Source organism: Chiroxiphia lanceolata, chromosome 17, assembly GCF_009829145.1.
Source record: "Chiroxiphia lanceolata isolate bChiLan1 chromosome 17, bChiLan1.pri, whole genome shotgun sequence".
Lineage (NCBI taxonomy): Eukaryota > Metazoa > Chordata > Aves > Passeriformes > Pipridae > Chiroxiphia > Chiroxiphia lanceolata.
The window spans coordinates 4,231,901-4,519,207 of record NC_045653.1 but is presented as its reverse complement, the minus strand read 5'-3'; the positions used below and the strand labels follow the sequence as shown (position 1 = coordinate 4,519,207).

The following is a 287,307-nucleotide window of genomic DNA, read 5'->3' as shown; positions in this document are numbered from 1 at the left end:
CGGGGCCGGTCCCGCCTCATCCGCGATCCTGCCCGCCCCGCTCCGCTTCCCGCCGAGGGGCCGCGCGAGGCCGGACCGTGTGTGGCCCTCCTGTGGCTGCTGCGGTCCCCGAGCCGGTGCAGGGGGCGAGAGGCGCGGCCGGCGGCGGTGGGGCCGCCATTTCGCGGTGCCGGGCAGGGCGGGCGCGGCGCCTCATGGCGGGGGAGCGCGGCCGGGGCCGAGGTGCGGCCGGTGTGCTTCGCCGGGATGGGCGAGCGTGGCTTTGGAAAATTAATTTTCCCTTCTTAATGGAAAAAAAACCCAACACCACCGGTTCAGAGGTGTTCAGTGACTCACCCAAAGGCACGTGCAGGTGCGGTGCCAACATCCATCACGCCTCTGATCGCGCCCGGAGCAGGAGCCCCACGGGCGGTTCGGGGGCCGCCCGCTGACCCCCTGTTTTCCCCCGGGACGGGGCTCGGCAAATCACGTTGCGTTAGTTTGCCACTGAGTAACGTCAGGAATGGAATAAAGAACAAAGGATGTCTTGAATGAAAACAGCCCAGCGTGTAATTCAAGCACTGCCGTGACTGATGCTTTTATAGCTATAAATGCACCTTGGAAACGGGCTGTGAATCCAGCCATCCAGATCTAGTGGAGACGTGCCACATGACATCCTTGAGCACACGTGGAAGGTATTCCCAGAGTCCTGCACTCCAGCAGTGCGAGCACCTCTCCGTGCTCAGCAAGGCCAGCCCAGCACAGTCCGCCGTTGTTCTGCAGCCATGGCCCTCCCTCCCGGGGAAGGCGGGAACTTCTGTCCCTGGAATAACACCAGCTAAAAGATGGGGGTTGAAATGGAATCACGCAGGGGCACAGGCAGGGAGAGGCACAAAGCCAGAAGCCAGTTTCCATCAGCAGGGGGGTTCCTGGGGGATAAACACAGGCGCTGAACAGCTCTGAGTGCTGCAGGAAGCTGCTTTGGTCTAGACTAGCTCAGAATCATGTAATTGCTCCATGCTTTGGGTTTTTCTGTTTGTAAAACACACTTAGATTCTGCCAAGGCTCGAGAAGGTGTGAGAAGGGTGACTTGTCCTGTGGTGCTTCACAAACCAGCACCTTGGCACCAGGTCCTACCATCTCATCAGGGATTCGGTGACCTGACTGAGCTGGCTGGGAGGTGAGAGCATCTCGCAGGACCTGCAGAAGGGGCAGGTCAGGGATGGTACTTGAAACATGATGAAAGCAGGAAAAGGCACCTGATCAGTTTGTTGGCTGGTTTGCAAAATACAGCCAAGGCTCTGCAAATCTGCCTGGGGCAGCCACGGGAGGTGTTTTAGATGCTCTGAAAGATAAGCCTGCCTTGTTTTACTTGTCCAGTAGTATCTACAGGCGCATCCTGCAGGGACATAAATGGGCCTTACAGGATGTTTGGCAGAAACTGCTTAATTCAGGTACAGTTAAAATGCTTTTTCCAGATTAAGTGTGTTTGTAGGCAACTAAATCTTGAGAGCAGCCTATCAAACAGGACTTGTGGAATAAATCTCAATGCCATTAATCCAAGTTCCAGAACACCAAAAGATGAAAAGACAATCACAGGAAGGACATTTTAAAGAAGATTACAGGGAAAACTAATCTTGTTACACTGCAAACCCATGTCACATGCACAGCGCAGAAAGGAACTGTAAACATGATTTGTGTTGCCTAGCTTGGCAAGGAAGGGAAAGTGAGAAGGTCTGGGGTACTCAACAGCTGCAGCAGTGCTTAGTATTGTATTTATTTGATTTCACTGGGTTTTATTCTCCATGGCAAAACCAAGTGGAAAATGTCTTTAGCAAGATGAGTTCTTGAGCTCAGTCAGGGCTTGCTGAACTCAGGAAGTTCCTCAAGAGGCAGCAAAAGTCTCTCCAGTCTCAGTTCTCCCCATTGTTTCCTTGCAGTGGGAACTCTGGTGTGGGCACCTCAGGGCAGAGCAGCAGCCTGTGCCCTGCAGCCCCTCCCCGGGGCATCAGCCCAGCCTGGGCACAGGGAGGGCACTCCTGGCACCTCCCGCCCCGTGTCCCTGTGCCTGCTCTGTGTAAGTCCCATGGCAGCAGAGCCCCTGCCCAGCCTCATGAGCATGCCCAGGGGGAGGGTAAAAGGCTAAAAGTCCCATGAGTGTTTTTGAAAGTACCACAGCTTCGGAAAAACGTGTTTGTATTCCCTGCCAGCCCTCACAGGGGCTGTGGCAGCATCTCCTGAACCCCAACACGAGTGTGAGCACATGGGCTGTACCAGCAGGGTGTTGACAGTGACCACCAGGATTGCTTGCTTTGGGAGCAGTGATCTCTCTTCTGGACTGACAAAGGCATTTAAACATAAGAGATTGTCTTTTGTTTGGAAGTAATAAACACAAGTGGAAGAACAGGGTGAAAGCATTAAAATCTCTGTGGAGAACAGTTCCTGCATCATTAACATGGGACTTTTAAAATCTAAACCATCTCTATTAGCAGGCTGCTAAAAATACTGTGAAAGTGGAAGTGGGAGAATGAGTAAAGTTTAAAAGCACTATAATATGTCATTTTTAATCAAAGACAATTTTGTTTCCTTAGGATCCTGCTAGTGCTATACAAAATAATTTATTTCATCAAATAATAAAATGCACTCTTGTATAAGTATTATAAGCAGCAAACAACTATGGGGTTGCTTCACAAAAGACTAGTGAAGTGGTATCCACACATCCCATCCCTGCCTGCAGTTAGGCACTTGTGGAACCTCCACCATTTGTCTTTATAGAGTAGGAGGGAAATAAAACTATTTCTGACTTTGATCAGTGGGTTGAAACAGAATTTTGGTTTGATCCTTGGGTAACAAAATAGCTGCCAAGTACAGCTCCATTTAATGCTGTTGCATATGTTACTAAACTCTGACCAGGGAATTAAGAATAACAACCCAGCTGACTCCAGACTGAGTCCTTTCAGGTGCAATTTGTCCAAAAGAAGGGTCAGTTGTCTATATCCTAAACCAAAACAACAGCAACAACAAGTTCTGGGAATGTATTTTAATATTCTGTAACAAGTGTTTCTGTGGATCCAGGGACAATAACAGGCTCTAGTCCCATCCAAGGAGAAAACTCCTCAGCAGCAGCAGGTGCAGGTGGGGAGAGCATTCCCACCACTGTCACTGTGCTTGCTCCCTTTCCAATAGGAATTGTTTGGTAAGGACTTTCTCAGTTGGAAGAATTTGCAATACAAAGCCTCAGCCTAGCAAGTTTCTTTTAATTTTTAAATGTACAGCATTTTAGTTCTACAAATGTAAAAAAAAAAAAAAAATAAAAACAAAAAAACCTTTACAATGTTTGGGTTTTTTTTTTTTTTTTTTTTTGCTCATCATGATCAAACCCAACGTGATTCAATGCAATCTGGTCTGCAGTTCCTGTGGCCCGATTGCCTTGGATGATGCAAATACAACGGCCAAGACACGTAGCTCTGAGACAGCACCTGCAGGAGCTGCTCTCTGGGGTAGAGTCCCTGCGGGTGCTGGGTCCCTGCGGGTGCTGGGTCCCTGCGGGTGCTGGGTCCCCGCGGGTGCTGGGTCCCTGCGGGTGCTGGGTCCCCGCGGGTGCTGGGTCCCTGCGGGTGCTGGGTCCCTGCGGGTGCTGGGTCCCCGCGGGTGCTGGGTCCCCGCGGGTGCTGGGTCCCTGCGGGTGCTGCACAGCGCAGGAACGGCTACAGGTCCCAGGTAAGAACACACCGAAGGAGACACGGACACGTGTCAGGTCTGGTTTGCAGCACTGCCCCCCAGTCACAAGGCAAGGCAAGGCTGGGACTCGAGTTACAAGCAAACAAAGAAACTTCAAAGCAGAGACTTGAAGCAGTCCCACCCACCGGCCGTGCCAGGGTCCTCTGTCTAAGCTGACTTTTAAGTTTCACTTAAAACTCCGGTTTAAGCTCCCATTAACAAAGCTGCACTAACACACTGTGGCACAAATAACAAACCGTAGCCACATCACTTGGCATTCCCTTCCCTGCCAGGTCTGCACACCCTGCACGGCACGAGCAGGGACCTCGATGCGCTCGGGACCCACCACAAGTTACTCCACAGCTTCACACACTGCCCGGACTAGAGCACAAGCACTACAAATCTATCAAAAAAGCAGCCCCCGTGGTGGTGGCGGCATACAAGAATAAATTAACCCAAAAAAAAAAAAAAATTTAGTATTACCATTTATTTGTGACAAACACTACGTTTTTTTACTTACATTCCATGGGGAGAAAAAATTCCAGCGTAAACAATGAACGGAAGCAGTACTGAACTCGCGCGGCTATCGTGCTGTACCTGGACCAAGGCAAACCTCATCGCGCACCCTCCGTGCGCAGGAACACAACATCAAAAGCAACACAGTTATATATAAACATAGGTAATTTTTTTCAGCCCTACATGGAGATGTAATTAAACAGTATAAAGCACTCAAGGAAAATCAATCTGCGGTTTTTATATGCACTACATTGAGATCATATCCTGTACTGCAGGAGCTGTGAGCCACCAACACACAGTCCCCTAAAACACAGCTCGGAGATCACTGAAAGTCACGTTGCATTCGAGTTCCCCTACCCCACACTCAAGAAAACTAGAAATTAAACCAAAAATGATCAAACCAAGTTTAAAATTCCTAAAGTGTTTTAATTAATTCAACCATTGGATAATTAAGGTTGGTTTGCGAAAATATGGGACTTTTTAAAATGGTGGGACACAGCCTGTTTCCAGTGAAACGCTGCTATTCCAATAAAACCAAAAGAACCACATACATGGATATGATCTTCCCAAGTTAGTTCACAGGTAACATGTCAGTCTCAGAAGACAAAGTTTCTAAACTGTGCTATTGTTCTAGATACAATTAAGAAACTTTTAAATGAAAAATTTATAGTGTCATTTCAATCAAAACAACATAATGAAACTAAAAATGTATCACTGTTTGAAGAAAAAGCAACAGTTATGATTTAGACACTACAGTAGGTTGTAGAGACTGTAGCACTCTAACAGTTAGGTTACATTAAGAGGAAGCATTTGATTTTCTCTGGTGCTTTCAGGTTTGGGTTCAGTCAAGAGCCTGTTTCAGGCAGTGCTGTCCAGTGTTTGTCCCAAAGGGTTTGCGCTCGCCGGTTTGAGGAGAGGGTCACTTTCCATTTCTTGTTTCACACATCTAAAATGAGAAAACACCTGTTACTTAGGAGACACAACACTGTTTCCACAAATAAGATGCTTTAAATCAGATACAAAGAATTTGGGGTGCATATAACAATCAGTTGGTGCTTTGGGAATCCCACCACTGTTAATTTGAGAGCTCATTATCTCAGTGAGAGGCTCAACTTTCTCTCCCCTCAACCCATTCAAGGGACTAATTTACCACCCCTCTATGCTTCTGCTGGAAATGAGCTTTGACCCCTGCACATCCCTTTCCATGTGAGACACAGGACTGTGAGAGAGAGGAAGAGGGAGAGGAGCAGCTCAAACCCCAAACTCTGAGTGCCACTACACAGCCACACTCCTGACAGAGAAATGGGAAGGGGCAGCTCAGCAGAGGGAGGCCAGAACTGCTGGGGGTCAGAGCTGTCACCCTGGGCTGGGGTCACACCTGTCATGTGTCACCCACTGCTGGGGTCACAGCCACCACACTTCACACCCACTCACTCCTGTCAGCACTTTGCATCTGACACGTGAAAATGCCAATCTTGATCATCCAACCCTCCTCTGGTCCTGCTGGAGGGCCAACAGCCCCCAGCATTTTAACTTTTCTGGCCAAGAAAACCCCTCACATGTTATTTGCCTACAGACCCCCACAGGGTTAACTTGCATCAGTGCAAGGGAAGTCAATGGGTCCCACTCACACAGACATTGGTCCATTTCCTGTCCTTGGCATCTCTGTGGTTTGTTGGTCCAACTCAGACAGCAACTTTAAAATATTCAGTGCAGCCTAGAAAGAAGAGAGAACACTCAGCAATTCAGCCTCAGGCCAGTTCAGTAATTTAGTGAAAGCACTCACTTCAACCAACCAAATGTTCTAATTTTAGTGATATATTTTTTAAGATGCATAATTATGGTGGAAAATGCAATGGGGTAGAATTTCATTTTGCTTCATTAACCAGTGGGATGGTGCTGTGACTGGGGGATTCCCACAGCACTTGTTTCACACAGGACTAGGAACAGCAAGAAAAAAGGCACTAAACTAGTAACTGCTCAAACTGTGCAGAGCTTGAGAGAAAGGACAGAAAAATACACAGAACCAAAAAGTCCTTTGCCAAAAAAGAAAACAAGTTACACAAGAATCAAAAATACAGCACAGGTGGGCACACATGACTCTCTAACAGGGCCAGTGTGACACAGCTCAGGCCAAGGTCAGTCCCCTCCTTTGAGGACTGACATTTGTTTTCAACTTCATTCAGACCAATTTCAGGTGCAGTTTTCCAGCATGTCCCTGACTCTGGCAGGTGCCTCAGTGACAGATGAACCCTGACCAGAGGAAGGGGCTCATGATTTAAGCTCCAAACCAGCCGCCCTTTCCTCTTCTCCCTCCTGCCCTGACCCCTGTGCTCGGTCTGACAGGAGCTCTGCACAGCAGGACATAGAGATGGGCATGAAAATGTAAGTGACAAAGATCAAACAAATCAAATTATATAAAATAGAAAAGTACTGCAACAGTTTTTAGTATAAAAATGAGTAAACTCTGGTTTCCTAAGTGTATTCACATATTGGAAACGATTGCTTCAGGCTGCACTGGGGTCACCTCTGGAGTCCAGAAGAACAAGAATAATCTCTCCAAATGGGAGCAGACTGGGAACATCCTGTCAGCTCCACCTGAAGTCTTTTATAGCCAAAGTCCCCTGCAGCTTTCAGTCTGGCAGGCTCATTCTTTCACAAAGAAATATTGCAGCCACTGTTAACAAAAGGTCTTATTTATAAAGGGAGCTGAACAGATTTAGAGTGTCTCCTGCTATCCACTGCTGAACTGCATTTCTTCCACTTGGGATTCCACTCCAGCAGGAAGTCTGGGAGCGTGAACCCAACTATCACAGTTCCCAGTGAAACATCAGCCCATTCTGATATAATAGGAAAATAAGCTGGAGATGCTCTTATGGTTTATAAGTTCCTTTTTGTACATTTACCATCATGTGCTCATGCAAATAATATCAAGATGAAGCAAACGTGCTTTTTGTAGACCAAATGTGCTTTTTGAGCACATGTGGAGCAGATTAGATTCTGATATTATTAATCATTATTTCAGCAACCCGTGAAATACTAGACAAGAATTAGCCAGGGAGCTGTACAGCATCCAATTCCTTGCTCCCAGCAGTTATATAAACCTTGGTCTTCCCTCAGGGAAGGTCCAAGAGCAGCATTTCAGCAATGTTCATCATACCATGTCATGGCAAGACTCCACATCCTTTCCAATCCCATGGCTGATCAGTGGTGGCTGAGAGGAACAGTTTATAAGAGATACAAACTCGTTCTTGTTATTTTTTGGAAAGTCTTTATATTCAACCTGAAGAAAAGAGAAGGATTTAATTCTTTTCAGTTAACCAAGTACAGGAAGTGTATCACAATTGCTACAGATTATTTGCCCATATATGAAGCTGAGCCTTTGTCCTCATCATTCTGTCAGTCAGCAGAACCACTCTCATTGAAGTTTAACTTCACTTAAAATGTTTTTAAGTATTCACAGGAGCTCTGCAAGCCTCTTGAATGAAAGTGGCTACTTAATAATGACCTTTATTCTGAATACTGCTATCTGCATTTCAAATTTCTATATTATGCTTTTTAATCCACTGAGCACCAAATGTAAGAAAATGCACAGCCTACAGCAAATGTTAATGTATGAAAGATTAGTGAAAGAACCTGATTTCAGATCAGCCAAGTTCAAGTGCCCACTGTGCTCCTACACCGGGACAATTTTCAGAAAATGCACTTTGATTTTGTTGAGTAGCACTGAATCAGGGCTGAGGGTGGCCCAGAAACGCACATTTCAAAACTAAATAAAAAAGCTGTAAAGTTCAGTACATGTCACAGGTAAAGTAAAACTTTTACATGAATTTGAGCTGAACAAGCAGCCTCAGAACACATCAGTCACCGGCAGAACTAAAAAGCTTTAGAACAAACAGGTTGGGCCAGCCTGGAGAGCTCTGGCAGAAATCTCACAAAGCTGAACATTTACCTGGATTCCTTGAACGTTGGAGAGATAGTCCAGCTGCTCGGAGGGCCTGGTCAGGGGTCCGTGGGGGACGTGGCCTGAGGAGTTGCTGCTCTTCAATATGGTCTCGGCAGTGGGAGAGGTGCCCCCGTAGAGCAGCTCCCGGGCGATCATCGCCGTCACCGTTGCCTTGGCAGGGTTGGGAGCTGCCCGGCTGAACTCTTTGGTGTGGTGTCCTTGGTTGGCTCCTACAGCCTGGGCAACCTCAGGGACCATGGGAAGAATTCCAGCAGGAAGCTGCTGATGGCTGAGATAAGGCATCCGAAACTCATCTTCTTTATTACCTGCGAGGGGAGAGGTGCACACTGCAGAGCCGCTGGTTGGGAGCCCTCCCGCCGGCACAGGCAGCAAAAGCCACTTGGGAAAAAAATAATTTGTTTCAAGTCTCTTTCAAACTACCAACAAACTTGGTGAGCCCAATCAAAGCTTCAGCATCACTGAGACAAGAGTTACTGAGTTACTGACTCTGGGCAACACCTGCTCCTGCCAAAGGAGCCCCTTTACCTCCAGGAGCAGTTTCTCCAGATCAGTCAAGCCCACAGACACCTCTGACAGCTGCAACCACATTCTAGATCGATCTTTTGCTTTCAGAATTTTTTATTTCATCATTTAAAACTGTAGGAGCAAATAATGAAACCACAGAATGGCCAGAGCCACTGTTAAATAATGTAAAGAGAGTGGCAGATAGTCCACAAAGGTTAAACTATATATTGTGGGAACAAACAGGGAGGAAAGGTAAAATGGAACATTAGCACAGTGGGAAGAGGCAAGATTTGACTGTTTACAGCAAACATCCAGCCACAGCCAATTGATAGCAATTTACTGACATTATGGCATAAAATAGATTAAAGACGGATAAGAACAGCTTTCCAAAGGGAACTCACACAGAGCTGTGGGGGGAAATTGCAGAGGTGTGCTCAAGAAAGGTGGGGAAGACAGTGCTACTGAAATAAACTGAGGAGTCACTTATGGCAGAGCAGACAAATGAAGTTCTGCAGGACTGAGCTGTTTCAAGTCTAAGCATGAAAACCAAAAATGTGTAGATGGAAGAAAGCAGGGATAGCAAAATCTGAATAGGAAGTCAGGAAGTTTACTCAAGATCCTCTGGGTGCAGTAAAATATTACTTAAGTCCAAGTCAATCCCTGCTATTTATAATTTAAGCAGCAAAGTTAAACATATAAAGCACCTGAAACATGCTCTCCAGAACAGAAACCTGTGGTGACAGACAAACTTTCCACACTGACTCCTCCCACCAGCTGACATTCCAGAAAGCAATGCCTGGACACGGGTGGCCAGGTTTGGGGTGTTTTAGTTCCAGCCTGTCACCTGGGTGTGACCCCCACAACCAGAAACAAGTGCAGGCACAGCCCCTGCTCTGTCATCAGAGATCAGGCACAGACAGAGGTGGTTCTGGACAAGGGCATTCCTTCTCTCTCCATCTCTGCTTGAGGATGACCAGTTCCAGTTAGTGCTGACACCCTTTCTCCATCCCAGGAAAAAGGGGCCTCGGGAGGAATAAACTCTTTGGACTTTGAACAGAACCTTCCCAAGGGCTCCATTTAGTTTGCAAGGCAGCAGCTGCACAGCCCTGCTCGTCCCAGAGTGCTCAGTGGCACTGCTGGGGACACAAGGAACAAATCTGAGCCCCCCACCAGGGCCATGCTGCTTTCACCCAGGTTACTCACTGGCTGGAGTCTCTTCAGAGCCTGGCTCAAAGAAGGTGACTTTTCTTCCATCACCTGGTTTCTTCACTGGGGTCTTAAAAATAAAAGGAAAAGAACTCAAACTCACAGTATCCCTTTAAAATTCACACACACCCCCCTTCAAGTTTTAAAGTTTTCAAGATGCAGGTGATCTGACCAGCCAAAATTTTACTGAAGAAATTATTATTCAAAAATATCAATTATTACATCACTACCGAGAAAAGTTCAGTGATTCTTATTCACTGAAGGAATAAAACTATCCACAGTCCAGAGAAGTGGTATCAGGAACACACATACTCAGAACTAGATACCAGAATAAAGCCAGTTAAACTGCTGTTAGTTATTGGTACTGCTGAGGAGAGCACACTGGACATATATGAGCACATACTTGAAAGAGAGAAAACTAACCCCAGATGTGCTGTCTGAACTCCCTGGTAATATCTGCTGAATCCTCAGCAGAGCACAAGGCTCCTTCCCTGCTCAGGGACCCACCAGAGAGACCTGTAACAAACTTTCCACTGCAACTGGTGACAAGGCTGTGTAAAATTATTGCTACCAGTCCTGAAACCTTCAGGTCTCTGAAGTTTCTAACACCAACACATCAATTATCACAGGTTCTGAGCCATTCCATAAAGCAGAAATGCATTCATTTAGCCTTCTGATCAGACTTTGATTTACTTGAAAAACCAAACAATGTGTCCAAAGCACACTATTTGTTAGAGAACAGTCCCCTCAACACAACTGTTTCCTGGCTAGGGCAGAGAGCATGAATTTCCCACCCTTATCAGCCCAGCCTCTGCTGCAGCATTAAGGAGCCATTGGTTCCTCAAGACTCACCTTCTCTTCTGTCTTTAATGCTGGTTTTGGAGGTTGAGGTTGAGGGACTTTAAAACCTAAGATTTCCAACATATTTTCAGCTGCATTGCGTTTAGCAACCTTTTTGTTTGTGCCCATTCCTTCAGCTGTGTGTACACCAACTTTCACCTGGGCAGAAGAGGAAGAAAAACCAAATCAATTCTTAAGCAGTAGTGAAGGGATTCCTTTACAAGTGATCTGTGTCTCTAGCAGGCCTGGAGTCACAAAATCATTCTAGTGATCACTGCTCTAAGGAAGTTGTGATTTATTATCAATGTCATCGGCCTTCAAGCACAACATACCCAAACAGAAAGCACACAAACAACTGTATTTCATCATCTCACCTTGGGTACCCAGGTTAGTGTTAATAAATCTTATTTTACAAAAAACAAGCACCTCGGTATCTCTTAACAGAATATTAATATTCCTGTTAATTAAAACATTAGGCAGTTACAACATAGACTTCTGGTGCCCTATGCAATTTTGTTTTTAAACCTGACTCAGATTACTTTTCCTGAACCTTTATCTCCTGTGAATGTAACCCATTAGATATTCTGTTAAATCATGTCATGGAAATCTGGCTGTAATCCTGTTAAATCTCTCTGTCATCATGACAACCTGATTACCATGAGAAAAAACCAAAGAGATCCCAGCCAGGCACCAAATTTGTGCAGTGAACACACCAACCTGCATCACGAACTCCCTGCGCCGGGGCAGCCCACGTTCTGTGATCAGCATGTACTCAGGCTCCTTCTCCTTCTTGGCCTGCTGTATCTGGGCAAGTCTGCTAATGGGATTCATTCCTTGACCATATTCTGGACTTGTTTGCAGCTACGTAGAACAATGTTTAGGAAATAAGCCAAAATTCGTGAATGTTTGGTTCAATAGACAAAACGCAGTGTGCCACTGAGTTCACTCATCTCTAGAATTTAAAAATACTGAAATAAAAGCTGCTTGATGAAACACTGTCACAGCCAAAGGGAAATACTCAATTTATTTGGCTCTGCTGTCACACTTGACCACATGTAACCTACCCCTGCTAATAGCTTTACAAGTTCTAATCCTGCTATATTAGGAGGGGCAGGCTTGCAGAGAATTTGCACGAGCAAAATCAAGAAAAATCCGAAGCTGTAAAGCCTGAGCCTTGAAAGTCAGAGCTTGATTTTTATGTGCCAGTCATTCCTGTATAAGGTTTCTCTTTCGTCCTGAATTTACTGATAAATGCTATGAGAGTGGTGTCAGAACCCCGTTAGAGTGGGAGCAAAGTACCAGTTCATTTGTGCTGGCAAAGACTGAGCAGCTCAAGAGAGTTTATAATTGACTCAGAAAAGCCTCTCCCCTGATGACTATTTGCACAGTCAAATTTCCAACCTTTTGTCTCTTACCTTCACTATTGATTTTGTTTTCTTTTTGATTCGTGGCTTCATTTTCTCAACCGTAGGGAGGGGTGGCAATTTTTTCAGTTCTTCTAGGACTGCTATTGCAGCATTTTTCTTTGAGATCTTCTTGCTCTTCCCTTCACCTTCACCCATGAATTCTCCAACTGACACCTTGGTTACAAAACTCTTCATATGGGGAGGACCACTTTCCTTGGTCACCTGTTTCAGAGGGAAAAACTGAGTGAAAGCGTGATAAACACTTATTAAAAATGGTAGGGCACATTGGTTATAGCAAACTTCTCTCAAGAACTACGGATAAAGAGATTTTAGATTCTCATACAATCCAAAAAGTAAGCCATTCTCACTCTAATAACATCATCCCACCCAAATAAGCACATACTTTTAAAAGACCAGATGCAGCAAGCAGTAAACAGTATTTACGTGCAAGTCATTAACCCATTTTAGTTAATTTACTGATTTACTTTTTCAGTATTGAAATATGACTGTTCTATTTCATCAGTGTGTACTTCCCCACAGGTAACATCACCTCATTAAATATATCATGGTACAGTAATAAAACATTACAGAGAAAGCAATTCCTTAGGATCCAGCATTTTAGTTCAGAAATTCTGATCTCTGAACTCTGGAGTTCTGAAGAATTCTGGAGACATCTAAGAGACAGCTGCCCACTACAGATTTAGTCTTTTAACTCCATTCATATCACATCATACTTCAAAATATCCATATAGTCAAAAAGTAAGAATGAATTCAGAGCTTCCACCCACAGTGTATTTTTACCAGTGATGCTCAGGCTAATCTGCAATAATTGAAAGTTTCATGTAAAATTTCGTACAATGGTTTCAGAAGCAATTCAGTTACACACAACTGCATTTTCTTACAGTAATAATTCAGATAGTTGACTTAAACATTACTCTGCCAGCTCAGGAAAGCAGCACGATAAATTAATATTTTAGTGAAACAGAGATGCTCCTGTGGAAGCTCCTGATTTAAGATAACTGAAATGATCAAGGAGGGGCAAAGAGGCAGCAAGCAGCCAGGCCAAAGGGAAAGGAAAGTCAGATGCACATGAGGTCACCCCATGGCAAGAAAAGAAACCTACTTGTGAGATTCTGCACCTCGAGGGTGGTCCAGATCAGTGCTTAGTTAAGCAAATACTTCCATCCTTGCCTTTCAGAGTGAGCTCTACTCTTTTGCCTCGATTCTGCACTTCCATGTTCTAACCATTAATGTGGGGTTATGTTTTGGTTCTTCACTGTAAAACTGATTTTTCAAAAAGCTTGGAAAAAAGATTGCACAGACAACCACAGCATGGCTGTTCACTCATGTGATGATTTTAGGGCATGAATTTGTGAACAGGTGGATTTTCCTTTTTCTTCCCTTTGCCATATAAACTCTGAGACAATCAGGGTGTCTATTAAAGGTAAAAGTGTATTCACAACTAACAAGACACGTTAAAAGTCAGTTGTTTGGGTTATCTGGGAGAGACTCAACTTAATGTGTACCCTTAATACTCTAATAAAAACAAATCTAGAGCTTGTAAAATAAACATACCTCAAAATTCACAGGCAAGTTCCTTTTAAGTGCAATCTCAAAAACTTGGCTTATTTCAGATTTATTGAGATTTTCATCATCTGGTTCTTTTCCGTTAACCTAAAAGAAGCATACTCTATTTAAAATAAAGATCCTATTAAATTGAATTTTATCCATTCAACCACTTTACTGAACTCTCCAAATTTTAAGTACTCTAACCTTTACTGCCATGTTACGTGAATGTGGAGAAATGCAGCCCACATACTACAGAACTGAAACTTAAGAAGCTCATTAAGGTGTATGTGTAAAAGCTTGCAAACCTTCATATTTTCATGTGCTCATTACAGGAAAGAACAAATGGAATAAGGGCCAATAGGTTTAAAAATGTGTTTATAGAAAACCAAATTGAAGTGTTAAATGAACTGATTTCCAAATGGAAGTACCTTTATGAAATACAGTTTTCATATACTGATTGGACATTTGCAACAAAAGCACTAAGACAGTATCAGGTAAGAGAAAGGGCAGGAAAAATAAAGATCTGAGAGTGGGACCAATGTGAATGAGGGATGGGTGACCAGCCCCTGGCACAGTCCTGTCTCTTCATGTGCTCCCTTGTAAGTGCTTCACCTACAGCTTTTTTCTCATCTGAAGAACATCCTACCAGGAACTTGCCCTAAATCAAATGGTGTCCATCTCTGGGAAATCCCACCTGCCCTAGCAGTGCCAGTGAAGCTTTTACCCATGGGCACTTCTACGTATCTCCAGGTAAAACTTTGTGATTTCAAAAATATCTTCACTGATGCTGGGATCAACATGAACTAAGAGGCAACAGCAACAGAGAAATTTTAGGACTAAGTGTCCAGCAGTGCTATTGGAAAGATTATGATAAAGATGAACAGCAGCAATTTCACCAATTATATCATGCCACAATACTAGTTATGCAATCAGGTAATAAAAATGATTTCAATATGTTATTGGAGAAGCAGCAGAAGAGCTGAGCTAGAGAGCTCTCATGGATTAAAACCAGTGTGAGGGCAGCAAGCATCCCCTATGGCTGCTACTAATGAGTTGGTTTAAAACATGAAGGATTTTTTTATCCCAGCCCTTAAAACAGCCTCTTCCCATTTCAGACAAAAAACCAAAATAGTAAAATTAATCTAAGGTTTTCACTTGTCCCACTGTCCCAGCAGATTTCACACTGTTCTCATGGGCTGACCTTGTATGTCAGGCTGGAGTTGCAGGAGAGCACACAGAGCACAATGTCCTCCTACAAGAGCAGCCCCTGCCAGGTGTGATCCCAGAGCCACAGCAGTCCCAGGCTGTGTGTGGAGGTGTCACAGGGCAGGGGCAGCTCTGAACACAGAGCCCACAGGGGACAGCAGCCCCTGGAGCATCCCCCCAGCCCCTCACCCTTCCCAGCACGAGGCAGAACTGGTAAAGCCCAGACTGAATACACAAGTCAAAGCCTTGATTTCAAATGCAACTGGTAAGTTCAGCAGGAATAGCAGCAGAAGGAATATCTGAACCCCCTAAGGCCATGTTCACTCCAGCCTGGGGGTTCCAGGACAAGTCTGTCACTGCCCTCACTGACAAACATGAGCACAACCACTTCCATTACAAATATTTTTCCACTTCTTGTAGTTTTAGCTATATTCTAGTTTTTCGAATTCCAACATTTTTCTTTACTAAGATAACCCAGACTTCTCTTTACTGGACTAAATTTTGCCACTTAACACTCTTTCAAGAGAATACAAATTAATAGAACAGAATTATTTGCTCTATTATGCTGTATATTCTTGACATATTCCAAGCCTATGCACAGTGCAAAACAGAGGTTCTTTTCTTCAATACCTTTATCTAAAAAGAGTAAATTAATAGTAAAATAACAATTAACAGTCTGTAACTATTTTACTGGTTATTCTGCCTCTAGTTCAGTTCTGGATCAGTTTATTTTTTAAATCAAAACTAATCATACACACATGCTCTCTCCTTTTCCTTACACATCTCCAGGCAGGTGATGGCTCAGGTTTGCTTTTGAAGTAGTTTGCATGTGTGCATAGACTAAACTCTCCAAGGAATCTGTGCCTCTAAATCAGGGCAAGACCTCAAATACTAGCATTTACCACTCCTAGCTCTCATCACATTGTTCAAACTCACCTCTAACAAGTGAAAACCAGTCACAAAAGGAAACAAAAGCAATATTAAAAAATCCCAGGCAAGTTACACAAATACTATACTCCATTAGGAGGGATTTGACCCCTTCCAGAACTCCTTCCATGTGCCCTTCCTTAAGACTCCCTGTGAGCCAGTGCTGCACCCCTGGGAAGGTGCTGAGCAGAACTGCCCTGATCAACCACAGCCCAGCCTGAGTCTGCTCTTCCACGTTCAGGGGATAAAGAGGAGCTGACATAAGTTGGCAACAAACACAGAAGCCATTCTGGGTTTAGGATTTTGAGGCCAAAGTCAGAATTGCTGTCCCAAATTCATGCTAGGAAGCCCAGCTCTCTGTATTCCTAAGCTTTCAATCAATGTTGTATCAGGTCTGCCTTTGGCTCTGCCAAGTCACCCTGTCCTGCACCTTCACCACTGTGTCCCAATCCATGTCAAATATGACACTGGGTTCTTCAGGCAGGGCTTGGTCCAGCTGAGGGCTAATATTGCTACACTTTTTTCCTGCCACTTGCTTCTAGATTTGCAACCCAAGTAGGTGTGGGAAATGGTCATTCTTACCCTTTAAGTCTAATCATTTTATTCAATGATATCTTCTTAGAATCACAGGATCGTTTAGGTTGGAAAAGACCTTTGAGATTATTAAGCCCATTTAATATTTTGATCATTAATCATTTAATATTTTCTAATTTAAAAATACAAGAGTAAAATCGCATAAAAACAAACATTTGTGATGAAAAATAATAATAAAAAAATGTACAAAATTACAACCCCCCCCAAAACACAAGAGTTCAAACTTCAGAATATTCTGTTTACACAAACACACACACACAAACAGAACACACAGAAATAACTACATTTAAAAAGACAATTACTGGCAACATCAAATGACTGGTAGGAAGTATCAGGATTATATCTCCTTGTGAAACCCTAATTTGCCTCCCTTGTAAACAGGCATTTTAATAGCATCTCTCATGACCTCACACTCCTGTATCCTTCCAGATCCTTTTCTCACTGGATGCAGGAATGAACAAGGCTCACTTAGCACCAAAACCTTCCTTATTCTACCTTCATCTTGTCTAGTATAAAATGCTGATACAGAAACAATTCCTTCAGACATTTCTAAAACTACAATACCTGAAAGCCACAAGTACTAATGAATTTAAGTACCAAACTTTAAATGAAGACCTGATTTATCCGAGTGCTTGTTGTAAACCAGCACCCCCTGTTCCAAGGCCTGCTCTCCTCTCCCTAAGCTGCATTTCCTACTATTCCTTTTGCAGACTAAATCAAACATAAATTGAAAAACAAAATCACAAATGCAGGTTTCTCAGGGTTCAGACACCATTCAGGTCCTGTTTTATTAAGAAAACAATTCTCCCTTCTTGCAATCTCCCTTCACCCCTGGATTCACAGCCCTCACACCAAACAAGACATCCCACAGAACAGGGGATGTGGTCATGGAAAACAGTGGCAGAGCTTGTTCTGAAGACCTCACATTACCCACCTTTTAAACACAACTCTAGAAATTTTCAGAAAGTCACCTGCACAGAAGCATTTCTAAAACAGGGAACAGAAAACAATCCAGTGACATGTGAGCCCATGACTTCCTGCAGAGCTGCTCCCTGGGTCTGGCACAGACCTGGGCTCCCTGAGGGGCAAAACAGCTGATGAGAGCAGGTTGTCTTTTACAGGGTGGGTGCAAAGAGAGAATGTTCTGCACCACTGGCACAGAACAACAACAACTCTGGAATTTGGGGTTCCCTGCACTGAAGGGGCACATCCTCCTCTGCCTTGGCCTCTCCTGCACAAAGCCCAGCTGGTCCCTGCCCGCACTCTGCCTATCCCAGTTCAGATTTCAGTGCAGAGCTCACCCCCACTCTCTCAGTTCCTGCTCCCAGCACCACTCCCTTCTCCCCAACAGCATCTGTAATCCCTAATGGCCTCCATCATCCAATAAACTGCATTCCCTTACGCAAATCACCTCCCCCAGCACCTCCCAGGCCTCTTCCTGAGCCAGTGCTTTTGCCCAATTACCTGGCACTGCTCTCTCTCACACACACTCAGAGTTAACTCCAAGTCCCTTGGCTTCACATCACATGTCCTCAAGCCTCTTGCTCTGCCATTCCTGGCAGTTTCCAGCTATTTTTATTTTCTCAGTCTGAGACCCCTTATTACCTTCTTGCCCACTTCTTCATTTTCCTTCTTTCTCAGCACACAGCCAGACTCCATGTCCAGCACGTTCTCCCAAACTCCACATTGCAAGTTACTAGTTCTGTCTTTGGCCAAGGCAGCCAACACACAGGGAGCTGTGCAGGCTCTCAGCCAGCCCAGGAGCTGAGTGACTCCTGTGCCCACAGTGAGACCTGCTGCCTAAAGCCACTTAACAAAAAAACACGAAAAAAGCAATAACAGGGTATTGGAATGGAAAGTGCTGGGCAGCCATAAATATATGAAGGGATACAAATTGAGTTCCTATATTCAAATCAAAATGTGTGTATGAGTTTACTACTTCCATGAACTTCCTGCTCTTTTAGAACTCCCATGGTTCTTTCCAAAATCATGTAGGAATTTTGCCCAGGAAGTAAAATCCATGTCTGATTTTTATGTTGCCCATTTATACACATCTTCAGAAGTTTGTGTATGATCTGTACCTGGTTAGATATTAATTCCTATCTATGCTTCCAGTGCTCATATCTGACAGAGGTCTAGAGCATTGCTGTGAAAAAATATGACAGTAAAAGAATTAACAAAGCTTCATCTGGGAAAACTCTAGTTCCATAGAAATTTATGCTTTAAATCAGTGTTTCTATTGACATAAGAAGGTCCCCCACTACTGCACAGAATTAAATTTCCCAACTGTCCTCTTCCTCTCAATAAGGAAAAAATTCTACAATAATATCTCAGTTTATCTTAGCAAATTATGCTTAAAACACTAAGACTAATTCCCACCTCTGGTTTCTCAGGCAAGGGCTCATTCTGCAGAACTTTCAGTGCTTTAGCAGCTGCATCATGTTTAGCAGCTTGTCTTGTTCTTCCTTTCCCATGAAACTGCTGCCCTCCAATTGAAAGCTCCACTTGATAAAGTAAGGGCCCGACAGGAAAAGGGTAAAAGTACCTGCAAAGGGAGAGGTAAATAAGCAGAAGGTTTGGCCTAAAAAGTAAACAGACACCTAAGTTAGATGTGGGTGAATCTCTTGGATATCAGTAACCACAACTTGGCACTGAAGCATTAGGATTAAAAAGCCACATCTTGATTTGGAGTGTAAACGAATTTAGGGAGAAACCTTTGAAGCAAATATCAACATTCCTTGTTTTACAATAGGAACACATTTCTGACCAAGTACAACACAAAGACAACATAACTGCACTTTTATAGACTTGCCAGGTCAGTCAGTTTTGAATTCTACGTGCCCATATAAAATTCTTTAAAACTGAAGCTTTAATTTAAATAGTTTCAGAAAGAACATCAAATTGCTTTCTTCACTTTTGCTTTTGCACAGAAAGGGAATGCAAGAAATATTTAGGTATTTGCTTAGTGAAGCTGGCTATGCCTGAGTGCCCTCAAAAACACTTCAACATTTGGCCCAGCTCCCTTGCAATACAACAAACCACTGGAAATAAAACAAATTACGGACATTAGTGGGTGCCCTTCTCCAACCCTCTGGCCTCATAGGCTGGCTCTGCTTCAGCTGAGTGTCCCTCTGAGGGTGACACAGCCAGTCTTAGGAGGCAGCAGCAGAGCCTGGGGAGGTGAGAGCAGAGGTTCCAGGGCAGGAGAACCCCGTGCACGTACCGTGGGGGGTAGGTGCCACCCCGCATGGTGTAGTTGTAGGTGGATCTCATCCCCGTGTACGGATCGATGGGCTTGTACATGGGCTTCTTCCCCAGCTTCATGCACAGTGCATTCAGCTCCACTGTGGGGGTTACACTGTCTGAAGGAAAAGGAACAGGAAGGGTTGGCCAGCTGTCTCAAGGAACAGAGACAACCTAAGCTCTTATGCTGTCTCACAGCACGGAAAAATGAGCTTAAGTTTTGCCACATGCAATATCTGAAATGACTGAATTCCAAACAGAACTGCTAATGAACACAAAGAGAATAAGTCTATCTGATGTACACTAAATCAGCAGTTGTGACAAATCCTGTTACAAAAAAGTGCATTTGCTGGGGGTTTGTTTTGGTTTTATTTTGTTTTTGTTTTTTTTAATTTTGCTTTAAATTTCTAAAGCTGCTAATTTACTTATGTTCACAGCATATCTAACAATGTGGTCTGCAGAAAAGAAGCTCCTCTTCTACAAAAAGTCCTTTTAAATTACCAGATATGCTACATTCCTTCTGTGTTTCTTGTTTACTGAGAATCAAATATTTCTCTGTACTCAATGACCTATGAATGGTTTTTATGACTCCTCACTTTGAAATTGCAACTGGCCTTGGCAAAAGGCAGGTAAATTGCTCCTGAGAGCTAAAATATTTCTCTCAGTATCATGGGGATGAAGAACTGACTCCCTGCCCATTCTCACTGGAGAAAGGAGTCAGTAAGTGTCATTCTCTCTGTCTTTCTGGCTCAGAAATCAGTGTGTACTGCTGTACAAGGGGGTTGGTGTAAGGTGATTGCCAAAACAAAACTAAATTACGGAACAGGTGCACAGACAAAATAAGTAACTGCTAGTTTCAGTATTTTCACTGCTGTCTGTACAAAGTCTTCTAAAGAAGGAATTTAGGTGATAGCTGAACACACTGATGCTGTCCCAGGCTCTGGACTGCAGGGACTGAGTTACACTCAGCTGAGATGTGAACACAGTACATACAGAATTTGACATCTTAAACAGGTCTTAGGAGCAACCTTAGTAACATAAGAAGTTCACTAAACATAACAAATTACAACTTAAATGTTTTCATCTGAATCAATATACATTTATCTTTAAAGAAGTACAAATTACGCAAATGCCAATGTTCTGATCCAATCCCCCACATTATATTTTGGGTTTTTTTGAAATTAAACATGTCCAAAGAAATCTTTATTGTCCAGCTTTTGAATTATTCTCCAGAATTATGTAACACATTCATCTGCCCACACAAAAGATTATTCTTTGCTATGACCGAAATTCCTCATATGGGTTTTTTTTTTTTCTTCTTTTTTAATTAGTGGGGTTTTTTTAGGATTAGGATAAACATCTTTTCCAGGATTTCCCTAAGTGTTACAATACAAAACAGTAAGTCAAGCAGGAGGTTCTTCAACCCTGAATGACTTGATGGAAAAAACTACACATTTAATTTGCTTCTGTGATGATATTTACCATGTCACCTACGACAATCACAGACCAAATCAAGCTGAAGTTCTCACAAGACCTGGCAACTGCCATTGTTAAATAGGCAGAATCACAGTTTTTATTCATCCTGATGCAACTTCAATACATACCAAAAGCAGAAAGGTGTATTCTCCCTACGTACACTTTTTTTTAAAGCAGTTTGTTGTGGCATATACCTGGATTCTTGCCTTCACTACGGGAGGGACGAGCTGTAGGCTTGGGGAATTTTGTCCCTTCCAAAGCTTTGGCAGCTGCTGCGTGTTGCGCTTTTTTAATACTAGTTCCTTCAGCTTCCCAGTGCTGGTCCCCAAGAGTCAGCTGCACTGTAAACACCTCAAAACCAGAGACAGGAACTTTGTTAGGAGCTGCTTCAGAATTCACACAATTTATGAGACCCTCTCACCCAAAACAATGAGTCTTTCAGTGGATGCACAAGTTGAGAATACGGTAATTCAAGCTCTCCTTAACTCCCATGTCATCTCCAGATTTCCAACACCAACAGGATTTCCCTGATGACTGAACTAAGAATTTCACACCAACTGTAGCTGGCAACTCTCCTGCATGAGATCAGACAGGCTAGAAACCCCAAGCACCACATGTGGAGAGGTGACAGCCCCAGGAGAGCTGCTGTGCCCACACCACTGAACAGCAGCCTGGAAGCTACCATTCTGAGTGCCACGTAACTCCACTCCTGCTTTAATACTCTGAAGGGTTTTTTTAAAGACATTTTTCAGCAGTCTGAAGACAGTTAAGTTCACACTGCATCATAAAAGCTTCTACATGCTCACAGGTGAACACAAGTCTATTTGATTACAAGCAAAGTATGTGGGATTAGGAAGGATATACATCGCCCGAAATTTTGACAAATTAATCAGACAAACGGCAAGCCAAGGTCTCCCTGGTAATTTACTTAATTAATTCCAATCAGAATGAAAACACAATCGAACAGATGCTCTGACTGTTATTTTATGTACATGCCAGCTTGCCTCCTTCACACCTTGGAGCTCAAGGGACACTTTGGGAAACCAGCTGTTCAGTCCCCCAGTAACAGCTCCACACTGCCCTACTGTCGGTACTCCGGGGGCTTCCCATCCCTCTCCATGACTCTGGATTACCTTGCACCAAGAGCACACACTTGGCCTTTCCACTCATGGAAGTGAAAGAGTATGAGTGGCAGCAACAGGAAAGCCATGTGAAGATTTACCTTGGAGTGAGCTGGACCTTGCTCACTCAAAAGCTTATACTCGGGCTGAATCTTGTTGAAACGGGCTAACTCATTCACAAGACACATGGGGGTTTTCTCTTTGGGGTTTGCCATGTTTGAAGGAGCTGAAAGATTACATAAAATCAGATAAATGAACAGGTAACTGTGAACTCTACTATCTCTTTCAATTAAAAAAAAAAGAAATCTCAGTGGCTTAGCATTTAGTTGCCTCCAATACACCACTTCCCAGCAAGGACCTGCTGGAATAGCCAGCTCTGATCACTGGCCAAACTGGTAACAATCTCCTGACCTTCAGGATTTCCAAGCAATGCTGGTGCCCAAAAGGAGCATCATTAAATTCAACGTTCTAATGCAAGCCAGAAGTAAGGAGTTAGAATTCCCACATTCAGATGGTATCTTATGTGGTACATTTCAAGGAGAAAATCTTCTAAGTATCTATCAGGGTCATTTGCCTTGAATAATTTCAAAAAGTCAGTTAATTTCTTTTTCCCAATCCTATTTTGCCCTACTAGCTATTTTTTATTTATTACCTTTTATTCACTCTACTGTATTTTATCAGCATAATATATTTATCATTAAACTGGCCATAAAAGAACTAGAGATAATAGAACTAAACAAATTATTTCAAACAACACTTTTTTATATTTAAAACAAGCTATTGGTAGAAAAGATGGATAGCAATATTTCAAAAATTAAATGCCACACAATTCAAAATATTCTTTACTATTCCAAACTTATCAATTAATTATTAGAACCTTGTGGAAAAGTATGCTTCTACCTGTCTCAAACAGATTTCATTCTACAGGGAGAGAGAATAACAAGCTACTGCAGTTGGATAAATATTATTTTTAAAGTATGTGTAGGTGCAAGACATCAGGAGTATATTATGCCTATATACTATATATGTATAGTATATATATATATGCCTATATACTTTCTCTATATATATATTATATAGGCATATATATTTGTGTGTATATATATGTATGTATATATATATATACACATATACATATATAAATATATACACATATACATATATATATACACATATACATACATATATATATACATATACATATATATATGCCTACATAGAGAGACTATAAACACTAAGAATATACACAGTTATTGACACTCATTCTTACCTGCAGCTGCATTGGTGGATGTAACTGAAGCAGAGGGCAAAGCAGAGTTTTGGATAGGTCTGCCTGCATTTTCAGAGGGCAAAGAACTGGTAGTAGAAGGAATACTCAAAGGTTGTGAAAGAGCTGGGGTTTTATTCAATATTTGGCTCCCTGCAAGGGCAGCAGAAGGATTCTGAATCTGAACTTGAGACATGTTCACTTCCAACCAGAGCAGATTACTGTAGGCAAACAGCTTTGAACGCAGACAAACTCCGTGTGGGGAAGACAAATTGCTGACCTAAAACATAAAGATGAAAAAAAAGATTATGCCAAATATTTAGCATTCTCTAACAATCTACTGAAATTATTCCTCCATCAGCAAAAGGGGAAGTGTTCCACCATCCACTGTTCCCATTTTGTCTGCAGTAAGTCACTCACACATCCAATTTTAACAGCAGTTCCATCTATATGCCCTGTCATGTAAGCTTAACACCTCCTGCATTTATAAAAGAGTAGTATAGAAGCTTTATTTATGCTTGTTCATTACTGTCCATCTCTTTTCCTCACCACTGAATCCACTTACAAAGCAAATCCAGTTACCTACACGCATAGCCACAGCTTATACACTGAAGAAAGTGTATAAGTTTCCATGGACAAATGACATTTCATGCATTCTTCCATTTGAAGGTGAACTTTTCCACTTGGAGGGCAAGCAATAAATGTAGTCTTTACAAAACAGCTATTTTAGAGCATGCATCCTTTAATTGTAATCATAGAGTTTTCCCCTGGATACCAAGAATGCTGAGCCACTTCTGAGGGGAAAGAGCTGGTGTGCAGCAGGAAACACCGCAGTGGCTCTGGCTGGGAAAAGTAAAGGTGCAGGAGATCATAAACTGTGTCAGCTACATGTATTCTGAAGGTTACTTCTATTTAAGTCAGGACATGCCTCAGTCACAGTTCAAGCATCAATTTAGAGTCACTTGGCCTTGCAGCACTATAAACAAGTGTTGGAAGTGCTCAGGGGCATCTATGGCCATGTAGGAAAACCCCCCTCGGAGCGCCAGGGGCACCCCAGTCCGTGTGCAGGGCTGTGACAGACCCTTCCTCCACTGACAAATTAGTATTAGATTTCTCTTACACATGGATGCAACATTATCTTCATGCTCAGCCAGTGGAACCTAAATAGACACGAACAGGTCAGCTGCCCATATCCACTTACGAGCCGCGTATCAATTTATTTGTTAAAAATACATTTTACAGCCAAGTAAATCCATTTTACACACAAAGGCACTGGCACATGCACACACACTGGTCACCTACAGATTTGATTAGGGCAGCAAGCAGAGGTTCATTCTTTCATAATTGATAGGTGAAAAGGAGAAATCACTGCTCCAGCTACCACCAGGGAGCTATTAGTGGCAACACAACTCCACTAGTGCTCTGTGAGCTTCAAATTCTGAACCTGTGAATGGACTTCCAAATGTGAGAGGCGCAGCAATGAGTCAGAGGGAAGTTTTTAGCTAGTTACTGACAAAAAAAGCCTATGAGGGGACCCTAGATTAATACATTCATGGGTAGAAAGATTTAATTATTTATTAGATAAGAGGTAAGAAGCTACCGGGAAACAACAGATACACCAACAAATCTACCATCTGGAATATTTTTATTTTGGAAAAAAATATCATAAACATGTCAGACTTATCATATTACCACCTGGATAACTTTGTTTTTACTAGAGAGCAAAAATAGTTCAGATCTCATTAGTCCAGAAAACACATATGTAGATTATAGTCAAAACAAATCCTATATTGGACTACTAAATTTGCAGCAGTTACACACTGGGTGCATTATAACTATGAGTGTGGTATTAGGGAGTCTGCCTAAAGGAAATCTAAGAAATCCTAAGACAAAGAGGAAGAGTGTTTAGAATAAGACTCCAGGGTAATAACTTTATAATCACTAAGTTTCATTCCCACAAGCATCACTTGAAACACTGAAAATTTTCAAACATAACACAACAATAATAATTGCCTGGGAAAGACTATAACAAAGTCTGGCAGTGCAATAAAAAAAGTGAATTCTCCTTTCCTGCTGAAGTGCAACGTCCTCCCAAGTAACTGAACTTACAGTTTCTAACCCACCCGTTTTGAGAAGACGCCACTGAAAGTTGTTATTTTGAAGTCAGGAACATCGGGATGTTTCAGATCATGCTGGAAAGGAAGTCTGGCATTCCTTTCAGAAAACTGCCTCCAAGCAGTTTGCTTTTACAGCAAGGCACTACCCTTCCCATACCTGCCATCACCTGGTTTTAGGGAGGCGGGTTTCAGAACACTTAGGTGAGAGTGGTTTCCAGTCAGACGATGCAGAGAGGAACACTGTGCAATCCCCAGGAATTTTCTTTCCCAAGGAGAGAAATCCCCAACAAGGACAGTACAGTTTGCTTTCTCTGTTTAGGGCCGAGTCCCTGAGAAGCTCAGACACAGGTCAGACATTGCCCAGCTCCCAGCAGGACTCACAGCCCACGGTGCTCGGCCTGGGACAGCTCCTCTGCAAACACCTCCAGGACACAATTCAGCCCTTATCCACCAAAACCTGTGGGGACTTGAGCTCACATCCTACTGCCTCAGACAATAAGGGTTTGGAATCTGCTCCAGTTAGGAGCAGACTTGAGCTGTGCACATCTGCCCACCAGACCAGAGAACTGCAGTGTCCGTAGCCCAAACCTGCTCAGGGCAGAGCCCACGTGCCCAGCCCGGCAAAGCGGCCGCTCGGTCACACCCGCACAGGCTGCAGGGGCCTGGAGAAGGGTTGGAAGCACCTCTCACTGGGAACCACCATGAGCCCTCCCACAGACTCCCAACCAAATGGAAAATCCATTCAGCCCTCACAGACCCTCTGGGATCCAAAAGGCACCCAGGCTCTCCAGGAACCAAGCGCTGAGAGCGAAGCTCAGCTCGGTTGGGCACCTGCCCGATGTCCCAGTGCCACCCACTGTGCAGAACACACACCCCCAGTGCAGGCACAGCCAGGCTTTGAGGAGCAAAACCACCCCAGCAACACCTGGCTCTGCAGCCAGGAGCTTAGGGAGAAAGAACAGAGGTTCAACAGGATCCTTTGAGTGCTCCTTCCCAGGACTGCAAATGGTGGAAGCAGGAAAAGCTGCACTGCCTAACAAACACAAAAGTTAAGGAATCAGTCAGCTCCACCCTTACTGGGAACAAACACCTGGAAGCTGTGGCAGACACTGCTGTTAGGGGTTATCCCCAGCACATCCAGTACCTGGCCACACCAGGCTTTCACCACAGCTGAACAGAAACTTGTGATCAGGGGGGAAACAGAATTGTAATGAAAATAGAACTCTTCCAATAAATATATCATTTTTAACCTAAGAAAATGTAAGGCTTGTTTCTACACAAATTGCTACCTCATCATCATGTTTCTCACTCCTTCACCAACCTCACATTTCTACACTGAGATCAAAAGTTGCCTCTGCACCCTGTAAGTTATCACCAATTCAGAACTATTTCAGAGTTGAGTACACTGAATTCAGGCAGAACCAAGGCAAAGTAGGCATTAAAACCATCTTGTGAAACACTGATATTCCACTCTACAAATTTCTGACAATTTCAGACACTAGGAAGTAGCTTACAAGGTTATACCTTCCAAGATTATATATACAAATATATATTATGCTTTCTTTTTAAAAACACTGAGCTCACATTTTGGCAAGTAACCTCAAAGAACAGTCTGACAAAACAAACTGGAGTTTAGTTTGTATTTTTCAGCTACCTGTGAAGTTGATGCTGTAGTTGATTTGTGGGAAGTATTTAACTCAGGTAGAAGAACTCACTCTCCATCACTGCAGATTTAATTCCAGGTTATCTGGGGATTCTGAAAGGGTTTACAGTGCTTTTACACAGGAATATGCCCTTTACTCTATAGCAGGCTTATAAAAATCATAACTATCCAAGAAAAAAGCACCATACCTAGAAAGTTGAAGCTAACAACTCATAAAGACTGTTTCAGTGGTCAAAAGAACAAAGATGCCAGAATTCCAGGAGATTTTTCCCTGTAATCAGGGGTGAGCTGCTCCAAACTTTTGAAGACAAATACTGGTCTAAGTAACTGATCCCTACACAACACTTGAGGCATTGCTAGAACTCAAACCCACTCAACCATCCAAAGAGAGGGGAAAAGAACTAATGTTTCACTCACACCATCTGAGGCAGCAGCTTATCACACAACTTGCTCCCTTCCCAGCCTCGCACCATTACTTTTCCCTAACTCATCCAAGAGTATTTCAAATGTTCCCGGATCAGTGTTGCACCAGAAGGTTCTCCTGCTGGTCTGGTGGCTGCCATCAAAGGACTCGGTGACCTATGGCCACAGCTCTACCTAGATGGATTTCCAGATGACAGAGGACTGCTCTCCCCACTTGTTTTTAGATTTTTATTTTCTTTTGGTGCATCAACGCCTGGAACGTTCCCAGAAATTGTGAATACATTAAAATGCAGAGTTCAGACATCACTAAGGTAACCAAAGAAATGCACAAAGATGTGAGTGTAGCCTCAGTCCACACAGCCAAAAAGAAATAAAAATCCTCCTGTATAAAAGAAAGAAGACAGCATTTTCAGATAAAAGTTTTCTTAGGGCTTTTTTTGTGTTAGAATTCTCACAGGAATTGCAGATGGAAGCCAGAGGACCAAACAAAAAAACAAACACTTCCTGCGGATAATCATGTTTTGCCACAACTTGTGGTTTCTTCAGTGTGATGTAAACAAAAGGTAAGAAACTTCAATGTTTTAAGTAAGTTTCCAGTACCTTTAGGAGATCCAGAGAGTGAAGATTTGGACTTAGTTCTGAATAGGATATTTATGATGGAGAATGCCTAAAAGAAAAAACACAGAGTTAGAATTTTGCTTCCTAAAGCCAAAAAAAGCTCCTGTAGCAAACCTCTCACCCTGCACTGAGTTTGCCTCATCCATTTGATGATGAGAACTCGCAGGACCCTTCCCACTGACAGGCTGCTCAAGGGAGATGCTTTTCCAAACAGTTTCCAACCTGATCCAAGAATCTTCATTGCTCTTTCCCCAACCCCAAGTGATGTTTCTCACCCAAACAGTGGAATCTCACAATAGTGCTCTTGCAGAATTATAAGAGTCACTTGCCAATTTTCTTTCTGTAGTGAGGCTTCCAGTTCTATGGAAGTCAACCTTCTTCCTCACAGCCTTAGAGATCAGCTCCCAAAATTAGACCCAGACCTTAATTCACAAAGCCAAACCAAAAGCAAGCCACTAACCCAAGAAACTCTGGCAGCTATTAGCTGCAAAAATCTGATACAAATTCTACCTTTTGGCTACATTTCCCATCTAATGATTTCACTCATAAATAGGCATATAAAAAAATCAACCTAGCTAAACCATTTCAGAATAAAATTATCTCAGTACTGCATATGAAACCTGTCACTGCATGGACTGCTCTAAATGGAAATCAAAACCTATTTTATTCTGCTTACAAATATAGCACAAAGTGTTTAATCCTTCTTTTCCATGCCTAAGCCAAGTGCGTGCGGATGCCAGCAGCATCACTACAGCCACAAAATGGGGGAGATCTCACTCCTCAGTGAGGTGAGAGGAGGACAGAGCTCTTGAATTTACTTCAGACAGGCATTTCAAACTCCTCCAATGACTCCCAGAACTCTGCCCAGTTCCCCTGGAGGAGCCCTGTGGAACATGAGGATGCAGAGCCTGAAGCAGCAGCACCACAGTGGCTGTTTGTAACTGGAGAGTGAGGAAGGAAGACAAGAGGATCACAGTCCTATTGGTTCAACTTCTCCTCTAGAAGGTTTTCTGGAGATTAACTAAGCGTCTGGAAAGCAAGGAAATGGATTATACTCACAGGCAGGATCAAGACCAAGTTGCACAAAGCCAATGGAATTTTCTCCACCAGCCATCCCTGCTGGCCCTGCCAGGCTCCAGAAGGAGCAAGCAACAGGTACTGGGCAGGCACTGCCTGCTGATAACCACAGCCCAGACAGCACCATGGGCACAGCACAGTGGAGAAGAGCTACAACCAACAGCACTTCCCAACACAAGGTGATGCTCCCAGGCTGCTCTGGGGAAAGCCATCACCATCCTGAGGTGCAGCAGTGGAGACCCAGCCCGAGCAAGGTCTGTACCAGTCCTGCTCCGTACGCAGGCACTGAGCCCTCAGCTGGAGCTCTGCACCCACGTGGGGACCCCCTCAGCAAAACCAGAGTAGGAAACACCCAAAACTCAGCTTCAGAGAAGTGTAACCTGTGAGGGTCTAAGTACTAAAGGATCTGAACTTGTATATGCTGAAGAGGAGAGGGCTGGCGGGGGACTGACAACGAGCAGTTCACGTGCTTACAAGGTTTTTGGAGTGGAAAAGAATAATCTGTTCTTCATGGTTGAAGTGACAGAACCAGGGGCAAGAGGCTTAAAAGTGCATCAAGAAAACACCTTCTGATAGTAACAGTGGCAATGAATTGCCCTGCATTGGGTGATAGAGGGGATCCACTGGTGGCAAGCTTCAGGGCATTGATAGACATCCACGGAGGATGAGGCTGGCAGACCCAACACCACAGAGGGATGGAGGGATCACTTCACTCCCTGAGTCCCTCCCAGCCTGGATTCCCAGGACTGAACACACTTGTGTGCACCTGGCACGTTTCTGTCTCCTACTGGAGGGACACAACGGCCTTGTTGTTGTAAGACAACAGGTTTGGCAGCACAGGATCTCACGTGGGTCCTGCCACAGACTGGCTCTGAGCTCTGAGAAACCACTTGAAAATACAAGAGACTAAATCCTCAAAGGTTTTATTCACTGTCAGGACCAGCACAGAGAAAGGTGTCCTGTTCTTCAGGAGGCACAGACTCGGAAGGCTGCAGGTTCCAACACTCCCACTGTGCCTCTGTCAGGAGCCAGCTGTGCCCACCATTCCCACCCCGTGTGCACACACTCACTCCTGCCCCACCAGTGCCAGCCAGGGAGGGGTTGGATGGAACCAGGCAGAGCAGGCTGAGAAACAGGACAAATGCCAGATACAACCATCAAATTCAAATTACAAGGGCTTCCTGACGTCACCAACCAAAAATCACGTCACAGACAACATCCAAGAAGGATGTTTAGCTATAGGAAATGAGATGTTGAATGAAGCACTAATTCCTCTCTGAAGAGCAGATGCCCCATGACACTGCACCTGAGCAGTCACTGGCCCTTGGCAGCCAGAGCAAGGCACCTTCCTTGTTCCTCACCACCAGCAAACTGTTCTCAAGCAGGAAAGTTCATTTATCCCCATTTCAACCAGAACAAGAACCCCAAGCCTATCCCTGCCAAAGGATGTGGGTGCCCTGAGGGGGCTGGCAGGACTCAAGGGGCTGAGGGGGGTGTGGAACACACAGCACTGACCCCCTGGCCCCCCCTCACCGGTGGCTCCCAATGTGGCACTCTCCGGTCAGGCAGGACAGCCCAGAGCTGGGGACAGTGACAGCCCAGCTCCCACCACAACCCAGGGGCACCCCACACACAGACCCACCAGGGAACAGCATCTGCTCCCCTGTTTGCAGGCTGGGAACACATCAGTGTTCACTCCCAGACAAAACAGTGGTGAGAACCATTCCCTCTCTCCTCCCATTTTCTAAAGGAGTTTTAAATACTCCAGTGTGGTGGCTGAGTCTCTTTTGTCCCACACTCGACTATTTTGAGGCACGAGGAACAAATTTCCACAAATTCTAGGTTTGTTCAGATGCTTTGTTACCTGAAATACCTTTGAAAAACCCCCATCAGGGGTAGCTTTGAAAGATACAGCATAAAATTCTCAAGCTGCTGCAACAGTGTTTAAGAGCATCTATTTACAACTGGAAAGTCTAAATACTCACTACAAATCAATTAAAAAAAGAATAAATTTTACAGACTTAAGGCTATTTACACAAAATGTAAAATACTGGTTGACCAATGTTTCCTTCTTAGATAAATCATTTTCTAAAATATTTGAGCAAGACAAAAGTCCATCTCAAAGGCAACACTGACTGTAGAAAAAGATGCTGCTCTTTTTGGTGAGGGTACAAACACTAAATGTTATGCAAAGTAGTTTGGGAGCTGAGACATGGATTATTAATAGGAAAACAAAAGCCCAAAATTTGAAAGTAAAAGCTAAAGGAAAAGAGGAAACTAGCACATAAAACAGACAGTTCCAAACATCATGCAAAACCATAAACCAGGAAGTGATATCATGAATGAACAGTAAACTGATACTTTAGCTCAGTTAATGCTGTGACAAAACATGGAATGGTCTGTTTTGGTTTTTTCCCTGCAGCAGAACAGGTCACAAACCCCACTGACACTGCTGAGAGCCAACATGAGATCTCCTGTCCCAGGGCATCCTCAACACCCCAACGAAACCACTGACCCTGGCAGGGATCCTGGACAGAGCAATCAGAAAAAGGGCTTTGTGAAAGCTCCTATGTCTGCAGAATAAAGCTGCTGTTCCTCAGGAAGATCTGAAAGGCACACAGCAGTTTCCAGTTTTGCTCTGACTTTGTAAAGTCACATAATCCCAAGTTTACTTCAACCTATGTTGTGTTTTGTCACAAAACACCTCGTATTCTGACTTGTACTGATAGCATAAACATGATTCATGAGAAAAACTCTGAAGAAAGAAACAGCAGCTGCTTAAAACAACAATATAAAAAAAGAATTGTTTCTTGTATACATCCTTTAAGAAGAGTTTGGAAATAAGATTCTGATCCAACATCAGAAAATAGAAAATATAGTAAAAAACTTGGCCCATTAGGTCTTTAAATTCTCATTGAGACGTAGCAGATTTCCAGTAAATATCTCTGTAAAAGAAGTTTGAACAAATTTGTTGCACATGTGAGATAACCATCAGACAAACAGAGATCACTCTGTTACATCACAGCTGTAGCTGCATCATTAGAAAAGTTCTTAATGGCCCCTAGTATTAAAAGCCCCATATTTCTATCAGTTTCAGTGAGGGAATGATGCAGTACTTGCATATTCTAGTTAGAGGATACAAGATTTTATAAATATACTCTTCCAAAAGCAGACAACAGACTTCATTCAGATATTTTATTTCAGTGCTATATATATATATACACCTAGGCTTCATTGACATTCCAAGGGATGTTCCTCCCAGGTTTGCATTAAACCTGCCAGAAAAGCAATGACAAAAGTACCCAACAGATGAATACATCACAAAAATGGATCTGACAGTACCAAGCACAGCACGCCCTGGGATGGACAACCCAAACCCTGCCAACCTCGAGGACAGACAGAGCCAGTGGAAAGGTTTAAAAGGGACTTGTTGCTTCACACCTCCTGAAAAACTCGTGCAGCGCCCAGGAAACGGGGAGCAGCGATCCCGGGGCAGCGGGGGCTGCGAGACCCGGTGGGCACGGGGTGGGGGGTGGGAAAGCCGGTGCTGGCAGAGCTCGGGGGAGGCTGCCCCTGGGGAGTCCCTGCTCCGCCACCGCCGCCGCCCCTCCTGCCCCAGCAGCCCCGCACGGCCGGGTTGGACCCTGCGGGTTGGGCTCCGGTACCCGCGAGTGCGATGGCCGAGCCCCTCCCCGGGGGGGCCCCGACCCGGCGCTGCCGCCGCCGCCGCCGGGCGGGCAAAGCATTTCGGGCAGAGAGAAGGCAGTGAGCCCTCCCCGCTCCGGGCCCCGACCCGGCGCTGTCACCGCCCGCGGCGCGCCGCGGGCCCATCGCGGTGCGGCCGCGGCAGCGGGCACGGCCCGGGAGCGGCGGCAGGGCGAGCCCCCGCGCTGTGTGCTGGAGTGTGTGTGTGGGGGGGGGGAGGGAAATGGAGCCCCGCGGCCGCCCCCTTCTCCCCGCAGCCCCCGGCGCGGCGCTCCCCTCACCTGCGCTGGGCGCGGCCTGGGCCGGGGCGGGGGCGCTCAGTCCATGGGCCGGGCGGGACCGGCGGCACAGGGCAAACACCAAAGAGAACGGCGGGGCGGCCGGAACTGACGGCACCGCGCGAGCCCCCGCGGGCCCCGCCCCCTCCGCCGCGCCCCGCCCAATGGCCGCGCGGCACCGCCCACCCCGCACGCTCGGCGCCGACTACGACTCCCGGCGTGCCCCGCGCCAGGGGTGCCGGCGGCGGGGAGGCGGACTACAGCTCCCGGCGTGCACCGCGCGGGCGTGGAGGGGCGGGGCCGGGACGCGGCGGCGGAGGAGGGGGGGCGGCGGGAGCGGCTGTTCAGCCGCTCCCGCCGCCCCCCCTCCTCCGCCGCCGCGTCCCGGCCCCGCTTGTTCCCGGGGCGAATCCATGGCCAGGAGGAATCAAAGCCCACACGGAACTGTGTCTATTTTGCATTAAGAAGCAAAAAAAAATCCCAGCTTGACTCAAAGCGAGACGCGGTGCCGGCGCTGCAGCTCCTGGCAGAGCGCTGAGGGGGGGGGGTGGGGTGTGTGAGGGAGGGTATGCTTCAGAAATCAGCGTGTGTGCTCCCGTACGAGGGGGCTGGTGTAAGGTGACTGCCAAAACACAGTTCCATTATGGAACAGGTGGACAGACAAAATAAGTTACTGCTAGTTTTAGTGTTTTCACTGCTGCCTGTACAAAGTGTTTTCCAAAGAAGGAATTTTTAGGTGATGGCAAACACACTGATGCTGTCCCAGGCTCTGGACTGCAGGGACCGGGTTACACTCAGCTGAGATGTGAACACAGTACATACAGAATTTGACATCTTAAACAGGTCTTAGGAGCAACCTTAGTAACGTAAGAAGCTCACTAAACGTAACAAACTACAACTTAAATGCTTTCACCCGAATCAATATATATCTATCTTTAAAGAAATACAAATTAAGCAAACGCCAATGCTCTGATCCAATCTCCCACAATATAATATTTTTGTTTGGTTTTTTTTCGAAATTAAACATTTCCAAAGAAATCTTTATTGTCCAGCATTTGAATTATCCTGTCAGAATTACGTAACACATTCACCCGCCCACACAAAAGATTATTCTCTGCTATGACCAAGGAAAGTGTCCTATGGGATTAAAAAGTTAAGGATGATGAATTTAAAATGTAGTATCACTAAATGTGTTAAAGACAACCCCCTCTCCTAACCACAGGAGTTCTCACAGCCACCCTGCACACAGCCCCTGCCAGGAAAACACACCACGAGAAACCTTTAAGGTTAGAAATACTTTATCTCTCTTAATAGGTAAAAACACATTTCAAGTCACAGCGTTGCAACTCCCACAGCACCGTTCAGCTGCAGTCAGTAACTCCTGCCCTTGCTCAGCCCCCGGGGAACTGGATCCCATGGACTGCAAAAAAAAGGCTTCTGAGGTCCTGGGGAGAATCACAGCAAAACCCAAAGAGAAAGAAACCTCGGTATACCTAAAGCTCCATATCCATTTCTGCATTTAATACTGGCATGGATCCCAAAGATACCATAAAGAAAATACATCACACACTGAAAAAAAAAATTAAAAAAAAAAAATCAATGGACAACATAGCATTGAAAAGACATTCTCCAGCATGTAAGTATATAGATATATATCCCATATCACATTTAAACACTTAGTCATGTGTTCTTGTGGTCTCTTGCATAATAGCATGTGCTGTTAAGATGCTTTAATTATTCCAAGCCAGCAACAGTCACATTTCAGAAGGAAATGAAATTTCAGCTGCTGTGCAATCACCACTGCAAGGCTCAGTGTTGTCTGTAATGAAACACTCGTGGAGGATTTCTGTAGTAACTTATGTGGAGACAGGGAATTCCAAAGCGAGTTACAGTAAAAATTCAGGTTTATGTTCTCTTTTTCTAGAAAATTGTGAATGCCTGGGTATGTGTAAAATCTGCAGTCGAGACAAAAAGCATCTGCAGCCAGATCGCAAAACTGAACATAACTGAAGCAAATACACATGGAATTCAAAGGCCTGAGGAGCACTTTGGCACATGTCAAATAGCCAACACATTTGTTCTTTCACTGAAGGGCATTTACTCCTCTACCATATGAATCATTATTAATTATTCAAAAATGTTCCAAAAGACTTTTCCACTCTTCTTTGCACAGCAGCTTAAACAAGGACAGAGACTTTTTTTCTACATTACAATTTGTAAAATACTTTAAACTTTCATTTTCTTTTGTAAGGAAGCAGTACTGTAATGCCAGTATTTTCAGATGTTCATGGAGAAATCTGATATTTGTTATTCATATATTTTCTTTATTAAATACTTACTTCAAAATACCCCTTTATATCAGGCACAAACCCAAGAGTGTGAATTTCTCTTCACAGCCTTAGAAAATGAAAACTTTTTACTAGGACCTAGATGAACTAGCTGAGCTAAAACCCTGTTACTATGCTCTTCTGACACATTACTCATTAGTAATAAAATATCTTTTACTTTTTATTAAGATTTATTACTTTAATAATAAAGCAATTCTTCTGCTCTCATCTTGAATGCAATACAGCAAGTCCAGCTCGTGAATGAGAAGATTCCTATTTTGAGAGAGAACTTTTAAGCCTTCAGTCACTTTGCCTGAGCTGCCACCAGCAGCCACTGAGCCTTTCCTGTCCTGTGTGGGCCCTGCCACTGCAGCCCAGGCCCAGAACATTTCCTCTATACTACAGGAAAGGCAAGAATGACTTCATTTAAATAAGTAAGGGTAAAAGCTAAGGGTAAACAAAGCCTTTGTGCTGCTTTCTGAGAGCTGGGTGTCTTTACAGAGAGATTTCCCAGAGGAGCCGTGCCTGGAGCACCTGTGTGTCAGTGAACAACTGCACAGTTTCCAAAGCAAGAGCCTGGAATGGGAGAAATGCCTGTGGTACTTCTGCTGGGGGCTGGAAGAATGGGCACAGCTCTGCCCTCGGCTGCTGCTGGTTGATGGAATCCCCAGGTACCGAGAAACTGTCACTTCTAAGGAAGGATGAAGCTGTTTTCAGACAAAAATCAACGTCTGGCCTCATCAGAGAATTGTTGGAAGCAAATGTCTGGCTGAGAGGGTGACTCTCAGCACACAGGTACACAAAGAAATAGAGAAACAGAGCTTTGCTTTAGCATGTGCTGCCCACTGGCAGCAATGTTGGCAGTGTTGAGGCCCATTCACAGCCCAAGGAAACAAGACAACACACTGGTCTTCAGGAGGGTTTGGTTTTGGGGTTTTTGAACCAACAATAAGGTATTTCTTCTGTTACAAAAGCCTCAGAATATTATTTAGAAGCTGGCAATCCCAAACCAATCAGCAGGCTCTAAGAAAGGAGAGTAGACTAGAGTTCCACGGTGCCAAAAGATCCAAAACCAGGCACCCCTCTGCCCACTTCCCACTCAGAAAGAAGCAAGTAACATTCTCACACTTGAATTTGAATGATCTTGTACCATCATCAGCTGCAAGTAAAAGTTGGCTCCTTGTTTTCAGAAGTGTTTCAGAAGATCTCAGTGACAGGCAGGAGTTCACTACACTGAATTAGGTGCTCCCAGGTCCTCAGAAGGTCTATTGACACCAGGTGTTCCCAGCCTGTGCTTTCCAAAGAAACTGGTGTTTGCCCAACTGTCCAACACAGTCTTGCAAAAAGCTGTTACAACACGACTTGCATCAGCTTCCACCAAATGAACAGATAAACGTAGGTGGGACTTCACCTTCTGAATCCTGAGAACAGGAGGTGCCAGGAAGAGCAGGGAGGTCCCTCCTGGATGCAGAGAGGGCAGTGCTGATGGCACCCTAACTCACTGCCCTGAACACCCCTCACAAAACCTGCACAGCGTGCTGGCACTAAAGAACACGTCACCAGCGGTGCCACAGCCGTGTCTACACAGCCTGAGTTACTCAGCTCTGAGTCAACTGAAGGACTAACATGGTATTTGTTGATCTGATGTCACTTAGGCACTTATTCACACGGAATGTCTTTCCAACAATGAAGTCACACGTTGCAAGGAGTGCAAGACTGTGAACATCAAAACTCACTGATAATTTTCCATTTAGAAGAGCCAATTTTTCTTTGGCCATCTCTCTAACAGATTCTGGCTTCTTGCTGTGAATCCTGTCCAGTTCCATCCATGGTGGTAACTGTAAGACAAGAAACATCTGTTCCCTCACATCTCCCAGCAAGCTCTGAGTTTCTGAAGAAATGTGGCTTGGAGCTGCCCAAGTGAGATGGTCCAACGTGAGGCCCCGGCTGTCGCTCGGTGCCGCAGAGCCCCTCTCCAGCACAGTTACAGGGACACGGCCACCAGCACCCTTCCAGTCTGGTTCTTTGAGGATGGCAGGAAAAAAAAGGTCTGCAAGTTCTCTGTAGAATTGTTCTCCATAGAATTGTTCTCCATATTGTCCAGGGAAAAAGACAAAGCTGCACAGCCGTGCTCTGAGTATCCTTCTGGCCTGCAGGTTGAGGATCACGGCTCAGTAAACACTGACATCCGAGGCAGGCGCTCAGCTCCTTGCAGGTGTCACGTGTGTCCCTGTGGTTCCAGCCTGTCTGTGACATTCCTGCTGCCAGGAGCTCCGGACACCCGAACACAGCACAGTCTGTCTCAGCAGCACTAAGGCAGATGCTCTTCAGGATCACCCCAGCAGTGCTTCACCCTGAGCACTGCTTTCACTTCACATCTACCAACGAGGGCCTGACGCTCCCTGACAGACCAGGTAAAACAAACCTGTTGATGCTGACTCTTTTACTTTCATTTTCAGGCACTTAGTTATTATTTAAATCCATTATCTAACAGGCAACTCATTTCTTTACATACAAGAGCTATGGCCAGGATGCACTTCCAAGTACCAGGAAGAACTGAAAGACAGCTGATTCTGCCCTGTTCCTCCCTCAGCAAATTCAGCAACTTTCTTGACATAAGGCCCAGCTCCAACAGGCATTAACTAACACAAATACAAAACACCAGTCCTGATTCAAGTCACCTGCAGAATGTTTGTGGACAAACAACTAAAAAAATTCTGTCATGTACAACACTGCTTAATATCACATAAGTCTGCGACTTCACTCTTATTCAGGAGTTTTCCTGTCTCTTTAATTCAATTTATTCCTATCCCTGTAGGACCAGTGCTCTAAAAAGCACTCAAGAGTGACAACAGTTCTGGCTCTTCTCCCAAAGTTTTAGATCTGCTCTGTATGATCCTAAAATGTACTTAAACTACTACTTATAGAAAAATCCTCACAGTCCCACTATTTCATATTCTATCCTAAGCGTAAAACCTCTTTTTTTAAACCAACTACATTCTTCTAAAACAGTAAGCGCACAGTGACAGGCATTTTAAACAAGTACTTCTTATTTATTCACAATTTAGATAAAGTTTAAGGAAAGACAAAAGAAATACAAAGGACAACATTAAAATGAAAAGGAATTTTAGTGACTGAAGTGAGTTTCTACAGCCAGTGCTCTCCATACAATTCCAAGTATTATCCAAACACTGCAGATGCAGATTTCAAATAAAATCCCATTCCAAACCGCTATGACTACTCCCTTTGAAAATTAGACTGGGAGTGGAAGTTAGCCACCTTTACCTAGGAGTACACAAACCAGAAATCCTTTCAGTTTTGCCTTAAAGCCACATTTATCTTTTACAAGATGGGATCTGCAATACAATTTCAAGCAGCATTTTTCGTTTTGTCTGAGCTCTGCTATAAAAAAAGTCAGTGTCAACCTTCTGTGTAACAAACCAATCCTTTGATCTTGCTTGTGGAATATCTCAGAGCAGACTCACACTTGCAGCTTGGAGGTATCCCTGGAGATACTGCAACGCTTCTGCGTTCAGGCTGGTGCTCAGCATGGACAGAACCTTAAAGCACAGGACAGAGCAGAGGGGTCAGTGACACTCAGCCCACTGCCACACCCTGGTAATACACATGATACAAGGTCAGACACTGAGAGCAGCAGTTACCCCTGGTGAAAGCAGCTCATCTCTCAGGCAGTCTTTACTTGCTAAAATCTCGAACAAAACAAAGATACTATGGGGTAAGGGAGTTAACTGTGCACTCCACTTGTCTGATTTTATGTGAGCTGCCTGAATTTCCTGGGTACATGCAATTGAACTAGAGACAAGCATTAGTTATAAGCCATCAAGTGGGTAAACTTTCATTTTAGAAATGGCATATTTAAGCTTATTGCTAAACTAAGTGCTGTGAAAATAAGGCCTTTCTAAGGTTACTAAGGAAAAAAATCTCACAAAAGCTATGTTCCAATAAAGAATAAGACACAGCAAGATCCTGCATTCTGGTTATGACCCACTTCATTTTGCTGATTATCAAACATTAGCAAAGGGACCCATTCTCACAGGGGCACTCCTTCTCTGCTGAATGCAGCATCAGGATGCAAGTGCACGAGTCACCTACCCTGCCTGGGCACGCCGTAGACAGTTTGTGAAGAGACTGTGCCAGATGGATTCTAGGATTGTTCACCATTTGACCCACAGGATCGTGTTCTTTTTTCCCAGCAAAGGCCAGCTGGGAGAATGCAGTCTGGTAGCCTGGAGTATCCTCGATGTCAATGAAGTGCTCCTCGTCAGGGATTGTGTCATCCTCGGGCAGCTCAAAGAGGCCAATGAGGGCCTGCAGCAAAGGAATCCTGGGTGTAGAGAGGGGAGGGGAACACTGGAGCACTTAAAATATGTTAGGACAGGCTGTATTTTACAAGAATGCTCCAAATTACTTGGAACCCTTTATAATTTAGCCTTTGCAGGTACTTGCTTAGCTACTGGAAGTGTAAATGTCCAAGGTAAGCTGGACTAGAACTGTAGATCTGTGCACTTTACAGGCACAATGGAGGTGTTTATATTAATAGCATGAGCAATATATTATCAGGTCAAATATTTATCAGGTAAAGTCGTCATGAAACATATCTAAGGAAAGCAATTCTTTTCCAGATTACAACTTTCCCCTAAGTACATTAAAAAAAAAGTTTTAGTCCAGGGATCCTGGACTGGATCCAGTTATTGTCATTACATTCAGACTTCCTGATACCCTAGACTGCTGGACTGGCTTACAATCTTCCCAGATAGCTTTCCCCAAAACTGCACTCTCAAGATATTACAATCTCTCTGTCAGGCTGTGACTATTCTCAGGTCTCCTGACTGTAACAGTTACAAGTCAAAACTGGGTCTAGCTTTTCAGAAAGAACACAAGCTGAAAGAAAGTAGTGTACTTCCTACCATAGCTTGGTGTACTCGGTGTCCATCATGGGAGGACATTCTGTTAATATTTTTGTAATGCCAACAGCACAGATTTTCTTCTCAACTTGTCCAGACACTTTCTGGATTTCAGGAATTATAATTTTCTCCAAAACCATTCCAAACATCCTATTATGAAATTGAGAGAAAAAGTATTAGAAAGCCTTATCAGCCTCATGGTGACAGAAGAAAACCAGAACCAATATGAATCACTAGGAAATAGAGAACACAAGATAATTTGTTAAGATGCTGCCCTGTTGCAGTAGACATTTCAAATACAACCTTTTTGCAAAGGATAAAAGACTTTTCATGACCTGCTTAGGAAATCAGTAACTTGAACTATCAATGAGGAACTGTGGGCAGAAAATAAGAAAAACTGCTAGACAAATAAATGAACCACAAAAGGAGAAACATCTGGCCAGTCAAATTAGTGACAAACACAGTTTGCCAGTTCGGCTAAAGAGACAACTCCTTCCTACTTCAAAGATAAAAATTACACAGCAATCTTAAATACAACCCAAACAAACAAAACATACTAACTTTGGCTGTATGCTGTCAAATATCTCCTGCAGAGCTAATGCCCCATATCTTATGCAATACAAGTTAATGAAGACGAGAAAACCTGTAACAAGAAAAAGCCCAAATTAAAACTCAACATGAAAACAAAAGAATAGCTTTAGAGTCAGCAGCAAAATACATTCTAACAAGTTTTTCAAGGGGATAGAAACTGCAGCCTTTATAAATGTTCACTTCTAGTGAAGTACATAAACTTGCTGCCTTGAAGTTGGCCTAAAAACTGCTGATCTGCTCATGTATCACAACACTTAAAAAGTTAAACACTGAAAGCATTGCTTTCATTTTGTTTGTGGAAGACCATTATGAGCAACCTTGTAATTTCTTGCTCCTATCAGGGGCATTAATCAGATTTTATAGGATTAAGTAATCGACATTGTCATACTGATGAAAATATTTTAATGATATTATCTCTACACAAGTTACACAATCTTCTTGTCTATGTACTTCAGTAATTGGCCACAGCTTTGCCAGTTTAACGTAAAACCTTTATAAAATAACTTTAGTTGTTTAAGGCAAAAAATGACACAAAAGCATGGAATATTTCCCAGTAGTAACAGAAACTCCACACAACAGTGGTCAGTATTGCTATGCTGTGTGAGAGGGAAAGTTTGCTGCTATTAGCTGGAGATTAAATGGACACACTTTCAAATAATTAACACCATCACACACACTAGCAAAGGAAGAGGACTACACAAGTCTTGTCCCTTATTTTAGCTCCATTATCTCCATTTTCATGAAATAACTGTCACCTGCTGTGGCGACTGCCCCTTATGCCCCCCTTGATTATAGAAATAATTTGGAGCAAGTCCCTGGAGTCACCAGAACCCCTCCATCCGTGTACCCACAGGACACTTGATCCATGCAGCTGCACACTCTGAACTGCTGGTGTCACACTGCAGCTTTGCAGAGCCAGGAACTTACTTTTGATAAACTTTGTTGTTTTGGAATTTTGAAGTCTTTGGAATAACAAAATGAAGATCTGTTTCCTGTACTGGTCAACTGATTCACTGGAAATTTAAAAGAACAGTTATTCAATTCACACTAGGATTTTACTGACGTCACTTCACAGAAAACATGTATAAAATTGTTCAAATCTATTTGACTGATAAATGTGACATTTCTGGTTGTGAAGATTAACATTTGGCATGATTGTACACTTCATAATTAAAGTCTAAAGAAGTTAGTTTTGAATATAATTTGAACTCATACTCACGGAGGCATATGCTCAATGATACTGTTTAGAAGATAAAAGCCTTGATGATCATTAGCTTTAGAGGCAATCAACTTCTGGAACACACCTAACAACCCAGGCTGCAAGAAAAGCAAATATAAGACTTTAGACAACTGTTCTTCATGTGTGATCTACCAGAAAGTTGGCCCTTACTATCTGAGACATACACCAAGGCAAAGGCATTCATAACCTAAACCAGGATTCTGTCTCTGCAGTTGAGGACAAGGACATTTTGGCTCCTTCTCACTCACTCTTCTCAAGACTGCTCTGAACAGATCCCCTGAGAGTTCTCCTGATCCACATGTTCAACACGAAGCAAAGACAAGAAAACTGTGCAAACTTATCTACTTGTAAAAACTGAGTGCAGGAATTTTCCATCCCAGCCGACAGAAGCAGGACAGCCCAGGATTCACCTTACCCACGGAACGCAAAAGCGCCCAGAAAGCTGCACTCAGAGCGTTTGCCTTTCTAGGTAAGCACCACCAATGTAAAGCACAAGCCCAAATTGTGCAGGAGTCCAGCTGCTGAACTAAAGCACAGCTCCTCCCAGCTGCCACCCTCCCAGCCCCGTGTGAGGCAGGGGACCCACGATCTTGTCGGCGGCGGCGCTGGCGATGGTGCTGGCCCCGCGCTCCAGGTACGCCTGCAGCAGCCGCACCAGTGGGGGGATGTTCCCCGTCCTCTCCCAGAGCACTGGCTGAAGCAGGTGAGGAAACAGTGCCATGTAGGATGATGGGATTTCATTTTTATGCATTTCCAGAAGTAGGGACATCACTTGGAACACATACGGAATGAACTCTGGAAGAGAAATGATGACGTTTACCGAGTCAGACAACACGGTCACTGTCAGTTCCCAGGAACCACATAGCTACTGACTGAACCCACAATAATATGGTATTAACATGAGGATTCCAGCAAATAAAACACCAGAGAAATGTATCACTTCCCAAATTTAATTATTCAAAAAACTGGCAAACATTGTATATATTCGCTTTCTATTTCTTCTACCTATTAATGTTTCACAACACAGAAAACAAACTACTAGAAAAAAGGCAATATAATTAAGTAGAATAATAAGAGGCTTTGGAGTAGTGATTGTTAGACATTTTAAAAACACAATTTGATTAAAAAAGAAGTGAATGCTGTTGATGTACCCTATGGAACAACCCAAATGCTTTCGGACTGTGAAAGTGCTGTGTCCTCCCCTGGGCTTCCTGTGCTACAAAAAAAATCCTGCCACGAGGTAAATCCCAGCAAGCAAGTGCAGTAAGAGAGCCCAGGCACTCCCTGCTGCCATTACCTTGCACATCATTCTGCAGGATCTCAGTGAACACCAGGAACAAGGCCTCCTCAAAGCTCCCCACGGCCTCCGGGTTCGCCTTGCACGTTATCCTGATCGACAGGCAGATGGACTCAAACATGTAATGGTTAAAGTGGGGCTTGCTGGGATTCTGAAAACAAGTTATAAACACACAAATCAACCCAAACTTCCAACTAAAGTCACTTATTTGGTTAAATGTATTTTCTAGTTCAACTGAAGAGTAAAGTGACATTTGGAAATAAGGATACTTATAACTTCTTTATTAATATGCTTGTGACGTTAATTCCAGAGATAAAAGCAAATGTAAAAACCTTCAAAGCATAAAGGAGAGCTTTTTCAATCAATATTTTAAAAACATGTGTTTTTTGAAAGCTCTATATAAATTAGCAAACAGTTAAAATATCACAAAAACTGGAAAAAAATTATTTTTCAATCCTTTAAGTGTCCAGTCAATTCTGTATTGAACACTTCTTATATGCTGCAGCTGAGTTTAAACTATACAGAGAAGTCATTGTTTGGACAGTTGATGAAGGTACTCTAAGGCATTCCCTAATGTTAATGGTTAAGAATTAGCCCAGACATAACAAAAAACTAAGAGATTTTTACCCACCAAAACCAGGAGGGTAATTTATTTAATTTAATCCCACATTTCAATGCCAATATTTAATACCAGCTTCAGAAGTTTCACGGGAAAGGAATAACAGAGTTGTGAGAAAAAGAGATTATTGCAATGGTAGCCTGTGCACAAGCAAACATTTATACCACCACAGACTAGCATTACAGAGTGAGTTCATATTCTGCTTCCAAATTTCACACGAGAGCAGGGGATGATGATTCTAAAGTATGTCCTAAAAGGAAGGCAGTACCTCACTGGAAGACTGTTCCAACCTAGTTTAGTCAGAAAATACTGAACTCCTTACAGTATTCTAACAGAACACCACCACCAAGGTATACGTAAGTCTTCAGTAAGACTGCTCTAAAACACAAAAGGTGACCCTTTTGTTCTGTTTCTTTACCTTACTGACAGCCAGCAGTTTCTGTGTGAGCTGTGTGATGACAGAAGGGATGTATGGAATTATGGATTCCTGGAGCAGAGAAAAACTCCTCATGATGGCTGCAAATAAATGGAAAGTATTATCTTCTGAAGACAAAATACACTTCTGCCATCCATCATATGCCTAAATCCTTTACCTTTTACTGTAAAATAGGATCCCTAGGAATTGGGTACAGTAAGAAAGAGGAACTGCTGCAAGAACAATTAATCTATAACCATGACAAAGGATAAAACAGAGCCTCATTATTCCCATTCTACAGACTGTACTCAGAAGATTAAGCAACTTTGCCAAGACCTCCACCTATCCTGGGCGAGTCTCAGATCTCAGCATCCTGTGAGCTATGACCAGATCTCCTCCTGACACTGCCCAGGTAGCTGTCCTGACTACAGAGATTACCACTTGAGAAATAATTTACCACAATACCATTATGTTTAGTATTTCTCTTTGGTACCACAAATTTAGTCAAAGATGACTTGATACAGCCTGGTGAGTAACTGCAGGCTGCGTGGACCTGTTCAGCATGTCTGCATAAATTAGGTTTTGCAAATAAAAGTGTCAGGAGCCTATGACTATAAGCCCTTACCTCAAGTTAACAAAGTTATTCTTACACTGCAGAACTCCCAAGGCATTTACCTTTCATAATGTATTCATTTTCAGAGGAGCCAGGAAGCGTCAGCGCTTTGAAAAGGTTTGTTAGCAGCACTTCTACAAACGGAGCCATTTCTGCAGCTGTAATGCTGTGAAGGCAAACAGCTCTTTAATGATGAAATACAGCCACAAACTTCAATTTGGGATTGAATATACTGTAATATGCTGTATAATAATGTAATACTACTAAATGAAAGATCCCCTACGGATATTTTTCACCCTTAATGCACAAAACCTACGTAGCAGTGGCTGTATTTCTGCTTGAACACTTACAGGGTAGTATTATTTGTCCCCCTCATGGTAAACAGTCTTTCAAGAGCATGGGCTGCATAAGTATGCACCACAATACTTTCTGCTTGGAGATGATTGATTAGGAGAGGAATAGACACCAGCAGCTGTTCCTTCGGTACCTACAAAAACATAGCAACAAATTATACATATGTTAAAAAATACAGATGGTCCAACACTGGAGCACAACTGAGCCCATCAGTGACACACAGAGCTTGGCAGAGGCAGGAATCTTGGAAGGCTCCTCCAGTGCTACATCACACCTTGACAACCAGGAGGTGCCTGTTTCTCTCATCACGTCCCCTGAAGTGATGCACCAATGGTGCATTTCATTAACAGTAAGTGCAGGTATTCCTAAGGGATATTTCCCTTCCCATTTTACTTTGCCCTTAATGGGGAATTAAAGAATATCAAGCTTTTTAAAAAAAAAAAAACAAACATGGGTATTTCAAAAGGAATTAATAAAGGTAATCTAAAATTTAGAAATAATAGTCAATATATTTTCTTATTGCACCTCACAAATCAGAAAAGGTAAAGGACAAAGTTGCTGTGCTCTTTACCATCCACTGCAATGATAGGAGCAATTGAGCATATTTAGACTAACACTGACTTAAAAAAGTCTGAGTGTGGCAGAACTAAGCAGATGAGATGTTCAGTGTTCCCACAGCATATGGAGAGCATACAGACTACATGTTAATTGGATATTTATAACAATATCATTTACTTTCTAAACTAAAAATTCAGCATGAAGTGCTATATATGACTATCAAACACCTGTTGAATTAACATATGGCCAAGTGTGATAAATTAGGCTTGGCAAGTATAAAGTAACAAGCTACAGTATGTTTTCACCATAAGAGTAGAAGAAAAACTTACTTGGTTTCTAAATATCATGATATATTTGATACCATCTGCTTTTAGCACAGGGAATTCATTCACTGAAATAGAAAAACATGCAAACTTTGTTGATACTTTTCATACAAATGTGATTACTGAACATATATATATAGAGGTGGCATTAAGTCATCATTTTCCCCTTCAAAAATAATACAGACAGTGTTTTTCTATGTTGTTTAGTTCCTGCATTTCTGTATGGGCACTGTTAGAATATCAGTTTTGGTACAAATCACACCCCAGGACCATTAAGAGTAGGGTCCAACTTTTTCAGATGAAATTTCCCCTCCTGGCCCCAAGTTTAAAAGCCTCCAACTACACATTTTGAGACAACCCACTAGGTTTTGAATATAGTAAGATAATTGTTGAAGCATAAAATAAACTATTTGCTTTAAATCTAGACATGTATAACCTCACATAACCCTGAGCCAAGTGTTAACAGCCTCTGCCTTTGAGATCAGGCTGATACAGGAGTGCTTGAAACTTCAGGAACAGTGGTCACTGTCAAGGTTCTGATATATCACAAAAATACCATAGCAAAATTAACATTAACTCACCAGTAGCAGACTTTAAATCAGGCTGAATGTGATTCACAAAGAATTCTGTCAGATTAACAAGTTCATTGGCTTGGGTTATTCCATGCTGGAAAAATGAAAAACAAACCAACTCTATTTTTTAGATGCTGATATCCAACTAATTTTCTTACTCATTTTTCTGTGCTTTTAATAAAAGGAATCTAAAGCATGCATGCACATGAGGAGACTGTTGAAACTGCATCTTTTGAGAGAGTCATCCAGTTTCTTTTGCTTAATGTTTTTAGTGTCTTGATTTCAGCTGCAGCACTTCTGAGGTTCAAAGTTACCAGTTCTGAGTCGAGGAATAATACCACATAACAATAATAAACAGCCAAAATTTTGGATCAACAATATCAGCATCTTAGCACTTTTTTTTTGGTGATAGGCTTTTTAAAAAGGGGAAGCTTAGGACTCAAAGTCCAATTGAGAATTAGAGCAGCAAAATAATGACAACTTAGTTTTATCTTAGGAAAAATGCAATGTATTTTTAAACCAGGATTTTCAGGTGGCTATTTTCCAATGAAGTGTTCTAGGTGATGTTATCCCATATTTACCACTAAACAGCACAGAAAAGGATGCACAACTTTGCAGTTTCTCAGTTGCTAGCAGGCTGATTCCCATTACACATCACTGTTAATAACTACTGCTGGGCAGCAGAATACACCTGGCTTCAGGAAAAGACTGAGAACCTTCAGCACAACTGCATAAAACACTGCACAGTGTGTTTTACTATGTTTGTCTCAAATCTGTCTTACAAAGCCACTGAGCTCTGAACTGTAACAGCCTTCAAAATATGTATATCAAAATCTGTTCTGCAGGACATTTGATACAATGCTCCTGTTTCCAAATACAGGTGTGGCTTTTCAGTGTCTCCAGATGATTAGTTGCTTTCTCCCCAGAAAAGTAATGAGATTCATTTCCAGCCATCATTACCACTCACATGCCATCTCCAAATAATAAAGTATTATTCCTCAAGTAACAGGAAACATTGGGAAATATCACGACAAGAACTCAAGAGCACTTAAATTCCTTCTAATCTGTTGAACTCTTATGATCATCTTCTGGAAAGCTCTATTTGCCTTCCATGGCTTTCAGACTCTGGCTTGGGACCACTCAGAGCTCAGAGGTTCCAGACCCAAGCCAGTTTTGTTTTTCTCTCTCTGGCTGATCCCACGTGCTTGTCAGGCCCTGCCCACAGTCACACCAGGGGCTGACTGTGCCCTGCCTTCCCCAAGGTCAGATACCACCAAATTGGCACAGGATTATGTGATGGACAGCTTTTAATTCATCAACATCACCCACTGCACGGGCAGTTACTCTCATTCTGCAGCAGCTTAAAATGAACTGCAGGCTTCATCTACACCATGATACCTGAATGTACACAGATCACAATGAAGAGAATGTAAAAGTACCTTCTGTGTTTGAGCTTTGGATGCCAAAGACGTAACAAGGTAAATAGCTGCATCTTTGTGCTTCCAGTTAACAGATGGATTCTTTGCATATTCTTGCAGCATAGAATTAACATAGCCAGAAAAGATCCCTGTCACGGGTCCTTCAAAAAATTTGCACAAGCCTCTGACCAGATCACAAGCTGCTCTGCGCCTGGTGTCAATATCTGCATGAGAACCAAAGATTCTTTGGACAGGGGAAAGCACACAGCTTTTCATGTTAATGAACACAGTAATCAAAACATTAACAGACAGCTTCTCAAATTACAGTCACAGCCCATGTTAATTATTGCAGCCCTCCCCACTGATGTGTACACGCACACTGAAGTCTCTACTCCCTGTCCCAAGAGGACTGTTTGCACACCCAGAACAGACACCCACCCATGTGTTCACAGCTCCCCTGCCCTGAGCAGGGCACCCAGGCTCGGGGGATGCTGCTGCCCTGGCACCCTGCACCCAAGTGTAGGAGGGAGTTAATTTTCTCCCAAGCAGTCCATATGGTGCTGTGTTTTGTACCAGTGACTAAAGCTGCTGGTAACACCCAGTGTTTTGGCTGCTGCTGAATTGCTCTGTCACAGTGTCAAGGCTTCCTCTTCCTCCTGCCCTGCCTTCCCAGCTCATAGGCTGGGGCAGGCAAGCAGGTGGCAGGGGACACAACCTGGGTAGCTGATCCAAGCTGACCAAAGGGATACTCCATGCCATATAATGACATGCCCAGCAACAAAAACTGAGGGGAGAGGATTTTGGGACAGGTAGCCACTGCTCAGAGACAGGCTGGGCAAAAGTCTACTTGTGGGTGGTGATGAGTCATTGACTTCTCTCCTCTTTTCTTCATCTTTTTTTCACTTAAACTGTCTTTATCCATCAGTCTTCTCACTTCTACTCATCCCACTGTAGCAGGGTGGAGCACAAGCCAGCTGCTGGCCCACCACATCTGTAAGGACATTTTTGTAAAAAAAGCCCAAATGCCAAAAACAAGCAAACAAAAATTCTGTTTGTTTCAAGAGAGGGGAAAAAAAAAAAAAGGTTTTGTGGCCTTTCATTCAATTTAGTGACAGAAGAAGCAGAAAGAAAGCCAGTCAATTCAAATGCAATAGAGGACATTAAAAAAGTAATCTCTGAAGAACACAAATACTTCCTACCTCAATTCTGTTTCAAAGCAGAAGGAGATAACAAATAAAAGCTTTACAAACACCTAAAAGGCAGACAATACCAGATAAGAATGATAAAATATTTTCTTGAAAAAAGTTCAAAAACGTATTCCTTGAGTTTTGTCCTCTGCTCACAATCCAATTAAGGCAAAAGCCCTATAAAAACACTGTTCAAAACAAAGACACTGTGACAGGCATATCGTGACAGCAGACTTGATCCAACACTGCAGAAAATCTCTTGGGGGGGTGGTGTGTGGAAGCCTTCTCAATTTCAAAATAAAGTTATAAAAGCTTCAGTAAATATAGCTCTTTAGAGCTATATTTGAAGACCAAGTATTCTTAGTATAAATCTGTGGATTACCAGATCCTTCCAAATCCCTTCTTATATATTCTTCAGAATTATCTTCAAATGCTTCTTCATCAGCCGCTGAAAATATAAAATACATAGAAGTTTAAATGCTGAGGTCTCTGGTTTTTATGTAAAAGGGTGTATCATCATCAACTTCCTAGTTTTAACGAGGACTGTTCTGTAACATTAACACAAATTAATCAGAAATATCCAGCCAGACTAGACTGTTAAGCTTGCTCCTGTCTCACAAATTAAGTCTTTCATACTCACGAGCCAATGTACAGATTTTTTTTTTTTTTTAAACCAAACCCAAAACCTCTAAGACATATTCAACACCAGGTGTATTTAAAAAAGGCTTCCAGAGTAACAGACTTAAGAGAGAGCAGCTCCTTCTCACTGCAATACACCTTCACTGCATTTTAAATACCAGGATCAATATGAGCCCATCCAAACCTGGAGAACTAGACATTACAAGGCCTGATATTCCTGCCTATTTAGGCTCCTTGAATTATTCTGATACTCATTTTAAGCACGGAAATTTATTGCTGGCACATGACCTAGACTTCCTACACAGGGATTTCGACATGAAAAATTAGGTATATTTATACAAGTCTACAAACCCCACAGGACACTCTGCTGCATAAACTTGGGCTTGAATCCATCACTAAAGTACACAAGGGGGAACCCTCGATTCTTAGTCCTGCAGAGCAACTTGTCATTATAATTAGATTTTGGTTGTGCTCTCGAAAACTTAAGTCTCCAAAAGTTACCTCTAAATTCCATATTGGGAACAATAACTTTTTCACAGATGCTTGTCAATGTATTCTGGTCTTCAAACAGATGCTTGTAATGTGGTCTTTCACAAACTGAGGCCAGAAACTGGATTGCATTACTGACCAGCTGCAGCACCACAAACAGAACACAAAGCTTTAGCATGACTGATCAATTTATAATTCATTATCAAACTTGACAAGATCAGCTTATAACAACTCACCAAGTCATATTTCACCTCCTGGCCTGTCGTGACTAACAGATTCCAGATTGCTGTTACAAAACGTGGCAGGTAGGGCTGGAATTCTTCATCATATTTTTGAGCATATAAAGCAGCATTATCACAAATTTGTGATTTCAAGAGCTCCAGTAATCCAGCTTCCTCTTCATCCTCACATAAAACAAAACTAAGAACTTAAACATCCAAACTTCAACATTACTTCAACATTAGAAGTATCCATATATTTAAAGGGATTTTATGGTGTTCTAAACAGGTGAAAGAAATCCCTCTCATGTCCCTAGAAGTACTGTAGTTTGCTGGTCTGTACCCCAACTGCTCTCCAAGTTATAAATCATACCTACATTTCAAATCAAGGTACTGTGCACTTTAAAACATTCAGACCCAGTAATTTACACGAAATTAATTTACAAATGTAATAGGAAAAAACCAACACAAGGCATTGAAAAAATATGCTTAGAAGACATTATATCGTGATACTTTAAACTGGAAGAGTTGTAGTTCCCTCCCCTTCCCCAGATCAGCACAGGTGCTTGTGGAACCACAAAGTGAATTAGGAAATTGAGCTGGAGTTAAAACCCCATCCCAATCAACCACCACCCCAGTTCTGTGTGCCCCTCTCCCCTCCACCCCCACCTTTCAGCTTTAACATCTCTCCCAGTTCAGCTGCACCAGTGTCTGTGCTGGGAGCAGACAGGAGAGGAGAGCAGCAAAGCTCCTTTTAGCAGCAGGGTAATAAAGCACAAGATACCCTTCACATACCTCCCTATGTGCTGTCAGGAAATTTATAGAGTTGTTTTGGCTCTGTCAAGTGGCAAACTACTGTGCTGTGTCTGGAAGACCAGCACTCAAAATGCACAAGGCACGCACAAAAATAATTTGAGTTTTGATAACCTGGTATCATCTTTCACTTGGGAAAATTACTAATTCTTTAGTCAGACAAAGACAGCAAATGCTAAAGTACTCAGGGTTGTCCTGCCCTCTGTGTTCAACTGGTTCAGGTTCTTTATACCCTGTTTTCTAGAACACTGTGCATGAACCAGCTGAGGCACAGAAAACCTGAGCACTGTGATGCCGATGGTCAGGTCACTTCAGCAAATGCCCTTGAAAGGATCGACTCACTGACAAGTATTTGTAATTTGATTTCTGTGCACAGCTGGGGCATACCTATAACTGACATATAGCTTCAAGAAGTGGATCTCAAATTCCTTAGACAACAGAGCAACTTCTCTTAAACCTCATTATAGCCATTCTACTCCTTTGTTTGCCCAACCAAGAAAACATTGCATTGTTCAGAGTTAGACACAGGTTTGCAGCCAACCCTCTCCCCTACACAGAGGCAAACCAGGAGGTTTATGCAGTACTTACATCAGTCTGCAACAGTTTATTATCTAAGGTTAAAAGACTATGAAAATTTGTCATCCACGTTTCCATGTTATCTTCAAAAAACTCTGGAAGATCCTGTGAAGGGAAAGCATAAAACTCCATTTTAATTTCTGACTGCACTGCTTAGATAACACACCTACACTGTAAGCAGTGCATCCACCTTATAACCTACTGAGGGACAATAATCTGAGGAAAACAATCTTCAAAGTGAAACACTACTCCCTCCTCCTCCCAGATGAAAACGCTCTGGAATACAATGATTTCCAAATAATCTATTTGCTTGTACCCTAAACAGCTCATATTTTTATAACAAATTAACCTTATTGCCTCCTACTCTCTGAACAAGAGAGCACAAGTCCCTTTTAACTCCAGCTTGTTCTTTTGCCCCCTGTGGAAGGACAGCCTAAGGAATCTGGGCATGGTCACACTTCACAGACTCATGTTCATGTTGAGACACTAAACAGATGTCACCCAGCAAAGGAGCTTTTTGCCATTTTCCATATAGCACACTTATTAATGTCTGAAGTTTAGATCTGATTCCAAACCCTAACACCCCACACTGCTCCCAGAATTACTTCCCACTGCAGTGGAGCTACTACACGTAACAGACTTGCAGCTACAGGACCAAGTTCCTGTCAGCACAGACACGTTTATAAAGGAGCACAGCGAGTACAAACTCAGCCATTTGACTCCTGCCTCTCCCAGCTCCTATTCAGGGCCCCCATACAACCCCTCCTTGTGGTGACACCAGCTCAGACTCCCCTAAACTTGTGTTCAGACAGGGCCAAGCTAACATGTTAATTAACCCCAGCCCTCCTGTGCCTTCACTCCAGTGCTGATGCACTGTTAACTGTTATTTGTACCATAAAGCATGGCCTTAAAGGCTGCCTCAAATGAATTCTACAGTAGGAGCATAGCAACTTCATGAGATCAAAGCAAAACCATTAAAAGGAGATTCACCTGAAAATTTAAACTATAGAACAGCTTCGCAATTAGAATGAGAGAGGAAAAGAGAACCTTCAGGGCACTGGCATCATTTGCATGTGTGCTGCAAAGTTCAATAGTTGCCTAGAAAAAAAATGCAAGATCCAGTCAGGTACAAAAACCACATCAACAAAAGATATTGAAGTGTCATGGGACTTTCTTGTTTGTTTAATCAAAAAATACAGTTATTTCTCCTCCCCTCATCAATCCTGTTAGGTCTCATTTCATGACTTCGGCTTGAACTTCATTAACAGCTTCAAAACAACTATTCTTGAGTTTTAATTTTACAGCCACCCACAAAAAGCAATTCAGAACACTAAACTTGTTTCAGAAATGATTCAACAAGAAATACCTTAAAGAGATTTGTCAAGGGTAAAGCAAAGGCATCAAGAACAAGTTTGATCTCTGTCCATAATTCATTTGACTTAAATTCATGGCGGTACCTGACAAGTGAAACACATGAAAAACAGAATTCATATTTCACATTTATTACCAAATTAACTCACCCAGAATTGTTTTGTTTGCGCTGAACTTCGAAACAAACACAGCCAAGTAAACAAGAACTAAACAACATAGTTCAAAAGCACGCGAGGTGTACAATTTGATAACCACTTGAAGGCACGTGCAGAAGTCACAACTGTAGACTTGGTAAATCTCCAAAGTTAAGTCCAACAGCTGAACAGAAAGTTTACAATCCATCCACAACCCCCCTTATTGCCAGCACCTTTTAAACAAAGAGTGAGCGGTGCGAAGAACCCCGTTGATGACGTGGAAATCCCCGCTCTGGAAGCGGTTCACCATCTCTGTCAGCAGGTCTGGCCACTTCTGAGGAAAGTCCTCCCGACCAATAATACTGATGGCATCACTTAACTGCAAAGGAAGTGCAGCTGTCACGTGGCAGAACAGCACGGGAATCACAGCAGTGCCAGCTGCTGCAAACATCCCAGAAAATGATGCTCGTTCTTGTCAGACTCAAAAACCATTGGGTTAAATATCTACTGCTTTTCACCACAAATACAAAACCCTCACTCTAAGTTCAATGTGTACACACAGTCTCACTTTCTAGAATTACTGTTCAAGTGCCTAATGTTAGAACTTACTATAAGATTATACAGTAATTATCTTAAAAAAATACTAAAATAGGTAAAAGTAGCTATAACAATATACTCCAAGTCATTTAGATCAGCAGGAGCTCACTGGTAAGGGAACTGAGCTCTGCAAATAACCAAAGTCTCTAGACGTGCTTTGAATATTCCCAAAGTCTCATGGATATAACCAGGAATTGGCATATTACCTGCTTTTGAATTTGTTCTGGGCTGCTAAGCATCAAGGGCACTATGTTGGCTTTAATGGCTATCCTGTCTGATTCACATATTTTGTTTGGTTCATCCTCGACCTAAAATGAAAACAATAATTAAGTCATGAGCATATTCAGTATACTCCAGGCAATGAGTGATGATCAGCATTTTCAGTAACCAACAGCTTATACTGATTTATGTAACTATTACGTTGCTGAAGAACTTAAGAACCAGACCTGTTAGAGACACTGCCTGCAATGAATCTGAAACAGCAGCACCTGAGAAAAGCTGAAAGAAATTATGTCTTTCTGTAAAACTTTGAACTAGTTTCTTCCAGCTGTCCTAGGGAAGCTCCAAGAAGGGAGGCAGGACTCACTGCTAGGCATTTAGAGATGAGGACAGAGGTGGTGGAGTGACCACCAACAGCAATTCCTCCTAAGGAATTACTGAGGAGATTTTTCAAAGAAATGAAACCTTTTTAAAAGAAATGAAAGGCAGCAGACAGTGTGTATTCTGCACATACTTCAGAAATAAATTAAACCCAGCAAGGTCTTCCCTGGCTCCAGCAGTGCCCTGTATATCTGCCTCTCCAGGCTTGAACAAACTGAAGTCCTTGAATAGGCAAAACCCTTTTACTGAGCTCTGGATCAGTGAAGTTCAAGGCTGTGGAATTAAACCCCGTGATCGAGGCAAGCCAGGCCTATGGCTGCATTTTCTGTTCAGACAGCTGCTCCTGAAACAAAAGCTGCCAACTTTGGACAACACAATGTGCTTGAAGCCGCAGAGCAATCGGAACAGCCCTCGGGATGTACTCCCTGCACAGCATCTCCACCTACTTCAGAACAAAACCCCATCCTGAATTACATCAGCAACCCATAAAAAGAAGCCACTTACAACTTCTTCCACAACAGAACGTTATTTCTACTTAAAATACACCACAGAAGATGCAATTTGGGAGAAATGACTAAGAACACAGAATCACAGCTAGAAAGTTCTAGAAATGTCATGGCAGACTGAATGTGCTCATGTTATCGAGCACAGCCAGGCCCAGGACTGCTCTAGCTCCTCAATGCTGGTGTGATGGGGAGGGCAGAAACCACATGCCAATTTGGAAATAGGTACCAGCTAAGATGAAATGATAAAATATTTCAGTTTCTCTGTAGTAAAGAAACATCTGCTGTTTTTCAGACATATACAAACAGTACTTTCAGTGAACTACAAGCAGTACCAATTAAAACCTCTCATCACTCGAGAAGTTCAGCTCTCAATGCAAGATTTCTACCAATAAATAAATTTCATGAATGCTGAAAGCTCTGAATCAAAAACATTTCTGTCCTCTTCAAAACAAAGGATAAGATGGGACTAAACAGCAGTATTTCTATTTGATCACAACAAATACTTCCAAGTGTTAAACTGGCAGGGCACCAAAATAAACTGCCCCAGACAATTCTGTGCCCCAGCAGAGAAGAAAAGCTGGTAACATCACCTTGAGCTGCAGGGCTGGCTGGGGATGTTTGTAACACCCTGACAACAGACAGAGGCCCAATGGGCCAACTCATGTGGAGAAACACTTCATAATCATTGCAGTTCAAATAATATCAGTCAGTTAAATGAGCTTTAAATATTGTGTTTCTGCAAAATACTCGTACAACATTAGAGAAAAATATTTGTTCATCATTTTATCAGCCAGCTCCAGTTTTGTTTTAACAGGATTGACTCCAACAGCCCAGGTTTTAGTCCCTTCTTACTAAGTTACACCTTGACTTTGTTCTCTTAACTCTGCCCTTCCCAGAGCACAGACACACACACTGCTCAGGGCCACTGCAGAGTCTCTTATTGTACCCTCAAGGGATGATCAGCTACTCACTAGGATACCTACAATTCTCCAGTTCCTTTTAATGTAATTCTTGAACGTTACAGATGCACAAACTTTGATGACATTTTCCTGTGATTTCTCCAGCAGCGTTAAGAGCAACAACGGATAGTTCTGGCTTCCTTCCACGGACTCGAGGAACTTCTCAGCTGCAGGGGAATATAAGGGGGTCAGCAAAAGCTGCTTTCTCTAATGGGAGTCCTACCACTCCTCAAATGTCTCTTTAAAAGAACCAACACACAAACACTTCCCCAGAGCTTCACAGGAACAAGCCTGACAAGAGGTGCCACAGCTTCGCTGCTGCTGAGCCCTTCCACACTCCTGCCACCACCAGCAGCTCTCAGTTCCCTGCAGGATGGGGAAACATTGCCTCCTCACCACTTGAAAGCCCTAAGCCAAGAGAAATAAATCTTGGCTTATTGTGAACAGCAGTGCTGTTTTCAATAACAACGGTACAAAAAAAGAAAATCAAGAATACAGAAAAATAAAATCACAAAAAGCAAATAAATTTATTTATATTTATATCTATCCTTCTTTAGTTTTTTTGGGGGGAGTTGTTTTAAAAGGATACCAAGAACTTCTGCAAAAAGGTTATTGTATAAACATCCACAAGTTGGCTACACACAGACAGAAGAGCCAAAAAGAAACTGAACTTTTTTGATCACTCGTGAGAATCACTTACCAGGACGCCTTATAGCAGGATCTGGATCTAGTGTTTTCTTTAGATACTCAGTTAAAGTTTGTAAATTGGCATCACTCAGCTCCATTTTGGCAGAACCTAAAACCCACAAGTAGTTTTGTTACAAGCAGAGATCAGAAAATCTGTCCTAAAGCTACACATGTAAAAGCAGATCCCACAGAGGCCACACATCAGCCCTTTCTGATGACACCCCAGCCTGTGAAGGAGCCACCGTGCACCAGGCACAGGAAACATTCCACTTCCCACTCCTCCAGCTACAGGTAACTGCTGCTGCCTGGGTTAGGGACCCCAAACTCCAGAAGAGGCTCACACAGCCAGCAAACATGAACCAGGAACAGCCAAAAGATCATCTCCTGCCCGTTCAGGACATCAGGAGTTTGGTCTGGCTTTTCAGAACTGCTGTCAGCCCCAGAAATCTGCTCCTGGTTGAAAAAGTCCTGCCCTACATAACTGTAAATAAAACAATTCAAAGTGTATTGAAGAGTCGAGGTTTGTTTAAAAATCAAATACTCAAATTATCAAAGAAAAATGTCAAAAGAAAATACTTTTCTATAAAGAGACAAAAGACTGTGTAAAGCCAGAGCATCTGTCCCCCCCATAAAATTAGTTCAGACTGGGGTGGAAGTTAACTCAAATGCACTACTTATTACAGAGTGACTCTGTGCAGTAAGTCTATAGTGCTCCTCTCCAGTAATCCTCCCACACACATTCCCACGCATACCACAGTGATATATTTACTTCACAGCTTTAATTGGAATAATTAATACTACAGTAACACTCCAACAGCAAGTTGTGCTTCAGTGGACATGCTGTTGGTCAGGACATCACCATCAACCCTGCCCGTCCTTCCTGCCACCAAAAGCACAGTTCACTGTTTACAGATGTAACAAGGAAGCAAAGATTTCCAGTTTTCCTCTGGAGTGTCTGATTAGTAAGATTGACTGAAATTCACCTGTCCTATTCTGGAGTTGGTTTATGCTGATTATCAGTGCAATACTGTTTTCTTCAAGCACATTTGCAAAGGTAGTGAGCTTTACTGACACAGTTTTTACATCAGCTATGGCACCTATAGAATTTAATAAGACAACAACGGTATTTTCTTGATTTAAATGAATATTAATGAGGAATTCAGATCCCAATATATATTGTACAAAGTAAATATCCCCCTCGGGCGTCCTGCCTCTCGTTTCCCTTCCTTCCCGGGATTTAGTCGTCCATAGTCTTGTTCACCAATTCACATCCACCAGCAAGTTTTGACCTGTTACCTATGTACGCTTATTTCCTTCTCTTCCCCTAGCTCTTAATGTTTGTTTCCCCCTACAAAACACGTTGGCTGTACTTTAGCTGGAGTGGTACAATGCTCTCTGTCACCTTATGACACGTGCCTGCAGAAAAGGCCTCGGAGAACCCCTAAAATGTGCTTAACGCATCACCCACTTTGGTCAAATGAACGCCGAGCCCTGATGGAGAAAAAAACCCCAGCCGGGCCGAGAGCGGCCTGCCCGGGGGATCGCACCGGGAACGGCTCCCGCGCCCGTGCCGAGGGTCCCGCGGGCACTTCCCGCTGCCCGCCCGGCTGGAGCGGGAGCGGCCGCGCCGCTTTCCCGCGGGACGAGGCGGTGCCGGGGCGGCCCGGGGCTCTCCGGCGGGGACCGGCCCCGCACCCTCCCGGCCACTCCCGGCCGTTCAGCCACGGCCGGGTCGGGGCCGCTCCGTTCGTCCTGCCGCCGCCCCGCTGCCACCGCCCAGTGCGGTGGTGTCCCCGCAGGGTGGCCCCGGGCCGGGCCGGGCCGTGCGGGGGCGGCGGGACCGGGCGGCCCCCGAGCCCTCACACTAACCCGCTCCCCTCCCCCTCCCGCCACCCCGGACTGGCAGCGGCCGCAGCCAACGAGGGGCGCGGGCCGTGCAGGCCCAGCGGCCGCGGACCAATGGCGAGCGGCGGGGGGCGGGCGGAAGGGCCCAGCAGGGTGCGCTGCGCCTCTGGCCGCGCCGCGGGCCCAGCGCCGAGCGCGGCGCGGAGCGCAGTTGGCACGGGGGCGGCCGCGGGGCCGCCGGTGCGCGGGGACACCCCAGCCGCAGCAGCGGGCGGCCCGGCCCGGCCTCACCTGGCGGCTCCCCCCAGCGGCGGCGGCGGCGGCTCCGAGCGCTCCGGCTGCGCTTCACATTCAAACCGCGGGGCGGGGGCGCGGCGGCGGCTCCGTGACCGCATCGCGCGGGGCGGTGACACCGCGCGGCCACCCGGCCAATCAGCGGCCGCGCCGGCCCCGGGCGCGCCGCCCGCAGCCAATCCGCGCCGCGCGCCCGCCGCCGGCCAATGGCCGCGCCCTTCCCACAAGGCCTCGCGGCACCGCTCGCAGCCACCGCGGTCCCGCCGCGGCCCGGCCCGCGCTGGGAGGAGAGAGCGGGACACGGGGTATGGGATAGGGACACGGGGTATGGGACACGGAGAGAACGGGACACGGGATATGGCATAGGGATATGGCATAGGGACACGGGATATGGGACACGGAGAGAGCGGGACACGGGATATGGGACACGGAGAGAGCGGGACACGGGGTATGGGACACGGAGAGAACGGGACACGGGATATGGCATAGGGACACGGGGTATGGGACACGGAGAGAGCGGGACACGGGATATGGGACATGGAGAGAGCAGGACACGGGATATGGGACAGGGAGAGAACGGGACACGGGATATGGGACACGGAGAGAGCGGGACACGGGATATGGGACATGGAGAGAGCAGGACACGGGATATGGGATAGGGACACGGAGAGAGCGGGACAGGAGGGAGAGGGATGTGGAAGAGGGACATGGAGAGAGCGGGACACGGGAGAGGGACACGGGAGCGGGACGGGAGGGAGCGGGATATGGGATAGGGACATGGAGAAAGCAGGACACGGGATATGCGATAGGGACACGGGGAGAGCGGGACAGGAGGGAGAAAGATGTGGAATAGGGACATGGAGAGAGCGGGACAGGAGGGAGCGGGATATGGGATAGGGTCAGGGGACCGGGACACGGCGGGAGGAGGGAACGCGCGGGGGGTACAAAACCCCAACCCCCCGAGCTCGCAGTGAACCCCCGGAGGCTCCGCAGCCTCTGAGCCCCCTCAGGAACTACAGGAGCAAAGAAGCAACGCTTCGTAAAACTTTATTGATTTATCACTTGATTAAAGCATGGAATATTATAACTACTATACATTGTATTTTCATGTAGAAAACTTTACATAGGTTTTCATATTATATAATTTTGGTATTCTGTCAAAACTCTATACATCCATTGGCAAGAAATGCTCTTTAAATTATTGATAGTAAATGCACTTAATATGGAGATATTAAAAAAACTTAGGCATTTTAAATATGTGAAAACATACATTTTACACAAATAAAGGTGCTGGACAAACTGAATTTACAGATTAAAGGGAACTGCACTTTTGATAGAATTACTATTTTTAATCTTTCTCCTTTTGAATAGTAAGACTGAGCTAAAATCTGGTGTGTGTTGGTTGTAGTGGACATTTTTTGAGATTGCTCTGTTTACCGTTTGGAAAGTGAGTCAGGAGACATGGATAACAAACTGCCCTAAAAAACACTTTTTCCTGGACTGCAAGACACAAAAGAATCAACACGAGGGGTGTTTCTAAGAGAGGTGTTTCTAATCGCCATGAAAAGGGAGTTTTAGGATTTCCCTCGTTAAATCCTCCCCAGCTCCCTCCTGAGGGGGTCTGGAATGAGACGGAACAGCAACAACTGGGGAGTCTGTATTAAGAGCAGTTAGAGAATCCTTTGAAGCACCACAAGTCCAAGAGGTGCCGTTCTCACCCTGTGTATTGCACAGTCCCGCTGTCAAGGCGGGGCCGGCCCCGCTCCCGGTCCCACCGGAGCCAACAAACCCCCGCGGCAGCAGAGTCGGGGGGAGGGAACGAGCCGGGAGCGCTGCAGGAGGGCTGAGCTCCACGGGGGGGTCTGGGGGCTCTGCCCTTCCTGACCGTGAGGAAAACCAACGAGTGCTGTGGACACAACCTGCACACACCCTGCTCGTTGCTCGGATGGGGACAACGACCCCAGACATGGGCCAGGATTAAGGCTCTGACCATCCCATTGCATCCCAGTCCCCCTCCTTCGCGCGCTGCAGGGTCTGGGAGGGCTGGATGTCACACACCCCACACTTCAGCAGTTTATAACCGGTGCAAATACAACAAAACCTTTTCTTAAGGAAAAGAACAGCCTCAGACCAAAGGCTGAAAGGAAGGATGGATTAAACATCCTTATCCTACATGCAGAGAGTGCAAATGCTGCCCCTTAGAGTAAAGAAAGCCCAGGAAGCAACTGTGAAGTCATTTAAGATCTCAAAATTGAGACTTGTTTCAAGACATGACTGTAGGGCTTTGAAACCTGTGACACACGGAGGAAGGTGCAGCTGGGCCAGTTTTGTGCCTGATGGGACACAAGGGAATACATTCCATGAGGCAGTGACACATTCCACATCGGAAAAATAACCATTCAGATATTTTCTTTAGGACTACCTAGGACCAGAAGGAAAGGAATAGCATATTCTTACAGATTTAAATAGAATTCAAATAAATACTTCATTTTCTGCAGTAACCAATGCAGTGACATTCCCAGGGAATGAGCAGCTACATGAGATGCAACACAAAAGGACATTTCAAACACAAGTTAAATACCAGCATTGCTTAATTTCAGTCTTTTGCTATTGTCATATATAGCCATATATTGCCTTCTACTAAATAGCAGTGTATAGATTTAACCTAATGGGCATTTAAAAGTCAAAAGAGCCACAACCACCATTTATTTTTCTTTGGTTAAAAATAAAAAGTAAAAATAAATTGTGAAAGCCTTGTCACTACTACTGACTGCAAAACCTTTCCCTAACAATGCTTACGTAGGACAAGCTGATGAACTGAGGAGCACCGTAGGAACCCTTTGGAAATAGCTCACTAAAAAAAAAAAACAACCAAAAAAACCCCAAAAAACAAAAACAAGAAAACAACAAAGACAGACAGCAAATTCCCAGCAGCTCAGAGAGGAGTATCCCAAGACAACCTCAACTCAGGCCATCCTACCAGGAAACTCAACTGAAAAAGCAGAATAACAGGTTATACACTTAGGACCATTCAAGTAGGTAGGTTGCAATTGTTTGTTTGTTTGTTTTTTCTTTAAATACTGTTCTATTTTAAGTTTGCTACTCTGGATAGCACAGCAGTTAATGTAACACTTTGTATGCATTATGTTAGGAAGTGAAGCCTTTTCTCTCACCCTGCCATGCTTTCCCACTTTAGAGAAGACTTAAAACCTGAAATTTAAAATTATTTCACAGGACAAGCTGGTATTCTGTCATGGAAACACTGTCACAAAAACCTGATGCAGTTCAAGGAAAGAAATAAAACTCTCCAGGGCAAAGCTGTGGTGTCACATCACGTTTGCTCCACAGGTACCTTCAGAGCACAGAAACTCTTAGAGCACATGGATGAACTTAGTTAATTTTGCTAGAGTTTTTTGGGAATTCAGTTTTTTTTTTTAGATCCCAACAGGAACTAACAGCTGAGAATAGAAATCATTTGCACAAATCAGAGGTTGCAGATCTGCAGTAAATGGAGACCAACTCGTGTTAAGGACAGGACTTCTTGCTAAACAGTCACAATTGCTGCTAAATACATTGAACTCAAGGGTCAAAAGGGTGGGTTTATTTGTTCTGAGCCTTGTCTCAGATGTTCCTCTGTATGATCTGTCCATGATCTGCCCATGTATGAAAGGAAATGGAAAGCTTTTTCTTTTTTTTTTTAACTACCTTTAAGTCAAGCCTAACAAGCTAAAGGGAGTAGATGCTATTGATGCTCCTGATGTAAAATCTTCCGTAAAACCAAAAATAAGTCTCAGAAGATACAGTACTGATATTTAAAAAAAGGTTTTTAAATTACTTGCTAAACAGGAGGAAAACCCTCTCTCCAAATATCCTATGGGCTGTCCACATCAACACCCCAGCCTGGCCTGGTCCTGGCCACAGAGGAAAGCCCAGAGGGGTCTCAGGTGGTTCCTTGGTCACTGCAGTCGAGTTTATTACGAACACATGAGCCAACATCACAAGGCTACACAACTACAGTCATTACTTCCAAGGGGCGTAATTTCTGTGGAGAGATCCAGCTGATTTATCAGCTCTAGCTGGGATGCAGGACCGAGCAGTGGATAAAAGACTGGGAGAGAGAGACCGGATCACGAAGATGACGAGCATTGAAACAGAGACTGTACACCTACTGTATTGACTCTCTGTAAGCAATCATTTAAATAAAACTGCTGACAGTTTTGTAGGATGGACAGAACAGGATTATTTTCCTCGTCCCCAAATGCCACTGTGGTAAGAATAACTTGCTGCCGTGGTGATACGCCAGGCTCCCATTTTTTCCCCGTCCACTTCAATCCATCTCTGGAGCACAGCTTTATGTACAGGCCCTGGTAGCAGCCCTGCTGGGGGCTACCAGGAGGGCAAGGTCCCTCCTGCTGTCCGTCCGTGCTCCTCCGTCCCGCAGATGTTGAACACGACCCCGATGCGCAGGAAGAACCTCCTGAGCACGGCGCGGAGCTCGGGGATCAGGTCGAACTGCATGAGCTCACACAGGTACGGGTAGTACGTGGACGCGTGTGCCCGGAACTGTCCAACACACAAACCACAACGTTATTCTCTACTGCTACAGGGGAACACAGAGGTTTTTCACACCCATGGCCACACCAACTTGGTAAAGCATCAGGTGCTGCCGAGCTCCGCGCGCGTCTGCGCAGCCGCCGCACACAGAGCCCTTGGCCCTTCGCAGAGTCAGACTGGTCTGTGGGGTGGTTCTGACACCACCTCGGCCTAGAGGTGGTATCAGGGACTATTGGTAGCAACGTCAATATTAGCATTCACTTTTCTTCAAAATTATTTCTGCCATCACTGTCAGGGAACTGAAATTCCAGTTTCACAGTGGTGAAATTCACCCCTCCCATTCTCGTGCAGCTGTAACACAGCACAAGCCCATCCATTATTGGAGAGTCACTGTGCTTCTATACGAAAGCTCTTCGGTAATTCTATCCCCATTCCCACACAGCTGAGAATTCCAGGGATGCAGCCCCATTCCCAAATGCAGAGTGCCTGCAGACAACAGACACTGCTGTACTGTGAGGAGAGCACTCGCCATGAGGAACTGCCACCTCCAGCAGGCATAGTAGTGCAGACTGAACTCAGACTGAAGCAGGAATGGAAAAACATACCTGAACACAAACAGACATGACTTCCAGCCCCTTCTTACCTTGTCATCACTGATTTTTAGCGTTTTTGTTAGAAACAACAGCAGGAGATTGGTCCAGGCTTCTCTGTGGCTTTCTGAGTTGACAGTAATAAAATATGCCAGGGCTTCACTGCACACACTGGAGAGAGGGCACAGTTCACACAAACCATAAAGAAAAAACACTTAAAAAGCTTTTTATAACATGCAGTTTGTCCTCTCAGTGTATCTTGTTTTCAAGCAAGATGCACTTCAATGGGAAAGCTTTCAATCACATGCAACAACTTTAACTACATAAATCTGTTTTGTCTTTTCTGTTACAGGAGTTGTTCCAGATAACTTAAAATACTTTTCATGTTGGCAACAGAGAACGATGGAGACAGAGATGGAAAAGCCTGATTTGCCCAATAAACATTTTGTAATTGAAGTGCTGTCACCTTCAACCTGCAAACACTATTTCCTGACCCTCATATGGGGACAGCTGAAGCAACAGCACCATGAGAGAGCTCTCCCTCCAAATCTAGGCTGTTTTAAAAAAGATCTGCAGAGCTCAGCGTCACAGATTAAAGAGGAATTATTATTGTATTAATAAATTTTTGGTCCCTGCTGCAGACTGTAAACACAAGGTACAAACTGTACCACTTACTATGGCTATTTTAGGACACACTTAATTAAAGAAGCAATGGAACCTTCCCTTTTACACACTAAGCAGATTAACACGTCCACAGATGCTGGTAGATCAGAATCCACTGCATTAGTGCCAACAGCAGGTTTGGAAGATCTTCACATTTGATCAGAGATTAGTAATTTGAACTTCTATGTACCAACAACCCATCCAAATACCTTTTTATATTTATTTAGCATGATTTTCTACATTTGTTTAAATTCCAGGTATACAGCATCTTACACTGCACTCCCTTTAGATTATTGTATCCTTTTATACCTCTGACTATCACTATGGACTCTGGTGGGAAAAGTACTCAGACATCATCACTTCTGTAAAGAAAAGCCTATGTCAGGCAAGAAGGTGCTTCCTTTGTTCAGGAAGATTGTTTCCTTACTGCTAAATTAACTTCTACTAGAGAATGGTTATATCTGTTTATCCATGGTCATCACCACAGACTGGGCTGTTTGTCCCCAGGGTGGGCTGTGGTGGCTGAGGGGGAACAGCCCTTGTCCCCAAGGTGGGATGTGGTGGCTGAGGGGGAACACCCCTTGTTCCCAGGCTGTGAGCTGTGGTGGCTGAGGGGGAACAGCCCTTGTTCCCAGGCTGTGAGCTGTGGTGGCTGAGGGGGAACAGCCCTTGTTCCCAGGCTGTGAGCTGTGGTGGCTGAGGGGGAACAGCCCTTGTTCCCAGGCTCTCCTACCTGAGCAGCCGCTGCTGAACCGCATCCCAGGAGTCCCGCCGGCTTTCATCCACGTACATCCGGAACAGGATCCTCAGGCAGCACGCCAAGCTGCTGGTCTCTTGTTTTAAGAGATTGGGTTTTGATTTACCCTTGAACCCTAGAGATCAGTCACACACAGGAAGAGAGGGAACATTCATGTTTGGAGTTACTGGCCAAAAATAAAGTTTATCAACACTACCTGCATTAGTGACTAGTGATGGTTTCTTGTTCAGATGGTATTGCCTCCTCTTTGATTTTGACTGAAACCTGATCTATTTATAAAGACATTTTACTACAGCAGTAGCAGCTGTGTAGCTCTACTTTAATCAAACAAAGCAGATAATTTAGCAAACAAAAGCATGCAACCTTCAGCTGAACCGTACAGGTTATTGCAAGTCACACTGTTGTGCTGCAATAGTTAAAGCCGAAGTGGAGCTCAGCACTTTTATCAAATAAAAATAAAAGCCTCACCTGCTCTCCATAACACAGTTCGCTGCTCATAGTTTGAGTTAAAGGCTTTTGAAAACGAATGAGACTCTTGCAGACAATCCAGTAACTTAAAGAGGTGATGAGAAGACATGTATTTGTACATTCCTTGGTCCTCTGTGTCAATGTGGATATCTGCATCCAGTGTGTCTCGCTAAGGGGCAGGGGAGAGAGAGCACATGCCATGACCCACACTAACTCCAAATTCCATTTTAGGTGCAAGTGCAGTATTGGTGTAATAAAACACAGAAGAGTGGTGCTGACAAAGATCAGAGTTGTACTCTTCTCAGTGAAGAGAGAAGTTATGGTCTATCCTAGTTACTGGTAAGAACATAAGAATAAAGAGCAAGGGGAGAACTCCCTTATCAAAGCATTACAGTCCAAGCAATACAATACGGAACATTTCTTCTCCTCTAGAAGCTGACTGAGTAGGTCTGTTGAATTCTGAAGAACATCAAAATGAACCACAAAAACAGTGCAAGTTTAAATGTTGCCTGGTGTAGAAATTCCCCATCTTTGGCTCACGTAAAATTTAATTAAACTGGTCAATATTTTTAGCTAATTTCACTAGGAATTTAATTATACCACCCCCAAAACATTACCTGAATGCACTAGGCCCAGAATTCTAGCTCAGGGCTTTATTAACAGCCAAGCAAGAGCTACTGTGCACTATTCCCTAGAATCAGAACTTTCAGGAACACTGATGTCTCCAAGGCTGGCGATGAGTGGAATCTTGACCACTGACTTTGCTCAAATTCAACTTCTGCAAAAACTCCTGTGCAAACATCCAGAGGCTGAGTAGAGCCTCAGCTGTGACTAAATGAAGACACTCAGACTAGAGAGCAGAAAAGAACACTTTCCCCAAAACAAACCAAAAACATTCTTGATGAGTATGCATTCATCGTAAAAAGAAAGATAATCTATTATATTGACAATTAAAATAAAGGCAATATAGTACTGCAACAGGCAGACTGCCAGGAAGCATTGGAGGCAGACCAAAAAAAACCAAAAACACAGCTTAAGAGTAATCTACACACACATTCAGGGTAGTGCTGAGTTATTAAAAGGAAGCAACTATTTTGTAAATAAACATCATAGTTTGTATTTTACTGTCACAACAAGGTCACAACTAAGTCTGATGGTACCTGAGCTGCAGCCATGTGCTCAGCATCCTCCTTCTTGCTTGTTGCTGGATAGAACACTATGTTATCAATGGTCTGTATCAACTCCAGCTGCACCACACACTTGATAAGGAGGCCGGCAAATAGCTTCTGGTCTAATGAAATGGAGCAACACAAGTTTCAGAAGCAACTCATAGCAGTTCACTTACAACAGGCTAACAAAACAGGACATTGCCATTAGCATTTTGGTAGTTAGTGATGCTGTGAATTATCTTCTAAAGAGAAAATCTCTGCAAGGCATGAACACAAGTTGCAAAGATATACCCCAAGTTTAAGTGCCCCAAAACTTTCTGCACAGAACTACAGAAGTGAACTAAGACTGGCTATAAAAATGCATTGAAAAAGCTTGCCCTTTTTCCTTACTTGTATAAGGACCACCTTTCCAGCTCTCATCTGTTGGATTTGAATATTGACTTTGTCCTCTTTCGGAAGCATTTTTATCCATGCTGCTTAAAGACTGATGATCCAGGTCCAAATCCTAGAAGAGAATGCAGAGCAATTCCAGCAATCCAAAACACTAACCCTCAACCAGCTATCAGTTTTCAGATGACTTCACTCATCTTAGATTCAAAGGCTTCCTGAAGCCATTCTTTACATCCCTTTTTTACAATGACACCAAATACTGTCAATTCCTTGTCAAGTGTATTGACTGTAACAGAATATTTCAAAAGTTGACCTAACACAAACCCCTTTAAAGTCAGTTTATTGCCCTGAATTAATTCTTACCAAGTGTTTTTCAGATGAATCTTCCTCCATTCCCACAGGCCTCCACGTCAGCAAGCTTCACAGAGCAAAAAAAACCAACCAAACAGAACAAAACAAAAAAGGTAAATATTGTTGCTCTGGAATTGGGTATTAGTATAAGAATTAAATTTATGAACTTACACATGAGGAATAGTTGTTTTGAAGATTTCTAGCATACAATTGCATGTCTGGCCCCAGACTTCAGGGCTGAATTTCTGTCCATTGAGTATTACCAGGTTTTCCAGGCAGTTTGTACCTGATCGTGCCAACTGCTCATTATCTGTGAAAAGAAACATTCCATATTTATCAATATCTACAATATCAATGAAAAATTAGGCATTGCCTATTACTGCTCCATTAACAGTTTATACTAGTACTGTGAAATTCATGGTGTCTTGGCTCAAAGCCTACCTGTAAAGTATGTTACAACAATATCAATCTGAGGAACCTACTGAATAAAAAATAGTTTCAACCTTCACAAGATGGAAATCCAACCAGGGAAGGCAAAGGACAGGACAGAAGCAGAAAGGAAGCACACAGTGAGACAAAGGAAGGAAAAGCAGCAATTATAAACTTATGATTTCCTGCAAGATCATCCCCCCAGATTCCATGCTGCCAACATGCAGGATTTCAGGTGTAGGTGTTGGAGCTTGAAAGAAAACATGTTCTTCAGGAAGTTGTATTTGAAAGCACTCAGTGGGTGGGAGAAGGGGGGAAAGGTGCAATGAGAGAAAAGGAAAAAAGAAAAAAAACCCAGAATGTACGTAAATACCTATATGTGTAAATAAAGGAGGTAATGTATCCCTGCAGTCAAACTGAGGAAGGTGTTGGCAGAAGGCTCAGGAGATTAACACCACCTTCCAAAAGCCTTTGCTGTGTCACAGTAACACCACGAGCACATGATGAACACAGAAACAGAAGAGCTGCCCAAATCATTAAATAGATTGGTGCTCAAATATTCAAGATACCACATCAATACACTGCATAACATACTGCCCCCCCATGGTAGCTTCTGTTCTTCCAAAATTCAGGTGCCTTTCCCCCCCTTGAATAATGAACATTTAAAAATAAGATTTATTCAGAAGATACAAGTAAATAAGGTACCTTGTTTTACACACCAGTGTAACTGTGCAAGTATGTCGGGAAGGAGGATCTCGTGCAAAGCCTCGTAGAACTGGGTGAAGACGTCGCAGATGGCGTAGAGCGCGTGGTTGCACGTCGTGGTCATCCACTCGGACTTCTGGGGGAGAGAATGGAAAACCTTTGGGTTTATGTGGGTTCCTCCACGGTGATTTGGCTTATACCTGGCTGCTCAACAAAAGACACGGCCTCTGAGGAGAGGAGGAGAACCCAGACAAAACTAAAGCCTCACGACTGCAGGTGTCTGGTCAGAAGCTCCGAGGTGGCCACATGAACACAGTTCAGAAAACTGCATATGTTCACAACAGAGAACATTCCCCTTGAAAATAATCAGACAGACAGAACACACAGAGAGGTCACTGGACACTATGACAAGTTTCATTCATGCCAAAGAACTCAACACAAAATGTGTCGTAAAGGCTGGGGCACTATGGCAAAACACTGACAAGACAAACCACACAAAATGCTGCCTTGGTTGTGCAAGTTCTTAAAAGCAGAACTCTAAAAAATGCTTGCTTTGAGGGTTTTCTTGCTTTTACCTCTGTTTGTTGTTCAGGGAGTTTCATATTATCAAAAATCCGAAACACAATTCTGAACAGATCTTGCCACCAGTGCTTTTCAAAGGTATGCCCGTAACTCTTCATGATTTCAAACATCACTGTTAAGCCTCTATAAACAAAACCAAACAATTAAAGGAACAGATGTTACAATGAGTTCCAATGACCTCTTTAATAACTGAATTTAAGAAAAAGGAAAAAGAGAAAAGCTTTATTACCTTGTTCGAACATCTAATTTGCAACGATTGATGATACAAGAAAGTTCAAATAAAATGGGAAACCATCCTCTGACCCATACTCTGTCCCCAGGAGCCACATTCATGTCATCACTTGTGTATTCTCTTAAAACCTTCAAGATGGGCAGGAAAAAAAAAAGATTTAAAACCAACAATCTTAAAAAAATCTTTAAATGTGACAGATTTAGATACTACTAGTGGCACAGATAGACTTGGAAAGTTAGCTTAGTTCCTACTGCAACCCTCAAATCCTGTAAAATATAAATGTAAGATGTAACTATTTGCAAAAATACTGGAAAAAATATATGGAAATAAATACTTCAATCTGTTTTACTTCAGTCCAACTAAAGGCCTTACAAGTTATCAAGGTTTGGACTTTTTAGAAAGCAACTTTAACAGGGACAGACAACTGTCATATAAATATAGGTAACAAGGAAACCTAAAATTGGCAGAAACCAGTTCTACACTTCTCTAGTACCTTGAATGCTGTGTGCACTGGGACATGCAACTGTAAAGGAACTCCAGGCTCTCTTCAGCCAAGTGATTATTACATTCAGTCTTCACACAACAGACTGATGTAGAAAAATATGCAAGTTTGTATCCAACTAAACTAGGCAGAATTAGGGGTGACAGAACAAAAGGTATTGCTTTCCAGGTCATCCTAACACTACAGAACCACAAAAAAACCCAAACAAGGACTACTTCATTTGGTTATTTCCAATTTGGACTTATAAGACTGAACATTTTTTAATTAGCCCTAGTTTACTGCTTACATAACACCAAAATCACTCCTAAATCCGAACAAGCTTTTAATACAAACACTTGCAATTGAAGTTTAAGTCTGAAAGCTCGCTCTTAGAAACAAGATTAGTCTCTTTTTACCAGTAGAAGAGAGAGTGAGAATGCACAAGGGTAAGAATTCCAATATACCTGTGGTCTCTCTGAGACATATTTTGCACAGTAGCGAATAAGCCTTATGGCCTCCATGCTGGTGTCTGGGAAGGCAACGTTACAGGCAAACTCAGAGAGGCATTTTACTGCATCCTGAAACGAGTCAATTGCTGCTGGGAAATGCTGCTGGAAAATATTTGCTGTGAAGAACAAACAAATACGCTTCTTAAAATTTACTGGTATTGAAATCCATAGATAAACTGCATCGATCTAGACATGGCAACCACGGTACACACTACAGGACAGACAAATGTGGAAGGACCACATCTTCTACATTTCATATGGTTCTTTGCCTTCTCTTGCACTCTTCCCAATCCCACCCCACCAACTGCATTCTGAAGTTCTACAGCACAGTATCTGTATCTAGTTTTTCCTGTTCATAGCAATCGGGACACTTAGTGGGTATGACCCAGCTGCAGAGTTTAAACAATCTGGCTGCAAGGTCTTGTGTTTATTTGCCTGGAAATACCAAAGGCTTGTTCAGGTGAGCCTTTTAAAGCAGCCTCATAGCAGCAAAGCTAATTTGGGTACTTGCATCTGTCAAGCACTACTTACTGACTATGTGTGCTGTAGTCTGAAAGGCCAGTTCCACAATATTCCCATCGTGGTCTGACGCCGCCTGGTGAAAGACTGCAAAGATATTTTTCCAGCCTGAACGAATGTTACCAGCTTGAGAGTTCACCATCTGAGCAATACAGCGTATCACCATGTCCCGAATAGTCGGAGATCTTCAAAAAAATAAACAGGAAAGCAAGACTTTACACTGGCACAAAGCAACTGCCCCACTTCCACGCACCAGACCACCTAACCCACACCCAGTGACACACTTAAGTAGGACTAAAGAAAGACAAAGCAGAGGTTGCAGTGTCTCACACCTGTTTTTCTTCATAATATGCTCAAAAGGCCTTAGGAAGTCTTTCTGGAAGCGGAAGTTGGCCAACTCTCCCTTCTCAAGAAATTTCATTGACAGTTGCCTTAATGAGTCTACGGCGAAGATGGCGACGTCTTCATTAGGGTTACACCCAACCTGGGAGAAAAGCATAGTTTCAAACACTTATCAGCTCATGTATCACTCACATGAGTAACAGATTCATCATTCCAGTTCCATCTCAGCCCCCTAAAAATCGCTGGCACGTTCTAGTGTTCAGATATTTAGGAAATACGGGGTTCCTCTTGAAGGAGGCTTTTTGTCATTTGATTCATCTGAACAGACCTGTGGATTTTGTATACAACAATGCAGAACTCTAATAGCCAGCTAGATGCTAAAAAATAATAAAATAAAAATCTTAGGTTAAAAAAATCCAACTAAAACATGGTTCAGTTGCCAAGGAAAACAACTGTTCCAGGATCATCTGTGCACATTTTAGAGGAAATTAACTTGGCATTTGCTCAGAAAGACAAGACAAAGAAAAACTACAAATACAAAATGACATAATAAAGTGATTAAAGATCATTACCATAAACATTTCCATTTCTATTTATACACTTTAGATTTTTAAATGAGTGCTTCCTGTAGGTGCCTTGAATGGAACTTTTTTTTTTCTCAATATCACAGCTTAAGCCACTAAGGACACAGAAGGAAAAAGCTGATTAAAGAAATCCTGCTATTCACATATGTTCTGTAACTTGATTTGAACAAGCACCTTATTGAAGTGATCTCCAATCACGTGCCAGATCCTCGACCACTGCAGCCTGATGCGGTTCATGTTGTAATAGGAGATCTCCACGATCTTCTGCAGGCTGAACATGCGAGGGTGGTGCGGGGAAGCCAGTTCATCCATGGACACGGCACAGAGCCACCGCACAAAGTCCACTGCACAGGAGAAGCCTGCAGTGAGCCCAGAGGTTCCACTGCAGGGCCCCTGTGACCCACTGCTGCTCAGTACGTACCTATGGCATTCCCATCCAGCCGAGTCGAGCCCATAAATATCCTACGGAACAAAGGAACGAGTTGGAGTTTCAGCTGCGCATCCACAGGAGTCAAACACATCCCAGGGTTGTAGAACGAGGTCAGCACATCTCCTGGGAGTATTTCACAATCCTCCATGCCATGAACTCTGCAACTGTTTTATTCTTACCCCTTGGCAGCAGTTCATGCCCCTTTCCTTAGCCTAAGCATTCTCCTCCCCGCTCCAAGTCACAGTCTCCTGTGCTCATGTCCTGCTGCAGGAGCAGGCACAGGCTCATCGTTTTATCCAGAGCAAGTAATGCTGGAACACTCATTTGGGTGACAGTATGTTAAATTTCACAGGGACAATAAACAGACATTAAGGAAGCTTTGCTGCAAGACTTGGATGCCAGCCACCTGCTTGATCTTAACATGGTCTGGGAACACGGTCAGCAGTGGCTGCCAAAACAGACTGGAGGAAGACTAAGGATGCACTGTTGGCCCTTCTCCCACTTCAGCTGTTCAGTCTCAAGAGGAGTTCAGACCACTGACAGCGGTCCCAAATCTTTTGGACTTTGATGCTGGACATCAAACAGACACATGTATGTTAGAATAAATGCTGCAAGCCTGAATGTGTAACTCTATGGACTTGCACAATAGTTTCAGTAATTATTAAGAAGTCCCATTCCAACACATGGTTTAGGACAGAAGCACATCTTTAGACAACATATCAGAAGGGAGCCAACAAAGATAAGGATTTAGATAAGAGTGCAGGGGTTCCATTCTCAGTACCTGTCCACTGCCACCACCACGCTCTGGGAGCTGGTCTCCCCCACGGACTCCTGGATGCTCGCCATGTGCCGTTTGTCAGCCCCACTCCCAACCAGGTTCCCTTCAACAAAGCCATTAAAAACCTGCATTTAGCATCATGAAATCGTGACTTGATATTAACTCCAACATTAAACAAACAGATAAAGAGAAGTGACTACTGCTTCCAGTTACCATGTCATTTCTAAGGAGCAGATGGTGCCCTTGCCAGATCCGTGCCAGATTATTACAAAGTTAAACACAATTTTCATTAAGATGATATGATGCTGTTAATAAAATTGGAAATTATAAAATATTCTTTTAAAATATGAACTATAAGTCAGATACAAGCAGTTAATGCCATAACAGTTCTGTATTCATCATCATCATGTATAGCATCCACTCCAGAGTATTTTCAAATTAAAATGCTTCCTTAATAGTTTTCCAAAGATTAAGGCAACTTGCCTTGTCTCTCTAATTTACAGCCTAAAATCTAAGGTTTGCTTCTTGCATATACTGCAGAAACAACAGGAATTGGAACAGCAAGCCCAACATGCAGAGATCAGAAATTCCTTTGGAAAACAAATTATCAGTCATTGAAACATCTATTTATTCCTAAAGATAAATGGCTTACTATGAACAACTGAGCATAAAAAAATAACTGATAAGACTTGTAACAAAACCATGTGTGGTAAAACAGTTTTGGAAACAGTGCATTCCAACAAATAAATCTGGAGGCGTTGTTAAACAGCTTAACCCAATTCCAAAGTTAGAGCAGATTTGGTAATTATAAACACGTCTTGAAATATACATTTGTTTTTGTTTTTGTTTTTTTTTAAGGTTCAATAATCCAATGGGAAGTAAGGAAATATATTTGAATATCTTATAACACTGAGTATTCTTAGCCATCCTACTTCGTTGACATGTGCACTTTTGTGAAGTCCAGGATGAATCATCTTACCTAATCCCAGGCCCATGAACTCCTCCCCTGCAGAGGCATAGCCCTTAATGCTGCCTTCCCTCTCACGCCCAGAGCCAGACAAATACCGAGTTTTCACGCCAGTTCCTATGAGCTGTGCCAGTTCCAGCTGGCTAATACATTTCAAGATCTACAACCAAAAGAAATTAAACATTGTGTTTCTGGACACCACCATATTTTTATTTCTAACATATATATATATATTTAATATTTATAAGCTTCCCAGGTTCTCCAACCTTTAGAACACCTTTGACCCAACAACAGCTTTGATGTAGCTGAAACATTACCAGTAAAACTAAGAATGAAGTTGAGTGATTCCTTCAAGATCAGCCACCATGAATCATTCCAGCACAAGAATAAAATAAACAGTGCCCAAAAATCTAACTTGGATCTCTAACTATTACAGGAAGCCTTTTTATTACTTCTCACAGCATCAAGACTATAAACAACTTGGAGCTGATCTTCTAGAGACTTCAATGTCCATCGTTCATCTCTAGAGAGATGAAGAGACTGAACCATTGCAGCCATCACCACCTAAAGTAACGATGGTCCAACCTAGAGAGTGTAAATGCCCATGTTGTCAATCAACTATCAGCACAAAATTCCCCATCTCTTCCCTCCTCCTCCTCCTCCCCTGCCATGTTTGGCCTGGCACAGGCACCTGGGAGGGTGTGCTCTGAGCCAGGTCCGAGGCACTGTCAGCTGTGGCACCTTTTGGTTCGTATCATGTAGCCCAAGATAGTGCCAGAGAACACAATGCAGCAGGAATGCCCCTTTTAGCAGCAGCACACATTTAGAGCTCATTAAAAGAGCTCCTGGAAAACAGGCTTTAAAAATACATATGATCCTGATAGCCTCTCCTTACCTATCCCCAACCAAATTATTTCAGCCCTAATTTTTCATGTTCTTAGGTGTAAATGTTGCCAAACACTGCACACAGACAGGTCTGGACCTGTGAACTAGAGTATTTTTGTTTCCATGAACAAGAATACATTAGTTGACATGCAGAATTCTCTGGAGCCAAATGACATTTTTAATATTGTTTTAACTTCATATCTAACACACCCTCAAAAATTAGAGTATTGTCACACAGTCTCTACAGGGTCTTCCAAAAAAACCAGCAGTGCATTATTTTTTATATATGTGTGTGTGTGTGTGTATATGCACACACATTTATATCAAAAATCCCACTAACAATATAATGCACTTCCTCCACATTTTCAAGAGGGTTCTGGGAGCTGATAGAAGAAAAAATATCCTGCAGGTTTTCAAAGGACACCACAGTTTATTATTTAACCTAATCAATATTTACCTCGTGCCAAGAATTCCCGAGATAGTTGCCATCTGTGTGAGCAACTGTAATGAGTGTCTTAATGGTATCAATGTTCTTCTGTTTCATTTCTGTAATGCTGGAACTGGCAGTCAACAAGGAAAATCGAGCAAGGGCCTGTACATAAGCATCTCGTTCAAGCTACAAGACAGAGAAACAAACATCGTAATCGAGTCCCTGAAAAAGCAGAGAAAGTAATTTGCCTCCACAATTTTCCTTCCACAGATAGCTGGCACTGTTAGAACACCTTCCACCTTAAGGAGAGCATGATGTCAGTTAGCAAATGCTCTTAATAGAAGACACAGCAAGAAAAAGGAAAGCAGAGTTGAAGAAAACTTGATTATATCAACATCTTTTACTATTTCAGGAAAGCAGATGAGACAATTCATTTTCTACATATAAGCTGTTATTGATCCTTCACCTGCCTCCCAGAACTCTTAGCAAGCCCCAGGCTAAGTCTGGTACCAACCTGCATTCCAAAGATACAAGCTATCCTAATGGCACAGCGTATTCCTTCCAAACACAGAGATGCAACCTCTGTGTCATCACAATTCTGCAAGCCAACACTGTAAGCTGCCAGCAATGGAGTCCAGACGAGCTAAAGAGAGGAAGAAAGTAAGTTCAGAAGTCTGTTACGATTTTAGCCCAAAACACTGGGTCACTGAAATCAAATACACCCAGCTGTTGCACTACCAAACTCTTCAGAGTAACTTTTCACTTTTTTTCCCCATGCTTAAAGCTCTTGGTAACGAAGACCCAGTGAGAAGCTGGCACTCACTTTGAACATGGGCCTGACGTGGTCGAGGTGAGTGGCGCTGGTGAAAGGCGCCTTGGCGTGGCTCACTGCCTCCATCAGGGCCTTGGCTGTCTTTGCCATCTGCTCCATCTCCAAGTTGTACAACAGCCTCCGCTGCTTCTCGTTGGCCACACCTAAGGGGAACACCACCCACTCACACTGATGCCTTTTTTATATAAGAGCATATTCCCTGTCTTCACACTGAGCATCACAAAACGTTAAATAAAGGTATTTGCAAAGGAAACCTAAAGGTAAAAAAATCTTTCAGAATGTTACAAGTCAGGAGGCTGTCCAAGGTTGCAAGCAAGGAATTCCAGGACTAAAAATCACACACAAACTTAAGACTTTATTCTATACAAAATAACTAATTCAGCCCTTTACTGTATGACACGTGCTATGACCTAATCATTCCAAGTCAGAGGTGCAAAGTCATTTTGCCTGTAGAAATGGATAGAAAATCCTTCATCTTCTTAGTTTCCCATCCCCAAAAACGAAACTAGCCCTCACCAACTTGATAAATAAATTAAAAACTTAGTGTTTCTTTATCCTTATACTAAAGGCTGCAACTTCAATTTTCAAGCAAATTAATTTTCTTCCTATTTTGATTCAGGAAATCTGCAAAAGGGTTCTTCTTACTTGGTTTACTACACTTGGTTGTAATTGCATATTCTTTTGTCTCTTTCATGGCAATTTTCTTTCCTTCTATTTCTTCATAGATTGTGGATAAATACTCTACTGGCAGGTCTTTACTGTCATTGATTCCTCGATTCATTTTAATGTACTGCTCCTTTGTCATTTTATTTTTTACCTGTAAAAAAGAATGGAAATTGAATATCAGATTTTGAATGCAAGTTCCAGGGAGACTTGAACTTCTAGAAGTTTAGTCTTTTTAAATTCCTACCTGTGGACTGTGCAGGTCTGTAGTCAGCATTATAATGGAATATGCCAAAACATAGGCAGTGTCAGCACTAGCAAATAGTGTTTGCCTGAGGGAGGAAAAAACAAAAGAGGTTTATAGAGCCTCAATTCCTCAATCCATTAGCTCTAGTTCTATATGCAAGAAAAATATCCAGAAGTGCTCTGGATTCAACCAAAGTGCTAACAGAGCCTGAAGCCAGCAGTTAGAAACACCTCAAGCCCCAGATGGTTTAAAATGCAAATAAAAAGGAAAAAAAAAAAAGCATCATCTCTACAATACGGAAAACTAATGGTGACCAAGATCTTCAAGTACATTCATAAAGATTATACATTATCCTTCTTTGGGTAATTCCACAAAAGTTACAGGACAGGTTATTTTTCACTCCCAGGGTTTCATAAAGAATGACAAAACCAACCCAGTGATGTATCACCTGGACTAAAGAATGGGAATCAATTAAGCCTGACATGGAGCTAAACTTCAGTGCTAGTTTATCACATCAGGAACAATAGCAACGTTGTCTATTTGGTATCAAATAACATATACACACTTTGTTCCACATCTGACGGGCAAGCAAAAACATTGTAATGTCATATTAGCTGTTTATGTCATGAATTTTTAATTTTAGCAATTGCTTCTACTGTTTTTTATGCTTGACTGATCTACATTTGTTTAAAAATGGAACAGCTAGTACAGAGACAATTTAACAAACTTAGGGCTTCCCTCTTCCAGTAATTCCTTCTGGTAAATCCTTTCCAGCAACAGGATTTAAGGAAATGCCAGGATCAGTATACTTCCTATCCAAAGTTTCCATCTTGCCCAGCTGCTGAGGAGGTTCAGCACCAGGATCAGCAGCAAGATCTGCTCCTCACACAAGCCTGGTACGAGCTTAAGTTACCCCTCGTCCCTAAGGGCCACAAACAGCACAGCAGGGAACGTTCTTCAGGCATTTGTCCAACACAAAGGTTTGAATTACCGTTGGTTGCACTCAATGTATCTAGCAGCAAACTTCTCCATTAATCTATCGATCTTCTGGGCTTCACCTGGCAGACGAAAACCTTCCAGAAATATACGCAGAGCAGAGACAAAGTCTTTTCCACAGAAATCAAGCTGGTCTACATAGGCATACATCACTTCCTTGTTAAACTTGTTGCTTTCCCCAAGAAATTCCCCTACTTGAGTCTAAAAACACAAGAGACAGTTATTACTGTGCAATCCAACTGCCAGCTTTGCAAGAAGGTTTCTAGCCCAAGAGTTGCACAGCTCAGTTTTGTAAGGCTGACACGCGTCGCTGAGTGGGCAGAGCAGCCCTGGGAGGGGTGGCAAGAGACAGGGGCATTGGATGTGCCCTCAGTCTGCATAGTCCTGCTTCCCTCACTTCCAAGGGCAAGATCTGCATTACTGCAGAGCCAAGCAAAGCTGAACTGTGCCTGGGTTCACACGCAGCTTTGCCACTGCAGTACACGATACTTCTGTGCTGGGAAGGTGCTGCTAATGCAGGGACAGATGAAATGCACGTTCCGTTCAGGGGAACCCTCCAGCACTTTATTGTAACACAATACTTTACTAGAAAGCCTGGGACAGCAAGTAAACAGTAAGGAACTTTGGCATTAAGTGTCTCCATGAGAACCCTTGCACATTCAGTTCTCTGTTACTAAGATAGGCACTACAGAGAGGGTGCACACAGACAGCAGGGGCAGGGGAGAAAGTACTAGGGGCAAGTGTGTTCATTATCTCAGGCAGTAATCTTACAGAACAGAGGCGTTCCTCTTGGTGCAAGAATTGTGCCAGGTCCTCAGCTGTAGTGCCAAGCATCCCCTGCTCCTGTAGATACTGTATTCCCCTCTTCGGTTTTTTATTAAACCTATTCAGACAAAAACGTGGGGAAACTGAGACATACAATTCAAAATATCACAGCCTATAAAATGTCAGTTTTACAGAGCCCTTATAAACCAAAGATTCTGTGCTGTAGCTCCGTGTCTTTTGTTTCTAGTTAGAAAAGAAGTCAAAGAATGTGCAACAAATCTACTACCTATATCACACTATAGGCTCTCTCTCTTAAGATACATTCAGTTGCTGATAACCTTTTAAGTTATTGCTGAAAAACTCACTTAAAAATTGACCTTTCTGAAATGTTAAAAATTAGAGACTTTATGCAAAACGTAAAAATGTCGCTGTTCAAGTCCTTCTTCTAGCATTTACAGACATGAAGATCTTCAAATTAATGAAAAAGAAGTAAAGCATAGCTGGACAATGATTCTCCAAACTCTATTTCAATAAAAGACAACAAATGGTGTAAGATCTGTAAGATAATCCTGCCCCTCAAACCAACTTCTCTCTAGGCATACACACTTCTGTGCAGCTGAGCCAGCAGAAAGGAAAGCTGTGAAAACACCTTCTACTCCACCCACTATTTTATGGAATTCCTTTTAAATACAACAGCCTCCAGCACTGGTTTTTGATGACAGCAGGCAAGAATCTTTAGCATTAAGATCAATTTGTAAGTGTCCCTACAGGTATGACTGTGTGAGACCATAAGAAACAATACGGTTGTACACACTTTTTTACTAGTAAACTTTAGTTTTCCTGTCATACTGGGCTTACAGTTCTATCCCGTGTTCAATTATTTCCTTCTGTTGCTTGATGACTTCAAATTGCTCTGGGTCATCTGGGACAGCAGTCTGAGTACCAACACTTCCAACTCCTGATGACACAGTGGAGTCCAAGGAACTGACACTGCTCCGTCTCGCTCCACTCTCCAGGCATTTACCTTCAGCCATTTCCTGTTCAGATGGTTTGTATGAACCTGTTTATAAACAAGGCAAGATTTAAGTTTTCCTGTTCAGTCAAGAGCTTTTAATTACAGAATTTTTTAGCAGAAATCTATGAGTCTAATATTCTCATTTTACCATGTGCACATTTTGGCCGCCTGCACGACATGAAGATGCTCTATTGACACAATCCCAAAAGAATCCAGCCAAAGGAAGAAGAGCAACAGAAGCTACAGAGAAATTCCTGCACTTCAGCTTAGTTACTGCAAGATTGATCACATGTCTTGCTCTACACGAGCTTTCATAGTGTAGACAAGGGCCTGGCTAAAGCTCATCAACAGAACCTGGTTATTTGAACCAGACCCGTGGAGAGTCAGTTACTGCAGCAGCATTAACAACTGTTGGTGAAATACTTCACTTGCATAAACAAATTGTTATGTACAAACCCGGCATCCACACTTCTGAAGGGCTTCTAAACACTCAACAAACACAAGGACAAACTGATGAGACAAATTAAGTCTCTCCATAAGGAAACAATCTTACCCAAGCCAGTCTGATGATTGGGGTTCACATAAAGGTCTTTGCTCCATTCTACCATACATTTCAAAATGGAAACCAAACATTCAAGTCCTTTTTTCCTCAGGCTTAGCTCCTAAAACATGAAGAAAAATAATAATAAAATAAAAACCGAAACCAAACCACAAATAGTGCTGGAAACAGTCTCTACACCAATCTCCCTCTAAGGATTGGGAGAGTATTATCTTAAAAATAAAATACTTATGGTGGAGATATGGCACAAAGTCTGTACAAGGCAAACCCAAGATGAAGGTTTGGTTCTCTTTGCCATAGCAGTTGGGCCAAAGAGCCCAGAACCAGCCTGGTCTCACAGTGCAAACAGGCAGCAAAATCACCAAGTTAATTAATGGCACTGCTTCAGCATCCAACAGCAAACTGGCAAACTAATAAAACATGAGTAATATGAGTAGGTTACAGACAACATGAACCACTGGTGGTATCAGTAGGGACACAGAGACAGCACTGCTTATGAAACAACAGTACCTTATCTTCCAAGCTGTTCTCCTTACCTGTAAAGGTGTCATGCCCAACTCATGCCCACTTCGTCCCTGTGCAATTTTGGACAAATCATTCACCAGGCGCTCAAAAATATTAGCAGCATTTAAATCACAGTCATAGTTCACATAAATATCCACTACACACTGGGCATCTTGAAAAATAAAGAAAACACAAGTATTAGCATTCAATGAAATAGTATTTTTAAAAGGAATCAGCCAGTTGCAGCAGGCAGTGGGGATGAATCCAGACACTTAACCCAAGCACTCCGGGATCAAATTCAAATTTTCACACTTAAACATTATATGTGATATTTGCCTTCAAAATAATTCTCACAGAAAGTGATTGTTTTTCACAGTGGAAATACCTGCACAAATTCTAGTTAAAGTCTGAATCACCATCCATTTGTGTTCAAAGGAACTTGAAGAAGTCTCTAGAATATTCAGGAAGATCTCTTTGAAGAACACCTGCAAAATAAATAAGGCAAAGGCCTTGATAATCTGAAACTTATTAGAATGATGTCAAATGTACAAATTAATTTCTGCTCAGTAATTCCCCTTGAAGAGTATCATTTCATGCATATTAGAATTTGAATACAGTAGCAATATGTTCATTAAGCAACTAGTTCATTAAGCAAACCAAACTAAGACATTAACTTGTAAGTTCCAGCTGCCTTTTTACCACAGCAGTATTTAAATGTGAGAACTAGAGCATATGCAAATTACAAAGTCTCTCACCTCAATCTGCATTTTCAAATGGGTCTTAAAATTCGAAAGCAGCGTGAGAAAGATGGCAAGAGAGAGCTCAAACACATCAGGAACAGAAGAGACTCCGTTTTTAGACAATGCTACACAAAGATATTGCTTGATGGCATTGATGAACATTTCGTGTGTCCTGAAAACCGGACCCGCGTTCTGCAGCACCGACAGGAGCAGCTGCAGGGACACGACCTTGGAGCGCAACTCATGGGACCTAGAAAAAATTAAATGTATTTTTATATTTCTGAGTACATGCTTGTATTCAACATGAGCACTGTAGCATTTCTTCCACGCTATTTTAATTCACTTCAGTGTGGGGGGGGCAAGAGGGGTGAAAAATCAGCCTGCAACTGATTTTTGAACATCCATCACCTTAATTTGGGAATTTTTCGGGAATATTAACATCTTGGACTAGCATACTTGAATATCTGCTTTACTCTACAGCAGCTTCTTAACTGTGTCCAAAAGCTACCTGGAGAGGACAGTGTAATAAATACATGTAATAAATACAGCCTCATTACTTGGGATCTGGTGGTCCATCCCCGAGCGGTTTCATGGAGAGCTTGCACAACGACCTGAACACAAGGAAGGCATCCTTTTGAAGAACATGGGAAAATCTGGCAGCAGCTTGATGTCCAGATACATCTGTTTCCTTGAGAGCAAGAAACACAACACAGATCTTCGGTGAGACAAAGGAACAGAGCAACTACGAGATCCTACAGCTCCTCTTGAGAATCAGCTACACATTGAAAAAAATGGTACATTTGGCAAACTTTAAGCTAAACCTAAACAGGATTACAAGGGATCTGGATCTTTTCAGACACATTGACTGACTCTTCACCTCTGTCCCCACTCTGCATTAAAATACAACTGACATAATCAATTTTAGGACAGGTGTTTTCAATATATACTTAAATTGCAGTTGTTGCTTCCTTTTTGAACCTGAGCAGGACACACACATGATAGTTTCTGTCTCTTTTCTACCCCAAAATTCTACTCTATTAGTTGGCACAATAAAAACATTTCTCCTCTCCTAAATGTACATCAGCATCCCATGAAGTTATTTACCAGATTATCAGTGGAGGAAACAGACTGCCCATCATCTGAAATCCCGTTGGTTTGCACATTTTCATTGCTCGAGCCAGAAAGAACAGTATCTGCAGTCTCCAGTGCAGGCAGAGCCCTGACTGGTTCTGTTACCTGCTTTTCTTCAGCCACTAAAGGGGAAAAAACGAAAACTGATTAAAATCACGCATTGAGCATTTTTTATCCCACGACTTTGTGAAGCTCTACCACCAAGTGGGACAGAAGTAGCACTGGTAAACTAGAAAGTTCCTCAGCTGTCAGCCAAAGAAGAATATTGTGATACAATAAAAACCTGTTTGTGCTGCTGCAGTAGGTGTTCTTGTCAAGATACTTAGTAACAAAAATAACTTCTGTAATATGAGAATAAAAGCTTGGCAATATTTAAGCAACTATTTTACTTTAGAAGACCGTGCTACCTTTCACAGCTGACTTGACCACATCTTCCAAGATGTCTTTAACCATTTCCTTTCCTCCATCAGTTGTTTCCTCTAATGAAACACATAGAGATAATTTTGAATTTAGTACTTTTGTTTAGGAAGAGGATTAAAAGGAAAAACATGACAGAGGCAAAAGAGTTAACAATTATTTTCTTCAGTAGTTCTCAGTCACACAAAAATACTCATTGATGTTACTTATGTTGTTTAAATCAAATTACTGATATTTTTAATGCAGTGATTTTGTCATTTGTATGTTACAAACTTTTAGTTTTGGAATATCCCACATTCCTAATTTGGATGCAGTAGATGCTTATGATATGATCTTCATAATATGTATCATTTTTACTCCAGGACTTCAACTACCTCAGAGTGATTCTGCCACTTCCCACATACCATGACTACACAGTCTTAAGCTCTGCCAGGGGAGGTTCAGGTTGGATATTAAGAAGAAATTTTTTACAGAGAGAGTAATCAGGCATTGGAATGGGCTGCCCAGGGAGGTGGTGGATTCACCATCCCTGGAGGTTTTTAAGATGAGACTGGATATGGCATCAGTGCCATGCTCTGGGAACCATGGCAGGGTTGGATCAAGGGTGGGACTGGATGTCTTGGAGGTCTTTTCCAACCCGGTTGATTCTATGATACCATTCTCTTCCTTTCCTTCCCTTTAGCAGCCTAACCAAGTCAAACTCCATTAAAATTCTATACAGATGAAGCACTATAGTTTTACTGGAATTCTAGGGAAAACAGGAGCCCTTCTTCAGTGTTTATAGTATAGACACGAGCCAAGGATGGCAACACACTCTGAATGACTCCTGAGAAGAGCCAAGCATGGTCTGAGCCGGTGACCCCAGCCAGTCACTTCTTCCCAGAGTAGCCTAAAGAGCATCTTCCAGTACAAACTTTGTAACTGGAAGCAACAGACAGGAGCTATTGGTGTTCACCTGGTGCTGCCGGGGCGCGGTCCCGGTCCGGCGGCCCCTCGGGCTCCCCGTTGGCCATTCCCACACCGCCGGGGGCCGCGGCTCTGCCTCCCCGGGAGCTGAGCTGCCCCTGCCCCGGGGACCGGGACCCTGCCGGCACTGCCGGGGACTGCGCCTTCTGCTGAGCCGCCCTCTCTGCTTCCCTGGACTCCTGGACCTTGAAAAACCAACAGGAGAAGGTTCATCTGAGGGAAAACACGTCTACGATGACCGATGTTCCTTGGTGAATTCACACGGCAGCAAGAAACAGTGGAACTATAATCACTTAGCCGGTGATTATATAAATCTATCGGATTAAAAAGATGTACTCCAAGTTTATTTTAAAAGCATCCCATCATTTGATTATCCAATGCCATTTGACAGAAACCACGGTCATCGGCGAAACCTTGAAACCTTGTCATCAGCAGTGAGCATCACCTTTTATTTTCCATCAGTCAGTGTGCTTCACTGCAGGATTTGACAGCTTTTTTAACATTACAAAGCAACAGATATCCAACTACAGTGACAGACCTATTAAAAATAATAAAAAAGCTTTCTGTCATTTGTCAAGTGTAAACATTTGAGATGAGCAAAAGTTAACAGTTACTTACAGCTTGGTTTTCCATCCGTGTAAAAATGACATTTAACATCTGTGTCAGGGTAGCTTTGGCAGTTGTCTGGTTAATAAGATTTTTACTGGCCAGGTAGATGTTGTAGCAGGTTCTAACAGTCTGGAGAATTGTTCCTTCATGAATTTCTATATACGGAGATGTTACTGCAGTGAGGAGAGCCTGGGAAAGTCCATAAGACAGTAAAAATGAAATCTAAGCAAGGAGGCAGCAATGCTCTTCATGCAAGTCTTCAGAATAATCAGTGGGTTTGTTACAAAACACAGGTATCTTTTTCTAAAACTTTATAAGGAACTTGTAGCTCTCTGCAATGGCATTGCAAATCAAAGAAAGTTTAACAGAACTTCCATATATCTCTGGTCTCTCCCGAGCTGTTGTTAAAGGGTTTTATCACAACTGATTTTCTCCTAAGGGAGATATTCCACCTCCAAATGAAAACTACTGTATTCCATAGCTTCATTTCCATGCAAGGACCAATTGGCCTACACTAACATCATATTAGATTACTAGAAAGCTCACCAACTTCCAACCTCAGCTACAGGAGCCCAAGTAGATTTCAGAAGCTGAACACACACCACTGGCACCACTATGCCTTGTAGGGAACATACACTGCACTGTCTGGACAAATGGCTCTGGGAGCAGACAGGCTAGAGCAGCATTCCATGGCACTGCCTCCCAGCTCCAGGCCCCATGAGGCTGACAGCAATTCCCTGGCCTGAGGGAGGTGGGCACTGAGAGCCTGTAAGACGAGCACCAAGCCATCTGCAAGATGGTTCAGCTCAGAAAGCAGGACAAACATTTATAAAACATTCCCTGTGTTCTGCCTCTCCAACAGGAAATCCATTTCCCATATCAACCCTACCCTGTGACAGCCTCCTTGAATGTAGCAGCACAGTGTAAGAAACAGAGAATGAATCAAATAAAATACCTTAATTATCTGCAGCTGTACTCCTTCATCTGTTTGAGGACCCTGAAAGCAGTTGCAAATGGTTTCAACTATCCGGTCAATCAGCCGTTTTCCAGGAGCTCCACTGTCTGGAGCATTGCCAGTGATATGTCCATATGCAATGAGTTTCTAGGTACAAGGAATGCAGTTTACATGACCATATACTGTTAGAGAAAAATGAAGTTTAGCACAGCATGAAAAGGAGTTTTTAGGTAGCATACCTCACTTAACCAGTTTTAACACAAAAACTTAACACCATTTATAGTCTGGCCACCAAATACTTGGACTGTTCACACATCTGGACACAACAGACTTTAGTAAGTGACACACAAGCTTTTTCCACCCAGACCATTTCTTCATACCATAACTAGACAAAAATTTTTTTAACATCAGTCTTTGTTCCTATTCCCAACTGCAAGATGATGTGTAAGAATCTAAAGAGGAACAAGGAAGGCAGATTGCAGAGTCTAACCTCCCATCACATCAGCACCACAAGAAACACCGTGGTGATACTCCTTTCAGAGCACCACAGATGAAGCACCTTTACTGGACAGCGTGAGGATCCCTGAGCCCCAGCAAAGCCTTGCCCTGTGCAGGGCAGGTCATTGCTCATGGCAGGAATACCAACAGCATGTTCCTCCAGCTCACTGTGACCAGGCTGAACCAGACACTTACCTGTAAGCAATCCAGGGAAGTGCTGACAATGCGTGGAGACTTTGACTGGCAGGCCAGCTCAAACGGAAGGAAGTATTTATCTGCTTCGATGAAATTTGCTTTCGGTGGAGCAGCAGTGCCTTCTCTAGGTCAGATAAGAAGAGTTATTCATCTTTCTAAACACGTATGTCACAGCAAACTACACTTTCTCCTTTTCTAAATTAAAAGCTGAAAAATACACAGCAGCAATACAAATGTATTGCAACTTTCTTGCATGTGCTTTCTTAAAGGAAGTTCAGCTTTCTTTTAAAATCACACAAACCCCACTTTACATTTATTTATATTCTATTTGATCTTTTTCATATCTTCTTCAACTTAACTCTCCCCTCACTATATTCCAACACTGTCCCATTATCTGAAATACCAGGGAACTCCTACACAACTGATAAATCCATCCATGCTATTCAGAATGAATTAAACAGGGCCCATAACAGGAATACTATGCAAATAGAAACACATTTGGGGAGCCATTTGCTCATTTTTAATCATAGCACAATGCTGGAAAACTGTTTTTAAATTTGTATTTATTTAAGTCATATTTAAATCAGTGTTCTTGATCTAGGCAATAAAGAGCACATGCTATCAAACAGAGGGTACCTCCTGCTCCTGATTTCCTATCAGACTATATTGAGCCCAGTAAAAGGAAGTGAAAAACTGGCACCTTTTAGAAGTTTTGCAATTTTTTCCTGTGAAATTCAGAGGCAGTTATGGCTTGAGTACCCACAGCCACAAACATTGTGTAAGTGGAACATATGGGCCATATGTTCTTGGCAGAAAGGTGTGTAACTGGGTATTCACAAACTCACTGCTGTAACGTATATACACTCTTACATTTCTACCATCCAACTATTTCACTTGCTCTTTCCACACAGTTTGCAGCAATTAATAATTTACCTTTGCTTTTCCAGCTCACTCTTTATTTCATCTGGAAGGAAGAAAAAAAAAAATCAAACCTCAGTTATCATTATCAATAACACAGTAATAAAGCAAAGCTGTTTCACACCACCAGTCTTGCACTTCAGTATTTCCCATTCCTTTCCTGTAACACCTCAGCTTCAGAGATGAAAATTACACCTGTTATTGGAAGGTGTATCTCCCAATTTTTATGTTAAAGAAGCTGATTTTTCCATACATTCTCAACAAAGGGTATTTTTAGAACACTCAGGTATAGTATGCAACTTTTATTATTAAAGTGCAAGTCCACATCACAGAGAGCTCAGGTCTGCAGAAGCCTTTGAGCCACTGCATAAAACATGAGTTCAGTGATCGACATCCCAGTTCCCTGCAGCGCCAACCTGCTTGTCCTGAGCCCCACAACATCAATCAGCTGAACAAGCTCCCAAGAGATAACAAATCCTAAATGCTCTCTGTCCTTTTGCCAGCAGAGATTTTTGGTTTATAAATTACGCTTTCAGAGAGCTCTTCATAAAATTAAATACAGGGGAAAAGAAAGTTCCTTCCTCATTTCTCTTGTACACAGCAGCAAATCCCAAAGATCATAGTATGGTTTTTTGAGGATTTCTGAGGTATCACCATGATGCATAACACAGACCAGACCTGCACCCTCTGTGAACAGTGACAAACCAATCCCCAAAGCAGCACCCACAGTAAGGCTGCACAGCCGCTGACACCAGCAGGAACCTGTCCATCCCACCCTACAGCACATGCTGCAAACCTTCCCAACTGGGAATTACCAGGCCTACAAATCTTGTTTCAATTGCAGGTATTAGAAACCAATTGTTCACTCAGTACTTGTTCTCCACAACCCTGCAGAGGTACCGTCGTTTTGGGATGAGATGTTCACAGTTGAGTCAAAGTGCAGTCTGTGAACCTCAGTAATTTTTTCTGTCTCAGCAGCACCAATACACAAACCACACTAAGGAACAAGGACTGCAGCAAACACAGATCATGGGTTTTTGCACAGGCCTAGCACTCAGTGAATGGCCCAGGAATTAATCCTCGCAGCACATGCTGATTTTGTAACATTACTACCCCCACTGGATAGAGGAAATGGAAGCAAAACACAGAGAAAACCTGTGTAACTATGAGATGTGAGTGGTAAACTGCACCCAGGATTAGGACTTCCTATTCCCTCTCCAGATCCACTTGTCAGACAGTCAGTCTGACATCCCCCAGTTCTTGAGGGGTGCAGTGCTGATACACCAACCAAGGTAATGTTATCCAGCCAGCAAAAGACACAAAGGGAAGTGGAAGAGTCACAGGGGCACAGCGTTCCCAGCTCTCATGGAGCCCCTCAGCAAACAACCCTGTCCAGCAGCTTTAGAGGACAGAACCTGTTCCCTCGCCAGCCCTGCAGAGCAGAGCCCAGCGCTCAGCCCCAGGGCCTGGGGCTGCAGGATCAGCAGTGACTTTGCACAAAGCCATCCCCTGATACTCCAGGCTTCAGCAACAGAAGGGAGGCTGTTGGTAAGAAATAACCAAGGTTTTCTGCACCAAACAACATCAGTCTTACACAGCACCACTTTGGGATCGCTGTGTTCTTCATTTCAGGGTCCAGCTGCCCTGACGACAAGGGGACTAGTCAGAAGTTCAGTTCAGCATAATTTGAATTCAGGCCTCTTGATTTTACTAACTTCCCCATCTTTAACACCACATTATGATCCAAAGAGCTACTGAGAAAAGCATATGCTGAAGGACCCACCAATTTATTGCATCCCTATTTTGATCTGCCTTATTCTTAGTGCAGCATATTCCCATAGCATGCAGGAACCAGCTCCTTAAAACACTGAATTTTCTGGGTAACTTTACACATTCAGAACACTTAGTCCTGCCTCCAGGTCTTGGCAGAGAAAGGCATATTTTAGCTACAGCCAGAATCCCAAGTACAGCAGGATGCTGAGAGCAGCTATAGCACAATTAATGCTGTATTTCAGACACACAGGGTGTACAGAGCTTTTTGAATGATTGCAAAAACTCAAATGAGTTTCTCTTTCTTTCAAAGAGATCACTTTCCCCACATACTGCTTGCTAGCAGAGTAAAAAAAGTCTTGAAACTTCACAGAGATTTTAGTCTTAAGGAGACATGATCATGTCCATCTTTACTGGTACTTGTCCTAGATCCTGCATTGGAAAAATATGCAAGAATAACATCCAATATTAGAGCAGCAACAGTTTCACTTCCAGAAATACCCCATTAAAGAAAAAAAATCTAACCAAAGCATGACCAAGTTGCCCACAATTTTATTATAATAAAGCCTTTTCTAAAGCCATACAAAAACATCTGCACCACAAGAGTATTTTAATTGATAATGCTGGCAGAAAAGAATAAATGAAAGGACAGCAGGAAGCTACAGCCATGCTTCTGCTACTGGTTGCATCAAAATAGTTTGAGAACCTCCACATTTGAAGTTTGTCCACATTTGGTGGGCTGACCACCACAAGTGAGTGAAACAGAAATGGTTGCCTAATTGAAGTCTGCTGCTATGAACAGCTTGCCAAGCCCTGACCAGGCCCCATCAGAAATCAAAGGCCAGCAGCACTCTCCTCCTCCAGTCATGGGAGTAAAGGGCACAGCTCAACTGCCTTCCACATCTACAGAACACAGCCTGAATGTTGGTGAACATCTGGTCACCCCAGCACAACACTGACCCTTCACTTGGTGCTTTGGGTATTGGGGCTCCCTGCCACTCTCACGGCGTCTCCTCCAGTCACAAACATCTTCAGCCCATGTGCTGCCCACCCAATGCAAGTCCTGCAGCACTCCTACCAGGAACAGAACTGGAATGACAAGAATGGCCTTGCAGCAACTTCTTCCAGAGCTTCTGGCCATAAAAGCAGGAGGAAGCTCATACTGAGTAGCTGCCTTCCTACAGCAGATGGAGGGTTCAGTTTGCCTGTACTGAAAACTCCCATGGAAGAGCAGGAGGTGCCTCCTGTGTGAAGGCACAGCCAGGTCTGTACGGTGGGAGCGAGCCAGCCCCTGTGCAGAACATGGCTTGTGCTGGCACAAGGACACAAGCCATGTCCTTCCACAGCCTGGCCAGCAGCAGTGCCAACACAAACACACGGAGCAGCAGCCAAAGCTTCCCTCCCCCAGCCCAGTGGAGCCGACTGCATTGCCCAACTCCAGCCTGCCTTCAGCCGAGATCCCAACCCCGCAGTCACTGATCACATCCACCTACAGAGCCCTGCAGAAAAGGCTGGCACGAGGAACCCAAACTCTCCCCTGTGCCCCAGCATTCTCCAAACACACTGGCCAAGAGGCTAAACTAGGAAACACAACTTGCTTTGGACATCTGTCATTATACCCAGAGACTTCTTAAACACACAGCCTGATTCCCAAGTGAAGGCATGGTTGAAAAGATGATTTTTTTCAAATCTCGTTAACAAGCTAACTAAACAAATTCTGTTGTTTACAAAGCTCAAAGATATGTATGTGGAGCTGCCCAGGCAATCAAAGAAGGCCACAGAAACCAGGCTGGCTGCACAGTGTGTCATTAAAAACAGCTTTAGTAGGTCAAGAGTAATAGTTTACGTGAGAGACCCAGGTGCACAATTAGCATTAGCCCAAAGTGAACTGCTGTGACACAGACTGTCCCTGTTCCACTGCACATTTTTCAGGACAGTTTCAGTAGGTTTACTAAGAATCGTGTGCACCAAGAGCTCCATGTAAATGCTTATTAAACAACTATTTTTATACAATACAATGGCTGCCTGTTGAAAACAAGTTTTCTGAAAACACAGTTTTCTGAAGCAAAGCAGAACAGTTTCTCTGTTTATAATCCTCCATTTTTCCCAATCTCCCCTGAGGCTTACAGGCACTACTAGAACAGGAGACAACCGTTACACCTACTGATGAAGCAAGAGACTGAATGAAGGAATCTATTCAAACTCTGCTTACTCAACATTAACACTGTGCATTTCAAAGGAGGGGGTGGAAAGAGAGGGAAAAAAACCTGCAAAAAACCACCAGTGAGAACTGGTTTTATTCCTTTTCTTCCACGCTTCTTGTGTTTATGTCCTACTTGAGCCTACCTTACTTCTGATTTCTACAAGGTCATGAGGTTATTTTGCAGTCCAAAACTGCACAGTATTAGTCCAGTGAAAGGGTTGAATTAATGGGAAAAAAAAGGTTAAGAACAGTTTAAATTTAGAACTATTAAAACAGATGAAAATTAGAATGGAAGAACACCTATATTTCCTACATAAGAAAGACATCAACATTCAGGAGTGATTTGCTTAAGTTCTCAGGAGTTGAACACATTCAAACCAATAGAGAACTCACGTAAGAAAACAAGAACATCATTCCCACAGTTAGAAATCTATTCCTCTCTTAGCAGACAACAAATTTAAAGCACAGGTAAGCAGCAGAAACACTCCTGCAGTAACACCACAGCAGAAACTCCAGAAGTGTTTGCAGGTTAATTTCTGTTATGCAGCTGTACAATACACTCATCTCTCTATCTGGAAAAAAGGAATTCATCCTAGACTTCCCTAGGAGCAGATACCATTGGCACGTGCCCCATGTCTGTGTTGCCTGGTTTATAACTGGTACAAAGCCTCAGGGCTCCAACAAAAACAACACTGCATAAATAAGAAATGGAACTTAGTAAGAGGTAGAAATGGATTATTCAAAGCATGACTTGGAGTAAAGTGCAGCAGACAGGAGCTGACACAGTGACCACTTTCATAAAGTAACTTTACATTTCTCTCAAACTGAATTGCTTTTCCTCAGCATTAACTGCACTTTTTACTATTATTCACAACACTGGACCTTTTCAACCATAACAGTTTGTGTAGGTTACAAAGTTTGGCCTGAATTCTTCAGACTGCAAGTAATGTTCTTCCCACATCTCCTCACATATTTACTATTGCACAGGGCTTAATAATTAAGTTGATGCTTTTGTAACTGAAGTCCCAGTCTTAGGTAATATCAAGCATAAACTTAATTAAAATTAAGTATATGGAATAAAACTGATTTTTCACTTGAATTTAAAAAAAAAAAAAAGGCTTAACCTAAATAGAATAATGTTTGGCAAAAAAAGTACATGTAAATAAAAGAAACGACATTCCTGTTGGCAACCTAAAATAATTAAATAAATATTCACCAAATATAACAGAGGTCCTTCTGTACAGTAATTGAGGCCCTGCTAGGGCAGGACAGTTGGTCAACACAAGGTTATCTCTTCACACTGACCTCTGCTTTAGCCCAGGAAAGCATGTAGGCTTTTTTTTCAAAGAAGATTAGTAAAAAAAATGTCCATCAGCACCAGCACTAATTCCCCTCAAACACACTGTACCTTAAAACATGCAGGCATGGAATAGGCATAATCCAACAATCAGCTACTGCACAACGCTCCTCCCAAAATCATCCTCTGGGATGTGTTAGCAAACATGGACCTTCACTGGGCATCTTACAAGGAAGTTCCCTTTCTCAACCTCTGAATACATTTACATAGCAGCAAAACAGGTTCTCGATCCCGTAAATGGGTTTGATGCATTTGGGGGGAGTTGGAAAAGGAATTCATTAGGAAAAGGAGCTTCTAACCTCCGGGGCACACGTGCTATTCTCTTGCTCACAAAGTCAACTCTAAATAACAATAAAAGACACCCTTCTCCCTGGTCACCTTTCTCTGGATATACTGTCACTACAGCTCCTACAGATCTCCTGTCAGGAAGGATTGCAGGGAAGGAGATAAAAATTACAGTTTCTTTGAGCTCACTCTCACAGTGCCTGGGACAGAACTTGCATCTGCCCAGCCTCCTTACACACCCAACCTGCCTTTTCTTCTGTCCTGGCTACTCTAAATGTTTCCAGTTTAAAGGAAAATATTGACAGAAAGCAACCGAAACTGTAAGAGAGATGTCACCTTTGCCAATTAAGAAAGACCACAGAGAACTCCACCTGCAGACTCTACTACTCTGCCCAGCTCATCTTCTCTTCCTGACACACCGTGTTTTCAGAGCTGCTAACACAGAGACCTTTACATCAGCTCGTACTTGCAGAGGATTTCAGGACCAGTCCGCTAACTTCACAAAAAGTGTTTCCAGTTGGGCAAACATCACAGACATTGTATGTACGTGGCCACACAGCTAACAGTCCTTAGCCGGTCCGACCTCGAGCCGGAGATCAGAGGTCAGGAGATTTACCAGCCCTGGAAGCTCTGGGACACCGCAAGCCGAGGGCCTCAAAGACTCTATTTCCCAGTCTGAAATGAATTTTCTCAAAACTGAAGCGGCAAGCCCAAATCCCTCCTGCTTCACGGCGAGGCCAGGACTCCATAAAACGGGCACTCGGGGATTTTTTTTCCCCCTTGTATTTGCAAGTCCTCTCTTGGAGAGAGAGCTCTCCCCCCGCTCCAAAGTCCCGACGGGACCCGCCCCGGGCGAGCAGGGCCCGTTCCCCGCCCGCGGCCGTGCCCGTGTCCCTGCGCGGGCCGGGCCGGGCCGGGCCGGGCCGGGCGGACTCACCCAGCGCCACCTGGCAGGCTCTCCGCAGCTGCCCGTGCGGCGGCCGCTTCGCCTCCTTCTCCGCCAGGATCTTCTCCAGGGCCCGCGACACGAACATGCTCTTGGTGCGGGCGTCCTGCTCGCGGGCCGGGGGCTGCATGGCGGGGCGGGGCGGTCCCGGCGGGGCCGGGAGCGGGGGCAGGGGCCGCGAATAAGGCCCGGGCCGGCGCTCAAGGCCCGCGGCACCTCCCGGAAGAGACGCGCCCCCCTCAGCGGCCGCGCCGCCGCCACGGCGCCGCCATGTTGGCACCGTCACGTGACTCGGGACACACCAGCCGGGGCCGCGGGGCCGGGGCGGTTCGGGGCGGGGCCAGGGACGGGGGCGGGGCCAGGGGCGGGGCCGAGTGGGCGGAGGGGTTGGGTCACCCTCAGGTGCTCTCAGTTCCCGTTGCGTCCCTTCGGGCCCTTTCAGTTCCCTCGGTTCCCCCCCCCCTCAGTACCCTCAGTCCCCTTCAGGTCCCCTCAGGCTCCTCAGGTCCCCTCAGGTCCCCTCAGGCTATCTTAGCCCCCTCAGGTCCCGCTCAGTCCCCCTCAGGTCCCGCTCAGTCCCCCTCAGGTCCCCTCAGTCCTCCTCAGGTCCCCTCAGGTCCCCTCAGGTCCCCTCAAGTCCCCTCAAGTCCCCTCAGTCCCCTCAGGCCACCTCGGTCCCTTCAGTCTCCTTCACGTCCCTCTCAGGCCCCCTCAGTCCCCTCAGATCCCACTCAGTCCCCTAAGTCCCCCTCAATCCCCCTCAGGCCCCCTCATGTCCTCTCGGTCCCCCTCAGGTCCCCTCCGGTCCCACTGTGGCAGGGCCCTGTGCCAGTCCCAAGCATGGTGAGAGCGTGCAGGTGAAACACCCGAAGTCGTACCTTAAATAGGAATCACTGAACACTAAATTCTCAGTTCCAGGAATTAAGTCTCCTTTAATAATCTTATACCTGATTGCATGTTCTCCCTTTACCCTTTGCCCACGTCGTGGGACGCCTTACACCAGAAGTGTGGACACTGAAAGCCAAACAAACAATGAGTTTGAAGTACAAACTGGGGCAATAATCTGTATTTGCTCCCCTGACCATCCTCCATAACCAGTACTAACAAATACTCCAAACACTTGTGCAAAGCATTAGTTTAGTATTATTTCCCAGGGAAAACTGGCAGATGTTTTGTGATCACGTCTGCTGTCCAGAAGATTATGTGGACTTGTTCACACAGAGCTGAGGACTCCAACTGCCTGGAAAAATAGGAGTTAGAGGATGGGAAATCAGAAATTGTAACAGGGCTGGATAAGCAGCAGGGAAGGGCCTCTGTCTGGAAACAATTCTGAAGATCTGTTAGTACCTGAAGACTTGGATTTCCCTTGGAAATCAGCAGTCCAAGCGTGGGTGTGATATGAGTGTGATTTCATGGCTCCTGGTTAAACCAAAATTTAACAGGGTGAAACTGTCTCAAAAAATCTGCTGGTTACCTCTGTTCTCTTGGCAGTTACAGCACATCCTGCCTCTGCTGCCACCAGAGAATGTGCCACACAGTACAGGGAGACACTGCTGGGAGGTTAAAGTCCTCTGAGGGTTTGCCAGCTGAAGGTCCCACAAGGGAACTGGCTCAGCGTTCCCTCTGTGTCAGTGAGTGACGTCCACGCCAAGGAATCGCTCTCCCGAGGCTGGGAAGGGCTTCAATGGGTCATTCAATCCATCTCCAAGCACAGGGGCACAGTGTGGCCTCTCCATGAAAAGCTCCGAGAGAGGGGATTCAACAGCTTTGCACTCGCTTGCCTCCAGTGTTTCATTCACCATCCAATTAGGAAATTCTTCCTAATATCTGGTCCAGACCTGACCTACTGTCCATTAGCAATGGAAGGACTCTATTATCATGGTGATGGGAATAGCAGAAAAATAGAGACAAATAATGTTGAAATCAGAGAAGTAAATATTTGTTTGTTTAATGAAGACATTTCCAGATCATGAATATAGTTTTGTTTTTGTTTTCTACTGAAAGGGTCTTACAGTCTTCCTGCAGTTTGTTTGAATTTCTGGTTTTCTATACATTAAATGTAGATGTCTGATTTCAGTCTCCTTGTTGCCTCAGTAACATAATTGCTTTACATTGAATAGATTTCATCCTCAAGCTTTGTGCTGATATTTTGTGTATTAATTTCACTGCACAATAGAGTGAAACCATGTAACGTATGCTTTATAGCAACTAACTCCATTAATAGTTAGAAAAATGCAGCTCATTTCATGATGCTGAAGTAGACCACAATTTTCCTTGGTCTTTTCCTGGCAGGATTCAGTTTGCTACTATTTTAAAATATCAGCTGTGTAACCATTTTATATATTTGCTCTGCTCTACCACAGGATCCCAAATCCTCTCCACAGTGTATCTCACTGACTGGCAACATCTCATTTAATCTGTTCTCTTCTGAAGGGCAAGAAATTCAGTATAAACCTTAAGAGCCTCATTACTGATCAGAAGAGTGACAGAAGGGAACAATATAAAATTTCTTCTGACTAGTTTAATTTAGCACATCCAAAGTAAGAAAAGGTTTAATGTGTCTCCCTAGCGATGCAGATCTATTAGAAATGAGAGGTGAAGAAACAGTACACAAAAAAAGGAGAGAACAGGCTCACCTGTCACAGAATTGAGTAGTGACATTGAGAGCTCAGTTTATTTTTAGTTTACTTTACTTTAGTTTATCGTAAAAGAACCTGGACAGATTATTAACTGAGATAAACATATATAGTTCGAGGTCCCTTGTACAAATTTGTTTGTTTGTTCACCTCCAATACCTGAAGTAAAGAGCAAGTGTATTTCCCTGGAATTCAGTTGTTTACTATTACAACAGCAAGTCCTGAAGCCAGCTGTGTAGTTTGTGCAGGATCCTGTTTAATGCTGTACAGGGATCCAGTGTTTGTTTTATTGTACCAATACATTACACCTCCACATTGCTGTATTTTTAGATGCAATCAGAAATGTGGCTGCAAACCCAACCCCCCAAAGTACATATCTGTACATCTGATTCTCCTTTCACTTAGAGTACTGTATTTCAAGGGTAATTCTACTGTTAACAGTGAAATTACAGTGATGCAGAAGTGACAAAACTAGAAGACAAATAAGGCCCTGAATCTTTTTTTGAGGGTTGCTGACTTAGTTATTGACACAAAAGAAGGCTGTAATTACTGTCAGCAGCATTGCAGAACTAATTAAGCAGCAGAGCTCTTCATGTATTGTCAGCCAAATTATCAGTTCTGATTTTAGGATTTTTATTGTGGGACAGGGTTAGTTTTCATGGGAGAAGCAAAATGGATACTGGCTAGCTTTTAGAAAATGGATTGAAGAGACAGTTTTAGGGAGATTTTTAAAAATTTTTCTATCAAGCAAAAAACCTGCCTCTCAAATCCTGGAGTAGTATCTGAATTCCTGGGTGTAGGGATACACTGAGATTATGGTTTGGACTCCAAAGAGCCAAGAGTCAATACCTGGCTTCAGTTCCAATGAGGTCTCTGACTGTAAGTGGCAGATGAAGAACACAGAGCTGGTGGATGATGAGCTCTCCTGAGGGAAGTTTGGTTAGAGGTGGGCTCCAGGCTCAGCAGAACATAAGTGGTTTGGTGACTGACATCCTTTTAGCAATTCCTATTATGCATGGTACCAACACCATCATTATTTTCAGCCAAAAGAGACAGACAATCATCCATGCCAAACGCCAATCTTGCAGGAAACAGTTTGGCACAAACAGGATAATCTGACAGTATAATACATACCACTCCTCACAAGGCGCCATGTAATAGAAATCTCGCTATATACAAGATTTAGGCATCTGAAGTGAATTTGAAAATCTTGTTTCTAGAAACAGGCATAAAAATTTCTAGATGTTCTTTTTGTCCCTAGAAAATTCTTTGGCCTTGCCCCAGGAGAGTACAATGGATCCTGTATGTTGCATACAGTGTGTTTACGGGACCTATTCCATCTGCTTGACCTCCTTGGTCTGCCCTGTTTGCTCACCAGTTTGCTTTTGTGTTCCTAAGCAAACTTCCTGAGCTGTCCACTCACCACAACAGCCCACCTGGAAAGGATCTCCAGCTTCTTCTCACAGTTGGCAATAAAAGAGGAAATCTGAGAAAGTGAAGTGTGATCTGCAGCAGGACCCAGAGGCAGACAAAACCCTTCCAGCAATACCAGTGTTTATAAGCCCTGGGAGAGAGGATGGCTCTTCAGCTGAGGCTTTCAGAAAAAAGTAGCTCAGGAATACTGGTATTTATGCTACAGCAAGGCACCTGCTCCCATGATGATTTGCTGCCTGTGTTGGCACCCGTGACAAAGAATAGCAGGTCTGCCATTTACATGGTTTCCTAGTTTGTTGTTGACCTGTCTCTCCCTTGTCTTGGCCGTTACAGGTCTGCCACTGTGCACACTTGTGACAGGCGTCACATCTGAGGAGCTCCCTCCCACAAACCAGAACCACTCTCATTTCTGTGTTCCTGAAACAGAGCCCTCTTCCTCTTGGTTTCTTTCTCTCTCTTTTCCTCTTTCTCTGAAATACAAGTATTCTTAAAATACACATTCTTTGGTAAGGGTGATTGGATATGGAGGCCAAGGATACTTCAATCATTTGTACCAAGCTGATGAGCCCACTAGATTAAAGACTACTTGAGGACTCAAGAAAGAAAAAGTGGAAGAGGCAGAGAAGAGTTCTTTTAAAAATCTGTAATTCAAAAAAAGGTGCAACCTCGTGGATGCAGCCTTGGTGAGTGATTATGACCTGTTGTTCATTACTCACAAGCAAAAAAGGTTAGACTGGGTATTATTCTGAGGTGTTCCCTGAGGCCATCTCTTCTCTCACTTGGTAGCTCATTGTGGCAAATACATTGGTAGTGTGAGACATAAATCAAGAGCAAACAATGCCTAACAGGTGGACACAGTTCACAGTTTGTATAATCTACTTCCTTGGCAAGGAGCTTCCCTAGATTTCTGCCCAGGGACCAGCTGCTCAGTGCTGACTGACAGGACTAACCTCCCAGCACTTCCCCACTGCCATATTGCCACATATTTGGCATTGGGAAGACCTCACTCTAAAAAAAGATGCAGAATGGACAGGAAAATCCTTGGAAAACCAGCACTGGTCTGTATAGCAGCTTAGTTCCCAGTCCAGCATTAGCAGAAATTCCTTCTAGATCTTCTCTTTTTTTGTCCATTTTTAATCATTTCCATAGGGACTGATCCTATTTATTCTGCCTGGCTTCCAGCTGCTTTCTCTGCTGCCCAGTAATGTACTTAGTGGATTTCCCAGGGGGCTCCCAATTTGATTCACTGTCTCAGCTCTCTTAATTTTTTCCAGTTCAACATTGCATGCCCTAAAATCAATAAATCCAGATGATAAAGAGTTCTCCCATGGCTAACAGTATAATTGAGGTAACTGAGGGATTGCTGAAACAAATTATTAAGTGGGTATTTATACAAGTATTTGGGTAGTATTAGCAAGACATTTCATCATGATGCTTGTATCCAGTTCTCTCCCTCTCATTCCCACTATTTTCTTCAAGTCCCAATCTCAGACCTGCGCAGTGCTGACACTTCACTTGCAGCTAATGTCTTACCCTGAAGTAATTTACAAAGGATAAGACCCATATTTGGAATATGTTAGAGTTATACAATTCTGAATCAATACAAATTAAATTCTTCTGTCCTTATAAACCCAACAGGACAGATCAGTCTCTCGCAAGAGAACCTGGACTTTCTTATAATGAAATCTGAAAAACATACTTGGGCTATACACAAAATCTGCAGTTTCCATACTTTTCACATTGCAAAGGATCAGCAGCTTGTCCAAAGAAATCAGACACTTCTCCCACAGAATAATTTTGTTAAAATCCCATGTTTTAATCAAAACCAAATCATTCTTATATTTTTATTCACTTGTCCTGAAATTAGCCCTGGTACCAGACTCACATGACAGTGCTATAAACCACATGTGCTGGACAGAAACAGTTACAGACCTTTCCATGCTGAACTGCAGCCTCTGTTCCTTGTTACAATAACAAATAATATCTAACTGGAAGAGGATCTGTTGGGAACATAACAGTGCTCAGACAACCAGATCTGCAATAGAGTCTGAAGATCAGACTCTAAACCAAAGTGTTCTCATATGCAAACATGATTGTCTTCATGGTCTGTTTTACTGAACAACCACTGCTCCCTTGATAGCAGCATGCACTTCTGGTGGGTAGCAGCCCTAAACCCAGTCATTTTAAGAAGCTTAACATACTCAGGCTTGAAAATTTGAGACTATTTTCCTAATATATCTGGGCCAGAAAAGCCTGCAATTACCTAAATATAGAGAAACATTAGAAACAACATGTCTTAAAAACAACACCAAAAGTCTATTTATTTTTAAAAGATAGCAGCCAGAGTGAGGGAGCAGATGGGAAAAATATTTTTAACAACCCCTGCTTTTGCCTGCAGAGTGAGAAGTGTAATTGTGTGGAAAGGCTCAAATGCAATTGAGTAGCTCCCATACCCTGAGGTGCCAGAGAGGTGGAAGACTCAGGGCTGAATAATTACTCACTTCCAATTTTTCCTGTCTGAGAGGTGATAATGAGACCTTACTTGCCACACAAGCAAATGGTAGTTAGAGTTGCATGTGTCTGAATGCCACAGGACTGGCTGTTCCACATTGTGTCTGTGCACAGAACAGCCTGCTCTGCACAGCACTCTGCTGTTCACAGAGGTGAGAGTGTAATTAGGCAGATTTTGTTAACAGAAACCTTTTACTCAGTAAAAACAAAGGAAACAGAATACCAAGCTACTAAAGATCCTGCCTTGCAACGGAACAAAATTCTGTCAGAATTCCTTAAACTGAAAGGAGTTGAACAATGTTTGCAGATTTACAGGGTTTTAGCAATTGCTCTCCACCTCTGACACACACGCCTGTGCATCAGCCCTGATTTTCCTTCCTAGTAAGATGACTTCAGTCACAAGGAGAACTATGAGTAGCTTCAGCAATTAAATTGATAAATGACCTTCTCTCTGACCTTTAATCTGATCTTTATGTCTCACCATTTCTTGTAAGAAGCTCGGAGTGTCATCAAGAAATGTCCCTGGCTTTTACCATACAGTACAGATCTTATTCATGCATGTGCAGAACTCTTCATGTCTTCCACAAAGCCAGTTCAAGACAGTTCCTTGGCTCCTTCATTCAGTTTTAAGGAGCCTTGTTTCCTTTCCTCTCAGCAGGAAAGACTTCCTCTCTCTGCTCATTACTGAACTCATTGATTCTCGAGTTGCAGTTGGGTATTCTTCAGAGGAATCTTCATAGAGACAAAAGGAGCTTTGTTCTGATTTTGTCTCTTATATCTTCTTCCTACTGGGCCAGAATTAACATGTTTAACCCAACAGGTCCAGTGAGCTGTCCAGTCACCCTTATTATATGTAACCTTCATTTTCTTTGTCCTTGCAGTATTTCCCAAATGCTTTATGAGACTAAATGTTACTGGAACAGAAGAAATATATTGACAAAACTGAAGTGTGTGTGTGTGCAGAAATTGGGGCTATGGGACTGATTCTCCCTCTCTCTCCAAACTGCTTCAGTTTATAAAGTGCAAAATTATTTTTCTATGCTGTTGTCACTGGAAGCTTTTCCACAATCTTCTTGAATGTCTCTGTCTTATCATTACATTGGGTTTTTTGACCTTCTTTTTAAAACCATTATTTTAGTGCTCTAGTTTCCCCCTGTACCCGGACCTCAGCACTTGAGTCCCAGCCACTACTTTAAGGACAGTTACTGTATAAAAATTGAGTTGCAATATGTTACACTGACCTAGAAGACAGAAGCTGTTGACTGTCCTGGTCTGGTGTTCTCGGGCAGCATGCTCAAGTTGAAACTGAAATGATTCTGTAATTTGCTCAGCCAGTGGAGTGGAAAAATAATTTCCATATCAGAGGTCATCCAAATGAAATGTGGAGATTCAGATTTACTGAACCCACCCCCTCCACCCTTCAGCACGTGGGCATTGCCAGTGACTGCAGCTGGCCTATTTCTGTGAGCACTCACAGGCCGTACTTGGCTGCTGGGCCCTGGGGCCTCCCAAAGAGAAATCCAGCCAAGGCTCAAACTTCACATAAAACCCACTGGTTTCTACCCCTCTAGATGGGGCTCTGTGGGGATTTTGGTGCTCGAGGAATAACGGTGGATGTGTAGTGCAAGCCATGCCCAGAGCATCAGCTGCTTGAAGAGAAGGCTTTGCCTGCACATTTCTAAAGAGCTGCTTCCTTCCTTGTGCTTGGCAGAAAACAAATGTAAAAGGCACTTTGCCTTCTTCTCCAGCGACTGGCAGAGCTCAGGGTGCTCTCTGAAGCCTGCAAGGACTTCCAGAAAAGTGAATTGTTGAGGGCTTGGGACTATTGACATAATAAAACACCGTGGAGGTCGGCAATGGATGTAAAGCTGTAAAACTGGCTGCACAATCCACTTCAGGTCAGCATCCTGAGACAGGGAAAGAAAACTCTGCTCAGCCTTGCATGCTTTATAGTCACCTAACACTAGGGTGCCCCTATGAGCTATAAAAGCCAAACATCATGCAGGCCAGAGACAGATATTTGTGACTTTGGTAAGAAGTTTTTGTTTAAACAAAGCATTTTCTATCACGTTACCTACATTCTGTTCAAATTATCTTCTTTTTTTTTTTTTTTTCCTGAAAAGCAATCCCAGCATAGCATTGAGCCTACATGGTGATATTTTTCTTCAGTTTTGAAAAGGAAAGAGTATTTTTTTAGCTTTTACTACACTCAAGCCTTCTGAGCAAAACTTCAAAATTTTTTGCCTCTGGACTTATACTAGAAAATTTTGGCTGAAATCAGGATTTCTTGGAAGTACTGAGCTTCTGAAAACAAAGGGGCCATAACTGATATTTGCAACTGTTAATGCAATATGGTTGTCAAGAAAAGCTGCAAGAAAAATAAATCTGCCCCTTTTCCTTCCATCTTCAGTCTAAGACCTTATACTGCTGCTTTTCTGGGCCATTAGTGTTTATGACCAGTTCCATCTTCTGTGGCAAAGCACACGGGCCTCCTCCTAACCCTAATCTGTTACCAATGGCTTCCTGTTATGACTTGTACAGCATTTACTCTGTAAATCAAATGAAAGTGTCCTGTGATTTCACGAGTGATACTGTCAGTTTAATGGCATCTTTATTGCTACCCCTGCTTTTAATGTTTCTGCACAAAATCAAGAAGGGAAGGGGGAAAGCCAGTTTTGAATATATCAAGAGGGCAAAAGACATCTGATTCCCCCTCTCCAGTGGGACTGCTGTAGTCAGTCAGTATTCTGTTGGAGCTGGTGGTGTTTTCCCAGAACATCTTTCTGCCCCTGCACTGGGAGCTCACAGCCCATGCACTGGCCTTATATGAGGGGTTATAATTCCATGGGCTGCACCCAGCTCCAGTTTCACATGGCTCTAGTCTCAGAAATGGCTTTAAACTGATGTGCAGGTGAGCTGCTGCCAGAGGAGACAGTCCCATCCTTCTCCTGCCATTGCCACAAGACCGGACGCCTCCTCTCGTGCCAGCAGCAGCTCTTGGGGTTTGCACACTGAGCCTGTCAGGGAGCAAATCTGACTGAAAAAGGACCTTTTGTTTGTTGGCCTCTGGTTCATTTTCAGCTGGATCAGCTGATCAGTTCCTGATCCTGTTCACCACAGTGTCACCAAGGAAGTGGTGAAAACATGAAGCAATGTGGAAAGGAGAAAAAGGGTAGCTTGCACTTTGATTGACTCAAGTTCAATCATAAAGCCATAGTCTAAGCTACATACAGGACTAAATGTTTCCCAGTTACATGAATTCAGCCTTATGGATATAAAATATGTGCACTACAATAGCCATGGAGTTTTACTCTGAATACAAGATGCCCAGGGAGCCTGTAAATGGCAAAGTCATGTATTATGACCAAGCTATCTATTTTGTGCTACTGTGACATCCAACTGGTTCAGCCCATCGTTAGTAAAGATCTTCAGTTTATCAAATGCAGACCTCTGTCACTCAGTATTTAGTGGAGAAGAATTCACACATCATCTCAAAATGCATGTTAGGTTATTTATATACCCCAGGATTAAAAAAAAAAGAGACATTTCCTATCTGACCAAAATTGCAGGTGCAGACAATAAAACCCAGAAATTACATCTCTGTTCAAATACATTTGGAAAATGTCAAAGAACTGTCAAAGAAGCAAGAGCTGCAGCATCATGTTATGTGATGTTTGTTCCTTTTCCTCACGCAGCACAGGGAGTGGACCCTGACACAGACAATCCCTTAGGAATGATCTGATCCCCCAGACCTCTTCAGCACATGTTCAGCTGAAAGCCAGCAGGGACAGACTGCTGAACTGGTACCAATCCCTACACCCCAAAACCAAGATCTCCATCTTCCAAACCACTGAGGTGCACAGGGAAAAGCAGAGAGGAGAACCGGAGAGAAGAAGAGCAGATGGATGGGTACTACGTATTCCATAAAACAATTTTTCCCTGCTCTTCCACCCCCTGTTCCATGAAGAAGACTCCTTCTGGCTCTAGTGATGAAAACCACAGGAGTTTTGAGGCAGGGGCACAATTCCAGTCTCCAGCTCTTCATTCCAGTCTGTGTACACGGCACGTTGGTCGTGCTGACACAGGGCTGGGTGGCTTTTCTGTTCGATGTACTGATGGTGGAAATAATGCACATACAGTCAGGAAGAAGCAATTCACAAACAAAAACAAGCATTAGCATTCATGTTATTTTACTTCATGTACTTACACAGAACAAACTACAGAAAGTGCCTTTTGCTTGGTTGTGTTAGCTTGGGGCAAATACTCACCTGCCTCCAGTCTGCAAAGCTTCCAGTATTCCCCTGAAACAATAAATTTTGTAAGAATGTGAATTTGACAGAAAAAAACTGTAAGGAATTGAAAACTTGTAAATAGTCTCCTATGGGAAAAAAAAATCACTCGGAACAACCCCAGTTTAACTGATTTCATTGAAATCTGATAAACTTCCAATTTGCAAAAGAAAAAAAAACAAATTTCAAAATTAAAAAAAAAATTCTACTTCAAGCATATTGAAGTTTGATGCATCTTCTTATCTCTTGATAAATGTACCTGAGCCTGCTGTCAAGACAGTATTTCTCTGTTGTTGGCTTAAGAGGGTAAAGAGCAGATCATATAACACTATATGTCAGGAATAACAGAAATGCTTTCTGCACATGACCTAAACCCAAAACTGCTTAAAAATATCTGGAATTGAGAAGGACTTTTTGATTAATTAAACCAAAAATCTTCTCTCAATTCAAGAGCCCAATGAGAACCCTTAATTACATAATCAAAAATTATGTCAGGAAAGAGCATAATGAAAATGTAATTATGCACTTTTTAGTACGTGATTAGTTTTAAGTAGGTGGGTATGATTGAGGAAGAGCAAAAGAGGGGAAATATGATAAAAGTGGTGAATCAGACAGTGGAAAGAAAAGAGGTATCAGAGGAGTGAGTAATAACAAATACAGCCTCCTCCCAAAGTGTCTTCTGAAATTGGATGTTTTGACTTGACTGCAGAATGTATGAAATAACACATGCTTGTTCCTCAATTACATGCATCTAGGATTTGACACAAAGCTCACTAAAGTCTATGAAAAGGAAATAAGCTGCATTTCCAATTAATTAGTGAGTTCAATACCAGGAATATGTTCAAAAAGTGTTGTCCATCTCACCTGACCTCATGATGGCCACAACTGTCCGTTCTCATTATGCTGTCCCTCTGTGAAGTGAGACCGTGGTGGAACATTTTACAAAACCTTGTGTGCAGGTCCCATGATGCAGTTTATAGTATCTCTTTATTTCTTCTCCAATCCCAAATCCTTTTTGTCACGAGGTTGTGTTAACCCCCAGTTTCCTCTAGGACATCAGAGCTATGGGGAGGCCAAGGGAAAGCACAAGCCTCGGGCACTGCTGTCTCACTGCACTCCCAGCTGGCCTGAACAACACCACGGGGAAAATCTGAGTTGCTGCCTGGAAACTCATCGTGGGGGCCCCTTTGAGTGGGCTCTGTAAGTCCAAGTCAAGAACAGCCAATTCCCAAACTCCTGTTCTGCACATACTGACAGTGCTCTTGGGCTGCCACTTCAGCTGCCTGTATCTGTTTCCCTGTTTTCAAATGGATATAACACTCACCTCCTTCTGCCACACACCGTGTGTCTAATTAAGTGCTTTCAGAGTTTAACTGAGTGCTGCACTGTATTATCCTCTAATCACAGAGAATTCCACCCATCCCTGCCTAGCAATTCTCTTTCTTTGTTCTCCATGCTCACTCTAAGATTCTCTCTATTTGTTCCAAGTCACTCTGCAGTCAAGTTACCTGAACGTTTTTATCTTAAACTTATTTTTAGGTTGATGTTAAAAAGGGAAATGCAAACGCTCCACTGGCAGTCTAGGTTCCTGGAGAGAGAGAACTTAAGAAATTATTTCTGCAAAGCTTACTCAAACTATCTCCATATTATCTTGCTTGAAGATGAATCATTGGTAGAAGTCAAAGGGATTAATTCGCAGCTAGAATAAATCATCACTGGCTCTGGTGAAATCAGTTAGCAGCAATGAATTATATAGGGGCAGGTGGAAGGTGATTCATGTCCACTTCATGCAGACCAGACTCTGATTTTAATTATGCAGATGGAAATCTCTATCAACTACAATATTTTGACTTAAGTTTCTAGAATTACTCTGCATATCTACAGATGCAATGTTGGGGGTTAAATTAGCTGCTGCCATTCAATAAGCAGGTGCTGGAGCCAGGGTTTATTCTCTGCTCAGCAGCAGCATTTTAGACCCTCTGTGGGAGCATCACATGGGCCATCACCGTACTCCAAACAGATCCCTGGCACACAAACATCTTTAATGTCTCACTCAAACCCATTACTGCTGTCTCTCAAAGGATATAGTAGAGCTGCTATAGGTACAGGGAAGAGCAATAAGGATGGTCAGCCGTGTAAAATGCCTTCAATATGAAGAGAGTCTGTGTTTTAACTTGTGTGGAGAGCACTGAGAGGAAATGAGCTAAAGGTCTGCAAAGTCTTTAAATGGCGAGGTAAAGCAGGGACAGTGACTAAGCTCTATTTTTTGCAATAATAAAGTTAAGGTGTAACCAAGGAAATTATCAGGTCTGAAGCGAAAGGAAATTTTTTTTAAGCAGTGCATCATTATATGTGGAACGACTTGCTAAAGGATCTTGGAAAAACCTGTTTGAGACCCACCTTCACCAAGAGATCCAGATCCCTGGTACACTCACACACAGGGACCTGCAATTCAGTGACCCTTTTAACCCAACAGAAAGAAGATGCACACAGACCCAGTGGAGATGAACACAGGAGGAGGACGTTCAGATACCTTGGCTCTTTGATGCAGATGCACACTGTACCCAGCACTTCTGATTGTCCTTGTGCTTTTCACCACACTGAGCTGCAATAAACTGTGAAATTGTGGTGTGCTAAATTCCACTGAAAAGCTGCATAAACATTTTCATAAATCAAAGCATGTGAGGCTGGAATTTATATAGCACTACGAAAATAAATAAATGTATGGAATCGGTTGACATAAATCATATATGCAACGTGTGCACAGGAAAAGGGTCATGCAGAATGTGTAATGCATTCCCACATCTGCCTTTGTCATCAAGTCACTTCGAAACTATGCACGAGTGGCAATTTTCTGATAAGCCATAAGTAGGGATTTGATTCTAAATTTCCTAAAGTTAACAGAAAAAAACATCTGTTAACTTGGCAAAGTTCAGAATGGTATACTTTGTCTGAAAGCAGACAGTGCTTTCAGAAAGGAATAACAGCGGTTAAAGGAGAAGAAAAAAAGTGAGGAAAAGGCTGGTGTGGTCTGTCAGATCTTCCGTGCTGAGTCTAAAGGGCATAGCAGTGTAAAACAATGAACTTTACAATCACTCTGGATTTCTGAATCTTACTGTACAGCAAATAGAGTCCCAATCACATCTCACACAACTTTCTGGGGGCTTTTCTAGAGCCTTCAGCAGGCCAAGAGTAAACAGCATTTTCTCCTACGAGAGTGAATACAGACAGTATGCAGACAAACAGGGAATGGATGATTATTTTCTTCGGTGGTGCGATACCATGTGGAGACCTTGCCACCTTGGTGCTACCGCGGCAGACAATGTAAAAATGTAACAGCTGCAAACAACTTACAAGCACTTGTAAATTAATTACATCTTCTCGAAAAACCTTGAATTCGTGGTAATTGATATGTCAGCCTCCTGATAATTGACTCCCCGACTGTTTTACAAAGTAGCGGCATTTTTTGTTTGCTTTTGAAGTGCTCACTTGAAAAAACCATTCTGGCAGTAAAATTCTCTTCAAAACTGAAGACTAGTTGTAAACTACTTCCTTTTTAAAAATATAAAAAATTTAAAAACAAACAAAAAGAAAGCAAGCTAGAAGGAACATGTTTTCAGTTGCAGTTTCAGTCAGCTAACACACAGTAGCCGTTTAATAATAAAAGAGCTTGCTGTCTAATGATAGGGGTTTTTTCTTCAAAATGAAAAGCCATGCTAGCAACTAATAAAATATCCATCCTAAAGTAAGGATTACGTGTATGTCTGAGATAATTTGGACTTTACCAAAATGAATTGTCCTGTACCTAAAAGAAAACCATTTCTAAAAAAAAGAGTGAAAGATCTCCCTTTAATTTTAATGCAAACCTTTTTCCTTAGCATTTTAATCTTTCCAGTCAAAAGTAACGTCCTTTGTAAAATCCTTACGCAGCAATGCTTCCAATACTGCCCCTAAAGCTGGAGACGTGTTTTGAAGCAATGTAGCTCGTACACTGTGTCGACAAAAGGCACTCACCCCAGCAATGACATAATTGTAAGACTTTTGAGGCAAACGCTGGAGACAGAGTTAACAAATTAACAGCTTTCAAAACAACAACTTTCTCATTCAGCCACAGGGTGGGGGCGTAGCTTTGGGGATGCAGATTTCTCCTAACAGAGTGTATTGTTATTTAAGCAGGGTCTTTTGTAAGAGAGCTTTGCCTCTTGCCCCAAACACAAAAAACCCCGTTTGATGATTTTTAAAAGGACATCAGCTGGAGACACAATAAGTAAATAAACGAAAATGGTGTAGTGGCTTTCAGAAGAAAACAAAGGTTAAACGTAAACAACCTGAAAGAAAAACAGTGAATTTAGAGTCTAATCCGAGCTCCTGGAGATTGTTCACTGGCCGCACTCTCCCACTGCCCATCAGTGAACCCAGTTACCCCGGCGATTCCCTGCCCCTCGGTGCTTTGCCCTCGGACCCCCGACCTTCAGGGAGATAAGACCTTTCCCGTTCGCAGCAGCCGTGTTTCAGAGCTACTCAGAGCGAAGGGAAGGTTTCTCACTGGCGAGGGTGCAGACAGTGCTACCACAGCACATCACGAGAGCCGTGTTTGTGAAGGTGCATGTGCACACCTTGACCCAAGACTACCTCATTAGGAGACATGGGGAGGTAAAATACCATTGTCACTTGATAAAGACAATCTGCACACTTAGGGCTGAAAGCATCCGAGATATTCTCTTTACACTGCAGACTTTCAGCCTGCTGCAACTGCATCTTGACCCAAGAGCTATTTTTTCATTCCATGTAATGCGATATCCATGAAGCCTTGAGATAACAATTGGGTATATTAGACTGCCATCACTTACTCCTGAATAGAAAACTTAGTAACTCCAATAAGGATCAGTCAAGACAGAGAGAAAGTCACTGTTGAGGTAAAAAACTCTAAGAGGTATTTTGTTTTAGCCTGGGGAAGATTCATCACACTATTTGTGTTAGTTTTTAAGGTAATATGTCCAATAAGTGCCTCTACCCCACCCCTAAGCCACTTAAAAGTTCACAGTATTAACGCTTTTAAAATTTCTTCTTGAAACTTTTTTCCTTAATTAAAAATAAGTAAATGTGTATTTGTAGTTTGACAAAAGCCTGGCAGTGTTCTTATGGTGAAGAGACTTGAGAGAATTTCCACCGGTATAAGCCAAGTTAGCTTTTTGGGAGTTGGGGGAGCAGCACTGAATTGCAGCCCTGTCTGGTTTTGTGGGTAGTTTGCCCCACTCACCCCCACTCTTATGCCTTGCACTCACTTCGCACAAACACAATCAACTTAACCCCCCCATATTTTGGATTCCCAGCAATGAAACACATTTGTTGTAGTTATTCTCAGTTGGCACAGAAGACTGCAATACCTTATTTCTGTATCCTTGTGTCCATTGTGGTGTGCGTACTCCTGTGTGACACTGTGAGGGTGAGGCGTTTGTGTGAGCACCCTCAGCGCCGGGCGGGGACGGGGGGTAGGGCTGGGGGCAGCTCCCTGTTCGAGCACAGCCGTGGTGTGTTCATGGCCCTGAGTTGGTGTGGCATGGCTGTGCTGTGTGACTGCACTGTGCGCGTGTGAGGCTGTGCAAGAACGTGTGTGTAAGGTGCAGGGTGCTGGGGGGGCGTGAGGGGTACAAATGAGTGTGAGGGGTGTGTGTGTGGGTCTGCAGTGTGTGCAGGGTACGTGTGAGTGGGTGTGAGGTGTGTGAGTGTGAGGTGAGTGGGTATGTGGGTGTGAGGTGTGTGCAGGGGGGTCTGCAGTGCAAGGGGGCGAGGGGTGTGTGTGGGATGAGAAAGTGCAGGTGCAGGGTGGTGTGAGAGGCGTGTGTGCATGGTGTGAGGGGCTGCGCAGAGGGAGTGAAGGAGTGCAGGGTGCGAGAAATATGTGTGAGGGATCTGAGGGATGTGTGTGTGAGGGATCTGAGGGATGTGTGTGTGAGGGATCTGAGGGATGTGTGTGTGAAGGATCTGAGGGATGTGTGTGTGAAGGATCTGAGGGATGTGTGTGTGAAGGATCTGAGGGATGTGTGTGTGAGGGATCTGAGGGGGGTGTGTGTGAGGGATCTGAGGGGGGTGTGTGTGAGGGATCTGAGGGGGGTGTGTGTGAGGGATCTGAGGGATGTGTGTGTGAAGGATCTGAGGGATGTGTGTGTGAGGGATCTGAGGGATGTGTGTGTGAGGGATCTGAGGGGGGTGTGTGTGAGGGATCTGAGGGGGGTGTGTGTGAGGGATCTGAGGGGGGTGTGTGTGAAGGATCTGAGGGATGTGTGTGTGAGGGATCTGAGGGATGTGTGTGTGAAGGATCTGAGGGATGTGTGTGTGAGGGATCTGAGGGGGGTGTGTGTGAGGGATCTGAGGGGGGTGTGTGTGAAAGGAGCTGTGCGGGCTGTGGAGATGAGAGTGTACGGCTGTAAGGGTGTGCGGGGTCGGGTGATGAGGACAGGGGGCTACGGGGGTGTGCGGGGTCGGGTGATGAGGACGGGGGGCTACGAGGGTGTGCGGGGTCGGGTGATGAGGACGGGGGGCTATGAGGGTGTGCGGCGTTCCCGTGATGGGGACGCGCTCCCGCCGCTCTCGCCCCGCCCCGCCCGGACGCCCCCCTGTCCGCCGCCGGCCCGGCCATGCCCCGGGGCCGGGCTCCGCCGCCTCCGCCCGCCCCGTCCCTCCCTCCCCGCCCGCCCCTCGCTCCCCCTCCCCGCCGCCGGGGCTTCCCTTCGCGCTCCATTCAGCGGTGCCGCGCCGCTACCCCGGCGTGTCCCGCAGCCGGGCTGCGCTTCGCGCCCGGCCTCTGCAGCGCCTGGCCCCGCGGGCGGGCAGGGCCGAGGGGCCATGGGGGGCTCCTGAGAGAGCGGGGAGCGGAACGCCCGGCCCCGCGCCGCCACCATGGAGCCGCCGCCGCCGCCCGGCGCCCCCAGCGCCGCCGAGCCCGCCGGCTGCCCCAAGGACACCGACCGCCAGCTGCGCCTCCGCCTCTGCGTCCTCAACGAGATCCTCAGCACCGAGCGCGACTACGTGGGGACCCTCCGCTTCCTGCAGTCGGTGAGCGGCACTGCGGGGCCGGGGAGCGCCCTCGGGGGCACCGCGGGGCGGGCGGGGGGCCCGCAGGCGGCTCCTCCCCGCGGGCCGGGGGCTGCGAGGGCGGCGGGGCAGCGCCGGGGCACAACTTGTGGAAGTGCCCGGGCCGGGCCCGCTCCGCCGGGGGGGAGTTTGTTCTTCTCTTGGAGGGGCTGCGGGGGCGGGGGCCGTGCGAGGGGCCGTGCGAGGGGCCGGCGGGGCTGCGGGGCTGTGGCCGCCGGCGCGGAGCGTCCCGGACCGCGCGGGGACACGGGCGGCCCCGGCGGCGGCTCCGCTCTCGGAGCGCCTCGTCCCTTCGGCTGTAGGTGTTCAGAAGTTGCTTTCACACCCACGTGGAAAACTCTCTCCGTGCTGCCGGTTATTTATAAATAAATGTTATATATGTTTCGGTTTAATGGTAAACATAAATATGTGATTGGGCCGTGTGTGTCTGTGCATGTGGAGACAATTATACCCGCCACTGAAATTATCCATGGGCTAGTTCAGAAGAAAAACTCCATCTGGATATTTCCTTTTTCCCATATAGGCTCTCGATGTGGAATTCATCAGCACACCATCACACCCCTCCAAATAACTAGAAAAGCCTGCAGTAAAAGTTACTAGATAACAGAAATGCCATTTAAAAAAAAAAGAATAAACTATTTGATCACACAGAGATCAAGAATCAAAGCAAGGGAAGTCTCTGCAGAGATTTCTAAAAGATTGGTCAGGGCAGAAATTCTTTCTGGTGTTTTGCTGGATGAGTAGTAAACTCTGGTTTCATCTAACTGGGCTTAGACTCTTGAGCCCTTTTTGACCTGTCCTTCTGGCAAGGTTTTTGTTTGTTTTTTTAAAAATCAGTTTGTCTTCAATGTTTTTCAGATTCACCCAAGTGGCAAGCTGTCTAGCATAAAAGATAAAGGAAAAGGATGTGGTTGCTTTATGAACTAGTCTCTACTTGAATCCTCCTTTTCTCTCTCCAGTAGTTGAACTCAAAGCCTTTAATTTGAGAAAGCTTCCAGCTGAAGTGCCAGTTAGCTTCATTTAGAACTGTGGTTCTGTCTCAGTGTGAGAAGATTTTTTAAAAAAAGCTGCAAGTTGCAGCAGTGCCCCACCCTACAGACAAAATAAACCCAAAATCCTTCAGAAAACTCCTCTGTCCTAAGTACTGAATTTGAGACTTTATCAGCTGCAGGCTAGACTGTAGGTTCAAGCTACATATATTTTTAGCTCCAGTTCTTAGAGCTAAATGTGTTTGCAGAGTTAACTAATGGGATTTTCATATATTAAAAACCTCCCAAAAAGTCATTTATTTATTTACATTCATTAAGTTGGCAGTTTTCATGAGAGCAGTAGTGAGTGATATGCCCTGGCTAATGGCAGGAGGGGATCCTGATGGAGCACACTGGGCTGTGGTGTCAGGCTGGCACTGCAGGCAGTCAGAGCCCTCCTGAGGCACTTTAGGTGTAGAGTGGCTGTAGTACTGGGTGTTGGTTCTGGTAGTGCAGCTTTACCCTCCTATGGGAGCTTGTGTTTTGGTAATTATGTTTGAATAAAGCACTGAGGGATGGGATCTTTCCTATCTCTGAGCCTTGGTTTAGAACAGCATCCACACACAGGCTTAACTTTATGCACCTGTCAAATATTCATGTGCTGTCCTAAATAATGATAGTTTCTTTAGTCATTGACCTATTTCTTATGGGCTGAATCTCTGTTCAGCTGCATTTGGGTAGTGGAATGGTGTTAGCCCTAAGGAAAGGAGAATGAGGATCCTACTGCACTGTGTGAGGGTAAGAAGAGCAGTAGTGGGATGAAAGTTTTAAAAATAAAATTTGGAGTGTGAAATATTTTCTGCATAAACTGCATGGATAGCCATAACTTAATCCTTCTAACAAGGTAACCCAAGGGAGAGAATTCTGCTCTGCCTCCCACGGTGGGCAGCTGAGCTGGCATGCAAGGATAATATCATCCACATAATCACTGGGATTATAGGCAGTTGTAGTCCAAAAGTTTTGCCTTATGACAAATGAATATACACTAATGAAAGTGCTGCTGCAGCTCTGGGACCCTGTGTTCTCAGCTCTGCTTGGACCTCCCAAAGGAAGGCACTTTACTCCATTAGGTGGTTCTCCTGAGTGCACTGGTGTTGCTGCAGAGGAGCCACAGTTCCTGCCCCACGGGTCTCCTGCTCCCCAGGTCGTGTTCTGTGTGAGCAGCACTCACCCAGCACAAAATAAACGTACACTGGGGTAAAGCACCGGGTTAACACTCCAGCGTGGCTGGGTGAGGTTGGTTGGTTTCTTCACAGAGTGAGTTGTACTGAAGTGGTTTATGCTCCATATGATCCAGAAGTAATTTTGGCTGCAGTGAAAGACTGCAGTTCTGTGCGGGACAGGTGCAGTGCCCAGATCTTCTGGAAACTTGTTCCTGTCAAACATGAGCTGAGAGGGCATGTGGGGGGCAGGTTCCTTTGCTTAAGAAACTTCAGTAGCTTGGATTAAATAAAGAGAGGCTAAATCTCATCTTTCTATCACCAGAATGAGTTTTCCCCACGGAGGCTGGGACAGTTGTGCTTTAGAGAAAGATTATGTGAGGGAATCTGTGCTCTTTGTTAAATATTTGCTATTGAAGCCCTAGTCCTCATTAAGCATTCTCAATAAACAATGTTTTAAAAAGCAAACAGCTAAATTCTATGGGTTTATTCAGAGCACTGAGGGTGCTTGCTGGCAGCAGCTTCCTGTGTTCCCTAGTAATGTAAAAGAATCTCTTAAGTATTTAATACTATGCATTTGCAAATAAATCAAAGTAACTTCAATTTATTAACAGTAGTTTAATCCTTTTTAGAAGATTCATATGTGATGATGTTTAAGGAAAGGTTTCATTTTTCTTTTCTTTTTTTTCCTATGCTTAGAAACCTTTTCCCACAAAGCTGCAGGGGAAAGTAGGTTTACTATAATCATGAGGACTCAGTCCTTGTTTCCTTTGCCTAAAAGATTGTGGTCCATATTTAGCTTCCATAAATACAGTGGGTATTATTAAAGTTATAAAACATTGAGTTCTCTTTTCTAACAATAATAATTGTGTTAGTCACAGTTAAGAACATTTTGCTATGAGTTTTGCACTCATTTAATGAAAATGGTACAGATGTTTACCTATTTAAATAACATTTAGTCTCTAGAATCTGTTATATTTCATACCTAAAGTAATTTTGACAAATTTGAGTTATATCTGCAAATTTAACTTAGATTTCCCATCGTTTTTCACTGTGTATGTGATTTGTAATGGTTTTATTTCATTTAATTTTGGACACAAGAAGGTATTCCGTGTCAGTTTTGCTCCTCTTTAGTTTCTGGTACTCCTGTTGATATTTGTATTATAGGTATATATACATATATGTATGTATATATATATATATATATATATATATATATATATATATATATATATATAATGTATTGTAGTATAACGTATCAGAACTATAGAGAGAATGAAACCCAGTAGCTTTTCTGTGATTTGTTCCATATCTTATGAGGTGAGATGATCAATTCCAATGGATAGAGTCTGGATTTTATATTAAATGGTAATATAATACAGCTATGACACTATATGCATATCATGATGTCAGGAGTCTTTAATTTTCCTCCATTTAGCCTCAAAGTGAGAGGTTGAGAGGGGAGAAATTTTTTTTCTACCAACTCACAGCTGATGACCTGAAGTTACTGATTTGATTAGGAATATTCACATGCTGTGTTGTGTCTTATGTGTCATTTTGTTAGGCAGGTATGGTATTGCAAAATATGGAATCCTCCTTGAAGAAATGCTGTGTAAATCAGGAGTATTAATAGACAATACTGCAGTTATGCAGCTAGGTTACTACCTTTACCAATAAAGGCTGATTACACAGCCAAACCTTTTAAGCAGCAGGGAGAGCTGCTAAGATCATTAAAAGAACTACTGACCAAACGAGAATCAAAGTGGAAAATTGTCAGAAGCTAATGGAACTTTACTGAAAGTTTCTGGAGCAAGATAAACTTCAAAGAGGTAAAGGCAGATAATTCTGTTGTACGTCTCTGGTGGGATCATACACCCATGAGGATTTTCAGGCTCCAGACGTCAAGATTCAATTAATCCTTTAAAGGCCTCTTTTAACTCTGTGCAACCTGTGCAGAAGTGTTTGCATTGTCTGTGTAATCTTAAATATTTCTTTTCTGCGTGACAGAATCAAGCCAGGTGATAACTTAGTTAGGATGACCAGTGGGGTAAATGCCAGCTTCTGTTTGCTGGCACCCAGGACTGTGGGCTGGCTGAGGTGCAGCCCTTGGGCTTGGCCAGTCCCTGGGTAACTGTTCTTGCCTGTGCTGTCACTGGTGTGGAGAAGTCACGCACAGTTCGTTGAGAACAGAAAGGCTGTGGTTTGTTTGACTGATTCCAGAGAATCCCAGTCAAATGTGTGACACTAATACTGAAGTAATTAAAGACCAGCTTTCAAGTAAGGAGGTACAGGAGCCATGAGCAATTTCAGAAATGCTCACTGACCATCGTTCTAAAAATAAACCGAATAGTGGGTGCACAACAGTTAGCTGTCAGTTTTTTAAAGGTTTGTTTTACCAGTTTGCTGATATAATCACATAAATTACACGTGGAAGTGTAGGAGCAGTAATTATCCAATACACTGGATTGCAGAGGTAGGTATTTTGTTGCATCACTTTTTTTTTTTTTTTTGCCATCCTTTAATTTCGCTGCTCTAACCTGCACATGCAGCTCCCACAATCTAGATAATTGCAAATATGTAAAGCCAAATTGTTCTCTACGTTGTACATAAATGTCTCTTTCATCTTTCCAAAGACAAACCACCAACTTGTAAATTTTAATGTCGGAATGACAGGCTGTACTTTTAGTTTGAGCAATTGCTGTTTGTTCTGTGCAGGCATGAAAACAGTATGAAAGTTGCATTGTTCTTACCAGAGAGGTATCAGGTTGGATAAGTAGTTGTACCAGTACTATTTTTAGGTTTTAATACTATGCCATCCTTTATTTTTATGTGAAGACTGGAAGTCTTTTTCAATCCTATCAATTGTATAACTATGTTAGGTAAGATGTGCCATCAGATACATTAGCCCACATCCTACAGACTCAAAATATTTATGTTTTGCTCCCTTTCCTTACTTGCTTTATGGTTGTAATTGATCTAGTATCTCTGGATTTTGCACTCCACCCATCTTGAAACATGATAAACATCACAGGCTTGTTTGTTTTTTTTTTTCCTTCTTCATATTTCACAATGCTGTTTGCATCCAAGACGGGGCTCTGGTGCTCAGATAGAGCAGCACACAAACCATTTGTCTCAGCTGTGGGGTGTGGTTTCCTGTCCTCCCCTGTTCTCTGCCTGTTTCCCCCCAGCAGATACAGATAAATGCTGATTCTGAAAGGTGAACCATATGGTTTGGGTAATGTTGCTCCTTTATTATGAGACAGCTAAAAGCAACTGGGGAGAGGAAGGAGGTGGAAAAGGAAATTGTTGGAGATGATCTGAATTAGTTTTGCTGTTCTCTTATTTTGGGTCAGTTGGTCACCTATAGCCAGTTGTTGGGACTGCAAATGATCAAGATTTTCTTCTGTTTAGTCTTAATATCATGGGACATCGCTCTTAAAAGCCTGGTTCCGATGTATGTAAATTGAGGAAGATCACAGCTTTCATTTTAAATGTTGTGTTTGTAGCCCTTCTGTTTGTAAAGATAGAACAGTAACCAAAAAAACCCCAACCACTCTTGAGTTTTTAGGGGCTTTTGTTATGACTCTTGAGTATTTGGGGTTGGCAATTCTGCTAGTGGAGTTTTCTATTTAGACTTAAGTATAGTGCAAATTCTGCTGCTAAAGGCTCTAGTGCAAATAGGTTAAAAGGTTCTTTTGCCCTTGATACAAAGAGAGAATGTGAAGAAAACAGTCTGGATGTAGAAGGTGAAGCATAGCTGAAAAAAACAGAAAAGCAAAACAAAGCACAGGAAGCTCTGAAAATATTTATTTGTCTGAGCCCCTGGTCTAGAGAGCCCAGATTACAGCCACGGGGCTCGGAGCAGGGCTGGAAGGACACAGGATTCCCAGGTTCTCTCCTGCTCTGACATGTGTGTCTGAGCTTAGTGTGTCACTGAAAATTGTGTGCCCAGCCCACATCTTTGGCAGGGAGGCTTCACAAGTCACAGTTACCTCGGAGTACAGCAGGTTTTTTATAAGAATTAAGGTGTTTAGTTCTTTTTGCACTCTCACAGAATTTCCACGATGAGAAAACATTAATAAATCCCCTGTGTAGTTGCACCAGTTTACTGCCACACGAGTGAGAACTAAAACTCCTTTCTCTTCACTTCCTTTAGCTCATTGAGCTCGATGTGCATCTGACCCTTGCTACCCTTTATCTCAGACCTGCTTTGGCCTCCTTACGTCCTTCAGAATGAGGTGTTCGACCTGGTTCTGGCTCTGCCTCTGCATCTCTCCCTCCTCTTGGTTGCAGTGCTCTCATCAATCAGCCCCTTTGCCTTTTGTCCCTCCCTCTCGCTCCAGGGATGCCAGTTGTTGTCTGAACATGTGCCATGATCTCTGGGGGAGGAGGGAGAGCTTGGCTGCCCTGGGCTTTCCCAGCGCCGCGCTGGTGCCTCTGCAACAAAACTCCCTTGCGATAGCAGTCTGGGAGCTGAGGGAGTGAGGGGAAGGGAGGGACAGACACCCCGGGCTCTGGTAGGAAGGGCAGAGGGATCAAAAAGCGAACCCAGCATCACGGAGAGCAGCAGTTATTTGAGCTCCACGCATAGCTTAATGCTTGATTTTTACAACGTTTGTGGCTGATATTTGCAGGAAGCAGATTTATACCCGTTACAGAAGGTTGTTTGTCCCGAAATATTGGAAGGGAAAAAGTTTGAAAGCCTTGCTAATTTTCCACTTCCCAGGTCACAGTGTTTCTGCCCGAGGCAGGAGTACTGATTTGCAGGGGTGGGAAATGTAAAACTGAAGAACCACATCATATCATAGAATTGAGAAAAATCGTCTTGGAGAGAATCTTGTGTTCTGATATGTAAGGAACTTAATTTCTGATGGTTTATCCTAGTGTTTCAAGGTTATTATTAGAAGTGTCTTCTTAATGCCTAAATATCTAATATTATTTTGCACTGAGCACGTAGGTGATCTTTTTCTCTTTGCGTCAAACCCTTAAATATATCATGGATGTTTCCCCATTTCATTTCAGACTAGACTAAATTGTCAAATTGTTTAACTTTCTCAAAAACTATTTAACTGTACTTCTGATAATTCTCGTGCTGTTATCTGGATTCTCTAATCTATTTATTTCCTGAACACTAGTGCCCAAAACGCCAGAGCCTTAAGAAAGTTTTATCTGAGTTCATATCTGCATTTGAGGACAACTCCTTGCTCATATCAGTGACTGTGACTAGGTGCTGGCATATAGCATTTATGGGAGAAGTTGAATATTTAGGCTTCTGGGGGGTACCCTGGAAGTGCAACACTGAACCCTCCTCAGGGGGAAGAGAGTGGTGAGTTTGCAGACCAGCTTCCCTGTGTTCAGACCCTGGCAGTCCCAGAGGCATCCCTCACTGAGAGGGTATCTGCAGCTTGGAAAAGCAGGCTCTCCCAAGCACAGTGTCTGCCTTCAGGCCCCCAGATGAGTCTGTGACAGATGAAGCTTTCAAAAAATTACTTATTTCTGTTGCCTGCCTATTGTCTGCTTCAGGCACTTGCAAGAAAATATAAGGGACTATGTGTGAATTTCCCTTTTCTTTGCAACTGTGGAATCCCCTTTCTGTTTTGCTCTCCTCAAATGGATTTGCAGCCTGCAATGGTAAAGGCCTTGCACAGTTGTAGAGTGGTTTAGGATATAAATGTATGTTTTTGATTTTGATGATGTTTGAAATCCCTGTGCAAATGGCAGTCTATCCTGGTCACCACCAGAGAGTATTGCTGGCCCCAGCCCCTCAGGGGCAAAGGCTACCATCAGTTTTTGTGCATGAAAATGGGAACTTAGTGACAAAGTTTTGCAGAAACCTTATGGGAGCTCTGATATCTCGTTGAACCAGGCTTTTACTGGGGCAAAGGCTTTCAAATCTCCTACACCTCACCTTCTTTTTTGAGTTACTCTTGAAGTTAGGAAAGAGAAGTATATTCTGTGGACTCATCTAGTTTGTGAAGGGTTTTTTTTATTCACTAATAGCAATGGCCATGATTACAGCAACCTGTTTTGTGGATAAAATCTTTAAAATTGTCCTGAATGGTTGCATCTCTCAGTTTCTCTGGCTACATGGAGAGGTTGCTTTGCAATCCTCATTCAGCCAGGCCCTTTTATTTTGTGCCTTAGATGACATGAAAACGTGTAGTTCCCTAATGCCTCTGCTTATTACCATTGTATTTGTATTGTGGTGGGATACTTAGTCTACATTTACACAGCAGTGTTTTGCTAAATGCTCTGAATTGAGAGATGATCCCTTGGGTAGTGCACTCAGAGGTGGTGCTGTCTCAGAGTGCATGAAGGCTGTTTGAATTAGGGATGTAAAAGTTACACTGTGGCATAAGGTGACTGCTACTTCTTCCTCTTTTAGTGTGGCATTCAGTCCCTGCCCCCCTTTTTGTCTCTCTTTCAGTATTTTGTTTTCTGTTTTCAACTCATGTTGAAGTAACCAGCCCTGTCTCTTTGAAGGATGGGCTGGAAGCATCACTATCTTATCATGTTTCTTATCAATTTTGAAGAGTTCCCATTTAGGAGTGGGCATGACTGCAGCATTCTCAGCCTTTAACAGCCAGAGGCAAGGAAAGATTTCAAATAAACAATGTCATTTCTCAATTGGCTACAGAGACTTCCTTTTGGAGGGATGCAATTCATGCAAAGCCATCTCATCCAGACTGAATGCTACCTTTGACTGCTTTTCCCTGCTGGGTCACAAACAGAGGCTTGGACTGGGGATTGCACCAACGGCAGGCATAAAACTTGACCAAAGTCTTGGATTTAAATATTACTGCTGATGAAGATTCCTGCTTAATTGCTTAGTCAGGTGTGATTAGAGCTTTAAGACTATCTCTGCATGTATCATCCAGTCAAGCTGTAGCAGAGAGAGAGAGATCTGTGCTGGGAGAGAACCTCAGGGTGGTTGTCTGGATAAAATGCCTGACTTCTCCTTCACCCCTCTGTAGATGCCACTCATCTGAAGAGGCCTTGGCTCCCTTTGAACTGCAGATCTCAAGAGTAGAGTAAGAGAAAACAGCTCTGTGGTAATGAGCTAATGAGCCCTCCTTCTTAGCAGTAACTCACTGCTTACACAGCTGAGTGCCATATGTCAGGCATCAGACACTGGTTGCCCAAAGCTGGATGTTGCTCTGAGAGGCTCCTTTGAACCTGGGGACCTAAGGGCAGGTATTGACCATTCTGGCATTGTGAAGGTTGTGTATGAATGGCTTCCTGCCCTTCCACCCACTGCTGTCAGCACAGGAACTTGTCACAAACTGGTTGGCAATGTCACTTCCTACATATGTCATATGTCTTTGAGTTGCAGGGAGGGCAATAGATTTCTAAACCCTGATTATTTAAAGGTTAGGGTAGTTACTGAGATGATGGGACTGTGGAACTGAGTTAAAGGAATATTTAGGTTCATGTAAGGATATTGGGTCATTCTCACTGCTACTGCCATTGCTGTAATTATTTCATAATCAGCCATACAAATAATAACCTTGCTGCAACTCATCTGATATCTCATGACTCATGGAGTAAATTTGCTGACCTTTCTTAACCTGACTTGCATTTTGTACTTCTGATTTTGTTTGTGGTCAGTTCTTGTGCCAACAGGTTAATTTGGTGGTTCCCAAACTATGTTTTTATGTAAAATGAAGGCACTTTTTTTAACAAGCACTGTTGTTTAGTCATTAAAAATCTTTTAGATTAGTCACAATTTATTTGGCCCAGTAATACACTTCTAGTTAAAAAAAAAAAAAGGGGGGATCAAACCATCTAATATGCAGGGTGCTGATTATATATTCCCTGTGGGTTTGTCATTGTTAAGTTGCCACTCTCTGAGTGATAGAACCAACATTTCCAGGGCTCCTGCTTCAAGCATGTATTAGGAACTGTTTGGTTGCGTGTTTTTGGTGTGAAACTTGATGTGATCGGTCCCGGAGTTTGACTTGCACAAACCAGGCTGCTGGTTTAGTTGTGCACCAGTGCTGTTGCTGGTGACACCAAAGCCACATCCTTTCTGCTGAGGTCTCTTGGCCCTGTGTGTCAGAATAAGCAAAGGTTGATCCCTGAAAGGCACACTGCTCACCCCTTCCCTGAGAGCACCACTTCTAAAGAGGGAGGCTGGTACAGTCCTTTGCAATGGTGACCCACCAAGGAGTGATGCTTATCTTTGGGGTCTGAGCAATTTGTTAAGAAACAGCTTTAAACCCATGAGGCTCATTTAGTGGATGGCTGTCAGACTTTAACTACCTTTGTACATGATGGAATGGGTTTAGGTTTAAAAAATCCTAACAACACCATCCACATCCTTTTACACCTTTTTTTTATCTGCAGTAAATCACAGCAGTGATAAGACTTTTGTCCTGAAAGTTTTGCCTGCTCACGCTTCTGGCATGCTAACCACGGTTTGGGTAATTTGGAACAACCCATCACGGGATACACAAGGGGAATACTTGTCAGGAAAGAGGGGAAAACATAAAAGTTTGCATTCAGGGGATTATTTTGGAGGCTGAGGAAGCTGACAATGAGAGGAGTTCCATGATACTCAAAATGTGTGTCACTGGTGGAGGGCCCTGCTTTGGGGACAGACTCCTGATAAGAACTCAGTAAAATGCAAATTCTTATCTCAGAGAGGTGGGTGGGTTTTAGCTACACAGCAAAGTCTCAGTCCCATGGGACTTTCTGTCTGATCTGGCAACTGCTTTGAATGCATCACCTCACAGGGAGCCTTGGCTGTTAACCTCATCACTAGGTGGCTAAAGAAGCCCCTTTCATTTTGTGTGAAGGGGCAGCAACAGAAAGCTATAAAACTTTTGACCTGGTAAAATGTTTTGCACTCTGAAACCTGATTCTTAAACAGAATCCAGGTTGTTTTGGGAAAGATGGACAAGCCTAATGTAGGTGTACATGAGTAGGCTATTTAATAAGTAGGTCACAGAGGAAAAGGCATGGAGGCAAAAGTTTATCTGTGCTGTTAGAGCTGATCAGTGGTTAATGCTCTGTGTTGTTAAGCAAGAGACTTCGGCTACAAAAGTAGTAAACAAAATAGTGCCAGGCTTTATTCTCTGGCCCTGAGGCCAACTGGCATGATCTGGTCTTGTCTTGTACCACTGAGCAATGTGAGTCTCAAAGTAGGATGGATTCATTCAGAGTCCCTGTAGCGAATGGTCCTGGCCTGTCCTAACTGGCACCAGGCCTGAGAATTGTTTGGGACAATGCTGGTAGGCCCAGGCCAAAGTGTGCCAGGAAACCTTTTACCAGTTTTCTCCAGAATTGTAAGGCTCAGGCCCTTGGAGCTCACCATGGCCACAGCTCCCACCCCAGGCTGTGGGACATCCTGCTAGAACAGCCCTCTGGCAGAATGGAGCTGAATCCCAGAGCCAGGGTTAGCTTTTCTGGGAGGGTGGCTGATGTGGTTGCATTTATTTCTGGTGCTTTGTTGTTATGTGAAAGTTCTACACACCAGGCCAGAGGTGCTAGAAATACGTTTTGTCAGCCTTCCTTAGAGTTCTGTCATTACTGACTGTTGTCATTACTTGAGGTCTTTTATTTTGTTTAATGTGCAGGGGAGACAGAAAAGAAATACAGTTTAGTTTAAAGACTGCTTCAGGACAGCATAAAAAGGAACTGGATGTTAATTACCTAATTCAGAGTATCATTACTGACAGTTGTGAGCTGAGATATCATAGACTGAAAGCACTTTGGTCCTTCATATGAAGAGTGCTTGCTCATTTCTCTTTTATTTACTTCCCTTTTTATTGAGGAAAATCAGAGGCTTCAAATGATAATCATTGGACACTTGCATATAATTTTTGTAGCTCATGTCCCTTTGGGTGCTGGTGGTTCTGTCTGTGTTGTGTTACTGAAACTGTGCTCAGAAGTCAGCTCAGATGGGAAGCAGCTGTTTGTGATGAGAGGGTGTTGACAAGACACAGAATAAAGGAAGAACAGCAGGGGAAGTTTTCCAAGGAGAGCTGCAGAAGTGTGTTTGCTATGAGCATTGGTCTGTCAGCCTCAACAGGAAAAGGAGAGATACATATTTGTTAAGGAGACACTTTTCACAGAGTTTGGCTCCTTTGTTGGCTCTTAAAACTTTACGTGGGAAATTATCCCCGTGGCAAATACACGTTCCCTCCTCTGTGTTGGCACCAGTATTCTGCTCACATGTGAGGAGAAAGAAAGAATGTGTCCTGAAAACTTGTCAGTAAATAAGTAATGATTTTCAGGCTGTCAGGACCAAAGATGATTGTTTTGGAAGGTATAGTGGAAAAGTGAGGCTTACCAATTAAGTTATTGATACAAGACAGAAGTACCACTGGAGTTTTTAACTTAGTCATTGAATGGTACAGGAGACACGAAACCTGCTACATTTAGTGTTGCAGGAGTTGTTTTACTGGGCTTTTTACTGAGGCTTCCAGCTTTGCCAGAACTGAACTTTTCGGACTGTGCTGCATTCAAGTCACATTGCCCCACGTTCTTGGTGTGCTGTTGCCTTCCTTTACAATGATTGCAAAGCCCTTGTGCAAGGACAGATAACCTCACTGCACGTGGGTTTTTTCACTTCTGTGTGTTCCTCCTTCAGCCCTTAGAAACAGCATTTGCCAGAGTAACTGCACTTAGATGTTAGGGAACAAGAGCAAGAAGCATTTAGAAACAAAATTGGACCAAGAGATATAAAATATAGTCAAGGCTTTTGAACTGAATGTAACTGGAAAGAGTATTTGTTTTAGAAATGAATGAAAGAAGTCAAAAAGACAGGTCACTGCAGACATATGACATCATTACACAGTCTTTCACTATTCACCAGCTATGATGGCTCTCTGAAAAAGTCAGCTGTGGGCAGTTCCTGTTGTTATAAATTACCAATTGTGCACAGTTTTTATTACTTTTCTTTGCTTTTTGTTCTTGGTTGGGTTTGGGTTTTTTGTATGTTGGTCAAGTGGGGCAATTATTCAGTGAGCAAAACAGTCCCTAAAGAAGTGTATGTTTTCCTCTTTTTTGACTGTTAAGCCGTTCTTTCTTTAAACATTTAAAGTGCTCGGCTGCATCTTGATTTTTGGCATGGGGAACAGATCAGGCTGATGAAACTTTTGCTTTGTGGATGGATTTGTTGGTGAAGGGTGCTGGAAGTTTTCTGCAGTTACACAGAATACAGGGGGAAATCAAAAAAGAAGGATTATGTAGGGTGGTACTCTGTTTTGCATGACGTCTGGTAGAGCACCTTTGGAGCATTCTGTTACCTCTGCAGACTTTATCTGTGGGAGCAGAAGCCCAGGGGGAGCTGGGAAAGCTCAGCCTGTTTTAGCAGGTGCCTCTCACCTTGCAGGATCAGCAGCTTCTGCATGTAGAATGTGAACATCATGAACAGCGAGGTACATCTGGTGATTCCACTCTGACCTCCGTTCCCTTCCCTGTTTAAAAACAGCTTAATATGCATCTTGACATAAAATAAAGCCAGAAAGAGCAGCCATGCTCTTGATGGGTTTTGTCTGTTATACTGTGCATGCAGTGTGTCATAAGAGATCCTTTTGCACAACACAGGCCAATGCATCTTTAAGCAGTTGCACAAGAAAAGCCACAATATTTGGAAAGTAAAGTATGAATCAAAGTTTTTTTTTACAGTACCCAAGGAGAGGAACTGAAATTTGCAAAGAGCAAGCAAGAATGAAATTGCAGTGGCAGCATTACCACGTCCAGGTGGAAGCAAGGCTGCATGACATCAGTTCTCTTTTCATGTGGTTCTGGGGGAGCTGCTCGGGCAGCATGGTGTTGAAAAGCAGCTTAAGCCAGTGGAAAGAAAAGGTTCAGGCTATTTCACTTAGAGAAGAAGAAAATTTTGCTTTGAAGTGCATTGATAATGAAGATACTGGTCTCTGTTTATGCAGGACTTTTTTGAGTGGATCATCTCAAAACAGACACCCAGTATTTAGCAGGAGAAACTGAGGTGCAGAAACCCAAAATGAGTTGTGCAAAGGCTGCAGGTACCAGAGCCTTGTGTCCATTCCTTACCTCTTCTAGAGAAAAAGCTGAGCAAAAGATGTCACATGAGCTACACGACTTTTTTTGTTAAAAAGTGCAACAGAAATGTTAATTCTTTAATTCAGCCTTCAGGCAACCAGCTGACATGTCCTTGGCAGTTAGTGCTTGATGAATTGGTGGTCTTAGCTCAATTCCAGGGGGACTGTTAGGCATAACCAGAAGCAGTATTGACAGTCCCTGTGCACAGATAAAGAATCAATGGGAATGGGAGGCATTAACAGTTTTCCATTCTGGGAATACCTCTGCTGGATGCAAGAGACTGTGCTGGGAGTTTTCCTGCCCAAGTCCTATGAGAACATAAGGTGTAGAATGTAAGTCTTGGCCCTTCAGGAATTGCCAGTCAGCCACCTTCCCGTTGCTCTGAGGGAGTAGTAAAAATGTAAACAAAGAAGTTATGTTGGCTCTCAGAATGACTCAGTGGCAGTTGTCTGAACAGTTGTGCTCATGCTAAAATCTCAGCAAGTGCAAGTACAAACACTTGGACATCTGGTAGTTTCACACTTGCCTGTCTGTTTGTGTGCGAGCTGCTGAACCAAACCCTTCCCCACGCTCTGCAGAAGGACTTTCTGAGGCAGTAAGTGCAAGCCTGAGTTCTGCAATCAGCACACATCGAGCACAAAGTGTATAAAATTAGAAGTGAAGTGAAAGTGTCAGTGGTTAGAATGTACTGCTGGTGCTGGCCCTGCGTTCACTGGGAAAAGCCAATCTGGCCAAGCAAAGCAAAACCGTCTAAGGCCAAGCTGAATCCAAGGAGAGATTTCAAAAAAAGTTGTTATAAAAGTCAGTATATAGAACATTTCACTTGTGTGGCTTCTCTGCACTTGTTTTTTTGGTGAGGAGCTGGAACTTCAGAGATCTATATTCAGAAGGGAAGTTTCTTCCTCTGTAATATTTTAGCTTCAAGGTTCAGAGTTGAAGTTTGAAGGTAAATTAAAGAAGTATTTGAATCCTGAAATTCACTGCACAAACCTGGCCTTAGGGACAGAACGGTTTATTTTTGGTATGTTTTGTACCTCTCTGCACACTTCTGATCTTTTAAGGCTTCATCTACCTTCTTTTCATTAATTTTGAAGATATATCTTCACTCAACACCCTTGTTGGGTGTTGTCCTTAAAATTCTCCTTATTTTCACATAAAAAGATTTTTGTTCACCAGTTCTGAATCTCAGAGGCCCACGACTGCTTTGTTCAAACTAACACAGTACTAAAATAAAAGCAGTAGCATAACACCTCTCTGCAAACCATGATACTATTGAACCTTTTGAAGAAGAGATTGGTGAGATTTTGAGGGAGAGTGGGATCATAATTTCAGTATTTCCCGGCCATTGCAAGCAATTGGAAATGCCGGTGTATGTGATATGCCATTACCCTGGATTTCATGTGGTATTTCATGTAATTATCTTAGAGTACAGTAGTTCAAACCAGAAAATATTCTTACCAATTTCACTCTTATTTGCTGCTTAGAGCTCTGATTTGTGTTTGCAAGCACATTTAAGTGGGGTTGCTGTGCTGACTGTCACTGTGTGTGTTTGTCCAGCCCCATTGCTGGAGTCAAGTCCTGTGGTGTGAATGGGGACGTCTGGGGTTTGTATCCTCAGCTGCCACAGCTTTCTGTAGAAATGCAGATTAAAAGCTGCAGTGGTTTGTTTAAATGCTGAAATACCGAGTTGTAGAGGGCAGCATTCAAGCAACAGAAGCACATTCTGTGCAGTCTTGTCAGAGAGGTCTAACCTTCAGGAGAGGAAGGAACAGAAATTAGAGGGCAAAAATTGCTTCAGCTCTCTCATTTGTATCAGTTTGCAAATGGGAGTCACAGTCCTTAGTCCAAGTGCACATTAATTAACAGTTTGTAGTTGACTGTGGGATGGCAGCTGGAGTGACTGAAGATTAGGCATTTGCCTTGCATTTTAGAATCAGGAAATGTTAAATACAGATGATATTTGAGTGACAGTTTCAAAGAAGGAAGAGAAATGTGCTGTCTTAGTCTGCTTCTGTTTTCTAGGCTTATGTTATTTTCTTGTGTTTGCTGTGTAAGCAAGTTTCAGCTGAGTTGGTGGAACTGGTTAGAAGGGTTGAGACTTTTGGATGAAGTAAAAACAGATTTCTAAGGTGTTCTTTTGTTTGTTGTTTTTGGTTGGTTTGTTTGTTTTGTATATGGAGATAATTTGGACTTGAGTGTCCTTTTCCGTCAGATGATAACACCAGCTGTGGCACTAGTGACAGAAATCTCATCATCTTTTAATTGCAGAGCTTCTTCCTTAAGGATGTATTACCTGCCCATTCTGTTGTGCATTTCAGTGGGATCTGGCTAAGTGAATAATTTCTGTCTTCACTCATCATTACACAAATCTTCTCTTAAAGAAAAGGAAACCTCTCTTTCCCAGCAGTCAAAACACCAGGCAGTGACAGGAGCTGCTTCCAAATCCCCCTGTCCCTTGTGTCTAGGTAACATTCAGTTGTCAAATTTGCCTGTTTTTCTGGGGCAACTGCTGCCTTTAGGAGCTTTTGGATGGGATGCACAATGCCAGACACTCAGCATGATTTCCAGCACATACTTCTTCATGTGAGGCTCTGGGACTCTGTCAGGATTCAGGGACGCCTCTCCAAAAGGTCTGATGTGCTTTGGAGTACCTGGAAGAAAAAGGTTTGGTGCTTCATGATAAGAGCACTTCTGAAAAGGGGACTTTGTGCCTCATGAGGCAATCCTTTTATCATACTTTGTCCTTGTTTGTGGAGTTATTCTGTTTGTAGGGAGTGAGGGAGAAGGAAGAAAAAAAACTGTACATCAAATTCAGATTTCAGATGTGGAGTGGTTCAGACATGCAGTGAAATGCTGTAGCAAGTTTTCTCTCTACATCTTTCTTCAGTCAGCACTGAGATCTGAGTGAGTTGTACATGTTGTGCATACCAAAATTTCGTACCCAGTGAAGAAGTTCTCATTGTTTTCAGTCAGAATATCTTTCAGAGGAGAGATGGAGAGGAACCATGAAATGCCAGCTCTCCACGTTCTTGTCGAGAAGATACAGGTGTGGGCAGGGGAGGGTTAGTATGGGACAGTTATATGAATGTTTTTAATCTTGGATGGCATCAACTTAAGAAAGTTACCATGGGTCCAGAACTTGAGGAAAGTAATTGTGTGAAGGTCTCCTGATTCAGAATTCAGGGAGAATGCTGAAAAGTTGTTAATTTAGTCTTTGGAGCTATGTGACAGGTGTTTGTTATTTTTGGTGTTATTTGCACAAAGCTGCTTTTTTGAGGATTCACCTGCTCTTACTCTTCATTTGCCTGCTTTGGTTGGAGCTGCCTGTGTAGCAATTATAGCATGAAATAACTGTTTTCAAAGTGACTAGGGCTTATTTTAACCTTCAAGGGGATAAACTCTTCAAGGGGCCACGAACTCTTGAGAAATAAAATTTCTTTTCCTTTCATGTAAAGTTTTTCAGTCGTTTTGCTTATAAGGGAATTATATACCCAAAGATGTAAAGAAAATTGTGAGAGAACAGACTAGAAAAATATGTAAAAACTTAACTTTGTAGGCAGCATTACAAATGCAGGAGTGCAAATATTTCTGCAACATCTCTGAAACAGGATTTCTGTGCAGTGAGGGATAAATACACAACGGGAGAGGAAAGGGGTCCCATTAGGTTTGTTCCTGCACAAAAAGAGGATGTTGGGGCAAGTCTCCACCTGCACAGGGCTGGGGCCTGCACACTCAGCAGAGGGGTCTGCACCCTGCCAGCTGCCCAGGAAGAGAAGGGATGAGGCCTGGCTACAACACTTGCACAGTCCAGCCTAAAAATCTTGTTTGGCAGTAAATTCCTTCTGCTTTCTATGTGTTTATGTTTTTAGTTTCTAAAACTTATGCCAAGATAGTTCCTCCCAAACCACATATATAGATATAGAGATATACTTTCCCCATTTATTAATGGGAGGTACCTTCTAGACTACAATACAGTTATGGGGTTCTTGTGTTTTTATAGTGTATTCTTGGCTATTACTGATTTAAGTGGAGTCTTGATGAGTTTACATAGCAGTCATAACTCTAAACTCATAAGCTATTGATGTGTGGTACAACTGCTAAAGCATGCATGAGCTGGAAATCTTGGCAGAATCTGAAGTGAGTTATGGGGGGTATTCTTGCATAAAGAGTGTGGTGCTAAATATTAGATGAGTGTGCTCCTCCTCAGCAGCTCATATCTGCTTTCCAGGTTTCGAATTCTCCAGGTGCAGTGGCTGTTTCTTCAGCAAAACAAATCAAAATAAAGAAACCAAAAAAATCTGCTATTTTTTCATATATCACCGTGCAAATCTTTCATTTAATAAAATGCCAGGGAGGTATAGATTCGCTTCGGTGGTGGGAACACGGTAGAAACTTCAATCCCTGCTGCCTTGAATTTTAAGAGGAGAAAATGTAATTTGTAAATTGTTGGAGGAATCTGAGGCCACCAGTGCTTCAGAGGCAGAAATAACTTCAAACAGAGTAAGATGATTGCTCCAAGGGCTGGGTATGAGGGAGCAACAAGAAAGCATTTCTCTTCATTTCTGGGTGGTAGCTTTCTTTGTTGGAGGACAGATGAGCTCATAGCAGAGGCAAGAGTAGGCACAGTAAGGCACAGGCATGCCCCTGGAGGAGAGTTGAAAGAAAGGATTTTGGAAAAGAGAAGAAAAAGGCTAAAAAATCCAATCAGCAGACTCGGGGAACTAAGATCTACTTCTCCCTTCAAAGGCAACTGAAGAGTCATTAGCACGTGGAGAAACCGAAGCGCCGTTGGTGTGACACACCACTTCATACCCTGTCCTGTGCACACCCTGAGTGTTTGTGTACAAGGGCAGGGAGCCAGTCTGTGCTTCCCTGTGTGGATGTGCCCCCCAGGATGTCCTGCTGGGTGCTGGGCTGGTCGGGGTGCACGGCCTTGGCTCCGCTCTCCGAAAACGAGCGCGGTGATCATGGAGCGCCCAGTGAACCGCCTGGTCCCACAGCCTGTGCTCTGTGATCTGTGCCTGTGACAGACCTGGCTGTTGTGTTTGAGGACTGGGAAGGCAGACCATGAAAAGAACAACAGGAGTGTTCTAAAGCAAAACCCGAATGAATTCGGATTGCTCAGGCTGAAAAGGTTGCCAAGAGAAGAGAGTAAATTCTTCACTGGATCCGTAGTTGATAGGACAAGAAGTAATGGGTTTACATTGCAGCCATTGAGGAAATCAGGAGATGCTTTCAAAAAGCCAGGATAATGAAACAGTGGAATAGGTAAAGTGAATGTTATAAAGTGTCTGAAAGTAGTTCTTGTTTAGAATGAATGAATCAGATTGCTGGCAGAAGTGTGAAAGATGCTGTGTGCCTGCCTCAGTTACAGGGTGGCTTTCTGGTCTCTCTTAGTCCTGATTTCTTTCACTCTTTGATTTTAAACAGCCGAGAGGAATTAGTCAAGGGCTTTTTAAATTGCTTTTAGGCAGCTTTCTTGACTGATTATTTCCTGTTACCTGACTTTATGTATTCATGACCCTCATCCTTTTGCTCTCGTTGAAATTTGTGAAGGCTCTTTAATACAGCTGAGTGTAAAGCTGGGGAGTTCAGCTTGAGGTGTTCCTTTGGTACCTTGAACTGAGAGGGCTGACTGTGCTGAAGCAGAGGAATAGCTCCCATAAGCTGGCTGAGAGCAGGGACAGCAGCTTCCAGCAGCAGAGGGGTAACCAAGAGGAGGGGTGTCCTATATCACTCCAGTTCTTAGCAAAGTAAAGAGGACTTATCTTTGTAAGTCTATCCAAATAAGTTCCCCCAGCTTCTCCAAAAGCCAGGCATATTTAAAACCAGAACAAATCCCTAAAGATACATAAAAAATGTGGATTATTTTGTTGGGGAAACAAACAAAAAAAAGTAAAACAAGTGAAACAAAAGTGATTTTGGAAGTACCAATTTCCCTAAAATCAAAATGTGGAATCCAGTTTTATGGTGCTGTTAGCAGCAGTGGGAAGGAGTACCATGGGGAGTATCCTGTGATACTGGGTGGGTGTTTCACATTTGGGGGAGGTTAATAATGTAAAATGATTGCCCAGAACATCCCTTGTTACCAGGTAAGTTATTTTATTTCTAGTTTCAAGTCTGTCCTAAAAATACGGTGACTCAAGATTCTGTGGCAGTCCATAAGATAACAATATAAATTTGTGACATGACTATCAGAATAATATCCTCTGTCACATGAAGCAAAATCACCTAACTTGATTAAGAATTTTCTCGTTCTAATGGGGACAGTGTGCAATTCCCTCACATTTCTGGCTAGTCACTTGAGTCAAAAGAATAACAGTGTGCTTTGTCTGCCTAGATTCTCAAAGGTATAAATCACTGGACCATTTTCAGTTGTACACTGAAATTCTCTTTCCTGGTTCTCCTGGGGGAACAGACACTGTCAGTGTTCCCTGCATGCCTGGCTCTGCTGTCTGTGCACAGGAACACCACTGGAGAATGGAGGTTTGCTGTGCAGTCCAAAGAATTTTGCCCTTGTTCATAGGTTACAATTTAGCTCCAGAACCTGGCTGCTCTCACCTTTCTCTGAATGTTTGGGACATCCAGCTGCCACATTTCCACTCCTCTTTGTCGTGGGTAGTTTGGTTTTGCTGTGAAGTGGCTTCCCCACCCCACTTCCTTAGTGGTTCAGCTGCATTTTTCACTCCTGTAGACAGCATTTCCCCCTCGCACTCCTGCCTCCAGCCCTGTATTCCCACACTTTATAAATATGCTTGCAGTGGTGCCATAAGCTGTCCCTCCTTATTTATGGATAGAGTTGCAAATTTGATCCAGATGGTGCTGTTTTCTAAAGTCTGCTTCTGAAATCTGTTTGCAAGATATGATCTGCCCGAGCCATATGCCTGATGGGCTGTTTTTGGGAGATCTCCTTTCGGGACTTCTGGTTATTTTTGCAGTATCAAAGCTGTGCTTCCTTAAATGCCTCGAGTCAGTGGGACTGGATCCTTGTGTTTGCCACAGCAGCACAGGCAATGTCTAAAATCTGCTTACACTTACTTGTTATTTTAATTGCTTTCGAGAGACTTAGTGCTCTTTGAGCTTAATAAGGACAAAATACTATTTTACGCTATGTAGTAAATGACAATTAATGATACCATTAGTAGTAATTACTAGCTTTGTATTGAGGCATTTGACAGTAGTTCTGGCTATAGTAGGGGATGCAGTTCCTGAGTGCCAGCCAGTATAATGGTATCTGTGCTGCCTGGGTGGATCCAAGCTACCCAAGACCACTTGCAGCTTGCACAAAGTCCTTCTTGGTTTCTCTTGTGGACTTAATCTCATGCAATTCATATATTGCCTCTTTTCCTTTTCTCTCACTCTGTTATCTCTTTATGTGCTTACATTCCTTTGTTCTTAAAACTGACAAAAAAAAAATTTGTGGCATTTAGTGTGCCTTAGCATTTTTTCTTAAGCATGCAGATTATCACACAAGGCCTTAAGGAGGTCTCTACAGCTTCAGTTTTGCAAAGCTGTGCCTCCGGAGAGCAGAATAAAAAAACCCCACAGTTGTAGAGCAGAGGTGTGTGATGGAGTATGGTGAAGTCTGTGCCTCAGGGAAATGGGACCAGCTTGTGGAATCAGAGTATACCAGCCCTGAAAATTTGAGAACTCAAAAGATAAAGAATTAAAATACCTCTGTCTGCACCCCCAGTCCCAGAGAAACCCTTCTGATTTTAAAGACAGCTAAATTCTCATGGTCAATAGGCCTCTGCTTTGTTATCATTTGTCATGTAGTTCATTTGTGGGTCCACAGTTGACAGTTTTACACATTCAGTTGCTTGTTGTTCAGGTAGAACTCGTGCTGGCAGATTAGCAGGAGGAGCATGGGTGGCATCATTGTCACCTTCCATGGAAGGCCTGGACTGGAAGTCTAGTTTGTCCATACATTTGTCCATTACTAGCTAGCTTTGAGAAGACTGAATAACTAGTGACTGTGGGGTGGAGAAACAATGCAAATGGCTTTTGTCCTGAACTTTCAAATCACAGTGGCTGCACCATGAAAAAGACTTGCAAAGCAGAAGTGTTTTATCATCACCTTCTGCCAATTCAGTGCCAGCAGAACTTGGCAAAACCTGCTTTTGAGTGTTAGTGCCACACTGCACAAAATATGTAGGACAGTGACCCAAAGCCTCCTCCAGGCGACCTCCAGCCCCTTTTGAGAACTAACGAACAGATACGTGCCTTGATGTGAAGAATTGTTGAGGCAATTTGGCTTCTCTGTTTCAGTGAATAAAACCTCAGCTGGGTGTTAAGTGCTCGGTAGAAGAGGCTGGAGCTCTCTGCTGCAGCAGGATAGTTGTTCTGTTGCCTTGCTTTGGTGTTGCAGCTTTTTGATAGTTCTGTTTCCATAACCTTCCAACCCAGAAGCAACACAAATATCTTCAGACAGCATGTTAGTAAGAGTAGGCTCTGGAAAAAGTTGTGACACCAGAAACCATTGGTATTTGTGGAGCAGTGCTTGAGTATTTGGCAAAATTGGTATGTAGGACTGGGAGAAGAGTTAGAACTGCCTCATCTGTCTTATGAAGAGTTGCCATCCCGGCAGTAATGACCTGTTGAAAAGGGCCTCTTCTGACAAGGAGATAAGTGAGGGCAGTTTTGAAATCTGTTCCTTGGAGGAGTTTGCTGTTGTCCTGCCCCTCCGTGTGCAGCTCTGGGAGCGTTTTGAGGGCTCGGACACACGTGGCTGGGTGTGTAACTCAGCCAGGGAGCACACGGACAAGCACCCTGCTCGTCCTGCCTGCCAGTGTTACCTGGTTTAGTGCAGCTCTGCAAAGACATGGCTCGACTGCCTCAAGTTGTCCTCAGGTCAGCAGAGTGCTGAGGTGGTTCCTTAAGGTGCAGACTTGCCCTTTCTTTGTACCTTGGGCGTTGTACTGCTAAGTGAACTTTGCAGAGGTTGATTTTAAATCACATCTCCCTGCAATCAGGGAGAGTTTTCTAATTCCATGTCAATATGGGTTCAAACAACCACATTAAAAATATGAGCCACTGTGTTTTCTCACAGCAGAACACTCAGTATTGTACTAACCCTTGCTGAAAAGCCCTCCTCCCTTCTTCACTGCTTTTTAACTAACTGGAATAAAATACAACAAAAAGATAACTTTAATAATTTTTGTTGTTATTAGCAGGGAAGTCATAACTACTTTCCACGCTTCCAATTCCCACTAGTTTCCATTTTTGCATAAACTCATGGCATTGTAGATGCCTGGAGAGCTTGCGAAGGGGGGAGAGAGAAAAAGGAGGTGAAATTTTCCTTATCATATGGCCCAATTAACTAATTAGCTCTGGGGGTTTGTGTCTCAGGTTTCACTGGGTAATGGGGGTGTTACTATGGCTCTTGGTTTTGGCACCAGATTTCCCCCTTTTTGGCATGGTAACTGTCAGAAAAGAGTCCAGTGAGGACTGTGGGTCCTTTCAAGCTGACACCTGTTGCCATGTGGTTTTTTCCTTTCCTTTTTCAGTGTTAATAAACTGCTTTTGCCCAGTGAGTGAGAGCAGGTGACGTTGGTCCAGTCAAAATTCACATTGCGATGGGGAACTCAGTGTGTGGTTTATCTGTGCTGCTGCTTCCTCCTCTGATTTAACTGGTGCAGAAGTCACAGCTCTGGGCTACAGATTTTCCCTTGCCACAGGACACAGAGGGGATCCCACCTTTGCAGAGGTTCCCTTCTCAGGGAGCTCTGTTGTCACACGAGCTGTCTGCCTGCGTGCTCAGCGCAGAGGTTGGGGAGGGGTGTTGTGTTCAGCCACAGTTTGACACAGACTAGAAATGGCTTTGCAAGCCTGGGAGCCATTTTCTGGACAGGTGCCAGCGTTTGAGAGCTTTGCCTTCCCTTCCCTGCACACATTGACATCTCTGAGAAGTGTGAATTTGATTTAGAGGGAGGCACAGAAAGAAACGGAGGATGGGAAAGGGAATAGGAAAGAGAAAAACATGGGGGGAGAGGGAGGGAGAAAGGGGAAGGGGAGAAGTGGCCAAGGAAAGGGAAATGAAGACAGACAGAAAGACAGAGAAAGAACTGTTTCCCCTTTTATGAGGAAAGCGAGCCTTCAAATCAAGATGACTTAGTTCAGCTGTTCAGGCCACTTTATACCCATGAACTTGCAATTAAATGCGGAAGTGGCAGACAAGAGGAGAGCTAAAAGAAGATATTGTTAACTAGTGGGCATTGGAGGATGCAGGGGGAAACTGAGAAAATGGTCAGAGCCCAAGTCATGAATAAACACTCAGTTTCCTGGGATTCTGCTGCGGGTGGGAGGAGAGCTGGAGGTGCTGGAGGACTGTGTCATTCAGAAGCGCTGCGGTGGCAGAGGCCCTTTGTCTTTCTCCCCTGGATGCTCCACAAAGAGAGTTTTATTCGATTTCATGGTGCTGAGTCCACAGACCTCTTTCTACTGAGCCAGGGGGTTCTTCCCCAGCCCCAGCTCTGAGTGCTTTGCAGAGAGGCTCTGGGAACTTATTGTTGTTTGGCTTGGAAGTACATTGTTTGCTGCTTGAATTTTTCTTGATCTTTTGCCTAGATAACCTCAAGCAGTTCCTATTTTGCTTTGGGAAATTACATGTGCCTGATCAGTTTTTCCTGGATTATTTCAAAGTATGGAGACACCCAAAAGGAGGCAGGACTGATACCTTGTGGGCTGGCTAGGTGGTTCTGAAGTATTTTTGTTTTCTTTTGGGTAAGACAGAGTACAAGCTTGCCTACTCTCCTAATGGCAATTTGCACGTAATTGTGCATATCTAGTAACCTCTGCTGGTGAGAGATAATTCCCACTTATTGCTGTGTGTCCATTTGCCTCTTGCTTCTGGTCAGAAGGTAAATAGTATGGTTGAAACATCATCTAGAGCTTTGAAAGCATTTTGGAATTTGTTAGGCTGGAACATGTGCGTGTGTGTGAGTGATTTGATGGATTAGGATAAAGCTGTCACATTTATTCCCTTGTCATATACTTTTTGAGTATTGGAATGGGAGCAGACTTTCTTCATGTTTAAGAAGACCTTAGTGGAACTCAAAGGATGCTTTTTTGAATTTAACAACATCAGATCTGCAAAATTCATAACCTGTGAGACCAGAATGGGGTTTCTTGTGCCATAATCTGTCACTCATAGAAGTAAAGGAGATTTGACTTCAGTAAGGAGTCAAGAGAAAGGGGACACATTCTTTGGGATCAAACCTCATCTCATGGCAACTATCTGAAATGCTCATGTATTAAAGATGCTTCTGTAAACTAGGTTTTTGGTTTTTTTTATTACTCTAAGGACTATAGCAATATTCAGATTATAGCACATGATTTAAACTGAACTGTGTATATTAGTAGGGACTACGATGTGTCCCTGCTTGTAGGGAGTGAAAGTAGGTCATTCTGACTCCTCTGTAGCATTACCACTCCAGTACCAATTTGCCTCAGCATATGAAATCAGGCTGAGGGAAGCCCTTGACTGGGATAGTTATTTTGATAGCCTCTCTGACTGATGCTGTCATAACATTCTGCTAGTTCCTTTTAACTTGGTTCTTTTTCCAAAGCTGTGTCCCTTTGATTATTTCGAAGGTTATTCATATGTGCAGGGTTGGATTTGAAAGGCTGGCCAGTGTTGGTGCTGCTGTGGAAGGGACAACAAGCATTTTTTTCTGTTAGCATTTGGCAGGGCAGAGATACAGAGAGCTGATGCAAAGCTCATAGTTCCTTTTGTTACCACAGTGCTGTGTGGATTAGGCATTGTTGTAAAGGAGACATTTGGCTGCCTCATGCCAGTTGTCTGCAAATTGTCTCTACAATGCAAATGTGGCTGTTGTGTTTATAACTTCTCACAGTCCAGCATACTGGCACTGGATACCCTGCTGCACTACCCACTCTCACACAGAGATTCCTACAGGCGTGTGGTGGCACCAGCTTTGTGTGGGTTTTGGGTTCTGTGCCCAACACACCTTGCTATCCTCATCCTGTGCTCCCTCATACCTCACACAAGGTACTCCCAGATGTGGCTGGGAAATCAATATAATCAATTTGCTTTGATCACAAACCATGAAATGATTGGAAGCCTGGGAGTGACATGCATGTTATGACATTTTCTTTGGATTGGAGGAGCCCCCTAAAAGTTTTATGGAACTTTTCAGGTTTGCAGAAGAACTGGATTAGCAATCATAGAACAGGATGTGTCTTGAATACATGCTATCAGTGTATGCCTGCTGCTTGTAGTCAACATTGTCAGGCTTGGATGGAATGTGAAGTAAAGCAGCTCCCCAAATTGAGACTGCTTATGTCTTCTTAAGTTTCATTTGTGGTTAGGGAAAGCATTGCTGGGAGTTTTACTCTCAGTTGGTTCATCTTTCCCATAATTTCCAGCTCTCAGTATTAGCTCTCAGGCTAATTTGGTGATTTGGCCCTTGTGCAAAGATTCCTGTCTGAGGGAAGAAGTGTCTGTTTATAATTTTTATTTCTTCTCTCTCTGTTTTCTAGCACATGGAAAAACTGTTCAATAAACAGTGTTGAATAAATTTACTCTGCACTGTCATCTACATGATTTAGGCACAAACTCCGGGGCTGCGTTTTGCTTTGCCAGCATGAACGTTGTATCTCATGAGGCCTTTCAGGCTGCTCCAGGAGTGGTCTTTGCTGCCTAACCCAAATCCCTGGAAGGACTGTTGCCCTGTGGCAGGCAGCCATATGCCTGTTTCTGGAAACACTCAGTTCAGTGGTTGTTCTCGTGCTGTCACTGTGACCAGTTGGCCAGCACAGAACCTGGGATTCTTCGCTGGAGCAGAGACTGCTGGACATGGACAGCAGATTCAGTACAATGGGAAAAAAGACAAGACTTCAGATTCAGGTGGGAATCTAAGGCAGGTAGAGGAAATAAACCTTTCTTTTCCTATAGCAAGATTGATTGCACATTAGCAGCTGGAAATTACACATGTCAAAGACCTCTTTTGTCACAGTCCTGCACCCACAGCCATATGATGCACTGTAGAGGAGTTACATATCAGACAAACTCCAGCTGTCCCTGGCTTCAGATGAACTCTTACCTCAGTGTAAATAGATGCCCCTTCCCACTCTTATTCAGGTTTCACTGGGATTTCAAAATATGGAGACAGGAATTATTTTCTTGGTTTAGGTAATATTTCTTTTTTCTGTGTAGATCGTAAAGCTGGTAAGAACCCAGTGTAAAGAAATAGTGTCACAGTAACAACTTACATTTTGTGTTAGCAGGACTCTTGAGTAATGAGGTGATGGGGGGTGGGAATAAAACCTTCCAGTTGGAACACCTTAACCCAGTTCTCTCTAGAAGGGTGACCCCCCTTCAGTGATTCCTCTGATGAGTAGTTCTTTCAGTATTAGTACAACAAGTTTAGGCTATTGTGAGACATACATACACCATTCCCTCTGTGTGAAGAATGCAGGGCTGCTGTGGATTGACTGGGCAGTCCTGACAGTGGAAGTGGAATGAATCTTGTGTTCCCCTTTTGATGGATTTAATTTTCTAAAGTGTAAATCCAGGTTTTTTTTGTCAACACTTGAATCGTCTAAAAATAAACCTAAAAAACCCCAAAACAACAACAACAAAAAAACAAACCCTAAAATCTCGCTGAATTTGTCACCAGAGTTTTCTCTGAGGATGATGTAACCAAGGGTAGCAGAGTGGGACAGAAAAGTCAGGAAAACAATTTATTCACTTTACAGTGAATCGGTTTATCAGAACCTGATACGGGTTCTGGAGTTACCTGGATTTTAGATGGGGAAACCTGTGAGCAGAGGGTGATTTGGGAATTCTGTTTCAGCCCTGAGCGAACTCTGAGGAGTTCTTTGTTCTCGTGGCACGTGTGTTCTTTAGCGATGTGAGCCTGCCCCGGCTGCCCGTGTGCCTGTTCCGTGTGCCTGTTCCGTGTGCCTGTTCCGTGTGCCTGTTCCGTGTGCCTGTTCCGTGTGCCTGTTCCGTGTGCCTGTTCCGTGTGCCTGTTCCGTGTGCCTGTTCCGTGTGCCTGTTCCGTGTGCCTGTTCCGTGTGCCTGTTCCGTGTGCCTGTTCCGTGTGCCTGTTCCGTGTGCCTGTTCCGTGTGCCTGTTCCGTGTGCCTGTTCCCCTTCCCTTGGAGCGCCGTGGAAGTGGGGCCACAGCTCTGGGCTCCCGGAGCTGCCCTTGGCTGGAGCTCCCTTGGCACTCGCCGGCGCTCATCTGTTGTTGTACATTATTCAGAGGCAGTCGAGTGGAGATGGTTTTATACAAGTTCACAGGAAGAAAACGAGGGCAGATCTCCAGGAGATGGTCGTGGCTGACGGTGCATTCTCCCAGATGAGACACTGCAGAGCAGCTCCGAGCAACGATTGCGTTTCCTTCTCGTGAGCTGCTTGTTACAGACACCAAATCAAAGTGTGCTCAGGAATAATGCAGAGGTGTTTTTAAATCCTCTTATAGTCCTTGCATCCTGAAGACCTTTTGTAGTTGTTTAATGCGGCATTTACAAGGTTTTAAAACAGTGTCTGCGAAGATAATGATAAATAATAAAAATGCTTAGCAAGACCCCAGAGCTTGGAACTGAATCACTGCTGCTCACAGGATTTATCTGTCTGAAGTCCAAAGAAGCATCTAAGCATAGAGAAGAAAGGGAAAACTAAAGAGTTAACCCTGATTACAGCCTGAGTTCACCAGGAAGTTTTGTCAGTGATTCTCAGGGCAGCTGTAGGAAGTCTAAAGGTGATAATGTACATTACACCCTGGTCTAAAGGCATCACAGGTGGATGTGTCTCTTTATATGGTGTTATTTTGGTATTTTTTGTGTATTGTCTTTACTAATACATGCTTTTTTTTGGTGAGGTAGCACAGTCTTGCCAGCAGCTATTTTGGTGAGGGGAAAAAAAAGGTCATTTTGGCTTAGTAGTTTTCCTGAAGAAGCTTTGTCAACTATTGAATTAAATGTCATTGCATACTGAGTCCTTTCTATGAATGGAATATGGCATCTGAGTCCGGTCAGTGACCTCAAGATCTGATCTAACAGCCATGAATACTGAGGGGGCTGTTTCGTGTCACAGTCTGGCTCCGACCTTTCAGTGACAGTCCCAGATGTGCTGCTTTCTCTTGTAGTCACCTGGGCTGGAGGATGTTTCCTATCCACAGCCACCTTCTGCATTTAGGACAGTGTGGGTGCTAAATTCCTACTGTAGTGGTAGCATTGGTCTCTGCTAACAGAGCTGACCTGTATTGTTGTCATTTTATTATGTAGCACCTATATTCTAAAGTTCTGCTGTTTGTAGTTGAATTTAATTCCAGTGAATGTTAATTTTACTGGGTCAAATGAAGTCAGACAAACTGGATGCTGCCCACAGTAATTCTGGAGCCTTCTAAGTGTTCCCTTATCCCTTTTTCCTGCATTCACGTATCTTACTACAATAATTTCTGCATCAATTGTGTTTCCAGGGGCAGAATCAAAAAAAGGTGTTTTGAATTCTAAATCATATTGTGGCCCACAGGCAGCTTTTGTAGATAGCTTTGATTTCCTGGGTGTTGCTGTTCAGCACTTGTTTTGACGGCTCTATATTGTTGCTAGAGATGACTAAGACGTGTTCTTTGCAGCCTGGTAGCCAGGAGAGAAACAAAGAGGGGCCCTTCTCATCTGTGACCTTTAGCAGAGAGCTCTGAGTTACTGGAAAGGGGATGTGATCTTGTAGTTACTGCAACAAAAGAGCCTGGACCTGGTGTGTTCTGTAGTTCCTCAAGAGAATTATGCAGCAGTGTGGATCGCTTTTCTGTGCAGAAAAGATATTTTTTCACCTCTTGGGGTTTCATTGCTTCTGGATAAAAGCTTATTTCTTATTTTTGTTCCCGTTTTTCCGTATTTCTTTAATTGGATCAGATGGGGTTCCTAAGAAGACTGGAAATAATTCCTTTAGAAGGAGCTCAATGTGGCAGTTTTGAGGCAAAACTTGGCCTGTCGTGTGTAAGCCAATGGGCTGTTACAGTCTGACTGTGAGTATCCCCCTCTGCAGTGGAGGTGCTTGCTTGCTGGAGTGACAGTGAAACTGCACTGAGGGTCTGGGAGGAAGAAGCAAGTTGGGAATGAAGCAGTAGAAAAGGTGAACCAGTAAGAAATGAACTGGGAGCACTCTCCATTTTTCATACACAGCATGTAGAACAGTGGAAGTGACAGAAAAGAAAATGGGCTGAATGGAATACGGACGCAGAGCTGTGGCTTTTGCTCGTGGCCTACCTATTTTTGCTTTTTCTTCTGAACTAGCCTGTCTTAATGTGCAAGCCAAGAAATGTGGCCACCTAGAAACATCAGCTTTTTGGTACACAAAAAGCATAGACAGTATTTCCTAGGAAGTGATGGATTCTTGCATGCTGCTCCAGTTTGACTTTGCAAAGGATCCTGTGCTTCCAGACACAGAAAAACGATGGTAGCCTACCTATCCACCAGGTTGAATATGTGTGGCTTAGAGCATTGAAAAGTGTAAGGCTTTTCCAGGCAATCCCCACAAGAGTTGCTGCCCCAGCTACTGGCCAGCTGGAGGTTTTCTGTTGCCACGACACGTTTGGAATTGTTTTCCTGTGCCCTTCCCTGCTGTTTTGTGTGACTAATTACTGCGGTAAATCTAAGTCCTGTCTCAAGAACTACTTAGTGTCCCTCTGCCTGGGGGAATCTGCCTTTGTGATTTCTTGCATGAGTAGCACAATTCAAATGAAAACAGGGCTGAAATCCAGGGCCCCACACCTGTCAGGTGAGTGCTGTGATCCCCCATGGAGCTCTGTGTGTGAAATTATTCACAGCTTGGCCACACTCTGTGTGCAGGGAACCAGCTATCTCTGAATCCGTGTCTAGGCAGTGTCTGGCAGTCTAGATCTCTGTCACCTCTGTTGATAGACCCAAATGTCCTTCATTGGCATTTGCATATTTCCTACTGAGGCTTCTCTTATCTCTTCACGGGGGGTGGAGGAGGTTGGGGTGTGTTGAGGGGGAAGTGCTGCCCATCAGAGCTCCGTAGCTTGGCCTCCTTCTCCTTCTGTTATCCCATAAATATCACAGTGCCCAATGGCTCAAGTGGATGACTGGGTGGAACTGGTCCCAGAGTGCCAGCACTACAGACCTACATGCACAAATTTAGTGCCACATCATAGACAATGGTGTAAATAGGAGAGTTGTGTGATGCTGCAGTATCCTAGGAAGCTGACCCTAAATTAGAGGTGTGGTTCTGAAGCTGTTCTCATGGGTGGAAAGAATGCACTTTCATTTAACCCCTACAGCACTGGTTAATGTGTTACCCTGGAGGAAATGGAGTGCAGAGTAAAGTAGCAGCAGTTTGAGGGAAAATTGAAATATTCCCTGTCTTGCTTGGTTCAGAGGAATGATTATGGCTGCAGTGGAGAAAGTTGAGGTGTGTTGCAGTGAGTGCATGGATGTTACTCATTTTGGGAGGTCTTAGACTCAGTATTCCCTGCTAATTCATTTAGGGCTGTGATGCATTACAGGCTGAACATCTGGCTTGGTTTTTACAGGCATTATCTTCTCCTGAAGTGTTAAATTCCACAATGCCCTGTCATTCTAGCCAAGCCCAGCAGTTAACCTCTACAGCATCATGAAGCTTTCCATGGCTGCTTGCATAAGGCTGGAAAGCAAACACAACATTAATTGTGACACTGTTAGGAACTATACAGGACTTAATAAGTCAGGTACATAGTATCTCTCCCTCACTGCCTTCCATTTGAAAATATGTTCTTTATCAGACATTGTAGTTGGTGTCTTATTTGTTTCACTGCCATGCAGTCTGGGTGAGGCTGATGGGCTTGACACGTTCTGACACTGAGGCTTTGTGTTGCATCAAGGCACATTTTAATGTTCAGTGCACTACACCTAATCTGTGTCTGAAAGTTAAACTTCTCTCTGCTTAGACCACCACCAAGATTGCAGGTGGGTGCCTATAGCAGTGGTGGTTTTAGAAGAATTCATTTGTGGCCCACAGAACTTTTTTGACACCGTTGTCAAATGAGAGAAGTGCTAGGGCCCTACTAGAGGGAGCTAAATTCAACTTGACCAAATTTTTATATAATGATATGAAAAATATTACAAGCCCCTGTACCCTGTCTTCTCTTCCTGGTATTGTAATTGATTAACAGCTACAGAGCAAGAGGATGTATCAGCTTGTGTGCTCTGCTCACATGTCTTGCCCCGGGTGAGAATTACAGCGACCTTGCTACTGAGATGGTAAGTCAGCAAAGTACAAAGGAGTCCCTGTTCCAAAAGGAGGAGGGAGATCAAAGTAGAGTGTTGGACAAATGATGCTACAAAATATCCCTGAAGGTTTGCTGTGCTTGGAGAGTGCCAGGGAGATCAGCTGATTGCTCTGGTGTAAAGCTGCTTGTCTTGGCTACCAGAACCCGACAGAGTCGTTGACAGAAGATGACAGTATGCTTGTGCAGTTCTGCTGATGATGGCAGCTGTGTAAACAATTTTCCTTAGATATGAAAGAAAGGGAGGACTTACCTGCAGAATTTACAGTGAGCAGCATCTCCATGGTACCATCATGTGGAGATGTCACCATTTATTTCTAAACAAAGTCTGGTCCAGTTGTTTGGGTGGTGTATTCCAGTGTCGCCTTGTAAGAGAGAGAAACGTGCTTCCACTCCCAAGGCAGTAGGAGCTGAAAGCAGCTGATTTCTTGTGCTGGTTTTCTCACCCCCCAGCAAAAGCGTCCCTGGTGCAGCTGTGCAGAAGGCAGTGGATCATGTAACCCAACTCAGTGGAAGCAAAGTCATACGAGTTGTTCCATATTAGAAAGGAAAAACATCCAAGATCTATCCAAGTAGCCACCTGAGTTTCAGAGCAATTTGGTGTCCAGCAGGTATCACAGGTGTCACTGGGAAAATGCATGATCAGGATAATGGAAAATTAGATGGATTTCTGAAGTTGATTGGAGCAAGTGAAAGTTAGTTTTCTGTTTTGGAAACTGCTGGTATAAACCCTTGTTTCTGTGTTAATATTTGTTTCTCGATTAGTACAGCTTTGAGTAGTAAAGAATGAAATTTACAGGTCATCACTAATATTGACTTTCAGTATTTTTGTTATGACGGAAACAAGGTTTACATCTTGAAAACAGTCTTCACTTTTTAAGTGCATAGTGAATATGTATGCATTGGGCAGTCTTATTGTTGTTGAGTGAAGACCCTTTCAGAGTAAAAAATACGTAATGGAAAAGTTTGTACTAGTTTCATATTTATTTAAAAAAAAAAGTATCTTCTTGTGAAACGTGCGGCCTGAAAATGTTTTTAATTATGAAAGCATTCTATAGCGGTTACTGAGAGATGGTATGTGCTGTCATGCAGATCCTCTACAAAACATTGTGTCCTCCACTGCTTGTTTTACAGAATTGAAGTTTCATACAACGTTAACCTCATTAACTTCATTATGCAATCCTCATCTCCTCCCCAGAGACTTGTCCATTGTCAAGGGCAGCTGCATTTGCTTATTACAAGAACTTTGGTCATTAGTCGCATCAATACAAAGCAAAGCTCTTAATAGAATCCCAGATTATAACTATAAATCAATCCAAATTTCTTTTTAAGTGCATTTTAAGTGCAGTTACAATGTATAGCTTTGGATGCATTCACCCTAAGGGCTGCTGCTTATATGTATTTTTAATTGGTTTTCCCCCAAAATTGTCTTCTCTGCTAGGCAGAAGAATAAGTAGGGCTTTGTGCCTCGACAAGTCAGATTTATTTTCAAGATGAATGGATAAAACTGAGAATCCCACATGTGTGGAAGTTTGTATCTCTCTCAGACCTATTCCAGTGCATTGCTAGGAAGCCATGGAGTATCTTACATGCAGAACTGTTTGAAATTCAGATTGATCCTCTTATATGATAACTTCAAATATTTCAGCAAGTCCTCTCATCCCAAATCAGAACTAATTGTCTGGCTCCAGTGATGAGGGGAGTGGGTTCTAACACTGAGGATTAATCAACGTTCCTGTTGCTCGTTGTGGACACGGGTTACAGGTCAAGGCTGTCCAGGAGCTACAGCTCTGAAGGCTTTTACAACATGAATCTGTATCTGTTCGGGCTGTGGTTTCTTTTTCAAGCGTAGTATTTATGTTTTGCAAAATCAGAGTTATTGCTGCAGATAATTGATGCACGGAACTATGATGTGTTGTAGTCCTTGTGTAGTAACTAGGACAACAGAATGTGGGAAGCCTTGGTTTGGGGCCAGGACAGGGAACTGCTCAGGGAAAGCCTGGAGCCTCTCACTATAGCACTGTCACTCTGGGTCACAGGGACTTTGCTCCTTGCCCGCTGTGGAAGGCAGTGATGTAACCTCCCCAGTCCTCTCCTTTAGCTACAGTATCCTCACAGTGCACTGAAATTCCTTATGTACAGGCAAATCCAAAGCCTCCAGGGAAGGAGACCCGGCGCATCAGAAATGAACTCAACTTTCTAGGCATGTTTCCAACATTCAAGTGCTGAATGCTTTGGGAAGAGCTCGGAGCTGACATTTTTCTGGGAGAGATGTTAATGAAAGGGAGGGGGTGAGAGGTGGCTGGTTTCCCTAGGAACACACAGACCTTAATCATTCCAGTTCTGTGTTCTTGTATTGGTTGCCCGCAACATTTTATCTTTTACATTCACTGTACTGCAATAATTAAGAGATTTGTGAGCATTTGACCAACATTCTGTCATCTGATTTATGTTACGATTAAAAATCCCTGGATTGTTTTGCATGTCTCAGTTTGATTATCAGAATGACTTATAACACTTGATTTTTCTAGAGACACCTGTGCTGATCAGTTGCTCATCTTATTTATAACGAAATTTAAATATCGTGCACACTTCTTCTTTTAAGTACTCCCAGCACTGGTAATTTTGCTTGCATTTAATAGTCAGATTTCCTGTGGCTTCTTTTGTGGGTACCGAAGTTACAAGTGCATTTTTGTTGATAAGACTTCAGAATTAGAGAGAAATGCAAGCTGTCAGGGAACATCTAGGGTGCAGAAGGACTGCAAGGAATATCACTTGTGATGGGAGGCTTACCTCAGGCTCGGTGACTGGCTCAGTGTAGCTACTGCAATGTAAAATTGATGCTTCTGGGTCAGTGACAGCTTATGTTGCCATGTGACACTTTGGTAACTGAGCCTATCTTTCTTTGTGAGGGAGGCTTTCAGCTCCTCGTATTTCCTCTTAGTGGGTGATACCGAAGAGGGCAGTTTAATGGGACAACAACTTCGGAGGCTCTCGGGGGTCCTGGAGTTACAGTCTGCTCATGTCATTGTCCCTCTGGCTTGGGAGGGCTGCTGAACTACCAGGCACAGTGATGAGACCTTACTTTTGGTACGTTCAGGTTCCAGGTAAATGTCCAAAGCCAGTCAAGTATGTCTGATTGTTGTCATTTTGTTAGTTAAATGCCCCAGATCCCGAGAATGCTGGAGATTTGGGAGAGACAGCTTAGTAACTTCATGAATCTTTAGTTTTTAGAACAGCACCCTTTTTTAACCATCTGAGTATGTGGTCCTTAGTGAGTAACAAAAGAGCTTTGGAACAAAGAGAAAGCAGCTGTGTTTTTTCTGCCAGGGTTTGTAGGTAGTGTCAGTTGAAATCAGAGAGCGAGGGCTGGAATCCAACCCTGTGTTGCTGTGTGACATCAGTGTCACCCTCGATACCTGAGCAGTAAAATCACATATCCTGTAGAAAATGCCTTTCCAGATTTCACCCTGTAAATAGAACCTTCACGGGGCTTTTTAGAATGGGAGCTCCTCAGGAGCCATCATTGTTGCAGTCAGCACACACAAGTGGGTTACTCCAAGCCATGAAGCTGGGCCTTGAGCAGGAGTTTGACTCAAAGGAACTGTTGGCAGTGTTATGCAAATGTCAGCCTGACAAAGGCTTATGCTTTTTGGTGCTCTCATTGTGACCTGCAGCAGGCATTGAAAGGATGGGTAGAGCTGGGCTGTGACTTCTTTTATTATTTTCATATAGCCCTGTATGAGAAAGTATTCATGTCTTCCCTGAATTGTTTCCTCCCAACCTTGCTGCCACTCTTTCTCCTTATGTGCACGCTGTCACTTTAGTCCTTGTTTACGCAAGCAGCTGCGGCCATGTAACCTGAGGAGTGATTTTAAACCACATTGCTACTCATGTGCAAACCTCTTTTAGCAGTGGTTGTTTGCAGTTCAGCTTAGATCAGCTGGGAGAGTTTCAAACTAACCTGATCTAAGACACTTCCACAGAAATCGCAGCATCTGCACGGAGGTTTGCACTTGCTTAACTGAATCCCTTTCAATCAGCAAGGGAAAAATACTGTCCTTTGCCCACATTTGAAAAATCCAATACCTCTTCATTTTCACATAAAGTGTGAGTGATTCTTCAGCTCAGTCTGGCCTCAGGAGTAACTGTTCTTTCCTGCCACTTGTCCAGCACTTGTCAGAGTCAGGTCAGTGCTGTGGTAAACCTCAGCCTTTGCAGAGCATTAGCCTTTGTTTCCTCAGCACTCTAAGCACTGAAACATAGTTTTGATTCAGTAAAGGGTTTAAACCAGTGCAGACTTGTGTACAAATAAACAAACAGAAGCACTGGGGGCAGTGGGGTCCAAGGTGGCAATGCTTGTGCCATTGCTTCCTCCTGGGAGTGGGCCATGCCAACCAGCAAGAGATGTTCCTTGGCTGCCTCTCCAGATGAGAATCATAGGGCAAACCACCTCGAGGGTGTGTGATAAATCCTCTTACACCCCTTCGAGGGAACCTGGTTGCTTGTTTCCCAGCTCTGAAGTACCTGGACACAAATGGGCAGCACTGGGAATAAACAAGAAGAACTGGAAATCTCTGTGCAGTCACAGGGCCACGATCTCATTGCAGTGACAGAGATGTGGGGGGACAGGACACACTGGAATGTTGTCAGGGGTGGCCACGTGCTTTTCAAAAAGGACAGGGCAGAGGTGAGGTGGTAGAACTGCTCCTTGTGTGAGAGAGCAACTGGAATGTATTGAGCTCTATCCAGGGACAGATGAATGACTTGAGAGTTTATGGGTGAGACTTAAAGGACAGGCTGATATGGGTGACACTCTTGTGGGTGTTTACTATAGCCCACCTGATCAGGAGGAGGAAGTTGATGAGGCTTTCTGTGGGCAGCTGGAAATAATGAAAATGTTGATGCTTTATCCATGGCTAGGATGTGAGTTTTCTATTCTGCTCTCCCGAGACCCCACCTGGAGTGCTGTGTCCAGCTCTGGGGTCCCCAGCATAAGAAGGAGTTGGACCTGCTGCTCTCTGACATTTTTTCCTCAAGAACTACTCCTTGCCACTCTGAGAGATAGGATGGATAGGTTTGTCTAGATCTGTGCATTATTTATGTTTTCACAGCAAGGATGGAGACAAATGATGCTGTTTCTGTTTTGCAAATGAAGAAATACCAGGGGAGAAGTTGAAGTGATTTACTGCAGGCTGTAGGTGAATTACTCCAGGTTATAAGTGGCAACTTTTTATTGGTGGGATTTAAATTCAGGCATTCCTAGTTTATCATTCTGTGTTTAAATTTAACAACAATGAATAGATTGTGACTAGAGAACAATAAAAATTAATCCGGAAAGACAATGACTTTTCATCAATGCAAAAATATTTTGCTCTAAACAATCCCCGGTGTTCTGGCAGGGATGAAGTAATTCCCTTCTGTTGGGCTGGTTATGTTGATTTAAGAAGCTGAAGTCTCTAGAAACAATACACAAGAAACACAAAAGTAAGAATAAGCTGGACTCTCAGGAGAGAAGCAAGTGAGAAAAAAGTCTGTACACTTCCCATGAAATTCTTTACCCAAACAAAAATCTTGGATACTGAAGACAGGGAAGGTGTAGAGGGGGTTAGAGGAGCTGAAGATGTGTACTTTTTTAATATAAAAAATTAAGCATTGATAAAAGCCACAGGTATTCTGCTTTTTATAAAATCAAACTCCTTTTGAACCAGCTGTAAGTTGCATTGGTGGCCTGACGTGCAAGTTGGGCCTTACCCAACAGGGAGTTCCCATGTTAGATGTCTTTCTGAGACAGAGGTGGCTGGTGAGTGCCTTGCATGAAATTTGGAGATCCTAATGCAGAGGCACCAAGCCCAAGAGGAGCAAAGCCTGCCAGATCCTAAACCTAAGAGCGTGTCTTGGAGCAATGTGAACCAGAAGGTGTAGAACACGTCTGCACGTCTCTCTGTAGAGAGACCTCCATCAACTGACACCACAGAGCCAGGGTTGTGTTCCCTGTCCTTGGGAGGCCTGGGAAATGACTGATCTGTTGGAAGGACAGCCACCTCCTGGCATAGAAGTGATTAATTTGCTTTATTCTTCTCACTAAACTGGAACAAAACATCTGCGTGTCATAGATGGAAAAGCAAGGATGTTATAACTGGGTTTATCAAAGAATGAGAAAAGAAACAATGGAGCACAGAAGTGTTGGCAGGGTATGTGAATATGTTCCTGGGCAGTGCTCACTTATTTTACCATGTCAAAGACAGCATTTAATTCTGGCTTAGGTCAAAATTAGTGAATCATTTCAGAGACAGCATTTTACCAGATTCTGAATTTTAAGTAAAGGTTCTCTGCAGTTGCTGCCCCGAGGCTCAGGCTCGTTAGCACTCCAGTGCTGTCTTCTGCCAGGACAGCTTGTGAAAACTTGGAAGGAAAAGGTGTCCTTCTGTTCACACACCTCACTTCTTCACAGGTCTGCCTCCCTCCTTCTCCCGCATTCTCTATTGTTCCTTCTCCTGTTTCTGGAGAAGGCTGAAGGAAAGAAGTTTGAATTCTGGGAAGGAAATTGTCCCTTGTGCTGTACCTCCTTTTACCAGACCCTTTTGGATAACAGGGAAACACATATATAGGTATCAGGAAGCTTTTTTGAGTGGGTTTCAGTGTCTGTAACGTGTCTTTGACGTGCCCATGACCGGCTCTACTATGATTTTTTTTTTTTAAACTTTGTTTCTGGTGAAAGTTCTTGTCACAATTACCTGAAAAGACTTAGTTTCTACCTATTTTAATGTGATCAATGTTCTATTTGTTTTAGAGGGGTTTGAAATATTCTAATTTTGCACAGAATTTGCTTGAACCACACTGCCCCTCCCTTGCAAATTAGAGGTGATTTATTAAGCTTTTGTAGGAAAGATAACAAATCCAGATAGCACTCAAACCAGATTTTCCTGAGGTAACCCTGTGGTTGTTTTGTTTCTTTAGCATTCAGACATCACAAATTAAATAAAATACTTAGAAAATAAAAAATGTCAACATCTATGATGGAAGAAGTGCATTTCCTAGAAGTTACTCTACTTCATTTGGGTAATAAGGCTTAATGTTATTTGTTATAGTAGTAATGTTATATTATTTAAATTAAAAGCAATGGATTTTGAAGGCACTGCTAGGATAATGGGGAGGTTCTGTAAGTACTGTAATTAATCATCTAGATTCTGAACAGTTGTTCCCTCCTGTATGAAGTGCCCGCAGCACTGTAATGCACAGGAGGACCTTGGATCCAGGGCCATGGGTTACATCTCAAAAGATTTCTGGCATCCCTGCATGCATGGCTCATTCTTTTAAGAGTTCTGCCCTGAAGATGGAGTTGGTTTGTGACAGTTCTGTGATTAGAAGCATTGCTGGCAGCTCCAGGGCAAGGGCTGAGGTAAAGATGAGGTGCCAGCCTGCCTCTCCATCAGTAATTGATGGGAGCTTTGTGATCAAAGCTATGCAAATTAGCACTGTGATAATGAGCCAGAAATCCCATCAGGAGGAAGGGACCTGTCACCTTTAAGGCTGAGGTCAACACTTCCTAATTCTGCAGAATTATGCCTGTTCAATCAGCATGTGGTTTGAAACAGAGATTGATCCTTTATTGTATGGTGCCAGTGATGGGAGAGCAACCAGCTGAGAGTCAATACAGTGAGCAGAGAGTAATTCCCGTGGTCTGTGTCAAACCATATGGTCATGCACAACTTTACAGAGGTATTCAATAAATAAAGAGGCCCTGTGCAGGTTCTGTACCTAGCAAGCAGTAATAAAATGCTTTGCTTTTACTGTTTTCTGCTCCAGTTGCTAGAAGTAATAAAACAAGAAGTAGCATATAGACTCATGGGTAATTACATCTTCTGTTGCTTTCTAGAGCAGTAAGTGAAGCCAACAAATGTTTGGATTGCTCCCAGGAGAGAGCCAGGACTGACTGCAAAGGTCTTAGAGCAGGGAGCAGCCCTTTCCTGTTGAGGTGTCTTGCATGGCCTCGAGGAATGTCCTACTAGGGGAGAAAAAAAAAGTCAAAAGAAAAAATCCAGCCACCTTGCCAGGTGTATATATGTATATATATATATAAAGGGATTGCAGTGCTTGCAGGTTCCACTCAAATCTAGAGGCACTAATAACATGGCAGACCATATTTTCTGTTAAAACTGAAAAGACAGCGAGCATCAGAACCAAATCTTACACGGGCACTCAGCTGCAGTGCTCAAGTGTTCCCAGTTGTGAGGCTTCTCCAGAACAGCATTGCCCTAAAGGAGGTTCTAAGTTTCTTGGAGGAGAATTAAAGAATAGATAAAATAAATATAGAGACTTTTCATGACATCCTATGCTTATTACTTCCTGCTGTGGTTTCTCGGTGTCTCGCATGGGTGTTTGTATTGCCTGGTTCAGTCCCTCGTGGCCGACAGCAAGAGCAAGGCCCTGTGCTTTGGCACAGCTGCTTTGGGCTTGGCAGGGCTGTTGGTGTCACACTTTGTATTGGTTTGTCAAAGTTCAGTTAATTGCCCTGGTGATTTTTTTTTTTTTTTTGTTATTTCTGGTTTTGCTTCACTTCTGCTTCCTCCCGTCTGGAAGACTAGCAGGGAGTCTCCTAAGCTTTTCTGCCAAGACATCCAGCACAAGTTGTGCCTTTGGCCACCCCAGGGCTGTGGCTTTGCCCAGCTCACAGCCAGTGCTGAGCAGACATGGAGCTGCACCAGTGCAGACCTTTGCAGAGTGGCACAAGTTCCTGCCTGTGTTGTCTTCCCAACAAAACCAGGTGAAGCTGCTTCAGTGCCCACTGAGACTTGCAGCAGTGTGTCCTGGATACATGAGGGTAAAGCAAGAAGGGTGCTTCAGTCTGGCTGCCACTGAAACCCATCCCTCAGTGTAGGCAAGACCTGAATTATGTTTCTAAGTCTTTTATGTGCTTAAATGTGGAAAGCTGGAAGCATCCATCAGGAGTTGTTGCCTCTTTGTCCACAGCTTTATACTCCAGCTTAACAGAATCAAAGTGAGACTCGTCTCAAAGTTGAGAAGCCTAGTGTACTCTTGGGGGGAAAAAAACAACAGGGAAAATAGAATGGGTGGCACTGTATGAAGTAAAATGGGAAGTTTATTAAGTACAAGGAAGGTCCTTAAATTGCTGAGAGGCTGATGATGTGTTTTGTTTGTACCTTCATCACTGCTGAACTGCATGTTACTGCTTTTGGTTTAAGGGCAAGCAGGCTACCATTTTAAAAGGAAAAAAACCAGTGTTGAAATGAAAGCAGTTCTCTGTACCCAAGGGGATAGATGGAAAAGGCTTGACACTGAAGTCACATGTTTTTGCTTTTGAAAATGACCAAGAAAAACCCTGTGCCTTCCCTCCCCTGAATACCAAGACATGCATCTTACTTATGTGTATTTGCCACTCAGTTAACACTTCTGCTGAAGGACACACCAGCAGGGTGTTAGCCACAGGATGTGACAGTGAGACCCTTGAGCCTCTGTGATTTACTTTATAGTCCAAAGGCATACACAACATTACATTAGTGGAACTAGTTCTCCCCTGCTTGTCACTGATGGATGCAGAATGGTCAACTGTCCCCTCCACTGTGCCATACTGGGCTTCAAAGAGAGGATGTAAATCTAAACTCCAGTTTAGACCAAGCCTTGCAGCCCCACCCTCACTGTTCCCCCCAGCATAACTTGAATAGTTTAGTATGTTCTAGTACAATGTTCTAGCTCAATCTAGAGATTGAGCTCTCTGGGGTAAGGTTTAGAAAGTGCAAAGACAGCTGTGGGTGCAGTAGCTTAAACAGCTCTGGTTTGTGTCAACCTGTTCCAGGTATTAGCAGTAACGCTCAGGTGGGAGAGGGCAGGGAGCTCAGGTTGCTGTAAGGAAGTGACTGCACTTCTTTGGCTTTGGTTGGTGTAATTGCCTGTGGAATCACATCCTGATTTCTGCCTCTTATTGCTTCCTTAGTCCCTAGGCTGGAGAAAAGCATGGGACAGCTTTCAGTGTCGATAGATTGAAACACAAGATGGGCTCTTCCCGGTTCAGAAGAGTGATTCCCAGGGTATGGAGAGCAGCCCACTCTGCTTGGGCTGTTAAGAGAGAAGGAAGAGTTGCAGTTCCAGTTTTCCTCTTGTTTTTGCTTTGTCCACCATCTGCAGTGTATTTAAACACAGTTCCTTAATTTGGTACATGGCTCAAATAAAAAAGGTTTTGTTAAAGGGCCCTGTATTGACATGACAGTTGATAGAGCATCCAAAATTCTTTTGTTGGGATCTTCACTGTACAAAGAAGATTGAAACATTTCACTAGAGAAGATACTGCCTCTATAAGCTTTCAGAGTAATTTTATAAACACTCCTGAAAAGCTTGTAGATCTCTTGCATTCTATGGGAATGATCAACATTTAAAACTTTGATGTCTAAATGCAGTTTTGTGTGTGTGTTTTGCCTTTAAGTTGGCTTATGCAGTTGTGCTTATGTGTGCAAATTGGTGTGTTTTTTCTCTGAACAGTCAGCTATTTAGGGAGAGTAACTGTGTGAAAAGACATCCACAAATAGAGACCACTTAGAATCCAGAACTTCACACTTTACTTTGTATAAGTAAAATTGGTTACTGTTTTAATACAAAACTGAGTTAAAACACGTTTATTTAATTGGCAGAACTTGAATTCCAGCTTTATTTATGTAGGGAATTCTGAGCATCTGAATAGATGCACCACAAGTCACTGGCAATCTGAGAGTGTTTCTTTTATTAAAGTCTGGGGTGTTTTTCCACTCTAAATATTTTACTACAAATAAAAGCCCTGCTATGTGTGAGCACTCAGTAACTGGCAATCAGCTGAGTTCACAGATGTGGTTGGGACTCTTGCAAAGGCCAAATTCAATCCAGTGTGTCAATGTGGTGGATGAGGTGTGAAACAAGCTATTTGCTTTGGCCCAGCATGGACCTGGGTTTTGGCAGCATATTTAGAGGTTTGTTCTATGGACTGTGAGAGATGGGTCCTTGGGGAAGGAGTGCCAGTGGTGTCTGAAGTGACTGGTGATGGGCTTGGGTAGGGAACTGCTGCCCTGGGGGGGGGGGCCGGGTATTGGCTCCAAAGGGAACTCCTTGTGGGAATTTCTTTGCTAGACAGTAGGTGCTACTATTCAGCCTCTAATGAAAAGGCAGCTGAGGGGAAAATACCTGAGAAGGGAATGACAGCCTGAATGAACAGCCTGCTAAATGCACCAGCCAGTGCACTGGCACGTAGGCAGTGTGGTTGTTGTCCTTTTTTTAGCAGGGTGCTTGCCAAAGCCATACCTGATCCTGGCTGCAGGTCTGCACATAGGAGGTACCTGTATTAAAAACAGTTGTTCCAATTTCCAGATGACTGTCCTGGTGATAGGTCCCCAAGCTGCTTTAATAATTGTTGTTGCAGTCCAGGGGAGAAAGCTGTGGCTGTACTGAGAAAAGGGCAGGTTGCAGAAACAGGAGTTGGATCGGAGAGATCACATCTCCAGCAACATAACTCAGTTGACTTCAGTTGAAGGGAGCTCAAATGTCATCTGTTTTTAATTTAAAAACATCATAATATTTTGAACAAACTGTTTTGATCACAAAGCCCCTTCAAGGAAAATGAAAATTTTAGTAATTCCTTTTTAGATTTCCCATCTATTTGCACCTCAGTAAAGAAAGCCATGTTTTTAGCTTTGCTCTAGAATGTGCATAGATTAGAAACACAACTGCTAGTTCATTTACAACACTGCCCTCCTAACACAGCCCAGAACATGTGACCCATCAGCTCAGAGTAGCTCCAAGTGGAGCTGCCTTTTCATGCAGCCTGGAGTTACAGAGCCCTGTCCATCCCCACTCCTGCCCAGGCAGGACCAGCACGTCCTTGTGAACACTCCAGGCGAGCTGGAGGCCCTGGGAAGGCTGGGGAGGGCAGCCAGGCTGCTGGAGCCTGTCAGCTCAGGGGCTGCAGCAAGCTCCACTCTGCTCAACTTCCCCTTTATGTTTAAAATATAATGGCCTGATTCTTTGCTCTGATTCACAGGAAGCTGGGCTTTAAGACTGTGTGTGATATGATTGTGTTCTGCAAGAACGTGTGTGCAGAGAAGGAATGCCCCAGTGAGAGGGAGCTTTTCTTCTGTCTGTCACAATAAACCAAATGTATGTGAAGGGGACCTATGAACCCCGGCTCTGGTCTGGCTTGGGGCAGTGGGACAGGCAGTATTTTTAGACTCTACTTGTCTAGCTCTTTGACCTGACAAAATGACATAATTTTCCACTTGTCCAAGAGGGAATGTGACAGGTTACCATTGACTGACTGTTGGGTGCAGTGAAGAGTTTAGGTCTGGCTGGGCACCCCAAACTGCGTTTTTGAATAGCCCAAATATTTTAGGTGTGTAAAGCTGGGCAGGACCCCTGACATGCATAAGCCTTCTGAGGATGTTTCTGAGGTCGCTGTGGCCAGAGGTTGTCCCCAGATCGCTCTGCAGTGGGGTTTAGGGCTCTAGAGCTGTTTGTGAAAGAGAAGAAAAAAAAAAACCACCAAGGCCCATAAATGCCATTGTCTGCTTCAGGGAAAATTTTTGGTTTTGTTAAATTTTCGGCATTATATTTCATAATTAATTGAGCATTTTCTCCTGCCTGTTTGTCCCATACAGTCTGTGCTTACTGTTGTATTTCAGTATAGGAAAGTTGGCTGGAAAACGGTGTGCCATCCCCATGAGCAGCTACACTCAGGTGGTGCACAGTTTAAAACGATGCAGATGTTGTTAGATTGGGCTTGGTTAGGAAAACTGGCTCAGATCAGCTGCTGTACCTTCAGCAAGCAGCTCTTCATCAGCTGAAGGGTTTGTTCCTGCTCAGGGGTAGTGATGAAAATGTGCTCGTGAGGTTAATTTGTCTAAATCCTCTTTTAAACCACCATGTGAAAGATGCTCTTTCTTTTTTTTTTTCCCCCTCTTTTTTTGTGTGTAAATAATTGCAAATCCATCAAGGCAGACTTTGCGAGGTGCAGCTGTGTGTGCAGGGTGAGGTAAAGCACATGCAAAGTGGCAGCTCAGAAGCTGTGTTCCTTTCTTTCCTGTGGGAGGAAGTATAAATGCATTGACGCTTTCAAAAAAAACCACCCAGACCCAGCTCTAAATTAGCAGCTTTTTTGACTAGTTAGATCAGTAAAATGTTGGAATCACGGTGTAGCTGAAACCAGACAAAATTCCCTGGGTTTCTTTTGAATTAAAGTTGAGTGAAAAAGCCTGAGTGCTTGGATAGAAAAGATACATTAAATGCTGGGTTAAAAACCTAGCAAACTTTTTGCAAACTTATTCCCTGTACTTATAGAGAAGTTGGTGGTCTGATCAGAGGCCAAGGACCTTTCATTCTTGTTTACAGCATTATTCTTTTGTGAATTACGAAATTGCAATACAGACAAATATTTACTATGTAGTCAAAATATGGAAATGGATATCTCTGTAAACAGCTACTTTCTTTTCTGAGAAGGCATATAGCATGACCTATCCTGCAGTTTGTATAAAGACAGTAATTCGGGGACTAAACTTTGATTTTGGTGGGTGGGGGTGGGATGTGTCACATTGCCTTGTGGCCTCTGTGTGGGGAAGATGAACATTCAGGTCGTTGTCCTTCTTGAGTTTCATTTCCTTTCCATTTACCTGTACAAGGTTAATCCTTTAGCTCACAAATAGACCTGCCCTCAATGCTGGTTTTATGAGATGTGAGAATTCATAGCCAGGAGAGCCTGATGGGCTGTTTGCTTTGCAAGAGCAGCTCAGGCTGCATGAACCACACGAGATGGGGAGAGACCCGATTCCATGAACGTCAGCCCATCCTGCCTTTAAAAGAAAAGGCTCAGGGAAATCAGAGTTCCCTCTTCCCCTGCTGGGATTCACTCAGTGTGAGAACCCTGTAGCGTCCCGGCCGTGTGTGGAGTTTGCAGTGCCTGTGTGGAGTGAGTGAGTTTGCAGTGCCTGTGTGGAGAGAGTTTGCAGTGCCTGTGTGGAGAGAGTTTGCAGTGCCTGTGTGGAGAGAGTTTGCAGTGCCTGTGTGGAGTGAGTGAGTTTGCAGTGCCTGTGTGGAGAGAGTTTGCAGTGCCTGTGTGGAGTGAGTGAGTTTGCAGTGCCTGTGTGGAGTGAGTGAGTTTGCAGTGCCTGTGTGGAGTGAGTGAGTTTGCAGTGCCTGTGTGGAGTGAGGGAGTTTGCAGTGCCTGTGTGGAGTGAGGGAGTTTGCAGTGCCTGTGTGGAGTGAGGGAGTTTGCAGTGCCTGTGTGGAGTGAGGGAGTTTGCAGTGCCTGTGTGGAGTGAGGGAGTTTGCAGTGCCTGTGTGGAGTGAGGGAGTTTGCAGTGCCTGTGTGGAGTGAGGGAGTTTGCAGTGCCTGTGTGGAGTGAGGGAGTTTGCAGTGCCTGTGTGGAGTGAGGGAGTTTGCAGTGCCTGTGTGGAGTGAGGGAGTTTGCAGTGCCTGTGTGGAGTGAGGGAGTTTGCAGTGCCTGTGTGGAGTGAGGGAGTTTGCAGTGCCTGTGTGGAGTGAGGGAGTTTGCAGTGCCTGTGTGGACTGAGGGAGTTTGCAGTGCCTGTGTGGAGTGAGGGAGTTTGCAGTGCCTGTGTGGAGTGAGGGAGTTTGCAGTGCCTGTGTGGAGTGAGGGAGTTTGCAGTGCCTGTGTGGAGTGAGGGAGTTTGCAGTGCCTGTGTGGAGAGCTGCCCTCTCCATTGTCAGACCACAGGCACTCAAGCAGATTTCTCCCAGCGGGAAATTTCAGGCTCCAAAGGGCAAGAATGCCGAGGCTTGTGTGTTGCCCCAGTTGCTGGGGATGAAGGAGGTTGTGTAGCAATGTGCAGCCCCAGCCATGCAGATGCTGATGTGTGTGAGCTGGTTGTGGCTGCTGCACAAGCAGGTTCCAGGAGAGTCTTCTAAACTAGAAATAACTTGGGAATTCAGGTCCCTTGATCCATCACTGCACATGTATCTTGTATACCTGTATAGAGGTGCAGTTATTACTACTTGCTTCTTAAAATCTGGTGGCCAATATGCTTAAAATTGAGAGATTCACTGACATTTCTAATAGTTCCTGCCAATTCCAAGGCTAGTTTTCTGGATAAGGTACCTATGGATTTCAGTGCTCCCCGTATTACCTCAGTTATGAACACTAATTAATAGGAATCCTGTGAGTGCATAAGGAGATCTGATGCAAATAGTTCTGAGGCCCTCTCTAAGGTGAACTACCTGATTTTGACATTTTAATTGGTTCTTTTATAAGCTCTGATTTTTATCAGTTAGGAAGGTACAATTCTGTTGAGTCATTTTGCACTCTTGGGTGCTTTTAAACTTAAGAATCAAACACAAATGATACTTTATATGTGCATTTGATTTGGTCCCTAACCTGATAGACACCCAGCAGGTGTACCCTGGCACATGGAATGCTGTTGGCTCAGCTTGTTAGTCTCTTGTATCCATGGGAGTTGAGGCCAGGCAGGCATCCCTGGGAGAAGATACCTGGGGAAGAAATTTCAGTATTTAGGTCCAAAGCCTGATGCTGAACTGGCTCATGAGACTCTTAAGTATGTATCAGCAGGGCATAGATAAAGTGTTCCTAGGGAAATAAGATCCCGGGATTTTGTTACGTGTTTGCAGTGTAGATCAAGTTTATGGGTCACCTGAGATCGTGGTACTTGGGCCCAGTGTGGATTCACATGTAATTTAGGGCAAGTGTCAGTGAACCTGATGGCAGTCAGCTGAACTGAGCTGCTTCAGCTAGCTCAGAGATTCAGGCTAAGCTTAAAAGTTGGTCTTATTCCATATCATCATGTAAACTCAGTTACAACTTAGAGCCAGGTTGTCAGGTGGGTCTGCTCCCATCAGTGAAGTTATGTGGATTTACACCCCTGCACATTTGGACAGTTCTGTTTGCCTGACCATTCACATAAAGTAAAATTATTAGCTTTGGGGCTCTGAAATGTTCAGCTCATTACACATATTCAGAAACTGAGTATGCAAGATAGGATTCAACATCTTTTAAGCTTTTCTCTGTTCTCTGTGATCCTTATTCCTTCCTGCTGAGTGAATAGCACTGGTGAAGTCCTAGACTGTGTTGCAACTAATGAAAAATATTCTGTGGACTTTAATGGTACTAGATTTGAAGTTTTTCTCTGTCTTGTCTGTTTAGGGTTTAATGTATTAAACACGATGACTGGAAAGAGAGTAGAAAAGGAACAAAATCTTTTTTATATCAAAGTTCTTTAGCTTTGTAGTCTTGACATATTAATTGAAGAAATTCTAATTCTTGCTACAATTACATTAATCATCTTGATTTTACTTTTTTTGGAGACCACTTGATGTTTCTACATCCCTCTTGAAAAAGGAGTAGCTGTGAAGAGCCTAAAACCGGGTTAAACATTCCCTGGTGCTGATAGGATCTTAATAGTTAGAGCCCTCACTAATCTAGAACTGGTTGCAGTTTGCAGGCATCTCTCCCTTATGAACACAGGGAATAAGAAATATGGGTCAAATCCTGAAGTATTTGTATGTTTTTTTACTGGGCCTTTGCTCCTGAAGCAAACTTTGGTTAAAGTACCGTAAAGGCCAAGCAGACACAGACTTGTCAGGATTTATTCCACCACATAACAGAGGAATGAAGTAAACCACACTGTTCAAACAAACTGTGTCCTGAAAGCATTTTGAAGAGTGCCACAGTGCAGTAAGATGATTAAAATCATCTCATGATTGTAGTACCAGGAGAAAGACATGAAGAGGCCAGTAAAAGGGAGAATATTCCAAAGGCTTGTGAGAATTAGGCACATAACTGTCTTAAGCTCCTTTGAAAATCCAAACAAATACATTTGCTGTTGATATTAGAATGGCCTGGAGTCTTACAGGGGTAGATGCTCACAGAAGGGCTGCCTAAGCAAAGAAGAGGAGGGTTTTTTCCTAAGCCTACAATAATGAGAATGTTCAAAGTGATGCAGAGATAGTGTTGTACAGGAGGGAGAGGATGAAGAGAAGTCAAGAGAGGCAGGGTATGGGACATATGAAGAAACTAATAGCAGTGAGCCCTGAAGGATTTCAAAGAAAGCAAAGGTGAAAAATCTAGCTTTTGGGGCCCTGAAATGAATTGGGATCTTCTGACCTGCCTGAGGATGCAAATATTAGTGGCTGAGGGGAGGAGGGGCTGGCAGAGGTCAGGGCAGTGGTAGAGAAGAGACAATGGCCCCTCTGCAGCACCAGCCTGTCTTTCACTTCACAAAAGGTTTTTTGTAATTCAAATGAGAACAACCCCTCCTTAAGAAAGGGATCTCTCTTTGGAGGGAGAAACACTGCAACATACTTTACTCTCACTTCCCTTTGATTACACCTTCCTCCATCAGTCAACGCATGAATGAATTTGGTTTGACCTTTGTTCTTGCAGAATTCCAGTGTAAACAGCAGTACACTGGAAATACAGATGTGGTCTGGGATCTTTCTGGAGCTTTCTTCCTAAGTGACTTTTTCTGGGAAGTGCTGCTGGATCAGTTCACTTGTGATAGTCCCAGACCACCACTGTGCTGAGAACATCTGTGCACCTGAATTTTGCCTGTGTCAGCTTGCAGCCCCCCTGTCCATAAACATCCACGAGTGACTGAGAGACAGTCCTGAGCCACTTCTAGACACCACTCAGTAACACTTACTGCCCTGGGATTTGTATTTGCAGATGCTGTGGAAGTGGTACAGGCAAGGAGGGTGGTCTGAGCTAAACCAGTCACCCAGGCTGGCTCTTGATGGAAAGAAGTTGCCTGCCTGGTGCTCTATTGTAGTGGTAACGTGGATAACCAGGGAAGGCTTTCAGGGCTGTGAGTAGATGGGTGAATCCTCATCTAAGCCACAGGGATTCGTTGACAGAAACTGTTTTGTGCTGGGCCAAGAGAGTCAAAGTGAATAAAAAGCTGTTGGAATGTCTGACTCCCTCAAGCACCACTGAAAATCCCAGAGCTGTGCAATGCCAGTATTTTGTGACTGCTTCTTATTAACTTTGATGTTACAGACAGTGTAACACTCAGTGGGAAGATAAATGTAAGATAAATCAGCCAAGTGTGGTCGTAACTGCATGACCCTTAAAATTCAGGATTGGCTAAGGACAGATCAGTTAGATTTTTGGAAGTATCTCAGGCACGTAGCTTACGTTAGCAGTGGCTGTTTCTCTTATCTAGTATTTAAAGAAATAATCCAGTTTATTTATTCAAGTGTTTTATCCATACATACACTTCCATAATTTTAAATGGCTGAGTTTCTAAATGCTTCCCTATATTTTGTTTAGTATGCATCAGCATTCACCATATGTCGGACTAAGAAGTGGGGAAGCAGTTTCAAATTGCCATGATCCATATTTAGTTAATGCTTATTAAATCACCAGTATCAGTAGAGTTTTTGTAATATGTACATATGTATTTATTGCTCATGTATCTGTACAATTATAAAAAATGCCATTGAAAGTATGCTTCAAGTCAAAGGATCTCTCCTCTGTGACATACCTGGATTTTGCAACTGAAGCTGCATTTCTTTTCTGAGGGTCTTCACAGTTTCACCTGAGATGAAATCTGCTTTTGTTTTTGCAAATGGTCATACAGTCTGCTGTAGGGAGAGACGGTGCTGCTGTAACACCCATGTTTTTGTTGTGTGTGAAATGGTTGTTATTCTAAATGACAACACTCGAATGAAAAAAAATCTCCTTAAAAGAAGGAAGTGGGGAGATGGGGGTGGACTTGGAACATATGAGGAAGAAAGACATTGTCCTCAGGGATATGGGAGTCACAGTTCTGAAGAGAAAGATCCTCGTGGTTGTTTTCAGAAACAGTGCAGTGAGTGTTGTGGAGTACAGATGATTGGTATAAGTAGTTCACCTCACTTCATGTCTATAGCTCAGGAGTATGGAAGGTCTGTAACCTCTGTAGAAGAAGAGTCATTTAAAAAACTGTACAGCAGAGTCTGTTTGAGCTTCTGCTTGGCAGTAGCAGTGATGGAGCTTCTACCACTCAGACTGCCTGAGCTGTTTGCAGAGAATGTGTTTGATATTCCATGATGTGCATGACTTTTTCTTTTTTTTTTTTTTTTTTTTTTAATCGTCTTGGTTAGCTAATAGTTTAGTTCCTCATCAGGGGATAGATCAAAAAAATAAATATGTACCAATAAGCTTTGAGGCTTTAAAGCCAATTTGATACACAGGAAGCCTGAAATTAGGGCAATAAAAGATATTTCTGGTGCTATTTCCTCTTACTAAACACCTCTGCCTATCAGGCAAGTCCCTGTTCAGCTGTTTGCTGATGAATTAATTTGCCTGTAGATCTCAGCTACTTTTTGCAGAGTTGCTCTCTCACACAGCTGTATCTCTTTATTGTTTTAAGAGAATTTAGAGAAAATATTCTTCATAGGTGAAATCTCCTATGCAGGAATTTCAGTATAATGCATTCATCTGATGCTCAAGTTCCTCCTTCTTCAGACACTGGTAATTTAAAATGAGTTTTTATAGAAATATTAGTATAGCAGCTGGTAATTGAACAATGAGGGAATACTTGATTGCCAGTAGGAGATACAGTAAATATACTCTTTAACAGCAGTACAGTTGCTTCAGTCTTGCTCCATTTTACATGTGTAATGCTAGTGATGTCAAAGGAGTTGCTTCTGGTTTCCAGTATTCTAGCTTAAATTTCACAACTAAAAAACCCTGAACCTGGCCCAGTATTCTACATTCTATGCTGGCTCTTGCCCAGGACGGTAAGAGGTGTTGGAAACCCAGGCATCTGTATTTAGTCAAGAATTTCTTCATGTGTCTCTAAGGTCCAGCTGTCCCAGTAGATCTTGGCTAACAGTGCCCAGCCCTGCAGAGCACACCAGGGGTGACAGAACTGAAGCAGGTTCACCCCCAGCCGAGGTGTGAAGGCCCTGCAGTCAGGCTGTTACAGCTGAAATGCTGGAAGACTTAGTTTTCTGTAGAAATGTACACTTAGTTTTTATGAAGGGGGGGAAAAACTCGGTTGTGGTGGGATTTATTTTGTATAAGTAGCCCTGTGCAGTCATTGTTATGCTATTTGGAGATTATTTAATGCATTGTCTTTCAGACTTCAGTGCAGGTGAGGACTGCAGTTCACATGTGGGATGGGATGCAGGGTGTTTGCTTCCTGTCATTTCTGTAGAGCTTTAGCTGATAAACTGTATATCTGATAGAAAGAAAAAGAGTACTAGGATGACAAGCTTCAAAGCTAACAATTGAGTAACATGAGCAAGGATGCACCTGCTCTTAAAACATGAACTTTGGCAAACATTCATTTGAAATGGTCAGAATATTTCAGTAGGGCCATGTTCCCCCAGGACCTTCAAGCTACTTTGCTAAAGACAATGGGTTTTTTTTTTGGTGTAGAGGCAGATATTATCTTAAACAGCCACATTTAGTGGCAACACTAATTCAAGTGATAAAAAAAAAAGAGAAAATTACATTTGCAACTTCTTGTTCATGTGTTTTCACTCTGTCTTGTCAGGGACAGATGCATGGCCCCTGTGCTATAGTTGCAAGGTGAAGGTGCTCGTGATGGTCAAGTGTTGGAATTCATTGTCCACATCACCTCTTACTTTTTTCACTGTGAGCACATTTTCTTGGAAACAAGATAACTTGCGAGAAGCTTCATACAATTGATTGCACAAGTGTGAAGCAGTTTATTTATTTAACACTAAAAATACTAGGCTCATCTGGATCCCTGGATCCTTGTTCCAAATCAGTCCCCAGCCACTGAACAAAATTGCCTCATTGTCTCCGAAGAGCAACGTGGCATTCCACTCACCTGTTCAGAAAATGGGTTTTTCAGGATTGTGCTGTCACTTATTGCTCCCCCTGGACACGGGGACCGGTTGCCTCATCACTGCCTCTTTCTCTTCTCCCTTTCGTTTCCCTCAGGGGCAGGCACACTTTGCCTGCCTTGCTGTTTAGTAAGAAATCTCTTGCTATTTCTGAACGTTTGAGGAAGTATCTGCCGTAGACATGAATTTTGGGAAGGGTCATGAGCAAACTCACTGCCTCGCCTTTTGCATGTTTTACTTATGCTAAATAGAAGATGGGGAAAAAACTAATTTTCCCTAATGAAGTCAGGGCTCCAAGTTGAGTTCAGCAAGGCCCATTTGAAAAACACTTTCATGCAAAAAGGGCCATTAAATAGTACTTATTCACTGAAACGAACTTTTATACCTAAATTTCTTTCTAGATTTGTAATTTCTGTTAGTATTTATTGGAAGAAACTTAGTCAACATGATGTGGTGCTGAAAGGAAGCATTTCACTCTGCTCATTCTCATTTGTCGTAGATTTGCTTGAATCCTGCAAGGCATTTGTACTGTAAGACAAACTATAAACTATGTTTATGCATGTCGTGAGGAGCATCAGCTGTGACCTGCTGAGTTTGGAAGTAACAGACCTTTAGGGCAGCAAGTCACAGTGCACAAATAAATGTTATGTTGATGCAGCAGCAGAATTTTAAGCAAAAACAAATCCTCAGTGGACTGTTTTCGTTAACATGGAAGATGGGACCTTTACAACCTTTACCAGGAGAATGAAAATTTCTCAGCCTGCTTTCCTGGTTTTTCCCTACACTGTGCCATGACCTGGTTTTGTTATGGGCTTATGGGCTCTGCCAGTCCTTCTCTCCTCCTGTGCTGTGCAAGCAAACAGCTCGGGCTGCTCAGGGACCTGGCCCAGTGTGAGCACAGCAGAGCACTGGGAATGGCAGGGGGGACAAGGAGTTTTCTACCAGATTCCCAGCCCTGGTTTTTGTGAGATCTTTAGCCTTATAGTCCTGAGCAGCGTCCAGCAGGCAGACAGAAGGAAGCAGAGCCTACTTTTGTTGCCTGTTTCAGCACTCCAGCAGTGTCTTGGTGACCTGCAGTTGGTGGTTGTTTCAGTAATCCCCGCTAGTTTGGAAGGGGAAGAAGCCACCAGCATGCCCCAGTAGAGAGCTCTGCTCTTGATTGGGGTGCAGAGGTGATTGTGTCCTAGAAATGACTTGCAGAGTCCTCAGGTCCTAGGGATGTTTTTCAAGATCCCCCAAGAAAGCTGACCCGTGTGCTTCCACATATCCCTGGAGGCTCAGGAGTTTGTTTTTATGGAGATACGAAGTGTTGCAGTTGAAAAGGGTTGTACTGATGAACTGAAAGTTCCTCATGAAAATGTCAAGGACTAGATCCCTTGAAATCATAAATGTAGGTTGGAGCAGCCAGAAGGAGCATTTGCCTCAGTAACTTTTTAGGTGGCCAGAAGAGCCTTTACCCCTTCGACTGATTCCTCTTTAATAACAGTATGTCCTCTTTAATAACAATGTTTTGGAATATAAATAAGATACAGGTACAGCAGGTTTTCTAATATTCACCACGACCACCTTCTCTCTTTTGGCATCACTTTTGTCATGTCCTGGTCCAAATAACTCTCTGATTTTCCAGCTAAATCAATGGGTCTAATAAAAGATCATAGCACTCCCTCCCCAAAAGGAGTTGCATGCTACTTGTGTAATGGGTCTTGCAGTCTGTGTCACCAGGTGATTAGAGAGATGGTGCTGGTACAGATGAGCTTAGACCCTAATAAAACAAGTAGCATAAAAAAATCTCTTGAGAAGTTTGGGAAACACTGACCTGAATGTCAGAATACCATCTCTGGGAAAGGGGCTGCTTTTTCCAAGCAGGAAATTGTTTGGAAAGAAAGTGGTGTTGCCATGTGAACAGGGCATGCAGCATTAGCTCCATGAGCCTGCTCTTTAATAGCTTGTGTTTATCATACTTTTTATTTGAATGACTGTGTTGCAAAAGATTCTTCTTGCACCTGAGAAGGTATTGAAAATTGGGAAACAAATAGTTCTGTATCTGCTGAGTTTTTATAATTTGGGGGAAATTGCACTTTGGAAAGTAGATTACTAAATTTCTAAGACCAAAACCTCTTGTAGCTGTCACGTTTTATTATTACTGCAGAGACTGCTGTTCGTGTACATCAAGGCAAATCAGAGGCTGTAGGAGATTTGATGGGCTATCTGCAAAGTTCACTGCCTGTTTCCCTCTTATGTCTTTCATCCTTTCTCCTCTGTCTCTGCTTTTCTGTGCCGTTCTCTCTTCTTTTTTTTTTTTTTTAATTTTTTCTCTCCCCTTTTCTCTCTTTCTCCTGCTGACATTGAGTGATCTTTTCAGACAAGCATCACAGGAAAGCTGTTTTTTAGATTAACACAGTCTCCACTTTTTTATTGACTGGCCTGTAACAGCTAATGTGATCTGCACTTCTGTATACAGCTGTCTATTATTAGACCCATCATACTGGGACTGATGTACAGGTAACTATTAGTCACCAGTGGAGCTGCTAATTGTGTAGATTAATTGATCATTCCAATTGGATTTGTTGTGTCCAAACAGAGACGTGATTAAAGCAAGGAAAAACCTCTGCCTGGCTTATGTTTTGACAATGAGTGACTTTAGTGTGATGTGCTACCTTGAATAACTCAGATACCTGATTATTAATGCTCTGCTGTCTCCCCCCACACTGAAGTGGGAGGGCAGCAGCTATTCCTGCCAGCCCTCCTGTCGTTAGTCACCAGCAAACACTTCACCTCAGCCAGTTCCCTGCCTGGGTTCCTGGCCCCATTGTTGGCAAGGTGGACTGGCTGGTTTTTGTAAAAAGCCTCTTCTGCTGCTGGCACCTGTGTCCTGTCCCTTTAATGCAGGAATCTGTTCTTCAGACTCCTTAGTCCACACAATCTCCTCCAAGCTCTCCATATCTAGCTGGAATCTAGACAAGATCTCCTTCCTGTTTAGCAATACAAGAGGAGCAACGTGGTTATAGTCCTTGAAATTTATTCAAAAGCATGTTGAAAATCCAGGGACAAACTCAAATGTAGGGTCTCTGTGCCTCATTAATTAATCTTACTTTTATTGGTGCCTGTCCTATAAAGTGTAAATGGCTTATGACTGATAGAGAGCCATGGCTAAGCAGGAACAGAGATGTGCCCCTGTTAGTGCTGGAAGTCAGGCAGAAGAACATGTTCACTGTCTTCCAAACAAAACGCCACAGGCAGAAGCATTCCACAAACTCCAGGTTTGGTCCAGTGACATCACTTCTTCTCAGGTTGTAGGTTGCTGCCAATCCCAACAAACCAAAGGCAAAAAGCAAAAGCTGAGTATGCACCAGCTGACATGGACATTGCTCGGGAATAGTTCAACTTTTAAAAGCCTTTTATTATCAAGCTGTAACAAAGCTGCTTTGTGCCATAAATACAAAGACGTGACCCGCTTCCCCTTGCTGTGTCAGGTGGGTAAGAAAAGTTCCTTTCATCCTTGTTCACAGCACTCCCCAGGGCTCACTGCTTTGTGTGGGAGGCAAGTCAGAAACCACTGAGAAGAACAGAGAGGAAAACCCTCTGCCCTTCTGTGCACAGGTCATGTAGTTTATTGCAGCAGATTCTGTCCTCTCCAGCTTCCCTTCAGTCTCACCTGCAGGTATTTGCATCTCTGCTGATGCCTGTGGAAAACAAAATTCTTTGCTCTCAGTTCAGAAGTGCCCTTTAGCCAACAGTTGCTAAACCAGTGGAGCCTTCAGGTAGAAATCCCTTGCAGTGTTCTTTGCTAAACCCTTCTCACTGACTCAAATATGTTGTGGGTATGTTCAGTGCACATGCAAGTAGGTCCTAACTTCCAATAGCCAGAGTTATACTTTACAGGCTGATATTTGGATCACTGTCCATTTGTATCTGGCCTGGAGCTTTTTATTGACTTGGCTGCAGAGCTGAGGGAAGGGGAAGCCTGACCTAAGTGAAAAGTTCCAGTGTTGTTTTGTCTGTGTTTAACCAAATGAAATAGAGTGAACAGGATAATGTATCCCAGGCACTGTCTGGTGATTTCCATTTCCCTGCTCCACATACTGAGGTTGTTGAAATCATCTGTAGCCCCAGCTCAAGGCTCTGATGTGCCTCAGTTCCAGCAGTGTGAATGTCCCTTTGTTGTTCTTCGCAGTCCTTTGCTGACACACGTCTCGCTGTGCTTGGGCACAGCTGCATCCCAGAGACAGGGGAACCTTCAAAGAAAGAGCAAATGGACCCTGCTGCAGTCTGCTGGTAGTAAAAGATAATTAAGTCTAAAAGTTTCAACAAAGGGAAGACGTTTATTGCCAGGCAAAGCCCAACAACACTGTAGGAAATGTCTTTGGTGGTGCCTGTCTGCAGCCCTCTCATCTGTGATGGGGAGCTGGTAAAATGTTTACGTTCTTTAGGTCTTAAAGGTAATCAGCCACACTGTGTTGATGGAAACCTACAGGATGTAAACTAGTGAAATCAAACTGTATCAAGCCATTTAAACATAATCTTTTTTTATCTCTGCAGGCATTTCTTCACCGGATCCGCCAGAATGCTGTGGACAAAGCTGAGAAGTACATAACAGAGGAGAATGTTAAGGTATTTCTTCTGTCTTCCTCATTTTCTTGGTAGGGAAGATAATACGCAATGAAAGGCCAGGTTCAGGGATATGAATATCAAATACCCTCTTGTCATATTGATGCTTATTATTAAGCTGGTTCCCTAAGGGAAAGAGCTCATGTTGACAGTTTATCTGTCAATCTGTTTTCCCATTCTTATAGCTGTCATCTTCCAACAGTTTTTCATCTCACCAACTAATTTCAGTAAAATTTGACAACAGTGCAGTGTTGTCAGAGATACTAACTTTTGGCAAGATTTGTGAAATGGTGAGTAGAGGACAGAGAGGCCATTTCAGTGTCTTTGAGAGGAAAGGCAGGGAATGCATAGTCCTTGTCCATTTTGCCTGACAGTGTTCAGTTAACCAATTCGTATCTGCTGTCTTCTACTACTCTAAAATTGATAGGGCTTGTGAAAAGGAGGCAGGAATGCTTTGTGTTCTAGTGGGAAGGAATTTGGGTTCTTGTGGGAGGACTAAGTAGTGTGAGACCCTTGTGTGAGGAAGTTCCTGCATGAAATTTGCACTGGAAAGAGATAAGGGACATGGAAACAGAACTGTGAGATACTGGCCTCTCTAGTGCCCATGGTCACAGGGGACCTTCCTTGTTCATTATGGTCATAAATATAAGCAACACTTCCTTGTAGTAATTTGGCTTAAAACCTCACCTTGTACATGTGTGAAAGCAAAGCCCTGTTTGTACACTCATGCAGGTGAACCCTGCTGATGAGTGGCACAGTGCAGTTCATTTGCCACTGCAGGCTGGTTTACTGGGCCTGCCGTTGGTCCTGAAGCTCCTCCATCAGCAGGAGCTTTGCCCTGTACACCTGTGGGAGCAGGGCAGCAGCAGCAGGTGTTACACCAGGCAGTGCTGGTTCCTGCATTTCCTGGCCCAGTGTTCCCTGGCTGTCCCAGGTGCTCCAGCCCTACTCTGCCTGTCAGGCCAGCAAGGAGTGCTGTTGGCTGGCTGGCATCAGAAGGGGCTGGGAGCAAGACTGATGGCAGCTTTGTGGAGCTCAGCCTCTTGCTGTCTACAAAATTGGAAATCCCCAGTCCCCTAAAACTCACCATCCAGTGTCTGAAGTAAATTCGGGGCTGGCTGAAGAAAAAGTAGACAAGTGATTAATGACAGTAGATCTTGTGTGCAAAATGTGAGTCTGCTTGCAAATAAAACTACACAACTATTTGCCAATTTGGCAAGCAGCTGCAGGTGCTGATGAAAATTATTATCCTATCATTATTCATGTATCGACAAAATGAATATTAATTGTGACTGCCATATAATCAGATACAGTGCCCACAAAGCCTGTGCAGAAGAATGCATATTTTCTTTGCTGATTTAAATGTATTTGTATTTGAAGTTTCTTCACACTTCTCTGGGGAAGTACCAATTCATTTTTGTGTCATTCTTGAAGTGCTTGGGGGGTCTTTTTGAGGCCACTGTGAGACCTCATTTATTCTTGTTATTACAATACCCAGCCTTCAATAACAGAGCTTCTCTTCAGTAATAAAGGACCTATGCCTATTGCTGCCGAAATAGAATGACAAAGTTACAGTTCTTCTGATCAGAGGAATATATTCAATATTATCTCCTCTTTCCACCCTCCATCTCCCACTATGCCAAATAATTTAATAGTTTTTCCTGCAGTTGGAAGATATTCGTACTTTTTTTCCCCTCTTTTTTTTCTCCTTTCTTTTACTGGTAGACATGAGAAAAGCAAGGTGGTGTTGGGACTTCTAATAATCTCCCTGCTGATATTATGTGTCTCGAGTCACCAGAGAGCTGTGAGGTAGCAGAGACTGTAAAAATGGTTTGGCAGCTTATGTAAGGAGAAACCTGTCTTTTCCTCCCTTTCTTCATGCAGCAGAAATGTCTAGAGGAAAATACAGGGTATTCTGGCAGTCGCTCACCTCTGAGCAAAAGGAGAAAGTGCTCTTGAGCCTAATTTGGGTTATTGCTCCCACTATTATTTTTGCAGGTTTCTCCTACAGCTGGAGCTAAGCATGGGAGATTTCAGTAATCTTTGGCCACTGTATTCCAGAAATGCTAAACTGAGTCCTGTGCCAGGCCCAGATTTTGCAAGTTCTCCAGTGATTAACGGCTGCAGCAACATCAAACCAGAAGAATTGGTTTTAGTTTATATGCTGCCTCATGTGGGAATAACTCTCCTGATCTGTTAGTACTGTGCTGTCACCTCCCTGATACAGCAGGTTGAAGGCAGTACAGTGGGAAGGTGGGCACAAGGGTGGGAACTGCCTTAGACACAGGAGCATGTGCAGTCAAGGTCTGTCTGCTGCCCTGATTTTCAAGTGACTCTTGTCTGCAAATTCTGCTGCAAGCAGAGCTCTGCTGATCACCAGAGAACTCATTAGATTGCACAGATACTCCTTGGATCAAAAAAACACCCCCCAAAGGCTGCTCCTGAAGGATAAAATCATCCCTGACAGATGTTTTCCTCTTGCTTGTTAATCCCCTTTTGGCACAGCTTCTGGCAAAGCCATGCAGGCAGGGGCTGCCCTGTCATCACATCACTTCCAGCCATGTGACAGAACCATTGCAGGCTCTGCTTGAATTAGTGCAGGAAGTTTTCTGGGAGCAGGTTTGTGGCTCCCTGGCCTTTGCTTGGCTTCAGAGCCCATCAGTGCAAATTCAGTGCATTGGAATATTTTAGTTTATTGAGGGCTAGAAAGGAGCTCTGAGGCACAAGCATGCATTAATGATGGTGCATACTACATGTCTCAGCATTCCTGCAGGGAGAGGGGAGCAAAGACAAGGAACATGCAACAGGCTTTGCTCTGCACACACATCCAGCTTGCAGGAGTTTGAGAGAAATATTCTCTCCATCCTTGAATAACAGAAGGTAGAGAGCTGAACCTGGGTACCTGCAGACAGGAAGGCTCCTTGAATTCGTGCTCTAGTCTACCCCTACTAAACCAGAGAGAAACTGGTTATAAACCAGGAATTGAGGTTTCATTCCTATGTCTAGATTTAATTTGCAGATTATTGTTCCTCTGAATTGCTGCCACATCATCAGCCACCAGGTTGAGTCAGTGTCACGTCCAGTGAATAAATTCCAATGCATAAAGCTGAAGCATTTAGTGTTAGGGGAGGCATTTGGGGAATCATCTGGAGGATGTTAGGCTCGATCACTTCCCACACCAAATGCCAGGAAGATGAAGGCTGGCTCTGCCAGGCTGCACACTTTGGGGTTCAGAGAATTGTCTCCTACTCTCTGAGCCAGACCGGGGAGTTTTCTTCCGAAGTAAAAGCTGGTTTGACTGCGCTGCAGATCTTCTCTTTGCAAGTGTTGTAATTAAAGCAAAGTGGTAGAAACATTGTCTGCAATGTGTGTGTCACTGCAGACTCCAGGATTTCCTCTGCCCTTTCAGGCGTCCCTCCAGTGGCTGCCAGTACTGGTGGCTGTCACTGCACATCAGGACTTCTCCCCCTCTGTAGGTACCATTCCATCTCCTACATGTGGATTCACGCTTTCTTCTATTTTGTATGAAAACGATTAAGACTTATAAATTTAATGTGTTTATAGCAACTTTCACCCTGGCAGTTTATTCCCCTTAGCACACGTATTCCAGTCCCAGGGATCACATAACTGTCACAATTACCTTTTAGAACAGGGCTGAACCAGGGACCTCTCTCCCTGTACATGTGCCTTTGGAATCACCGAGGTCAGTGAAAGGGAGCTCTAAGGTGCTGCTCTTGAGGTCTGGGAGGATTGTACACTGTTCTTTTCCTGGGTCAGTGAAATGCTGCTTCCCATGTGGCAGAGATTTCATCCCCTCTTTACAGGTACACCTTTGTGTGTAAGAGCTTTGAGTCCCTTCCTTCCAGGAAGGGATTTCTGATGCGTGGGAAGGAAAGGCAAACGACTCCCTGCTTCTGTGTCCTGCAAAGTGAGTTTGGTCCTTGTGGCTCCATTTATGGGGCTGGTCTCATAGGAAATTTTCTCTAGACTTGAAGGAGGTTGCTCGCATTCATCATGCTCAGGGGTCTGAAAAGATAACCTTCATTTACAGCAGGTGCTTCAGGAGCAATAAAGATTTCCATTGAGGGCCAGGAAAGGGGCAAATATGGTGTATTTCACTCTGCACAAGTCCCTGTCTGTGCTTTGCATCCTATCATGGCAAGTCTAGAGCCACAATATTTTGGTGCTACTACTTAACCAAGCACTCTGAGATGTATTAAAAGCTAGCAATGTTTTTCTTGTTATATTTCAGATCTTATTTTCTAACATTGAAGACATTCTTGGTGTTCACAAGGAGTTCCTGGCTGCCCTGGAATTTTGTTTACAACCAGAACCTCAGTCTCAGCATGAACTGGGAAATGTTTTCTTAAAATTTGTAAGTACAATGACTTAATGCTATCTGCAAATGCAGTTTCCTGTCATGAGGTCTCTTGCCCCTCAGTAAATCCTAATCTCTAAGGCTTGTAGCAATACTATGACAATGTGTGTTGTATGAAGGTTGTAGGTAGGGTGGGAAAAAATTTGTGAATGAGAACTTGTGAATTAGAACAATGGACACCACATCAAACTCAGCTAAACAACAATGTATTTTTAGAAACTCTTCCTTTTCCCATTGAATTTTTTTCCTTTTTTTCTCACCCAGCTGATCACATTTTATTGCTGAGAATTTGTCTGCTTTGGTTCCAAATGTTTCAAAAAAGCAGCTTAATTTCAAGTAAATGAAGAATTATTGTGTGTATTGTAAAATTTTAAAAAATTGAACCCCATAAAGGTCAAAATTAAACCCAGAGGACAGTACATCATTTACAGTAGTTGGTGTCTGTGCATACACTTGTTTGTAAATGAAAGGCAGTGTGAGAGGGTCTATCTTGCTGAAATGAAGCACAAGTTACAACACCCAGCCTTTGAGCATGGAACAAATGAGTACCTGCACTCTGTAGCTCCAAAGTAGATCCAGTGTGGCTTTTGAACTCCTACTGCAGGCTCAGGATGCCAGACCCAGAAGGGAAAACATTTCTAAGACACAAATTCACTCTGCCGGGTAATTTAGGACATTTTGGTGAGTTACTTTGGTATCCTCTAGCTTTGTGCCTGACAGCTGGTTCTTGTTCTGCTGTACAGCCATGACATGATCTTGTGTCCTCATCTGCTCTGAGGTGCTGCTCCCTGATCCAGGAGAACACAGACCCACAACGGGGACCCTGCAATTGCAGCTACTGATCCTGCACTGCCTCTCTCCTTGTCATTTGTTTCTTATGCTGTGGAATTGTTCCTGTGGTAGATTTTGGGTTTGTTTCTCGCTTGGCCTGATTTCAGTCACATCCCTGTGCCCTCCTCTTGCCTGATGTGTGTACAGAGCAGACTGCGTTTGCAAGACCAATTGCATACACTGAGTTACAGGCTGGACTAATTTAAATGCAAAGTTACCTAATTTACATGGAACATAATTAGAAATTGCACATTTTTTTTTCACTTGGAGCAGCCCTCCTGAGATGGCTGAAAATTAGAAAGCAAGTACATAATAGCCATTTCTTCAAATTCTTATTAACTCCATTAAGCCACAGGCCCATTTCCTATCAAAATGTGTTCTATTAGGCTTTCATAATCAAAATTCATGCTTTCACAGTTCATCAGGTTTGAGTGGGCAGCAGTTATACAGCCATTCATTGCTTGGAGCTTTACCAACTACCCTCCTCATTTAATTTTTATTTATGCTGTGACAATTATTAAAATAGTATCGGAAAGTGGGATACGGAGGCCATGCCCCAGAATTGTATCAGATGTGAGAAATGACTGTCAGCTGCTGAAAAACTTACTGGTGACCTCAGTTAAAACCTTGACCACCCACTGGAATCAATGGCTATGAACAAGATATACTGTATTAATATATTAGTACTCATTAGGGAGACTGTCAGAATGAGAGGGTTATGCTGTCAGATTGGCTGCTGGGTTGAAGTGGTGCTGAAAAACCCGAAATGTTTACTTCCAGTTGTTGGACTGAGTGCAAGGCCTGAGATATTTAGTCACTGTCACCGTTTTCTTGTATGCGAACATACCATTTTTCATTTATTACTATTAAATTATAATTATAAATTATAATTATGGAATATTCCTTACCTATCCAACACGAAGCGATACAGGAATTATGAAACTGCAATGCACAGGAGTGAGTGCTGGTGAGAATTGGTCTTCTGATAGTCAGTGTGACTGAGAGGAGCTCACGTTGCTGTCTGTGGAGTGCAGTGCCAATAATGGGCACCCCAATTGTTTCATGGTCCCCCTGGGGAGAATCAGCTTATGCACGTGGAAGTAGAACATGTATTTAATTCAGAATATATGGAAAAAGCTGGTCTCATCCGTAATTTCCTTAAGGAAATGTAGGAATACCATTAGGAGCAGTGTGGAACCTCTAGTCTGAGTAAGGAACAGTCAAGGAAGGGAGAGCACATCCACTGACTGTGCAGTGACCACAGCTCAGCTGTGCAGGTCAGGAAAACATGTGACCGTGGAGCAGGAGGGCAGGGAATTGCCAGATTCTTCCTTTCTGATGTTGCCAGAGGTTTGGTGACATATTAGCTAGAAATTAGTTCAAGGGAAATGTGTTTTATGCTAATTTTTTAGGAGCAGTGTTGCATGAGTGATCAGTTTTACTGTCTAAGTCATCAGGGATCTTGTTTTGTTGAGAATTATGTCTTCTGTTTGGGTTTTTCATGTTGACAAAGTTGGTTTCAGCCTGCTTTGAAGCAAGAAAATGCCATGCCTTGTTAAAAATATGTCCAAATAAAATGGTTACAGTTTTCCAAATGCCTTACTTCTTTTTTTCTAGTCAAAACTGTTTTCAAATTTGTACTAATTTGTGGGCGGTTCTAATGGACCCAAAATAACATATTGGGAGAACAGACTATTGGTTAAAGATTTATTTTAACCAAACAAAGAACAGTACAGAGCTACCAAAATCAGGAGGTCTTGTTGTGTGTCCAGCAGATTTGCTGAGTAAGAAGGTGCCATTTTTATGCGGGCCCGTCTCTGACCATAATTGCACTTTAACCCAGAGTAACTGCAGGTTCAGAATTTCTGAGCTAACATCTGTAATTAGGTAACTGATAATTTCCTCCCCAGGCAAGGGGAGAGCCCAGGACTGACTGTCACCCAGGGAGGAAATTAAACACTTGAGCCACTGAGTCATTTCCAGCATAGTTCTCATATTTGTGGGTCGCCGGCGTGCGGCACAGCTGGGGAGGGCTGAGGGGAGCACTCTGGGGTGTGTGCAATTATTGTGCTGCCTCGAGCTTTAGCAGAGGGATTTTGTCATGATCTAAATATAACCTCCCAAACTCCAGGCACTCAGAGCTGCAGTCAGAAACCTGGGCAGTGACATTTTGTGTGCACTGATGTAGCGGATGCTGTCGTGTTAATGGCTCTATTTTTAGTTTCGAGCGTGGTGCTTGTGTGCTTCCTTGGAGCTGAGAGGGGGCGAGAGGAGGAAATGTGGGAGAAGCTTGGGTATCTGTCTTATTCTGTAACTCTAGTTTTTATGGTTGACAACAATCCTATTGACTTTTTTCTATTGTGTTATGAACCCAGCCCTACCTTTTCCTGCATCTGGTGACCAGAGCCTTTGTTTCTCTGCAGCTTTCCAGTATTCCCAGTATTCCCAGTAGCAACTGAGCAGCTACCTATGAAGGATAAAAGTCTTGCACGTGTGCATTCCAGCTCTTTGCACCCTACCCTTTGTGGCTGCTGTTTTATTTGCTTTGCACTATTGTTCTTGTGTTTGGACATACGTATATTTATTCTCAGTTCTTTCTTTGGAAGTACAAGGAGGAGAACACAATTCATCAGATTAGTGATAAACCAAACCCAAAAGCGTTTTACAGTCTCTGTGCATGTACATCTACCTCTGAGCATCTGACTAGAATGTCAAATTCTCCTCAACTAACATTAACTCAATTTCTTTTCCATATGACAATAGCAGGGGGAATACCCAAGGAGTGCAGCTGTATTCCCATGGATTCATGTTACAGAACTCCTTCAGTTGGCAGTAGTTGTTTGCTTGGATCAGTATGAGCTATCTTTAAAGTAGTTAGATGGTGGAGAGATCTTCAGCTAACTCAGGAAGGCTTAGGAGTGCTAGGAACCAAATCAAAACTCAAAAAAATTAACTTCTAAGTTCTGGGGAGATGGAGAGGTCCAGGTAGAATGTTTTTAGACCAGGATCCTGATGTGAATGCAACAGCAAACTATGGAGGGGATTGGCTGCATGGCTTGGTGCCCTTGAGGTGTAGCTCCGGAAGGCCTCACATACTACCCCTGACAGAGTTCCACACTATTGCACTGAAATGACTTCTGATATGCAAAGTAGCCTGTCTGGGTGCTCTGTATGGCACTGCATTGTGGCTAAATGAGGAAAATTAACTGCTATTGTGAGAAACACACAAAAAATGGTGGTTTTTTTTTGGCTTCTGAATCGTTCAACCTGCCTAAAGCCTACTACACTGTTATGACCCCCTTTTTATCCTGGTGGATGCAATACTGGAACCCCAGAACGTCGCTGCTGCAGGTTCAGTCAGTCCCACCAGCCTTGAGAGGATCAACTCACCTCTTGCCTCATCTGCTCAGGCATGGAAATAGTTGTTACTCCTTCTTTGAATCACTCCAGTGTTTCCAGATACGTGGTGTTTGCAATGGGTTCAGCATCTCTGATCATTTTAGATAGAAGAAGTTGCACTGTCTTTGAATCTGGAGCTCAGTAGAGCAGAACTTGCTGCCCCTGACCTGCCAGCTGACCCTCATTTCTTAGCAGGGGATTTCCTTCCAGCATGTGCTGGTGGATGTGACATGTCCCCATGTAAGTAGTACCTCAATCTAGTTCTGAAGCTGCCTTTCCCTTTCTTTAAATGTGCTGGTTATTTTATGTGTGTTTCATGAAATTCTTCCAGTTAGGGAAACTATTATGGACAGCTGTTTGGTGTTGTCTGCCACTTGTTTCAGAACACAGAGTGAACCAACCAACTCACTGGGGCTTGGCCCTCACCCCTGAAAGGCAGGGGGTTTCCAGCTGCTTGCTTTGTGTTATAGTTCCCCTCCAGGTCTCTGAGGTTCTTCCAGGCCTTGGTTCTTCCCAGCCACCTGTGTTTCTTCCTCCTTTAGGAGTGGTCAGCACAGCCCAGAAACATCATCCCTCTTGCTCCTGGCTTTTCTTTGCTCCCGGTTACTCTCATGGAACATCCTAACACACATACAAGTATCTCTGAAATAGCAAAATCCCTCCTTTCAGCAAAGAATATCTGTGATCTCAGTGATGTGTTAAGAGGAAAAGTGCTGGAAGTCTCAGTGCTCAGAAGGCTTCTGTTGAGTTACAGCAGAGTTAAGCCGGGAGTTGGTGGAACACCTGTATGCATTGTTCACATTAGAGGAGTGTCACATGCTTCATGAAAACTCCAACCCTAATGCCACTTGGAGTGCACCCCTGTTTGTAAAAAATTTAGTATCAGACTGTGGAAAATATCCTCTCAAGTTGTGTCTGAGTCAATAAGTTCCTCTGTTTTTCCCTGCAGAAAGACAAATTCTTTGTGTACGAGGAGTACTGCAGCAACCACGAGAAAGCACTCAGACTGCTGATGGAGTTGAACAAGATCCCAACAGTGAGAACATTCCTCCTGGTAAGCACCTTCTCTAACACTCTTGACTTAACAATCTGACTATGCCCTGTACTCATAATAACCCTTTGGTATCCCAGGAATGCTGGGCATTTTGCAGGTAGGATCCATTCCAGGTATGGAGCACTCAGGGTGGATGGGCATTGAGGTAACTGGTGAGCTGAGGCATGGAACTGAGCACCCCTCTGGTGTTAGTGATTGCAGGGGAAACAGGGAAGATTTTTTCTTTTATGGTTTTTTTTAAGAAGCAACAGAAAAAATGAGCACAGATTGTTAAAAGAGTAATGCAATACGTCAGCAGCAGGACCAAGGCTAATTCCCATTGGATTTGATTCCCTGCTCAGTTCTCTAACCAGTTCACCATCTGCAGGCTCACCAGAAAAATGTGACCTGCTTCTGACACGCTTTTCCCCATGAGTCCAGTTGTGGGCAGGAAATGTTGTCTGGATGAATTGTTTTGACTGCATCGTTGCTGCTTATATCAAAAGTGACCCAACTCCCCATCCATGGTGGATCTACACTGGGAGGGACTGTGGCCATGCAGCCTTCAAATGCCTCTTAAGAGTCTGTGTTGGGAGGAGAAGCAACCAGTGGACAGTGCCTTCTGCCCAACATTCCTTATTTTTCTTTCTTTTCTTGGTTGTTTTTCCTCCTTACTTTCACCCCCGTTCTGCTTGATTTTTGAATGTCTTGTTTTCTTGCCCATGGATGCATGGCATCTGGAATGGGGTTGGCACATAGGTGAGGCAAATCAACTTTTTTTCTAATAAACTCTGTGAAGTAAAAGGCTGTCTTTTTGCCAAGGACCTGCTCTTCTTTCTGCTTGTCCTTCTGCTCTTCTTTCAGACTTTTGCCAAAGGTCTGCTCTTTCCCAATTTAGTACAGCAAAAGAAAACTTCTGCATAAATGTCAGTCGCAAGCAGGGCCAGAGCATTCCTTTAGCCACAAAATACAGGCCTCAGAGGGAGCAGCAGGGACAAGCCCTCATGCTGATGGGTAGGCAGAGTCTCTTTGTCATGTCTGAGTTTTAATGAACCTTGTTAAGCCATTACTCTGAGTCACCAAATGACCCTTTCCTTGTTCATGGGTTCTTTGGGTGTTTCTGTTGGGGGAAACTAATGAGAAAAAGGAGAAAAAAGTACATGTAAACACCGTCCTTCCCAACATTCAGAACGTTCTCCACGTCCAGTGGATTGACAAAGCCTCCTGTCTGTGTTACTGGCAGCAGCTGGCAAGCTGATTACAAGGCACACAGAAGATGTCACACTGTCTGCTGTGGGTTGCTGCAGCACCTGAATCCAAGAGAGTCTTAAAATAGCAGTAAATATGGGAAGAGAGGCTGCACTGAAGTGTCTACTTTGCTGTGGCTGCTGTAATTTCTTCCAGGCCTGTCCTCCCTTCTCCACTGCCTCCTAAAGCCATGGCTATAATGCCACTGTGCAGGGAAGGCAGTGTTAAAATACAAAGCTTTGCTTGTGAGGGTAGATTTGGCCTGATTGCCCCCTCACAGCTGCTGAAACAGAAAATGTGGGAATGTGTTTGAAAAATCAGTAAGTGTTAAAGGGCAGTTTTGAGCCCAGAGCTAGAGAGAGGGCTGAAAGAAAAGATGGGAAGGACTGAATCACTCGAGACTTGGAAAATTGGACAGGGAGCATTGTGAGCTGGTAGCCAACGCCAGAGATCTAGAATAGCCTGGGGAGGGGTTATTTTACAGACAATTGTCTGTAAAAGTACCAGTTAGGACTAATGAGATTTTATGTATGATGTCTGTGAACATTCCTTGAAGAGAAGGATTGTTGAACTACAGCCAAAAACCCACTAAACTTCAGAATGTGTCTAAGCCACAGCACACATTTCACAGGGGAAAATGTTACTGGTGATGCCCCAAAGCAGGCCCTTCTTGGCTGAACTGCATTTAACTTCAGCTTCTGTGGACAGGACAGGTTTGCAGCTGGGGTGATTTTTGGAGCAGAGTCCATATTCATGATTGAACATAGGAGTGTGGACTAGTTTATCTGAAGTAGATTTGAAGTCTTTCTGAATCCACTACCTGTCTCTGGCAGCAGCCAATAGCAACAAAATAAGGACAGATCAAGGACTATTAAATGTTTTTTTTTTTCCCAATGCTATACCCAATTTTTACACTCCCCTTTATGTTAATCCTGAGACATGAATGTCCATAATCTGCTGGGAGGTTCACGTGTGCTGGTTTCGGCAACCAGTGCACCCAGGCTGTTTGTCCAGCTGTGCTCAGGCATAATGTTTTGCCAGAGAATTGGTGGATGTGATGCAGATGAGTCATTTGTTCCAATTCCAGTTCAGTTTCCTTCAGACATAAGGACTGGACTAGAATTAATGACATGATTGCTAGTTAGTAGGCTTTATTTTAGCCTTCAAGAGTTTGCTGGATCGATAGTGTAAAACTAGTGAACAAAACCAAATGGTCATACCAGTTGTGGGGGTAGGTTGGATTCTTTCAGGTAATGATGCATCCAGGTTTGCTGATTGCCATTGTTCTGTTATGACACTTTTTGAGCCACCAGCTGTATAATATTTCTCTGAGATGATACCTTTCTGCACAGCTTTGTTATCCACAGTTTTCTTCTCTCGATGCCTGCAGGGTTGATGGCTCTGTGTCAGTGGTAAATGAAGTGCCATTTCCTGTACCTCAGGTTTGACAAAGTGTTTTGTGACTTTAATGCGTGTTATAGGAATACAGAATCATGTCAAAGAGCACCTGAAAGCTTTGTGTCTGAGGTAACATTTCTTCCCTTTTTTGATTGTAGGGTTGTATGCTTTTGGGAGGCAGAAAGACGACAGACATTCCACTGGAGGGTTATCTGCTGACTCCAATTCAGAGAATTTGCAAATATCCACTTCTGCTTAAGGTAAACCAAGGAAAGTATTTCTCCAGATGGTTGTTTTATTCTTCGAATGATTCTGCATTTTTTTAGCCCTGACTTTTGTTGCTACTACTGCTTTCCTGAAGGTTGGACTGTCTCTGAAGAAAGTGGTTTTTTATGGGTGCAGGTGAAAAGGTTCCTGATGCTAACAGGGTGGGTGCTAAATCCTATAATGGTCTGGGTAGACCAGACAGGGTCTTTTGACTTGAGTTCTCTTCAGATGTTACTAAGGCTTGTGAGGGCTATTTCAGCCATTTCCTGTAAAGCTTTGTTCAGCCAGAATTGTGCCAACGTTCCGAAGGATTGGGTGGCTCTGGGGACTCTAAACTGGATATGTCTTTCATCACAGTGTGTCTGCTTTGAGTGTGTTTAGGTCAGTAATGATCAAAATCCTGTATCATCTGACAGCTGTTCGTCAGCTTGTTTGAAAACTGTTTGGTTGTCTCAGAGGATTCCCAGTGGACGGGTGTGATTGCAGAAATGAGGACTGTAAGTGGCAGTAATTGGCCCCCATGTTGGTGTTCTTACCATAGCAGCTAAAGAATAAAAGACCTGAAGAGAGCTAAGTTACCTCTCATCCCTCCAGATCCAAGGAGAGGGAAAAGGAGAAAGCAGTTTTTGGGAGAGCTGGCAGCACCAGTGGCCTTGTGGACACTCTGTGGCTGACAGCCATCAGTGTTCTGTGATGTCAGTCCCTTCCTCAGCCAGAGTAACACTGCATCTACTAAAAGGAAATTCATTAAGTAAAGGAGGAGCTTCCCTCACACTTGGAAAGAAAGGTCCCTTTCTGAGTTCTGGAAGAAAGAGCTCTGTGCTGAGCTGGTGCTCTTGGTCCCAGGCTGAGCACATGAACCAGCTGTGTCCTGTACAGCTGTTGCAGTGCTGTGCCCTTCCCCTCCCCAGGTGAAGGGGTTTTGTAGGTACGAGCTGTTTGGCTCAGTACTCATCTGCTGTTCCACTGAAAACTGTAAATTACTTGTTTCATCTGATAAATATTTAAATGATTTACTTCCATCCAACTGCAGCTTTCAGAGCCAAATTTTCAAAGCATGTCTTTCCTACAGGTGGAGTCATTATCTAAAAGCAATCTTTGAGCAGTTTTATCCCAAAACTTTTTGGATGAAATCAAGAAATCACTGTTAGCACCCCATATTTCTTACCTTTTGCTCTGTGTCCTTGAAGAGCTGGTGGTAGCTCTGAAGTCAGTGTAGTTTCCCCTGTCAGGTCTGACCCTGCAGGGTGGAGACCATCAGTCATCTCTTGAGCATGGTTTGGGGATCTCTGCTCTAAGCCATGCACGTGCATGGCTGTCTTAGAGAACTTCCTCTGTTACTTCTGCACCTCAGTGCCTCTGCTTTTTCTCTTTTTAGCATTGCTGTGTTGCTGAATCACCCATTGCTAATTAGGCCTGCTTAATTTCCAAGATCTTTGGGAAGCATGATTGAGTGCTAGGCTTCTATCAGTTTGGATAATCTGTAGACCCTTCTGTCTGCTGACAGGAGCTTGACTGGCAAATTGAAATTTCTATGCTGTTTTAAAAGCTCTTCAAAATACTAGAATGACAAAAGCTGCCAATAATACAAATTCCTCTGAAATTTCAGGGCTTTTACTCAAATCCCATGAGAGTACTGACTACAGAAACACACCTAAAAGAAATGCACACCTTTGATTACAAGGTAGCAGCATCATTGATGCAATGACATTTTGATGTTCTTCAGCTTAACTTTTCCCATTCCTTGGTGCCACTCTAGGGCAGATCTTCCAGCAAAAGCTCTGACCAAGAGTCTCCTGATGCTGCATCCCATTCTTCTATGGATTTCTTTTTGTATCCAGGCCGATAGAAATGACACACTGTTCACCACTTGAAATTTCCTGGACAGGAAATACAAGCTTTCAAAAAAAGCTGAGGGGAATTAGGTTTTGATTAGGCAGCAAATCTGCCTCAGTCAGTGACATTATGCCATGACTAGAGGTTGTTCAGCTCAGAAAGTACCAGTGACCATTAAAGAGTGTGGTGGATTGTGATTCTCAAAGGTAGTGAATTCATAGTGTCCTGTTCAAGACTTTTTTGATACTTCCTAGCACAAAATTACCGGGGTGGACACAAATGTCTCAGACATTAGAACAGCTCAGGGAAAATACAGTCGTGTTCTGTTCATGCGGACCAGAAAAATGGAGCTCTAAAAAAAGATAGATTTAAAAATAGCACAACCCTCAATTTAAGTGTTTGCTCTCCCTTTGCTACTGAACTGCAGTTATTGCTCCTGAAATAGCTGTTTTGTATTCATGGGGATTGGATCTTATTTTATCTAATTCCCAGGGCAAACAGATACTGTTGTATTCCAACTGATGAGAGAAGCGATAGACCAGAGCTAGCCTACTTTCTTCTTTTACCTTTGTTTTTAGCAAGGGTTTGTGAACATCCAGATTTTCTGGTAACTTTGATATGACCTTGTTTAGCATAAGTATTTAGTGTAGCTGAGTAGTAGGTTTGGTAAAATTGGTATCCACCATGGAATTCAGACTTGTCTGTGTTTGAAAGCCAACCGGAGCAGTAGAACAAGGCACATATTTTAAATGCTGAACTATTGTTTTTTTATTAATATCTTATATGAGTATTCCTTTTCAGGATAATAGCATCTGGCATGGAGTTGATTTGGGTTACTTAATGAGGAATAATAGGCTGGAATATCTCCAAGTGCAGACACACTTTGGGCGTATACTACGATAATTTCCAAAACCGTATGGCATCCTGCAACTGGTGACCTTATATTGTCTCATCCTCTGAGGAAGCTATTTGGGTTTTTTTGACTAGCAAATGGTGGAGACAGAACAATGATTCAGATGATGGTGATTGATAAACTTCAGTTCTATTTATAGTTTCCCAGTTTTTGTAACTCAAACTTCGCAGCTTTGGAGTGGCTGACTGTAAACAGTTTTTGTTACTTTTTTTGGTTTGGGTTTTTGGTTGTGTTCTTAGGTGTTTCTTTTGGTTTTGTTTTGTGGTGGGTTTTTTTTTTTTGTGTGTTTGTTTTTTTTGTGGGTTTTTTGTTTGTTTGTTTTTGTTTTTTGTTTTGGTTTTTTTGAGTTCAAGCAATTTGGTTGCTTTCTTTTTGTCTAATTTGCAAGCCTTTTATATGGTTTGAAGGCTGAGACTCCAATCTAGCTATGGCATTCTAGCTATCTCTGTACAAATAGAGAGGTAATGATATTAATATTTTTGCCCCTAATACAGTTCTTACCTGCTTCAGACAGCATGCAAAAAAATTCGTGTAGAATTTGCTGGTCAGTAAATTACTTCCTTCTAATTGAGAAAGGGGCTTGGACCAGACTCAAGCAAAACAAAACTGCTGGGCATTGTCATTTGGGAAGAGGAAAGGAAGCAGAGGCAAAAGGATGCACAGACCTTGAGGGCATAAACTGTGTGAGCCACTGGGAAGCAGCACGTGCTGCTGGAGAACTCCCTGGTGTTCCAGCAGAATGGTTTGGATGAAGGCAGCTCTGTCCCACCCGAGGTAACCTGGGGGACTCTAGCGACTAGTCTGAACCCTACTGTGGAAGAGCAAAAGCAGCTGTTCTGTATACCAGTCTCTGAACAAAAATAGCCTTTTTTCCTTAATAAAGAGCGTTTCTGTCAGCCAGAAGCAAACCCTGGGGGAGTGGTGATCATGAGTTAATCACACCATCGGGGTGGGGATTAGGCAGTCACTTCTGTCTCCTTCCTCCCGGCGCTGGAGGAATGTGCAGCACATGATTGTAGCACCCTGAGGCTCCTGAGAGCCCAGAGCTGTCCCAGGGCCTGTGCCCTGTCTGAGCCCTGTTCTGTTAAGGAGTTGCTCAGACTCCAGCCAGAAATGCACATTCCACCTCTGATCCTTTAAAAATATCTCAGTGTGTACACAACTCCAGGGACCATTAGGGCAGTAATTATGTATTGCTTCATGTGGGGAAGAGTCACTGGCCCTGGGAGGGGAAGAAAAGCCTGGATGCAAAGAGCAGTGACCAGATGCAGAATCCCCTTGGAAAGGAAAGCCCAGCAGTGAGGCACACACAGGCTTAGTGAATCACTGCCTGGACTTGGAAAGGGAAGGATGGGAAGCTGGTGGTGTGGATGCAGAACAGGATGAAGGAAGGTTAACTCCCTGTCTCCCTCTTCTCCCTCTCCATTCCTTTCAGAGCTGTTCAAGAAACAGAGCCTTCTATTTTTCTACTTGGCCATAATTGAATATATTTATCTCTGGGGGTTTGGCTTTCTTTTTCTTTTTTTCCCCCCAAAAAAGCGGTGTTGCTCTCAGATTCGTGATATTGTGTGGTTAAATCCAGCTCTCTGTAGCACAGCATTAAAAACTGTGGATGCCCTAAAGAGCTGTAAGGAACACTGCCAATTTATAAATCATTCTGCTGTCTTCCACACATTCTATATATAACCACAAATAGCTGCTAATATTTATAAAACTGGAAACATGTTTTTGCTGCATTCTAATTTAGCATGTATTGTAGGTTTGATGGCACATTAAATCTAATCTATTTTATCTGATTTATCATTGCTTGTCAAGTATTTACCCTGCAGAGACATTGACATAAATTACAAATTTTAAAAATACACAGAATTAAAAAACTAATGTGATTGACAGGTACACAGATGAAACTTGATGTAACATTTATTTTCTGATTAGTTTAACTGTAAACTAGATTTTAATACAGGCATATATTACAAACTGTAAAATACAAATGTGAAACTCCCAGTAATATTTATATTCACTGAAGGCGGTTTGGGTTTTTTGTTGATGGTGGTTTTTTTTTTCTAACCACATTTTGGAGCTGAACTGTTAAGAAACACAACTTTTTGAACTGCTCAGCACAGAAATGAGTTGTATTTGCTCTCGCTGGGAGCTGAGGGCTGGGGCTCTGTGGCCACACTCTGTGCATGCCCTGGGCTGGGCTCAGTCCTGGCAGCAGGGATTGCACCACCCGGGGCACAGTGGCAGCATCCATCACACAAAACCCACGTTAAGCCATATCTGAGTGTTCTCAGGAGAGTAAAGATAGGAGGAAGGAATTTCTAAAATACAGAAACTTGTAACTTCCAGCTGCAAAGCGTGTTTGAAGTACAGAAGCAGTCAGTGTTGTGTGGCAAGGGAGGACATGGGGAAGGGTGACAGAGACTTCTTAAAAAAAGATCAGTTAAGCAGAATAACATCCTTTTATCCTAGGAAATACTGAAATTGCATTTACACTAAAACCCTCTCTTGTTTCCTCTGCCCACCTGTATTGTTTGCTCATCATCCCTCCTGCCACCTCTTGCCATCTTCCTCTGTGAGGTTCTTCAGCACAATCAGCAAATAGACAAATGTATGAGCAGATGATGTGTCTTACTTCCTGTGATTTAGTTCCTATATTTAGATTCTGTAATGTTTGGAACTCTTTTAGCTTTAAGCCATTTAAAACAGTATCTGAGATTGAAATACTTCAGTTGGAAATGTTTTTACTCCACTGCATAATCCAAACCTGGCCTTTGTGATTAGAGAGGCTGCAGATGTCCTTCTGTCCTTCCTGGCACTGTTCAGGAGGACACCAGGGCTGGATGGAGATGTCTTGGAGTGCTCTGTTACTCCCTTTGTAAAATGGGTTGTGTTCTGTGTGTAGGTGTTACGAGTGACACAATGTCGATCTCCACAGCTATGAAAGAGGCATGAAATAAAGGGAAAATCCTGTGCCCAGAGGACACAGTTCCCATTTCCATCTTAATTCTTTAAAGAACAAAGATAATCTCTTTTTCCCAGCTTGTGATACAGAATACCTTTGCAGATCTTTTTCCCCCCAACAAAGAAGAGAGAAAAGTGTGTTTTACAAGGAAAAACTTTCCTCTTTGCAAGGAATAGTTTTCTGCAAGTGGCAGGAACCTCATTTCCTGGCCCTATTAGTGCACCAGTTGTAATACATGAGGTAGTAATTCCAGACAGCAGTATCCATGGGCTTTGTGGGGGACAGGGCAGTCATACCCAAGGTTTACCACCTGGTCTGTCTCTCAGCTGCCTTTCAAAATGTTGTCAAATGCTCTCAGAGTTTGCACATCATAAATGTGTCACTAAAAGCAATCAGTATCTGGAGCTCCCTCCCTGTGTTTCAGAAGTGCTGAGCTCTGCTCCTTTGGGCAGTGGCACTGTCAGGGCAGCATGACTTGTCCTCAGGTGGCTCAGGCTGGGGAGGGGCAGGTTCTCTGAGTGCTTCTGATGCTTAGGCTGTTGGGACAAGTGGCAGCCCCAGCCAGTGCCATCCCTGCCTTTCCCACCCTGCTCCTGGGGTGGGATTGCAGCAGGATGGAGTGGAGGAGATGCTGTTTGTCGCAGCAGGGGCCTGCTCTGAATGAAGAGATCTCTCTCTGTGTCTGGGGGTATTTCTGAAAGGGACATTTAGACAGTGCTGATGTGTCCATACTGTTCCCAGTGCAGTCTGGGTGACACTGGAGCTGCAGACCTTCACTGATTTTTACTGAGAGTCCTCTGTATTGGAAGCATGGAGCAGAGGGTGGTGTCCCCAGCATGCAACACCTCTCTTGGTCTTCTGTTCAGCAAGAGTAGAGTAAAAACTTCCATAGGGAATGTTATTTGTGGTATCAACTGACATTTGTAGCAGCAAGCCTCCTTTTCCTGTCCACATGTTACTCACTCTGTGTATCACAGAGTTTAAAATCATGAACTCCTCTCTCTGAGTGGGATTCCCAGCTGTCAGCGCATCACCCATCCATCTCCTGTGTCATCCATCTGACAAGAACCACTGTCAATCTCCACTGTATAATTTTCTGAAAAGAGGAAGTGTTGCTGTGAATGAATTATCAAAATACTGAATCTATTGAAAAAATGGAATTGCTTTATTTCACTGGACAAGCATCAACATTCCCATAGATTCATTTGTGCCTTTCTGTCTCCGGGATCTGTCTGTGTGGGAATGAGAGCACCTCCCATTGCCATATGTTGATTCTCATGAGACCTGTCACTTCCGTTGCTTAAAGGAGCACCAGTGGCCAAGTAGTTTAATCTCAAGATGCAGATTTCACTCTAAAAAAAAGGAGAAGTTGATAAATGAATAGTTAGAGTACGTGGTACTTCTGTAATACTGGGTCTCAAGATAGTTTACTAGTGCTAGTGATTTAAGTCTTGCTCCAACTAGTATGAGGAAGCAGGGAGGAAGCACTGAGAGGGTCTGTGCAAAGACAGAAATGAATCTGTACTGCTTTTAACTCCAGATTTTTCCTTTCAGATATGCCTTCCAATGGTGCTGGTGTCTGAGCACCTCAGTGTGTAACTATTTATTCTGCAGTTACTCCTGCTAGTAGAAAAGTACAGCTAGGTTTGCACAAACCTGTCACATGCTGAAGGTGACTTCTGTCTGAAGAGCTTTGTAGAGCAGATCTGTGAATCTACAATAGGGCAGAGAAAGTTCCTTGATTTAGCAGCTCAGTGTCTGGATTAGTGAAATTGTTGGATTAGCAGCTGTTAGAGTCACTGTAAGTTAATGCTGCAGCAGAATTTGCCCTTCAGCACACTGCCCTGCACTCTGTCAGGCCACGTAACACGAGCCTAAAGGGCCCAGTGAGCATGATCTAGAGGTGATGTTTGGTCAGTTCAGGAGCAGTGCTGGTCCTGCAGGGTGTGTGAGCAGCTCAGGCGGGGCAGGGCCCAGCAGTGCTCAGGATCACACCGGGAGGCAGAGGATGTCAGCGCCGAGCAAGGCAGCACAGCACAGAGGTCTAACAATTAATGCCAGAATGGCAAAATCCTGTGTGGTGAAGAGACTTGCTGAGGTTAATGTGCTGATGTGGGGAAGCAGAAGACAAACCAGACCGCGGGTTAAGGCTGGTTGGAACCGATGACAGGCATTTGGGGGTTGTGAGCACTCTTTTGGATGAGCAACATCTGCAATGGGCTGTGTTTGCCCTTAACTGTGGGAACTGTGGGTTGAAGCAATCCAGCTACATTCAGATCACAGTGCTGTGCAGGCTTTCTGGCTAAATCCAGACTCATTCTTGTATCTTGTGCAAAATGATATGATGCAGCAGCACAGGACCTTTAAACAAATAACACTGAGGCGAAACAAACATAGTGAGAAAGTTAAATATTTCAGGCAATCTAAAAATGTGGGTCTTAAACACCATATTATGTATCCAGATAAAATTACCAGCCTTATTTTAGGTTTCTTTAATGTATTCTTGTCTGATTGTGGCTGACTGTAAAGTACTATTGGTCTAGAAGAATGATTGTGAGCTGACAGTGGTTGTGTCTTTTGCCAAACTGGTTAATATTGTCAGATCTCGAGTCTTCCCTCTGCTGTTTTTCAGAGGACAGGTTTTAACTGGACTGTTGTGCTTGGAAACAAGTGAAGCAGAGACCTTGTTTGTCTCTGTTAGAACATGTGCCCTAGCCTTCTAAATATATGAACATAAAGCAAACACATGTGACACAGCAAAACGTATTTGGCTTTAACTGTCCTTATTTGGCATATTTAACATGAGCAATTACTTCACTTACTTCACAGCATTCCTAAACCTGTGCAGATAAAGAACAGAGAACAGCATCTACAGTAACATGCCCCCGACTTCTCTTTAATTTGCAGTGGTTCTGGCATTTTCCTACAGGATTGCTCACTAATGCTTGTACCTTTCCACGAAGCACTTCTAAGTTTCATGTTTTGTCTCTTTTTTAAGGAATTAGCTAAGAGGACTCCCTCTAAGCATCCCGATCACCCAGCTGTCCAGAATGCTCTGCAGGCAATGAAGACAGTCTGCACAAATATCAATGAGACCAAGAGACAGATGGAGAAACTGGAAGCCCTTGAACAGTTGCAGTCCCACATTGAAGGATGGGAGGTAGGATGCAGGATCAGCAAGCTCCCTGGAAGCTGGAATTTAGTGACTAATGCTGTATACAGGGATTTCTGTTTCTTGTGTGGTGTGTAAATGCTCTTGAAGGTGTGGGCAGCGTCACTGAGGAGTTTAGAATTTGGTGTTTATTTTGGGTGTGCAGGCTGCACACAATTTGTAGCAGAACAAATGGATTATGGAAGGAGGGTGTTAGGGCTAGAATGGACTGACATTTCAAATGGTCAGATCCCCCTTGAAAGGCAAATATATCTAAAAGATGAAATCAGGACTGGTCTAAATAACAGAAGGTTCTTTTTCCGTTCCCATAAGCCTTTAGTTTTTCTGGGAGCTTTGAAACTTATTTCACTTAACTTCATATGGATATTCTGTGTAAAAGATAAGGGTTGGATTGGCAAGCATCGGATCGATCTCTTTGTGTTTGCTCCAGTTTACTCACAGATGTGTTTCTAGTGATGGGTTTGTCAGTAGGTGGTTCTGTGTAGGTAGAAGCATTTTCTATGGACGGGAGAAAAATAGAAGAGGGAGAAAACTAGAATGTGAAGCTTGGGGGAAGAGGAGATCTGGAAAATCCAGTAGAAATAGTGGGAAGTCAGGATGTTGTGCAGAGGATTGGCAGCTTATCTTGTGATGATTTTGGCTGAGGCCTTGGGTCAGTGGAGCTGGAAGGCTCTGGGAGGTTCACCATGGGGAGTCAGTGGTGTTAAACAGCCTCATGGAGAGAGTGGTGTTGACCTTTAGGGAGGGGGATGTTCGGAGTGTCAGGGCTGATCACTGCCAGCTGAGGACGTTTTGTTAGGGGTCATGTCAGCTTCCTCATGTTTGGACTCCTGAGTGCTCTCCAGGACTCTCTTTCGGGTTGTTTTTTATTTTTCATGTATATTTTAAACCTTGCTTGTTTTTTCCCTGAAAGATGTTCTTGGCATCCAGCTAAAGACATGAGAACAACCCAGATATCCAGCTGTGTAATTTTTGGATATCAAGCTCAGCAAGCAAAGTTGTACAATGTTCTATGTAGCAAGACTTTTAGAAGCCGGTGAAACACTTCAGGTTCAATGCAACTCCTGGGTCATCTAGGCAAGAGGCATGGTTTGAACTCTGCAGCCTGAAACATGACTATTAAAGTGTCCATGATGCCATAAATAAAGTGATATCCAGACTGCTCAAAATTTCTAAACAGAAGTGTTTTTCCTTCCCAGTTAGCTGTGGAATATTTCTAAACTCTTCTAGTGGCATGTTGAAAGGAAAACTTACTTTATATATCACAGAGAGATGGTGGATATAATAATATAAATACCATGATGGTATTTTTTTTTTGTAAATGTAAATAAATTGGAAAAGAAAATTTGTGAAGAAACTTGAAACTGATTGACAGTGTCTAGTCTTCACAGTGCAGGGGTCTTACAAATTAGGACTCTGGAATAAAGGGCTGTGTTTATAAATAACTGCTTTTAGTGCTTTCAGATATGTTTCACAGTTTATTCCTAATGAGAAGAGTTCCTAGTTTCTATTTTGCAAAGCAGCAATTCTGAATTAAATACATTTTTAGATTAACAATAGAGTGTTACAATTAACAATAAGTCGCAAAGCTGACTGTAGGAGGAAGTCTATAATGCACACTTATGCCTATTTTTAGTTTATGTGATGGCAGTCTCTCCTGTGAAGTAGAAAGTTTCCCTTTTCTGTTAGCATGATTATGGATTCTGAAGCACTGTATGTATGGTTATATACCATATGTACTTTGCAACAAGGCCTACAGCTTCCAGGTTTTTCAGTCCAAGGATCTAAACTGTCAAAAAGAGGTGAAAATCAGCTTACTTAGGATTGAGTATTCTACAGATATAAGACACATAGCCTGAATGTGGGGAGTGTGCCAGCAACCCAGCAGGAAGGTTGGTGTCACCTTGTGCCTGTGATTGGGAACAGGCTCTACCTTCTCTAGTGTGTGTCTTTAACCAGACCAGTGGTTTCACTGGTTTCTGTGCCTTTGCACTTCCTTTCAACTGCTCCAGCAGAACATCCCTGCTCTGCTCATCAGCCTGTTGCTGTCAGAGCCACCCTCAGTGTTTCCACACGGAGAACAGCATCGTTTTCCTCCTGCAGAGCCTCCTTGTCCTCGAGAGACAGGAGCTGGGACTTCACGAAGAGCAGGAGTTGTTCTTCAGAGCAATTTCCTCAGTTCAGCATTTTTTCTTTAACATCTCCCCCCACGGATCTGCGTCTCCCTCTTGAGCACAACCATCCTGTCAGTGTCCTGGCATCACCCTGGGGGCTCTTTGTGAGACACCCTGCAATGAGGGCACGTGTTAAAGTGAGCCCAGGCTGGGAAGCCACTGGAGGCCTGCAGCTTAGTCAGAGCTCTGCTCATCACAGTGAGCTCTGCTCAGATGCATCCTTTTGGAATCCACAGAACCCTTGGAGCTCTCTGTTATGGATTAGTTTCAGTCAGGTCAGTTTGATTCTGGTTAATCCTTCTGGGAAACAAAGATTAGTTTCAAAAAAGGGAAAAGAAAAGTAAAGGATACATAAGAAGACCAATTTTTGTATGCAGTGCTTTTGTTTGCTTAGTAAAAAACAAGTAAATATGCCATTTCTATTACATATTAATATTTCTGTGGGCAGAGCTCCTCCTCAGTTACTTTTACTGAACAATTGCTACATATCCCCTAATTCTCAAAGTCTGAAGTGCCATGGGGAGCAAAACCCCCATCCCAGAACAGCAGGAGTTGGAAGATACATGTTAGTGCTCAGACTGATCAGTCACTTCATAATTGCCTGTAATTTGCAGTTCTGCCAGCTATGATGTTTTCTTTTTCTTTCCTTCCTTCCCCCCTCCCCTGCAGCTTGGTCCCACTTAGAAAGGTGAGAAATTCTGCATTGTCTCTGAAAACATCAAATAAATCTTACTGTGTTTCTTACTATTGAGAAACCTCTCGAAATGTTCTAAATGGGAAGTAGGGAGGCCAACAGCAAACAGGAAATGCATTGACAGTTTAGATACTATCATGATGGGTCTGATGGAAAAATAAAGATTCGTAGATTTTAAAGTGAGAAGCAACTGTTTTAGTCATTTACTTTACTTCCTGCACAAAATAGGTCAGATAATTTTACCCAGTGATGCTTGTGTCAGTAAAAGATTGATTTCAGTTACTGATGTCACTGTACTTGTTGCTTTTGCTGTCTTTGGGTGTCTTTTGGAAAATTAGGTACTTGATCTTGAGGTGCTCTGGAGTCTTGATTTCTCCATGGGCAAACCATGTGAGGAAGATGCTTTTGTGTTGCACAGTCAGTTGGTTTCTGTTCCTATTTGTGTGTGTTCTAATAGGCTTTTGGGGTCATAATTCTAATATAAGTGATTTCTCTTGGACACAGTAACAAGTCATTTTCAAAATAACAAGTTCTCTTTTCTGGACATGTATTAAGTCTTTCCACAGAATGATTAAAAAACTAAAAGAATATCAGACAGCAGATGGAACTATTGCATCTAGCTAGTTCTTGCATCACTCTATCCAGAATGTATAGAAAGGCAAATGTGGAACACATAAATTGGTGCTGCATCCGTGGCAGCCTTTGAAAGGTCTGGGGTCCCCAGCACAGGAAAGACATGGACCTGTTGGAGTGAGTCCAGAGGAGGCCACAGAGGTGATCAGAGGGCTGGAGCAGCTCTGCTGTGAGGAAAGGGTGAGAGGATTGGGATTGTTCAGCCTGGAGAAGAAGAGAAGCTTCAGGGTGACCTAATTGTGGCCTTCCAGTGCCTGAAGGGAACTTACAGGAGGGTGGAGAGGGACTGTTTACAAGGGTGTCAGGACAAGGGGGAATGGCTTCCCACTGACAGAGGGTAGGTGTAGATTAGATATTAGAAAGAAATTCTTCCCTGTGAGGGTGGGGAGGCCCTGGCACAGGTTACCCAGAGAAGCTGTGGCTGCCCCATCCCTGGAAGTGTCCAAGGCCAGGTTGGGTGGGGCTTGGAGCAACCCGGGCTAGTGGAAGGTGTCCTTGCCCATGGGAGGGATGTGGAACGAAGTGATCTTTAAGGTCACTTGCAACCCAAACCATTCTCTGATTCTATGAAAGAATAGCAGCTTCCTTGTTAACTAAAGAACTGTAGAATCACTTTTCCTAGGAATATCTCAGTAACAGTTTGGGGAGTAAATATTTGCGAGTGCTCTCCTGTGTTTTTCAGGTTCTGGCCGTGCTCCCAGGCTGCAGTGTCTGAGCATCAGCTCAGGTCCCTGGGATGGCAGAGTGTGCAGGGCTCAGCCTCTGCTGCCCGTGGCTCTGTGGCCAACTGCTTATAAGGACTCCAGAAAAGAGAGACCTGCATGTCCTCCTAACAAAAGAGCTGGAGAGACACCCCTCTAGTGAAAGGAGTTCTCAGATGGTGGATAGGGATGTGTGTCAGTGTCAGAGCTACCATCACCTTCTAGAAAGCTTTCCTAAAGCATCACTTGTGATGTTTGCAGTGGTAGCTCAGGGTATGAAGGGAAGACTCATGGTCTTGAGAGGCTCACAGTACAGCTGCTTTGAGAGTGAAAGATCTCTTCAGAACCACAGTCCCCATTTGTTTAATGGGGAAGATTTATTGTAGTGTATGAAGACTCAAAAGAAGTGTTTGTAAGAGAAAACATGATGTGTTTAGCCATGTTAAGAAATTGAGGCGTTCCTCCTTAGGAGTGCATAATTTATTTCACAGTTTAATGGCATGCAGATAAAATAACAGCATTTGTGTACTCACAAATTAAAGTCAAAAATAAACAATGTCTCTTTTTTTATGTTTCAGGGATCAAATCTGACAGATATCTGCACACAGCTCTTGCTGCAAGGGACTTTGTTAAAAATCTCGGCAGGAAACATCCAGGAGAGAATGTTCTTTCTATTTGATAATCTGCTGGTTTATTGCAAGAGGAAATCCAGGTGAGTCCCTCTGTATTTTCGGGTTTATAAGGGAACTATTCAGATTTGTCAGGAGAAGGTGTGACCAGTTACTGATCATTCCCTGTTGCTCTGTAGGGCTGAGTCACAGGTGGGACCTTCCTGTTCTTGACTGTTGCTATTACTTAGGCAGTAGGGAAGAGAAATCACTATGTGGTAGATAAATATTCCAGGCAGTAACAGAGTCCCCCCCACAATCCCTGAGAAGTCCAAAGAAAGGAGTTACACCAGTGCAGCAAAAGCACAGGGTGGGTTGTTACAGCTGAAAAGCTTCCCAGGGCAGATGGGTCTTCAGGAGTGATGTGAAAGTGCCAACTTTCATTGTGAGATTATTCCAAGCAGAAGAGGGTGATGTGCAAAATGATCTAAAGCCGAGCAAGGGGAGAGTGGAAGACTAAGAAAACATTACATAGATGCAGAGCCCAGGGGGGTGAGGAAGAGATGAAGATTTGCAAGTTGCCGTCAGTGTTTGCAGCCCACGTGCTCTGTGCATTGTCTTCCTTTCCTGTCCTAGTAACAGTTTGTGCATCGTGCCAACTAAGAAACCTTAATTATTATTAAATAATGTTATTAAAATAGCATTGACAGAGTGGAGGGCATCTTGCTTCTGCAGCAATTGTACTGTGTTTCAGTTCCTGAGCTTTTCATCTCCACAGCTCCAGTCTCATGTCTTGGTCTGTTCTCAATTTACAATGCATTCTCTACACTCCCTTCTCCTCTTCCTTCCTTTCCTGTAATATCCTCCTCCTGTTTCAAGTTATGGTGATGGCCAAGTGTAATGGCAAACCCAGCTAGAAATTCTGTAAAACCAGAGTGTTCTCTCCAAAGAAATTCCCCCCCTTCTTTTTTTTTTTTTTTTTGTTCAGTGAAAAATTTTAGAACCACTAAACTGGGAAAATTGATTTCAGTAATTAAGTTCAGATTTTTTGTATGTATAATGCTGAATCTATACAACATAAATACAAATTATTAGGTGACATCTACATTAGAAATTATTAGAATGAAATATGTTTGAATTAAATTTAGAAACATTTACACCATTCGGTCTTATATGGCTTTTAATGTTATCTACCTGAAGCATTCTAACTCTGAAATGAAGTAAGGGAGAGGACACATTTCATTTGGACACTTTACCAGATTTGTCAAAATGAAAACTTCTATGTGAAACAGAGTTCAGAAATTTGTGTGTTTTATAACAGAAAACTATTCCTTAAAAAAACCCCAAACAGTTAATTTGATACTAATCTTTTTCTTCTTCGGAGCTCTTTGAAGCTGTTTTTCTAGTCCTGTTTGTAGTTCAGGTCAGCCTGGCTCCAGCACTGGCCAGGCAGTTTTCCCAGAATACTAAGATTTAGAAAACAAAGTGTTCTACTGCCTTTTAAGCAGAACTTTCTTTTTGGGCAGGAGATATTACCGAGCTCCTCTGTCATTTGGCTTCATTCTGGAGGAGGCTGGTGTAACACTTGGGTTTTCCCAAGGGATCAATATTGTTTATCTTTGTCTGACAGTGCAGCTTGAACTGATGGATGTTCAGAATCTGATTTCCATTAAAAAGCATAATATTTCATTAAGTCTGCTGGGAATTGCCTAATGTAAAAGATATATTTAGATCACTGAATGACTTTAATTTTGGATATTTCTGCTGTCTAGCTGCTATTTATAATTAGTCCAGGATGGAAATCAGTGTCTTTTACTTCATGCTGTTGTGCCCAGTGGCTGCTTGACAAACAGTGACATGTTAGTGGGACACAGCTTTAAAAAACCTTAACCCCCCCAAAAACTGTCTGTCTGTTCCTATTTGGGATTGAATAACTTGGTTCTCATCTCACTTGTACTGTACTAACTTGTAGAAATCGCTGGAAGCAGAATTCAGGCCTCAATCTTTGATAAGTAGTCAATGCAGCATTCGAATCTGGACATCAGATTTTTTCACAATATTGTAAGTTAGGAGTAGTGTTGTCGAGACCAACGTAAGCTCTGTTTAGAACTGGAATTAGATCTGTGATTTTAGCTCTAAGACTGCAATCACTCTTTCTGCAGAAGCTTGGGGAAGTCTGGCAAACTGATGACATAGATTTTCAGGGCTGAGTATTGCATTTTTGTTTTTAGCAGGATCACAGACTGCTGTTTAAATTGAATCCTGATGTCAGGAACAATATGTTTCATGTGGGGAAATAAGCTGAGTGTTTAAAGGGTTTCCCTAGGGCTGCCAGGACAGCTTTTCTTTTGACTTCCACAGCCATCTTTAGGAAATGATCCAGCAGCTCCAAGATCTCAGTCCCTGTCAGCCTGATTGGATGTAAATATGTGGTCATCACCAAACGTGCATTTGTCACTCAAGCTAGTTGTAAAAGAAAAAAAATGTTTGGGAAAACTTGGTGATTCTCCTCTTACCTCAGTTTATCATAGGTATTTAACTCTGACAAGGAATTTTCTCCCCTGCTGTTTTTAATTGCAATATTCTTTGAATCTTGTGAGCTCCTGGCAAGTTGCCCCAGCATTCCCTTCACTGACCAGAGTTTGGACATCTGCCACCTCCTAATGACCATTGACCAGTTGTGTTTTGGTTCACATAGCGGGGTTGTTCTTGGATATTAAAGCTCAGCAGGTGTCACTTGGATAGTTTTAAACCTGTTCTAGATGTAAAAATCAGAGTATAACTAACAATGAAAAAGTGCTTTCCTGAATTTTTTACAAGAAACTTCAAGAGACACCATAAAGCTTATGGATAGGAGTGTAAACTTGGGTGCAAAATTGCCACAGCAGGAGTTTCCCATACAGTGACAGGTAACACACATGACAGGCCATGTGACACTGGCCTCTTTACGTGGTTCATTCCATATTTGAAGCTTGGTACACACCACAAATTGATCAAAGCTTTAGGCAAACCAAGGAGGCAAATGTAAGGTGGTGTCAGGGATACTGCAGTTGTCATCCCAAGGCCATGTGCTGTTCAGTTGTCCTGGCATTTCAATCAGTCATCAAGAATGTAAACCTTGAAGGCAACCCCATCTTCACATAATCTGGCACAATAAGCTTGTTATTACTGTACTGACACTGGTGCACCCTTACCTTTGTCTGCTGATTGAGTATTCCAGTTATTTAAAATCAGAGATCGTGTCAAATACCACCAACCACTGCATTGGAATCATCTTTTAACAGTCATACCTCAGACTGCTTTGTTAATATACATGTTACACTGTTTGCTTATGTGTTGCTAACAGTCTAAATCCTAATTGCAGAGTTACTGGGAAAAAAACATCTAAAAGGACAAAGTCAATCAACGGGTCCCTTTATATCTTCAGGGGCCGAATAAATACAGAAGTCATGGAGGTAGAGAATGTGGAAGATGGAACAGGTAAGAGACCAAATATTGTCCTTTAACAACACAGTAAGTTTAGATCTTGTGTTGGAAGTTGGTGCAGAAGTCCTTGTCCATCTCCTTTAATGAAATCTGAAGTAATCTATGGAACTTGTGGTGCCTTCATTATTGGACCAACTTATAAGGTTGAAAGACTGGACGTGCTTTCAGGCACTAGTCCTTCATTCTGAAATGACCTTATGAAAAGTTTGCAGAAGCTTGTCTATTTTTACTCCTTATCCAAGTTAATTTAATAAAAGATACTTTTATCTCCATTCCATCCTTTATTTTCTTACATCTTAAGCCATTACAGCTATAATAATAGATCTTCTGGATCTTCTTCTCATTTAGAATGTTACTAAATATTAGTCTTAGCATCAAATCAGTAGCGTGGAATGTGGCCATGAGCAAAGTGTGGGAATGGCAGTTGTGTTTTGATTCTTGTGTCCTGACACAGGCAGGAAGACTGGGTGGCTTTCTGATTTCATCCACACCAGCCCCTGCTCCTGTTGTAAAAAGTTAGGAATTAATATTAGGTCCTTTAAACAGCTGACACCTAAAGAGTTTCCATGTCCTGTGGACAAAAGTCCTTACAGTGCAAGAAGTTAGTGTGTCCCCAGAAAACTCAGAACAAATAACCTGAACAAACATCATGAACTTTTTCACCGATGTCATTGTATTTAAAAGACTTTAGTTCTTCTTCTGAGGTGAAATCATCAAGTGTCACCCTTAGGACTGAAGCATTCAGTCAGTTTGAGCAGCCTTTTGACACTTGTGCTTCCAGAGGGGTGAGCAGTGCAGGTCCCATGGGCAGTCAGGGAGAACACCTCAGAAATCCAGCTCTTCACAGGAGGCAGTTTTACCGACCGTGTCCCCCCCGGGTTGGTGGAAGGAGCAGAACCTTCTGTTCACCCTGTGCTTTGTGCTTTGGCCTCTTGCAGCAGATTATCACAGCAACGGCTACACGGTGACAAACGGCTGGAAGATACACAACACAGCCAAAAACAAGTGGTTTGTCTGCATGGCCAAGACTGCAGAAGACAAACAGAAATGGCTGGATGCCATAATCAAGGAAAGGGAGCAGAGAGAGAGTAAGTGGATGGTGGGTTTTGTACTGCACTGAACGAATCCGTGTGCAAAGGAGAAATGTGTATGCATGTAGACGGATCTGAGAGAAAGAGAAAAGCTTGCACTTGTTCCTCCACGGGCAGAATTAGAGCCTATCCTTAATGACAAAGAACAGGAATTGAGAACAAATATTTCTGAATGTGTACTTTGGGGTTTTTATGGACTTGTGTCAGTAAATTTATCCAATATTTTCATTTACCAGAGCCAATTTCTTTGGTGAATTGAATTGCTGTGAAAATATTACATCTAATCAATTTAATTTTTTGGTCTTCTAATTTGTTGGTCTTTTATTTGTAAAGAAGATTAAATTGTATTGTATTTCTCAGTAAAAGGAAAGAAGAAACTCCAGCTTGCAGCCTGTTTCCCGATGAAGTGAGACAAACCCATTCTCACAAACTTGGCCTTCATGATCTTTCAATGGGACAGTCCCTGGAGAAGAACCCTAGAAATCCCAGCCTCTGGAAGTGTCCAAGGCCAGGTTGGACAGGGCTTGGAGCATCCTGGTCTGGGGGAAGGTGTCCCTGCCCATGGCAGGGGGTGGAACAAGATGAGCTTTAAGGTCCCTTCCAACCCCAACCAGCGTGTGGTTCTGTGAGACACTGCACTTAGACTGGGAACAATGGCAAAGGGATGCAGATACTTGTTACTTTTATCTGTAACTTTTTATCTTGAAACAGTGTCCTACCTTGAAATAGTGTCCTACAATAGAAACAAGCTCACAAAACCAAGAATCGGGTGTGATAAAAGTTCTGGGTTCCTTTAAAAGTCAGAACTATCCTTCCCAAGTGAACCTGTTGCCCTGTTTGCTCTGTGGGTACAATAATAGCTCATCGCCAGAGAAAATTCCACTCATTTTAAGACATTAAAAATGTCTTAAAATAAGTGGACCTTTAGAAGTAGTTCCCCTCTCTGCACACACAGCTACATTAAAGATGTAATGACTCATTTTATGCTACAATACTTTCCATCTACTTTGCTAAACTCAAAGCACATTACAGTGTTGTTACCATAGATTATAAAACATTTATAACCTACTTTGTCAGATATAAACCCCAATACACCTTCTGATAATAGCAAATGTAGGTTGGGCATGGTGTAAATTGAAAGAACTACCTGAAGGCAACATGGAAAATCAGTTTTGTTTTATCCTCATTGATCTACTGAAAGGATCCTGATCTTCCAAGTTATATATTTTTTAATAAATTACATTGCTTGGCTCTTACTTTTACCCTCAGAGTGCTAAATTGTCTCTCTAAGAGATGCAGTGAGTCTCCATTTCACAGTGAGTTTGTGCTTTGGGAGGTCACAGCGTCCTGTGGGTTTTCCCATGTGTCAAGTAAGGTGTGTGAGGGAAGAGATGGTTCAATAAGCAGTAAAAAGAAAGGACTTGAAAAACAGACCATATTTAAACATGGGCCTTGCTGGAGAATGTGGGGAGGTGACTGAAATAAAGGAAGGGAAAAGACCTGTTCATGAATAGAAGGTTTCTCAAGGTTTTCCATGCAACATTGGCCAGGAAGAGCAGGTTTTCTGATGCTTCTTGTCGTATAGTTTTATGATGCAGCTGATGACAGGCATTGGGGATAAGCACAGATATTCTGACAGAGATTCCAGGCTTTATTGGAAAATATCCTTTGGATCAGAGTACTTGCAGAGTCATATAGTTATCAGTGTTTGGATTAGAAAGCTTGGTGAGATTCCCGTTTCTGTAGGATGAGTTGGGTAGAATGTGCATTCCAGGGTGCCATTTCCATGGGGGAGCCTCAGGAATTCGGGGATGTGAGAGCAGCAGGGAACATGTCCTGTTACACAGGACATGTCACGAGTCCACGTTGTGAATTAGCCTGAGCTCCACGTGCAGCATTCACAGTGAGTTGGACCAGTGCTGGGGGAGAAGAGGATGGAAGAATAATGGCAATAAGCCAGGGGGGTTGTGGAGCCAAAACCTGTAGCCAGATAATGGACACATAAAGGAGATACTGTATTTGAATGACAAAATGTTGTGCAAGTCTAATTTCTGGAATGTGCATTTCGAGCCTCTAAAACAAATGCATTAAGTGTTTTCAAAAAGCTAGAAAGCAGCTCTGGGGGCTCAGAAGATTGTTGATTCATTTCAGTATCTTGCCATAAAACAACAAGATTTATCTGCAGTTAGGATGAACTCCTCTTCCTAAAAAACGTACAGGTTTCCTTTTGTAGCCTTACACTGATCACTTAAATTCTGCCTGGTGTCCATCTCTGTAAAAATTAGGCACATAAGTACAGGACCACTTCAGACTGCCTGTTTTCAGACCGGTCTTGGCATTGCCTACAATCTGTGCCTCTGTTTTGGACTCCAGAGTTGCCCAGATGTACAAATTCTGGAGTAACTTTGCCAGAAGATTAAGCTATGTGTTTGGACTAGAAAAGACAAAACATCTACAGCAGCAAAACAGCTTTTGTCATGTGTTGTCCTCCTAAAGCAATTTGCAAATCTAAAGGGAAGAGGGCCAGAAAATGCCAGTTATGAGGATAGTTGTAATGTAGACACCTGCTGTTTTCAGAAATCGTCCTCCTGCCTGTAGCAGTTTTCAAGTTAACATGAGCTGTGTGGGAACTCATACAAAGTGAATGTGAAATGTTCTTTATATCCAATTATCTTTTATTCTTTAAATCATGCAATATTTCTTTCAATGACTGGGTAATAGGATTGTCAAACTCTATTTTTAGCCTAAAGGTATTAGTAAAAAGGCTAATTAAGAAAGGATAAGAAAATAATGTTCCTCTCTAGTTTTGATTTATTCACAGATGTGAATTTGATTTCAGCAGTTTGTATTTTTGGCTTCAAGTAATAGAACACTCAGAAAGTCTTCTGCTCTTTCAAACATCCAGATGCCTTTAACAAGTCTTATGCTTGAAGTTATTTCAGGTTCACAGGTGAACTTGCAACAGGAAATCAGTTTGAGAAGGTTGAGAATCACAGAATCAGAGAATTGTTTGGATTGGAAGTGACCTTAAAGGCCATGTAGTTCCAGTCCCCCAGGGGCAGGGACACCATCCACTAGCCCAGGTTGCTCCAAGCCCTGTCCAACCTGGCCTTGGACACTCAGGGATGGGGCAGCCACAGCTTCTCTGGACAGCCTGTGCCGGGTCCTCACCACCCTCACAGGGAAGAATTTCTTCCTACTATCCAATATAAGCCTTCCCTCTTCAGTTTAAAGTCATTCCCCCTTGTCCTACCAATACATACACTTGTCCACAGTCCCTCTCCAGCTCTCTTGGAGCCCCTTTAGGCACTGGAAGGGGCACTCAGGTCTCCCTGAAGCTTCTCTTCTCCAGGTGAAACACCCCCCCCCCCCCACCAGCTCTCCCAGCCTGGCTCCAGAGCAGAGGGGCTCCAGCCCTCAGAGCATCTCCATGGCCTTCCCTGGACTCTCTCCAGCAGCTCCATGTTGTTCCTGTGCTGGGCCCCCAGGGCTGGAGGCAGCTCTGCAGGTGGGGTCTCACCTGAGGGGCCAGAGGGGCAGAATCCCCCCCTCCCCTGCTGCCCACGCTGTGGGATCAGCCCAGTGCACATGGATGGGGCACATCCAGCCTCTCACCCACCAGCACCCCCTGAGCCTTCTCCCAGGGCTGCTCTCAATCCATTTTCCTCCCAGCCTGTGTTGGTGCTTGGAGTTGCCCCAGCCCACAAGTTAAAAGCTGCTTTTTAAAATGGAGAAGAAAAGCTGCGTCTCCGTGGTGCTAAACTCACCAATGACAGTTTTGTACCCAGATAAAAAATGACCTAATTTCCCCCTTAAATGGAAAATAAGTCAGTTAATTTTTGTGTTTCTGCCGTTTTTTGCTGTTGGCTTTGAGCAAATGCTTTATCTGATGTTAAAGATCTAAAGGAATTTCTGCTTTGTATTCCAGGTTTGAAACTGGGAATGGAGAGGGATGCATATGTCATGATTGCGGAGAAGGGAGAGAAGCTCTACCAAATGATGATGAGCAAGAAAGTGAACCTTATCAAAGACAGGAGGAGAAAATTAAGTACTGTTCCCAAGTGCTTTCTTGGCAAGTAAGTGGCATTTTGACTGAAAAGGTCCTTTCATGCCAATTAAAATAATGGACTGGATATTCTGGGGATGGCATTGTGACGTCAGATCAGATGTGTTTTGGTGCAGCTTCATTAAAAAAGCCCTAAGCCCCATTACAGTTGTGATTTATTAAAATTAACCATTGGTTTCTGCTTTACACCATGCACATTACACCATGTGACAGCTCACTGTTGTACAGTAACTCAAGAACAGCTGCTGCAGGGCAGCAAAAGGAGTGAGGAAAAAACCCTCATCTCCCACAAGCTTGAGGCTGTAGGTGGCCTAACCTGTGTCCTCTTGTGTATAAAACCAGTGCTTTCCAGGTGATGTTTAAATCCAGCAGAGCTGTGCAAGTCTCAGGGTTGAATTTAGCAATTTCCTTTCTGTCAGTGTAACAAACAGAAATTTTGTGCATCAGGTGACCTGATATGTTTGTTAGAAGTATAGGACTGTATTGGCTGGAAAAACCCTCCTTGATTCAGGCTAGATATTACAAAATAATGACTAATTCTGAGGGGTGACGTGTGTGAGGCAGCAGAGGAGAGACCCTGTGGGCGACCAGTCAGCAGCTGGAAATGGCAGCAGTGGGGGAATGTCCTGCCTGGCACATGGGGAGACACAGGAGCTGCTGACCTGAGAAGACTTTTCCACTTCAGCTGCTCATGATTGAAATGATCAGCTGTGGGAGAAAAAGAGTTCCAAGAGGCAGAGTATCCACTCATTTCCCTTCCCTCCCCTGGTCTCCCCAGGGCAGTTTGCAGCAGCATTCCCCGTGTACAGGGGGTGGAAATGTCTCCCTGCCTGACAGGAGGCAGGCTGGGAGCATGGACTGGTGATACTTCAGCTAGAAAAAAAAAAATCTTGATTTTTGGAGAATCAGTTGCCTTTTAGTTCTTCACACACATGTCCCCACCCTCCCAGGTGATCTTGGATTAAAAGTGAAACCTTTTAGATCTGATAGGGCGTTTCCCATTTTCCATGCAGCAATAAGTACCAGATCAGGAACTTGTGTTCTTCCAGTGCTGTTATGTATGAGTCTGTTGTAGATTCCTTGATATTTTACTTACTTTCAAGTCTTATCCAGGATTTCCTGCTACTCCTTCTGCTTTTGAAATGTCTGTTTTCTTACAGTCTGTCCTGCTCAGTGCCCTCAGTTTGCTTGACAGCCACCTACCTTCCAGTAGTGAGGACCTGACCTAACTTTGCCTATGGCTAACTGAGCCCAGACTGAGATACCTACAGGTATCCTGATCTCTGACAAAAGGATTATTTCTTGTGATGTTCCAGCTTTACCCCAGCAAATAACTCTGCTGATATCTTTTCAGCAGTCACTTGTTGGTACAGTCCTGGGAAGTTGAGTGCAACTCAATGAGTGCATTCCAGTCATGACTGGCAGATTTTGTATCATTCCCAGAGCTTTCCCTGGACAATGCATATTGGCTGTGACCTGGGGTTTTTTGCAGATGCTCCTACCTAAGGGAGTCACTAATAACTGGGAGATGGTGTCCTAACTTGCATGGCAGCACTGGGAAGAGAAGATGCTCAGTTTTCCTGGAGAGCTGTTAAGGACAAGATGAGAAAACAAATCAAGCTTTGCCATCCAGTCTTTGAGTTGACGATTTTTTAGAAACAGTCTGGCATGTTCCTTAAGAACTTCTTGAAATGTTTCTGGATCATGCACTTTTCAGGGCTTACAAAGCCTTCAGAGCAAATGGTTACTGATTTTGCTTCGGAGTCAAATGTCATAGTAGTCTTAGAGTAGCTCTTAAGAAAACCATCCCATGGCTGGGAAGCTCCAGGGCTGTGAGAATACTGCTCAGTTATTTTCCTTTCTTCTGCTCACCGTTTCAGACTTTAAGAAGACTGCCTTACATTTACATTCCAGATAAACTCCAGAGACACAGTTCCAAATAGAAGCAGCAGGAAAGCTAACGGGGCAGCTTCCACTGAAGTTTTGAGCAACTTTTTAAGTGCTATAAACTGCCTGTGGGGAACTGTAGAGACCCTGGACATCCCCTGGGCATCCCCCGTGGCTGTGGGCAGTGGCAGCAGGGCCGTGCTGGGGCCCTGCACAGCGTGTCTGCCTTGTGTCCTCAGTAGTGAGGGTGGAGGGTCATTCTTACTTCTCCTCCCTCTGCAGTTTATATTCTGTTTCAGCTTTTAAATACTTCTAGAAACACTTCTGAATCACTGGGAAATTGAGAATGAGCTTTCCTTAGGAGACAGAGTCTGACTCATCACTACTGTGGCTTTGGGAGTTTTACAAAACTCTGCTGGTTTCCATGGGATTCCCCTGGCATAGCTGAATAGATTCTGCTGCTTTTTCTACACCATGACAGCTACAGAGTAGCCCCTCAGCAAACTAAAGTTTTCAGTCCTGAAGCTTTTTTTGTTATTCTGAAGAAAAAAATGCAAATACTACCTACAGCTTAGATGAGTCAGCACTGATAAATATGAAGAGACTAAAAATACTTCATTCAGAGCCCACAAGCAGAGACCTGGATACTGGCTTTGCTAAGCAGCAACACTCTGCACGTTGGCAAGCACCCAAGTGTTTTATTGAACTCACATTTCCCATATGTTGCTCTACTTTCATATACTCCTTTTGTTCTTCTCTATGACTTTAACACATTTCTAGTATAATTGCTAATTAACCTGGCAAACAGCTCAGTCCCCTGGGGCTCTGACAGGGCTGGATTCATCAGGCTTGCCATGGTAGTTTTTTGTACTTACTGTTTCTAATGAGTAACATCCTACATATCTATCAATTTTTGGCTTTTATTTTGCCCATATGGGCCTCTCACCTCTCACTCTGCCCCTCACCAGAGAGAGGTTTTGTTTCGTGCTGCATGAGCAGACAGACTTAGCATCTCTTGTCTATAAATTAGAAGCATGATGTATGTATCTGCCAGGCACCACCTCCAGAAAATGACCTTAAATTAACATGTCAGTGGGACTTGTGCTGTCTGTTACTGCTCTGTGCTTGAATTCAGCAGGTTGGATCTTCTGTCCTAAGTCCTACTGTGATTCCATTAAAACCAATGCAGTCACACCACAGGGCTGGGGGCAGAAATCAGACCCAGTGAAGAAAGATGAGCATGTGTAACTAAGTCAAACCACAAACACTGCTTGGAGAGGGGTAGCTTGGAAAGAAGTAGCTGGGAAGTGAGGATACCCTACTGTTGCAGTTGTTTGTAAGGTCATCAGTTAATCTTGCTTTCCTTTTTCCTCACGGATGTCTGGACTGGTCCATAAAATAAGGATTTGCAGCATCTTTATAGATCCAGCCAGGTTGTCTTTCCTTTTGTTTGCACACTAACTATGAGCTGAGGGGAATGGTGGGGAAGGTCTGGATCTTCTGCAGAGCATTTCCTCCAGAAATGGAGGAAACCAAACCATGTAGAGGTACCATTGCTGGCAACAGTTTTCACACTTGCTCCAAGGAGAGAGTCTCCATGGCTGGCTGATGATTGCAGGGCAGGTCCCTGCTGACACCCAGAGCTCAGTGTTTGTTCTGCTCCCCTTTGCAGCGAGTTTGTGTCCTGGCTCACGGAGATTGGAGAGATAAGCAAACCAGAGGAAGGGGTCAACCTGGGGCAGGCACTGCTGGAAAATGGAATCATTCATCATGGTGAGTGTGCTGTGCCATAAAGAGATGTCAGATTTCAGTAGTGCCCTGGAAACGGGGGTGGAAAATTGTCCCTAGCTGTTCACATGATGTTCAGATACTTTCATGTGCCATACCCTTCAAATCCTCTAAATGTTTAATGATTTTGGGGATTAATGAGTGGGAAAATATACGCCACAAAACCAGGACTTATTTGGTATCCTGAAAATATTTATGTCTGCAGTTGCTTGATTTCTCTGCAACATCTTACTTGGGGACTATATCAGGTGTACATTGCTTTGTACTATGTGTGTTTGAAAATCTGTAGCAGTCCATAAACACAGGTTTGCACAGTGAGACATCAGCAACCCAGAGGAGAGTGGAGCAGTGCTCTTTTGGAATGGGGCTCCAGGGGATGGGTCATTCTAATGAGCCTGCTCATCACAGAAGGAAGGAGATGATGGAGGGTTTGTGTTTCCAGCTCATTTGGCAAGAGCGTCTCTTTAAAATAGTGAGAGACCATATTTGTTCATCTCACCCACCTTGAAGTGTTGTGGTGAGGGGTGTTTTAGAAGAGAAGGATAGAGCATCCAAAAGTGCTACATGACTAAAGGATACTTGCTTGAAAATTGTCTGTGCTATCTGCATTTCTACTAAAAGGTCCTCCTCCAGATTGCATTGTTTAAATTCAGATTTCTCCCACTTTATGCAGACAGAGTAACATAGTCCTATTTTAGTTAAACACCAAATACCCCAATTTCAGCATTCAGGTGAGTTTAGCTGCAAAATGCACATCAAAGGAATACTGTAGATGGGTGTTAAGTCACCACTGCTCTACATTTTTGTAGTCTCTTGGAAACCAATTTAAATAGGGGAGGCATTTAATTAGGCCAGTCTTGCTTTAACCTCTTGGTTACTCAGCACCACAGACTTGTCTTTCAGGTAACAATAACACTGTTAAGAAATTATGCCTGTTATCTTCTTTTAATTAACACATAGAGAACTCTATTGTAAGCAGTCCCTTAGTCCTTCATGCACGGGTACCAAGACAAACTTTCAGGCACATTGAGACTTTAAAGAGTTTTGAGCACGAGCTCAAAAGCACTGAACACTTTTGAGTGCTTGGCCCTAACTGTGGTTTTGGAGAACTGGAACACTCTGGCTCCAGTATGGGAATCCCTCTTTGGATGAGGAATGCTCTTTGACACTCACAGCCTGACTTGCCTACATTCTGAATGTGCACATATGCTGGTGAAAAAAAGCTCTCTTGAGGCTTGTTATTTCATGATGACTGTTTACCTTGCCATAAATTCATACTTTGACACTTTAATCAGTGTTCTTTTTCTCTAAACACAATTTTACAGTTCAAAGTTGTGCAGAGTTCCTGATGTAAGTGTCTTCAATGACAGTTACTGTTAGACATTGGAAGGTATTTGTCATGCTGCATTTACTTAAGGGAATATCCCTTGAGATTTTGATAAATCATTAACATGAAACTATCCCAATGTGTGTCTCCTAATGTAGCAAGAACTGAAAATATAAGCACCATAATGCAGCCCTTACCCCCATTCTGCATTATGAAGTTTCTTTTATCTTTTTTTTTTAACTTGGGAGAACATTACTGTCAGGTGAAACCCCCCCCAGCCTGCCTGAGAAGCAGGGCCATAGAAGATTGTTCTCAGTCACCCAGTGGAGCCAGTTTTCTCAGGTTAATCGGACTTGAGTAAGATTAAATCTTAAATACTGTAAATCCATATTTTCTCTCAGTTCATCAAAGGCTGCATCCAAAATATTCAAGGGTGCTCCAGCACACAGATTGGCCATAGTTTTGGGAAGATTGCAGTGACTAAGCTATCCCACCTTACCTGCTCTTCTCCAGATTTCTCCCTCCTTCTCTGTATTGTTGGAACTAGTCTCCTTTAAATTAAGCTGGGAATAATGGCATTTCTGTAGGGTACATAATACATACTCTTCCGAAAATTACAGACACCAGTGAATGCTTAGTTGGTATCTCAGTACTAACTGGCCTATGAAGAACATGGTGGGGGGAAAGAGAAGACTGACTTTGATTGTCATGTTGATGTTCTAGTTTCAGATAAGCACCAGTTTAAGAACGAGCAGGTGATGTACAGATTTCGCTACGATGATGGAACCTACAAGCCAAGAAGTGAATTGGAGGACATCATGTCCAAGGTTTGTATTATCATTCTTGGCTGGAACCTCATGATCTGCATCAAGAAGTTTGCTGTGCCTCTGGATGTCACTGCCCTGCTGTACAAGAGGTCCCCAGTGCTGCTGATCTGTGTTAGCCTGTCCAGCCCAATGCTATAGGAGACATTCACTTTAGGGAGATTAGCAGTGAATAACAATACAGTTGTGACTACACCCAAGACTGCTAATTGCACTCCTAACAAAGTTACAAAAAGTCTTAAAACAGTAGGCAGTAACACAGCATGTCTGCTGCAAATCTGGGCATTATGGCTCAGGGAGATAGAAGAGGTCAATATTTAACTGCTGTTCCTAATAACTGTCTGTCAGATGAGTTCTGTATTTGCCTACATACCTTTTAATAAGTTTGATTTTTTTTCTTATGGACATTGGTTAATGGGTTAGTTGTGAGGAAGCATTAATGGAGAAAATGTTGGAATGGAGGTGACTAGAGATAAAAGATTTTTGGCTGTTGGAGGCAGGGAAAGAAGAAAGAATGTTTGACAGAGAGGATAAGGGAACTGTTTTGAATATCAGTTAATGACTAGATAATTCCAACTGAGTAGAGACATCAGTGTCCAGGTTTTTTTAGCTTTAGCTAGTCAGTATTTCTTTGAAAAGGAAAAAGCTGCTAACACCCCACATCTTCCCTTCTTCAGGGGGTGAGGCTCTACTGCCGCCTGCACTGCCTCTACACTCCAGTGGTGAAGTAAGTTCCCCTTCATGCTCCCCTTTTATTTATTACCTGCCTTGAAAAGGATGACCTGCTACTGTTGAAATCTTTCTTGTTTCTTATTATAAACAGTGATTTTCTGCATTTTCTTGGCTCTTTTGCTGCCCTTCCATCTCCACAGCTGAGCTGTGTAGTTGTACTGAGGCTGGAGGATGTTGGGACTGGGGGGTTCTGGGGGAGTGAGAGGTTGTGTGTGATTATAGTGCTCCTGACACGGCCCCTCTGCTGCTCAGGAGAGCTCCTAGCAGGACACACCTTGGTTTGTTTACTTGGGCATTTTCTGTGACTGTAGTGGGTGTGATTAATAAGTGACTCTGATTCAGGGCAGATTGTGTGGTGTGATTGTAGCTGCTGTATTATTTGGGTTATAGAAAATGTCAACAGATGCTGACGTGATGTAAACAGATTCCAGTGTGGTGCAAGGATTCTGTCATTTAGAGCACCCTAATCAAACAAAACCCAGTCTGAAGTGGAATAAAACCTGAAGCTGTAATTTAAAGAAGCCCTGAAAGTTTTGGGTGGAATCTTCAGAACTTGGCTCTGTATAAAAAGGTGCTGAAGAACTGAGATAGTCTGCAAGTGTGAGGTGACTCTCTTCCCAGGTCCCAGGAGGTGATTTTCAGATGTTGTTTCCTTACTGTTACATCAGATGAACATTTCTGGCCTGTAATGGAAACCACCCTGAACTGTGTAGGTGTTCTGTTTAGTGTTTATGTTGGAAAATTAGGCATTTTCACTTAGGAGAACTTCATTTTTATAAATAAAACATTGATGAGGAAGAAAAAAAATGCTTTAGTGGAGATGGCTGGAGTCCCAAATTCAACAAAACTGACCTCTTGATCATGGGTTGCACAACAGATGTTTCGCTGAGAGATACCACTGTCATGCTAAAAGGAGGCTGCTAAGGTAGTTACAGTTCATCAGTCATAAATTTATATGATTAGACCTCTGGGTTTTTTTCCCAGAGTAACTATTCTGCAAGATTTCACTCAGCCTGAGGGGTATGGAGGGAGCAGGAAGGCATGATGCTGCCAGTGGTGGGCAAAATGGTTCTGGAGATTCAGGTGTGTATCTGCACATACACATTTCACCCCTGAACATGGCAATTCACATCCAGAGTAGAAACAATGGTAAGTGAAGCTCAAAAAAATGTTCCTGACCTCAGGGTACCCACAAACTGAAGTGGACCTAGTCTAATGCTTTAGGGAATCAACAAGGACCAAGTAACCCCCATAGGCCCACCTTGTGGTGTTTTATCAATGTGCTATTTTTGTAATAACTTCCCAGCTGGAGAATCTTCTCAGATCAGGATCAGTCTGTGCTGGTGACATCATGACTCTAAACTGTGTGTGACCAATGAACAGTAGCAGACTCTCAGAAGTTTTAGGATCCTTCTGAATGGACTGAATTCCTGGTATGTTTAGGCTCTTCTTCCTGCCATTCTCATTTTCTCTTTCCTGAATCTCCCAGGCTCTCATCCCTTTGTCTTCTCATCCTGTCTTTTTGCCTCTTTGCCTCTGGCAAGCCTGACATTAGCCTAGAGGGGTTACTTTCAGCCAAGTTAGTTGGGCAAAGCCCTTTGCTTTGTGCTGTGCCTTTGGGACACTGCTTTATCTGGCATCTGATCCCTGCACCCATGGTGGCTTTCCTGGTGCAACTTTCCTGATGGAAAATTGGCAAAGCTGCTTGGAGTAGCAGATACATATGCCAGGAGGATCTGGAGGAATAGTAAACTCAAAATTAAAATATTTTCTTCACAACCTTGGGACACAATTTTGCTTAGTCACCTTCCCTGGAAACCTTAGAGTTTCCATGTAGCCTTTGCCTTTATATTTTTCATTAAGTAAACTCTGACACTCTTGCACTTTGAGGGCAAGATGATATACCCCACTGGAAACAAATCACACTCCTTTGGGGCTTGAAATATAAAAAGTAAAACATTTTGAAAAATCTTAGATGAGAGATATTCTGAATATGTCTCTGATGTACTTTGGGGACGTTGTGAGGTGGCAGAACTTCTTCCCACTTCTGCATCTGCATGACAGTACTTCAGCCCATCATTGGGCTGGACCCTGTGAAGAATATTCCTTTAGTTTCTGTGAGGCAGCAAGGTTCTGCCAAAATTTGAGTGGTTCCCACCTCTATATTGACTATTCACCTGCAGCTCCTGGTTCTGGATAACATTCTCTACTCCTGTTCAGGCTGGATTGAAATGGGGAGAAGAGCCAGTGAACTAATGTTGAAACATTGATCTTGATCAGCATTTAACTGCAAGCAGGGAAGGACTGGGCTTTGGACCAAAACTGATGGCAGCTAATTCAAAACTCTGTCAGCATCTGTATGAAAATGTTGGGAGTTGCTTCTCACAATCTGGAAACCCCTAGTCATTAGTACTCAATATTTTAATATTTTCCTTTATTGTTCTGACATTTCAAAAGCACATTTTCTCAAGATAAGAGTGTGAGAGGGGAAAAACTGCCCAGAAAACTCCCACAGCTTTGTGCTGGGTTTAGCACTTTACTGGAAGACAAGCTGAAAACTGCGTGGAAGCACGAGGAGGAAAGCTTTTGTTCTGAGGACACGTTATACGTATTTCTGGAAATGCTGTCATGTTTTGTTGGGTTTTTTCCAAGCTCTCAAAGTCCTGCTTCCCTTTCTAATTTCTCACACCCTGCATTCTGCAAACACACAGGCATTTCTGCTGTGTTTATTTACAGCAGCCAGTCACATCGTATTTCTGTCTGTGGATGATTAGTAAAAGGAACATGAGTAGGATGGACTTGAGATGGTGCTTGGATATTAGACTTGTAGAAAAAGGGAAATATCAGGTAGTGTGGTGCTAATGGAAGAGGAGGTTGATTTGGCAGAACTGAAGAATAAAATCTTCTCTTGAGCTGCCGTATGGAAACATCCGGACTGTGAAACAGTCCCAGTGGCTGTGAAAGTTTCCTCCCACAGTCATGCCAGTGGAGCCCAAGCTTCCAATGGAAGGACCACCCCCAAGAGTGAGAGAGGAATTAATTCCTCATAGCCCGTTCAGCACTTGGCCTCTCTACTGAGGCTCTCAACGAGAGGGAGCCAATTAATGCAAATTAATTGTGGAAATGGCTTTTGTGATGTGGAACTAGGAACTGGATCAAGACCACGAAACTTATTTCACATGGGCCAATAAACAGCCTTAAAATGGCTTTTCTTCTCTTATGAGCTGGATTAAATGCAGTGACCTTGGAGGTGAAAGGTGTTAGAGCCCAATGTCCTGAGCCACACAGCCCTCTTATATTTGTATCAAAATTCTTTAGAAGTATTTCACAGAAGACTTAAAAACATCAATTATCTCCATGGCTCTGAGAAGAGGAATGGAAGAAAACTGCAAAAAAGCGTCGTTACAATAGGGTTCCTTTTCCTTCTTCCAGGAGCAGTGCTGCTGCCTACAAGGCTGGGGGTGAGTGGGTGCCAGTTGTGTTACAAGACCCAAACACAACACTTCTTTTCTTATTTACAGCGACTGAAACCATCTAATACCAGAAAAGGACACTGGGTACCCTATTTGTGTCTGGCCACTATGTGATGTTTTACTAAAGGAAGTAAAATCTGAACAAGTGTGGGCAATCAGGAAAATCTCTCCTGGCATGAAAGTGCCGAGTTCTGTGAGCCTCAGGGGGTGTGTAGGAGGGTCCCTGTCTATGAACAGGTTGGTGGGTAAACACCAGAGAAGAACTGTTGAGGGTTGTAGGTGGAACTGGCACTGAGCCAAAAGATGTAAGCTGGCCATGAATGGATTTCAGATGGAAATCAGAAAGGTGATTTCCAACCAGAAGAATGTGATTTTTAGCAGAACTCATGGTGGCAGTATTCAAACCCGAGTTACAGCAGCAGCTCAGGACATCTGTGAAAAGAATCTCCTGGTCACCTCTGGCAGGAATGTGAGCTCCCTGAAGATGGCTTGAAACAACATCCAGAGAAATTTGAAATACCGCTGCTCTGTGTTGATCTGAAGTATCTTCCTAATTCAGGTTGTTAGAAATGTTTAAAACTTATGCCTTTCTTCTAGAGAAAAAGGATGTCTGCTGCTTACTAATAGTAGGTCACAACAGTGTATATAGGTTTAGAGTACAAAAGAAATGTATACCTTTTTGTCCTGATTTTCCCTGAATTCTCTTCCTTAATTAGAGACCGTGACTACCACCTAAAGACCTACAAATCAGTAATCCCTGCAAGTAAACTGGTGGACTGGCTTATTGCACAGGTAAGAACAGTTTCAGGTAGTGCTATCTTTGATAAGGAGCTTAATTTTTCAGTTCTGTTTCAAAGTAAATAAAACATATTTATCTAGAGGATATTACAACATAATTAAACATATTCTGATTCTCTGAATTTATAATCTTATGTCTTCTGTTACTGTTCATTTGGTGAAAGTTTGTTATTTGGCAACATAAAGAGGAAGTCCTTTGCTAGCCCTAGGAGTGGTGAACTGGCTATTCATGGGGGGATGTTTTGTATTTCTTGTGATTTTGGGAAGACATCTAATCTAATGTTGATCTCATTCAGTCTAGTAAAATATTATTGAAAAATGAATCTGGAGTTTTACACCAACAAGTGCACCATTGCCTTTAGAAATTGTAGTTGCCCCACGTTCACCTTGTAATTACAGAGAAGAGTGTGTAGCTTGAGGAATTCAAAATGTAACTTTGATAGTGTAAAGCCACCTGAAGGGAGAGTGGGTTGTTTTGTTAGGGGAATGTTTTGAGGCCAAGGTAATGTCACCAGGAATAGTCAAGTCTGGTTTAGAGCCTTCCTACACAATGATTTTGTTGCCTAGGACAAAAGTAGATTCCTAAGGGTTTAAGATGGTAACATTAGAAGGCATTTCTCCTCCAGTTTATTTATAGTTGAAAGAATAAATTAGACTTTAAATCCCAGCCTCTGCAAAATAAACAACCCATTTATCCCATAAAGTAACACAAAGAGAGAGTTGAGAATTGTCCCATGACAAGACGTTGAAAATGAGGGAAAATTTATGAAGATTCAAAGTTTATAGTTAAAGTTAAACTAAAGGTTTATTAAAGCTATTTTCTTGGCTTTCCTTGTGTGATTACATAGCCATGTAGTTCCTTCAGAACTGCCTTGATCCTTTTTCTACCAAGACAACAGTATTTAAGTCTTAATTTGTAAATGTTGTGCCTTTTCTGCTCTCAGAAAGCCTCTTCAGCAAAAGCCAGTAGTGCTGCTGATTGGCAACAGCTGATCCTGTTTTATCCTGTATTTAAATAGTACCTTTACACTACAGCAATGTTCTTTGCCAGCATTTGCTAAGGCTCTCCTTAGCAGGACTTGAAGTAGGACTGATGTCCTGCTGACAAGATAAGAGGGCTCTTGGTTCCTTAAAACAAAGTCAGTTTGTTGCCCTGATGTGAGAGCCTTAGTTCTCCAGATGGAGGGGAGAAAAGAAGGTGTGTTATTTGTGTAGGATACAGCTTCTAAGTTGGTAGGACGGGAAGCAATGCACTGAAGTTGCTCCTCTTGCCGAAGCAGGAGGTGCCCTCCCTGCTGGAATGAGCTGACCCACTGCCCCCACTGGGGTACCAGACCCTGGGTTCCCTGGAGCCCCTTTGGGGCAGGGCCACTGGTCATCCCACATCAAGGGACCAGTGTCACCAATGTTTGTAAGACCAGTAGTAACACCTGGTTTTTATCAGCACTATTTAGAACATATTTGTTTGCCTAAAAAGTACAACTGTGTTTGCAAATTAGACATAGAAATAACTAAGCAATTCTTGTATTTAACCGAGTTCTGGGTGCAAAGCTTAATGCTGCCACTTCAGGGAAATTTGTAAATTTGCAAGTCACCTTTGGAAGTTGTTTTGAATGGCTACACTCAAGGCTTCAGGTACTGAGAAACTAAAGCCTTTGCTGTGTAAGCAAACAATGCCACTGCAGTTTTAACCTGTCTGACCTTTGGAGTTCACACATGCTGGCTTTACTCAGGTTTTTCTCTCTCAAGATCTCTCAGCTTCTCTGTCAAGAAGGAGTTTTATTGTCTGTGGCTAATGGGTCCTGAAGTCCAACACTGTCATTGCAAATAAAAAGTCTTTACATTGAAATAGAATTGTATCCTTTTGTGAGTTAAACAACTGTTTTCCCCAATCCTGATCCTCCTCCTCCTGGTTCCTGTAGGAGGGAGAGATGCTGTCTGTAGGAACGAACAGGGTTTGGGCAGTGGGATACCTATTTTAATTTCTTGCTATTGTTCCCTGCAGAGACCATCCTGCTAATTTCAGAGCCACAAGCTGTGTGGTGGGGAAGGGGGAATGATTTAGCTTAGAAAGTTGTCTCAGATGTAATATTTGTCCTCTTGTTTCCAGGGAGACTGTCAGACTCGGGAGGAAGCTGTGGCTCTGGGTGTGGGACTCTGCAATAACGGCTTCATGCATCATGGTAATGCACCAAAATTGCTTCCCCCAGCCAAGTAAAGAAGCTCTTACTTCAGGCAGGTTGGCTTTTCTAGGCCAAACATTCTGTGGACACAACTGCAGGCAGCAGGTCCTTCTAGAACAGCCTTTGAGGTTACACATCATGTCTAAGCCTCGTACCTCCCCAAGTGAATCCCCTGGCTGACAGCTATGGGCAGTGCTGAAGGGATTAGACAAGCTACAAGGGACATTTTTTTTTTCACTGCATCACTTCCAGAGCTATCAGACCAATGCACAAGCCAAGTACTGTCCTGAAATATCCCAAGAAATGTCAGGTACAAAGTAAAATTGCCTTATTCTTGCCTCTTGGACAACAAGCACAATCCTCAGTGCTGAGGCTTCCAAATTGGAAGTGCCAGATTGCCAAGTTAGGCATCATCCGTCCTCAAATGGGGGAAAGTAAACAAATCACCTCTGTATCAGTATCAAAGAGCACATACAAGTCCTAAGAGTAGACGTAGTTTGTCCAATGAGACGTTATTTTAGTCATAGATAACATTTGCTCACTGTGTTTTGCATGGTGGTTTTGAGAGCAAATTAATGTAAATAAGTAATTGAGAATTTGCACAGTACTTGATAAGAATGTAAGAATAATTGGGGTTTTTTTTAAAAGAATTTGGTCTGGTTTGAGCCCTTGCAAACTTCTGGCATTCTTAATGTCCTTTGCCAAGGAAGACCTTTGCCTAAGTACACATTGAATGAAGAAGTTACTCCTCACTTGTTGATTTTATTTGTAGCTCCCAGATCTTGTATTTGAGAAAGTGGTAAAGAACTTTTTCACACCTTCCAGAATTTTATAGATCTCATTTCCCTCTCATTTTTTTTTTTTTAGGTTGAAGAACCTTATTCTGTGTGGGCATCATAGGTGCTTTTAAGCAGCCACTTTACTCCTCTTTGCTCCTCTTGTAGTTTTACTGTATTCATTTTGATGTGGGAAAGGAGCATGAAGTTTTGAGAAGCATCTTCCTTCCAAGAGGATTTTTTGCATTTTATATACATTCTGTGTGCCAGGGAGGTCACATCATGTCAGGAACTACTGTGCACTGTGAAGAAAAGCATTGCCCTAAAATACAGCATTAGCATAAAAATACAGAGCTGAGTAGCTGACTGATAGGGATGCATCTGGTCTGTGCTCTGTGAAGACTGGGGAAGTATTTAGGATTTCCTTTAACTTTCTTTTTTGTTTCTCTCTTTCTTTTTCTGGGTAAATGCACGCATGTATTTCATAAATATTGTTTCAAGTCCTGGAGAAAAGTGAATTTAAGGATGAATCCTTATATTTCCGCTTTTATGCCGATGAGGAGATGGAGGGAACCAGTTCCAAGGGCAAACAGTTACGTAATGACTTCAAGCTCGTGGAAAACATCCTGGGAAAGAATCTTCTGGTAAGAAATATGTTAATGTAAACCTTGATGTTTCTGTTTCATCCAGTGCACTCTGCCCAAGAAGTCCTTGTGAGAGTCTGGAAGTGAGCTGGGAGATGGAGATGTCTGAGCAGGCACCAGAGTGTTGACGTGGTGGAGGAAAAAGTAATGGGCACTACTGTCTTGGGAGAGATCAAGTTTAAACACAGTTTAAATACCCTTATATGTGAGGTAGCTTCAGGTGAAAGTTGAAAGGTTCATAAGGACACAGATATTTCAGGGCATTGCAGTCTAAGCCATATGAATATGCCCTGCATGACTGGATCAAATATCAACTTTACTTTGTTTATGGGAGACCATTTTCCAGACAATGCTGGGGTTTATATTCATGCTTTTGCAATATTACTGTTATCTCCAGATTCCCACCTCACTGAGTGCTGTCCCAGCCCTTACTGCACTGGGATTATTCTAACTCTGGTGGGATTTGCTGGTCAGATTGGGGCAAACATTTTGTTCTGAGACCCATGTGTACTGCCAGTGGCTCCAGGCCCATCTTTTTCTCCCTTTGAACACTGGTAGAATGCAGGAGCAGGATAAAAACTTAGGTCAGAGACTACAAAGGCAGAATTCCTGGAAAAGATCCAGAGGTCCATTATATAGGGAAAACCTTTCCTGTGGTTCACACAAATTTCACATCTCACTATTGTTTTGTCTCCCTGGAGACCAAGCTGTGTTTGTCTCAATGGCCAGAAGTAATAGTTAAAGCACCATGGTCCCTCAAAATTATTCTTCATGTGCCAGGAACTGGAGCGTCCAGTTAATATGATTGTCCTCTTGGAGAGTTGTTGGATATAGGGAAGCAGTTGGAAGGTAATGAACTTTGTGGGGTGTTTTTATTGTGAGTTGGAAAGCACTCAGAGATTGGTTTCAGTTGGTGGGAACTGCTGTTGTTGGGGTATTTTTAATACCTGATCAAGACAAGACAGTGTGAGGAAACACTGACTAGGATGTCTCTTCCACTTTTTCTGTCAGTTCAAGGCACTTCTGTTAAAATGCCAAAATTCAGTGGTAATGTTAGCTGTGAAAGGAGGGATTTAACATTCTCTGATTGTTTTCTTTTAATGTAATAATTATTTCTTAGTATTCAGTAAAGAGACAGAACAAACAAGCAGACCTTGCTCCTGGACTGTTTACTACTGATTATTAATTGTAATCTCTAGTTGGTCTTTCCATAATTTAGTAACTGAAGTAATTGTGACAGGAAAAATATTAATGTTGCTATTATTATAGTTCTGAATTGCATCAGACAGCCTTTATCAAAATGTAGTCCCATCTCAAACAGAAAACAGTCAGAAATGAGCAGCACATGCTGAGGAAAAAACCTCCTCCTTAGAGGGCACAGATTTGTGTCAGATGTGTATAGTCCTGCTAAAGAAAGCAGTTGCTTTCATTTGCACACATAAATTGGCAGTGCCCTGAGTGTTTGTGAAGTCCCCACAAAAGCAGTACAATAAATGCATGATGCTTACCCACAAAAAAACGTGCCTGACTTCTGGTTTATGCTGTGTTTAGCAATTATGAGCAGTTATTTAGCAACAATTCCCAAGGCTTTGCTGTCTGGGGAACATCCCTGCTTGCCTCTACACTCATGACAGGGCATTGATCCTTCCCATCCCTTGAATCCACTGTAGGAAGTTTAATGGAATTTCCTCATCACTGACTTTTGAAATATGCTTTTCTGCTGCCATGAAATCCTACCTGGTTTTGGGTAGGCTCCTGCACTCCCTCCATCTGAGTCTGCTGTGTCACAGGAGAGCCTGCCCTTGAGAACTGAAAACAACAGAAACCTTGTCAAATATTTATTAGAAATATTAGAACAAAGTGCTTTCAGTGTAGAACAACACACTTCAAACAAAATCCAGTACTTATTTATTTGCGCAATTGTTTCTCATTGAAGGACGTAAATCTTGACAAACTGAAAAAATATACAACATTCTTTGCATAGTTGAAGAGAATTTGGAAGAATTGGAGCATTTTGGCCTGCCTCCAAGCATTGTGGCCTGGTTACTGCAGTGTGCTGAGAACTTGTGAGCAGCACCTCTCCTTGTCAGCCCAGCCCAGCACAACACACGTCAGAGCTGGTCACCTGGAGCTGAGTGTTGCCTGTAGAGATGGGCCTCCCTCAAAGTTGTCTGAGTGGTTTAATGCACTCATGGTGCTGCAGTCCCAGAAGACTCAGAGGAGAAGCATTCCCAGTGATTTCTGAGGATGATGCCTGTGTACATTTTCTGTAACGTTCTCGAAACTGTTGTGCTGGATTTGAGGTCTGGACTGGAATTCTAAACCTCCTCAACTTTCCAGACCTGTGATATCTCTTACATTTCTTCAGGATATCCTGTATTTCTTATCCTCAGTAGTGTGTGGCTGTGTCTCCCTGCAGTCTGTAGCCAGGGCTGGGGCCTGTCCTGGAATTCAGCTCCTCTAGGACCTGGGCAGTGCAGCACGTTCCAGGGAAGTCAGGGCTACCTGGGGTTTCGTTTATCTTCTCACATGAACCCACTACCTGGAGCAAGTCACTCCATGCCTCAGTTTACCATCTGAAAATTGGGATGGTAAATCTCATTCATCCATAGGACTTTGCTACTTTGCTGTTACATTTAGAATCAGCTTTGAAAATGAAGTGTCCTCATAGTTCTGTACTTCAGATATGAAGTTTTTAGCTAATAGTACAGATACCGTGGGAGTTCATGTCTTTTCCATTTTAAACCAGCTAAACCAATAAACACAACATTCACCTTAAAATTCTTATAAAAGTATAGGATGCATTTCTGCTATTCTAATCATGAATAACTAATAGTTATTTGTGTTACTGAAATAAAGTCATACTAGGTTCTCTTCTGTCTTTCATCATTTCAGAATTATTTTTGTGTGTTGTGCTAATGAAAAACAACCTAATTCTGCAAAATTTCAGCAGAGGGAGTGCAAAAAAGAGCTTTCCCTTTATACTTTGTTATCCTGATCTACCAGTCTGTTGTAGCTAGAGAATTCAACTCAGGGATTTAAAACACTCCTGGGAAGAAAGCTACTAATAAGAGCTCATCCTCTAGGGAATTCTGCTCCCAAGGGGACAGGTTGGGAAGTCGGTGATGAGGCATCCATCATCCAGGTGTAGGTGGCCACAGGAGAGCTTGGGGTGGAGTCAGATATCAAAACTCCAGTGAACTCTGAAGGGAAAAGCAGCCTTTAGGCTCTAAGTCTTTAACTGTTCAGAAGGAACAGTTGGAGTTCAGTGCTCAATTTCACAGCTCACAAACCACAAGAAGCTTGGAGTCATTCTGGATATATTCAGTCTCTTTTGCTAATGGGGCAAAACATACCTTTAAGGATAATAGTAGGGGTGGCTTAGATTGTTGAGCTTTTGTCTTTCCAAACCCTGTTTTAGTGCCCCAGAGCTGTGGATTTGTGAAAAGCTGTGGAGAGTGGAACAGCCTGAGAGATGAGGTGGAAGGAAAGTAGCTCCTTTCAAATGCTCCTTGAGGGCTCAGAAGTGTTCTGAAGTGTTCAGACTTGCCATTGTCTGATAAGTCTTTGCTCTTGAGGAGATTCTTACCCAAGTCAGGCTGTGCAAGTGTGTCTGACAGAAAAGGGTTTTTCTGGAGAGCTGTAGGGAAGGCTGTGAGAGAAGAATGTGCATCCTGGACATTGGGGTTTAAGGAATAGTGGTTGTTGTGCCTGTGTTGCCTCATCTGGTGCTGATGTCCCCAAGAGTTTAGGCTGAGAGTTCCTGCTTCAGTGTGATACAGGTGTAATAGACCATTCTTTGCACAGCTTTTCATCTCTGCAGACCCTATATCCCTGCCAAAATTCTCTTTGAATAGTGTTCTGACTACATTTGCCCTCTGGTTTTGATTAAACATTATTTCTCACATGGTCTCATTTGTTAACGTGGTTGTCTTTCAAGATTAAACAGCTGCTGCCTTATGTTCCTAAAACTGATTGGGCTTCAGGGGCACAGAAATAATTCTTGTAGGTGGCAATTTAGTTAATTGCTTTGGACTCCTTAGGGATGAATGGGGTTCAGCTGTGGAATGGTAAGGTGTTCCTATTTTATAGTAAAGAATGAATCATAGCCTTCTCCAAGCATTGCATATAGAATATTATCCATGATGTCCCCAGCACAAAAGCATCAGAATACAGAATGTGAGATTTATTTTCTTAACAACATGCTGAAGAAGTTCCCAGTGTTGATGCACTTGGGGTTCCCTAAAAGTGTTTTGGTTCTTTGCTTTCAAACAATACATTTTTGCAATATCAATGATCAGAGAAAGGTAGGTTATTAAAAATGATAGCAGATAAAAGATCCTCATGCATAGTAATGGTGGCTGCACCCAAGAGATAGGTAAGGTAGTGGAGCTGCTGCCTTGTGAAGTTGGGCAAATCAAAGGCTGCAGATTTTTCAATGTCTGTTTCACATATGCTTTCAAAATTCAACAAAAGAAACAAACAGTCCCTTCAAATGTCAAGTGTGAATTGGAGGGGAGAGCTAGCCTAGAAATCTTCCATTTCATCCCAAATGTGAAGTGATAAAAAGTACATACTGTGTTGGGCTGAAACTCATTCCACTTGCAACACTAAAATTCTAACCAGCAGAATACTCAGTTTTCTAAGGTCCCTTATTAAACATACAATATTAGCATTGCTTCTGAAAATACTGTGTTAGAAATAGCCAAAAATTAGAAACTTACCTTTCAGTCTTTTTAATTCCCTGTCCGTGATCTAATCTGAATATCATCTGGCAAGGACTTCTTCCCTGCACATGCATTATTTGAACAGCCTGCAGATTATTTTAAGATCCTGCAGGACAGAAATATTCTAGTTCTTCAGTTTTTTCTAAGGTAATTTCCTGTAAAAGAACAAAGCGTGTAAGCTGATGGAATTGACTTCAATAGAAAAAGGACAGTATTTTAAAATAGCGCAGAAATCATCAGAAGCAAGGAAACAATTCTCAGTAATTTGTTTTCCCCAGTGCCTGCTGGATTATGAGTAGCTTTATTTTTCCTTTTAGCTCAGTTCCGTTTTATCAGATGGGTTTTAGTACGTAATGTTTGCTCAAATGCAAGATGTTTATCTGGTAGAATTTCCACTTGTCCATTTACCAGTGGCCAGGCTTGCTTAATTTTTTTATAATGGGAAGTGAGTTGTTAAGCTTTTAACTCATTAATAAACCACTTGAAAAGGATGAGTGAAACATATATTTGCCATGATTGATATGTTTAAAAGAATATGTAAAAGGCAGGTCTGTGTGACCTCAGTGCAAATAACAGGAAACAGAAACTCAGTAGCAAGAATTATGAAGGCTTCTGTCAAATGGGAGAGGTGCAAACTGAGCACAGGGCTTGTGCTTTTTCCCTAATACAGGTCTTTTGTGCCAGGTCTCTAAAGGAAGGACCTGTGCCTGCAGGAGTTGTTCTCTCGCTGGTCATGATGTAGATTTCTGTGGTGTGTGGTTCTATCTGTAACAGATACGCCTGAGATACTCAATTTATCTCAGACTGGTTGCTGAGAAGGACTCAGATCATTCATTATTGATATGTGGGATGTATTTTAAAAAATAAATAAATTACTACACTTTAATCTGTAAGTACATTCACCAATGGAAAATACTGAATAATGATGTAATGTAGAAGTGTAAGATCTAACGAAGGATAAAGAGCTAGGAGTTAAAACCAAATGCAGTTTCTAACAGAAGAGTTTGGAAAAAACTCTCAAGGGTGGGAGTAGATTCCTCACTTCTTAAAGACTGTGGATCTTACCTGGGTAGCCCTCTGGAAATTCTGCTTTAGTGTGCACTAAGGGCTCAATGAGGAAATAACTAGATTAAATGTTATGGCTCATATTATGTGGGAGATCAGACCAAATGACCTGGTAGTGCCTTTCAGCCTTAAGACATGCAAGTCCATATCAATCATGGCTTGCAGTGAAAAGTCCGATTCCTCCTCTCCAGCAGCTTTTCAGCAAGCTCCATACTCATGAAGCATTGCCTTGTGTTCTGTTTAAGATCATGAAGCATTGCCTTGTGTTCTGTTTAAGATCATGAAGCATTGCCTTGTGTTCTGTTTAAGATTTTGCCAGAAGAGGATGACTATGGGTTTGACGTGGAAGAGAAGAACAAAGCGGTTGTGGTGAGGTCGGTTCGCCGAGGCTCCTCCGCGGAGGTAGGACCTGACGTTCATGTCCTCCTGTCTGAGAGTGTTTCAGTACTTGGAAAAGGCACAAACCCACAGTTGTAAAATCTGTTTCCTCCTAAAGGCAGCAAATAGAAAATCAGCTGTCTTCTACAACTGCTGTGGTAATAAAGCTGTTCCTGTGAACGGCCAAAGTGTTTTGGCGTCACCAGGTGACTTGAGTCTCGTTGATGAGTGATTGGACAACAGCAGGATCTCTGTGTGGTGATACCTCAGGTTCATCAGCAACCTCAGTTTAAGGAAGGGAGGGAAAGTAACACTGCTTTGGGTTAGCAAAGGTGTTCAGTGGGAAACAGGTTTATTTGAGTGAAAGCTGCATTTTTATATATGTATTTTTTTCCTTAAAAAGCGTGTACTCATTTATCTCCCTGGAAGTTTCTAAGAGTTCTACGGAATATATTTGCTGTGTTTCTTTGAGGCACATAAATGGGCAAAATATCATCGATCCGAGTACTGCACCATCACCTTTTATCCATACAAAACCCATGTGTGGATGACACAATGTCACACTCTATTTACCGAAATAAGGCACAGACTGAAAATCTGTCTCTTAAAAGCCGTTTAGGTGCTTTTTTAGCATCTGTAGAGATAAGAGAGGGCTAAATGACTCGTCCAGAGTTTCACAGTAAAGTGTGGCAGCACACAGGCAGAGCTTCTACTTAAAAGTCCAGGACAACCATTACAGAATTTCTGAATGTCCATGTTCATTTGTGGGTCTCTGCTTTAGACTACAAATAACTGCTGGATAATTTGCCCAGTATAAACAGTTGAAGTGGACAGACTGATTTTAGCAAACTGAGAATGTCAAATGGGAAGGAATTTTGAACTGAAGTTTAGTATTAAAATTAAATTATTTCAGTATTCCTGATTCTCATTTGGTTTATGGTCACCAAAGAAACCAATCCTATGCTTTTTACCTCATGCTCAAAATCAACATGGGTTGGCCAAAAATGTTATTAATGTAAACCTGTGCTGTGAACTATTGCCTGCCAGATAATCCTTCTGCCCTTTCTTTGGCTGGATGCCTGGGGAATAGCCTGCAAATCTGTTGTGTTTTAAGACAACAGAAGCACACAATTTTCTAAGGAATCTTTTTCTTGATCTTCCAAGACAAACTATCTGTGACCATGAGCCCGTCTTTTGAACTCAGTCTTACAATATTGCTCCAGAAAAGAACTAAATCTGCATCTCTCTGAACCAGAGGGCTGTCAGCTCATTCTGGAAAGACCCGAGGTCCAATGGTGATGCATTTCATCACATTCTTGGGCTTTTTTAATTGCTTTGTGATATTAGAAATATATCCAGCATGTAGTTTGGTGTGGCTCAGCACTTAGAGACCCTCTGCCTGCTGTCCTACTCTTCAGGGACAAAAGTGAAGACAGCAGCTTTGCTTCACAGCTCATTGCATTCACTAAGACTGGTAGACTTCAGGCCTGAGTAAGATTTCAGGTTCACCAGTAAAGTGGGAACAAATCTATTACTTGCATGGATTTATTCAAGATTGACGTGTTCTCTTTGAGTTTGGAATTGTGACCTCCTATTCTTGAAACAAAATTGGAACATAGCTGATGCATAGGTTGTGGCAGCACACAGCACTGAGCTTCGTGCTTGTGCAACAAGGGTCTTTGGGGTTTCTGCTGAGCTGCCAAGCATTGTTTTTATTATTAGTGTCTTTTCTTCTCAAATTTTTTTAGAAACTGTTTGTGAGCTGTTAGATTTGCCTATGCCAGAAGCAGTTTCCAAACTGTGTTTACGAGTTGTTAAGAACATCCAATTCCTGTATGTACTGATGAGGTGCATGAACTGCAGTTTGGGAACTCTTTGCCTGGCATGTGTGTCCAGCTTCTCAGTTTTGGCTCTCAGACAGGATAGTGCTCCTGCCCTTTCTCTCCTGCTCCTGAATGATGAGCAGCCCAGGACCCTCCCTGTGGGAATTGTGCCTCTGCTCCTGGAATCAGCAGCCTGGGCCTGTTGACACTTGCTCAGCTCACCCAGATGGAGGGACACAAAAAACCATAGAGTTTGCTTAGTTAGTTGATGTGGAGTGTGTCACATCTCATGCTCATCCCAAGTTCACGTGTCTTCACAAAGACATTCAGAAAGTCTCCTTTATTAATAGTCCCTTAAAAAGTTGTAGCAGAAAAGTACAAATATATAATTATTGCAAAGTAAGGTACACCTGAGCAGTGACATGTTTCTAAAGATAGGGGTGAAACCTCTTTGTTTCCTGCAAAAGCAGAAAACTTTCAGGGGGAGTGACAAATGACTTGATGAACCAGCACTGTATATAGGGTATCCCACTGACAGCAGTCTGAGGAGTGGCCATAGGTAGGGAACAGTTGAACCTTGGAGCCTGAGCTTTCAGAGATGCTGCCAGTGATCCAAGTGCTCTGTGGTGTTTGTTCCCTTTGCAGATGGCTGGCCTGCAGGCTGGAAGGAAAATCTACTCCATCAATGAGGATTTAGTGTTCCTGCGCCCGTTTTCAGAAGTGGAAACCATCCTAACCCAGTCCTTCTGCTCACGAAGGCCACTCAGGCTTCTGGTAGCCACCAAGTCAAAAGAGTAAGTGCCGAGATGGGCAGACAGATTATCGAGAAATGTCAGTCCCTAAGTAATACTACTGTGGTTGTAGTGAAAGCTGTGCAAACACTTTGCTGTGCAGAAGCTGTTCAGTAGGGGAACAAATGACAGAAATGAGAGAGCAGGAGTCACGGCTTGTTTTTAGTGATGACCCTCAGGCTGCTAGAAGGGGTTGGGTTGTGTTCTCTTTATAATGCAGGTAAAATACTTTTGACTTCCTTGTGCACAAACAGAACGGGATCACAAGGATTGTCATTCTCTCTCATGTGTGAAGCTTCTCAGGCTCTTAATATTTGTGCCAGGGAAAACAAAACTTCCACCCCATTAAAGCTTGGCTTATTTTTTGATGACTCTAAAGTATCAGCCCTTACAGTTTTTCAGTCTATTATTATATCTTATAATGAGAGTTGGCCCTGTTAGTGTCTTGTGCATTGTTGGATTCTGTAATCCCAGAATTACCATGGAGTTGAACATCTCAGTGAACACTTGATGCTGGATTCTAGTCCAGGTTGTCTTGTCTAGTGTATATTTTTATTTTTTAATGAAAATGGTATAAGTCAGCACAGCTGCAACAAAGTGTGCCTAGAAAGGGAAGTGAATATAAATACCACAGATAGTTTCTGTCAGGTGTTATTCACTTAAAGATGTAATAAATTAAGAAATGCCAAATTTTAATTAACAAATAGAATCTCCCATCTGCCTTGGAGATTGAAGATGGAGTAGATGATTTTTTCAGGTCTGTTTATTTGTTACTTATTTATAAACAGTGTGGGTGCTTTCTTTCATCCGAACACACTTGTGAATGCCAGGGAAAGCTGCTGTTAGAACTGCCCAGAGCTCTGGCAGCCTAACTCAGAATCCTGCTTTCTCGTTCTCTTTGATTTATCTGCAGGATTATTAAAATTCCAGATTGTCCTGAAGCCCTTTGCTTTCAGATCCGGGGAGCAGCACCACCATACGTTCATGCAGTAGGAAGAGGTAAGGAGGAAGTCTGTGGTACAGTTAAGGTGGGAGTGCAGCTGAATATATATACATGTTTATATAAAGAGCATGTGTGTGTCTGTGTATATATGTATAAATATATCTATATTAAGACAGATGCAGATTTCATTGTCCAGCTTGTTCCATACAAGTTCTGACAACCTGAGTGACCACAGTGACAGGAACCCCAGTCATGGGGAAGAATCACACTCATGTAACCACAAAACAATGTGAGTGTTCCTGCCTCAAAGTGCTCACCATACAAAGTGCTCAGCATGTAAATGCTTTCTGAGACAGTGGTATCATTCTTACCAGCTGAGTGTTGGGTCTCTAATCCCATCAACACAAACCAAGGAATAATTTAATTCTACAGAGGAAGAAACTTGGATACTACAATCCACAGTACCGTGGAAAGACTCTTAGTAAAGTATTATCACTCGAGCTCTTGCAAGTTAGAAATGTGCTTGCTTAGTGACCCTACCATTGCTGCTTGTGAGACTGCCAAGGTCCAGCTTTACAGCCACAGGGAATTAAAACACAAAACTGAGGTGGTTGAGAAGAAGTTGAGGGGTTAATACTGTCTGTTGCTTCCTCAGTATTTTTGCTTGCAGTCAGCCACAGTTTGGGTCCCTGGGTTTTGAAGTGAAAGCCTAACCCTAACCTAACCTTAACCCTGCTGCAGGATCAGCAGGTTGGGAGACAGGTCCTAACATGATCTGGACATCACAAAGTAATACTTTGGAGACTACTTCTCCCTTTACTTTGGCTTATACTGCTACAAAGTACCAATATAAGATAGAGGCAGACTGCTTTCCTTCATCTTTTTAAAAGGAGAAAACACTGTTTGGCAGAGATATTTAGTACTTCTGCACCTGAAATGTTAACTGAGCTACAAACAAAGCACAGCTTGAACCTTTATTCTCAGCAGATGCACAAAATGTGGTGTTTCAGACATACACCACTTCCTTCCTTGCAAACAAACGTGTCTCCAGATGAGTGCAGTGACTGTGCAGGTAACACCCACAGATGGTGTTCCCAGGGACACACATTTATTGCACTCTTTCATAACAGCACCTGTAACCACTTTGTCACAGTCTGGAGGGCAAGCTGGAAGTGCCAGCTAGGAAGATTCTCCTTTTTTCAGGATTTTTCCAGCAAAAGACAAATTGCATTTAAAAAAGTGCTTTAAAGAATTAATCACCTTAGCTGTAGATTTCTACGAGCCGAATTTGGGTATGAGTGTTGTTCAATGTGAGTTTGGAATAAATCCATTGAAACTGGTTATTGCACTCTAGACTTACTGTAGCTTTAAGTACATCAGTCTTTTTCTGTGCCACATTGTGCAACGTGCAAGTGTCCTGTACCTTTCAAGTGCAAGAAGCTGGAACAAATATAACAGTTTACATTTAAGCAAGACCTCAGCTAATGTAATCATAAGGCTGAAAGGGAACCATGTAAGAATCCCAAACGATTTCCCACAGGGATTTTGATTTTTAGTATGAGTGCATTTAGGTCTGGGAGGTCTCTGTTTTTCCCAGCACTGCTGAAAACATGAAGGATAAACACGAAGCTCTCGGAATAAGGACTTCTTAGCAAAGGCAGCACAGCATTCACCCAGCTCTTCTTACTCCTTTTAACCAGAAACCCTTTGCAAACTTGCCAGTGTTCTCTTCCATATGCAGATGGCATTTCTGTCTAACTTCTCTCCTGTTGTTTTTCAGGCTCTGAGGCTGCAGCTGCAGGCCTTCATCCTGGGCAGTGTATATTGAAAGTTAATGGGAATAATGCAACACATGGCAATTATATGGAAGTTCTGGAGCACTTCACAGCCTACAGGACCAGACAACAGGAAGCACTGGTATGAACTCAAAACCTCAAAGGAAGTACATTAATTCCTGCCCTTCTTCTGCCCTCCCCTTCTCCTGTGCTTTTATGCTCACTAAATATTCAGAAAAAGAACATCTACGTGTTTCTTTTGACTCACTTCCTCCCTCCCCAGTGTTCTGCTGTCACTGAGGGACCTGGTTGCAGTTGCCTAGAGTTGCAAAATACCTACAAATAATATGAAAACAAATTCATGCACACACTGCATACAATATTGAAAGTTATTAACTACTGCTAACACTAGAAGTTCACCCAGATATTGATCTAGGTTTTATGTTCTCTGAAGTTCAGAGAAAAGCTGGGGGAATGCTGATATTTCAGCCAACTTAGAAGGTACAGAATTGAGAGCTAGATTCACCTTTGTAGTCCAAACATTTGGAGATTGGGCATTTTTAGTGAGGTCATGGCTGAAGCCTGTATCTCTTGAAAGGGGTTGTACCAGTGGGTGTACAGAACACATGAAGATGCTGAAGAGGACAGAGTTCAGCAAGCAGCAGCCCCTGCATATGTGAATGGCAGCCACCCTGGCTCCACCAAAGACCACCCTGCACTAGAAGGAGATGCAGAATTGGATCCTCTTCAAAACAGCCCACAGGAATCAGGTAAAGATTCTCATGGTGGAAGGAGACTTAGGGCATTTTGGAGGCTTCCAAAAGGAAAACAACAGTAGAAATATAAGGTGTGATTGTTACTGTAGGATATCTCTTGTCTTAGTAAAGCTTTGTAATAAAATGAGGTCTGCCAGAGGAAGTACTCATATGCTGCCATTTGTTCAGGGGAGGATACATGTAGAAATCACACCCCTGTGACTGTTCTCTACAAGAGATCCAGTTTTAGGAATGAAGAGGCTCAGCATTTTTAGAATCTTTTGGTAGCCCCTGCAAACCAGGAATTTGTGGGCAGTAGCTTGTGGGGAGGGAAGGCCTGCAAGTAGTTCTACCTAGAATAATCTATGTTTTCTATTATTTTAGATTAAAGATTAAGATGTTAAATTGCTTTGATCTGGAGCAGATTTTCAAGGCATGCTATCACTGTGTCAGCAGAAGGTGGGAGTGTATTTCCTCCAACTTACAAAAGTGTAACTCATAAAAAACAGTTTTACTTTTGTGTTGAGAGCTGTTTTGGAAAAGTAGATGTTAGGGGAGAATACTGAAACAAGATTTAAGCCAAAGGACTGAGCCTGGACTCTCTGAATGCCATTGGCAACTTCTCCTGGAACAGATGCACATCTGTGGATCCCATCTAAGGTCTGGTGAACCTGGTAATCCAGTGATGGAACAGTGCAGCTCCAAGGTGGAATAGCTGGAGCAGTGCCCTGCTGGAGGCATGTGAGCAATTCTCTGGCAAACCTCAGCCTGAATGTAACTTGAGTCTGTTCTCTAGTGACAATAGCATTACTGTGTGTAAAAAAATTTTATCTCCTCACCCTATCCCTGCCCTGGCATCTCAGTCTTCCAGAGGGTCTTTGCAAACAACAGGACTCACAGATTAACAGACTTCACTTCCTTTTGAAAGCTTCTGCTCGTGTCTGTGAACAGAGCTAGAAGTAGTGTCCTGACAGAGATGTGTGCTTGCACACATGGAAGATAATCAGAATAGGGATTGGAGTGTGTGGTTTCTCTAAACCTCTTTCACTGTCTCCATTAGTGGCCAAGAGCAAATGTCTTCCTCAGGATATTCCCCCAGTCTCCAGCAGTAGGTAGTTCAGACACTCCTTGAGCCAAAGGTTGTGTCTTTGCATTTAATAATTCTTTCTAATGACTTATTTCTGTTCCAGCCCAGACACCACAGACTATCAGCTCTTCACTGGTCACTGGGGAAGAGACCCCTCTCATCAGCCTGACTGTGGATAACACCCACCTGGAGCACGGGGTGGTGTATGAATATGTCAGCAGTGCAGGAATCAAATCCTTTGTCCTGGAGAAAATTGTGGAACCAAAAGGTTGCTTCAATCTCACTGCAAAGGTACCAGAAAATGTACATGACCAGCTTCATTCCTAACCAGAGTGGGAAGCCAATGATACAGTTTATTATTGGCTGGTGTGGACCTGGCTCTTTGGGTCAGGTCACACGTGGTCTTCTCAGCCCTGCTTGGGGTTCTGTTCATTAGAATGTGCAGAGTTACAGCAGCTCCTTTGGTATGAGCGAGTCAGCAAATGCTTCCAGGACTTCAGGTGCTGAGGCAGAGGGAGGGGAGCCCTCGGTCGTGGAATCCTCCCTTCTGTCTGCCTGGTAACATACTCTCTGCTGATACTCAAGATTGATCTTTTCAGGCAGGCATTTGCTTTAACTTGGAAGAAAATCAGGCAGCTTTTTCCCACCCGATAGGTTGGATGGGTTGCAAAAGGAATCGAGCAGAATTGCTGCTATCAGAAGGCAGCAGAGCACTGAGTGTCCTGGTCATCCCTGAAAAACGAGCTCATAGTAAATGTTTCTGTCACATCTCAATAACATTGTTGTTATGTCCCGGGAAAGTAGGCCAGAGCAGGTAACTTGGACAGTGCACAGTGGATATTTTGATCCACTTCCATTACTCTGACATGTTTTGATACATGTTTGGTGACTTGGGGACACGATAGTGGTTCTCAGGCAGTCATAGAGGCAGCTTGTTCTGGAGGCAGCTTCAACCACGGGGCTTTGACACTCACTCAGTGGAAGAAAACTGTATTTTCCCTCACTTTCAAGTCTCATATCATTGACACTCTGTCTATTTGTTTAGATTTTAGAGGCCTTTGCTGCAGAGGACAATCACTTCATAAAGAATTGCAAGAGGCTCATATCCCTAAGCAGTGCTGTGGCCACCATGCCCCAGTATGAATTCCGGCAGATCTGTGACACTAAGCTGGAAAGCATTAGCAGGAGGATCATGAACTACCAAGAGGTACAACACTACTAGTTATGGGTGAGGCCTCAGGACAATTCTTCATGGTGATAAGTGAGTCTTAGTATTCTGTATTAATGAATCCAAGCAGCTTCTGAGGTGGGTGTCCTGGAGGCATGAAGACAGCTCTGCAAGTTACTGAAATTGCAAGTTTTGAGTAAAAAAGACCTTGTCTGGAAATCACTCCTTTCTGCTTGTCAGAGCTGTGGGTTATAACATATTACAGGTTCATTGCCACAGTATTAATGAATAAATATGACAACAGAATGATCCATGTCTTATTTAACATGAACATAAGTACAGTGTATCATAGTGTAAACAAAGTATGTGTGCTTTTTTTGTGCAGTTACCTGAGCTGTTTGAAAAGGGTGTGCTAGAAGGTATAGTTAATTGCTTTCATTTGTTGTTTTATGAGCTTTTTTTTTGAATGTGCTATTCCACCTGCAGCAGAAATCAGGATTTCTGGAATGGGAAGGAGGAAGAGAAAACGATTGTCCGTATTGCATCATAATTTTTTTGAAAATGAAGTAGCACACACCTGCTTTATTTCTCCCAGTTTGCAGATGAACTGAAGACAAAGGTGAGCCCAGCCTTCAAACAAGCCGTCATGGAAGCACATTCCCTGAGCAGCATGGATTTCTGCCCCACCAACTGCCACATTAACCTCATGGAGGTGTCCTACCCCAAGAACACTACCTCAGCAGGGAGGTCGTTCAGCATTCGCATCGGACGCAAACCTTCTATCATCGGCCTGGATCCAGAACAAGGTGATAATTCACTTTCAAATCACACTGATTTTATCAGCATAAAAAGTTGTGGTTTTCCACTGCTCAGCAAGGTCAAAATAAGTTCCAAGGAAATACAGCCTTGCCAGTACCTTTTCTTCTTCTTTAACATTTTGTAGTAAAATGACAGCCTCCTTCTGTTGTGAAGTAGTGATGCCTTTGAGCACAGAGAGGCTTCAGGTCAGATGTTTTTAGCTAAGCAGTTTGGGCGTCTCACGTCAATCCAGTGTCCTGGAGCACTGTTGCCCTTACTAGAGGTGACTTCCTGACTAAAAGTGACCCAGAATGCCCGTGCTGTGAGGAGAGGCTGCGTTCAGGGGGCAGCAGGAGTCAGTCACGTTGTAGTGCTGCTTTCTTTTGCCATTGCTGAACAAATTGGAGCTGAAAGTCTCACTCTGTCAGGAGGTCTATTTTCTGTCCTACCACCTGGTTAGTTGGGTTCCAGCATTTCTTTATCATGATCTCACCTGATGTGCTTCTGACTCATTGCCGTGTGAAGGTCAGAGTGCAGGTCATCTTTTGAACAGTGGCACTGACTATTCAAATTGAGGTCAATAAAGATGCTTGGAGATATTAAATATTAAACCCCATAGTATTTTTAATATGAGCTAAAGCACAGCACTATGAGGGCTGCTGTGGGGAAATGAACACCATCTCAGCCAGACCCAGTAGAGGTGGTTAGCAAAGTACCACACCAAAACTGTCAGCATTTCTAAATGAAAAAAACCTTAATTTTTCTTCTGTAAGGACATAATCCTGTTTATTTAAATTTGTGTGTGAGTGTAAATGTTTGTAGAGGTGGAATAATAACACAGACTCCTGAGAGTCCAAATTCATTAACTTTCAACAAATGCTTTTAGATTCTCTCCATGTTGTCTGTATGAGTATATGTGTAGACAGTTCCTGTCTTCAATAATTTAACCCTTTTCTGAACTGCAGTAGATTAAAAACATCTAGTTGGCATGCCAAGAAAAAAACTCCACAACTTTTTTTTTTTTCCCCCAGAATGTTTTTGTCATAGAATGTAATTATATAAAATAGCTCTGGGAAATTTTAGTTTTTCATGTTAAAATTCCACCAATCCTAAACTAACATCGTTGGGATGGAGTGAGGAAAGTCACGAGAACCACACTGACCAGATCCTTTGATGTTTAGCAGGCACTTTAAATCCAGTCTCATATACTCAGCATTGCATCACCACTATGGCTGCACCATCCTGGAGATGTCTGACCCCAGAAGATGGAGATCCTGATGGTAACTTTGGCCAGCAGAATGGAGGAACAACTCAGGAAGAAAGAGGACTCAGTTTTCTGCTGAAACAGGAAGACTGGGAGATGCAGGACTCATACTTGCACCTTTTTAACAAACTTGACATCGCAGTGAAGGAAATGAAGCAATATGTCATTCAGATAAATAAGTGAGTACAGAACCCTGTGTGCACTGGAGAGAGAAATTCTGAGGCATTAACCTCAGAAAACACATTGTGCTGTCAGCCCCATCTGTCAGCCTCTTTCCTCACTTGTCCTTTGCATGAGGATCCTTGAGGGTCCCTTCCCAGTGGCTGCTCTGGGGCTGTGTTTGGATCAGTAGGAAGTGGTCTGTGTAGTCCATCTTAACTTCTAGCAAGGTTGCTTGTGATTTCATGAACCTGAATTTAGCCTTGGTCACAATCCTTCCTTCACGAGACTGAGAGCTGTGTGTTCTACTTCTGCAGACTTTTGTCCACCATAACAGAACCTACAGAGGGTGGTGCCTGTGAGCCACCATCTGCTGAGGAGACATCTCCACCTTCCCTGGGAACAGAAGAGAGTGATCCTGACAAAGCTGAGCATGGTGGAATCAAGAAGGTCTGTTTCAAAGTTTCTGAGGAGGACCAGGAAGACTCTGGACATGACACAATGAGCTACAGAGACTCCTACAGGTTAGTCTGAAGATTGTGCCACTTTTACCTTGCTAACAATGTGTTTCAAAGTTCTAATTCATGGATCCAACAAGCAGGTTGTTTTCTAGTCAGTCCATTATCTACTATTCACTTAGTAAAATATTCACTATCATTACATTTATTACCATGGTGACATAAACAGCAAAAAACCTCCCCCAAAACAATGCCAAAATACTAAAGCTTCTAGAAAACTGAATAAAATTAAATAAATAGGTCTAATGTAACTTTCCCTTTCTGTATCTTATGGCTAGAAACTACAGAAGCCCAGCAGAATTTGCAGACTGCTTGTTCTTATAATAGCTTCTGTTGTAAGGGGATGTTTCCATTTGGTTCTGCAACCAAATTTCCCAAAAATCTGAGACACAGAAACAGAAATGGACATTCAGTTTTTATTTTTAGTGGGCCTTTGAAACCACAAGTGCCAGTGTTTATTCAGGTGTCTCAAAATCTTGTTTTGGGGACATGATTGACTGCTGGTTCTCCAGGAATATTTGCTGCCAAAGGAGATCTCACACACTCCAAATCTGTCTTTTTTGGGAGGAAACATTTGGAAACTCAGCTGCAGAAGAAATGGAATAACAAGTTGTAGCCGTGTCTGACCACTGCAGTTTAACATCATTAACAGGCCAGTTTTACATTTGTAGTAAGGCCCTAGAGCTGGGAGGATCCCAGGGACCTGAATGAATTCTGGGTCTTTGAAAATTCCCTGCTGCAGTCCTGGTGCTTTACTTGCCCTTGTTGGGCACTGGTACCAATAACTATAGTTCCATCCATGCAGGGCTGCAGAACTGGCAGAAGGGGAACAGTTTCTGTTGGAAGGGGTCTCTGGAGCCCCCAAGGTCCCATCTCTTGCTCAGGACAGGGCCAACAAAATTGGTTGCTCGGGGTCTTGTCCAGTTCAGTATTGATTGTCTCAAAGGACAGCAAGTACAAAGTCAGTGAAGAATAAAACGAGCACATCAGTGCTGAAGTCTGGGACATCTGTTTGTTGTGTGAGATTTCAATCTGCACACGTGCTCTGAAGCTTTTGGAGTGAAATGTGCTGTATTTCTTTCACTGTTAATAGGAATCCCTGTTTAGTTTAAATTTCTGTAATTGAGGTTAATCTATTCTGGGTAACAAAGTGACAGCACAAACAGTCTCTGTGGGTTTGTCACTTGTTCCAAAATCCTACACATAAATGTAAGATGAGAAACATTATTCTGTCTTATCTTTATTAGACAGAGGCAGAGAATTAAGCATATATTACAGATAATAATTACTCAAGGGAGAATAAAATATGTTTTAGTGGGTTTTGATTTGAAAAATTATTGAGGAACTACAAAACCAAGCAAATTACAGATAAGAAAACACCTTGTTTGCATTAGTCATGCTGCTTTCACTGGGATCATTTGAAGTGTAATTCATAAGGGTTTGTACAGCAGAGCAGTTGCCATAAGTATTAATCTTCTTGACATAAAACAGATTTCTTTGATATTAGATTTAACAAAGGACCCCAATTAGGGTTCTTCCAGTTGCTCTTACATTTTTCTTTCATGTCAGTCTAAAACAAAATCAGAGGAAGAGACAATTTGAAGAATTCTGTAAGCTTTGTTTTGGGCTTGTACCATTAAAATCTCTGTGATTTCATTGGAAGGGGAGAGCCTGAGATCCATAGCCTTTTTGATTACTTTTATTAAGTTATAGTTAGTGGAAAGTGAACTTTAAAGAGAGGAGATTTAAAGAGAGTTTTCCAGATGTGCATAGCCAAGATGAAGCTGACTGTCATGACTCCTCTGCTTCCTGAGGCAGTTTTAGGATCTGCAGTGCCTGATTCTCCAATGGTAAAGATCCCTTAAATGTCCTCTCCCATCTCAGTATCTGTGCTACTGCAGCCTCTCAATATGCTGGATTTGGATGCTGTAATATCCTGAAAATTTGTAGCAAATGTTGAGTTAAAATCTCAATTATTTGTCCCCTACTTGATGCCCTCAGAGCAGGTTTTCTGGGGTGACCCAGCCGAGGGTGCCAGGGCCGTTTGCACTGTACAGAACCAGGGTGATACAGTGGGCATTCAGTGGGCACAACTAGGAAAAGCCAGCCTGGGGCAGTCCAGCCCCAGAGGCCTTGCTAAGGGCTGTTCTGCATGTCATTAGTGTGTCATTTGCATTTGTGGAACAGGATTAGGGGGGGGGGGGCAGTGCTAATGAAGCCAGAAGGCTGCTGTGTCAGGGGCTGGGTGTAGGGACAGCTTTTGTTCATCCCCTCTTTGCTTTTCTTTGCAGTGAATGTAACAGTAACCGGGACTCGGTGCTGTCCTACACCAGCGTGAGGAGCAACAGCTCTTACCTGGGCAGTGATGAGATGGGCTCAGGTGAGTGTGTGCAGGGGGACATCACCTGGGCAGGGCTGGGATGGGCTCAGGTGAGTGTGTGCAGGGGGATATCACCTGGGCAGGGATGAGATGGGCTCAGGTGAGTGTGTGCAGGGGGCACATCACCTGGGCAGGGCTGGGATGGGCTCAGGTGAGTGTGTGCAGGGGGATATCACCTGGGCAGGGATGAGATGGGCTCAGGTGAGTGTGTGCAGGGGGCACATCACCTGGGCAGGGCTGGGATGGGCTCAGGTGAGTGTGTGCAGGGGGACATCACCTGGGCAGGGATGAGATGGGCTCAGGTGAGTGTGTGCAGGGGGACATCACCTGGGCAGGGATGAGATGGGCTCAGGTGAGTGTGTGCAGGGGGATATCACCTGGGCAGGGCTGGGATGGGCTCAGGTGAGTGTGTGCAGGGGGACATCACCTGGGCAGGGATGATGGAATCAGGTGAGTGTGTGCAGGGGGACATCACCTGGGCAGGGATGATGGAATCAGGTGAGCGTGTGCACAGGGCACAGGAATCCTCCTCGTGCTGGACCCCTCAGCAGAGCTGATAAGTCTTTGCTGATTATAAGCACTTGCATATTTAAGTTGCAAGTGGGGTTTCTTCAAAACTAATAACAAGAACAGAAAGATAGAGGTTTGCCTTTTCCTAATAAACCACAGTAAATTTGGAACGTGGGAGAGGTATGAGACAGGGATAAGTTTCTTTAGTTGTTGGACACTTGCATTATATGAAAATAATGAGTATTTATCTCTAAGAGGTGGAGATAAAGCAGCAATCATTGTTCACCCACCATTGTGAAGGTGTGCCTGTGTCATCTGTGGCCTCATCACAGGTTATGTTTGAAAGTTAAAAGCTTTTCATCTCTCCTTTATTAGGTGATGAGCTTCCCAATGATATGAGGATTCCTTTAGACAAGCAAGACAAACTTCATGGCTGTCTGGAACACCTTTTTAACCAGGTGTGTAAAACGTTATTCTTACACAGAATTGCTTTCTCTTTATCAATGTCAATGCAAGAAACTGGAAGTACTAAATTGTGTTATGAAATCATATTTGGAGGAGGTCAAACTATCAAGATTTTGGGGTATTGTGTAAGCAAGTATATTACAGGACGGTTTGAGGAATCACTTTTGTCCACATTCCAGTTGCCTCATGTGATTTAAGCAAGGCTGACCTGCCTTATCTAAGGCATGAGACTAAGGGGAAAAACACTTACATGAAAAAAAAAAAGGTGAACAAACATCTGATAATTTGTAGGATGTAAATTGATCTCATTTGCAGGTTGCAGGAGGGTTCTCCCAAGTTTGGCCTGCAGATATCTTTTATAAATGTGTGACACTGGAGCATGGTTTGATATTCTCTTATCAGCATGAAGATCATCATTGTGCAAAATGCTGTATTAAATGAGGGAGGCTCTTGAGGCCAGTTCATGGCTACAAAGTCCTACTGCTATTTGGCAGTTGTTCCAAAATACAAACAGTGTAATGGTTTGGGGATTTCCCCACAAGAGCTCTGTTCAGATTTTCTTCTGCAAGTCTTACTTACACTGATGCATAACATTCCAATTGTAGGTTGATGCAATCAATGCACTTCTAAAAGGACCAGGAATAACTAAAGCCTTTGAAGAAACCAAGCACTTTCCAATGGACCACAGTTTGCAAGGTAAAGAAATAGGTTGATTGTATTTAGTAATGTGATTTCCAAGACCTGAGAGCTTACCATGGTTGCACACATGCTGTCTGGCCAGAGGGAGTTCCTTAGCTCTGCAGTCTGCCCAGTCATGCATTACTGGCAGGTACCACTGAAATTTTCTGACCACTGAAATTTTGCATCTTTAAGAGGTTGTTTTCATGTGAATTCCTCCTGAACACAAAGAACACTGTTTTGTTACATGCTGCTGAATCCTCACATCTCTTTCACAAGTCTCCAAATCCCCCCTTTGATGTGAACATATCTCAAAAGGTACAAGGTAGGGATAGGTCAGATACAAGGGGAATGAGTGCTCTGATAAGCTGAGGAGGGGCTGAATGCTGGAAATCCGAGGCACCAAAAGGTTCTGCCCGAGTTTGCTTAATGACTTACTCTGCTTTTCTTCAGATGGATAACTGCCAGAGTAAACTCATCCTCACATGACACTTATTTTGAAAACTGATTCCCATGGAGAGCAAACAGATGATACTGTGTTTTCTTTTTCCTCAGGGACCATGATGAGACTTTGGGTTTAGTGGTTTTGGGGCTCAGGATGTGGTTTCTTGTGTCCCTGTAATACACAGGACTTTATTTTCTGAACATTTACTGCATTTCCTTTCCCACTTGAAATCTGAAATGTTTCCTACTACTCCTGCTGTACCCCAGGTGCTGTAGTCACACTCCAACTCCTGACAGGTTCTGGTTTTCAGTTACAGTGGCAAGCTCTAGAACTAGAGAGGCATTCCTGCTTTTTTTTTCCTGACTCCAGGAATAACTCATGTGAAGTTCTGCTACATGAACTCATCTCTACAAACACATTCACATTTGTGTAGAGTGTTAGTCTTTCCATGCACTGTTGGAATGAAGTGCAGAAACAACAGACACTTCCCTTATTTTATTTTACTTAAACAGAGTCTCATTTATTAAAACTAGATTAATTAGCCTGAGAGAGTCTTTTATTTAACTGATGATTCCACTCTCGTCACACTGAGGAACAGACAAGCCCTGCTTACATTCAGCTGGAATCCTGCACCACAGTGTCTGTTTAATAGCTACCACAGACACCTTTTGGTGATGGATGGATGTTGGAATGCTCCCCTGTTCCTGTCTTGGAGCAGTTACTTGGCACAGTTTCTCTGTGTTTCTCTGCTTATGCATTTTATCCCCAACAATGGAATATTTGGCTTAGCTATGTAGCTAAGTCCTGGAGAGTAAATTTTCTACTCTATAATTAAATAATTAGCTTCCATCAGGTGAAAGAAAGCAGAATATTTTAGAACTTCTCGTCAGTATTATGGGATGTGACAGCTGCAGCCAAATAGTTGATGTAATTCTGCACAGCCAGAGACTCCAGAGCTACCTGACAACTGAAACAGAGAGGGGTTCTGTGTCTGAGGAGTGGGGCAGAGCTCCCTGCTCTGTGCAGGTCACACAGGCCCACAGTCCTGAAAGCAATGCAGGGAGACTGCTGCTACTGGGAGTATGGGAATAGTCTTTTCCCTCTGCGGTGGTTCTATTTAAGAACCTTCTTCAATTCACAATTACTGCTACTGATACTGTGTCTCTGCTTTCATCTGTATTTACATTATAACTCCTAATCCACTCAGCTATGGAGCATTTCCTTAAGGGCTAACACACTCCATGTTGTCTAGAATTTAAGCAGAAGGAAGAAACCACAGTTAGGTGCCGGAATAACATCCAAGCCAGCATTCAGGAAGATCCATGGAACCTTCCCGTGCGCATCAGGAACCTTGTGGAAATCATACAGAAACATGTGGAAGGTCTGTAAATAAGGAAAAGTTTGTTATTGGCTTCAGGGAGAAAAGGTCTTGGTCTAGTCAAGCCTAGCAGTTGATTTTATAATTTGATCTCAGTTTGTGGTAAGGCTGTCCTGGGCTCTAGAGAGGAGCAGGCAGAGCGTTATGGTTCGCAGAGTCCTGGTGCTGTATGGTGAAATTGCACCTGTGCAGCAGTTCCAAAGTGCTTCCCCCCCTTATTTTGTTTCATCAGCCCATTCAGATTGATATCAAACTGATCCATCTCCCTATGCTTTTAGAAAATGAAGAGAGAGGTGCTTGGTATATTCCAAACTGAAATGAATGCTAATCAGATGCTGCAACATCCTAACCTGTTGCAGTCTGGTTGAGCTGAAACAGGAGATGAAGCTGATGTTTACAGCCCAATGCAAAGCACTGGGCAGAAATCACCTCCTTAGGGATTCATCTACAAGTTTCATGGAAGTTAACACAGAGCATGTAGCCAGGAAAATTCTCTGCTTTACACCTTGGGTTTTTGAATCACGAAGGTGTCTGTGCGAGTGAGGACTCTCAGAGTAAAAAGACTGGGTGAGGGACTGGGGGAGTGGGGAGGCTGTTGACCAAACACACCTGCCTTGCATCATGTTGACCACAGCATTCCTTGTCTTCACTGTTTTAGATGGGAAGAATCAGCTGCTTTTGGCCTTGTTAAAATGCACAGGTAAGGGGGTTTCGTTTGTTGCAGAACAACAACAGGCATCAGAAGTCCCTAAGACAGTTTTATGTGCATTCATGTGCATACATGAGAATGTGATGTGTTGTTTCCTTAGCATTTAGGAGTTTTTGCCCTGGCATTTTATGCTGACATTTCTCCTGCTCTGCATCTAGGCCAGCCTTCCCACGGATCTGATGTCTCTTCTTCAGTTTACGTGATTTCAGTTCACTGGAGCCTGCTTGTGTTACCTGGCTGGTTGCTGTTGTTTCAGAAGCACTGTTTTTCTTTTTACTGTCTTCATTTTTCCCTTTGCACAACCCTCCTTCCCAGACAGCCTTTACTGCTTCCTGCTGTGATGAGAACACGCAGCAAAAATGAGATGTATTGCACAATTTTCTGTGAGACCGTGGACTCTGTCATCTTTCCAAGCAGAGCAGGCGTGTGGGGAGTTAGGATTGTCTATACTGAAATTACAGCCAGGAGCAGACAAAGACAGGGAGCTCCTAAATACACAGGGGACATCAGGAACCTGTTACCTTGCACCACCCCTTGTGCTTGCAGAGCAAGGGACAGGTCTTCCTGAGGAGCCAATGCACAGTCTTTTTGTAATTGCAGCATCTATTTGGTGTCCGTTTGCTTGAAAATGAGGTAATAAATAACTGAAATATGCTGTCACTGTCCAACTATGCCAGACTTGATTTCTCAGATTTTTGTAGAGTGAAGATGAGAGACTTGTATGGCTCTGAGTTACCTCTCAGCTCCTGCCAGGGCTGGTCCATGAGTCTGTCCAAAGCAGCCTGTGGATGGTCAGTCTAGTGACCATAAAGGCTATTTTTACTGGTGTCAGATATAATGTGTCCCCAAGTGCCTGTCTGTGTGCTCCGTCTCCTGCAGCATTTTCACGAACATCCTCTGGAAAGAAGGATTGTTACCCTTAAGCTGAGAACATGGCCCAGGGCCTGGAGTGTATTAGTCAGTCTGTTGTGTTCAGTGCTTGTAAAAATAATCCAGACTTTCAGAGCCTCTGGGTGATGTCTTCAGCCTCTTTCCCTGGGGAACTCTGCCTTGCCAGGGAGAGCCTGCTGGAGGAGCTGGGGGCTCCTGGGAAGTAGCTCTTCACTTATTCATGTGCCTCTTTGGCCTGCAATCCTCTTAAGTGTGACAAGGTTGCTTTGACCAGCATGTGGCTGCCTGGCAGGCACACTGGAAGCAAAGTTAACGCAGGGGAAATTCTCCCAGGAAACATAAACCAATTGGTACCATATGGATGGGCCCAGTTAATGCATTAAGCATATGGGAAGCCCACAAAATACAGATGGATGGAGGAAGATTAATCTGTAATAGACCAGGAGAGAAGTAAGGACAGAGACCTTTCAATAATTCTTTTGCTTCTGTAAACATAAAAGAAGGGAATCAGTCCAGATATGGCTGTATCTAAGGAGTTACAGCTCTTTCTAGTCAGAAGGAGCATGCAGATGGCAGAGAGAGGACTAAACAGTTTACTGGACTAGAAAATTTTGCAAGATGCACGTATGCCAGCTGTGCTGTCCTCATCTCCCCAGCCAGGTCACACAGCAAGGGGAGGTTATCTGTTCAGTTGGTGCAAAGCTGAGGCTGAATGTTGTGTGCACCCACACACAAACTGCTTTGTTGGCAGTGAGCTGAAAGACAAGTGTACTCATGACTTCTTTATGCTTCTCTCCCCTTCTGTGGCAGATACTGAGCTACAGCTGAGACGTGATTCCATCTTCTCTCAGTCTCTTGTGGCTGCTATTTGCACCTTTTCAGAGCAGTTACTGGCTGCTCTCAACTATCGATACAACAACAACGGGGAATACGAAGAGAGCAGCAGAGATGCCAGCAGGAAGTGGCTGGAGCAGATTGCAGCCACTGGAGTTCTACTGCACTACCAGTCCCTTCTCTCCCCCACTGTGGTAAGATGAAGAGTAGGGGCACCCTTGGGTCTGCTCACGCTTGCCTGTGTGATTCTGTGCCACTCACAGCACAGCTGGAGCCCCTTATTCTGGTGGCATGTTCAGCCTCTCACTACAGCAAACTCTGGGCATTCCTGCTGCTGGCAACCAAGTGCCCATATTCCTTATCCTGCCATTTTCATCTCCTCACAAATACCGGGCCCATGGTCACACCAGAACACCACAGGAACTGATCTGCCTTCACATTTGGAACAACTGCTGCATTTAGGGAGGTTTTAGGGCCCAGCTGTTGGTGACACGAGTGTCCCCTGCCATCCCCTGGCGAGGACAGGTGTCCCCAAACAGGCAAGAAATTTGGGAGGATTGCAGGAGTTGGGACAAATGGACAGTCCATCTCTCAGGTCTGTGGTGCTGGGGTGTGAGGCACCACAGCCACGTGTGTACTGTTCATCTGCACCTAACGAGCACATGAGCCACAGCTACAGGAGATCAGCTGCCATAACTGTAAAAATGCTAAGAAAAAAAGGAGCATAATAAAGACAAGTAGCTCTGACAGTATAGAAAATGGATTTTTTTTTTTTTTGACTGTGGAAATATTGTAGATTGTAACTGCTGTTTCTTTTCATTGCACGCAGTGTATCAATATTTATTTTGCAGTAGCTGATCAGCTGTTCTTCACATGTTTAGGTTATAGAGTAAAGCTTGGAGAAAGAGAGCCCTTCAAACATTCAGTCCTTAAACCTCTCATCTCTGTGAATCACATCAAATGACACCTAAGCAAGGGGTGGTTAAACTTGTACCAGTATGAGTTAAGGAGCTGTTAGTAATTCCCTGGCTGGGATGGAGCTTATGGAAAGCTCTGCACTCTGCTCTAGGTCTCTTCAACCAAAGCATGCCCATAACAACGACACCTTCCTGCCAGGTAATAACCTATTTGTGTGTGTTTCCTTGCTTTCCATGCAGAAGGAGGAGCACACCATGCTGGAAGACATCCAGGTCACTCTGGCTGAACTAGACAAAGTTGCCTTCTATTTCAAGCAGCTGGATGAAAGTCTTGTAGCAAGTGAGTATTCTCTGTTTCTTTAAAGCTCTTTTTTGGTTGTTGTATGTTTTATGGGCTAATATCCTCTAGGATTATGATCTAGGAGACCATGTCAGACCTGGAGAGCACCAGGCAGCTTCTCTGTTGGAGTCCCTCAGTTTGCACTGCAAACACAGAGCATAAAAAGCAGGACTGACAGGGTGGGATGGTGGTGCCTGTTCTGTGCTGTGTAGCTGTGGCTTGTGCCTTATCAGGGTGACTTTGTACCTGGAGAGGTGTCACAGATGATGAGCAGTTCCTGACAGATGTTTGTAACTCACCATGTTCCCTGTGGTGAATCCCCAGCTCTCCAGTGTCCAGTGTCCTACCCTGCCAGCTCTCTCTTCATGTTTACTGGTTGAGATGCCATGAAACAACACGAGATTTTAATTATTAACCACGTTTATTGTATTTGCATCAAACATCAGACGAAATCACACTAACTGATATCTTTTTAAGTGTAGTATGTCAGAGCCTGCATTCTCTCCATAAAGGCTCTCCCTTACTCATCTTATGGTGGAGATGGGAAATGTCATTAGGTAATCTAACAAACTCTCTTAGCAGTGGTTTCACAATTCCCCTGCTGTGGTAAAGCAGTAAGTGTTTTATCTTTATTTCTCCAGATACTCATGTCTTCTACCACATTGAAGGAAGTCGTCAGGCCTTGAAGGTTATCTTTTATCTTGACAGCTACTACTTCTCCAAACTGCCTGCTCGGTTTCAGAATGGGGGAAGCTTGAAACTGCACACGGTGCTCTTCACAAAAGGTGTCTATAAAAAGCTTTCTTGAGAAAAATAAGCTTAACTTATGGTTCTGAAAGGTTCCAAATAAAGAATGACCGTGAAGCTCTTCAAAAATGCAGCTGAGACCTACAGACACATTTAAGAAGCAGGTGCTTCTATTTTAGGAAGACCTGGGGAGTACTAGATAAGGCACAGTCATGAGAACAAGAGATGCCTGTTTGGGACTTTTTTATGCTTTCCTCTGATGGCCATAGAGACACTACTGGAATACATGGATGGTCTGATCTCGTGTGGGATCAGGAGGTGTGCCCAGGCTACAGGGAAGTGTTTTGCAAAGCAAACAGCATGACAGAATCATCTGGGCTGGAAATCGACTTGATAAGCAAATATTCCCACCAAAGTACAATACAGGACATTTCCTTCAGGGGGCCATTAATGGGGAATAGTTGCTGTTAGATAGAAGTGCTTTCTGTGAAGGTCACCTTTAGGATGTCACCACTGTACTCCCATATTGGGAAAGGCACTAAATTAGTGCAGTAACGGAATCAGCCTTGACACGATCAGTGACAAAGTCATCCGCTGAGTAATGAAGGAGATGGTACAGAGATAAATAAATGAATTAAAAAAACCACTAAGAACATAGGTTTAGTAAAATGTTTTCTTCTTCAGCTCTGGAGAGTACAGAGGGGCAATCACAACCAGCTGGTTCATCTCTGGAAGAACTCCCACAGCAAATTAATGGTATTTCACTTGAGAAAGTGCAGCAATACTACCGGAAACTCAGGTATGCTGTGCTTCTGCTTTGCCTTAAGAGACACGGAAAATTTCAGAGCACTCCTTCCTAAGGGCCTTAAAATTTAATGAAAAAGAGGTTCCATTCGTGATGGGGTTTTTGTACAAATAGGATTTTTGGAGATCCTCATTATGTGGTAAACTTGTTAATTTTCTTCCCATAATTAAGCTCGTTCAGGAGTGCACTGTACAGGATGAAATGCCCATCATATTTGACCTCAGCATTTTGTGCAGAACTAAAATTATTTTTTTAAAGGGAGATTGGGAATATTTTTTAGTACAGAGTCTGTAAATCACTGCCATCACAATGGTTCAATAAGAAGGCAGATCCTCAAGTACAAGATTTTTAGCATAGCTTGCTCAGCTGTTTTGTACAAGATAATACACACATATGTGCTTGAACTGGGACAACCAACTAATCTAGTCCTTGCTGACCTTTTTGCAGGACATTTTACCTAGAGAGATCAAACTTGCCCACTGATTCCAATACTACTGCAGTGAAGATTGACCAGGTATTGTTGCTGTGTTTATTTCTGCAATAAATTCTCTCACAGAAGTGTTATTTCAACATCTCTAAAATCCCAGCTGTGGGATACCTGTATGGCAGATCTGTACAAACCCAAACAGCATTTTAAAATGTTCCCTACCCTAAAGGGGTGAACTGCTCTGGAGTTTGGCTGCAGTTCTTCTGTTGAGAGGAAAATGTGCAGAACCAGCTTAGACACAGCCCCCCCCTAACTTGGCACTAAAGAGGCTCTGGGTGACCCTGCCTGCCCCTCACCAACACAGTAGCTGAGGCCAGACAGAACAGGCTCATTTTCCTCTCCCACAGATGCATGAAAATGAATAAATGTTCCATTTGCAAGTTACACTTTGTTCACAGTTAAACCAAGAGGAAAATGGTGCTGCCCAGCACCTCATGTACAGGCAGTCTGTCTAACAGGGCAGGGCACATGTGTGGATATCTGCAGGTAAGGCACGAAAATGCTGCTGCAGGGAACACAAAGCCAGAGACCACCCTTGTAGTTGCTTTGGAGAGGATGTGTGTGATTAGTGGGAACTGCAAAGAATTGCCCCGAGCCTAAGTAGTTGTATTTTGCCACTTCCAAAGTTCATGTATATTCTGTTTAGTTGTTCCTGTGTGGGAGTTACTCTCATGTAGAATATTGTGCTTAGATATAGGATAAAGGCTTGTAAATACAAGTGAAGGTGTAAATATGCCACTGACTGTGCTTGTGTTGCTTTGTTCAGCTCATTCGCCCTATCAATGCCATGGATGAGCTTTGCAGGCTGATGAAGTCTTTCATCACCACCAAAGCAGTGCAGTCAGGATGTTCCAGCAGTCCCACATCAGGAGCTGCCTTGCTGCCTGTGTCCTCTGAGCTCTGTTACCGCCTGGGAGCCTGTCAGATCACCATGTGTGGCACTGGCATGCAGAGGTGAGGGTTAAACCTAGGTCCTGCTGCTGTGGTGAGAACTTCTGTCCTTCCTAGAGATTTGATTCCATTCAAAGCAAAATAAGGTAAATTTTAAGGAAATGTCATAAGGACCTAAATCTACTAACATCTTTACTTTGGGGTAGGTTGTGACTATTAATACTTTTGTTAATAATTAGTATTGACACACAAAAGTTTTTGTGTTTCAGTGCAACAACCAATGCAACTGAGTGATCTGAGAGCACAGAACTTGCTGTCTTCAGTCACATACTGAACATGTAGGAGGTTACTCAGAAATAGTTTTAGAATCTTGGTGTGTGCACACGTTGATTTTTAAACACACTGTTCTTCCAGTGTCTCAAAAGTCAAGATTCATTTGTGAATCCCTTTAAATGAATCAATGCAGAAGAGCAGTGACACACAGCCTTGTAGTAATGATGCTGAGACTCCAACAGTTGCAGTATCTAAGTGTAACAAGACTGGAAATGTAGGACTGAGGTAATTTAATAGTTTTCTAGGTAAAAAAAACTAAGCAAGTGAAGATAAGTAACCAACTAGCAGAGCAGGTAAGTGTCCTGTACATCCATATATATATTTTTTCAAGCTGATCTGTGATCTCCTGTCTCTTGTTCCCTTGCTCAGGAGTACCCTGAGTGTGTCCCTGGAACAAGCTGCCATCCTGGCCCGCAGCCACGGCCTCCTGCCCAAGTGCATCATGCAGGCTACAGACATCATGAGGAAGCAAGTGAGTATTTGGCTGTGGCTGCTGCACCCACTGTCTTCATCCCAGGGACATCGTGGCACAAACACCAGGTTATTTTGGTGGGCACTGTGTTTTGTGCACTACAAACCCACATAGCCAAACTTATGAATTTATAACCTTACTAATGTCTGAATTGTTACACCCATGTTTGACAGGAACAAATGAACATTTGCATGTATAGCCATTACAGCAATTAAAATCTATGCCTCAGTGTACATTATTTAAAGTGTGTGCCTTGATGGATAGACTGTGCAGCATACTTAAGACAATTTCAGTACAGAAAAAAAACAAGTCTCAACCACAGTGTTAAATAGTAGATATTCCCTAGTGCTAGACAGCAGTGCTTGTAAAATGCTTTGGGACTAATTCCATCCTTTAAGTAAACACAGATGACTAATGTATCCACCCAATGGATTCCAAATCTTCTAGAAGTAGTTAATGGATTCTCAGATAGGAACCATACTCCCATTACAATATTTTCCCCTAAGGATCATCATTATCTATACTGTTAGTACCATAAATTCTCTGTTTCCACAGGGACCAAGGGTTGAAATCTCTGCCAAGAATCTGAAAGTGATGGACCAAATGCCACAGTGTGCACCTCGGTAGGTTATTATGTATTATGCATTTTCTCTGAGTGCTGGTTTTATGTTTCTGGAACAATTGTGGAGTTCCTGTTATGACCAGAGATGATCTTAGTAGCAATACTGGAGAAAATACTCCTTTCCCCCTGTACTAAACTAAGGGCACTGTAGATTAATCAGCTTTGCTGCTTGCAATCTGTAGATCATCAACTTCAAAGACCTTCTGCATTTTCTGAATCAAACATAGCTGATCTCTTTTGGACTGTTGCTGTGCATTGGCAAAGCTAGGGATTGACAGCCATGTGTGGAATGCTTAGAAAGAAAAACTCCTGAACAGCAAAGTCTGAGTGCAGATATGCAAAGATAATCCATAAACTGATACCATTGTGTGCTTACAAGAGCCTGATGGCTGAGTTCTGGCAGAGCAGCTTTGAGAGCAAGTGCTGCCAGTCAGAGGAACCCCACAGTAATGCAGCCCTAAGGAGGGTCTGTTGCACAGGTTCTGTATGGGTTTGTCTAGAAAGCAGCTTTGAAAAGCTCTGTACATTTGTGAATCCCACTGCACCTAAAGGGAGCTCGAGATGTTCACCTCTCTCTACAGGCAAAGAATACCTTTATTTTTAAGAAAAGTATCTCTGATCAATTTTTTCCAATTTCATCTCTCAGCAAAAGAATCTTCTTTAATAAACCATAACACAGCATTTCCCCTCAGTGGCAGTAACAAATCATCGTGGTTTAAACGACAATATATACAGAATCCATCTGTACAAATATGAGAGAACTTCTGATTTTGTTCATTAATGGCATTGTTTACATGAAGGCAAACCAGTAACTGCTATTTCAAAATGGAGTAAAATGATGGTGTTGACTCCTGGACCATGGCCCCAGTGCCATCCATCAGATTTTGGCAGGGAGGTTATTTTGCCTTATTAACAGCTGTATGTTACTTTGGTTCCATTTTTATGACCATAACAGCATGTTACATTCAAAAAGAAATAGCTTTACAAACAAAAGACGATTTGTTTGTGTTGAGTGTGTTCTTTTGAATACACTCCAAATCACAACCATAAATTCCAGGACTATTTACTGGGGTTATTTCAGGGCAATAAAGCTCAGATGTGTGTGTTCCTACTGGGTTCCATCATCATAATGGGAAATAAAACTGAGCACTAAGTTAAAAGGAGATCTGGGGAATTAATATTAACTCTCAGGATTGTATTACCTAACACTGAAGTTTGTCAAACTCTCTAATAGGATTCTTGAAAGAGAAGTTATAAAAGACTTGGTTTTATTCAGATGAAAAGAAATCAGCCAAGAAAAAGCTGCCACAAAGTCATACATGAATGACAAGTCAACATGTGCTTAGGTTTAAGCACTGCTCTGAATTTGCTAATCTTGTGACTCAAAACATTTCTCAGAAAATATGATTATTAATTTTAAAGTTTGTTCAACCATGTCAACAAGCAAATATGTTCTTTTATGTGCTTGGTATTCCAATTGGGAGGGAGCAGGGGGGAACTTTTTTGTTCAGGAAAAATGCTGAACTGGGTTTAAAAACCAAAGGAAATAAAAAAAGAGAGAAGGGACTGTTGAAGACCCAAAATTAAAAGGGAGTGATGGAAAGTCTCAAACAATGTTGTAAACAATGATTATAAATACTTCAGTTAACAAATCACTAGAGGCACTTCTAAATTTGCAATGATTAAGATTAAAAATAATGATATTCTTGGTGTGGCATTACCTCTAAAAATTGCAGAATGACAAAGGAGCTGCTGACTCCCATATACCATGGCAGTAACCTTGTTATATCCTTGTGATGTTTAATTCCCTCCTCTTCATCTGCCCCAAAGGCTCTATAGGTTGTGCCAGCCACCTACAGACGGGGATTTATAGAAGTGGGAGCCACTCGTGGCAGCACCAGGGGAGCAGCCCTGCCCAGGGCCCCACAAACTGCCCCTGCTGGTGCTGCTCTGGCTGGGGGAGATGGACCTGCTGCCCCAGGCCCCAGGAACCTGCCTTTGGGCTCCTGCAGCACGTGCAGGATTCTTGTGTTTCTTTGACTTCTTGAAGAAATTCTTGAACCAAACCCCGCGGGGCGAGGATGGACACTGCTGCCGTTTGCCAGGTGCCTGGAACAGTGGCCATTGCTCTTCAAGGGAGTGCAGTTTGACTGGTGACTTGTTTGTGCTGCCACCTGAAGGTTGTGGACTTGGGGTTCTGGATTGGTTCAGGAAGTGCTGGGGGACACGTGTCTCTCTCCCTGTGCTGCCCTGGCAGCCCTGGGACTGCCAGCAGGATTTTGGTCGACATCCTCGTGCAGTGCTTCAGAAACACCAGTTTTTCATGAACTGACCTGCACTTTTGAACAAAGGATAGCACAGTCTGTGGTTTATTCAAATATGAACATAAAGAATTTCTTCTGGAGTCATTTTCCACTTCAGCCCAGTGAGAGCCAATCTCTCTATGCTGCAGAGTATACATTCCATAATACTTCTTACCATTACTTCATTTTACTTACTGTAGCTTCCAGGTTTTTGATTAACTTTTTACTAATGCCCTATGATTATATACTCTGGAATACAGTGCTAGTGAAGAGGAGAGATTGGGAGTGAAGGATTTTAAAGGAATCTTTAAAAAGGAAGAAATACAGTCTTATAATCTGATTATTTGAACAGATGTAGTTTTTAAAACAGGTCAGAAGAACTATACTTATTTATGTGGAGTGGAATAATATGTGTTTTCGATCATGTTATTATATATACAAGATTTAAATAAAAATTATATTGTTTAAAATGGGACCAATATGCTGGCAGTTACACAGCTACTCCCAGTTTACTGAAAAAAATCTACATTATTTAAAATCTTTCAATATTAAGTAGTCTTTAATACAGTTATTAAAATGTATTAGGGATGCTTTTAAGTTAAAAGAAAAAAGGAATCCTGTAAATAATGTACTTTATTTTTTCTCATTTGAAAAGTTGTTCTCCATTCTGTCAGTATTACCCTAAGCACAGTAATTTTTTTCCAAATTACTGGCTGAAACTAATCAAAACATGTCAGCAGTCTCAGGATAGAAATAATGTTCCTTTGGAGTGAGTGCCTTAACATTACCACCCCTCCCTACCACAGCAGGTGTACAGGAAACTCCCCATTGCTCCAATTCTCTGCAGCCTCCTTTGAACCAGCTCCCAGTCAGGAGATGCAGGAGTGCTTTGCAGTGATGTATATTCTAGAAAATAAAGGCTTGGGGGGGTTGTTTTGATGTTGTTGGTTTTTAGTTGACTTCATTTTGTTTTAATAACATCCAAACCAACTCAAACCCTAAAATTAGACTTTTTCATTTGGACGTGAAGGCCTCTTAAGTTTTTTCCATCCTGTCTTCAACACAAAATGGCTTATGACAATTTGGGGGATGCAGATTGTTTTGAACCTTGTTCCTTAATTTTTAAATGTTTTTTCTTTTCACTCACAGACTGAAATAATTTTGGGGAAGGAACATGTTTGTTTTGATCTCTTACTTTTAACTGTTTCCTCTGACCTACAGCAGCCTCTCTAGATCCTGGTGCTAATAACACAAAGGTCATGGGCTCCATCCCCGTTCTGGGCCACTCACTTAAGAGTTGGACTCAGTGATCCTCGTGAGTCCCTTCCAACCCAGAATGTTCTGTGAAATATTCAGCTCTAACCTGTTGCAGGGAACTAGGACAACCCATGGATTGCCAGCTGTGGGATCAGGGGTTTGGTGCTGGGTGTCCATTCTGGATGCAGCCAGATGAGCAGATCACTATTTCAATGCACTTTTTTGTTAATTTTGGAGAGTTACTCTTACCATTTGCTGTTTGAAGAAGAAATGGATGTTTCTTCACTGAATCCTCAACTTAAAATGTACTTAGTATTATAAGAACTGTAGGAACACCCAAAAGTAAGAAGGAACACGTGGGCCAAGCCCTGGCTGTGTCTCCACCAGCTCAGCTCCATGGAATGGCCTGGGCAGGATCCTGGCCCACGTCTGCAGCCACTGCCAACACAAGAGATGCAGAGAAGGGTATCTAAGGGCATTTACACTGTGCACTGTTTTACACTGAAATGTGTATGTAATTCTCACTGAAAACGTGATAGAGTTTTTATTATTAAAACTGGTTATATTATAAGGAAAGAAGGTATGATCTTATTTTCTGTCACACCCTTCAGTTTCTTAGCTCTAGGTTCTGTTGAGCAGTTTAAGCTCTGCTACTTGTATGGAATGGTGAGGAGCCTGAAGTTTAAACAGTAAGGGGAGAGCTGGGTTTGATATCGGCTCAAACTGGCAGCGTAGAGGCAAACTCTTCCTGTTTGTGCAGCCCCCTACAGCTGTGGTTTCACTGCAGACTTCCTGTGAGAGTAGAAAAGAAAACCTGTTTTGATGCTGTAAAACTGTGGGGTTTGAATCCAGTGCTGGAAAAGAACAGATTCAAGAGGAAAAAAAAAGAGGGCAATGCACAACCCAGCCCGTGAGCAAAGAGGGATTAGGTCTGTGGAATTCCCAGGGCTAAAAGCAAAGTAAGAGTCAGGCCTGGCACAACTGAGCAAGTACAGATTTCATAGATTTGGAGCATCTGATACAGTGGATGTGTGGAAATGTGGGAAAACAGTCAAGATGGAGAACATGGGAATTAGCAGCATGATGATGTGTGTAAGCAGCTGGCTAAAGGAAAAAGACAATGCTGAAAAGAAAGTGGAGTTGGGTGGCAGCTGCAAGTGGAATTTCTTATGTATATGTCTTGTAACTGAATTGGCTTAACCACTGTGTTTGCATTGACCACTGAGCAGGCTGGGGTTGATGCTGGGTTGGGAGACACTACTCTAGCAAAGGATCCCAGTACACACACAAAAAACCCCTGTAAGACTTTGAACACTGAAGGGGATGAAATGAGTGGGATTAAATTTTGCAGTACAAATATTAGCTCATGCACTCAAAGGTCGAACAGAATGTCTTGCTGTATTTCTTGTTAATTGATGATAAAAGGACCTTGGTCCTAGAGTTTTTCATAAGATGATGCAGAGGCAACCTGATAGAAACTTGAAAGCTCAGGCTGCACTAGGAGAGAAATGGCCAGCTGGGATGGTGAGGCATTCACACATATTGGTCCTGTGCTGAGGCCAAATAATTAATTAATTATATGAAAATGGGTAGCTGGGTGTTGAGGAAAAGAGGAATCTTTATAAGAAAAAGATAATGAGAAAGGTAAAGACAGTTCAATGTAAACGTAAATACAGCCTGAAGGAAAAAAAAAAGGAGTACCAGGGATCAGGGGTAAATACTGGCTGAAAATTCTTCTGGACCTGAGAAACATTTTTCTCCAGTCAGGCTCTGTCAAAAAAGTGACCTCAGTGAAGGCTGAGGTGGTGCCTGGCTGAGAGGGACACGACCCAGCCAGCCCAGCCCTGCAGAAGCTGCTCTGACTGTGAGAGGGGAGCTGGGTGAACAGTCCTGCTTTGCTCCTGGCCTCTGCCAAGGTGCAAACTGCTTTTCAAACCCAGGCCTTGGCCACCTGCCAGCATTAGACATTTTCCTGTTCTACTCTTCATTTGCAGACTAAAGTCTGGGATTTTAGATGAGAAACCACAGCTTTAGACAAATACATCTTGTTTCCATCTGGAATAAAAGACATTGAAAAGTCCACCTGAACCTCTGGCAAATTCTTTTTCTCTCATATTTTCTTATCAGCAAATACTGCTAATTAGGGAATATTTTGAGCACGGATTGTTCATGGTTCTGAAGTGATTTGAAGATTTAAACACTAAGGCTAATAATTGGGAATTTCAATGTAAAAAACATCTGAAACAGTCCTACTTCCCTGACAGTTCATTTGTATGTTATTTCATCTGTCCTAACACTTGTCATTATAAATGTCCTGGCATAGTTTCTAAACAACCTGGTCATTGTAATGGCTAAAATGGCAAAAACCTCAACAAACAGCTCAGGAAATCAGCTTATTCACAAAAGCACACAGCCTTACTGATAAGATAGCATTGGTTAATCAAATTACCCAATACAGTTTGTATCCAAGACTACTGTTTATGTAGCACCAGTGTTTAAAATATGAAGTTCAAGTTTTTCATTCAGACAAGTCTGCAGTAGCTGTTCATCTGCACAGGGAAGAAAAGCTTTCAAACAGCAAAAGGTATTTTTCCCACCTTGTAGCATGAGAGCCATGGCTTTGATTAGCACAAGAAACCACTGCCCTGCCATTGAGTTCTGAGCCTTCTGCTCCTTCCTAGGCACAAATCCTTCCTGTTTCCCCTTAGGTAACACAGTACATACAGTGTTGATGGGGCTGTCACAGCATCACTGCACCTCATCACCAAAGGACACTTTCTTTAATATAAACTGAACAAATTCTCGTGTCCTTACATTAATTTCTGTGTTCACCCTCAGCAGGCTCCACTGGTTATACTGAGTAATTCACATTTCCTTTCTGCAGCAGTCTGGGGAGGGAACGGGGAACTGTTTGTGTGCACTGGTACTGTGAAGATTCAAAGGAGAAAAAATTGTTAACTGCTTTGAAAACTGATGGTGCTTTACGTGTATAATATAGTTTTAATGACTTGAAAAAACAGGAAACTAGAAAAAAGGATAAACATCACAATGACACATAAAAATTTCTGCTTTTATTTCCCATAAATAAGATAATTGAGAGTTGTTGGTATAAGAAAAGGGAACTGAGTGTATTTTTTATGTACTTCCTCTGCCTTGTTTCAGCATTCAGAAGTACTGTGCACTAGTACCATCAAGGAACCTAGTAAAACATCTCTGTTTTCATTAGGGAAAAGAATAACTCATATTTGTGTGTAAAGTTCTCTAGACTACCTTAACTTCAGCAGTTCTACTTGATTTGAAGAGTATCAGAATTCAGCACATAAGTAACTTTAGGTGAATACATTTTAAAACTGTGGTCCTGGCAAGAGGTTATTCAATTGTGATTGCAGAGTAGCACCTTTCACTTTGTTAAAGAATATCACCCAGTTTGCCATTGTTATTTGAGAATATTGTTAAGGTCCTTCCCATTGTCAGCCTTTATACCCCGAGAATCAGGCTCCTGCCCACTCTTGAAATCAAGTGTACCAGAAGAAAGATTTGTTGGTACCTGGATCCTAGTCAGCTGAAGGGGTTTCACCTTTGTGTTCTGAAGCCACACTGGCATCAGTGGTGAATTAAAGAGAAAGGACCCTGATTATTTTAGAAACAAAAGGCTCAATTTTCGTAGTTAAGCTTTCACAGATGTTTCCAGATGAGCCAAGAGCACAAGATGAAAATCCCTGCACTGATACAACACCGCAGGACAAATAACTCCTTGAAGAGGATGTGCTTTTTGAAAAGCCTTTATTTTTACCTTGTGTACAAAGGGTAGGAATGGCCACAGTAGTGTGACCTTAGGCCAAATCTAAAAGGCTTTTGAAAGTTAATCAATCATCAGCTAGAGTAGCTCAAGTAAGATTGAGCTCAAGTATCATCACTGCATTTGCACCCAATATCAGTGACCTTGTCTGGGCTGGGGGACAATTCCAAAATGACACAAGTTGGAGGGTATGTTTTTGCATGAAACAGAACTTGTCATGGTTTTAGGAAAATGTACCAGATATTATATTTTTATATCAGTTCATGGGATTGGCATTTTCAAATGTTTTGTAAAAGGAAAAAATATGTAGAGAATATTTTAGAGGGTTTTCCCATTTAAGTTTGAGGGATTCTACTGTACTAATAGTGTTATATTTTTTGTCATGTTTCTGTAGTTTTAACTAAGTACGTGTATCCTGCATAAAGATAAAAGTCTTAATGTAATTTTTCAAATTCTTGTATCGTCTAATCCCTGCTGTCATTTTATCAGTCCTGCTCTGTGTGTGTTGGTTTGCTGAATGCTCGTGTCTGTCAGAGCTGAAAGGAGCCATTGCACAAACGCTGCCCAGCCTGGCAGAACAATAAACCCTCTATCAGATGGGATTCAGAGCACTCCTCCTGGGTTTGGAAGGTTGAAAGGTATCTGCACAGGATGCATTTCTGTTGGGCTGTTGAGAATACTTGGCCTATTCCTTTAAGCAGAACCTTTCGAACATGAAGAAGATTGAGAAAATAAAAAGTATTTGGTGGTCAAATCCTTTTTCATTTTGTGGGATAAGGGACAATTAAAATAGCTCTTACTTCCCTGAACAACCTGCATCCTGTCTTTATTGAGCCTGAATTAAAGAACTAAATGTCTTTCCCCTCTTCTGCAAAAAGACAAAAATTGGACCCAGAAAAATGCACTGTTGCCTTTGATTCCCCCAGCTATGCATCTGAAATTTCCTAGTGCTTTATCCCAAAGTCTAGTGATTGCCTGAGAGCATTCAGAGTCAGTACAAAATAATACTTTCCCTATGGAGCAAAAAGAACAAAGATTACTTTTTTCCTGGTTTTCCCTCATAATTTAAATAATTCCTTGTTGAAACTGTAGTTCTGTTGATTTTCCAACCATGCAAGCTGTGTCCAGTCTGCTGAGATTAAGATGGATTCTCTGAGGAGCAAAAAGATGAGAAAGGTGAAACTGTAAGGGTAAAAAAAACAGGTTGAATGGGAAATGTTGCTGAAAGTATCATCAATAAAATGACAGTAGCAGTCCCTTTGGTGGAGTCCTGATCACCCAGGGCTTACAAGGCATAAGACTGTGGTGAGCAAAATTAAATGACTGAATTAGCTGCAGGAACAAGGGGTGATATTAGTCAGGAATGGTACATGGCGGTTATAACAATCTCACTGGGGCCTAAAGATCTACTATCCGGAAAAATTACTGAGATATTACTGTAATTTTTCTTAATGTATCCTGTAGGACCAGTCAGCCATTGAGTTGAACTCTAAATTTAGAGTTACATATAAAAAAGGTAATTCTTTCGCAAAGGAATTTACCATCCAAAAATGTGTCCCATTTTTGGAGGGTGTTGGTATTCCCCCAGTTCCTAAGGAGGGATACTAACAGGTACAGAGAGGCTGAGCAGAAACCCCCCAAAACCAGCCCTCAGCTGTCAGGCTCTGTGGTCCCAGGCAAATCCTGCACAGATTGCTCAGCCCCTCTGTCCATCTCCAGCCCAGACTGGAAAGGAAGTGATGCCTAAAGAAAATACAGGGAGAAAAAAACTCCGAGGCAAATTAGTTTTAGAGGTTGAGATAAGGAAAGGATTTTAATTTGTGCCCAGGCATAAAGATTACATGACAAGTGTGTAACCCCCGTGTACAGTTGTTACCATTTATAATATTGTCTGTCCAGTCTTAGGTTTTTGTCCACCCACTGGCTTTTGCCCTGGACACCCCTCAGTCACACCCCTTGGGAATTGGGGCCAGGGGCTTTTTGAGACCCTCTTCATCATCATCATCATCATCATCTTCTTTGGGGCACACGTTCACCCAGTTCTTGACTGTACTCTTGCAGTTTAGGCCAAGGTACAAGTGTTCCCTAAACAAAATGGGCCTATTTAGACAAGAGCACTAAACATTTTCTAATGGAATGCAGGGGATATTGATATGGGGTAATAGGGGTTGAGGAATGTGTAAACTACTGTGCTAAGGGTGAGGGATACAGCTACTTCTAAAATCTACTTCTACTATATAACTACTTACAAAGCTTATAAAATTAGAAAAATCAAAAAAACCAGATGGACCTTAAGGCATCAGAAGCAATAAACCTCGGGATTCCTACACTCTAAACTCACCCAAGTGCTCCCTGTGCTGTCGCTGTTTGTTTGCCTTGGGCACCTCCTTGGGCTCACTCTGCTCTCGCAGCAAAGCTCGGCTGCCGTGAGGAGCAGAGGGACCACGACTCCTCCTGGAGGAGCCGAGCTGCTGCTGGAAGAGCTGCTTTCTCTGAGCAGCCAAAGCCCCCCTGGGAACTCCTGAACGGTCCCTTCTGGCCCGTGATTCAACCGTTTGAGAAATGCTCCTCCCTGCCAGAAGAATGACTCGTTTTGTAAAATGTCAATTTAATGCCCTGCAGAGTCTGCAAAAAACCAAAACAAAACAAAGAAAAAGGTCTGTTTTTAATGAATTAGGATTACAATTAGTAATTAATGTTTGAACTAAGCGATTATTTTCTTGATCCTGCTTAAAATTAAATTTGGTTATAAGCACTTTGAAGGCAACGAGCAAATCATCATTATTATGTAATCAGCTTTAGATTACTTACATAATTACTTACATGACTGACGTGCTTTCATCTTGAGATAATTAAAATAATTAGTAAGGCTTTATCACAGTTTTAATGTGCAGAAATCAAATTCATATTATTAGAGGTGCTTGAATAGTTGCTTTTTTGATGAAATTTATCTACAAATTATTGCATGAAAGTTAATGAAGCTATCACATGAATGCAGTGCTTGCAGAGAGTCGTTTGCCAAGGATGCATCATTCATCTCTGATCCCATGTGAACTCAGCTCTATTTTATTTTCAGGGGGTTCATTATAGTTTTCTGAAATAAGAAGCAATTTTTACAGCCCGTACAACACACAGTATGTCTTCTTTCAAGAAATAACAAACCTCGGGCCTTATTTCTTTTACCTACTCTGGTGTAAATCACCTGATTTAGATTCCATAAATGCAGTGGAATCACAGTGCAACCAGTAACAACCACAGGTTTGAGCATATAACTCAAACCCAACAAAAGTCTTCAACTTTTTAAACAGCGTGGACCACACATTCACCTCATTCTTGCCTGTCTACAGATTATTTCCCAAATTATTGTGCATTCTCTTACTAATAATACATCAGTTCAACTGTCTAAAAGACTTTGCTTAAATAGGAAGACATCTATGTGCACAGGTGAAGTATTTTTACCTTTTAAAGCAATTTAACTTTAAAAGTCAGTTTAGTTGTCTTTCCAAGCAGTTTGACAGAGGAGTCAGTATAATTCCATTAGCCAGAAGTGCTTTATGGACCATTTTTATTAATATTTCTCATTTTGAAATTACATCAGGGTTTAGAGATGAAGTCTAGACTGTGGCTGTGGTTTCGCTTATTTTATAAAGAGGAGATAATTACAAAATTACAGAACAGTAGTTTGCCAACTGTTCAGGATCTTTTGGGGTTTTCACACCTACTTCTTGTAACAAACAATTGTTATTTACCAACATATCCCCTAAGTTTTAGCCTTAGCCAGTGCCTCAGCTGGTCACCACAGGGCTGCATTTACTGGTGATCTGGAATTTATCTTCCCTTCCACACCCTCCTGACCACACTCCCCAGTGCTGCAGTGGAATAAACATATCCATCCTTGCTAACTAGGATATTATCTATATCACCAGACATGGGAGGGCCTCCCCAGCTCCTGCTATAAGGGACTCCCAGCTCTGGGTGAAATCCAGCACCCTCTGCATCTGCTGCTCCTCTGGCTGCAGTTTGATTAACTTGCAGTAATATTGAATGTATTTATGTCCATGGCATCCCTATAAAGTAGGAAGCACTATTTCCCCTCTGTACTGATGGGAAATGAGAACAAGATCTAACTCTTAACTGAAATGGCTGCATTAAAACTGTGGAGTGACAAGAAACAACTAATTTTCACATAGGTGGGTGTGATCAGCACTACACTGCTCACATCTGTCCTGGGATCTGCCAGGATTTGTTCACCAGTGATCTGATAAATGGGGTAAATAGTCTTGTGGGAAAAAAAAAATCAAATTATAAAAGTCATTTAGGATAACTAAATCCAAAGGCAATTGAAAAGAGCTGCAGAAGAATGTTGCAGTAATGAGTGGCTGAAGTGATTTAATGGCGACTAAAATGCAGCATCAGCAACTGCAGAGTATTGGTTGCACAAAATAAATTATTAGGCACTGGAGGCACAAAGTCAGGATTTAAATTCGATAGCCAAGCTCTGGAAAATCTTTCAGTTTTCATGGACCATTCCCTGGAACCATTAGTTCAGCATTCTGTGGCAATGAAAAAGAAACTAGAAGGATAGAATTGTTAGGAAAGGAAAAGGAGCTGTAGCTGAAAACCTTATTAATTCCATGGTGTCTTAAACACTATTATTGGTTTAGGTGCCCAAACACCCTTGAACCACCTTGAGACTCTGCACACAAGCAATATGCCCTGTGCCATACAAGGTTTTTTTGCAGCACAGAAATAACTTGTTTCATGGGAGCATGGGAGTCCTCTGACCTCTGAACCATCCATGCTTCAAATTCAGAGGCTCTTCCTCCTGACCTTCCTCTCTGGATACACCCCAGAAAAGTTCCTGATGAGAAGCTCTGGGTTCTCTCTTCATCAAATGAGTTTCCTTTAGTTTGGGGTTTTCATATCCATTAAAAAAGGTCAAAAATACTGTTCAGAATTTGCCTAACTTAATAGTTTAAGATCAGACTCATCAGAGTCTGGTTTCACAGTGATGAAAAAAAAAACCATAGGAGACCACATATTTCCAGCTTAATTCCTCATTACTACTTAAGTTTTATTCATGGATACTCATAAAATTGAAAAAATGCATTAAATCTCATGGAAATGGCTGTATAAGCAGCAGTAAGTAAAACCCCTGCTGGTTTCAGCAGCCTTTTTCAGGCATAAAATCAGGCAGGGGGAGAGACTTTATGACAGGTAGCCACGGCTTACAAAACCACAGTCCCACTTAGCATGTCTCTTTTGATAAAGGCTCTAGGAAACTTCCCAATTTCCAATTAGCAGTGGAATTAAAGCTACAGTTTCAGCATACCTCTGCATTAACAATCTGTAGCAAGTAGCTGTGCATTTGCTGGCTGGCAAAAAGCCTCGTCCCTTTTTTGCACGTGGAGAAATTAAATATACAGAAGGTAAATGTGAGAAATAGAAACCCAATCGGGCAATTTCCAATCAGAATTTATTATATGATAAAAGCAAAATCAGCGCTGGGTGATCAGGGAAGGGGTTCAACAACTCCCAACGCCTGTCACACCCAAAGAAGACAGTTGTTCTACATTTATTTCCAGTTACTACATGAATATTCATTATACATAAGTATAAACATTACACATTGTTAGTTACATAAGTATAAACATTATTTCTTAACAAGAATGTTATCTATAAGCATAATATTGTTAAATCAGACATTCAGCAGATGTTTGCTTGTTATCTATAAATTTTAAGAAAGGTGCTATTATCTAGCTAACTAAACAAAATTCTCTCACTATAAATCCTACACAAGGTAAAAGGGAGGTAACTTGTTTTACCTCTTTGTAGGGGCCCAATTAAGTTTTACAATTTGTTTTTCTTTTCTCTCTCCAGGTCATATTGACCTTACACTGTTTTCTCTTAATTAGCTCGAATCATTTTCTCAGTTTCTCACAATCCCTCCTCTCTTTCTATAAAATTATTGATTCGAGTTTTTTGCTCTAATCTGGACAATATTAATTTGACATTTTCTTCATCTTGGGAAGGTGGAGTTCTGGTGACTAACAGTACCTTGGCACTTTGAGCCGTCTTTGGATCTGTCGGCATTGTTGATATTTGCATTCTTTGTACTACAGAAACTATCAATCTAATGAAACAAGGGATTAAACATGGTAAAAATAGTATACTGGCACGCGCATAATAGAAAGAATCCTACTTTCTTCCACCAAGCTGTTCCTAACAAGTTATCCCACCACTGGCTGTCGAGCATAGAGTTCCATTTTTGTACAGGTACATGAGTCAGTTTTCTGATATCCTTTGCAATATCCATAACTGCCTGTCTATTATCATCAATTTGTAGACAACAATCTGAAGTGTTGAATTTACCACACACCCCCCCTTCCTCGGCTAGCAGATAATGTAAGGCAAGCCGATTCTGATACACAGCTGCTCGAGTTTTTGATTGCTGACTTGTGATTAGATCCAGAGTTTGAATTGTCTTACTGGCTACTATTTCCATGACTGCTTGAAGGTGGATAATTCTATTTAGTATGTACATGGGGGTTCGATAACCCCAGGTCCCATCTTGGGCCCAAGTAGCTGGTCCGTAAGTAGCAATGATTCGTTCAGGAGGCCATTCATCATCGTACCACTTTTGGGTTCCTCCAATGTCATCCCTTTTTTCTCGGCGTATGGTTCCATAATCATCATACAAAGGTACACCTAAACTCATACCTCTCGGGCCTTTAAGTCTCTTTGTTCTGGGGATAACTCATTCCAGCCTTCGATATGTCTTCTCCATTCAGGTGATGAATTCATAAAGGTCTTTTTTGGAGTTTAAGTCGTAGGTCCCCAGGCGTTGATGACACAGTCCACTCTTTCAGGGGTGGTGAAGCAACAGGTCCTTTCACTCTGGTCGTGTGTGCTCACCCTCGTTCTGCTGTATGCACTGCGGTCTCTGTCGTGAGCAGTACCTGGAAGGGATCTTCCCAAAATGGGGTTAAAGAAGTTTCTTTCCATCTCTTTATTAGGACTCAATCCCCAGGGTTTATTTTATGTATCTTGAAATCTAATGGTGCTGTTTTTCATTTGCAGTTGAGACATTTGTCTACTTCTGCATAAAAGTTGTTCTCATGACTTCTCAGCTTGAATTTTAGTGGTACAGCTTCAGGTCTGGTTGCTGGAACAAACTGTCTGTGAACAGCTAACTTCTGACACATTGTTAGTCTATATTTAAGACAAATCAGTATTCCCCCCTTCCTGAGTTAGGGTAGGAATGTTCTTTCACAGGTTGTGAGCCTGTGGCAGTTTTAAAAGACAGAGGATGCAAGGGTTAGTAGGTAGTTTCTTTTCCCTTAGACTTAGCTCCCACAGTTTTCAAAGCATCACCTTATCATCTTATGGCATATTTTGCACCGGCGGGTTTTAGTTTTTGTGTTCGCCGGGAATTTACACTGATTTTGTTTTCCCCTCCCCCCTTTCGGCCTGATGGGAGGGCACGGATTATGCAGGTTTGGGGGGGCTGGAGTGGAAGCAACAACTCCGTCTTCGCCCCCAGTGGCGCAGCCAGAGGGTCCTGTGTTAGGTTGGGCTGGGACTCCAGCCACAGACACCATTCTAGGCTCTCTTGCAGCCTCTGCACCCCAGCCGATCTCTTGCTCGCAGCCGCTAAGGTGTTATGAGTTGCTCCGCTCGTGCTGGCCACAGCCAGGAAATAATTTGCCTTTGCCCCCGCTGCGGCCCCCGCTCTGTCTGCAAAGGCGGCAGCAGCTCCTGTATCAAACCCAGATTTTGCCTGTCCCGCAGTTGGACCCATTCTTTCTGTGCGCGTGGTTAACGCTGCCCCGGCACTCGCATCTGCCGTCTCTGCCTGGACCACACTAGCAGGAACTAAAACTTCTTCACTAGTCAGAGCAACAACTAGGACTAGCTTTTCCTGTCTCCGCTTGATTGTGCTCGCCACAGTTTTAAACTTCGGGATCGCTCTCTGCTCTAATTTCGCTTTCTCTGTCCCCGGATCTTTCCCTGTCACACGCATTCTCACTGTATCACACACAGGTAACACTTTTTCTTCACAGCGCCAGCCAGTTCCGTCGCCGTGGTAACGGCCATTCCAGAAGCCTCCCCTGCTCTCTGAGCCGGGAGTTCCGTTGCCGCGGCAATGGCTGTTCTTATAAGCGCCTCTCCGCCCACCGTACTAGCTTTCTGCTTTCTGTTCTGATATACTGCCCAAGCTATCTCTAATAATTTCCTCTTTATATCGTTTGTAGGCTGTCCCACAAACAGGTATACCAGGTGTCTCTTTCCCAAGTCTGATTCTAAATCAATATCAATATATTTTCTAACAACATCTTTCAATCTGTTCGAAAAGTCTGGGCAACTCATTTGCTTTTTGCCTGGTTTCACACATTTTGACCCAACTCATTTCTCTTGTCTTTGTTTCTACAACAGCACAGTCCGCCGTAAACTTTAGGGTCTCTCTTGCACTCGGGGCATGCAGCTCCGTTCTTACAACTCTCGTATTGCTATCGCCACCGATTAAATCAACTGCCTGAGCACCCATCTGTGGTGCTGGGCTACTCGCTCTCACAAACACCTCTACATTTGGGGCCGTCACCCCCCCTGGAGCCGACGCCTTCGCTTCACTGTCACTGTCTAGATCAGCGACTCCTACGCCTGCTGCGTTTGCACTGGCCAATTCCGGCGGCGCTTTCGCTGTGACCTCTAAAATTTCTCTTGTTTCTACAACAGATGCCGCATCTATAATAACTTTCTCTGATGTTACTACACCAAAAGCAATCTTACTAAAAGCTGACTTTTCAGCCTTCACTACTCCGTTACCGATACAACTATCAACTTCAGCTGTTACTTGTTCCTCTACTCCCGAGCTCACTTCTGCTGTTGCTATGACAACTTTATCTGCCCCGGCAAAGCTACTAGCTACTGCAGAGCTACAGACTGCTTCTCTGCTCACTGGAACAAGTAGGGTAGCCTCCACAACTATTGCCCCTGTGGGGCCAGGAGTTTCTTCTGCTATTACTCCTGTTGCAACTAAACTAGATGTTATCTCTGGCTAGCAAGCTCCGCAGCATCTGCATAACTCTCGCTCTGCTCTGCCGCGCTGCAAGCAGCTTCAACAAAAGCTGATTTCACCTGCACCTCTGTGCGTACTCCAGCCAAAACGACAGGACTTGCTCCCGCTGGACCCGAGCTAACTTCTCCAGAGGCCTTAATTTGCCTAATCCCTCCCGGTGCAGCCATATCCACACCAGGGGGTCCGCCAATGGCTCCTGCCGGCTCAGCAGGAGCCGGTCCCGGGGCCGCTCCTCCTGCAGCTCCCGGGCTATTTTCTCTCCCATCCGGTGATATTAACACATTTACATCACCATTCTCCATGTTTTTAAATAAAACTCGTGAGACGGGGGTAGTTTTAACTCGATCTTTTCCCTCTTTTTCTAATTCTACTTCTGATCTTTCTGCCCTTTCTGAGCTCTCGTTTCTCTTATCTTCCACCCCCAATCCAGGGCGTGTTAATAGGAATAAAAACAACTCTGCGTATCAAATTTCCCGCCACCTCTGTTCTACATGTAAAAGCGAGATTAATTGAAACACTGCGTTCAGTTCAAACGGTCCAAATTCTGGCCATGCTACTCCTCTCATTTGTCCAAACAACGGCCAGGTATTTATAGAGAGCCTACACAGTTCTTCCTTCTTTAAAGTTGTTTCAGAACCAGTTAAAGTCTTCCAATGTTTTAAAACCAGACTTAGGGGGGATTCTTCAGGGATCTTAAATTTTGAATCCACACAACCCATGCTTGCAAAACAAAAACAACCACTGTCACACAACTGAGATTCGAATTTGTTACCTTGGGGTTACGACGCTGTTAACGTAACCTCTCAGCTATTTACCGAGTCACACTGACTCCAGAGCCCCACCGGCTCTTCCACAGTGTCAGAGCACCGGAGGGCGTCCCCTCCAAACCAAACAGCCCTAGGCTGACTGGTTCTGACCTGGGATGGCGAACTACCCGTTCGCCTCCTGAAAAGTGACTTTCCGACTATTCCGAGGGCCCAAGTCTTTTAAGCAAACTTTTCAGGAACCCGTGTTCCCTATCTCCCGGAACACAAAACACAAAACTTTCCCGCAGCTGCTAACTAACCCAATAGGTACCACCCCTAGAGGACTGTCTCAGGGTATATCCGGCAATGCCTGCTTGCTCCTTTCCTTCCTGGGGCAACTGAATTTACTAATTCCCTGCCCCATATTCCTGAGGTCCCTTCTAAAGTTTCCTACCTTCCCACCGATCCTCTGGGATCCCTTTTAGGATTTTTCACTGACTCATCGGTCCTTCCTGAAAAACTCTCACCGACCCCAGAGGTCCCCTCATCAATTCTTCCGCTTCATCCCTTCACCCGCTGCTCTCCTCGCGGCGAGACAGAAACGAGGTTAGAAGGACTCCACTCTTGATTCACAGCTACGCTGCGTCTCATTCACTCATTCACTCCGACCTCTTTATCCGCCCCCCGAAGTGATACTCACAGTCCGTTTTTCTCACTCGGGTCTTCGTGCACAAGAATTATGGGCTTTTTGCTGCAGCACTCCAGGAGCTTTTTAATTCCTTGCTTTTATCATATGCATGCGTTACCCTTGGCCCTTGTTGAAATATTAGGCCTGTGAATAGGCCGCTGAAAAACAGCGGGCGCGCTCCTATCTCAGGCGCTAAGTATCTCCCAGAACACAAAGGGTATCACGTCGGGCGAAGTCACCAAGTTTTGTGAGAAATAGAAACCCAATCGGGCAATTTCCAATCAGAATTTATTATATGATAAAAGCAAAATCAGCGCTGGGTGATCAGGGAAGGGGTTCAACAACTCCCAACGCCTGTCACACCCAAAGAAGACAGTTGTTCTACATTTATTTCCAGTTACTACATGAATATTCATTATACATAAGTATAAACATTACACATTGTTAGTTACATAAGTATAAACATTATTTCTTAACAAGAATGTTATCTATAAGCATAATATTGTTAAATCAGACATTCAGCAGATGTTTGCTTGTTATCTATAAATTTTAAGAAAGGTGCTATTATCTAGCTAACTAAACAAAATTCTCTCACTATAAATCCTACACAAGGTAAAAGGGAGGTAACTTGTTTTACCTCTTTGTAGGGGCCCAATTAAGTTTTACAATTTGTTTTTCTTTTCTCTCTCCAGGTCATATTGACCTTACACTGTTTTCTCTTAATTAGCTCGAATCATTTTCTCAGTTTCTCACAGTAAATGACCATGTCAAGATAGCAAAGGACAGAATAAGAGTCATCTTTTCTTCAGACTGAAACTTCTCCAGTTGGGCCAAGCTACCTTGCTTATGGAAGCTTCCAGGATGTTGCTGGTGATCAGCAGACAGTCCATGCAGGCTTTTTCTCCTCCCAGAATAACCAAATACTGGGTAACCATTAAAGTTGTGTTTTATCACAGTTGAAAACATACTTCTGGATTCATGATGATTAAGAAACTCATGAAAGGACACATGCCCTCTTCCAAATTAATGCTGTGTTACATGTCAATCTGAAATTTGTATTGTCAGATTCTAAAAAATGGCTGCAGAATTAAAACTAAGAAGAAAACACCTGTTAAGCAAAGGAATTTCCAGTACCTCTTTACAGTTATGCTGCCTGTATCTACACCTGAGAGGACAATGCATTAAAAACAGTAGCCCAGGTTTGCAATGCTGCCTGGAGTAGTTGGATGACAAGAGAGAAAAGAAGTAAATATTCAGTTTGCTCCACTGGCATAAATTGGCTGGGTTTTGTCAGCAAGATGTTTCAGGCTCCATACAGCTATACACACACACACATAAAATAATGAGCTTTCCAAAACAGAGACATGGAGAACTCAACTCTTCTGTGCAGAAAGATTCATCAGAGCCTGTGGTGAGGACTCAGGTCGGTTCTTTTAACAGCCCAAAACTGCTCCTCCCTGGGCTGTTTGTTACTGCAGCTGAATGACACTCAAACAGATGGGAAATTGCTTCTTGCCTCTGAAACCCAAAAGAAATGATGAGAATCTCTCCCAGTCTCTCTCTCCAAATGGATTTTCCCACTTATTAATATGAGTAAGGCGCAAACATGCCGGCACTCGCAGGAAATTGGTTTTGGAAAGCAATTTTTTGATTGATACAACTGAATGAACACTATTAAGGGTGATTACTAAAAATGAATTTCACTGTTCGTATCTTTTTGCACATTATGTCCTTCACATGGTTTGCTGCATAATACCACTCCACTTTTTTGCTCATCTGGAGAAGACACAGATAGATGATGAACTGCTGCAGAGGCTTCCCAAAATTAGCTTTGAAGGTGTTCAGCCTGGCTAGTTTTAGACAGACCAGCCCATAAACATCTTCAAACGTACTGAGAGCTTCCATGTGTGTCCCAAGACCAATATACACAGCAAACTGCAATCTGAGTAAAACTACAAAATCCCTCAAAATAGATTTCAGAGACAGCACAACTCTCCACTCCCACTCCTTTCACATCAGTAAACCAGGGTGAGAGGAATGTGCTCACAGTGCCATCACCTGTAATGGAAGCTGATGTTAGTAGGTGCTTTAACGTGATGTCTTTTCCATACACTCCAATTACATTAAAGTGGCAGAGGTTTGGGATTGCCAGACTATTCAGTTATTGATTGGCCTTTAGTTAGAGAGCATTTGTTTCCAGTTTCTCACTTTAACCCCGTGATCCATTAAACTCACCACACTTAGCATTTGGAATAAATTGCATTTTGGAAGATCAGCCAAGTCAGATGGTAAGGCTAAGTGCACAATCTATTCTCTCTCTTACCAATCACTTACAGTTCATCAGCTCTTGCAATAAGAAACAACAAAGATAACAGTCTCTGAAAGAGCAAGGTTAAAGGGGATGTTATGTTTTAATCACCTGTTTGGGTTTTTTTCCTCTTTTCCACAAAACAGTGAAAAGCATGGGACTGCCAAAGGGAAGACTGAGACATTTTTTTGTTTCATTTCCTGATTGAAAACACCGTAAGAAATGATTGCTTCACAAAATCATGTCAGGATGATATTTTTCCCTGGTATTTAAGCCAGCTTCTTCACAGGAAGAATGATCATTTGATATTTAAATTAAAATCACCTCTAAAGGATGAATAGCTAATGCTACAGATGAATCCCATCAACAGTATCTAAGAAGCTTTTGGCTAATTTTTTTATAATGCATCTCCAAGGAAAGCAGTGGAAGTACAGTCAGTCCAAGGGGAAGGAGATTTTGGTTCCCTGCATTCAGATCACCCTGTATACAGCTGCTTCAGTCCTGCAGTAAGTGCTACAGCATGATATTTAATGCTGTAGAACAAAGATGAAAATATACCAGATAGTAAAATGCTGAATTATTTTTTTTCCTGTTTATAGTTTCTTCACAATATTCTGTCTTATATGGAGAAGACTTTTAATAAATAACTGTCTTTGCAGAGCCACAAAACATCAACAGTTTATACACAGGACACCCACGTGTTGCATCCTGCAACATGGAAATCCTCTCCCAAGAAAAAACTTCTACAGAAACCAACAGATCTCTCTTAATTTCATTTAGTTCCCTGAAAATCTGTTCCTCTGATTCTAGATGCTGCTTGGCAGAGCAGTTGTAGCTTCAGTGTAAGGTCAGATGGGTGGGTGCCCTGAGAGCACGGCACGTGTGCCTGGAGAGCCAGAGCTGCACCGAAGGGAAGGTCCAGCCTCGCTGCTCCAGCCTGTCCTGGGCCAGCCTTGGCTCTCATCCCACTCTCTGGGAACTGACTCAGCTGCTCAGTCAGCAGAAATACCTTTGTTCTTCCTCTGCCCTGCTCCCTGCTCAGTTAGAAAGCTGAATCAGCCTCCAGCAGGGGCCACTGAAACAGTTCCAGGTGCCAGGGGAAAGCACCTCTCCCCCTCAGCAGGAATGAGCTGTTGGACTGCCTTCTTCATGGCTGCAGCTGCACTCTGAGGTACTCGAGTCAAATCTGGTGTTCACCTCTCTGGAACTCTGGACACAGATGTACCTGAGGAAGGGCTTTCCTGATGGCCAGTGGAGGGCTGCAGCCACAGGCACTAGAATTACTCTGAAGAGGGCTGCTGGCAGCCAGGGCTGTTACCATTGCCAGGGGCTTACCACGGGCTCCCTGGTGCAGCTCAGGAGCAGCTGAACAAACAGCTCATGCCAGCACTCTCCTGTGCTCCAGTGCAAAGCTGGAGGATTCCCTTTATCCCCCTCGAACGCTGTTGGGTAAACGTGGGCTGACTTTGTGACAAAGGCACAGAGAGCAGATGGGAACACACCCTGCCAGCCCTGCCTGTGCCTCCTCCAAAGGCACACAGAAACTGCTGCTGACATCCATCATCCTCTGCCAAGTGACCACAGCCTTCCAACTGAAACCTCAGGGGAGGGAAAGCTGAAAAGAGACAGGGAAGAGGAGGAGGTTCAGCCATGTGAAAGGACCTTGTGAAAAAGTAAGAATGATTTCTTTTCCAGCAGAGAGGAACACTGTGGAGCCTACTACACATGATGGCCCTGTACTATTTAGAAAAGTATGGGCTTGACAGTAAACCTGAAGGTTTCAGGTTTTAAACCTGAAAACTTTTAGGATGAAAACCATTGTTATGTTTTGCCCTTTTTTACTAACAGAAAAGCAGGTCCTGTAGGAGAGAACAGGAAAACAGGTGCAATCTTTCACTGACTCCCAGCTCAGCAAGGTTGGCAAATGTTTCTCTGAAGTCAGTTTAAAGATCAGTTACCAGGTTAGAAGTGAAATCTTTTGCAATTTCCATTATTGATGAGGTCCAGATCCTTTGTTAGTGGTACCATCAGATCAGAACATATTTTCAGATGCTGTAGGTGAACCAGAAAGCAGCAAGAGGATTTCACAGGGAAAGAATAATGTTATGAGTCTCTGAAATGGGTGCCCTGCTGGTCTGCTGAATGTGGGCAAAATCCATGATTAAATCTGCCACCTACTTTGCTGTCTGCTGTTGTTAGGCTTTCTATCAAACACAGGTCAAAATCTTAATCTGCATTCATCTTGTATGTCTACTGAAGATAATTAAAAAGCTCCAGAACTTACAGGGGTCAGGTTTGATTTCTTCTAAATTATTTCCTGGTGACAGGAAGAATTATCTATTCTGCTGCATATGGTGGGGTTTTTTTCCAGCACTATGCAACATTTGGCTGATACATATGATACAAACATATGCATCTTTGGGGCATAGCAAAATACTCTGAGGTCATTTGTTTACTAGAAACAGTTAATGGGATGAGCAGAGACCTACTGAGTATGAGAAAGAATGCCATTCAATTATTCTCTGCTCTTTAAGAAGTAAGAAGATGAAAACCATTAGACACAAAATCCTTTATCCTCAAAGTCCCACAGGCTACAGGGTGGGAAATAAAAAAACATTGCCCTTCATTGTAGATATGAATGGGAACTAGGATTAAAAAAAAAATAAGATCAAATGTTGCTCCTAATCTTGTTGTTGAGAACAAGTATCAACTTCTGGCCAAATTTTTTCTTGCATGTTGAGTCTTTTGAGAAAGCTGTGGAATTAGGTGACAGAAAGGATGTGAACAAGCATAATGAATCTAAATGTGACATGGCTGCAAGCCCCTGGTCTCACTCTTTAATGATTTTTTTTAGTTTGTAAAACACAAGCCAAACTCTCAAAGTGCTGTACTGGTCCTTTCCAGCTTTGCCTCCTTACTCTGTAGTATTTTCCGGACACACAAGGTACAACCCATCCTGGCATTTGGAACTGCAACCTTTACACAGCACCAGCTGGCAGAGTCACTCCAATACTTCACTGGAGTTTTTAAATTACTTCTGCCTGTGAACTCAGGGGTCAAATGAAGGCAAGATAGTGGAAGATAAAAGTTAGGAGATGATCATTCGAAACTGGTATTTGCATAAATAAATATGTAGGAAGATTTACATATCAGATCACATACATCAGGATTTTCTGATGAAGAAAGAAAGATCATAGAACATGTAGTCATGCCAAAGATTAAGATTTCTGGGGGAGACATAAATGCCTCTATATGGAAACTAGTGTTCCATATAAATGAAAGGCAATCATTTTGTCCCTTCACATCCAGTCACAGGAATATCCTTTAAACTGTAAAGAGAGCATAAGGCGTTTCCTGGCAATATATGACTAGTTAAGAGGACTGATGGCATCCAGCTGTGCCTTTAGCCATTCACCCAGACAGATTTTCAAGCTCTTGAATGGTCTGTGGCTGAAATGGTCACTTCAGGAAGCAAAACTGAAAGTACAGGCAGAATTTCTGTGGATCTGTAGCACGACAGGGTATTGTTGATCTGCAAGGGGTATTGTTAAAGAAGTCTAAGACATTGTCTAAGGGAAGATTGCTTAAATTGCCCTGCTCTTCTAGCAAAAATACCTGACTTGTCTCCATTCACATATTACACGAAGGATGGAACAAAGGTACAAATCTGACTAATCAGGACCTGTTGGACCAGGCAGCCAACCTAAAATTAATGAAGTGTTTCCTTTTTCTCTGAATGCTCAGATAAAAAAACTGATATAACATTGGTACTGGAATGGCCTGCACCAAATCCCTGAGAGTCCCCGCTGAAAATCCCTGCTCCCAGGGAGTGGGACCATGGTACAGCTCGAGTGGGTGGAGGGATTTTATTATTCTCTGTCGGTTGACCAGGAGGTGGCAGTGATTCCCTTTGCAGAAATAAGAAAGTTCCTAAAAGACACTCAGAACTGCAGTCAAGGCGTTTAGGGGGAGGGGGAAAGACATTCAGAACGCAGCCTGTTTGATCTCAGGGAATAAAATCATATTGCAGAGTGCAGAAGGAATAAAGCTAAGATCTTTTTCTTGTTCCTGTGACAATCTTTACTATTTCTTTGGTGTCTAAAAGAAAGACAAATTATTGGAGAAAGACACAGCTCCTAGAGCTTTCAGTTAGGTATTATTTTTAGCCCTAATCACATCTGCATATTACAAGAAAAGCAACACGTTTCTAGCTGGTGTTCAGCAGGCTGTATATTAATGTTATTTGTATGTTAATGCTGTTTGTGAAAATATGCTCAGAAGCTTGTGCATTAGAAAGAACCTGCATATGCAGAAGAGACCACCTTACACTGAGGTACCTCCACAGAGAAGAGCCCCCTATTCCTGTGCCAGTGCTGTGACTGAACATGCAGCTTAGCAGCACTCCTCCAGGCCATGGCCCCTTTTATTGTGTCCCTCTTCCCTTTGTATTGTGTCCCTCTTCCCTCCTTGCAGCTTTCTGGAAAGATGCCATCATTACTGTGCTGTCCTTAGAACACATCCTGAGTGTGCTCTCTACATCTTGCCCTGCCCCAGCCTTGGCCAGCTCTGCTCACATCACTCCTGAACTGCCCTGGGAGGTTGTGGCTGCCCCATCCCTGGAAGTGTTCAAGGCCAGGCTGGACAAAGCCTTGAGCAACCTGGTCTGGTGGAAGGTGTCCCTGCCCCGGGCAGGGGGAGGTTGGGCCTGGATGATCTTTAACATCCATGTGTGATATGTGTGATGCTGCCCCATCAGTCTCGATCCAAAAGAGATTTGCAGATTTTTACTGAGAATCTGGCAGAACGAGTGGAGGAATAAAATTTTTCCATTCAAAGGGGTTAACGCTTCAAAAGTCATGATGAACCTTCCTGGCAAACAACTTGCAGAAGCTCCCACAAGAGAAATTTTTTACATCAAATATTCATTACATTACAAATATACACCACCATTTAGTCAACAATGGTATGGCAATGTAAGAAAAGGCATGGGTCTTCCTGTAAGTGATGTCTTGTGGCTTTTAAAAGACTTCTGCAGGACAGATTATCTAGGCAAGGACTGTTGGAATAGGGCCTTCTCTGCATCTCTGTCATTCTCCTTTCGATAGGTTTGTGTGATGGTTTCAGAGCTCTGTCTGGCCCATGTTACTCTGCTGTCACCTGCATCTCATAGAAAAAGTATTTATCCCCACCTTGTCAGCCTAAACTCCTTCTGTGATCCAGACAGAACAACTCCTTGAGTTGTCTTTTTGCAGGCTGGCTTTAGTTGCATCCACATCACACAATTCTCCATCCTCCAGACACATAAATTCCAGTCCCTTCAAGGTTACAGTGTCCTCCAGGCTCACACTGAAGCACAGCAGGTAGAACACCCTAAGTTCAAGAGCTTTATGCTGGATCACACTGTGGCAAGAAGGTATTTTGGAAATAAATGTGAGCCTACTCTGTGGGATCTTGTGGGATCCAAGCAAGCTTTATTTCAAGCCAAGAAACTGAGAAGTCCCATTAGCACAGCCTGGAGCATTGTGGAGTAAAATTGCCTCACCCAGAGGGTGGAGGACAGATATTGCTTTTCAAGCAATAATTCTTGAGCATCTACAAAAGCCAGCCCAATTTTAGCTGGCTGTGATGCAGCCAGTCTCCACTGAGGAGCTCCTTTAGCTTAAGAGGCAGTGAAGTTTGTGTGATTGCCACAGTCCAGCCCTGGCTGCAGAGGCTATCAGTGCCTGCAAATGAGTTAGATAGCAAGTGCTGCTGAAAGGCTTTCTGATAAACACAAGTGTAGTCATTCAAAATTGGGTTGAGTAGCTATTGCAGTCTGTCACTAAGGAGAGTGGCAACTTCTCTTTCAGCTGCAACAGGTAAATTAAAAGCAGCCTTTAGTCCCTTAGCAGATGGAACATGTATGGCAACACTGGCTACCTCAGTGTGTGTCACCTGGATGGAAGCACTCTGCCTGAAAACAGCATGGAGGGGGTCAGCATTATCCCTTCATCAGACTTGTACCATCCTGTCTTATAACAATCCAAAGACAGAAACTACAGACTTGGCATTAATATGAATTTGTTTTATCGTGTATTATCATATGCACATTAAAAAGTGTCACTGCACTATTTGAGTGAGATAAATGGGGAAGCTTTTTCTGCCACTAGCCAGTATTTGCTCACACAGTTTTCTTTTAGGAAGTTTCTTCAAACACTTTTTACATTCTTTGTAAACTTCCCTCCTATGGCTTCACTACCAATATTATGTTATTGATTATACATTAGCTTAGATTTATATGGTAACCCTCTGAGGAAGCTTTAAAGATTCCTTTCTTCAGTGTCAACTTGATGATTTTACCCTCACATAGTCACAAAATCATCAAAGCAAATACAAGGCTATTTGCTTGAATACACCAAACAAATCATGAGTTAACTGCTTTTAGTGATAGGATTGGTTAGTTCCAAGAAAGACAGATGCCACAGCACAACTCAAGGACATCAGAAACGACTAACAGGTCCAAAAAGCCATTGTCCTTTGCTGTTTTACTGCAAACTAATCTGCATATATATGGTACATATTAAGATGGTAAGCTTGAGAACTTGCATTTTTGTTGAATGCAATTACTATAACTGCAGTAACGTGTCTCAGTGACAGTAAATCCTGATTATTTAACCTCAGTCTAGTATTTGACCATTATTAGGAACTACTTCTTCGCAATGTCTTATCTAGAATACCTCTACATTTCCCTTTAAAAGCACCAAGTTCTTTCCTTTTGTGTAATCAAAACAAACAATTAAATTGTGCTCTGCGACTAATTTTTGAATATTTTGTAATCCATTCCCCAATTAACAAGAATAAATATCCTTTTTCATTTGTCCTTTACAAAAGCTAAGTCTTTGCAATTTTGGCCACGTACTTGCTGTCTACTTCCTTGATCCTAATTAGAAATCATATTTGCATTAACTACATACTCTTAAAAGTTTAAGACAAAGAAAACCAAACCCCACTAGGGTCAGTGATTTTGTTTCAAACCTATGTCAGGACAGACAGCCTTGAAAACTATGCAGTATGTCATCCAGTAAAATGATCTCCAATTTACCCAGCACTTACAGCCCAGAGAGTACAACAGAGCCTGGATTTTCCCACATCTGGAAATCAGAATCACACTCACAATCAACATCAATTTCCTTCCATCCTGACTTTCAGCTCCTGGCATTCCAGCCTGAGAGCACTGGCATCTGCAGATGTGCTGCCTTTGCTTCACTATTGCAGCTTTTTCCAAATGGCCTCAAATCTTGTTGGTTGTCAAGCTGCAGGGTGACAGGAATCTGTCAATACACCCAGCTCCAGCTTCCTAAGTCCCTCTGTAATTCTCATTCCAGTCAATGGCAGAGTAATTGCAGTTTCACAGGATCAGTGTCCTGGCCCAAGCACAATCCTCCATCTGCATAAATATTTCCTGATCCGTCTTTTCATGCAGCCCTGGGAGATCAGTAATTGTTTTCTGTTATAACTGTTTTACCATTTCAGCCTCCAGTTCAAGGTGTCTTTTAGTTGCCAACCATGCACATGTTATTCTGTTTTCAGCATAATGTCCTTCCTCATTTATACTGTCATATCTCCTTCTCTGTTCCCAGTGGCAATTGCCTGTCCTTAAGCTCTGTATCTGGGTAATGTAATATTACAGCCTATTTCCTGAACTGGCCACATTTCAGTTACTCCAATTACACCAGATTTGTCTTCAAGCAGCAGATGTCCTTGCTCTCCCAATCTTTTTGCTGCCTCCCTCTCTGCCTCCTCATGCCTTCCAGCACACAGGAAGCAGAAGCTGGTCTGCCTTGTTCGAGCATTTTTCATACCTGTCTAACTGGAAGAGGGGGTTGTTATGCAGTTACTACTTCTGTGAGACAGAAATCTCGGTTCTTATCTCAGATCGGGGTTGGCCCTGGTTTCAACAATAGAGGGTGCTCAGTATAACCTCTAACAGAGACAAGGCAAAACAGCATTACAGAGAAAAAGCTCTCCTGTATTTGTAGCCCTTGCAAGCCCCCAGACAGTCAGCTGTAACTTTTCCAGCCCCTCTATCTGTTGTAAAAGTACATCTGTCTCAGTTTCTGGTCACTAGTGGCTAAAAGCTAGAACAGGCACGAGTGCACCTGTGAAAAGACAGGTCCAAAACTCACTGATGCCTGAGGAGATTTTGACTTTTCTCAGGTGTTTCTGGGTCTCACAGTCAGGCTCTTTGTCATTCACCTTGCAATGTAGGTTTTGCCATTTATTTCCACAGATATGTCTGCATCAGCAAAAGGACCATAATATGTCCTAGAGCTTGAACCATTACAGTCCATCTGTCACTCTGCCTCTGATTGCCAAGGGCACAGGCATGCAGGCTGATAATTTCTGGTTTATGTCTCCAGGACCCCTGGCTGCACTAGTGCTCCAACTCTCAGCACCAGAGGCCTCTCCTCTCCCCTGCTCCAGGGAAATACAGCTTAACACCCAAGTCACCCACCTTAATTACAAAAATGGCATAAGGTTTTCCAGCTCACACACTCAGAGCACATTTTATTTCCCTTTTATTTTACTTGAGTACACGTATTGCATATGCATTAGGCAGGCTATGCCAGAAGCAGCATCACAGAAACATATTTATCTCGACAGCCTGCTCAAGTGGAACAGCAGTGTTGCTCATTACTTACTGGGCTGAAAGTCCTACCAGAGCAGAGACTTCCAATGGGAGCTTTCTTCCCCCTCCCTGACCCACCAAAACAGAGGAATTGTTATTCTCTGTCTCAGTTCTGAGCAACACATCGCCATGCTGGATTCAAAGTGGATGTAGTCAGGATACAAGGACATTTTTGGTCCTCAGAATATCCAAATAGGAGTAAAAATGTAATTCCTCGCCTGCAAGTTCAATAACAACCAACCACACTGTGTACATTTACTCTCAGCACCATTATCTTCTGAGCTACCACAGCCTAAACTGAGTTTCTGATCTACCTACATTCAAATTCCAGAGCAGTGGCATGTATGAATATGTCCTTTTGTAATTTCTTCCATATGTAAATTTTGTCTCCAATTTCTTGCATTTAAAAAAATATTAGAACATTTGGCATTTTAAGTGCCTAGAAATTAGTTGAAAGGATGCCAGAAATGAGACATTAGAAGTGTGATTAAACATTATGTAGGTGAAACACAGGAAGTACCTGTGCCATGAGCCACTTACCAAAAAAACATTGAAGGTTTTCATTGTGGCATCTCTGAGGGAACAATGAAACATCTTGAAGCCCTAAAAAACCAGTCAGTTACAGAACCACGTAGTAACTTGTATTCCAGTAAAAGTGGAAAAGAACATTTTTTTCTCTTCACAAGTCTAACCAATTTCTAGGGCTGAGGAGTGTAAGGTAGCAAGGTCATGGATACTATGAATACAAACTCACATTAGCTCTTCTGTATTCTATAAATGGTAATTAAATACCCCTCACAGCTCCAAGGATAAATAACTAGACCAATTTTACAAGTGGAAAAGTGCCAGTTCAGGTGCCCAATCTGACACGGTGTAGGTGTTCTTTTTCATCCAGCTACCTACACTGAAGAAGAAGACACCTTGCCTTGATGAAAGTCAGCTACAAGGGACAGAAAAAAATCCAGCCTGAAATGTCCCTCTTTCTGATGTCTTATTGCCAGAAAGAGGAGAAGAGAGAAACAATTTCCTCTGGAGAACCTCCTCCCTGAGCACTGTGCTGTGGCTGTTCCCCTCAGCTCCCCTTTGCTGTGCTCAGTGTGTCCTTCCCAGGCATTTACAGCCCTGCAGCCTTCCCAGAGCTCCCTCAGAAGCAGCTTTGCTTTGAGAGACCCATCATGATGCATCTGAACAAGGAAGCTCTCTGCTCCTGCTCTCACTCATTGCGCAGCTGCCAAGGGCCAGAGCAGAGACACCCAGAGCTGCCCCGATGCCACAGGAGGTCCTGTCCTCCCAGCCCTCCAGGTTGCAGGGACAAGGAGCCCTCTGCAAATTGCCCTGAAGGTCATGAAGAGGTTATTTTGTGCCACTTCCATACCCTGTGCACGCTCAGACTACAAGCAGAACAGAAACTCTGAGGGACATTGAACTCCCTGCTAAATTTTACTTTTTTACTTAAAGAGATGGCAAATGTCACTCTCACCTCAAACTCACAAATATTTTCTGTTGCTAGAGAGTAGATGTGATTCCTCCCCTTAGGATGGGTGGTTTCCTTGGTTTCTTGGCAAGAAATGCATATATTTACAATACGAAGACGCTTAGTCAAGTATATGTTGCCAAACATTCATGTCCTAGAAATACTGCTGGTTTCCATTAGTTATCATCCCAACTATGGATAATGCCATATGGCCTTAGGAACTCGCCTGCCACTTTCACAGAGTAATTACTTCAATTTTGGCAGCATTAATCTGCAATATTTGCTGTTTCTTTGGATGACATCATAAAGGTGCAATGCAAAAGTGATCAACAACTCCCGAGCTGAGAAAGGCAATGCTGCACAGATTATGACTTCAACAAGCAAGGGCATTTTTCTTGAAAAACAATACATTACTTTCACCAGTGTTATTTTTAGAAATATTTGGGAAGGGAAGAAGCAACCACATTATTCATATAGAGTTGCTAAAATCCTCCAAGATTCAAATTGTATCTGAAAAGAATTTCAGAAAAACACCCTACCTGTTTCCTGATGGTTCCTATAGTTAAAAATTATGACTACTAAATCAGAAAAAATGATTTTTTATTATATTCTGTGATCAACAAACCAGCTAAGGACACCACTTACATTTGTAGGTTGAGTACAAATTTTAAACCCTGCTACCAATCTAATTCTGGAGGATTCTAACTTTAATTGATGAATAAAAGAGATGCTGTGGCTTTATAACCAATTAGAGATCCTCCACAAGAGTCAAGGAGCTGGAGGTGGCCATCCTCTAGGTACTGCAAAACTGCTTCATGAATTTGTGAAGCATTAGTTCACACGTGACTAACCACATATATCAGTGCAGTCTCAAATGACTTACAACCTGAGTTGGTCTCATTACCCATGTTGGGAAGTCATGTCTGCTACTATTTTAATTGCCCCTGAGTCTGAGAAGTGGAAACAGAAGTCAGAATTTGTCAGCCTGCTCAAACAGCAAGTAAAATTAATATGCTGAAAGCCTGAACTTACGTTCACTGCATCCTGTGCATACACGGACTAAAATCCTGTCAGGACCTACATATGTCCTCAGCATTATTCCCATTAGCATTCCTGCTGATGGGGGCAGAAGGGAAATCAGCATACGAGGCTGAGCAGAGCTAGAGGCAGAATGACATTATCACAAGGCAGGACAAAAAGCTCAGGGATGTACAGGGCTGTACTGTGTCTTCCTGTCAAATCACTCATGAGAACCTGTGGAACACCAACAGTATGAAATGTGGCTTTGATATATGATCATACTTGAGATGATTGCCCTATGATCATACATGAAATATCTGTGGGAAGGTCTTTTCTAGGCAGAAAGCAAGCCCACTTGCTGAAAAAGATCAATAAAGCCCTAATTTGCCACTCTGTTGTCTTCAGATGCCCAGTCCTGACCATTAGCCCAAAACCTCAGTGCACCTGAGCACTTGTATGAACGGCATATGCTGAACAGCCTGGATGCTTCCACATCCACTCACAGTCCAGCAGCCACAAACTTGTGCCCATTTAACATACTCCATAGGTTTGTCAGTGTACAGACCTATTCCAAATTTTAAATTCTTTCTTTTTCGTGGATGAATACAGCTAAGGTTCTGTATTAAATTTGGATAGATCCATGTGAAACACTACCTCGATGCTATAAGAAGCCATGTGCATAGCCATGCAATTGATCCTCACTCCATTGAAAAGGCAAATTATTAACACTATATCCTGTGTTAATAAGTCAGCTGGACATACATGTAGAGGAAATCCCAAGCAGGGATATAATCAATGCACTTGCACAGAAGCCAAGTCATTATTTGTCATCACCAGAATACTGGTAGTTACCCAATACAGAACAGCATTTCCACGTTGAAAGGCAAGGATTTCAGCTATGCAGCAGTCATGGTGTTCCTAATGAAAGAAGACACTTTGGATTTTCAGGGATTCCACTGAAACAGAGTGGCCTCCATCCCTACAGGATGAGAAAGACACTCACAACTGAATTTGAAGACAGTGATATCACAGGCTTTGTTTGATAATGGAAAAGACTCATTTCTAGGCCTGGCAGTTGATGGGTAGACATGTGAATTATCATTTACTGTGCACAAGAACATGATGATCCACTTTTACCTCCCACGATATATTTAATTGTAAACAAGGAATAGAGACATTCCCTCCACATCTCCTTTGCACAAACTGCCACTCAGTTCTGACACTATCACTGCAGATTATGCTTTTTATATAGGAATGTTAACCATTTTTGTGAAACCACCCAAGCTGATAAATGAATGGCAGAAAGTGCTTTGGTATAAAAACCCCAAGTTGAAATCAGTGCAAGCCTACAAAATAAAACAGCATTGAAGCTTCTGAAAGCAGTTAAGGTGTTACCATGGCTTAGTTCCAATAACAAAAACAGGCTTAATTTTTATAGGCTATGCTATATAACATATAAAGCAGGAGAATCTCCTTTCAGTGGCGTTTGCTCACAATATCAATGTCAAAACTCAGATTTATTTCAGTGGCTGAGTGCAAAACAAAGCAGAATACCTATACTGCGTACACTCCTTGGCTGCTGCTCCACTGCTCTCCTCTGAGCTCTACAAAGCACTCAAGGACACTGACCTGCTTTTCATTTCCTCAGAAACAGCCAAGCAATTCCTTAACAGTATTTCTATGCTGTATGAGATAATCCTGTGTAAAGATTTTAGGTACCTTTGAGCAAGAAATCCTGCACAGCTGAAGTCATATAATCGTATTAGTGCAGCTCTCCACAGGGGCTAAATAGCCTTGTTGAGAAGGGCTTTGCTGAGCAGGGCTTCTCAAGCCAAGCTTGGCAGCTCCCTGGTGGTAATTCAGGTACCTGCTTTGTGCTGTGCAGACACCCCTTTGTTCTCCTTTACCTAAGCTCTGGATCACCCTCAGCTTCACTCCTGCTTCCTTTCCCTGTTCTGACTGCTTCATGTATGTGGCTGCTGTCAAGATTGCAAAATAATATTAACTCCATTTCAGTGGGAAGAACTGCTAATGGAGCTTTTTTGCCCCTTTGATCACCAAAGTTTAGTCTGCTGCCAGAGGCAGCATAATTTCTGGTGATTACAGATTTATTATAAAGGTACTGGTGAAACATTCCAGGCTGGTTTCTTGCTTGTATGGGCCTTGGAGTACCCTATACCCTGGAAATATGCTGGTGACATTAAGCCTGAATTATCTGTGAAGAATGAAAAAGGATAATCCAAAGGAACAGAGGGATCAGTTTTCTGCATGCAATAAGCTGCATATAATGCCCTTCACTATCAAAAGTCACAAGACACTTGCTTGGAAGGCCAAGGAGGAGAGGGACCTCCAACAAGAGTTCTCAGGCAGGAAATGAAATGGCAGAAGGGATTTGGGTCCCAGAGTGACCAAGCAGCAGCCTCTGCCAGCTCATTTTCTCTAACAACAGAGATTCAGGACGCTGTCAGACCCTACCAGCACAGCTGTCAGCCCTCCAGGTAACCAGCCCAAAAGGGAAAATGCATTCAAAGTGCTTAGGAGCTGCCTAGGATTGCCTTTACCATTCTCCTGGCAGTATTTTGTACTTCTAAGCCTCATAGGAATTCTGTGAATTTATATAAACTTGTAGGAATAGCATCCTCCAGTGTTTATAAAACACCCAGAATGATTCAGCTGCGTTGCTGGGAATCATACATCACTTAGTTCTAAGAGGCTGCTTAGACTGAAACAGCTCTAATTTGTTGGAGTTGTTTGGAATGATTGGTTTCTTTCTGCAACAGGCTTTGCTAAAAGATTATGGTGTGCCAAACATCTGAGATGCCACCAGCAGAACAGCTCCTCCAGCTGAACTGCTTACCCAGAGCTCATTTCAGAAGAGTGGGAAAGTCCTTGTGTACCAAAAAAACCCAAGGACCAGGAAATTTCCATTTCTCTTTGCTTCCTTGTTCCTGCAAATTAAGATGGCATCATCTACTGATGCAGAGATCCCAGGAAAGGAGGTTCCTCATAAGGATGTGACTTAGAGAAATGGGGAGCAATAGAAGCACATCATTTTCTCAGTCCTGTTCCTACAGTTCCTGGTCTTCTGAATCTGAAAACTCTCCAATGGTCTCTAGTGTAGAAATTAACCTAAAAGCAAGGGAGCAGGGTAGGCAGGTGGGGATTGCAAAATAGAATTTACTGAAGAACAAAAGTAAATACAGTAATAGAAAGCAAAATATTTAGAAAGTTTCAGGGAGACAGTTTTAGTTATTGAAGAAACTCAATGGCATCCCCATGGACTTTGGAAACCTTGTCATAAAGACAAAGTAATTCTGATTGAATGAATTCCCTCCAGAAATGTTGGAGGTTAAACACTCCTCAGAACTCAGATACAGAATCAATCTTCTGTGATGTAAGTATTCACTATGCATGAAATACATACCACACTCTACACTGCAATTATCAAATGCATGCTTTCAGCCAATAAAAATGTGAGATAAATCAGTAGATTCAAGCTTGGTGAGAGGGACTTAATTCTGAAGTCAATATTTAGAACAGGCCAGAAGGATGCTTGTAGTTTTATTCAGTCGTCATGTGGTAACTCATTCAGCGACAGTAGCTCAACTCTCTATCAGACCTTTAGTGGCTCATCCAATTATGTAAATGTGTTTAAATGCAAAATTATCACTTCTTGCATGTTGCAACTGCACACTTAACTTTTAATTTAACAATCCTTTTATCTTTCTAAATATCCAAGTGATAGAAAATTAAGGCGTATTTATGTGAGAGGCTAGGTCGTATCTTAATTTTTCCTCATCTTTTTCCTTTACAAATGCAAATAATTTAAAGGAGAATTCAAAATCCTGTCTCTAAATACCCTTGTGGTTCTGTACCCCAATTACTTACTTCTTTCAGCAGTACTGCAAAGCCCTCTGAGGATGGGTGCAAGCACAGTGACTGATGCCAGGTTGGTGTTAAGAGGGAGGAAGATCAGTTCTGCAGGTCAGCACAGGAGCTGGGGGAGGAATGCAGCACCTGCCTGCAGGTGTGGTTAGCAGGGTTTGTGCAGCACCTGCTGCAGGGTATTTAAGCAGTATTTGTGCTTACCAGGCTATTCACTCTCTGTGGCCTCAGTGCATATGTATAATTTTGCACACATCACCCAGTGAGTTAAAACAGAAAGATTTTTAGCACATTAACAAATGTCTTCACAAAAATCAAGCAAATATTTCCCTCAGTACTAAATATCAGTGCCAAGTGTTCATCTGCACTCAAAGTGTTTCGTGCAGAGATGAAGGGTCCAATACTTTTTCAACAATTCTAAATCTCCTGAGGGCCAAACTGCAGAAAGGGAACCGAAAGATGGGTTGGTCAGTAAGCAGAGAAGAGAATAGAAAAGCAAAATAAGGAAATAACTGAAAGATCCATGGCATTAGCAGAAATCTATTTGTTCTGCAGAAGATTTAAGATATCAACACCACCTGTTTGATTATCACTAACAAGTATCTCAGTAATACGAGATTCAGCGTTGCCACTTGTGAATACCAAGGAAATATGCTCCAGCTATATGTGATTTCCAAAAATTCTTTCAAATACTATAGAAAACCGTGGTTACAGATAAATGCTCACAAAGACTGACAGAGTGGCATGACATTTGGATAGACCCCAGAGCCAACCA

The 287,307-nt window shown here is 43.1% G+C and overlaps 4 protein-coding genes and 2 long non-coding RNA genes across 15 annotated transcripts in view; 1 reads left to right on the top strand and 5 right to left on the bottom strand.

Annotated features, from left to right (window-relative positions):
- The window catches only part of LOC116795460, a 5,092-nt gene extending 4,740 nt beyond the window's left edge, over positions 1–352 (bottom strand). Inside the window, exon 1 of the long non-coding RNA XR_004360066.1 lies at positions 337–352. This is a non-coding gene — a long non-coding RNA (uncharacterized LOC116795460). The remainder of the gene's footprint in view (positions 1–336) is intronic.
- Positions 353–4,167: 3,815 nt separating this feature from the next.
- STAU1 (staufen double-stranded RNA binding protein 1) lies at positions 4,168–33,593 on the bottom strand. 5 transcript variants are annotated; one of them, XM_032705187.1, is made up of 16 exons: positions 33,426–33,547; positions 28,345–28,411; positions 23,545–23,821; positions 22,376–22,500; positions 21,348–21,504; positions 19,658–19,796; positions 18,814–18,979; positions 13,714–13,812; positions 12,148–12,378; positions 11,450–11,593; positions 10,745–10,891; positions 9,890–9,962; positions 8,168–8,487; positions 7,376–7,498; positions 5,847–5,932; positions 4,168–5,161 (listed from the first exon to the last, which is right to left on the bottom strand). In XM_032705187.1, the coding sequence occupies exons 3-16, from the start codon at positions 23,735–23,737 to the stop codon at positions 5,074–5,076; spliced, it is 2,091 nt and encodes a 696-aa protein (XP_032561078.1). In that variant the 5' UTR covers positions 23,738–23,821; positions 28,345–28,411; positions 33,426–33,547; the 3' UTR covers positions 4,168–5,073. The 5 variants fall into 5 exon arrangements, with proteins under 5 accessions (XP_032561078.1, XP_032561082.1, XP_032561083.1 ...); XM_032705191.1 differs by having other exon boundaries at positions 4,168–5,147; XM_032705190.1 differs by having other exon boundaries at positions 4,193–5,161; positions 12,148–12,360; positions 33,426–33,593.
- A 1,114-nt stretch (positions 33,594–34,707) lies between these two features.
- On the bottom strand, positions 34,708–59,694 carry CSE1L (chromosome segregation 1 like). Of its 4 annotated transcripts, none has more exons than XM_032705183.1 (25): positions 59,587–59,694; positions 57,464–57,559; positions 56,788–56,930; positions 54,905–55,006; positions 54,335–54,480; positions 53,963–54,053; positions 53,587–53,694; positions 52,609–52,701; positions 51,226–51,393; positions 51,002–51,131; positions 50,244–50,309; positions 48,696–48,898; positions 47,266–47,350; positions 46,691–46,752; positions 45,800–45,936; positions 45,512–45,615; positions 44,840–44,937; positions 43,803–43,953; positions 43,092–43,300; positions 42,485–42,582; positions 42,193–42,278; positions 41,236–41,317; positions 40,678–40,824; positions 39,863–40,094; positions 34,708–39,309 (listed from the first exon to the last, which is right to left on the bottom strand). In XM_032705183.1, exons 2-25 carry the CDS (start codon positions 57,546–57,548, stop codon positions 39,220–39,222), a joined length of 2,916 nt encoding a protein of 971 aa, XP_032561074.1. In that variant the 5' UTR covers positions 57,549–57,559; positions 59,587–59,694; the 3' UTR covers positions 34,708–39,219. The 4 variants fall into 4 exon arrangements, with proteins under 4 accessions (XP_032561074.1, XP_032561077.1, XP_032561076.1 ...); XM_032705186.1 differs by lacking the exon at positions 59,587–59,694 and adding an exon at positions 58,915–59,033 and having other exon boundaries at positions 38,859–39,309; XM_032705185.1 differs by lacking the exon at positions 59,587–59,694 and adding an exon at positions 58,867–58,886 and having other exon boundaries at positions 38,859–39,309.
- Positions 59,695–60,620: 926 nt separating this feature from the next.
- ARFGEF2 (ADP ribosylation factor guanine nucleotide exchange factor 2) lies at positions 60,621–95,158 on the bottom strand. Of its 2 annotated transcripts, XM_032704910.1 has the most exons (39): positions 94,967–95,158; positions 88,430–88,460; positions 87,497–87,620; positions 86,804–86,950; positions 85,858–86,037; positions 85,229–85,424; positions 84,264–84,335; positions 83,830–83,978; positions 83,283–83,413; positions 82,741–82,975; positions 82,371–82,470; positions 82,018–82,157; positions 81,476–81,584; positions 80,766–80,967; positions 79,914–80,025; positions 79,138–79,343; positions 78,147–78,231; positions 77,882–78,053; positions 77,228–77,379; positions 76,919–77,047; positions 76,432–76,590; positions 75,102–75,249; positions 74,126–74,225; positions 73,336–73,376; positions 73,089–73,258; positions 72,321–72,472; positions 72,001–72,173; positions 71,425–71,585; positions 70,477–70,607; positions 70,241–70,370; positions 69,666–69,801; positions 68,703–68,841; positions 68,544–68,598; positions 68,181–68,295; positions 67,782–67,912; positions 66,622–66,790; positions 66,130–66,268; positions 64,787–64,904; positions 60,621–64,152 (listed from the first exon to the last, which is right to left on the bottom strand). In XM_032704910.1, exons 1-39 carry the CDS (start codon positions 95,103–95,105, stop codon positions 63,976–63,978), a joined length of 5,355 nt encoding a protein of 1,784 aa, XP_032560801.1. In that variant the 5' UTR covers positions 95,106–95,158; the 3' UTR covers positions 60,621–63,975. The 2 variants fall into 2 exon arrangements, with proteins under 2 accessions (XP_032560801.1, XP_032560802.1); XM_032704911.1 differs by lacking the exon at positions 84,264–84,335.
- Positions 95,159–112,637: 17,479 nt separating this feature from the next.
- Positions 112,638–259,418, top strand: PREX1 (phosphatidylinositol-3,4,5-trisphosphate dependent Rac exchange factor 1). 2 transcript variants are annotated; one of them, XM_032704963.1, is made up of 40 exons: positions 112,638–112,901; positions 170,757–170,828; positions 175,078–175,200; positions 180,383–180,487; positions 183,271–183,372; positions 192,092–192,253; positions 197,046–197,179; positions 200,440–200,555; positions 201,500–201,649; positions 205,581–205,728; positions 209,278–209,378; positions 211,444–211,547; positions 212,222–212,271; positions 216,466–216,541; positions 218,658–218,730; positions 220,008–220,150; positions 226,252–226,344; positions 228,789–228,937; positions 229,848–229,933; positions 231,658–231,794; positions 232,251–232,422; positions 233,598–233,785; positions 234,540–234,701; positions 235,258–235,468; positions 236,645–236,903; positions 237,201–237,407; positions 239,693–239,781; positions 240,667–240,749; positions 241,362–241,452; positions 243,132–243,260; positions 243,916–243,957; positions 245,668–245,885; positions 246,849–246,948; positions 247,590–247,733; positions 248,380–248,494; positions 248,948–249,014; positions 249,754–249,941; positions 250,581–250,683; positions 251,239–251,306; positions 253,136–259,418. In XM_032704963.1, the coding sequence occupies exons 1-40, from the start codon at positions 112,746–112,748 to the stop codon at positions 253,176–253,178; spliced, it is 4,959 nt and encodes a 1,652-aa protein (XP_032560854.1). In that variant the 5' UTR covers positions 112,638–112,745; the 3' UTR covers positions 253,179–259,418. The 2 variants fall into 2 exon arrangements, with proteins under 2 accessions (XP_032560854.1, XP_032560852.1); XM_032704961.1 differs by having other exon boundaries at positions 236,642–236,903.
- A 6,599-nt stretch (positions 259,419–266,017) lies between these two features.
- LOC116795494 lies at positions 266,018–276,554 on the bottom strand. Its single transcript, XR_004360070.1, has 3 exons — positions 276,543–276,554; positions 275,808–275,813; positions 266,018–266,126 (listed from the first exon to the last, which is right to left on the bottom strand). It is a non-coding gene; the product is annotated as an uncharacterized LOC116795494 (long non-coding RNA).
- Positions 276,555–287,307: the final 10,753 nt, after the last annotated feature.

What these genes read in the sequence shown, in the direction of transcription:
- STAU1 (XM_032705187.1), bottom strand. Translation starts at nt 23,737, where the DNA reads ATGTCTCAAGTTCAGATTCAGAATCCTTCTGCTGCCCTTGCAGGGAGC. An exon ending in CCTTGCCTGAGAAACCAGAG is followed by an intron (nt 13,813 to 18,813) that starts GTGGGAATTAGT and finishes TGCTTCTTTTAG; the next exon opens with GTTAACGGAAAAGAACCAGA. An exon ending in CTCTGAAGAGACTCCAGCCA is followed by an intron (nt 8,488 to 9,889) that starts GTGAGTAACCTG and finishes CTCCCCTCGCAG; the next exon opens with GTAATAAAGAAGATGAGTTT.
- CSE1L (XM_032705183.1), bottom strand. Translation starts at nt 57,548, where the DNA reads ATGGAGCTGAGTGATGCCAATTTACAAACTTTAACTGAGTATCTAAAG. An exon ending in TTTGACAGCATACAGCCAAA is followed by an intron (nt 40,825 to 41,235) that starts GTTAGTATGTTT and finishes ATTTCATAATAG; the next exon opens with GATGTTTGGAATGGTTTTGG. An exon ending in ACCGAGTACACCAAGCTATG is followed by an intron (nt 40,095 to 40,677) that starts GTAGGAAGTACA and finishes CTCTACACCCAG; the next exon opens with GATTCCTTTGCTGCAGGCCC.
- ARFGEF2 (XM_032704910.1), bottom strand. Translation starts at nt 95,105, where the DNA reads ATGCAGCCCCCGGCCCGCGAGCAGGACGCCCGCACCAAGAGCATGTTC. An exon ending in ATTTGAAAATGCAGATTGAG is followed by an intron (nt 82,471 to 82,740) that starts GTGAGAGACTTT and finishes TTTATTTTGCAG; the next exon opens with GTGTTCTTCAAAGAGATCTT. An exon ending in TCGGGAATTCTTGGCACGAG is followed by an intron (nt 75,250 to 76,431) that starts GTAAATATTGAT and finishes TTTTGGTTGTAG; the next exon opens with ATCTTGAAATGTATTAGCCA.
- PREX1 (XM_032704961.1), top strand. Translation starts at nt 112,746, where the DNA reads ATGGAGCCGCCGCCGCCGCCCGGCGCCCCCAGCGCCGCCGAGCCCGCC. An exon ending in AAATGGAATCATTCATCATG is followed by an intron (nt 209,379 to 211,443) that starts GTGAGTGTGCTG and finishes TTGATGTTCTAG; the next exon opens with TTTCAGATAAGCACCAGTTT. An exon ending in AATGGACCACAGTTTGCAAG is followed by an intron (nt 241,453 to 243,131) that starts GTAAAGAAATAG and finishes CATGTTGTCTAG; the next exon opens with AATTTAAGCAGAAGGAAGAA.